We start from the raw sequence: 288,358 nt of genomic DNA on the forward strand, positions 1-288,358 counted from the left end.
GCAGCAGAGCTAGCAGAAACCTGAAGAAACTGTCAGGGACAAGTGGGTGACTCATGTGCAGTGGTGACCAAGGACCCAGCAGACTCCCACACCCAGTGCCCCATAAAACAGGCACACCCCAGAATTTCCCATCACAATTCTAGGGAAGGCTGAAGGCTCCCTCTGAGGTGAGATTAAATTTCTGTCACCCAGGCTAAATGGGCACTTAAAATATAAAGAAAGTGATTGTTCTTGCACACTGAGCTTGGGGGCTGAAATTTCTACTCTCTACATAAAAAATGTTTCATTTCAACTTAGGAGGAGGGCCACATGCTCTTTGTAAGCTTGTTCTAGTCTATCTTCACAATCTCATGAGGCAAGCATCCCTCATCATCAATTTGTTTCTGAAAATATAACACATAGTGGATTTTCAAAATGAGAAAGACTATATTCCATTATTTTTAAATATAAAAAAATAATGAATTCCAGGCTTATTCAAAAATTGCAATCAATTTGTTCCAAATACCACTGAACAGCTTAGACATCTATGTAACAATCTCCTGGGGATTTCTTCATCATATAAAGCAATAAGAATATCAATCACCTAATTATTAAATATATCCGTGGACATTTTCTGTTTCAGACACAATAGAATATAGTATTACATACCAACCACATTTTCCTACACAGAAATGAACTGTAATGAAAATAAACAACAGTCAAATTTGTGAAAGACACATGACAAAAGTAAGTAACACAGTGCAGTCCTCTGGGGAGAATGGCTAAGATTCAAACTGTGCTCTCTATAGATTTTGCCTCAGGTGTGCACCATAAACTTTGTTGTGCCTATGTGAATTCCTCAAAACTTGGGGGCGGTCATGTACTTTGTGGTCAAGGTGAGGAAGTTTTGGTGAGGAAGTGGAGTTGTTAGTAATTATATCAAAACTGGAACTATTGGGGGTAAAGTGGGATATGTGATCATTTTACTTTGAGCAGTTCTGTATCTTGGAGAATGAATTTTGGGCAAAAGTCTTTGCAAGTATTATGGCAACTGTTTGGATGGTGAGAGTTCAGGTTTTTGTTTTGTTTTTGGACACAATATCTTTGGTTTATTTATTTATTTTTATGTGGTGCTGAGGATCAAACCCAGGACCTCACAAGTGCTAGGCAAGCACTCTACCACTGAGCTACAGCCCCAGCTTGAGTTCAGTGTTTACTTATTCCTATTTTTCAAACAAAAGAAAACAAGATCAAAGAGAATAAGCACTTGCCCAGAGTCACACAGCAGTTTCCTCAGTAGAGTGGGAATTCAAAATCAAGTCTTCATGCTGGAGATCCAACATGGTGGGAAGCGCGGAGAGATCAAGTCTCTGACCTCTTCAGCTGCGCGGGCATAGGGAGTCATAAACCATCTAAATGCTGTTTGCTCAGGATCACCAGGCAATGCTGAGCTGACGTGGATCTGGGGCGAACAGTCTGGGCCTCTCAGAACACCCACTGAACCCAGATCGGCTGAATTCAAGCTCCCATTCGCCTACTTCTCGCAGACAAACCACTATGACTCAGCATTAACGATCCCGCTGAAACAACTGGTCGGCCCTTCTGAACCTACGGAGGTTAATGCCAACCGAGCCTTCATAGGCAGTGGCCACAGGCTTGAAACGGGGCTTGGGAGAGCCAGTCAGGACCCACCTGTTGCATTGGTCACCCAGCAAAGGGAACGAACTGTCGCCATTTGCATGGGATACCACCATGGCAGAGAACTGACGTCACCAGAATGCGGTGGAGGAGATAACTTCATTGAAACCGGCGGTGACAGGTGTGTAATCCCCTAGCCTTCCCTCTCCACACAGCAGGGAAACCTTAAGGCCCCTCCCAGTTCTCCTGTGAGCGTGATAGCCAGACCAAAGGAATCAGGAGTGGCACGGGACCCATGGCGCGGAACTCCCGGCTACCGCTCCCACCAGTGCTGACAACTGAGGTCTCTTGCAGCAGCTACCGGGGGCGTGGCTACCGGAGGGCAAGCAAAATTTGCTGAGGGTTCTCAGCCCCAAGCTCTACAAACTTAGGGTCTGAGGGAATGGCAAACAGGGAGAGTGTGCCCAGTTATTCATGAAAACAGGGCTCCCGGGAGCAGCAGACCTGGCATGTAGCCAGTATTGTGGTGAGCGTCACCGGTGAGCGGGTGCTGGCTTGAGGAAAAGTGGGGAAGTGACTAGACACAAGAGAAGGCCCTAGGCACTCAGGATTGGAGACCCGCCTGGTCTGGGAGGGGGAGTTGCTGCACAGTGATTGGTTCCCGCGTATTGAGAGAAGCTTGGCCTGGTGGGCACAGCTCCACCTACTGGAAGAGAAGTTAATCAAACTCTAAGACTGCATTTATTAATTTTTCTTACTTGGGTTTTTTTATTTTCATTTTTTTTGTTCTTTTTAAATTTTTTTTAATTGGTTGTTCAAAATATTACAAAGCTCTTGACATATCATATTTCATACATTAGATTGAAGTGGGTTATGAACCCCCATTTTACCCCAAATGCAGATTGCAGAATCACGTCGGTTACACATCCACAATTTTACATAATGCCCTATTAGCAATTGTTGTATTCTGCTACCTTTCCTATCTCCTACTATCCCCTACTATCCCCCCTCTTTTTAAAATTTTTTAAAATTATTTTTTAATTATTTTTTTAATTTTAATTTTTTAAATTATTTTTAATTTTTTTTCTTTTTTTATTTTCTATTTTTTCTTTTGTCTTTTCATTTCTTTTCAAGTTCCTTATTCCCCCTTCCTTGAATTCTACCTGCTTACTCTCATTCTCTTTAGTGACTTCTTCCCTTCCCTTCTAATACCTTTCCTCCCAAACATCAAATAAATTTATAGGAGTAAACAGTAACTCAGCAGTCAAACAGAACAAGAAGTAACATGAGCAGCATGAAAAAGCAAGGAAGAAAAGGAGTACAAACAATGCAGGACAGCCTAAATATTCAGGAGGACCTAGAGGCATCAGAAAAATGGTCATATAAAGAACTCAAGGAATACCTTAGACAGATGGAATGGAACCTTCAAGAGGATATGAGACAGTAAATTCAAACAGTGAAAGAACACATTGAAAATGAATTACATAAAGAGATAAAAGAAGAAATTAAGCATCTTTATCAGGAGATAGAGATTATAAAAAAATCAAACAATAATTCTAGAAATGAAGGAAACTATAAACCAAATTAAAAACTCAAATGAGAGTATCACTAACAGAGTGGAGCCAGTAGAAGCCAGAACATCAGATAATGAAGACAAAATATATCATCTCGAAAAGAGTCTAGCCAACTGAGAAAGGCTGGTAAAAAATCATGAGAAAAACATCCAAGAGATATGGGATAACATAAAAAATCCAAACCTAAGAGTCATCTGGATAGAGGAAGGTATAGAGGCTCAAACCAAGGGAATGAGCAACCTGCTGAATGAAATAATTATAGAAAACTTTCCAGAAATAAAAAAGGAAACAAATATACAAATTATAGATGCATACAGGACACTGAGCATACAAAATCACAGTAGACCAATGCCAAGACACATTGTTATGAGGATATCCAATATACAGAACAAAGAGGAAATATTAAAAGCTACAAGAGAAAGGAGGCAGATTACATTCAGGGGTAAACCAATAAGGTTAACAATGGATTTTTCATCACAGACGCTGAAAGCAAGAAGGTCATGGAACAATGTATTTCAAACACCAAAAGACAATGGATGCCAACCAAGAATTCTGTATCCAGCAAAATTAAGCTTCAGGAATGACAATGAAATAAAAATCTTTCATGATAAACAAAAGTTAAAAGAATTTGCAGCCAGAAAACCAGCATTGCAAAGCGTTTTGAGCAAAACACTACACGAGGAAGAAATGAAAAACAATAACCAAAACCATCAGTGGGAAGTGCCTTGGTAAAGACAGAGGGCAAGGAGAAAGATAATCATGGAGAAACAAACTAAATTTTTTTAAAAAAGGATAAATAATCAAACATGGCTGGAAGTACAAACCATATATCAATAGTAACTCTAAACGTTAATGGCTTAAACTCTCCAATAAAGCGACATAGGTTGGTATCATGGATTAAAAAAACAAATCCAACAATATGCTGCCTCCAGGAGACACATCTGATTGGAAAAAACATACACAGGCTGAAGGTGAAAGGTTGGGAAAAAATATACCACGCACACGGTCCTCGTAAGCAAGCAGGGGTGGCCATCCTCATATCGAATGAAATCGACTTCAAGACTATGTTAATCAAAAGGGATAAAGAAGGTCATTATATACTGTTAAAAGGAACCATTCACCAACAAGACATAACAATTATCAATATTTATGCACCAAATAATGGTGCTGCGACATTCATAAAACAAATTCTCCTCAAGTTCAAGAATCAAATAGACCACAACACAATAATTATGGGTGACTTCAACACACCTCTCTCACCATTGGACAGATCCTCCAAACAAAAGTTGAATAAAGAAACTATAGAACTCAATATCACAATCAATAACCTAGACTTAATTGACATATATAGAATATATCAACCATCATCAAGTGGATATACTTTTTTCTCAGCAGCACATGGATCCTTCTCAAAAATAGACCATATATTATGCCATAGGGAAACCCTCAGTAAATATAAAGGGGTGGAGATAATACCATGCATTTTATCTGATCATAATGGAATGAAACTGGAAATCAATGATAGAAGAAGGAAGGAAAAATCCTACATCACATGGAAAATGAACAATATGTTACTGAATGATTAATGGGTTACAGAAGACATAAAGGAGGAAATCAAAAATTCTTAGAGATAAATGAAAATACAGACACAACATATCAGAATCTATGGGACACAATGAAAGCAGTTTTAAGAGGGAACTTCATTGCCTGGAGGTCATTCCTCAAGAAAAGAAAATACCAACAAATAAATGAGCTCAAACTTCATCTCAAAGCCCTAGAAAAGGAAGAGTAAAACAACAGCTAATGTAGCAGAAGGCAAGAAATAATTAAAATCAGAGCGGAAATCAAAGAAATTGAAACAAAAGAAACTATTGAAAAAATTGACAAAACTAAAAGTTGGTTCTTCGAAAAAATAAATAAGATCGACAGACCTTTAGCCATGCTAATGAAGCCTTAGCCATGCTAATGAAGAGAAGAAGAGAGAGAACTCAAATTACTAACATACGGGATGTAAAAGGCAACAACACAACAGATACTTCAGAAATACAGAAGACAATTAGAAATTATTTTGAAAACCTATATTCCAATAAAATAGAAGATAGTGAAGACATCGATAAATTTCTTAAGTCATATGATTTGCCCAGACTGAGTCAGGAGGATACACACAATTTGAAAAGACCAATATCAATGGATGAAATAGAAGAAGCAATCAAAAGACTACCAACCAAGAACAGCCCAGGACCGGATGGGTATACAGCGGAGTTTTACAAAACCTTTAAAGAAGAATTAATACCAATACTTTTCAAGTTATTTAAGGAAATAGAAAAAGAGGGAGCTCTGCCAAATTCATTCTGTGAGGCCAACATCACCCTGATTCCGAAACCAGACAAAGACTATTCAAAGAAAGAAAACTACAGACCAATATCTCTGATGAACCTAGATGCAAAAATCCTCAATAAAATTCTGGCGAATCAGATACAAAGGCACATCAAAAAAATTGTGCACCATGATCAAGTAGGATTCATCCCTGGGATGCAAGGATGGTTCAATATACGGAAATCAATAAATGTTATTCACCACATCAATAGACTTAAAGATAAAAACCATATGATCATCTCGATAGATGCAGAAAAAGCATTTGACACAGTACAGCATCCCTTTATGTTCAAAACATTAGAAAAACTAGGGATAACAGGAACTTACCTCAACATTGTAAAAGCTATCTATGCTAAGCCTCAGGCTAGCATCATCCTAAACGGAGAAAAACTGAAGACATTCCCTCTAAAATCTGGAACAAGACAGGGATGCCCTCTATCACCACTTCTATTCAATTTAGTTCTCAAAGTACTAGCCAGAGCAATTAGACAGATGAAAGAAATTAAAGGCATAAAAATAGGAAAAGAAGAACTTAAATTATCACTATTTGCGGATGATATGATTCTATACCTAGAAGACCCAAAAGGGTCTACAAAGAAACTACTAGAGCTAATAAATGAATTCAGCAAAGTGGCAGGATATAAAATCAACATGCATAAATCAAAGGCATTCCTGTATATCATCGACAAAACTTCTGAAACGGAAATGAAGAAAAACACCCCATTCACAATATCCTCAAAAAAATACTTGGGAACCAACCTAACAAAAGAGGTGAAAGATTTATACAATGAAAAGTACAGAACCCTAAAGAGAGAAATAGAAGAAGATATTAGAAGATGGAAAAATATACCCTGTTCATGGATAGGCAGAACTAACATCATCAAAATGGCGATATTACCAAAAGTTCTCTATAGGTTTAATGCAATGCCAATCAAAATCCCAATGGCATTTCTTATAGAAATAGAGAAAGCAATCATGAAGTTCATATGAAAAAATAAAAGACCCAGAATAGCAAAAACAATGCTAAGCAGGAAGTGTGAATCAGGCGGTATAGCGATACCAGACTTCAAACTATACTACAGAGCAATAGTAACAAAAACAGCATGGTACTGGTACCAAAACAGGCGGGTGGACCAATGGTACAGAACAGGGGACACAGAAACCAATCCACAAAACTACAACTATCTTATATTTGATAAAGGGGCTAAAAGCGTGCAATGGAGGAAGGATAGCATCTTCAACAAATGGTGCTGGGAAAACTGGAAATCCATATGCAACAAAATGAAACTGAATCCCTTTCTCTCGCCATGCACAAAAGTTAACTCAAAATGGATCAAGGAGCTTGATATCAAATCAGAGACTCTGCATCTGATAGAAGAAAAAGTTGGCTACGATCTACATACTGTTGGGTCGGGCTCCAAATTCCTTAATAGGACACCCATAGCACAAGAGTTAATAACTAGAATCAACAAATGGGACTTACTCAAACTAAAAAGTTTTTTTCTCAGCAAAAGAAACAATAAGAGAGGTAAATAGGGAGCCTACATCCTGGGAACCAATCTTTACTCCTCACACTTCAGATAGAGCCCTAATATCCAGAGTATACAAAGAACTCAAAAAATTAGACAATAAGATAACAAATAACCCAATCAACAAATGGGCCAAGGACCTGAACAGACACTTCTCAGAGGAGGACATACAATCAATCAACAAGTACATGAAAAAATGCTCACCATCTCTAGCAGTCAGAGAAATGCAAATCAAAACCACCCTAAGATACCATCTCACTCCAGTAAGATTGGCAGCCATTATGAAGTCAAACAACAAGTGCTGGCGAGGATGCGGGGAAAAGGGTACACTTGTACATTGCTGGTGGGACTGCAAATTGGTTCGGCCAATTTGGAAAGCAGTATGGAGATTCCTGGGAAAGCTGGGAATGGAACCACCATTTGACCCAGCTATTGACCTTCTCAGACTATTCCCTGAAGACCTTAAAAGAGCATGCTACAGGGATACTGCCACATCAATGTTCATAGCAGCACAATTCACAATAGTTAGACTGTGGAACCAACCCAGATGCCCCTCAGTAGATGAATGGATAAAAAAAATGTGGCATTTATACATAATGGAGTTCTACGCAGCACTAAAAAACAACAAAATCATGGAATTTGCAGGGAAATGGATGGCACTAGAGCAGATTATGCTAAGTGAAGCTAGCCAATCCCTGAAAAACAAATGCCAAATGTCTTCTTTGATATAATGAGAGCAACTAAGAACAGAGCAGGGAGGAAGAGCAGGAGGAAAAGATTAACATTAAACAGAGACATGAGGTGGGAGGGAAAGGGAGAGAAAAGGGAAATTGCATGGAAATGGAAGGAGACCCTCATTGTTATACAAAATTACATATAAGAGGTTGTGAGGGGAATGGGAAAAAAAACTAGGAGAGAAATGAATTACAGTAGATGGGGTAGAGAGAGAAGATGGGAGGGGAGGGGAGGGGGGATAGTAGAGGTTTGGAAAGGTAGCAGAATACAACAGTTACTAATGTGGCATTATGTAAAAATGTGGATGTGTAACAGATGTGATTCTGCAATCTGTATTTGGGGTAAAAATGGGAGTTCATAACCCACTTGAATCTAATGTATGAAATATGATATGTCAAGAGCTTTGTAATGTTTTGAACAACCAATAAAAAGAAAAGAAAAGAAAAAAAGCAAAACAATAAACTTTACTTATTCACTAATGTTGCTAATAAATAATGAGATGTGAAATGATTTTTTAAAAAGTCTGCATGCTACACGTGTGTGTGTGTGTGTGTGTGTGTGTGTGTGTGTGTTAAAGACTTTGATCTCGTTTATGAGATTCAGAATTCTCGTCCTAGCCTCACAACAGGCAGTCGGGGTGGGGGGGGCGCATAGGACAATTCCTTTTTCTAGGCTCTGAGTTTACCACCACCAGTGCCGATTCTCAGGGGCTAATTCTTCTTGAGTTCTGGGTCTATTCTGGGACAGCAGAATAGCAACTCCAGGTCGTATCCCTGAGTAAAACAGAAGTAAAGTTGCAAATGCTGGGCCTTCTAGAACTGTGGCAAATGACAGCAATTCAGTCTTCCAGGCTGCGCACTTCTGCCCCAGTGCATGCCACCTTGGCACCCAGAACTGGGCCCTGGCACATAGTCATTCCAATGATGAAGAGCCATTCATTCTTTTAACTAATATATACCGAAATTTGTTTATAACCATGATTCTTTTCATGCCCCTGTATTCGTGTCTTCCGTGTAACAAATCACCACAAACTAGGTGACTTAAAACAACAGAAATTTATTCTCTTATAATTTAGTGGGCTAGAAATCTGAAGTCAAGGGGTCAGCAGGACCAGCACCATGCTCCTTTTTAAGACGCTAGGGAGGAATTCTTAGTTCTTCCTTGTCTCTTGCAGCTTCTGGTGGTTTTGTGTGTGTGTGTGTGTGTGTGTGTGTGTGTGTGAGAGAGAGAGAGAGAGAGAGAGAGAGAGAGAGAGAGAGAGAGAGAGAGAGAGAGGAGAGAGAGGAGAGAGACTCTCCACAGGGTCTTCTTATCAGGACACCAGTCATTGGATTAAGGACCTGAGCCTGCTAATTCAACATGACCTTGTCTTAAATCCATCTGTCAAGAGCCTATTTCCAAATAACATCACATTCCAGAGTTCCAGGTGGATATGAATTTTAGGGAGACACTTTTTGATCCTGTGCAGCTCCCCTCTACTCCACACAAAATCACCTCTTCTGTGTGTTTGTCAATGCATGATCAAGATTCAGACATGCCAGAATACCCACATGAGGAGAGCCTTGGGTGCCCATCTGGCAGTACAAGGTGGGATGTGGGCAGGGCCAGAGACTTTACTTGAAGCCATGTTTGCCTAGATCCTTTCATGAGATTGGAGACAAGTCCATTTCCTTTATGATGAATATGCATTAAGTGGTAGGAGGTTCTGATGGAAATTTGGGACTGATAACATTTTTGAAACACTCTTGTGGTCACCACTATAGAGAGGGTTTTTCAAAAACCCTCCCTACTTAAAAAAATGAAGAAATTATTTTCCATAGCCACCTCATTTTTAAAAAATCATCCTTCGAACAAATAGGATAATTTTTGGAACTGGAACAATTTTATTTTTCAAGATAAGGAATTTGAAAGAGTAATCTTTTTTTATGTTTTGCTCTGACCTTGTTTATGTCAGATCCTGAATAATGGAGTCTTGTATAACTCCTTTTTCTTCACTTTTTAAATTTTTTTTTAGTTATAGATGGACACAATATCTTTATTTTATATATTTATTGACATGTGTTGCTGAGGATCAAACCCAGTGCCTCACGCATGCAAAGCAAGTGCTCTATCACTGAGCCACAATCTCAGCCCCACTTTTTTATTTTCTATTTTTAAAGATATTACAGTCTTATCATTTTAAAAAGCCACATCTTTGTTCATCACACACACACATACACACACACAATGTGAGATGACAGAAATATTAATTAGCTTGATATTGTGGTGATTATTTTAACATATATATGTATATAGCTAATCATCATGTTTGTACATCTTAAATGTATACAATTTTTATTCATCAATTATACCTCAATAAAACCATGGGAAAACCTTGAGGCAAATACTTTGCTCATCACTTAGTTCTTGACTTGCTGAAGAAATCAACCTGGTTCTTTTGTGCTATGTACTGCCAACAACCCCTGGGTTGTGTGTGCCTTGAGAGCAAGTACTACTCTGATTCATCTTGGTCTCTCCTGTATATCTTACAGTGTGTCTGGCACAGAGATGGAACTCAATCGCATGTTTGTTGAATGAGAGAACACTATACATGAGAAAGAGACAAGCCTCACTTTCTTTGCTAATTGGATGTACTAATTTCCTTTAGAATGTTTCCTTGTTTTCTCTAAGCTGCCATGCAGAACTACACATTTGTTCCTGCTACTGCTTGGTGGTCTCTGTGAGCACCTCTGATAATATGTTAGCATGAGGTTCCTTCCTCTATCTAATACCTGTTGCTTCTATGAGGACTACACAACAAAGAGTGTGAACTTCAAGTTAAACGTGATTTAAAGCTTCTAGGTGCTAGGTACATATTCAGATGTAGAAACACCTCGTAAATGTGCAAAGGAGAGGTCAGATGAGATTACTGCCTGGATTCCACATAGAATAGGCACACTGCCCTGCTGTCTTATAAATACCAGTGTTTATAGTAAAAAAAAATAGTCTATTGAAGCTCATGCTCCATAAAAGTACAATGTTCTCCACAAAGAGAAATTGTGGGGAATTCATGACCCATGTCTAGGACAAAATATGGATCATTAAAACCAGCATGCCTCAACCTAAGTTTTCAACAATCACAACTTTGGAGTCACAAATACTGGTCTGTCATAATTTTGAGCAGGTGCACCTTGAGTACCTAGTTCCTTGGGAAAATTGTTCATAGAAAACTCCCTCTAACTTTACTAGATTTCTAGGCTAAAGAAGCAGTGATTCTCCTTTCTCAAGTCTCTCTCATTTTTGCCCAACGTTAATTTAATTTTGAAGACAGTGGTATACCCTGAACATTGTATAAAACATAATATTTCAACTCAGATCAAGAGTGAAACAGAACTGGATAATGAATTTCATTTTATTTTCATCTGAGGCTGAAATAAAAGCGAGAAAATGTTGAATAAGTCATTAAAGACTTTCTGTCAAGCTTGTACTGTAGTGGCACCCCCTCTTCCACCAAAAAATCTTAATTAAGCTTTTCCAGAGACCCTCACCATAATTGCTCTTATTTCCAGAATATCAGCAAAAATTTTTGGAAAAAAAAAACTCAGTGTGGGATATGACTTCCTTATTTTTAAGTTGCTCTGTCTTGCAAAACCTAAGTTTGGCTGCAGACTTGATGATGTTACTTCTGCTTTTGTGGTAAAACTTGTAAAATCTCTTGATTAATATAAAAATGGAAAATCACTTGTCATATAAACCTGCAAACCCTTCCTCCCACTGGGTATAAAGTTCAAAGAATTTTCAGACTCATAGTCCAGAGAAATTTTTTGAGCAATAGCCCCTCTGGACCCTGTAGCCAATAAACCTGCTTTCTGAAAATTCCTCAGGTGTCCAGCCTCTTCTGTCCTACATCAGTACATGCCTCTGTACACCCTAAAGACCCTAGGTGGGGAATAATTATGTACTGTAGTATATTTGTTGGTACTTTGGGTGAAAAGTAGGATGTCTCAGTTAACAGCCAAGCCCCACCGAGGCTGCGATGTCTTTTAAGAAACAACACAACTCTAGAGAATGACCATCATGGCCATGTTTCCCAGACAGCTGGCATCTTTTGATTCCTTTTCTCTGATGTGCCACCAGGAGGTGACTCAGCTTCTTGATCTCTCCTAAGAACCTGCTCTTATAGACCCAAAGGCTCTATCTCAAAATCATACTATCCAAGGGAAAAGATGTGATTTGTCAGCTCATCCTGATCCAGCACAGAGTTTACCTCCAAGCAAAGATCTTGGACAAGGTCACCTAGGTAAGTACAGGTAGCTTTACTGGGTCAGGCTCACATTCCTGGTCAAATTAGTAGTGGCCAGTGTACTGGTTTCACATGATACATGCCTCTAGTGATGACTGAGGGCAGCCATGGAGATGACAGGCACAGGGAAGTTTCCTTGCTCCTGTCATTCCTTGTTCCCTCTGAGAAGTGAGAAGACTTCTCTATTCTTTGTCACATGTTTTTTCTTTCCTCATTAGACCTCTGTCTCCCCTGACCTACCACATTCCTCACCCCACCCCAACACCATAACATCCAGCTATGAAAGTTGCTCTTCCATTTATGCTCACTTTAAAAAAAATATCTCTATTTATTTTTATGTGATGCTGAGGATCGAACCCAGTGAGGTAAGTGCTCTACTACTGAGCTACAGCCCCAGCCCCATATGTGCTCACTTTTGAACTCAGAAATCTAGAAACTGGGTATGTTTAATAAATGAGGTTTCCTCTATTTTGCCAAGGGCTGATGTTATGTTACTTACTAAATTCTGTATTCAATGTAGGATTTATGAAAGCCCTGTAGTTCAAAATTAATTTGATGGATTTCTCAGAATATTTGGGGCTTTGCTAGGACCAGCCAAGTTCCTGGTTCTTTCCTGTGTGAATTAGATCAAAATGTTTTAAACTTAGATTTCATGGCCCCATGATTACCCTCAATGGGGCTTATTTAGAATGTCTCAGCAATGCTCCTATGTGAGATATGAGTGCGTTCTGCCAATCCACAGATGTGTGCTGGCATTTTCTATTAAAGAGAACACTCTGGCTTGTGCTTACGAGATCTTAATGGGAATTATTAGACCATAGGGAAGGCTTGTAAGAGATAATGGTAATGTGGTAATTTTATCAGGTATTCCATTGAAAGGAGGAATCTCTTAATTTTCCTTCTCTCATTGGAAGAACTGTTTATGAAAGAGTAGTCAGAGGGCTGTGTGAGAGCCATGTAGGGGCTCAGGGGCAAAGACCTCCCACTTCAGCATGGATTTAGGAGTACAAGTAGGTACTAATCAGGGACATGATTCAGTTGGTAGCTCTTTATGATTGGCATCATAAAAAAGAGTAAGCTCTGAATACTAGGCAGGGCACCAGAAAGGACTCCAGAAACAGGAATGAGGTGGACTCAAATCATCTGTGTTACCAACCCCTATCTCCTACCTCTGCCACGGCTTCTGAGGATCATAAGCCACCAGCTGGCTCATTGGCCATTGTCTCTGATAAGCCTTCATGTGGTAAGGGTTTACAGCTAATTCATTCATTCATTTATACATTTATTTATGTATACCCTCATTCATTCATTCATTCACTAATATACTTGCTCCTTCATTTAACAATGATTTGACAAATATCTGCGTAGAGCCTTTATGCGCCTAATGGAATTTTGGATTCTGAATAATATATGAAAATAAAGGCGAGTCTTCTCCCTGTTCTCCAAAACTTCATGATTTTTATTTGAGAGACAGGTGTAGCACATATTTTAGAATTTAGTACAGTATATGGCAGGTTAGAATGTTAGTGCTACAAATGTGATCCAGGTAGTATGAGCTATAGAGTTACTGTAAAGATGTGGGCAATAGGGACTACCTGGAGGAAGCAGGACTTGGGTGGGGTGGAATATTGAAAGGTAGGGGCCAGTGAGAGATATGAGATAGGAGAAGAAACCTTAAAATGGAAACTCAGAATAACCAATTGTTTTTGTGTGCCAATTTTGTGTCCTGCAAACTTTCTGAACTTAGTTAACTCTATTATTTTTTTATTAGTTCTAATAGATGTTTTGTTGGTTTCTTAGGATTTTCCATACAAGATTATTTCATTTGTAAATAGAGACTGGAGTCAAGTTGCAAGGCAGAGGATGAGGGTATATGGACAATGAGAACTTAAAAATGGTACATGAATTTTCCTCACAATTCTAGTCTCTATATATGCATAGAATTGTGCTGTATAACCATTTAGAGGTGAAAATATAATCGACCTTGTTTTTTCGCCACAGGTAAATAAGGACACTGGTGGCATAACTTTGGAAATGCCAGCTATCCTTGGAGCCAGTTGTTCCCACACTATGAAGATAGAAGAACACAAGACAAGGTACTGGAGCAATTAACCATCTGTGTAAACATGCCACATGTTCCTTACAGTACCATATTTGTTAACTGGATTATCTCCAAGATACCCAAATTAGGGACATATATACAGCATTTAATATTCTAAATACCTTTCCCATTCTATCAATAACATGTTCATAACAACATTGGGGATTTATAGTTGAACCTTGAAGCACAGAAATATTAACAACTTTTCTAAAGTCACTCATATATTAATTTAAATGTTGGAGTCAGATTTAAACCCAGATACCCAGAATTTTAGACTTGTACCCATTGACTATTGTGTGTCTATACTGCCTGTGTGCATAGCATATGCCTCCCAAAAGAAATCATGAGTTTAACACCTGTTAGCAAGAATAATTAAAATAGGGAGCCACCAAGTGGTGTGCCAAATTAATATATCTTTCTGCAAACCACATCATGAATTACATAAATGATTTGGAGTTTTGTGTAATGGTTAAGATTACATTTGGCTACAAAAAAAAAGAAAAGTTTTTTTTTTCTTTTTGTCTTGCTCAAGAAGACTTAGGAGGGCAGATCAAGGCTAGTTGTGTAGCTCAGTGATATTCTGCAAAGGACTAGAACTTATACATTGTCGTTTTTCCATCTTTAGCCTGTACCCTTCTTTCATGGCTTTTCAAGATGATGTCTGCACCTCCAATCATGTTTGTGTTCCAGATGGGAAAAGAGGGGAGGAGCAAATAACAAAAGCCAGAGGTCTAAAGGGCATGCAGCTGAAGCTGTCTTTCTCTGAGCTTTCTTAGAAATTTCACCTGAAGACTTCTTATATCTCATTGACCATTTCTAAGTCAATCCCAGAAACTAAATATGGAAGAATGGGCTCCAAATGGGAGCTGGGTCAGTTAACTCTTGACATGTGCCACAGGATAATCTGCCCTAGGAGCCAAAATTACTAGTTAAGGTTCTGCTCTAGGAAACACTTATGGTGGATTCAGAGGGTAAGGCCAAGAATTTCAGCCCATTATCCAAGAAGTCAATTGAGATTCTCTGTGACCAGGTTGAGTTTTATAAATGGCAATAAACCCTACAAAAAAAAAAAAGGCCTGTAGTTATCAGTATGCACAACCTTCCTAGGGAAGAGAACATTTGCTATTTATGTGGTCAACAGTCAATTCCCCTATTCTTGTAATAGCACCCTGTTTTTCCTTTAGAAAATGATTCCTGTCCTAATCTAAATCTATGTGGCCTGGTTAGAACTAAGGCCCATGTCTTCCCAGTCAATATCCTCTATTATCCTCTATTACCTTCATTATAATGATTAGTCCAGGAATATAGGTGAGTGACTCTTGGACTCTTGTTAGTCTGTTAACTCTCTCTCTCTCTCTCTCTCTCTCTCTCTCTCTCTCTCAATATATATATATATATATATATATATATATATATATATATATATATTTGATCTTTTTATCAATTTTGGAACTTTTGGGAAGCATATATATATTTGATCTTTTTTATCAATTTTGGAACTTTTGGGAAGCATATATATATATATTTGATCTTTTTTGTCAATTCTGGAACTTTTGGGAAACATCTTTATCTTTTCTTTCCCTGGGGTTGCAATCTAGAAGAATAAGGTAGGGATAATCACATAGAAGGTCCTACTTGAGAAATTCAGAACAGAGGAAGCAGAACCAAGAAGTGAAGGGAAATACTGAGACTTTATTACATTGTTTGAACCCCTGAATCCAACTACACCTGAAATCATAACCTGGTTTTTCATATATGTGTTATCAAATACTTTTTTTTTAAGTTGAGAGTAGTTTAAGTTAACTGAAGTCACCTACAGTTGAAAGAATCCTCAGTAATACAGGGAGACTACATCAGCCTTGTTCCTTCTTAATACCCTTCTCAGAAAACCACAGTGACTCTCCATATTTACACACACACACACACACACACACACACACACACACACACAGAGTCACACACAGAAAAACACCAATGTGGTTCTCTCTTTTTTGTCAGAAGATAGTAGAGGAGTCCAAATCATCTACTTTCACAACTCTGTACCTGGAAATGAAAACCCAAATAGTGCAACATTATGTCACTAATAACATGGTATCTACACAAATGAAATACAACATTGCTATATGCACATGTACTTCCAATTAATCTTTTACTAAGAAAAATCATTTTGAAAATGCTCCCACTCATTTTACAAAAGCATTCCTTTGGACTAATTCAAGAAGATCTATAAGAGAATGTGACCAATAGAAAAATCTTGAAAGCAACAGAATAGTAGTGACAAGTTTACTGAAATACTTGATATTCCTTGCTGGCTCCGACACAAACATTTGTTTTAAGAAAATAATTGTGAGAAATGCTTCTGTTTGAAACTTTTGATTTGGAAATCTATACTTAAACTATTAGATTACTGCCAAGTGAAATATTTGTCCACGCAAACATATGCTTCAACTGAAAATTTTTGCCAATGTAGACAGACAAGCAGGAAATGCTTAAAATATGGTCAAACATAGCAATATTTTAAAGAGTCAAATTGATAATCACTTAATTTAAAAAATGCTAAGTTTTCCAATTAATATTCCAGTGTCATTTGTCAATTACTGCATTGTAAAAATAAAGACTAAGAATGTATTATATGATTATGCATTATCTTTTTCTTAGTTCTTTTTAATAATCTGGCTGTCTTATGCAAAAAAAGATGATTTTTTTTTCTTTGAGTCTCAGAATGTTAAGTCATTGTTCTGTCATTTTTTTTTTCTTTTGAAAGGAGAGTAAGGATTTTGGGGAATTATATTTGCTTATTCTAGAATATTTTCTTATATTTTTTTACTTCAGAAGAATCTGGATTGATGATCATTTGAAATTCTCAAATGTACTAATTTTTTTTCATAGTTCTTTACAGTTTAAAAAGAGCAGGTCAGAGAATCATAGCTCGTACCACACAGAGTCACAAAGAGGTATTGCCACGCTTACCAAATCACAGTCCAGCGGGATTTCTGCTGTGCTGATGGTTTCATCCAAACCCTTCAGCTATTTTTCGATTGTCTTAATCATGAATTGATTCTCAAGCTTAGACCTGAGCATATTTTATAAAGTCCAGGAAAGCATCTTTTCCAAATTTATAGAATATGATTTCAGAGTCCCCCAAGAGATGGAGTCCTAGCTCTTAGAGGGAATAGCCAGGCATCTAACTGTTACTCTCACGAATAAAGGAATAATAAAGGAAGAAAAATTTACCTGGAGTCCCAGATTATTTGTGTAGATTCCTGTCCTTGGTTCTTTGCTCAGTCGGTTCCCCTGTGCTAGAATACCTTTGTCTTCCTCTCTACCCTCCCAAATACTGAAAATGCTTGTGGCCCATCTCATTTATGAAGCTTTGCTTGACCATCTCCTAAAGTGATGACTTCCTTTTGTGAAGCTTCGTGGTGTTTATGGGCTCTGTAGCCTGGCAGTTGGAGAGAAATGGCTGGGTCTCTGAAGTGCTTCCACAGTGTGAAATCATCGGAGGCAGGGGCCGCACAATTTACACTCGTTTGGCATCCCACACAGCAACCTGCACAGTGTCTTTATTTAGGTCTAGAGACGAGTTTTCCAGTTCCAACTAGGAAACTGAGAATAAGTTCTTTTCTTTACTGAGAGGCTCTTACACAGAGAACATACACTCACCAGAAATGGACCTCAAAAATAACCCTTATTGTCATCCTAGATCAGAGAAGAGTGAGGACATCATTCCAACCAGGAGAGTGTATGATGAGCAGGAAGACAGGCTCTCAGGGTTCCTGCAGATATATCTAAGAGCTCCTGTGAGAGTAAGGGTCTTGTTTTCTCAGGCTTCTCTGGGAGGGAAAGCCTCAAGGGTCTTTTATTGATGAGGGTCATTGGAAGCCACCTTGGCTCCTAGAGACTATTGTCAGGCACTAGGAACCACCAGTCTTCAGAATGTGAATCAACCATAGCACATGTTCCTAATTTAAAACAGATGCACTGTAACATGCTTGCCTCCTTCTGATTATAACTTAAGGCCTATAGGCTTCAGCTAATTTAGGCAACACTGGTGACCAAAAGAAGACTATCTTAGAACCAGGTATCATTTGCTAGAAGAGCTTCAAAGGAGATTGTCCCCAAGATTCCTATCAATAATCTCTTCTCATACCATAGGTGCTTATTAAATATTATGTATTGCTGTTTATCTGTAAATAACTTTGATTGGGTTTGTCCATTCTAGAAAATGGAAGATTAAATTCCTGGGGAAAGGGTGGGTAGAAAGATGATAGTGAAGGGAATACATGAATAATTGAAGGGGATAGTTCTACTTGTGTAATTATTTTTCTTTTTCATGTCTTGTCAAGACTTAAAAACAGAGAATTAGAAAAAAAAGAGCAGCTGTTTTTCACCCAATGGCTATTTATTAAACCTTTATGGGACTGAACTGATGCAGATATGGTTGATACTCTGGAGACCTTTGCGAATTATAATAGCGATTTCCCTGCAAATGGAAAGGATATATTTAGAGAGGCTTTCCTGGGAGAATGAGCTGTCCCCAGGGATTGGTAATGGACTGCGGAGCCTTTCACCTCAAGGTCAGTAGGTCAAATCCAAATCAGGCCTGGGGTGGCTGAGAAGCATTGTATAAGTGACAGCTGTTGGGTGACCAAGGTTCTGCCATATTTCAAGTGAAGTGAACAGGTGCTGTCTGCCGCAGTCCTGGTAAAGGATGAAAGATAGTGCTCAGAAATAGGCTGAGCTTGGTCTCTCCACTCCAGAGGCCATCTTTGACCAGGCTAAGTGAGGAGCTTGCCCTTCCAGTACAGTGTGACAGGAGAACTGAGGGGACACAAACTGCCAGTGCCCCCGAAGAGGAGGGTGTGTCAGTTGAACGGAACTGGGAGGCTCCTGCTGCATCATCTGGGGGAAGAGCTACTTCCATGTGCTGAGCTGGAAAGTAAGTGTCTTCCACACCAAGTATCTCATTCCTCAAGGCCTTTCTTTCCCGGCAGTGGCTGGCACTGTTTCTGTCACTGTGTAAGAAGTGAAGATGCAAAGAGATCAATGGGAAGCCTGCAGTGATTAAAATAAATGGTGTGGATTTTCCCATTTTTAGTTTTTTCAATATATTTTACACATCTCACATCTTAGATACACAGCATCCTGGAAGTGGGGTTTAAATTGTAGAGAGGGAAGTCAAAATTTGGTAGCCACTTTATATAAAGCTAAGGATAGAAAGCCATCATTACTCCTATCCCTTTGTTTGACCTTTGAAGAAACTGAATCCCAAACAGTTTGAGGTGGGTCATGGTGTCAGAATCTAAGTCACTAGCAATAGAGGTGACTCCAACTGATATGAATGGTGAATGGATATATTGAAAGGATATCAGATTACTCACAGCATCGGAAGGGAAGCAGATGTGGCCAATAGCTGGAGAGGCAGAATTTTTACAGAGCCAGGGCCTTGACAGTCCTTCAGTAGAGGCCACTTTTACTGCTTTAGCCCTGTGCTATAGGTTAGGAAGGGATGCCTCTCTCTGGGCACAAAACTGGCTTCCTCTTGCTTTAAGTATCTATTCAAATTTCTTCAAGGAGAACTCTTCTCTGACTAATATATGCACAACAGTATCTCCCTCCGACCTTGTACACTGTCTTTTCCTCCTTTCCTTTTTAAATTGCCTTCCATTGAATTTATTACTATTTAACAATTATTCATTTATTGTTTACTTTCAGTCTCCAACCCTCTAGAGTGTGAACCTGAGGAGCTGAATGTTTTGTATTGTCCCCTTTGTCCCACTTCTTAGGGATAAAGTGCTCATAGGTTGCCTATGCCTTTAGCAGAGGAAGTTCCTTCCAGGTCAGGGCAAGTCTCCCTTTGGAAACTTCATAGGGGTAGGGGTGAGGTGTTCTCTTTCTAGAGCTCTCTCTCCTTTGCTTGCATTCCTAGGTTTTCAGTTAGATGACTTTTCCCAGCTCCTAAATCTTGGTGGAAAGGAGCTTTCTGCACAAACGAATGAACATCTGTAGAAGCAGGAGAAAGAAGCACTGGAGGTCAGCATCCCTGTGTTTTTTGCCACATTTTCAGCTAAGTTTTGGATGGAAGGCTAAAGGGACCTGTCCACTACCATGGCTAAGCAAAGATTTCCTCCTAGCTGAACCAGAATCTTCATTTTCCCTTTTCTTCTTACCCACCTCCTTTCACCTGCAGCCCAGTCCTACCCCCCCCAATCCCTGCCATCCATTTCCCAGGAAAATAAATCTCTAGGAGGAGGCAGGGAGAGTGGATCTCAGGAAACCCTTCTGAATAAATGTCTATATTAATGAATTATTAACTCAGCCACCCGTGACCTTAAACCTAGAAACAGGAGCACCCAGGGCAGAGAAGAGGGCTGCTGAATCCTTTATTGGAGTCCTGTCAAAGGCAACAACCATTTGTTCCCCTCCCCCATCAGGAAAAATAATTTATATAAAAGGCAAACTTTTTAATTGTATGTCAAACGAAATCAGATAAAGGGTCTCCCAGACAGGTCTTCTTGTTTTTCTGCCCCTTCCTGCCACTCTTTCCCTGCTCTGTCTTTTGGCTCCATTCTTCCCCTCCCAGCTAAGTGTACAATAGGCTTTCTAAGGATAATTTTCGGGGGGAAAATGCTCGAGAAAATGATGAATTTGGGTAGTTAATTTATCGATCCCGACTCCTCTTCCCACTTGTTTTATTTTAGAGGTCATTAATCAGTGAAGAAAAACACCATCGTGTCCCCCGTTTGCATTTAATATACTCACGCTCCTTATTTATTCCTCTGGAACAAATTCCCAGCAAATATTCACCCATCGATTTGGGAGCATGGATTTTTATCAAGGTTTGATCGCTTCCTAAGTGGTCGAAGTGATTTGTTTCCGCCGTCTTGTAAGTAATGAAGAGGAGGGGAGCGAATTTGAGGGGTGCATGTTTCGCGTTCAGCGGACTCAGTTTCTACCCAACCGCCGCCAGATGTGCAGAGGTGACCAGGCGGGCCCAAGGGTCAGCTGCGGGAGGAGGAAACGACCTCGGCAAAGAGCGTAACGCTGGGGAGCTCTCAGTGGTTTCGCTCAAGGCACTGCTCACAGGGGTGATCCCAGTGCGGGGACTGCGCTGATCTCTGCCTCAGCCAGCCCCATGCCAGAGATGTCCAGACTCCCGAAACACTCCCCCGCGACCCCAGACCTTTTTGTTTGTTCCCAAGCCCTCCGAACCCGAATTCTGCCTGCTTCCTTCATTAAAGGTCCCTATGACACTGGAACCTCGGCTTAGGTCGTCTTGCTGGTCTGGTGTGCCTGGGGCCGCTGGCGCTGGGGAGAGCCCGGACAAGCATAGTGATAGGAATTTGACAGGTCAGATACTCCATGTATAGGCATAGTGACAGGGAACCTTCGCTAACTTCTCTGCCTGTCCCCAGGCCCCAAGCAAGTCAAACACTTCCTATGATACACTCCCTCTGTCATCATTTCGGATGGAGTGGCTAGAGATTTGAGGAGGGTGACCGACCGGAATGCACTTGGCATCCTCACTGACCCGGATTTGAATCTGCCTCCATCACTCATTAGTGGCGTGACTTCAGGCAACCTAACTGGCGTTTCTGAACCTCCTTGGTCCCCATCTGTAATAGGAGGTAATGACAATGCCTGCCTCCCATGGCTGCTAGGCGGACTAAATGCACGTTAAACGCCTATGGCGCTGGCACCTTCAAAGTTCTCAGTAACCGGTCAGCTAATCTTACTATGATGAGAAAATACACCACACCTCACCACACCACCACCAACAACAACTTCCTAGAATGTGGTCATAAGGCCTCCGAAGCAGTTGTAGTAACTAGCATCTCAAAATCCTAAGACTTTTTAGCCAGAGAGGAGGAGGGGAAGGATTCTTTGGGACTTGAAGTCCTGCAGTCAAGAGCTTGGAAATAGCCAGTTTGGGGAATAAACAAGAAGGTGGATAGGGGCCGCTGCCTCTGCGTTGGGACTTCCATCTTCAGAGCTTCCTGCCTTTCCCATGGAACAGAGAAACGTCCTGGTTTTTCAACAATGAACTGGGAGGATGTGAGAACAAGAGTTTTCTCCTTCCGTGGCCCAGAAGCCACTCTTCAAGCCGATTAATTTAAAGTGGGCCTGGAACTTCATCATCTTCTCCCGAAGGAGTTGTCCAAAGTCTATGAAGACTGCCTGATTAGCCTGGGGGTCCACAGCATGGTGGCTTTTCCCTTGTGGTGTTTGCCTTAGACTTGGGTGCTATCAATCTATCCAGGGATGACAGATGACCATGTCATAAGAATGCCAGTCAAAACATTTTCGGTCCAACTCTGTTCCAATCAGCATCGAGGTATCCTGCGTGAGACCCGGACAAAGTCTGAACAGCTCATTTCCTAGGTTCGAACAAAATGAGTGGTGGGAAGAGAAAAAGAAACAAGCAGAAATTAGGAAAGAATGGCTATTAATTGTTCAGAGTGACGAGTGCTAAATAAATTTGGTTGTTTGAGTTAAGATAAATGCCATATTTTCTCTTTGAGGTGTGGACTGAACTCTGGCTAAGGGAAAGGGCCTAGCTGGGTCAATTTCATACAGCCCATGGGTGCCCTCTACGCTGGGGGAGTCTAATTCTTGAATGCTAGACCGCCCTTCGAAGGGTGATTGGAGTTCAAAGCTCTGGGAGAGGGCACGTGGGAGTGGAGCTGTGCTCCTACCCTGCAACTCCAAGCCAGGTTTTGGGGAGAGAAACCTGTCCTTGACCTGGGCAGCTCCCCCAGGAAGCCGAAGGCAAACAGCTTCGCCCTTGTCCAGGAACAGTTGTACCACCAGACGTAGCTCTGGATACTTGGCTCTAGCTACCAGCAAGAAGAGGGGGACAGCCCTCCAGGAAGACAACCCGAGAGCGAGTTGGCTGAGCGCTAGGGTGTGCAGACTCCATTGCAGACGCCTCCCAGCCCTACGGTTAGGCTGGAGTCCCGCCAGGATAATCTGCTCTTTAGAGACCCTCGATCCTATGCCTTCCACATCGCCAAGTTGGCTCCTCAGCTGCAGTCTGAGGGTTTCCCTCCAGCGCAACCTACCCCCAACTTTTCTCCCTGGAGGATTTATGTTAGAGGCTGCTTGGCGGGCAAGTCGACTCTGGCACCTAGCAGCACTCCAGGAAAAACCCAGCCGGGATAAAGTGCAAACTTGATCCGGGTCTGGGTCTACTCGCCCGGAGGCGCGCGCTTGTTCCGGAGCGGACACCGAGCGTCTGCAGAGATGCATTCTGGTTTCTGCATTCCCATTGCTTTCAGGATCAAGGCACTGCTCCGGCACCTAGAAAACACATATGGACAGAAAGAGACAACAGGCGAGCTGGAGACGTCACACCAAAAAAAGTGGGGGGTGGGAGGGCAGAGGAGGTATTTGTGCGAGAGAGGCGCACGGGCTGTAAGTGGGTCCAGCCGAGTTAGAACTTCCTTCTTCCCTCTCCCCTCCCCTTCGTTCTGGCCTGCCTCCCGCCTCCTCCCCCACCCCACTTTCCTTCTCTCTCTCTCTCTCTCTCTCTCTCTCTCTCTCTCTCACACACACACACACACACACACACACACACACAAACACACGCACACACTTGTATTTTGTGCTGTCGTAAAACCCACGTGTCCAGGCAGGAGGTTTCCAGAGTGGAGCCCAGGAGCCGGACGCTACAGCGGCCAAGCTCAGCAGCCCACGGCGGCTACGTCCGGCTCGGGTACGCTTGCCCTCCGGCGCCCTCAGCGGGCCTACAAGTTCTTCGTTCAAATCCCTGGAGGGTTCCTGGCGGCGGGATCTCTAAGGCTCTCCACCCACACTGCCTGCGGGCATGTAGCTCACCCGGGACGCACACCCTCCGGCTCGCTAGCCGAGACCCCGCAAGCGCGCACACACCCACCGCGGCTCCGAGTGGCTCTGAGTTTCCAGGTAAAGTGAGGCTCCCCTGGGGCTAGGAGTCTGGGGCCCCAAGGGTAGGGAGGTTGGAGGTCTCAGGTTGGGGGCGGGGGGCGAGACTGTCCCGCCTCCCGGCGCCCGAGGCCAAAGCGGCTCGGGCTCTGCGCCACTTCGGCTCGGGTCGGCTCCAGGGCGCTGGCTGAGGGCGGGGGCTGCGTCTTGAAGCCGAGTTCCGCGGGGAAAGCGCCTTCTCACCGGGTCCCAGCCTTGCACGGTGCAAGCTGAGATCGCAGGCTGGAGGCAGTGTAGGGTGCGTGCAGCTACACTCGTGGCATGGCTTGGGAGTAAACTTTGAGCCCCGAGTTAGGAAAGAGGGAGCCGCCAAACCGACTGCTGCTGGCGGAGCCAGGGTCTCTGGCGCTTGTTCCAGGGTCGCGGCGGCCCTCCTCCCCGACCCTCTTGCCCAGGACCCGGGTCTGGCTCACGTGCGCCCTCCTCTCTGCCCTCTGCCCCCAGCTCCAGGCGTCGGACATGCTGAAGCCGGGAGACCCCGGCGGCTCGGCCTTCCTCAAAGTGGACCCAGCCTACCTGCAGCACTGGCAGCAACTCTTCCCTCACGGAGGCGGCGGCGGCCCGCTCAAAGGCAGCGGGGCCGCTGGTCCTCTGGGCGCGCCTCAACCCCTGCAGCCACCGCCGCCGCCGCCGCCGCCACCCCCGCAGGAGCGCTCCGAGCCTCTGCCGGACAGCCTGCGTCCGCGGCCGGCTTCGCTTTCCTCGGCTTCGTCCACCCCGGCTTCCTCCTCCACCTCAGCCTCTTCTGCCTCCTCCTGCGCTGCTGCCGCGGCAGCCGCCGCCGCCGCCGCCGCGCTGGCGGGTCTCTCGGCTCTGCCGGTGGCGCAGCTGCCGGTGTTCGCGCCTCTAGCCGCCGCCACCGTGGCCACGGAGCCGCTGCCCCCAAAAGACTTGTGCCTCGGCGCTATCTCGGGCTCAGGGCTCTCCAAGTGCGGCGGCGGCAGCGGGGATAGCCGGGGCGTCCAGCGCTTCCGCTGCAGCGCGGAGGAGCTGGACTATTACCTGTATGGCCAGCAGCGCATGGAGATCATCCCACTCAACCAGCACACCAGCGACCCCAACAACCGTACGTAGTCGCAGCCTTCGCGCTTTCTCTTGTGGCGCCAGTTGGAGAGGCGGGTCCGAATAGGGTGAAACCGGGTATGGGGTGCTGGTCCTAGAAACGGTCGGGCGCCTCCCAGATCACTGTAGCAAAAGTTTTCTGGCGTTGTAGAAGGAAGAAAATCAAATGGGATGATCGGGTGGCACCTTGGTGTTATTTCTTTCCCCTTAATTCATCCCTTGCTTCACAGCCCCAAGTTATTAGGACCAGAGTTGCCCCCAACCAGGCCATACAGACCCCCGCCCTCCTGTCGGACTGTGCTCTAGGTCGGGCTGGTACTGGCATCGCACTACGGGGAGTGCCCGGGATTGGTCCAGCCTAGCCTTAACCTGGACGAGGGAGGGACTCTCAGCTTTTCTGAGGAACGTGGAAGTCGGCGTTTTTATCTTTACACCTCATCTCTGGAGTTAACAGCATAAGCTCATTTTCGGGCCTCGGGTTGTCGGGAATCCTTCAGGAGCTGTTGGCTGGCGTGGCCTCACTGGAGTGGAGGTTCTGGATGACAATGGGTCTCTCCTTACAGACAGGCATTATTCATAGGTCTACTGTTTATTTAGAAAAGGAGGAAAAGAATAATGCCCGATAATTTCCGACTTCAGGAAAGGGTCGTTCCCTGAGAATCCCGCATTCTCTGAGCACCCTTGATCCTGAAATGTTGGTTCATTTACTTATTTATTAAAGTTAAGAGTGACAGTAATTTAACAAAAGAAGGTTACTGTCTTTACAGAAAATTGTAAATGCCTATCTAAACGCCAACACTCTTCTTGCTCGGTTTCTATATTCACACTTTCAAATGCTTATGGCAAGTACAGTTCCATTTTGAGGTTTTGAAGCAAAACTCTTAATGAAAATCATGAATATGTAATTGCTTTATATCCATTTCTTATTAGTAATTTCAGAAGTTATGGTATATGTATGCCTAAAGCTTTGGGATTAGTGTTATACTTCCAGAGACCTTTGGAGATAACATTAAAACAGACTAAGAAAATCACACTGAAAGCAAGACAGGTTTTGAAGGATCAGCATGCATTTCAGCTATTTTCTTCATCTGGCTTCTGTATGAGGAAAGTTGATCCTAAGTATTTACATTTATTCTATTTTGAAGGATTTTCTTCTTGAAGAATATCTATAACTTCACAAACTTCTTAATTTGTTATAAAGGCAAAATAACTTGAGTTACAGCAATTTAAAGGAATCACAAAGTAGTTGGTTGGATGGTAAAACATTGGATGTTAGCATAGTGATTGAGGTGTATTAACCTTTTCATAATGGTTGGAGGTAATTGCTGTGATAATCAGAGATAATAATTACTACCGCCCCCCCCCACCATTAACAACAATAAAAGCAGTTGTATTTACTTTTTTCCTTTCTACAATATGAGGGTAAAGTACTGGTTTAAAATAGGAGTTTTAATCCTAATTTTGTATGCAGTTAAGAAAACTCATGTTTCAAAATTTCAGTTAACATTTTATAAAATTATATTCTTGTAATGGATTTTAAAAAAATAATTTATTTCTTAATGAATTTCTTACTTGTGTTGTTTTCAAAGCAGTTCTTTTAAAATGTGGGGGAAATAATAAATGCTTCAGAAAAGGCATTTCTTACTGCTCTGTGGATTATAGCCATTGTAGGTTGGGCATGTCTCATGAAGCTTGCAGAGTTTTCTGAATTTAACAGTGCTGGAAAAGACAACAGCAACACACCCCAAAGCCCTGACTGTGTGTCAGTCTCCCTAAATTGTTTACAATGCAGTCTTGAGATTTATTATATTTTCACTAGAGGAAATATAGACTAGTCAGAGAAAGAATTAGGATAGATTACTAATTAATATATGGATATTGAACCAGTTTATTGCCTAGGTATCTTTTTTTCTGATTGGAGGAAATGAGTTATGATTTTATTTAAATTATTCCTGTTGTGTTCATCTTTTGGCATCTCCTTTTGAGTCAGTTGGACTGTTTCAATATTCAGAGTTCAGGGCAAGGTGTGGGGGAAGAAGTTAGAATGTCCTCTTACAGTTATACCCAAAGTTGGTCACTAATTAAAGGGACATTGAGAAAGAAAATAAAAAGCTAAGGTAGCTCTGGGTAATGCTGGAAGACCAGGCCTCTGGTTCTAGGAACTTCTCAAGAGAAACAAGCTTAGGCACTCATGAAAATATGGGATGTGTTTTACAAAGATGAAAAGTGATTGAACTTAACCTAAGTAGGGCTTAAAACAAATTACAAATGCAAAAACTGAGACACTTTCCCCTCTTGATTTAGGTCACTTGAAAGACTGAAAATAAAAGCTTCTCATTCCCCTGTTGTGTATGGGTGGGGTGTGGTGAGAGGCAGGGTGGAGGCAGAAGAGAAGCACCTATTAATTTATCATGTGTAGATTTTCTAGTGTTCCTTTTAGTTTCTTGCCATTTCCCTCTAACAGAAATCTGTGAAGTGACCACTCAACCTTGCTTCATTTTGTCACTTTGTATGTTAAAGAGTATCCAGTACATTTTCTCTTTTTCTTACTAGGCAAAGAAAGGGGCTTCCTTATTTCTCCCTTCCCTTTAGAAGAGTAACTTTTGCCTGGCATCAGCAATATATAATATTCTCTGTAAAAAAAAAAAAAAAAAAAAAAAAAAAAAAAGAACCCAGTAACACTTGTTTCACCCAGAAACTTTAGTGTCCATCTATGGCAAATACCATAGTGAAGGAGCTTGTAGATCTTTCACACAAAAAGATTTTAAAACGGCTCAAACTGCAGGTTAGCCCAAGCGAGCTCCTCCGGTATATTTCTGTTATCTAACTCCGTGCATCAGTTTACTGTGATTGAACACGCTTTCCACTGAAGCTCTGAATGCTCAGCAGCTACTGCTGCTTCTCCTAAAAGTCAAGTGCTGCGTCCAGTACGCAGGGGAAGGGGTGGGGGCGAGGCTCTGGGGCTTTTCTTCCACGTCTTGTATTACTGCCCCCATTAGCTTCTGAGTTGCTTGAAGCTGTTTCCGTCAGGCTTCCAGCACAGCGGTCGCTTCTTGGGCTCTGGGAATTGGTATGTTGTGTGTGACCTTGTCGCTACTCTTGGAAGGGAGCGAGACGCCGTCACTGGGCTTGCCTGGCGTTTGTACCGAGGACCTTAGGTCGTCTTTCCGCACAGCCCAATTAGTTTTTTAATACGCTTTGGTAAGAATTTCCTTCCTAGTATCAAACAGGGAGGCAGGAAATAAGACACCGTTTGGACGTCTAGACGTAGAGTTGAGCCACCCTTAATCTTTCCTAGTTGGGGGTCTCTATCCACTCCGATTTGCTGGAACCCTCCTGCGCAAGGAATAGAATGAATCAACAGAGCCGGCGTGTGCACCAGTGTAGGAACAGGATTGGAGGCCCCACTGTTGTCAGCGTCACACTTGCCAAAAGTTTGGGGAGAAGGGCTGGGGAGAGAAGGAAATCTGGGGCTAGGACTGGCTTGTCTGGTTGCTAGAGCCCCTGCTATAGGATCTGGGAAAGAAATAAGGAAGGGAGAGTGTTTTCTGACCTTGCACTAGTCCGGGTTAGAAAACGCAGAGTCTTCTTTGGGGAGCTTCGAACCCAGTGGTCAGTGGTCCACCAGTAGGCTCTGCGTGCCACCTAGGCACATCCTCTGTGCTCCTCCTGCCGCGTCTCCACAATCAGTGACCAGCTAGCGATTTAGATTTCAGACTTGGTCCCCGGTGGGAGGGAGGCTCAGAGTCGGTGTGTGGGCTTTTATGTTGTTCTATTTTTCTTTTTCTCTTTTCTCTCTTTTTGTGTGCTGGCCCAGCCCCATCCCGTAACACACATGATTTAGCTATTTTACATCATTCGTTATCTAGCGCCCTGAAACTGAACATAGAGTCATATATTAGATTGAGGTTAGAAGAGGTGGCGACTGTTTATTTAAGGTGATAAAATGGTCCATCAGCAGTAATCTCCATCGATATGTGCCACCAGGAGATGAAGGATGAGGGGACAAGCCACAATTAATTGCCCTATAGTTTTGTAGGAGAGAGTGAGCCAGCCCAGACCCGCTTCGATCTCCTCTCCCGACTCCTATTCATCATCTCCGCATTGTATATGGCGGCCTCACAGGGGCAGGGGCCGGCGAGGTTTATCTCCGCGCAATATTCTCTCACCCTCACACACAGGCGCTCCCATTTAATTTATTAATACAGTCATCGGAAGACAAATAAAATCCACATTTTTCCCTTCCCCCTTTCTTCCCTCCCCTTTTTTGTTTCTCTCACTTGGTCTCAGGGCCAAGGCGGCAGCCAGGCGGGGCAGAGAAAGCCCAGCGCATCTGCAATTCGCGGGGGCGGGGAGCTTTAAACTCCAGTAGAGAGGGAGTCCCCGAAGGATGCTAGGAGAGCCGCCCAGCTGGGACACAACCACAATCGACTCCTCTTTCTGTGGCCTCTCCTTTCCTAACCTTCCTGGGCCTCAGGATCTGCTTCTAGAACTGCTCCGGAGACCCTTGCTCGCTGGAAAAGTGAGCCAAGTGTGTGTCAGGGTGCAGCGGGGCCTTCGGAATGTGGGTGGCAGCGGCCACGCCTGGTGACCCACCTCGTGCAGAAGCGGGACAAGGCCTTCACAACGCAGATTTCTTTCGGTGCGAGGCCTGGGCTCCCCATCGCGCCCATCATTTGCACTGCCCCTATTCCATCCTGCCTGTAGTGTGGGAAGGCAGGAAGAACAGTGTGGTCTGACGCCTGGGGAGCTTGAACCCTGGTCCTAAGGTTCCCAGCTGCCGAGATCAGTCTGCCTTTGGCTGCTAGTTCGGTTAGTCATCCCCACCACTACCTAGGGTGCTGGAGTCTCTGCCAGCAGGCGGCACTCCCGGGGTCGCGTCGCCGGGCACAGATCGATGGGCGTTGGCCTCTAGGGTTCAGCTTGATGGGCTGAGGGCTGCAACCTCAGCGGTCAGGGAGGATTTACAGCCCAAGCCTGTACCGCCGCCCAGGCGGGAAAGCAAGCTTTTCATCTCTACTCTTCGGTTCAGCTAACAGAGTGCAGTAAAGTCGGGCAGAAGCATTGGAGAGGCTTTGAGGAAAGGCTTGGCGTGGCGGGCACTCGCTGGCTCTGACTATGCCCAATACGTACCTTTGGGCCTTTCCATACACCAAAAGCCCTGGAGCGTTTTATATTTCACTTTTCCTAGAATGAGAAATGAAATTCCAGAAAAGAAAACCATGGCTTGCTTTGCCCCCTTTACCTTAATATAGATTCATTTAAAATGATAATGATAAAAAGTAAATACACTTGTAAAAAAATTCACACAATAAGAATATGAAAGGAAGAGTGAAAGTCTGCTCTCCACTTCACTTGGACAGGCCTTCTGAAGTCAGTAGGTGAACAAGTCTGCAACCTAATGATGGCCTCTTGCCTGAATCAGGGACCCATAGACAGTTCAAGATAGAAAAGGGACTATGATAATTTATACTCCCTAATGCTCAAATCAGGTTTGAAAGACTCTCTCTTGGAGAATATGAAAATCTCATACATATTGAAATTTTTATGAATAATAATTATGAACTTGTATAAAAACTCCATCTCTGATTTTGAAAGTGGGAATATTTATGTATCCTCTCCTTATGAATGCAACTGGACTTGTCTTATGTATTGCTTGGACTGAAATGCTGTGTGTAATGTGAATGTGTATGTGTGCATATATATAATGGTGACATATATAATATATTGTGTTGTATGTATATTTATAAGTAGTTTGGGGATTTAACCTTCTCTGTCAAATCTTTTCATGTAGGTGTTTATGGCTGGCTGGCTAGAAAACACCTTACTAAAATATTTGTCAACTTGTGACATATTTGTCAACCCTGAGAAGTAAGTTACCAAGTTTAACTTTGTCAAACTACTCTGGGATTCTAAGAAATAAGAAGTAAAATGTTTTTAGATAGAGAGATCTTTTGTATTAAAAACATTAGCATATAACATAAAGTTGGCAATCCAACTTTTCGGGCAGAATATTTTGATAAAACTCAAAGTAGTTTACAAATTAAACTCATGTTGAGTGGGTTAGTTAAAGTGGATTGGACCTCTCTACAGTGGACTTAATGTACAAGTGGTCTTTTAGGTATTGGGGGAGCCTAGGTTTTTTCAGTACTCTGCAAAATACTACTATTAAGTTTTTTTTTCATGAGACTTGAAGAGAGGGCTTTAGAGGACTTCTTGGAGAAAGAACTTAACTTTAGTTTTATTGACATTCATTACAAATATTATTAGAAGTGTGCTTCTTGTCTGTGGTGGATAGTGGCTGAAATTTATTGCTCCTTATTTTATTACTGATTTAATTGATGCGATTTTGTTTGTGGAGATATTGGAAGTTGATAGAATCTCTGGTAAAGGCCATTAGGGGTATGAATAGTGAATGTTTTTGCTTCTCACCCTTTGCTTCATTGAATCAACTAGGAAGAAAAAATCCGTTAAGCAACTCTCTGAGGGTGATTTATATTTATTTTCATGGGCACATTGCCTTTGCTTATTGTCACTTGTTTTTAAACTATTTTTGCTAGGTGCTGAAAGGCCATCTCCAAAGTTAGACACTAACATTCATAATTATGGACATTAGCTATTTACTTTCCTATCCATTATCTTATTTCAGTTTCCCCGTATCTAAGAGTGTGGGAAATAGAGATATCTCTGTAACTTAATTATGCCAAAGCAGTTTTGTGGCCTCTCCCCAATAGTTAGTAAAGTGAACTATTTCAGTTCTATTGGTTGATTCACAGTTGGTCAACTTGCAATTCTAGTGATGCATTATTTGACTCATCTGCAAAATAAGAATCATGGTACTTAGATACTACAGTGGCAGTATGGCTCAAGATATATGCATGGAACATAGTAGGCACTCAGTAAAGGTATTGTCTTTCTTTTTTTCCATTCCCACATTGTTAAGTTTTTATTTTGACTATCAAAAGCTTGAGAGGGTGTGTGAAATATGTGTGTTTTGGAGGAGCTGACTTATGGATAAGTGTTTGCCTACTTCTGTCTAGTCCCTTGGTTCAAAAGTGTAGCTTTAACAGTTTTAACATTAGCTTGTCACTTACAAAGGGAAACCTTTGTGTTAAGGGAGGCTCAGACACTTCACCACCTGCCCAAAACAGGTGGTTGCTTCTCACCTGAGAGGCCTGGTGATCCCTCCAAGAAGTCCAATTCAGAATGTTCCCTCATTCCTTGGGCTATCTGGGGAAGGAGTAGAGGGGGACCACCAGCTGGTTGGCATCCCATCCACTGAGAAAGGATGCTCACATAGTCAATCCTGGCCTGCTGTGAAGTAAATGGTTAGTGGTGGGTTTGCTCATCATAATGGATTGTGATTTCCTGTTCCTGAAAAGTTCCTCACCAATACACATTATTACAAGTTCTTTGAGTGTTTCTGCACAGTGACACACCCAGGGTGATCCATCCATCAGGCCTACCTGTAACAAAGGGCTAGCGCAGGTGCCTCAGGCCCTGAGAGCTGCTGTCCCAGCACCGGCACATCTGATGGTGACTGCATCTCACCATCTCCACCAGTCCAGACTGCGTTGCTTGAGGCTCCCCAGGGAGGGTGGGCCTGGAGACCGGGTCGCGCCGGCGGGCGCCGAGGCTGCCTCCTCTGGGCAGGCCTGCCGCGCCGGGGCGCAGACACCGCGGCTCCGTCAGGCCCATTAATAACCCGGAGGGCACTGCGGTCCGACAGCACGGTCGCTTTTCCTGCTTCCCCCCCTGGCTGCCTGGCCCCTTTGAGGGACACTGGGTGCTCATGACTAGCCCACTGTAGGGTGGAGGTCCTCTTGCGCTCAGGTTGCTCTGGAGAAAGTCGGAGCGGGACAGCTTCAGCAATAGTTTCACTCAGTTTACTGCAAAAGATAATCTCATTTCGCCTTAGGATCAGCCGAAGAGGTCAGGAGTTGGGCCTTCTCCATTGAACCATTACCCTGATCTTAGTTTCGGCTTCTGAGAAGAGCTTTTGCGCAAGCACAGACACACCTAACCCCCCAGAACCGTCTCCCAGTCTCCACTCGCCCCTTCCTGGCTGGAATCCCAGAAGTGGGCGATGGCAGGGAAGGCAGAGGCTAGTGTCCAATTTCCCCCGCAGCCTCCAGCGGCTGGGACCTGAGCTTCAACCTTGCCCCAGGCGGGCTCTGCCTGCGCAGGTTTTTGAGAAGTCGCAGTGTCTGTTGCCCACCTGCCTTGGTGATTTTAAAACGTCTCTTCTCAAATTGTAAAAAGAGGAAAACCAAATCTCAGACGACCAATGTAGAATCTCTGAAATGTCAGATTGGACAAAAGACGGACTTTGGGTGGCGGGTATGATGGTAAACACTTCCTGAAACGCCTGATAGAAGTCTTTGGACCTGGCTTCTCTGGTGATAGAGAGAAGGGAAGAGGCAGAGAAAGAGGGAGAAAGAGAGGTGGAAACCTGGAGGAGAGGCCTTGGGCATTCAGTTCTGTGCAGAGCGCAAAGATGTTATCTACATCCAGCTCCAAACGTGTTTTGTAGCCCAGGGTCCCAGCCAGGCAGATTTGGGTGCTAAGGCGCGGGCCCTTCTCTTCTACTCCTAGTGGCCTCTGCGCCCCCGTGGCGTCACCCGCCCCCCACCCCGCCCCACAGGTGGCCGATACTGGCGGGCTTAGATGCTACCATCAAATGATAAGCTGCCTCAGATACCAGGTTAACCCTCTTCCTTCCTTTCCTCTCGCGTGTCTCCTGCAGGTTGCGATATGTGCGCGGACAACCGCAACGGCGAGTGCCCCATGCACGGCCCGCTGCACTCGCTGCGCCGGCTCGTGGGCACCAGCAGCGCTGCGGCCGCCGCACCTCCACCGGAGCTGCCTGAGTGGCTTCGGGACCTGCCAAGGGAGGTGTGCTTGTGCACCAGTACTGTGCCGGGCCTGGCGTATGGCATCTGCGCGGCACAAAGGATACAACAGGGTACCTGGATTGGGCCATTCCAGGGCGTGCTCCTGCCCCCGGAGAAGGTGCAGGCGGGCGCGGTGAGGAACACGCAGCATCTCTGGGAGGTAAGTGGAGTGGCGTCCCACTTCTGAGCACCTCACCACCGATCCTTAACCTGGGCCAGCACAGAGCCTGGTCCTTAGCAGGTGGCAACCTCAGAAGAGCTTCCCTTAAGCTCCAAGAGGATGTTGGAGAACAGATTTCCCTGATCTGTAGAAAATGCCTGAAGCACCTTGGGTGAGGAGGTTAGCCCAGTAGCATCTGGCAAAATGTCAAATTAGCCCTCAGGGCCTACTGGTTTCTAAAGACAGAGCCACCTTAACCTGCTTCTGTTCCAGCTGGGATGTATTTGACCACTGGTCTGTCTGCATATTGAGAAAAAGAAAACAGGCTAAGGAGATGGAGCAGAGACACTGGGCTTTGGGTTGACTTTTATGTCCCATTTAAGCTCTTCCATTGTTTCTGGGCCTAGGGCAGGAAGAAACAAAAGCACAGAGAGGAGATGAGATGAGGTGGGGTGGGGGGAGTCAGGTTTATTTTCTCTTTGTATTTGCTGAATGAGAGAGATCCAAACATGTTTCACAACGTCCAAAGTGCCCAAGCACTTTTTTTTCCATCTTTCATATTGTAAATTTAAAGATTACAATTTTTTCTTCTTTCTGAGAAAGTGAAGTTATGCAATTTTCAACAAAATGGAAAATCAAAATATGGGGAAACTCTGAGCTTTTTTTTTGTAACCCAATATCTGATGCTATTATTTAAAAATAACTTATCTGAAAAATGTTAAACTAAGATTTCTTCCAGGGTTTCCTGGTTGATTATTGAGGTCCACTCTTGTAGAGGTAGACAATTATCATTAGGAAATCCCCAAGTGATTTTAGCCACTTTCACTCATGTAAAGTTATTTATGAAATAAAAGATGCTATGAATCATAACCTTAACTAATATGTAAATCCAACTATAGCCAGGTGAAATAATGAAGTAGAAACAGAAAAGAAAGCTTCTTAATTACCAAGTGGCAAATTGACATGGGCCTCAGAGTTCCAATAACGCGATATTTCTGCAACACTTAGCTCAGTGGCTTGTCAACATGATCACTTTTACTGTGAGATGCCTCACAGTCACTAAATAAAACTCATGGGACTCAATAATCCACTCAAACGTTTGTTGAGCCCCCATTCAGGCGGGTAATGTATCAGGTCCTAGAGATACAGTATCCTGGAGATAGTGTTATGAAAAACAAACTTGGTGTCCAGAAACCCCACATGACTATTGGGATTGGGGTGTTGAGGCCTGTATTTACAGAGCTCCCTTTGATGGAGGAGGAGCTGAATGTGTGAGCCCAATGTGAGGACATGCTACCTTCCTCACAGTATTCCCCCAGAGTCTTGCACCCAGCTCCTCCAGGTTCCACTTTACTCCTAAACTGTGTTTGGTAAACAGTTATACCCTTTCCATCTTTCAGAAAAGGATTCCTGAGCAAGGGGTAAAAAAAAATGGGCATATGGGGCTTTTCTTAAAAATAAAAAGAGCAGATGGGGCTTTTCTTAAAAGTAAAAAAAGAAACATTTAATTTCTAAAGCAGGGCAGGAGAAAATGGTTTGGTGTGTAGGTCCATGTAGGTAGTTTAGAAGTTAGAGCTTGGACATAGGAAAACTGACAACTGGAACATAATCAAAGCATCTGGTTTTGAATCATTTCCTAGTTTTTGTTGTTTGTTTGTTTGTTTGTTTCTGACTACTTAGTTGTAACTTCTAGTGTGGTTTAAAGTTTAAAACCATTTTCAAGCACTTTTCAGATTCCAGTGGTGTTATTAGAAACAGTAATATCATGTAATTAGGGGTCTGCCAGTTCTTTTCTGGGGAGATCATAAAGTAGTTGTTCTGTGCTACAGATTTGTTCTATCTGAAAATGTTAAACTGATAACTAGTATATTGCCCTCTGATGCCCATTTTTTAGAGTACAGAAGACAAAATCATAAATGTGAATAAAAAATACCATAGTAAAAAAATTTTTTTGAGAAGGCTTTAAATGATTAGAATATTGGCAGAGGGCTACTACACATATAGAATAGGATAGTTTATATTAACACAGTGGGACCTTTCTTTGATACCTTTACTTGTACAAATGAAATTAAACTTCTATTATAGTAAAGAGACTGGGGCATGTAGTCTGCTTTCTTCTTTTTCTTGAGGCTTCTATAGATATAAAATGAGTCTTACCTATTGTTTGGGGTGAGTCAGGAGGTATGTAGAGTTAGTTCTGTGATATAAGAAGGACTTACTTGGTGTAAGCCTAAATGATATAAAACTCCATACTCCTAAATTCAAGACATATTAATATATTTGTTTTAGTCATTTGTACAATAGTTATAATAATACACATTTGGGGGATTGAAGGAATACTAAGATTTCAGCTATGTACAGTGTCTCCTGGGACTTCATAAAAAAACACAACTAACCAGGGCTAGGTCATGTAGTGCCAACGTCTATTTGTAAAATACAACTCTTTTAAAAATAAATTTCAGATTTTTATTAGCATAATTACTTTTTAACGTATGAAGTACAAATTTATTTTTAATTTTAAGCATCATAATTTATGAAATGTGACTATTTAGGTACATTTATGACAGAAGATTCTCGTTTTTTAAATTTTATTTTTTCCTTTTAAACCTAAATTCTGATGTGAAAAAATTAATTTCCCAGGGCTTCACACATGCTAGGCAAACACTCTACTGCTGAGCTATATCCCCAACCTTTTCTTATTCCTTACTTTGAGAGATAAGTTCTTGCTAAGTTGCTGAGGCTGACCTTGACTTGTGACCCTCCTGTTTCAGCCTCCCAAGTAGCTAGGATTACAAGCTTGTGTTATCATGTCCAATTATTATGAAAAAATTTTAACCATTTTATTATTTATAGTAGAAAGAACCGTTAAACTGTAGAAAATATTTGACAATAATGTTTAATGACTCATATAATAATTATCCATTTAAAAATATATTCTTCCAAATATCTTCCAGATTATCAGATTGACATAAAGCAGATTTTTAAAACATTAAAATCAGTTGAATAGTGACTATTTCATTTTAAAAGTCAACTGTAATCATTTCCATGCCTCACATTTTTCCAAGTCTTTTGCTGATGAAGAAATGCCTTTGTATTTAGAGTTCAATACACAGGTTCTGATAGAGCTTACCAGGGTTACTTATCTTTATTTCAGTACAATAATGGATTGCTAATCTTTCCCTGTCATTGTTTCCAAGTAGATGATGGATTTTTGTTTCAGTTTACAGTTCATTGTTTTTAGTATGGTTGTACTTTATTATACACGTGAAGGCTTATTACAGAAACAATCAGACTCACCTTAGTTACTCCCTTTGTTTAATCATTAAAAGCTCTATTCCCTTTTTAGAAAAATGACTTTTTAATATTTAACATATCTCAGACATGAAGAGTTTGATTGGTTTGTAAGCATGCTATCTTTTTTAGTTAATATTTTCTTTGTGTATAATCTTACTTCTTCAAAATACAATTTTAAGAAAATTAAATATCATTGTATTACTTCAATATGTTTTGAATCTTTTAGTTGTTTATGGGAAATTTCTAGAGTTTTTCTTTTTCTTCTCCTCCTCTTTCCTTTCCTCCTTCCTTTCTTTTTAAAGCAATAAAAATCCAAGGTAATTTTTTGTAGTTTAAGAAGATTAACAAACTAAAAGCTGTATTAGTTATTTTTGGGCCAATTTACTTTAGAATCAAAATGTTAATGTGCTCTTAAAAATAATAAATTCAGACACTTTAGAACAAAAACATTAGAGAAAGCATTAAACAACTACCTTGGTTATATACATTTATTCCAACAAGACTTTAATGCATGATACATTTCTACTTATGTGGAAGTGTTGGGGAAAAATCTTTATGAATGTTTTTCTAAGAAAATAGAACCTTTCTCAACAATTAGGGCTTATTGATGAGAGTGAGATAATTTTATTCTAATGTGTTTTCTAATAAAGAAGTGAAGAGGCACATTTTAGTCCAACATTTATGAAAACATTATCTCAATTATTAATGTGCCCTTTTCCCCTTGAGATAAATTAATCTAGTTGCACATGGTTTTGCCTTTCTGCTTAACATCAGAATTTAATATGACTAGACCTTAGGAATGTACACAGTATATACTTAAAATTCTACTGGAATAAAATATGAAAGTTTAAAATAAAGTTGCAATTTAAGATAGGCTACAATTACTCAGACCTTTCAACTCAAAGTCTGATTTAACAGGGGACTTAAGCAATAATGACAAAAATAATTGTACTTGTTTTCAACCTAAAAAAAAAATTATTCTGCTAATTGAGATAATGTAGTGACTTGTTAGGATTACAGTCAATGTAGTAGAAAGGGATTGAATTTTACAGGACCTGTCTTCTCTTTGAGTAAATTTGAGTGTGTCATTTTCATTTGTACCATGTGGAAACCTTCACTATTTTTCTTCAGAAAATCAAGGAGGATAACATAATGTGGGCCTTTTTGTGGTTTGATTTTGTGCCATAATATTTTAGATTTAATAAGAGTTTTGCTTTTAAGCAAAAGGTCTATTTTTCATCATTACTATTTAGCTTAGGTCAATATATATTAAGGAAAACCAATATTAAAAATATATTATACATTGCTAAATGTTTATATTTCAAAACCATCATAGGTAATTGGCACTAGAAAGAAATGAATTGATTTCATGTTTTAACTGTGTTATATGTGTTTTTATAAATGACCCAATTCCATATATACAGTACTGTACCCACATGTATATATTTAGGTATTGAAAAAATAATTTCAAATTAATCATTTTAAATTAAATTAAATCATTTAAAAATTGTTCCAGTGATAGTATTGTAATGATATACTCCACGTTTTGCTTTATAGACTTTGCCTCATTTTGGCCCAACTCACTGAAACACCAAGGGATAGAATTATGTGGCTGTCACAGTTATATTGAAGTAAAAATTATGTTTCTTAGCAATTTGTCATTTAATATACTGTCAGCTTGGTTTTGAATATGTCAATTTTGTGAAGTTCAAATAATTTCTCCTTAAAAATAAACCATAATAATGTTTTAAATTATGCAAAGTAACAGCTGGTGTATCTCTCTGGCTTTGCCTCATTTGATTTGAAGATGTCTTTTATAGTGTTGCCCATTTGATAGAGTGTGAGCATTTTGTAGTTTTACATAAACTGTAAAACCATCTGCTGCCTCTTGGAATGGTTTCCAGCATTGTGTTAAAAATCAAAACTTAGTACTTAAAGTTGGCTTTGAAAAGGTCCATTTAAAGACCTGGTCCTTTTGGTTTATGGATCATTCTGTGTAGTGCCACCTTTGGTTTTCTAAGTTCCCAAATGAGTCTGCTTTAGAAGAAAAAACTGTAGCAGCCATTTGGAAATTGCCACATTAGTGAGGTTTCCTCCAAACCTGCGTGTGACACCATGGTGCTTTAGTTGCAATAGTTTATAACAACTGGTATGTGCTCTATACATAGGACTATTTTCTCATTGTTTACCATTTGCTTTTTTAAAATTGGTAGCATTTTGTCTCTGTGAAGAATTTCAGTGTGAAGAAATTCACAAGAATTTCTTGGTTCTTAACTTGAGTATTTTCTTCCATTGTGAAATTTTTAAATTTTTCCCATATTGCCTTAAAGTAGGAGGTAGAAAGTAAAATCAGAATCTTGGAGGTTACAGAATAGATGAAAGCTGCCCTAACCTGATCACTGTGTGGCATAAGCATTTCTTATGGAAATGCGGTTGTGAGGGCTGGTCCATAGAAAACTGCAGGGAGCCTTCTTATTTCACTGTGTAAATGAAGGGCATTTTCTAAAATCAAACAAACAAACAAACAAACAAAAAACCCTCACGAAACTATTTTCAACATTAATGTTAATTAACTAATTTTTGCAGCACTGGGAAATCAAACCCAGGGTCTTGGGAAAGGCAAGTGCCAGACCACTAAGCTATACCTCCAGCCCAAGGCAGTTTTAATTATTTGAGAAAATCTGTTGTGTTACCCCAGAATCACTTATAGTTGTAGTATGATTTTAAGGATTAAACATTGTTTTGATTGAATACGAAAAACGGAATATTATTTTTAAAATTTTTTAAATATTTATTTTTTAGTTTTCGGTGGACACAACATCTTTGTTTGTATGTGGTGCTGAGGATTGAACCCGGGCTGCATGCATGCCAGGCGAGCATGCTACCGCTTGAGCCACATCCCCAGTCCCAAAAAACGGAATATTATTAACTGAGGAGTGTTGCCCACAAATCAGAGTTCTCTCTTTTTAGGGGTTGGATGTGATACACTGGCAATGTGGGGAAAATGTTTTGCTGTTTTAAAGGTAGTTGTGTATAGAAGGACTATGAACCTGCATTCATTCATACTCTCTCTCTCTCTTTCTCCCTCCCTCTTTTATAATCATATATACGCCACAATTTCATGAGTTCAAATGTTCCTTGTGTATTTACACAAGAAATACAGACTCTGCTATAAGTACTTAGCATAAAAGCAAGAGAAGCCAGAGCAGAATATACTTTTCCTTGTAAGCATTTGCCACCTCGCTGAGATAAGTTACAGAATTCCATTATCCAAATTGTTACACATGTGTGACAGAGGTTGACCTTTAGTCATGTCAATTCTTTTTGTGTAGGCCCCAGGCTCCAGCCTAATGGCTCAAACCCTGATTTACTCACTGTAATAAGGGCAGGAGGTCGAGCAATTGTCAGGCTGCCTGTTCGTACTCTTCTTGGAGCCTGGTTGAAGGCTGTTAACACAAAGCTTTTCAAAGTGAATTTACAACCAGCACCACTGACAGAGGCCAATCAGTGCACCATAAATGTCAGGTTAGTGAGATTGAGCAGTAAGTAAAGTACTGACAGCACACTATTGGCTGGAATCAATTGGCTAAGGTTTAAGTGAGGAGAGCAATCTGCGTGCGGTGGGCTTAGGGCAAGAGCGAAGTGTGCAGCCCAGGTTTCCAGGTGGACTCTATAGATTCACCTAGTAGTGGGAGCACAAGGATTGGGACATCAAATGTTTGCTTCAGCACATCAGCATCATCCATGTTGATGTGATTCATGATCTGGGCATTCAGAGTGGCCGAGCGTGCTGACTCTGAGGCTTGGTGGTAAAAAAAAATGGCACAGCATTAGACAAAAAGGAGAGGGGAAAACTATTATGATATGAGGCTGTCAGAACTAGGGGAGGCAACCAGTGCATTACAGTTCATTGCAAGGTGACTTGTTCAAATTGCAGAGCTGCAACAGGAATTTCCTCAGAGATTCAGACCAAATATGCCCACTCTCTTGCTCCTTCTGAAACTCAGCAGTGTGAAACTCTCATAGAAGTCACTAATGAATGATTATGGGTTGAGGGCCTGAATATCCATGAGATGTGTTTTCTCCACCAGACGGAATGTTTTTATCATTTTGTGTAATGACAGCCACGACAACAATTCATTTAGCTCTGAAGGCATCAGCATTAAAATGGAGGAATCCATTAAAATGCTGTATGCAAGGATTTATAAATTAGGCAATTTCCTTGATTATTGCAATCATTTACAAAATTGATTGGTCCAGTGTGGTATAGACAGATTTCAGCAATGATCATTGACAACAAGCACATTCTCTGGTATCTATAGTTACTGGTCACTAAACCAGGTCAGTATTTTCCCCCACCCTACTATTCTTGGACTCAAGGTCAGGCTGACTTCCAAAGAAGCTTACAATTATGAAGTTTTACTTGTCTTCAGAAGAGACCAATATAAGCGTGTGAGAGTAACAGCAGGCTATGTTAAAGGTTATAGCATTGTTCTGGGATTTATTCCTAATTTTGGAGAGGGTATTGATAATACTGATACGCTTCAGATTAGTAGCACAGATTTTGATACGAGGCCAATTTAAAAGGAAATAATTTTTGCAAATTGCATCTGTAAAATATTTGTTTGACTGAAGATATAAGAGTCAATAATGTGTTTTATTTGTTGGTCCTTAGAGTTCTAATTATCCAATAGATATATCGTAGAGTCACTGGATTTTAGGTCAATTAATTCTGGAAGGCATAATAAAGACATTGTTACTAGTGTGAGATGCTCAAAATGCTGCAGATTTTCCTATACAAGAACACACACAACAAGTTCACTGGGTGCTTAATCACTAACCACAAACCACAAAGTTGCCTTTATTCCTGAAATATCAGCGATGGGCGTGCCAAATGTGTCTGCGGGCTCTGGCCAATGAAAGCGAGCCCGGCAGTTTATGCTTAGTGTGGATGGAATAACTGACCTGAGGACATTTGCTTTTAATCTTCATTTTCCCCTTTTGAAACTAATAAAAACTGGGGCTTGTAAAATAGTAACACTTTTGCAAATGGTTGACAGTGTCAGGAAGACCAAAAAATGTCCTGATCTTTGTCCTGATTGTGAATAATTGGATGTCAAGGTGGTTCTTTGTTTAAAAAAGGGAAATGTTACATTTCACAAAAACTAGAAGAGGTCAGTGGTACCTTGCGTACTCAGCTATCATTGTCTGATAAGCAGTTCATTTTTGTTTTTAGTTAATTGGAAAATTCACTGCTTTTAAAATTCAGTAAAAATGCAGTATTTCCACTTCAGTACCTTGGTACTCTCTTCTTGTTTTTATTCAAATAATTTTTCCCCACAGCATTTCTGGCTGTTCAGACTTAAAAGCTGTGTGGCTCTCTTGGGTGAACTGTGAATGAGACACTCAGTATTCTGAGTGTTTTCACAATCTTCCTGTATATCTGTTTAATAAACCAAAATCTACAGCATGAGGTTGTGAAATAATGATATGGATTAAGCCTATTTTATCAAAATGAACAGTGTTTTTCACTCTTTGTGATCATTTTAAATTAAAGCTGCCTCTGATAATGAAGTGTCTTCTATAGAAACATTCAGTGTAATCTAATTCAGTAGAAACTTCTTAAGTGCTTTTTAATTAGAATCAAATTAAATGTAATCAAGTCATGTTTTCAGTGTCTTGTAAAGCACCAAGAGCTGAATGCTGTTAGCACAACTGGGAATATTAATGTTTATCACAAAAGTAACAGTACTAAATTCTCAGATACCCATGTATACTACAAAATAAGATAGTTACCTCTTAAATACTGTAAATTTTAGTGTAGAATACAGTGCCTTTGAAACCTTTTGTGTTTGTCCCAAAATAATATTAAAATTAATTTGTGGTAATAAAATATATACAAATGTTTCCTAGGGAGAGAGTTCTGAAAAATATTATGCTACCAAGAAAGCACTTCATTATAATTTATTGCAATATAAATTTTGACACAGATAATACACAAATTGGGAAATCCTGGAAATGGACTTTTGTATTAAAAATAATTAATGCATGCCATAAGAAAAACTATGTAAAAGTATAAACCCATGTTGATGGTTTTCAGAATAGCTTTTTGAATTATGACTAGATAATATAATCCACATTTATTTCATTGAATCACTGTTTTGGTAAAAGATATCTGTATTATCTCCTTGATACTGCAAAATACATTTTTAAAGAAGCAACCAGGAGTACTGCTTTCACACAAATGTTTAAATTGGTTTACCTGTGAAAACATTTTAATTTTGTGTCTAGTCTCATCTTCTCCCCTCTACCTTTCCGGGTGGTAAATTTAATTAACAGTTTATAGACTCTACTGATATTATAGAAACACATCTGATATTTTCATGTGCTTAATAGCACATGTCTTTTATAAAGCCTGAAACTTTCTCAGGGACTATAAGACTATAATGGTCCTTCATGAATGAAGGGGAAAAATCTCTGTTTTCCTTTCTATATATGAAGATATTAACAATGACAACAACAAAATGATCAAGTCTTTGTGAATTTGTTTTTCACCAGGAAGACATTAATTTATCTAATTTTCTGTGAGACTGTAGGGAAACTACTTAATTTATTTTTATCCCTATTTCTCCATATATAAAACAGAGTAAAATTGAGTAGTTATGCAAATCAAAGAGAAAATATTTATGACTTTTATGTAACTTTTCAGAATTTTTCTCCCTTTTTTCAGTTATATTTTAATAGTAAGCTTTGTCTCCAGTGGACTCTGTACATAGAAATTAAGAACTTTGTATCATTTGTTGGTCAAAGAAAAGATTGTATACAGTAGGCCATATTATACATCTTAGATTTAATTATGTGCTGTAAAATCAGGTTTAAATTGTACTTTAATGCAAATTTATTTAGCACTGCTCTCAAATGAAGAAGGATTATGTACTATAGAGAAACAATACAACATGAGTGTTTTTAAAAATCACTGCATGGCTTTGCTTTTCATTATATATATAAAATTAACACAAAATTATATATATTTATAGCATATCATGTGATGTTTTGATGCATGTATACATTGTGTTATGTTCAAATCAAGGCAAGCATATATTTCTATTCAAACACTTTTCATTTCTTTAAAGTGAAAACATTTAATATTCTTTCTGCTAGATCTTTTAAAATAGACAGTGCATTACCATTGCCTGTTGTTACCCAGCTGTGCAATAAAACACCAGAACTTATTTCTCCTTTTCACCTGTAACTTAGGACCTGTCAACTGAATTCCTCATCCCTCCTTCCAAGGGAAAGTGATGTCATTTTTAAAACTATATTTTTAATGGGAGGCAATAAGAATAATTAAAAATGTTAAAACCATAAAGAAAATTTTCTGAATACACAGGATTTCAGTCAGTAAAGTGCTAATTCAAAATCCCCACAAAAAAGAATTGACTTGCAATGTGAAAATCACAAGGAAACCCTGAAAGGTGGAGCCCCCTAGACAGTGGACCTCAAATCAGGAGTAATGCGTTAGGTTGGTTTGACATTGGATATTGAATTCTGAATAGAAAAACATCTCAATGTTCAGCATGTTGTAACTTATCAATAAATACTAAATGACAACAGATCAACTTAGTGGCACACTTGCCACTGGCTGTAAAAATGTGTGTGCAGCTGTGTACCAGTGAATACAGATGTAACAGTTCATCAAACAAATTCTAAACATATGTTAGTGTTTCTTGTGAAAAGCTAGAATTCCAAGTGAAATCTGCAGCCAGAAATAATAGATGAAAAATTAACACATCAAACTAGAAATTTAGACTACATTTAAAACTAAATATGTACTTAGTATGTATTTCATATTAATCACTTCTTTTATAATACCTGCAGTTTTACTTTGATGGCAAGCAAGGAAGGAATCAAAATATGTCAACCAATCCAACTTAGACCCTGACCTATAAGTCAGGATGTCTGCAGTAGTAACTTGTGTTCCATGGTTTGGTTATCAGCTTTGAATTTAGGAAAGCTGGCCAAACTTTGACAAATCTATTAATTGAGCCATCAGGAAAAATAATCTATACTATGTGTAGGATTTCAAGTGAAAAAACGCTAGAGACTGGTTGTACAACTAAACTATAGACTTGAAAATAGTTACAATGGAAAATTTTATGTTAGATGTGATTAAGATTTTTTTTTAAAAAAAATCTGTATTCTTAGTGACTCTTCTACCTCAGTAGTTCTCAAATCCTACATTTTGCAAGAATCTATAGGACCAGGGAATCTAAATACCATATAATTTGGGGACCTGCACCAAATGCTTCTGACTCTGTTGTACAGGAGTGGGGCCCAGGAATCTACTTTTTAAAGTGGTTCTAGAACTGCCTTCAAAATCAAAAGGCCAAAATTGACCTTTTGTATTCCTTGTGGTTGTGAACTCTCCTTCCTGCTTCATTCCTGTCTTTGCCACTCTTTTTTGGGGGGTGGAGGGTGGATACTGGGGATTGAATCCAGCCCTTTTTATTTTTTATTTTGAGATAGGGCCTATCTAAGTTGCTTGGGCTCTCGGTTAGTTGCTGAGGCTGACCTTGAACTTGTGATCTTCCTGCCTCAGCCTCCGGAGTTGCTGGGATTATAGGCATGTACCACCATGCCTGGCTGTGACTTTGCCACTCTGGATCTCACCTGGCATTTCTTCTCTTTCATTTCTTTACCTTGTCTAGTTCTGTTTCTGTTAATTTCTACTTATAACCTTGCTTTCATTTTTGCTACACCTTGGCTATTTCCTTTGCATGTTTCCAGTCTTCTTCCTTACCCCTTTATTTCCAACCCCAAATGTAAGTAGGTAGATGATAGGTAGATACAGAAAGGTTGGTGTGAATATTAAAGAACTAACACAACAGAATGATCTCTCTTGACTTCCATCTTTTCTGTATTTTGGAACTCCACTTGGTTAGAAAGCAGCCAAAATGACAAAAAGCTTTACACTGTGTGAACTGCAGTGTAATCAAGGTGTGCTTCAGGAGGAGGTGGCCCATTAGAAAGCATTTAGTTTTCACAGGGCCTGAGTTCCAGCTCTTACTGGGTCTGAGTTATATGACAATTGCAGGACACCTCAAGTTCCTCAGCTTTTACTAGTGCTGCATCAAGCCACACTGTCCTTTCTGCCTTACCTGCCAGCCCCTTCTGTGCAGTCCTGTATCATATAGGGAGTCCATATGCTCCTTGCATGACATTTTGTGATTTGCAGCATGTAAATTTTCTATATGCCAACTTTCTCTACTAATTTGCTGATCTTTTTCTGTCTTCCTCATTGGCTTCCCACTGCTCCCTGTGGTTGGAGGAAGTCTGAGCCTGCAGCCTGTTCTGATCTTCTCACACCCAGAGAGCTTAGCTGCTCTTGTTTCAGTGGCTCTTTCTAGGAATGGCTCTCAGACTCTGTTTCCAGCACCCACCCCTCCTACGTGCTCCATCCTCAGATGTCTGTGAGGCGTCACTGTCTGAGTGTCCCATCATACGGAGTTCACTTACCTCCCTTACCTTGCATCTCTCCATATACTTATCTCCTAATATTTAACTTACAGTCTTTTTGACCTATGAGTCCAATAGTTCACAGTTAATATAATGGCTTTTTAAGTACTTATATACCTATCAGCTAAAAGCATGCAGAAGGCACTTAATGAATACTTTTTATCCCATAGCAATAATGAGGGTGAGCATACTTCAGCTGAAACTGTGGCAGGTGCTCTGCTAAGAGCTTTTCAGGGGCTATCTTAATTTATCCTCAGAATAACCCAATAAGGTAAAGAAAACTATACTCATTTTCCAGATGAAGAAACTTTTTGGAAGAAGGCAGAGAAATGATGTAACTTGTTCAAGGTTGCATCTAGTAAAGGTAGATGGAGGTGTCGTGGCCTGAGGAGTCCTTGCTCTTAACCAGTCTTCTCTTGTGTGCCCCCTTCCACTGTTTGACCTGAACTCCCATTAAATAATGGGGCCCCAGTCTCTGCCACAGGCTTCTCCATACCACTGACACTGGCTTCAGGACCTGGATGTGAGCTTTCCCTTCTTGATGGACACTGCATTAGTTTCTGAGACACAGCTCATCCAAAACTTTGCAGAGACTCCATAGCTCTGGTCCTGGATATGGTTAGTGCATCCACATGCTGCGTTCCAGGACCATGGGCTCCATAGTTATGATCCTAGAAAGTGCTAAACTTCCCAATATTCACATAAACACATTTATGCAGAACATACCATGCCATGCATGAGACGTTGTACAGGTCACCAAGATAGCAGAGGCCAGTTTGCCTTCAAGGACTATAAAGTAGTAGGACCATGACTCCAGTTGGAAGCAGTGTGCAAATGAGTGCATTTGGGGGTGAGAGAAAATTAGGGAAGCAGGAAAATTTTGAGCTGGAGAACACAGATGGGTAGTAGAGAGAGTCAGGAATTGAGAGGGAAAAGCTTCTGGGAGGGCTGCTGTACATTCGTGGGGATCCACAAGCCCAGCTCTACTTCCCCTGTTAGCTCTCTCACTTCAACTCATTGAACTGCTTCCTGTTTTACCAATTTCTTACTGATGTCCACTGCTGTGTTGTGCCTGTGCCGTTTCTTTACAAGGAGATTCTCCCTTCTTATTCTGGTCCTGTTGGATCATTCTCATTTTTAGAGTTGCATCTCCCAGGAATCCCAGGTCTCCATCACTGTGTCTTCTCTTTCCTTCAGTCATCCCCTTGACAACATTGAGTTGTGCTTTATCACCTGCTGTTGCTCATAGCCTCTCATCGGTAAGCTCATGTTTGGGACATACTTAACACTAAAAATTTGTTGTTTATAATTCAGCTGTGGCTAAGTGATCTGCATTTATATTTGCTAAGTCTGATTGTCCATATTTAAGGTGAAAATTGAGTAAAGATCTAACAGAAAAAGGAGTAACTCTTGTTATTATCTGGGGAAGTCAGTGTGCTGAAAGTCTGGTAAGTTCAGAGGAGCATGGTGGGAGATAAGGTTGGGGAAGCCAGGGTCAGATAAATTAGATTGTGCAAAGACTTTGCATTTTACACTGAGTAAAGTAAATTTTTAGTGAACAGTATCACACACTGACATATTTCAAAAGGACCACTAGATGCTGTATGGAGAGCAGTAGGGGAAGGATGGAATGTTATTAGGAGGATCTCAGAAGACAGTGTGGGTGGAGAAGTAAATTAGGACTTGCAAGTGTATAGCTGTTATTTAAATTCATAGGATTGCTTGAGGTTTGCTGGGGAGGGAGGGTAGGAAGAACTTTGACTAGAGGCTGGCTGAGCTGTCTCTAGTTCCATAGACCTCTGTGAGTCAGATCTGCAGGTCAAATGTGGGCTAATGACCCTGTAGTTGGGTGTCCTTGTGGATGCTTCATCTCATTCCCTTTCTCTGCCACTGATGGGAAGAGCCCTTACTTTTGCCTCTGTGGTTAACAGCACAGTTAGGCATTACTTTAGTGATTTCACAGTGATGCCTCCACTCCTAAAGGTGCTGGAGCTTGTGGACCTGCAGGACATTATATATTCCCATTGAGGCTTTATTGAACCCCTTCCCAAGGAGAGGGAGGTTTAATCTGACTTACCTAAAGTTTCTACCAAAAGTCTCATGTAGTCGCTCTGTTCATTGTGAGATGTGCCAGCCACACATGGATGCACACCCTCTCACATACCATTCTCTTGAATTTTTCCCAGCATATCTTGTCATCATTTCATTTTAATTATTTCTTTAAAAAGTCTGAGTTACTTGTAAAAGGGAATGTGGAATATGCAGAAAAATACTTTAAAAAGGAAAGGAAAAAGAACCACCATTATTTTCCTATAATTTTTTTTTTAAAGAGAGAGACAGAGAAAGAGAGAGACAGAGAGAGAATTTTTTAATATTTGTTTTTCAGTTTTTGGTGGACACAACATCTTTATTTTTTATTTTATGTCGTTCTGAGGATCGAACCCAGTGTCCTGCGCATGCCAGGCGAGCGCATTACGGCTTGAACCACATCCCAAGCCCTGTAATTTTTTTTGAAGTTAGCATCTTTAAGATATAGATAAAAACATGCTTTTTGCTTCTTACACAGTAAGATTTTCCTCATATTGAACATTCTTTATGAGCATAATTTTTATTGTCTATAGGTTCTTTTTTAAAAAGTACTTTTTAGTTGTTGATGGACCTTTTTTATTTTTAGTTTATTTTTTTTAAATACATGACAGAGGAATGCATTACAGTTCTTATTACACATATAGAGTACAGTTTTTCATATCTTTGTATCTAGAGTAGGTTCATGCCAATTCATGCCTTTATACATGTACTTTTTTGCATTACAATTCTTATTACATACATATACCAAAATTTTTTGTACCTGTTTATATATAAAGTATGTTGACACCCAATTCGAGTCTTCATACATGAACTTTGGATAATGATGTCCATCACATTCCACTGCCCTTGCTAATCTCTGCCCCCTCCCTTTTTCTCTCACCCCTCTTCCTTATGTGGTGCTGAGAATTGAACCCAGTGCCTCACACATGCCAGGCAAGTGCTCTTCCACTGAGCTACAACCCCAGCCTCTAAAGGCTCTTAATATGGCTCTATATTCTTAATAATTGGATTCAATTGTTGAACATTTCTGCTGGTCTTTCACCCTCTCCTGTGTTTCTCTTTACCTTCTGTCTTTACCTTCTTCTTTCTGACCTCTCTTCTCACTTTGAAAATATTACTAATCGTTTGATATCCTGAGTGTGTTGGAACATGCTTGCCAAAATACCTACAGGAGAAAGCATAGAGAGAAACTTCCTTTCTGTTAACAATATCAGGAACAAACACCAACATTTGTCCATCACTTATTTTTTTTAAATTGCTTTTATTTTATTTATTTATTGTGTGGTGCTAAGGATCAAACCCAGCACGTTGTATCCAGCACCTTGCATGTGCTAGGCAAGCACTCTACCACTGAGCAACAACCCCAGCCCCTGTCCACCACTTTTTAATTAACAAGAGATTTCACAACCAGCTCGGCTCACTATTCCAATGCTGTGCCCTCTCATGTGCAGGGAGTGCTTTGTCCTACCTGGTGCCTCTGAGATGGGGAAGCTGTGGATGGCAGAGCCTGCCTGCTCAGCTCCTCCAAAGACATGGCAGAGCTGGCTCTTTTGACCTGCATGTTCCAGGGGAGCTTTCCATCTGTCCAAACGTTATCCTGGAACGCAATGCCTCCACACAGTGATGAAATCCCTAACAAATGTAGTGACAACACTGAACATAAGGCCTTAATTTTTTTCAAATTGCTTGCATTTACAGTTAATTCAATTTGAATTATAAGTCACCTCCATGTGAATGACTCATGCACTTGTTATTATGAGCTTTGTTTTCTGAAATGTGCAAAACAGAAAGGAGTTGGTTTGCAAACTGTGCATAGCCAAGGTAATATTGAACTGATTTCAAGGTAAGAAAGTTACTTCATATCATTGTACATCTTGTTTTCCAGATCTGGAGTTATCAAAGAAAACTGAAGTACATAAAACACATTTGAATCACTGTCCCCAGTGGTTATTGGAGGAGATAAATATGCAAATCAAACTCAATTATGTATCACAAGAAAAAAAATATTTTTTCCTGTTACAGAACATTTGTTTTAGGCCAGCTGAAAGCCTTTTCCAAGTGCAAATCTTTTGGGACCTAGAAGGGCAGAGAGACTAGGCTTTGTAGGTCTCGATGGAAGTGATGGAAACAGTTTCAACAGCAAATAACTTAAATACTGTATAAAAAAAACTGGAGAGAAACAGTAAGGAAATGTCCAGACAACAACCATATAAATAGATAATTGCTGAAATATTTGGATAATTTTGAGAATAAATGTGGGCTAGATTTTTGGACAGTGAAATCAGCTTTCCATAATAATTCTGTCTCCTAGCCAGTAATTTCCTTGTTCTCCCTAATTTACTTCACTTCTCTGTTGCTGGCAAATTCCTGTGTTCCGTACCACGAATAAACTGGTGCTCCAGCTACCAAGTTCTGTTGTGAGACTCTTGACTTGCCTTCTGTTTTTATGCACACAACTGGTTCTTGCCACCATGCCAGGGAGCTCTGGAGTCCTGACAGAACTTTGGGCTTTCTGATGACTTTTTCCAGAGGGTCTCCTGGGCTGCCCAGCAACCTAACAGTTCATTTAAATTTGGACCCAAGTTCAGAGTAAATCTAGAGTTGTGCAATTTTAACAGTTTTAGGACTCTTAGAAGGAGGTTGGGTTTGGGGAAAAGGCAACAAACAACCCATACCTAGGCTATCTCTGCTAGGGAGTAAAGGCTGAAGTCACAACCATGGTTGGCCTGCCCTGGAAGGCAGTGGGTCATTCGAGGTACCTTTGGTATTGGGCATTTTTTTTTTCCTGGCCAAAGGAGAGGAACAGCAGTGACTTCTACTTCTGAAAACTGTGTTTAGTGGCCTGGCATAATGGAAATTTTTAAGCTTTTGACTTTGGAGGGCAGCAAGTTTGTGTTTGAAAAAATTTAAATGGATGTTTTAGGAACACATTAGAAAGCGCTGGATGATAAACAGAAAGTAAGATGGGTTTTGTGTGTGTATGTGCATGCTAACGTGTGTCTCTCCTCATCATCTTTCCTGTTTAGAGTCACTGATTAATTCTCTCAGATTCATCCTGCTGGTGTAAGGCCTCTAATGGTGGTAGCCCTATTTAATCTTGTTGAAGTTATCAGAGCAAGGAGTTTCATTCAAAGCAACTATGGAGTGTGTCATATAGGGATGGATGTGAAGTCCTAGAAAGCATTTGCTTTGCATGCATGGGGACTATCATATTGAAAGCTGGACCAGAAATTGTGGAGGTATGTAGAGTGTTCATGGAGACAGTCCCAATTTTAGAGGAGTTTACAGTGTAAATGGGATGAGCTATTTGATCAGTTATTCAACATATGTTTGACAAATTTCTATACGCACAAGGCATTGAACGGGGCTTAGGGATAGTGTTGTATTAGAAAGATAGCCTGTGCCCAAGGGGAGCTCACAATCTATGAGGAAGACATCAGATACTCAAAAAAAGAAATTTAAATGAGTATCATAAAGCATCTAATTATGAAAATCCAGGGGGATAACTGAGGAGGTCATAGAGGACCAGTTGGGGTGATGAGTCATCTCAAGCCTCCTCTGAAAGTTAGTTTGCTATCAGGCATTTCAGGATCAGTGAACATGGAATAGTAACCAAGAGGAGAGATGGAATTCAAGATGAGGCAACTAGTGGGTGCAAGAGCCCAGAGGAAACATGGTTTTGTTGGAAAGCTTGTCTTGGAGGGTGGGTCTCTCTGAATGGGGTGATATTAAGAAATAAGGCTGACAAATCAGGAAGCCACATCAGTGAACTTCACGCAAGCTGATTAGAGATTTGATATTTGAGGTAAAAATAAGGAAGGGAACAGGAGGAAGGTGGGTTACAAATGAAAGGACATGGGTTTGACTCAACAGACCAGGTTTCACCTGGTAAAACTGTAGAATACGGAAGTTCCACCAACATCCAAGTTCTCAGCTTCATCTGGACTGATAAAGCTAGGGACATCCTTGGAACTGCTATAGATTTTAGCACCAAAGCTTAGTTCCTCTCACACATAAGCTGTTTTTCAGGGTGCACAGTACCTTTAGGGCACTTGAATATTGTAATGTCATGGATTTGGGGTGTCACTAAAAGTAACAGTCTGATTAGCTGGACAGGAATAGAGGGAAAGAAGCAGGAGTATAAGGGTCCTCAGAAAGCAGACAGGAGACTCTCTAAAGACAGCAATTTTTTTGTTGGAAGCTTTTTTTTTTCTTTTCTGATGTGATTGTGGGAGGGTCATTCAGTTACAGGGTCTTCTGTTGGAACAGAGAGGAGGATCTTAGGTTTTGTGACAAATTAATGCATCTGACCAATTTCAGGATCTAAGTGCCTCTGCCCTTACGCAGTTCTTCAGCAAACAGTTCTGAGCTGTGCACAAAGATGAAGGCAACAAACAAAAAACAAAGATGCCAACTGTGGAGGAGCTCAGAGTTGGAAGTTGGAAGGGGATTTTTATATGACGCTTCCAGAAAAAGCTGGATAATGTACAGGAGTAACTAGCAGGTAGCTGGTAGCGTTAGCTTATTATTTGCCAAGAAACAAATGAGAGAAATGAACCTAACAACTACAGACCAGTTAGAGTACCAAGGAAGCAAAATTTTTAATGAGTAGGGTTTAAAGAATGGAAAAAAAACAAGATGAGAGATTTTTAAAAAATTAATAATGAGGGAATGAGAATAAAATAGGTGATAAAAGTTAGGACTTGCAGAAAGAACCTGGGTAAAAGGATGGCAGTCTCTGAGAAGGTACAGAAAGAAGTTGAAGGAAGTGAGGGAGGCACTGAGAGCAGCTGGTGCACAGGTGCCTGTCAAGGTGGGGTTTGGTCCTGCCACCTTCTGGCTGCTGAGCCCTGCAGCTTTCTCAGCTCCAACATCTGCAGTCTACTGCAGTGACCAGAGGCTTCTGCCCATGATGCCTGGCCCTGCCCCCTCTTGGAATTAGTGGAATGCATCTGTTTGTGGGCTGGAGATTAGAGCCCAGGGCCCAGGACTACTAGGATAGCTGACTTTTTGGGTGGCCTCACAAGACATGCTTCAGACCCTAAGCTGATCCTTCTAAACTTCCTTCTCTGATAATGTATAATTTTCTGGTTTTAGAACTACATTGTCAGCGGTGTCAGAGAGACCCTTCTCAGATGATTCATCCATTTAAAACTAGCAGTAATATCTCTTGTTTGGAAATTAAGCAACAGAAAGGAATTCAAGCAGGCAAACTAAGTGAAGACATTTTAAATTAAAATACATCCATGGTTATATTACCAAGTTAAGGCAAGTCAGTTTTGCTCCTGAACTTTGAACATGGTTTAAAAAAATGTATTTTAATTTATATATCAATTGTTTTTTCACTTGGAAATTTTGAGTTCAAAGAATGTTCTTAAAGGTTTTCACCTCACCACATCTCCCACAATGCCCGATATCCATTAGGTATTTTGTACAGTGATTGGTCCATTTTGAATATTTTTCATTTTATTAAGTGTGTTTGTTTATTTATCCTCAATTCACCTTGTTCCAAAGAGATTGAAAGTGGATCTTAGAAAGTTGAAGTTTAGAGATGGATAAATATTTTGAGAAAATGAAAATGGAAAATTTTAAACAGAAACAAATGTGCATAATTTAAAAATATTCTAGATACTGTTTTGATGCTGGAATGTTTTATGTCCAAATAGTGCTGTTTTGACATGGTTACCTGACATCGTCCTCCCCTAGGAATTCCATTGTTTATTTGTAGAATAGAAATAGGGTGACGGTGATGTGATGTTTTGTCCCATCCCTTGGAGTCAGTGTCATGAGTGGACAGACCCGAATCAGACCTGAGTCTCAGTCGCCGGAGTATAACTAACAGTGCAATGCTGAGTTTCTTTATTAAATTAAGGGGTTTTCCCTTTGTTAAACAAGTGAATAATATTCATTACTGAAAAACAGAAAAAAAATTTAAATTCTCATAACCTACACAACCTGGAGACAAACTCTAAAATTTTAAATGTATTTTTTTCCTAGAAAATTTTAAATGTGTATGTGTGTGTATTATGCTGAAAAGATTTTTGCCCTAGTATAATTAATAGTCTCTGTAATTATTATATTTAATATATTGTCCATGCAATAAATGAGTCAGAATTTGCTTAACTGTTTCTTTATTGTTAGACATTTAGCATCTATGTTGTTAATAGTTTTTCATGATTTTAATGAACCCTTTTTTGCACCTGTTACTTAATTTTTGGGAACCATAGTTTTGCCATCTATATATTATAAATCATTTATCTCAGTATTATTGGTAGTAATAAATAATATGATAAATAGTAGGTATTTATTAAATATGAACCCACATTTGTTTGTAGGTCCATGCTTACAAATATTGTCACTGATATTTTAAAAATGATAATTATAAAAATGTAAAATTCCTTGATTTATACAAGATTCTGCAAAGTTGCTTTAGAATCCATTTGGTAAGCTGAGAACTGAGTATCTTTTTTGGGGAGGGTGCTGAGGATCAAACCTAAGGCCTCACACAAGCAAAGCATTACACTCTGCCACTGAGCTATCTTAGCCCCTGAAAAATGAATATCTTCAAACTACTAGAGAAGTATTTTCCAAGGTCCCCAAGGCCCTAGGAAGTTTTTTTTTAATTCTTCCCTAAGTTTTTATAGAAATTTCAAATACACTCAAAAGTAGAGAGAAATAGTACAATAAATCCTCATTCCACCAGCATTCATTTAAAATAATTTTGTTTCCTCTTTCTATCCAGCTTTTTCTTTTTTCTTTTTTGTTTTAATTTGTATTTTTTTGTTGGAATATTTTAATGTAAATACTAGTCCCCATAACATTTAGTTATGTTGCCTATTTCTAAAATATATGAATTTAAAAATATCACATATTTACAATACCATCATACTCTCTGGCAATTTGAATAATAATTTCTTAATCTTATTTAATTTCTATGTCCCCTCATTTGCCCCCAAACATCTTTTGATAATTGGTTTATTTGAATAACAGTGAAGACAAAAAGTCTTCACCTTGCATCTTGCTGAAATACCTCTTGTGTCTCAATCTGTAACCGTTGGGGAATTTTTTGTTTGTTTTTTTAAATAAGAATTCTTGAGTCTCATCTCTCTACTGAATCAGAGTTACTGAGTATGCATTTTATAAAAGCTCTGCTGTGGTTTCTGATAGACAAATAGTTTTGAGAACTGTATAAAAAGACAACTTTGGAATGAATTCTTTAATAAAGAATAAACTTTTTGAAATATAATTACCTGCAAGTTCCCTGGTTTATTTATATTACAAATTTTAACATTTTAGTTATTAGATTTTGCCAAAGTGAGATTGTTTTTTAGGTGGATGATGATCAAAATGATTTGTAGTTTCTTTCTCTTGTTGCTTCTTTTTCCTGGTGGCTGTTCTTGGTAAATTGTGATTTTCTTGCTATCTGTGCATGCTCTCATTTCTCAATTGTTAGCATTGTATCTGTAGTTATCTATCTTTTCTTTGCAAAAAAAAAAAATTCTGGTTACAGAAGATAATCGTTATAGAAAACTGAAAATATAGAAAGAGATAAGAATAACACTTGCCTATAATGTCTCTATTTAGAGATAATGTGTTTTGCTGTAGTCTAGTCTTTTCTGTGACAATAAACTTTATTAAAAACCAAGTTTAAAAACTTAAAAAAAATGTCTACAGTTCTTTACTACAAGTTTAATGGCTTGTATTCCAGTATTCTAGAATATAGATATGGTCTAACTTTGGATATTTGACTCACTTAAATTTTCCCCTGCTATGGGAATCCTTATCAGAGTTCTTATAGGATTAAAAATTTTGCATATCTATTAACTATTCTTTTGGTATAGATTTTTATATTTTTGAGTTAAAATACTTCCATATTTTAAAAGATTTTTATTTGCCTTCAGAAGAGCTGTGTCAGTGTATGCCCGATTTGTGTGAGAGACTGTTTTCCTGATTCTGGTTCTACCCTGTGCCTTTTTCTATTATATACCATTTTTGTGTCCTTCCTTCTTTCCTATTAATGGTTTTCAATAGAATACCCCAATTATGCTTCCAAGGCACATCACAACTGATGATTCAGTATTTATTTGGCCCTTTTGACTCTTTTGTTTTTGGTACCTGGATTAAACCCAGGGGTGATTACCAATGAGCCACATACCCAGCCCTTTTTTTTTTTTTATTTAGAGACAGGGTCTTGTTATATTGCTGAGATTGGCTTTGAACTTGGGATCCTCCTGCCTCAGCCTGAGCCTCTGGGATTACAGGTCTGCACCTGGCCCCTTTTAACTCTTGAGTATCAGGAAAATACCCTTTAGAGGCCTGGGGAGCCACCTGTGGTCAGTTCCAAGCCCACAACGTCATTTAGAGGGATTAAGGAAGTTTAGAACCATGTAGCTGGTAATGTCATTTTTTTTGTTTTATTAATTTGTTGATCACTTTTAGATACTGCTTTGTCACAGAGATAATGAAAATATCCTCGTTCTATAGGTGTCTGCATTTCATTGGAAGATTTTAAAATGAATCCAAAAATAAATAAATTTTGTCAAATACCTTTAGGACTTTGGGGGTCCAAGTTTGCAGAAAAAGGTATTTTACAATCAATTGTATTGTTTTCATTTGTGTTGCCCTTCTTTTTCCTCCCACATGTATACTGACACTTTAAAAAAAAGCATAGCATCTCTTTCTCCTCCCATGCAAACTCTGACAGCAAGCACTCTGGTAAGGAAGAGTTGGAACCCAAGTCCCATTTGATACAAAATGTTAGTTGTGCCAATTTCCCTATTTGGCTTTTCGCCTGCCTCAATCTAGTCTCTTATGTCACATAGGAGTCCAAGGGCTCTCATTACAGGGTGACTGAAAAAGGAATAATGTAGAGAAGGAAAGAAGAGAACTGAGGTTTGGGTGGGGAAAAGGAGAGCTGGGATATTTGAATCTTTTGAAAGACTGGAGAAATGCATGGTTTGGAATGAATCATGGCCTTTAAACAGAGCTCACCAGAGTGACATGAGTGAGGAAGGGCAGAGAATACAGGATCCCTGCCAAATTTCGATCCAGTCCAGGACACGCCAGCGTTAGAGATTGACCTGCCAGATTGGGTGACTGCTCCTTCTCTGTCAGAGGCAGGTAGGATTACGCATCTCTATTTGGTGCTGAAGGTGGCCTACAACAGAGCGGCCACACCAGAATTCCTTGTGTTGGTGACTGTTTATGCAGCACAACAGGAAGAGCCAATCTGATGGTTTTCTAAATAATTATTTCAGAGTAGATGGCCAGCAGGATAATTCAGACTCCAATGGAAATGATTTTTATCTTAAATTGTACACTTTAGCCACTCACATTGGTAGAATGAATGTTGCCAAATTTCAGTTTACTTTTGTGCTGTTTAGATACACTTCATATGGTGCTTTGTTTTAAAAGGCCTCAAAGTATTTTTATGGAACAGACACAGGAAGTTTGGTTCTCAAGGACTAGGGAAAAAATGTTATTGCTCCATTGGTAAGTGCATTTGTCCAGATCCACTTTTTAAGACAATAGGCCCGCTTAGAACTGGCATTAAATGGAATGATTCTGGTCTCTTACAGGTACAGTGTCTTAATTCAGAAACTTTGTTGTTTTTGGCAATCACACACCTTGATTTAGATGGGACAGAGATCAGGGATTAAAATGGTTCTCCCCAGAAGGAAAGTAGACAAGTTTGACAGCAGTGAAAACCAAGACATTGCTGAATCCAGAAAATTTATGGTTAAGACTAGAGAAGTCTGGAAAGTTGGACAACTCTGTCACTTATTAATTTATTGGCCTGTGTAACATGTTTTGCTTCAGAGGAGTAATCTGTGACCTCTGAAAGGATATGTCTTCAAGTTTTGTGTTTTTTCTCTATACATAAAATAAATATATTCTATGTACTTTTCTTTAAAAAGTAAAATAAAGGAATACAAAAAGTTCTATAATGTGGTGTCCAGATCTGTGAAAAAAAATTATTCATTCTTGATTTACATCTTGTATGCCCCAAAGTTTCAATACAAGAACTTTAGCATTACTGTGTAGAGTGAATGTGGGCAACTGATAAAAACTTTAAAAAATGAAAAAATCTTGTGTTGTATTTTCCTGAAATTTCTCCCAGTACCATGCTGAATCTATATAATATCTCTCTCTGTGTGTAACATACACACACACACACACACACACACACACACACACACACAGCAAAGACCACAGAGCACAAGGTCCAGGGACTCTTTAGCTGTGGGTACCTTTTTTACTGCTCACCAGCTGGGCTCCTAGTACATTTTAAGTCTTGGTGACTCACAGTCTATTTGTTTTGTTGCCTCATTTAAATTGTAGTATCATAAATCACTCCATTTTTTAATCATTTGAGTTAGCAAACACCCCAAAGCATTAAAGTTAAACAATGTTAATGGGGATTTACTTTGGATGCCATTGTTTTAATATGACAAATGGCCGTGCATCAAGCTGCGTAGCACAGTTTATTTATGCAGACATAATTAGGCCTTTGAAATGAAATATACAGTGAATCATTTGCCAGAAATTCAATGTCTACTTGACATGGCCCCTCCTCCAAACTTGCTACTCCTATGTGCTTTTCAGGATCAAGGCAAATTGCAAGCTAGATGAATATTCTGGGTTTGGGAAAATCGTCACTTGGCTTGGAGAAGTTACCTGATATTCTGGGTGGAATACTTCCTCCTTCATTTGTTTTGCCTTTTCTAGTAGAAGAAACTTGGAAGTTGGGAAAAAAATATGTTTTTGACTTTAGACATCTGAAGAACAGTCAGTTAACCAAAGACATCCCATTGTACAGAGGGACTTTCATGTTTGAAAAGCATAGGGCCCCAGTGTGCTTTACACACACACACACACACACACACACACACACACACTTCTATAGAAACTATAGAATGTCCCTCTTAGAGATCTTGAACAACAGCTCATCTTCAGGACCTAGTGCAAACTATACAGTCTTTGTTTTTGTCCATATGCATTTAGTCTGTTGTGCTCATGTGTATGGGGAGGACAGGAAAAGTAGTAGTTTACTTAAGGACTAAGTTGGCAGAACAGACAGATTCTGGTACGAGGACCAACCTCCAAGGGACTGTCACAATTTGTGTCTAACTCTCGTTGGTGCATAAGTAGGCTCAGCCTTTCTCATTAGTATGAGAAGGTGTTGGATGGCATCAAGGAAGGCAGAGAGAGGGACCTGGGGCTGCCCTCAGGATCCCATGAGCTGTGTGACACTTGTGGCAACTGCTGTATCTCTTTCACTTGGGATGAAATATCAAAGTTAGTTAGGTGACTGCTTAAAAGTCTGAAAGCAGGGAACTGTTGACCCTAATTGGTCATAATTTTTCTGGTGAAATTAGTATAACATCTCTGTAGTAACAGAAGGGCCCTGGCAGTGGCTAGTGAGCTGACATTACTTGGTCTCAGCTAATTAGTTATGGAAATGGTCTCATGCCAGCCACCATCATCACATATGTGCCCTCAGAATCAGCCCTGTAATTTTAAGATACTACTGGTCTCTTAAATTCCATTTTGACCAATTTTTTTCTTTCTTTTTTTGGTACCAGGGATTGAACCCAGGGTTCCTTAACCACTGAGCTACCGCCCCAGTTGTTTTTTAATTTTTTTTTTAAATTATTTTTTAGAGACAGGATCACATCAAGTTGCTTAGGGCCTCGATAAGTTGCTGAGACTGGCTTTAAACTCTTGATCAGGACTCCTGCCTCCACCTCTCAACTGCTGGGATTACAGGTGTGCACTGTGTCCAGCTTGACCAATTTTTTTTTTTTTCTGCTGAAGCAAGATGTATCTTGCTGGCAACAGATGACACATATTCGTACATTTGCTTAATATATAGGAAATAAGATTAATTTCAAGGAGAATATTCTCAGACAATGACAAGAATTTTCAAAGATTTATACCTGCCATTACCATTGTTTTCAAGAAAAAAACTTCCAGCTATTCACCTGATCCGTATTATCCTAGGTATTCCCATAACCACAATCACCTTAGTAATTAGTAAGCTTTTGGGGTTTTATGTTGATACAAATGGCTCCTTCTTTGGAGGTAAGGAATGGTTGATAAATGCTTGTTGATATTCTTTTGGTGCAAATGACTTAGCAGTAAGTTCAGCTGAAAATACTGACTTCAAAGTTTCAACAAAGACCTCTTCTCACTCCCAACACCTACTTTCTTTTACACGGATTTGCTGGAAGTGTTGGGGTAAATCTAACAGTTGAGGAGGAAGAAAACAAATCGAAAGTCTGGCAAGAAGTTCTTATTTCTGTTCCTTCGAGGTAAGAGATCAGGTTTCAACATCATTAAGAGAAGTTCATAGAAAAAACTTTATTGGGATTGAAAAATTTAAGGCACAATTAGTTTGAGACTTAATCCATTTCAAGGCTTAACTTTTAAAATCTATGCCTGGAACAATCTATGGAAGAAAATGAAGCAAATAATTTTGATCTTGGAACAAAGCTTTGAGAAAAATGCTATTTTAAGGGCTTTCTTGTAGGGGAGGGGAAGAAGGAAGGGACTGTTGATATGTCACTATGAAGCCATTTAGGATCCTATTGAATCCAGAACTTGCTATATAGATTGTCATTAGCAAATAACACCCTCTGGTTCCAGGTGCAGTTAAGAATTTCTGGGTGTTCATAAAAACAAATAACAACAACAACAACAAACACTTGAAGGTTTACCCAAACCCCACAGAACTAAGGTGCAAGGGAACACCTTACATTGCCAACAAGCCCAGAGTTTGAGGACTCTACATTAAGGTTGTTATATGATCTTCCCAAGCATCCTTCTGCCTCCTGGTCCCACACAAAGAATGGACCTTTTGGAGCTGTGTGGAATAACATGAACAGACCTTAGCGATCACATAGGCGGCTTCAAATTCACATTCTATGTCACGTATCTTTGGGCAAGCCACTATTAACTTTCTCAGTTTCATTTTCTTATTTGTAAAATGGGGCATGCCAACCTCACTTAACTTGGATAAGAATTAAATAAAACTAAGTTTCTCGTAGCACACTGCTTATCATATAGTAAGATTTCTGTAAATGTTTATCTTCCTGTTTATTGCATTTTAAAAAAATATGGAGTATGAAGTTCTGTTCCACTTAGGATTTAAGCCAGGGAGAATCAGAAAATCCAGTATTTCAAACCTAGGCAGTTCCTATTTATGAAATAAGCAGATGAAGGATAAGCATCCTTTTCCCTCCCTCCTCTCTTATTTTTTCTCTACAGCCGTTAGTTCTGACACACATTTGGAGGAATCAGGAAATCCTCAGGCACAGGGAATAACTGATTTCTTAATACTCACAGCAGCACACATTTGTTTTTTGATTAGACTCAGGAATAAAGGATTTCTCTTTGTGGTAGCTTTTCTTAAATTCTGTCATTTTTTTTTTAGAGATTATTGTTATTTTGAAGGGAGGGTTTACCGAAATTGAACCCAGAGGTGCTTAAGCACTGGGACACATTCCCTTCCCCCCCTTCCCCCCCTTCCCCCTCCTTCCCCCCCCTTCCCCCTCCTTCCCCCTCCTTCCCCCCCCTTCCCCCCCCTTCCCCCCCTTCCCCCCTTCCCCCCCTTCCCCCCCCTTCCCCCCCTTCCCCCCTTCCCCCCCTTCCCCCTCCTTCCCCCCCTTCCCCCTCCTTCCCCCACCTTCCCCCCCCCTCGGCCCACCTTCCCCCCCCCTCGGCCCACCTTCCCCCCCCCTCGGCCCACCTTCCCCCCCACCTCCGCCCACTGGGACACATTCCCTTCCCCTCCTCCCCCCCCTCCTTCCCCCCCTCCCCCCCCTCCTTCCCCCCCTCCTTCCCCCCCTCCTTCCCCCCCTCCTTCCCCCCCTCCTTCGCCCACCTCCCCCCTCCTTCCCCCCTCCTCCGCCCACCTCCCCCCTCCTTCCCCCCTCCTCCGCCCACCTCCCCCCTCCTTCCCCCCTCCTCCGCCCACCTCCCCCCTCCTTCCCCCCTCCTCCGCCCACCTCCCCCCTCCTTCCCCCCTCCTCCGCCCACCTCCCCCCCTCCTTCCCCCCTCCTCCGCCCACCTCCCCCCCTCCTTCGCCCACCTCCCCCCCTCCTTCCCCCCTCCTCCGCCCACCTCCCCCCCTCCTTCCCCCCTCCTCCGCCCACCTCCCCCCCTCCTTCCCCCCTCCTCCGCCCACCTCCCCCCCTCCTTCCCCCCTCCTCCGCCCACCTCCCCCCCTCCTTCCCCCCTCCTCCGCCCACCTCCCCCCCTCCTTCCCCCCTCCTCCGCCCACCTCCCCCCCTCCTTCCCCCCTCCTCCGCCCACCTCCCCACCTCCTTCCCCCCTCCCCCGCCCACCTTCCCCCCCACCTCCCCCCCACCTCCCCCCCACCTTCCCCCCCACCTCCCCCCCACCTCCCCCCCACCTTCCCGCCCACCTCCCCCCCACCTCCCCCCACCTTCCCCCCACCTCCGCCCACCTTCCCCCCACCTCCACCCACCTTCCCCCCACCTCCACCCACCTTCCCCCCCACCTTTTTTCCCTCCCCTGGGGCTAGGGATTGAACCCAGAGCCTTGTGCATGCGAGGCAAGCACTCTACCAACTGAGCTACATCCCCAGCCCACCCTTTTTATTTTTTATTTTCAGACAGGATGTCACCAAATTGCTTAGGGCCTTGCTTGTGATCCTCCTGCCTCAGCCTCCTGAGCTGCTGGGATTGCAGGCATGTGCTACTGTTCCTAGTTATTTAGGAATATTTTTTTAAATGATGAAGTCCATGTGTTCCATGGAAGTGTTTATGATATTAAGAGATTACAAATTGCATTAAGCCAAATGATGCCAATAAACATTTACTAATTATCTCAAGTGATGGTCTGAGAATTTGGTACAGCTGCAATTCTGCATGTATTTTTTGTTGTTAACAACACAGTATTGTCTGCTACAACATGATTTTCATTATGTTAAAAATATTTCTGTTAATATTATCAGAATTTATCATGTGCTAGGCATTGTTCTGTGTACTTTTACACATATTATGTATCTACCTTAGCCTTAAATCATCATTTTGCAATGATTTGATTATTGCCATTTAAACTACCAAAAAGCCTGAGGCCCTGAGAGCCTGCCTGTATCTATCATGACACCATTTTTTTTTTTTTTTTTTTTTACATTTTTAACTTTGAGACAGGGTCTTATTAAATTACTGAGGCTGGCTTTGAAATTGTGATCCTCCTGTCTCCGCCTCCCAAGATGCTGGGATTACAGGAGTGTGCCACCATGTCTGGTTACGTCCATATTCTTGTTGTTGTTCTCAGCTTTACCACTGAACTACATCCTTAGGCCTTTTTATTTTTTATTTGAAAACAGGATCTCCCTAAGTTCCTGAGGCTGGCCTTGAACTTGTGATCCTCCTGCCTCAACCTTCAGAGTCACTTGGATTACAGATGTGTGCCACTATGCCCCACTTCTTTTCATAAATTTTAATATCTGTCTTTCTCTGTAGACTGAATAAGAACAAGTTGAGATCAAAGACTGTGGCTAACTCAAATGTATATCCTCAAGCATGGATAAATATTGGCTGAGTGAACAATGAGGATAACAGTTACTTTTTGGTATTGTGTTTAGTATGTGTCTGGTACTATGGCAGATGTTTGTTTCTAAGATGACCTCAAGTTGCATCTGAGCTTTATTCCCTAATAGAAGTGTATCCTTGGGTTAGTTGCTTAGCCTTTCTGTGTCTCTAAGACTTAATGGACATAGTAATAGTGTCTTTTCCATAAGGCAATTTGAGGATGACATGAGCTATCATGTATAAAGCACTTAGAATAGTACCTGGCGGGGCTGGGGATGTGGCTCAAGCGGTAGCGCGCTCGCCTGGCATGCGTGTGGCCCGGGTTCGATCCTCAGCACCACATACAAACAAAGATGTTGTGCCCGCCGAGAACTAAAAAATAAAGATTAAAAAATTCTTTCTCTGTCTCTCACTCTCTCTTAAAAAAAAAAAAAAAGAATAGTACCTGGCAATGAGTGAGTAGCCTATGATGTTAATTATCACTATTATTTCCAACCTGGGCATGTCTCATTCTGAATGTTATCCCCTTTTTATAGCAACTGTCTTCTTGATATCATACTTAAAAATATTTCTGCAGAGAGTTTGGAACTTCTTTTATTAGTGGAGCTGAATTTTTATATTGTGGTCTTTTCCGACTTAAGAGCAGCCCATCCATTAGCACATGCAGTGTAACATGTGGAGAAATATCTCAGGCCTTCCAAAATGAGAATTTTTGCTGGCTCAAACTTCACATGGTGATAGAATAAACACATTTCTTTGTTTAGATAACAAGTTATGTAGGTTGTTTCTGTGTGTGTGTTTCCTCTTCCTAACTTATCAAAGAGAAGTTTCCCAATCTTGGATTTTTGATAAGTACTTTCTAATGGGTCTCATTGTTTAGCTTTTCACAAGAGCAGGTATATTATCCCTGTATCTCTGGTGAAGCACTCTCCAAGTGTGTTGACATTTCAGGAAACTTTGACTGTTTCTAAATGCATCCATGTTTTCTGCTTAGAGGTTGGTTCACACTCAAGGTAGTTTGTAAGTATTATCTCTAACATAAAAGAATTGCAGTTGTACACACATGTGTATGTACAGTTTAACATATTCCAGGACCTACCTTTGTATAACAGTATATTTTAGAAGTCTTAATTATTAAAAATTGTTTTCTCTTCCAGATATATTAGCTTTTTAATTTTTTCCCTATTTTCCAGCATGTGGCTATTAGATCATTTTTTCTAATTTATTTATTAGTTCCACAGAAAGAGTGTTTTCATTTTTATTTTGTGTCTTATGTTCTGCAGTAATTCTTTCTTACTCATTCTACTTACTACCTGTTCAACTCAGCATTAGGTTTGTTCTTTCATCAATCAAAGGAAGACATCCCTTTACATGTCTTCAACGATACAAAGTATTATATATTTACAGTTGTTGAAGCTTGATAAATTTTTATGTGCTATCTTTAACAAGCATTATCTTAAAGACTGTTTTTAGATAAACAATACATCGTGTCTGTTGAATTCTCCTAGCCCCCAGAATGTACAGTATTCCTATAATTATCTTCCTAGTAAGCTTTGTAAGAAGAGAGGACACATTATTATTGATAACACATTTTATGTTTTGGAAAGAAGATACAGTAAGCAAAACCCTATGTAAGAGGGCTGTGAATATGAAGGTGAAAAGGAAATACTTGTTTGCAGAAATAATGCAAGTCATTGTTGATATAATTGCCTTTTCACTTAAAGTATTCTGATTATCATAGGTTACACATTTTGCTAAGCCAAGGAGACAACAGTAGGAATCTCATATAAATTCCTCCTGGGGATATAATCCTGTGGTAGAGGGCTTGCCTAGTATGAGTGAGGCCCTGAGTTCCTCCTCCAGCAAAAAAAAAAAAAAAAAACTTTCTATGCAAAATGTGTGTTATCTCTACAACGAAGAGAAAGAGCATTCTTGTCCCTTTGAAACAGAATCAGAGCCAAAGCTTCCATCATAGAAAGTAAAAAACAAAAGTTCTGGTAGTTTATTGTACTTTCCTGGAAAAAACAAAAAGACAAAAGAACAAAACATAACAAAAATATCCTCTTTAAAAAAAAATAAAAGTCAGAATTAGCATTGCAAATACAATCCAGAACTTCCGAGCTGTCACTTAGGGTGAACCCTTTGATAAATTGGATTTTGATATTTACAAAATCTATTAAAATACAACCAATAGTGTGTTTGTTTATATGTTGACAAGATGATGTACACCCTGAAGGTCAAGGGTGATGTGAACTGTTATGGTGTTCTTGTCAAAGTAACTAAAGCAGAGGGGGTAGGGGGGCATTTCAGGAGTTTTGGTGGAATATTGGGTTCACCACAGTGTGACTACAAATGCAAAGATCATCTAGAAAAAGATCAATTGATTTGAGACAAAAAATCTGTGATGTTTATCAATCAAAAAAGGAAAAATAAAGAAAGTAAGAAAGAAAAGGAAAAGTCTCCTCTATCCCTCTGTAGCATGTTAGAAAATTGGCAGCTCAAATGGAAAAACAAATAGTGAAATTAAACAGAAAAGCACTGATTTAACTTCTTGGGTGGTTTATCAAATGCCACATGAACTTTTCATTCTGTCTTGTCATTTATTAATTACCCTCTTTTAATCAAACCAGTTAAGGATCAGTTTACAAACTTTGGGTTATTTCTATGTAAATAGTTCCAACAAACTCAAAGTCACTTTGTCCTTATACTAAATATCTTTTTCTAATTGTTAGCCAAGTTGTACTTTTTCCCCCTGTAAAAACTCAAAATGTATCTGAAAATGAATGTAGGATTTACTTAATATTCTTCTGGCATGATTTTACTTCTGCATTTGGATTCCTTGTTCTCCTCTTCTTAACAATTGTAATAGACTCAGTTATTGGACAGTTTAGCTCAAAAACATAACACTAAAAAGAATGTAGATGCACTCAAAGTTGGTTAAGATTTTCAGTAGAGATGTTTATGTTATTGCTTCAAATTAGCATCTAGAAGAAATGGAGTAAAAGTAGCACAAGTTCAATTCAGTGTAAAAAATGAAACTTCCTCTAATGTGAAGGAATATTATAGTCTGTTAACCAGTTATGAATTGATATAAGAACATAGGTTTAGATGTTAGATCCCCTCCATATATTTAGAAGGCATCTAAGTTTTTGTGTTTTAAATTACAGTAGTGGGGCTGGGACTGTAGCTCAGTGGTAGAGCCCTTGCCTAGCATGTGTGAGGCACTGGGTTCAATTCTCAGCACCACATATAAATAAATAAATCAATAAATGTCCACTGACAACTAAAAAAAAAAATTTTAAAAGAATTACATGAACACACACAAAAGCTAATTTATGAGCATATGTAAATGTAATTTTGTTGGTTCATTTTTTACTGTGTGGGGGTAGTGGGGGTCGGGTAGGGGGATTGAACCCAGGGTCTTGTCCATACTAGGCAAGTACTCCAAAACTAAGCCACATCCTTTTTGAAAGGATTTTAAAAGGAACTGAATTTTTCATGTGTTTGTCAGAAAATGGATTAATTAAATGAAATTAAGCCAGGATAACTATAAACAGAAAATTATTAAGCTCATATCTCTACCTACCATTTTCAGCTAGGATTTCTGCTAAACAGTATGTGGTTTAGCTCATAGGAATTAATATTTTGAGTCCATTTCAATAAACTGGCTCATCTCAAGTTACTGCTCCACAGGCAGAGATGTGCAGTAGAATGTTACGTAAGACATCAGTGTTTTAAGAAGCTAATTACATTGCAATGTCGGGACACTTAACCTGCAGTGGTTGACGAATTCAGCCTCCACAGGCAATAAGACAACCAGATCTTATCCAAATAACCCATAAAAAGAAGAGAAGTGTTCTTTAAAGAAAACTCACTAATACCTTAAGTAGTTAAAAACTTTTGCTGAAAACAAATAATCTGTATGATTGTCTTGACTTAAAAGATCATGATTACCCTAGAAGTAGCAATTCTTAGATGGCTTACACAGGCTAGAAGCATAGTGAGATAAAATATGTGAAAAGTATTTTGAAAACAATAGTCTTACATGAGTACCAAATATTGTCACATGAGCATGAATGAAGCTACCTTTGCTTCATTTACAACCGATATCCATTCTCTAAGGTGCAGGTTTAGAAATCAGCAGCTCAGACAGAATGGGTCATGGGAAGTCTTCAAGGCAATGTGGAACTTATGAAATTTGCCACACTGAAAAAGCTAAACTTGTTCCCTCCAAACAAAAGTACAACAAACCAAAACAGAAAGGCATCTCTGGCTGCATGAGTGAATGGAGCAGTTTCCCCAAGGTGGCTCCACTCTATGCACTTGTCCAAGGACTGCAGCTCAGCTTCCTATTAAGACCTGTGGTTTAGCAAAACTTTAAAGTGTGTCCATTAATGGTTGCCGCAGATGGGAAGTTGGTGAGGCATCATTACACCAACCCCACCCCCTGCAACTCCCTTGCCCCGAGCCCCAGGAACTACATCTAAGCCCTAAACTATTACTAAAGCTGATTAATCAACCCTGACTGCTTGGAAATAAAACAAATGGTTTAAGAATTAAAATTTCTGTATCCCATTATCAAACTCATTAAGTCATCTAAAACTGCTGAATTTTGGATGAATTTCTAAATTCCTAAGAATCTATTCATACAAATACCCCCCTACACACATATTTATCCATGATACACAAATATTAAAATAACCAGACCAATCCACTTGGACAGCTGAGTTCAACATAATTATTTTAACATTTCATTCATTTGTTTTGTTAACTGTCACATTGCCTTGGGATATTTAAAAAAATTATTACTTTTTCACTCTCACTAAAGTAAAGGAAATTAAAGTATTAAAATAACATTTTCAGATGGTCTAAAATCTTTTTTATAGTAAAAATGAAACTTTCTTGTTAGGTCAATTCTTACTATTCTGCTGCATGTGTGAGGGTTTTTCAGAGAGACCTTTTTGAAGGGAAAGTGAACATATTTCTTGTTAGGGTTTGGGGAAAGATTACATTTCTAGCCCCATTTCACTCTGAAGACAGACCTTTATCCTCTGTTGGAAGTCATTCTATTTATGACTTTTAAGACTATGATCATAAGACTACAGCTTGAATGTGTTCTTTGGCATGTTACATGGTGACCCATACACCACTTTATTTTATTTCTGCCTGGCCATTTTAATGCATTTATTGGGTTCATGCTGGCCAAGAATTGCAATGAGATATATGCTGTTATTCGCACAATAGACTAATTTACAGAGCAGCAGATACCCAACAGGCCAGTTAAAGTGTTTGTAATTGTTATTATTTCCTTTTCTTTGGTAGAAAGAATGAAAATATAAAAAGAAAAAAATAAACTAATTAGAAATTGTTTAGGTAGCCAGTCAGTCAAAGAGACTATGCATATATTTAGCATGTTTGACTTCATTTTGAAACCTTTTGGCTACAATTTTCCATTTTTGTTTTGTTTTGTTTGGTACTGGGGATTGAACTCAGAGATGCTTTATCACTGAGTCACATCCCAGTCCTTTTTGTTTGTTTGTTTTTTGTTTTGAGACAGGATCTCACTTAATTGCTCAGGACATCAATAAGTTACTGAGGCTGGCCTCAAATTCTGCAATTCTGCCTCAGCTTTCTGAGTTGCTGGGATTACAGACATGAGACACTATACCCAGCCACAATTTTTCTTAAAAAAATTTTTAATCCTCTTTCTTTGAGGCAAAAACCTGGAAATATAATACTGTTCATATCATTTTACTTTTTTCTGCCCTTAGTGCTAGAAAAGCTTTAATGTTGTTGATTTTATTTATGCTGAATTTAGGCAAATGAATACATTGTAGTATATTTCTACTCAGTTTCCTTATAATTTCTTTTTTAAAATTTTTTGCTTTTTAGTTGTAGTTGGACACAGTATCTTTATTTTATTTTTATGTGGTGCTGAGGATCGAACCCAGGGCCTTGCACATGCTAGGCAAGCACTCTACCATTGAGCCAAAACTCCAGCCCCTCCTGATCATTTTCAAACTGTCATTCACATTCCACAGGATTTTTTTTCCATATTTCCCCCTCTCCCCCATCACTGCTCCCTCATGTCATGAGTGCATGGCAGTTTCAGCAGCTGAGAGGCACCCCAAATTTGCAATGTGGTTTGGTGGCAAAAGCCCACCCTCTGCAGGCAAGTTCCTTTCATTCCCAGCTCCATCTTTTCCTAACCCTGTGGTCTTGGCAGCATAATCCTCCTCATGTCTGTTTCCTATCTGTGAAAGAGGATAATGGATGGCTCTGAGGATGAAGTGAGATACTATATGGTGCATCCTTGGAATGGTCCCTGGCATGAGAGTAAGGACCAGATCTGTGCTTGCTGTCATTTCCCAATATGCCTATTTCTATATCACTCCTACATTCACAAGTGTGACAGGTTAGGGAATAATAAATAGAAGCACTAAATTGGAAGTCAGAATCCTGAGATCTGGGCCTGATTTTGCTTTGGTTTGCTGTGAAAGGTGACTGTAAAAATCATTCTTGGAGCCTTAAGATCATTGAATTATAGAATTTAGAGACTTTTGAGTTTCCCTGGCACTTTATTTATTGATGAGCAAACCAGGAGATCCATAGAGCTTAATATTACCCACCCTGTAGCACACATAGCTAGGGCAGAGCCGACCTTGGAAGTCAGCACAGTGTCCTTGTTCTTAGGCCAGTATTTCTCAAAAAGTGGCACATTGTTGGATTCAAAATAATTTTAGGTGGCATACAGAAAAATCCTTCAACAGATGAATGGATACAGAAACTGTGGCATACATACACAATGGAATATTACTCAGCATTACAAGAGAATAAAATTATGGCATTTGCAGTGGATGGAGTTGGAGAATATCTTGCTAAGCCAATCCCAAAAAACGAAAGGCTGAATGTTCTCTCTGATAAGTGGCTGCTGATCCATAATGGGGGTTTATAGGAAAATGGAGGAACTCTGATGGGGCAAAGGGGAGGGAGGGGTGAGGAGGGGGCATGGGACCAGGAAAGATGGTGGAATGAGACAGACATCATTACCTTAGGTACATGTATGACTGCACATATGGTGCGACGCTTCATTGTGTACAACCAGAAAAATGAAAAGTTGTGCTGCAATTGTGTACAGTGAGTCAAAATGCATTCTGCTATCATATATACTTAATTAAAATTAATTAATTAAAAAAAGAATATATATGATATACCAAACTCATAACTTTATAAATATTATTGCTTAAGGTGAGGCTGAATACCATGAACAAATTGATTTAAAGTCATTTTAAGAATAATATTAAGTATGTAATGGTCCAGCAAAAACCATGAATGCAGATATTGAGATGAGGAAAATCCTGCCTACTCTGGTTTCACCCCACTCCCTTTCAGATACCAACCAGGCCAGAATAATAAAACAACCCACTGGGTTTCTTTCTTTTTTTTTTCTCTTTAGAGATAAAATTCTTATTAGAGCTTTATAGTTATATATAGTAGTTGGGTTCATCCTGACAAATTCATACAGTCCATTGGGTTTCTATGATGTACAATTTCTTTTAATTTGTGATTTTGTGCCCTAAGATAAAAAACTTCTTAGGCCTGAGGAGTTTTTCCTGTTCAAATAATTCTTTTTTTGAAAAATAAGTATGTGAATGAATATTGGTAAATGATATGACACACTGTTCTAGAATCCTAAAAAGAAAGCAGTAGCCACTGGCAATTGTACCAACTGAAGGAAGTGTGAAACATATTTAGGAGGAAAAGGCAGATGTAAAAACCAAAATGTCAGGAATGGGTCTCATAGCAGTTTATTTTATCACACTCAATGGACATTTACCCATCTACTTTCAGCAAAGATTGTTAAGTGCTTACATTACTTCTTCTCTTTATCTCTGGGTACACACAGGTTATTCCTATTTCACACAGTAGCAATATTTTCTTTAATTTTTTAAAAAATTTTATTTTTTTATTGGTTGTTCACAACATTACAAAGCTCTTGACATATCATATTTCATACATTAGATTGAAGTGGGTTATGAACCCCCGATTTTACCCCAAATGCAGATTGCAGAATCACGTCGGTTACACATCCACAATTTTACATAATGCCCTATTAGTAATTGTTGTATTCTGCTACCCTTCCTATCCCCTACTATCCCCCCTCCCCTCCCCTCCCATCTTCTCTCTCTACCCCATCTACTGTAATTCATTTCTCTCCTTGTTTATTTTCCCATTCCCCTCACAACCTCTTATATGTAATTTTGTATAACAATGAGGGTCTCCCTTCATTTCCATGCAATTTCCCTTTTCTTTCCCTTTCCCTCCCATCTCATGTCTCTGTTTAATGTTAATCTTTTCTTCCTGCTCTTCCTCCCTGCTCTGTTCATAGTTGCTCTCATTATATCAAAGAAGACATTTGGTATTTGTTTTTTAGGGATTGGCTAGCTTCACTAAGCATAATCTGCTCTAGTGCCATCCATTTCCCTGAAAATTCTATGATTTTGTCATTTTTTATTGCTGCATAGTACTCCATTCTGTATAGATGCCACATTTTTTTTATCCATTCATCTATTGAAGGGCATCTGGGTTGGTTCCACAGTTTAGCTATTGTGAATTGTGCTGCTATGAACATCGATGTGGCAGTATCCCTGTAGCATGCTCTTTTAAGGTCTTCAGGGAATAGTCCGAGAAGGGCAATAGCAGGGTCAAATGGTGGTTCCATTCCCAGCTTTCCCAGGAATCTCCAAACTGCTTTCCAAATTGGCTGCACCAATTTGCAGTCCCACCAGCAATGTACAAGAGTACCCTTTTCTCCACATCCTCGCCAGCACTTGTTGTTGTTTGACTTCACAGTGGCTGCCAATCTTACTGGAGTGAGATGGTATCTTAGGGTGGTTTTGATTTGCATTTCTCTGACTGCTAGAGATGGAGAGCATTTTTTCATGTACTTGTTGATTGATTGTATATCCTCCTCTGAGAAGTGTCTGTTCAGGTCCTTGGCCCATTTGTTGATTGGGTTATTTGTTATCTTATTGTCTAATTTTTTGAGTTCTTTGTATACTCTGGATATTAGGGCTCTATCTGAAGTGTGAGGAGTAAAAATTTGTTCCCAGGATGTAGGCTCCCTATTTACCTCTCTTATTGTTTCTCTTGCTGAGAAAAAAACTTTTTAGTTTAAGTAAGTCCCATTTGTTGATTCTTGTTATTAACTCTTGAGTAGCAATATTTTTTGAAATGTTATAATTTGAACTTATTTTATTTGAGTCCTACTTTTTCCATATTTTAAGGAACACTAGTAAAGATTTTTGTCAAGCAAAAATTACTCCTTTTTCTCTGTTGTAAGCCTGGATTTTTATATATTACATTTTCTTAAAGCAAAACACATAATTAGAGAATGTTCAATATTTGGACACATTAGGTAACAAGTGTTTGGTTTTGTTGTGTTGTTTGTTGTCTGTTTCTGAAGGCACAGAAGGAAGATATTGGAAATGTCACCTACTCTGGTGGAGAGAAATGATGATGGTCCTTCATACCCTTGTTAAACATCATTCTTTCCAAACTCCCTTTAAAATACAGTGGGTCATTGTTTTTAAGAAATGAAAATTCTAATAGTAAATTCACAATTCTTAGACGAATAAGAAAGAAGAAAAGTGTATTATCCCTCAAACTAGATCTAACCTGGATGAAGTGAACTTGAAAGTATAATAGGGAATCTCTTGGATTCTGTGTAAAGAGTATGTCCTATTTAGTGGTAGTCTTCTTCTCATGCTCTTCCTCCCTATCCCATTTTGAGTCACCCCCCCCCCCGCCCTTATATCAGAGAAGACATTTGGCATTTGTTTTTTTAGGGATTAGCTAAATAGGGAAGAGAGGTGGGAAGGAAAAAGAGGGAGAAGGGGAGTTGCACAGAAGATGGAAGGAGAACCTCATGCAGAATACATATATGATATTGTAATGAGAAAAAGAAAAAAAAGTGTGTCACATTAGATTGGATAGAGAGAAAGGATGGGAGAGGAGGGGAGGAGTAGGGGGGATAGGAAGGGCAGCAGAATAGAATAGACAATATGATTGATGTATGTACATTCCATGTATGTATTATATGTCAAAATACATTCTGCTGTCATGTATGACTAAAAAATAAATAAATAAAAATTTAAAAAAAAATTGGAAAACACCTAGAACTCCCTGGAGCATAATAAGCAAGATATAACTATTAAGTGATTGTTATTGTTCATTATTATTATTATTATTATTATTATTATTTATTGGTTGTTCACAACATTACAAAGCTCTTGACATATCATATTTCATACATTAGATTGAAGTGCGTTATTATTATTATTATTAAAAAATTTTTTTAGTTGTAGATGAAAAAAAAAAGAGTATGTCCTTTTTTAGGAAAGCCATGAACTGATTTTCACGGGAACATTCAGAAGGGGCACAGCTCATAATTTTAGCTGGTATTTAGTCAAATTTAGGTCTTTCATCTTTTTTGTTTTGCCTTCATAGTTGCGTGTATGTGTGTGTACAGGCACATGTGATTGTGTGAAGTTTGGCATGATAAGCCAGAGAGGATGTGGATGATGTGGTCCATAGAGTCTTCAGCCATTCTTGAACATATCTTTGGAGAGTGATTTCTTTCCTGATGTATGCTGAGCCAGTCCTTAAGGATACAGGCTTCACCACTGTGTACAGGCTGTGCTGGACCCTGGTGACTTACTTTCTACAGGATCACTGCATTTATGGTTTTGATTTCATTGACCAATCCAGTCATTATCTAAAATATGGGGATTGAGAACTTTGGGTTTATTGCTAAGCTGAGTTGAAACAAGTCAGAGATTCTGGAACAAAGAAGAGGTTGAACTGAATAAGAGAAAGGAGCAAGAGGAATGGGCTGGGCGATGTGGGGGACAACCTGGAAGTGGTAGAATGGTGGCAAAAAAAAGAGATGGCAGTGATAACCTCTATTTGATATAGACTAGACCCCCCCCGACCCATGCTTTCAGCTACTCACAGGCAACTGCGAATAGTACTGAATCCAGTGTACAAAATAGAACAAGATATTTTGAGAGAGACAGAGAGAGAGGGAGAGGGTGTGAGCAAGCATATTCACACATTCACATAGCTTTTATTAGAGTATATTGTTATGACTCTTTTATTATTAGTGTTTTTAATATCTTACTGTGCCCAATTTATAAATTAAACTTGATGTATGTATAAACATATAAAAATACATGATATATATGTTTTATTAGAGCTTTATAGTTTTACATAGTAGTTGGGTTCCAGAGTATGGGATGCAGAGCTCTCCTCAGTTTCAGGCAATGACTGGGGTATTGGAACATATCTCCAATGGATTAGGGGGGACTACTGGGAATCTTTTTATCATTTATTTATGAAAAATTGCTGATACAATTGTAGCCCTTATTTCCCATGGCAGTGAACCATGAATTTGATATTTTAAAAAAGAAACTGTGTAACTGGTAGTCATAATTTATACTAATCTATTAAAAAACATTCTAAACACTGTTGTAAGCCCATAGACTTCCTAAATGATATCATAATTACTGTGGCTTAGGAAAAAAGTGGGCTAAGTTTTAAGATAGAATAACATCTTGAATCTGAAATTGTCTGTACTTGGCCAAATCAGCTTGCCTGTGTTTTCTTCCATAAAACATTTGGTCTCAATTGTAGTCTTCTTCCTTCACACACACACACACACACACACACACACACACACAGGTCAGAAAAAGTTCAAAATGACATGATGGAATATATATTTGTTTGGAAAAATGATCTGGTTATTACCATAGCAGCTATATTAAATTTTTAGGGTTATGTGATATAGTTTTATATTAATACCATCTTTGAAATTTATTTACATGATGTAACAGCTGTGATGGTTACATTACATCCTTGAAAGGAAAAATGTACAACTAGTCAAGATTTATGCAGCTTCTCAGCAGGACAAAATTTTTCAATTTAAATGGAAGATTTGTTGAGTTTTAATTATACCATTTAGAATTTGACATGTACCTAGTTTATTGCAGAAGAAATGCAAAGGTGTCTAAAGAATAAAAAAATCTTACCTAATTAAAAAATGGCACGTATCTGGTAAGGCTGTTACTTTTGCTTTTTGATGGAATTGTTGCAAAGTAAAGGTCTGAGCAATGGGTATTATGAATTAAATACAATCTTTGCATTTGTCCTTACCTCTGCTACATGAAATTGTTATACATATTTACTTTTCCTGAGACTTGAATTTGTAAATGGTTTACTGATCAAGAGAAGGTGTTAATTTTTAAATAAGTTGTACTTATAGTTACTCTTATTTCTAAATTTGTTTATGAGCTTTTTTTAATCAGACATCCACTTTTAAACTGAACCTCAGATTCTAAGTGAAAAAAAAGTTTATATTTAAAAATAAAATATATTTTAAATGAATTCTGATAGTTATTACAAAAACTAGAGAAAAATATGAATTCTATGAAGCTTATTAACTCTATTTCCTTGGGTATAAAATTCGAGTAATTATATCCCAAGTTTAAACTTGTTGTGTAAAATAAATATATCAAGTTTTGATAATTATGAGGATGTATGATATTATTTTCCCCATTAAATTATTGTTATTGTTATTATAAGTATTTATTTTTTAGTTGTAACAGTACACAATACCATTATTTTATTTATTTTGTATGGTGCTGAGGATCGAACCCAGGACCTTGCACGTGCTAGATGAGCACTCTACTGCTGAGCCACAACCCCAACCTTAAATTATTATTTTAACTTAAAAAGTAATATGTGTGGTCCAATAAGATAAATTTGAGATTATTTGGAAATCTAATTAAGGGTGTGTATGCACCTCAATGAATGTTTTAGACATCATTTAATATATTGGCATTTTAAAATTCATTTATATTTATAAATTTTTAAATTCATTTATATTTTTAAATTCATTTAATATGTTGGCATTTTTATTTTTAATTCATTATACAATTATTAGAATTTGTTATGGTCTGTGAAAGTACTTACAATTAGGGCATCATTGAACTACAGAAAAAATATTTTTTATTTTCTAGGAATTCCCTTTTGTGGTGGTGTGTCATACACAGTTCTTGGCCCTTTATATGCCATATTTCTTTTAATCCTTGCACACCATGTATAGTTATTATTTGTTTTCTGCATATAAGAAAATGAGCTTGGAGAAATTAAGTAACTTATCTAATTCACACGATGAAGATTGATTCCTGCTCTGCCCAATCCTATGCAACACACGAAACTCAGGGACCCAAAATCTTGTGTTAGTTTCTTCTGTCCTTATTTTTATCTAGTTTTTCAGCAACATTAAAATAGAAGGAAATTGCTGGGTGCGGTGGTGCACATCTGCAATCCCAGTGGCTTGGGAGGTTGAGGCAGGAGGATTGCGAGTTCAAAGCCAGCCTCAGCAAAAGCAAGGTGCTAAATAACTCAGTGAGACCCTGTCTCTAAATAAAAAACAAAATGGGGCTGAGGATATGGCTCATTGGTTGAGTGCCCTTGAGTTAAATCCCGGTACAAAAAAAAAAAAAAAAAGGAAATTTATTTGGGAAGGGCAAAATAATAACCCATCGCAGAAATCCTTTGAAGTTGATATTAAGATCTTCCTCATTTTACAGATAAGTTATTGGAATTACACAGCTTATAGTTATTGAATCCAAGATTTAGACCCAGGCTGTCTGATCTACTCTACTACCATACCTCCTTTTCTCAGTTTATAGATTACATGTTTGTATAATTGAATTCACTTTCAATAATATGGAATTTTTAACATAATTTTTCAAGGGTTTATTCTTGAGATAGTTGTACTGTGCAGTTTGGAAGGTATAAATTATGTCTACGTATGTATAACTCTAATAAAAGATTATATCACATATGATATATTATTGGGCATTGAACATTTTTTATATATTAAAATGACTGCATATGACTTTTATCCTTCTGGGTTCCATCAGTTGAGTACTTATATTTAAGATACCTTTTTAAAAAAGTATTTTTTGTTTTATTTTTTTATGTGGTGCTAAGAATCAAACCCAGTGCCTTGTACATGCTAGGCAAGTGCTCTACCACTGAGCCACAACTCCAGCCCTTAAGATACCTTTTCATGGTCATCAGCTTCTTTGGAGTCTTTAAAGATGGGCTGAAGGATCCCCAACATCACCCAATTCAATGTTCATGCTTCACTAATTTACTATGAAATATAAGGACACAAGCCATCGGAAGACATACAGTTCTAACTTATTAAAAAATTATAGCTTACAAAGCAATCCATTCTCTTGGGTGGACTAATGTGATCATATGTTTATTTTTAGTTGGAAAAAATGGTGGTATCAGAAGGTTTGATCAAACTGAAAGTTTGCTGTATTAATAACCATTGATTCATTAAATCTAGCAATAGACAGTGTTAAGTATTCATAAAGCTGAAACATTGAGCTCTCCCAGTGTAATCTGACCTGCTTACATGATTTCTAACCTAAAAATATCTGTCTTATGAAAAGCAACCAAAAGATTTCACTCTAGTTTGTATCTCTAGTAGTCCTGAAACTGTGGTCAGAGACATCAAAACACAATATGTCAAAATACAATTGCAGTTAAATACACAATGAAAGTCTAGTGAAAGGGACATGGAAATCCAGCCTATCTAGCTCTGGAAAGGAGAAGGAGGAGGAAAAGGAGGAGAAAAGAGATCAGATATTTCAGAGACCAAAGAAATATGTCAACTTGTGAAGAAAATCTCCCCAAAATATATAAAACACCCCAAGAATTCCAACTCACCCACAGAAAGCATGGATATGACAGTAGTTTATAATATGTATGTGTGTGCACACACCCCCTTTGAGAATCTAATAAGAACCATGAAACTTTCTCCCCAGAAGATTCTCAGATGCACACGCATTCACCATTTTCTTGCAGTGTCGAGGTGTTTGCTGACTTGCCTCATGTGGACCACAGTATAAGAGATTCCATTTCATTCCTTCCTTTTAGCCTACTGGAGCTTCCTGTGGAAAGAAGGGAATCCTAAATTGTGTTAGGAAGCAGGTTCTATAGCAGTATGGTAATTAGGTGGTTGCTTTTCTTTGGGGCTTGACATTAGTCATAACCTCTGCTGACCAAAGGATTGGCAAACCTGTCCTTAGACCTTCAGGTTTACTGAATGTCTTGGTCCAATTCCCAGGGAATCACACCTCATGGACTTGAATACCTATCCAGAAATACAGGGTTGTCTCTCTGTAAGAAGGCACAGGGCCTCAGTTTTGGTGGCACACTTGCCAGGCCTCTGGCCCAACAGTGTGAAAGGAGCTTTATTAACAAACCTAAAGTAGGCTGTTTAGAGGCCTGGGTCACTTCCATTTTTTAAGGCCCTTGATATATTGAAAAATGAAAAAAAAATGCCAAAACAGGGTTACAAAAACAGTGGTATACTTTAAATGTTTACCTGTAACAACTTAATGCCTTTAATACCAGAAACAGATAATTGTGCTATTCATAAGTTAATTACAGGATTTATAAAAATGTTAATTTGTGGTTCACTACAGGCAGTGTGGTCCGGGCAGAGTACCCAGGTGGAGAATTGCATGGCTCTTCCTTCGGGTCCCGTCTGTCTGTCTCTGTGATTGTATGTATAACCTCATTTGGAAATGACACCAAAGGTCTTCATTTGTGGCTCTGTAAAAGAGCAGGGTTGCATGGCCCTACTGCCACTCCCTGGAAAGGAGCTGTAGAAAGCTCTTCTGAAGAACGGGGGTTGCCTTGTTCCTATAATCCCATAGCTTCTCCATGGGCACCCACTCTTCTCTCCACAGGGAGCCTGTTCTGTAGTCCTGGGGCTGCAGCAACACACCCAGCAGCCTTCCTCTGGATCTCTATAAGAACCCTGATGATGGATGACATCAGCCCTTACTATGGTCTTTGAATTCCTTTAAGAGGTCATTGCCCCCTTTCAAGCTTCACTTAAAGATAAAGCTCCAAATGAGAATATTCCTCTCAGGAGTAGCACCTTGACCTATGTTCACAGCTAGGTATAAATCACACCCACCAGGATCCTTAAGAGAGGAAGCACTGGGCCCAGAAGAAAGGCAGGGAAGTATGATGGAGGGATGAAAAGAGTCCCTGGAAGAGAAGAGTGGAATGGTAACAGTAAGCCTCATCATGGATGGTTTGGGGATTGGATTGGAAAGAACTGACATTTGGAGACATCCAGGTACACACTGGGACTCTGAGCATCCTTTGGTCCTTCTGTGAACTGGTTTCCATCCAGATGGTCTCAGCAGAGACTCTTGGGCATTTTTAAAGGACATGTTAATTTTTTTCTGGTGATAAAATTTATCTTTTTAAAACAACATTGTATCTCTTGAAATTCTCCTAGTTGAATATGCAACTCTGCCTTAGCTGTGTTGGCCCATCCAAAGAGAAGAAGAGCAGCCCTTACTGCTTGGGTAAATCACAAGGCATCCTATCCTTTCATCATACCCACCTGATGTCCACCCATCCATCCAGCTACCTATCCAAATAACAATCTATCCATCTATATATCTATCCATCTAACCAACAAACAAAGCAAAAGACATTTCTTGAACACCTGCACTACAGAGTGCTAAGAGCTCTGTAAATAATTGGTGATACCCTGAAAAAGTAGATGGATTTTATCTTTGTCCTCATTGAGGTGATTGTTTGGCAGATTTTAATCAAATGATTGTTTAGTGCTGCCTTCACAGTTCAAAATTGGTTTAAACAACTAGTTGAAACTTTGACTTTCTAAGTCCTGATGTCCTTTTCTCAAAATTATAAAAGATGACTCTTTCCACATCTACAAACCCTATTCTAAAAAACAAATGTCCAAAAATTAGATGGAAAGTCTTCATATTTTGGTTCCAGAATAAAGGTCTATGGTCTGTTTTATGCATCTCTCTTCCAGTGCATTGTAAATGATTTGAGGGCAGAGAATGATCTTGGGTTTTTAATGCCCTAGAGCAAGTATAACAGCTGGTGCATAGTAGCTGCTTACCAAATGTTTGTTGAAATAATGTTATCTGGCTGGTCAGAGGTCTAATGTGGGACTCGCCATTACTGCCATCACCTTCTATCCTTGGTTCATCACTTCCTGGATTTGGTGGGAAAGAGACTGGTGGCAAACAAATGTATTTGTTTAGTCCTCTTTGCAACTGTACAACTGTTCCTTCAAGAAAAATGGTCCAGAGATGACAAAATCCGTCTCATTCCATTCTCATGTCTCTTCCTGTCCTACCCCAAGTCAAACTCGGAATTTCATCAAGTTTTTCCCCTGAGCAAGTTACCTCAGGGTGACAGCAACTTTCGAGGAGTCTCCCTGGGGCCCAGATTCAGGCCAGTTGTGGCTCTCACACTCTCAGTTTCCTGAGTGACCTACACCTGAGTGTTGGCTTGCTTTCTGCCATTGTCCCAGGTCCAGAACTAGAAGGTGAAAATTGGGAATTGAGAGCACATTCAACACAGTCCCAACCTATTGCAAAAAATGCCTCCCAAATTATTTAGGATCTGAAAGATGAAAGGCCACTTTCCCCTTAATAAAATGTGTCTAACAATCATTATTTATTGGTGTAGTTAGGAAAAGAATGTAATAGACCTAGAAAAAACACATTTCAGCAAAGAAATAAAGCCATAGATTATTCTGAAATGAAATAAAACCATAGGAAACCATTACTTCATTGGGACAAACCTTCTGCTTCTTCAGAAAATTTTTATTAAAAAAAGGGGTGAGCTCTAAGGCATGGTATGTGTGTGTCTACACAAATATAGACATAGTTTATGATATTTAAGGGGCATTCTCTTTACAAACACCCCTCTTAGTACTTGTAAGTGTTTAATACTGTTGCTTCTAATGTAGCAATTTGCACTTAGGCTTTGGTCGAAGCTACTCCTTGAAATCATGTTCTTCAGTATCTATGATTGCCAAGATGTAAAATCAGTAAGTTTTCACCAAGGCCTATACAGTGATCTTACTGGAATACATAAACCAAAGGTTTCCAATGAAGGATTAAATGAGTAGTCCCTGGGATGTGTTGCATGAGTCATATGGAGATTTCAAGTGTGCTTCCTCAGTGTGCATGAATGTTGAGGTGTGATTTTATAGTTAAATGCAGAACTTTTTGGGTGCTATTACAGGTGATGCGTGAATCCCATCAGTTCACATTTGTATTGTGGATTATGTTAACAAAATAACGGTCCCCTTTCTGGTTTGGTAGAAAATTAAGGCTTTATTTTTCCAAGTGGAGGAGGATATGAATTCAGATTTCTCTGTGGTTTATTCTCCAAAATAGCTACCTTTTCACACATAGCATTTTTTTGTTGTTATTTATTTTTTCAAAAATCTACCTTTTACTGGTGGGAGAAACGATGGCAAGTAGCTGTTCATGTTTTCTAGTCTGCCTGAGATCAGTCGCAAGACAGGATTCCCTGATGCCAAGTGCTGAGATCTTGTTCACTGATCCTTTTCCATCTCAGCAAAAGTGAAAATGAGAGACAGGATGAAGCAAGGCCAGGATGGGAGGGAAGCTGGAAGTGGGTGTTTTACACAGTCATCTCAGGATATGAGAAAAACGTGGTCATAATGAAAGCTGCCCTATGTTTACAATACACACAATTAATGGCAGCAATTTTTATAAGCCCCTAAATGGCACTTAATAAGTATAAGAAGATACAGGTTTTCTTGATTACTTAGATCTAAATGTTTACTCAAGCTTTCATGAGAGTTTTTCTTCATTTATGCAGAGCTTTCTCTATGGAATAGCTGTCCATTTTTAAATGTGAATTCAGTGTATACAGATCAAGTTTTTTCAAGATCCAAATTCATTTCATTTGTAAATATATTTAACAGAGGTCGGGATTTGTTGGTTGCTTTGATTAAAACTGCATTTTTCTAAAAACTGGATTTAAGGGCTGGGGACGTAGCTCAGTGGTAGAGTGCTTGACTAGAGAGCCTGGGTTATATCCCCAGCACTGCAAAAACATACCCAAAAAACCCAACTGGATTAAACAGTTTTTAAATGGATAGATTTGTCAAAGAATTTTACATTTGTGGACTATTTTAATGCTGATACTGAAAAAAAAGAAGGAAAGAAATTGTTATATGCAAATATTTCCAAGGTTTTTCTTAGCAATGGAGGATTACCAGCATTTTCCCTTTTAGAGTTGCTGTTGTGTGGACACTGGAGACAGTTGTGCACTGTGGATATTATTGTTGCGACGGAGGAGGGAAAAAGATAGGTTTGCAGCAGAGCTTGTGGATGGCACCAAGCCAGTGCCCTGAAAAATGGCAAACATGTCACAGCTAACAGCTGGATGCAGAAATATTTCTCTTTAATTTGGACGGATAAAATTTTTTTCACAGCAGGACACTCTCAAAAGAGTACAACATCAAAGAGGGCGGGTCTCACCAGTCAGACATCAGCTGGCTCCAGGATGGAGCAAAATGAATGAACTGTCAGGACTTTTCCAGCATAAATGCTTCTGCCAAGTGAAAAGTTAAAGGTTCAGTGGCTTGTTCAGATCACAGACAAAATCCTGATAATGGAAGCCTGATTCCCCAAAGTCCTCCTCTGATCAACAGACAGAAGATGTCTGAAGAGGACTGTAGATTGACGGATGGCAGGCTTGGTACCGACGGCCGCCAGCGTCCTCTGAGATAAGTGGGATTCACCAAATGCTCCACGGTTCTCAGGAGCTCCTGAGTCCCTGTGTCGTAATCCTCAGAGTGACCGCCTCTCCTCTGCTAACCTGACACTTAGCAGCCACTGACCCCCAGTGTGACCAAAATACCCATTTCCATCTCTTCACATGGCTGGCTCTCTGATGAAGCCCTCGCCAACACCACCACGGGTGTTTTACAGTTTATTGACACTTTTCAACTGTTTTTCTGATTACCATATTTCAGTCTTGACTTATATGTTAGTATTATCTGCAAACTCAACATAAACCTGTAATGATTTTCTAATATTTCTGGAACTTGATGAATGTGAATTGACAAAGTACAGTATATAGCTTTATATCAGCATTACTGAAAATACAGCAACGGTGTATATAATCATTACTCATTTATTTTATGGGGCATTTATTACTTGACCTTTGAGACCTATTTTAGAATCTTGGGATTTCAGACATTCCAAAAATATTCCAAAACCAAGTCAGAGGAAAGGGTTTTCTTATTGGAAACAATGAAATAAGTTAATTCTTATTAACATATTAATCAGGAGAGAGAGTTGATCAAAATGGAAAAAAAACCCTACAATATTATGTATTTGAGAAAAGTTTAAAAACTGAACACAAATAATGTGGATGCACTAGCCAGTATTTGCTTTAATGAAGAAGCTTTTATACTAAATTATGCATCTTCATCCAATGACTTGTGCTTTGCCCATTTTTTTTTTTTTTTTGATGTTTCTGGCCACTATGGCACATTGCCAGGGCAAGGAGAGTGACTTTACATGGAACTGGAAATTTATGTCTCTATTCATTGCACGGTTACTTGTTGTGTAAATTTTACTAACAGATTAAGTAATTCTCACTAAATTGACATTTGCTCTGAAAATAGGAATTTGTTTGATAAATGACACTATTAATCATTATGAACATTTTTATGACCCTCATTTGGAAAATTTTTGATGCTTTTAAAGAAAAAGCTCTACTGTTTCTCTCTGAGACGACAAATGGGATGTGATCAGAAAGCAACGACACGGTGGCCATTACCAACTGTACGGCTGTGGGCAAGTCATTTCGCCTTTCTCAGCCCAAGCTTTCCTTTCTGTAAAATGGGACCATACTCATAGCCTCCCCCTTAGGTCACAGATAAGGATCACATTGGCCTGTGAAAGTATTTTTGAAACTCAAATGCCACAGGAATGTACGACCTGGTGATTAACTGCTGTTCTTCCTTCCCGCCAAGGTGGAGGCAGATGCTGTTTCTCATTTTGAAAGTACGGGTTGAGTTTCCCTTATCCGAAATGCTTGGGTTAATAAGTGTTTCAGATTTCAGCGTTTTTCAGATTTGGGATTATTTGCATAGGTTTTACTAGGTGAACATTCCTGTTCTAAACATATGAAATCCAGAACGTTCTGAAATCTCAAGTGTTTTCAGTGGTTTCATAAAAAGTTTCAGAGTGTGGATTTTGGATTGGAGGATTAGGAATGCTCAACCCGTATTACTTTGTGATGTCTCAAGACTAAATTTAGCTCATTTGAAAGTTTAAAAACAAGGAGGCTAGGAGGCCACAGTGGTGTGGTCTTGCTGTTTTCCTCTTCACACAGAAGCTCTGCCAAATCCCTGTGCATATAAGGATCCAGGCTGAAACCCGTACACAGGTTCTGCTTCTCGTTCAGGTCCATATGCATATGTTGCACAGACAGCTCCACTCTCCTGAATATGTTGAGGGTCCACATAGAGATATATGCTTGGGCTTTCTTTTATCAAAATGCCAGCAACTTAAGTGGTCAAGAATTCCCATAGAGGGGATGCTCAATGACAAGTGTATTGGTCCCTTGAAGCAACAACTAATTAAAGCACTCAATGATAAATACCTGTTAGCTTCCAGTATGTTCCAAGAATATTCTTCAAAATGTAGTGGGTGCCTGTGTCTTTGGATGACAAGGAACACCATGTTAAACTTTAAATGGATTAAATTTAGGAATGGAAAATGTGGAATTGAAGATCTCCATCTTTACTGTTTTCTAGACAGTATTTACCTTAATACAGCATTTTTGTTTTATTTTTAAAATAGACTTATCTAGGAGATAAAAATATGAACAACTGGGTTTTTTTTTTTTTAATTTCCCTCTTTTTCTTTCAACAAGAGTTGATTTTCTGCTGTAAAGTCCTGTGTAAGGTGTGTATGGTTAAAATCTAAAAATGATTAAAATGTGTTTCTACCCTCAATGAGCTTATGGTCCAATAAACTCAGCAATAATGTATTTGCATATGCCACACAAGTATTGTGGCCAGTGTCTACGAACAGGTTAGTAAATTTTGCCTAGGTTGACATTTTTCATCTAATAATAGTGCTGGCCGAAGGGTAACTAATGTTCTTTTGGTAATTCTTGGGTGCCCAACAGGGCTTTAACTCTCCAACATTACTTGCTTATTTGATTTCACATCAGTTTTTTTGAGGTAGGGAGCATATTTAGCACCCATTTATAAAGAGAATGTTTCAGCTTTCTGGAAAATTTAGAGAACTTTCTGAAGTCACATCACCACCTCATGATGGAGCCACAGCTGTCACTCACAGGCACTGGAACTGACACTCATATGCACACTCCTTGCGTCTGTACTCTGCCCCCCGTTGTCACCCCTAACTAGGATGGCTTCTATTTCGTGTTTTATGGTCATTAGAGAACTTAGTTCTCTAATGACCATACTGCTGAAAGTGAAATCATCTATTTTCCAATAAAATATTTTAATTATTAACTTTTTAGAGTCAAAAGTTTGACATACAGAGGAATCTCATAGTAAAACAGTTTTATTCACCTTGGTAAACACTGTACTCTTCTTTTGAGTTTCTCAAATTGTGAGTACCCTGAACTATTGAACCCCTAATTTTCTGAATTTTACAGAAAGCTGTGGCGAACAGGAGGAGGAGATCTTAGAAACTATCTTTTAAATCTGTTCTTCCCTGGATCCTCTATGTCCTGTGAAAATATTTTAAACAAAAAACAGTTCTGAACTCACAGGTGTAAGCTGGAAAACTCTCAGTGACCATTTCTGGGCACTTTCTGGTAGATTCATTACATGTTTAATCATCATCTTTCTATTTCATAAACTTGAAAGAGGCTGACTTAAAGGAGAATGTAATTTTTTCCTGACCCTCATCGTTATACTTAGAATCAGGTTTTATTGCATTTAGTGGTCATTTCTTTTCTAATTTTGAATAAAATACAAGATCTTTATGAAGCTGTGGATTATTGTGAGGGTTGGATTCAGTTCACTTCAGCATGGATTACCTTTCTGCCACTTGCTGGGTCCTGCGTTAGATGCTTCGGCATAAAATATACTCCTTCACCTCCTCTGGGTGGCAAAAAGTGAAGGAGACTTGAACTCCTTCAGTACAAAACCAATGCCGGTGTCCCTAGCCTTGGCAATGAAACATGCCAGGGTTGGAAACAAGGAGCAGGAGACTGAAATGTCTCCTACTCCCTGAAAAAATTAGCTAACCCTTTTATATATAACCCTTTGGATCTGCCTTCTCTCCTTGCTATGACAAAATTCAGGGAACCAGGTGCTGGGAGGAGCAAATTGAGTTACAATTCAGTTTGTTTTTGTTTGAGGCCATTGCATCTTGTTAGGGCATTGAGAGAATTAAAGGATGTGAGGGAGGCCTCGGTGCACTCCAGGGAGATGGGCAGGGAGATGTGGACACACGGGAGGAAGCCTGGGTCTGTTGCCGACGAGTAATTTCACTTTGCCTAAGTCATGAACTGAGAGACCTCATATCCTTATGTATGAACGACGGATCAGGTTGGAACAGCCACTGGGTTCCCTTCCAGATCTGATTTTCCCGGGCTCTAAATTTAGCCACGGTACTCAGTGTTCTAGCAGAAGAATTGGTGACCAAAATCTTCAAGGAGGCCTCATCTACTGGAGGAAACCCTCTGATTTCCACACAGGCTCCCCTGGCTCACCACAGGACCTAGAGATGTCCCAGGAACTATCTCAGAGAGCAATGGTGGTGTTAATTGAGCTAGTGTGGTGCTTCTGCTACCTACTCATTCTTTAACCAAGGAAACTTTCTGGTTTTTATAGTGGAATTACATTCAAATCTTCGAGTGAAAAGGGATCCTTTGCTTTAAAGATTGTTGGAAGTCTGTGCTGGTAAAAATGGGGAGGTGGGAGAAACACTGCTCTCTCCTTCCCTGGAAAACTACAGAACTGAAGGCTTGGTCCCAGGGTCAGGTGAAGGCTCCTTGGCAATGCAGGAGTGACGAACAGTTCTTCCAGGCTGTTGCTTCAGTTTTCTGTGACAGTGCTCCCAGCTATAACAGACTGATTTTCGGTGGTACTTGTCATTCCTTTACAGCTGTGGTTATCAGTGTAAGAGCTTAATAAGGTCAAGCAGGTAAGTAAATACACATAGAAAGTGGCATATAAGAACAGGGAGCAGCAGGAACTATGGAGAACTGGAAAATCATATACCCAATCTAACCATGGAGCCTCCGCTTTCTCAGCTCAGTGCATGATGATGAGATTGGGGAATTCACCTTTTAATTTTTTAAGAGAAATCGGAAATCTAATTAGGAAAATTTTTAAAATATTTAAAACACTGTACAAGAAAAAGAAAGTGTCTATGACTTGAATTTAGCCTGAGAGCCACTCGTATGTAAATCTTGCTTTAGAGAAACTGTTCAGGTCACCAAGGTACACAAATTCTTATCATATGGAAGGTAGTTTCTTGCTATTAATGTTAAAATGAGCTCAAATCAGTTTCTGGCTTACATCTTATTATTATTATTATTATTAATGTGAGGGGTCAGCATTCATAAAAAAAAAAAAAAAGCTGTGGGCAAGCCACTCACAAGCTATTGTTGAAATACACAATGCCGGTGCATATCTCACTCTTGCTCTTTCATTTAAAGTAGAGTTTTGCTCCGGGAAAATATGATCATGGGAGAGTGTTTTCTGATATACAGGACTGTAATACAACGCCTTTCTAATGGTGGTTTCCAGTCAGTGCCACACATGATTTGTAATGAGTGAGCATTTGTGTGATCATTATTTAAACCACGTGTGTGGTGTCTTGATAGCTATTATTGGATTGAAAACTGTTAAAATCCCCTCAGAGGTAAGAATTACCTCTCCCCCTTACTTATCTTTCTACTCCCATTGATACAAGATAAAAGAGTACAGACCAGAAGCAGTAGTTTAAAATAGCAGCAACAGCAATCACAAAAGAAATCAGAGGCTGATAATGTAGTGATACATATTACAAATATTTTCCCAGGAGGATAACAAGTTTTTAACCTTGGGTAACATAGTGTCTCCATTTTAACAGTGCATATAAAACTGAAGTACAAAGAAATAAAGGGATAGATTTTCTTTTTGCTTATTATTTCTTTGACAAAAAAAAATCAGAATTCCCCCAAAAGATTTAAAATAAGCAGGAAAATATAAAAAATCATGTACAAAGTATTTCAACAGCCTTTTCAGTACCTATGTAAAATGTTTAAAAGGTAAGAAATTTTATTCATTCAAGTAGTGAGAACAAAGGTAAGAACATTACATTTAGACTAAGGAAAAGATTCATTCTGAAAAAGAAAACAGTTGAATGCAAGTTGTGGGGCATAGCTCAATGGTAGAGTACATGCTCAGCTTGTGCCAGGTACTATGTTCTATTCCCAGCACCATATTTATTAAAATATATGCTACTATAAAATATACTATAGTGTTACTTTATATATTTTGGAATTTTAATAAATTATATGATAATGTTCCTCACCTTGATTTTTCTCAATCAATATTATCTGTATCAACTGGATTTTTGTTTGTTTGTTTTTGTGGTGTTGGGGATCGAACCCAGGGGTTTGTGTATGCTGGATAAGTATTTTACCACCAAGCTAAATCCCCAACTCTCAATTGGGTCTTAATACAAGCAGGTCTAGTGCATTAATTTCGAATGTTTCATACAAATGCTTTTGAATGAATAAGACAACTTATTTATTCTTCTGATGATGAATATTTCTATTATTTCTAACTGTTTGCAATTACAATAATGCTGCTGTGAATGTCCTTGAACTTGCCTCCTTAAGCACATGCATCAGAGTTTCACTGGGGTAATTTTCTAGAAGTAAAATTCCTAAATTATAGGATATAAGCATTATCAAATTTAGATATTGTCAAAATGTTTTCCAATGTTTGTACCAATTTGTACTCTTTCCAGCAATGCTGGTCCAGACTTTCTAAAAAATATGTCAAATACATACATTCTATGGTTCTGAGGATTTTCCATTGCAGACTTTACCCCTACCCAGTGTCCTGTATGTTTTTTCTTCTCTTACCTCTGAAGGATCTTTTTTTTTCTTTTTTTTTAACATTCTTAGGAAAGTGGAGTACATATTTAAATGTTGTTGTTCATGTCCTTTCAGAATAAATGACACAATTTTCAGCAAAAGTTTGCTGAATTCAACTGTTTTCTTTTTCAGAATGAATCTTTTCCTTCATCTAAATGTAATGCTCTTACCTCCATTCTCACTACTTGAATGAAAAAAATTTCTGATTTTTTAAACATTTAACATAGATCCTGAAAAGACTGTTGAAATACTTTGTACGTGATTTTTGATATTTTCCTGCTCATTTTAAATCTTTTGAAAGATAATAAAAACAAAACAACTCTTGGTCTTGGCATTAGTTGATCTCCTTAAATTCCTTCTGTTTTTTGGCACTATCCAAAAGCTGCATCCAGAACGAATGACTTTCTTCAACTCTAGGTATGCAGTTACAAGATTTAAGTAGGTGCCTGGGAATTTTGTTAGTTTCATGAGAAACATTATAATATCAATATTAGCTGAAGCCAGGGAAACAAAACCTCCTGTCAGATTCTGCATCACATGACATTTACCAACAAATAGGCATTTACTTTTTCTTCAAGACAAGAAACAGTTTATATCAGGCAGGCAAAAACTGTGGGTTTCCTTACGGTCAAGATATACTTAGTTAAGGAGATTATTGCTGAAACAGAAGAAATACATTTACACTTATTTCAAAATGGGTGAGTGCATTGTTTTCAAGTAAGCTAATAAGTTAGGCCCCTCGACCTCTGAATGCTAGTAATACTTGCTATTGAGGACATCCACTAGAAGTACTGAAGAGGATGATGTGGTACTTTGAAAATGCTTCATATTACTGTCCACCGGTAGTCCCTTATAGAAGGTTTGTTTTTGGAAGAGAGTGAGTTAGGGATGGGGGTGGAGGAAGGTGGTCCTCAACATTTTCTATTCCATTAATGGTCAATAATTGGCATTAAGGGAACATTGTTCAATGTTGCATTAGCTGTCAACAGCAGGCTGAGTTGAGATTTTGAATGTTAAGTGACTTCCTAAAACACACACACATACACACACACACACACACACACACACACACACATCCCAAAACAACTACAGTGTAATCTAATCTAAGTGTGATGCCTGTCTTTAGGTTGCTCACATAGCAGATGTATCAACCACATAAATGTTTCTGTTCTCTGTCATTATCCACCAAGTTGGAATTTAAAGAAGTCATTAGCTTTACATGTAATATAATCCAGGAAGCTCTTCATTCTTCTCAGGCTAAACTGATTATCAGCTGTGTTCCCTCCAGTGTGTTTACAAAGCCATAACTTCTCAAATGATTGTCTTTATTAGATTAAGTTTGTTTTTTATTTGTGGGGGTTAGTGGAAAGGTTGGGGGCGAAGAAGAATGAGTTTAAGAAAAGCAGAAAAAAAATCCAAGTCTTTTAAAATGACAGGTGATAGTAAAAAACAAACAACAACAACAACAAAAAACTCCCCCCAAAACTGTCATCACTAAGCTGTGTGGCCCTCCAGAATAGAAGTACTATGCTATATTAATATGAATGACCACACTAAGTTTAGGGACTAAATGTAACCAGAAAGGCTCTTTGTGAGACTGACTCTCAGTGTGTATCTGGAAAAGCAAAGTGTGGAAGACAAAATAGCAAGGGTAAGAGACTTGATTTCCCAGGATGCTCTGGGGACACCTCAGTGGCTACTAGATGGTCCCATTGTTGATTTTATTTGAAAACACTCAGTTGTACCATGGTCTTCCAGAGCACTGTATCTCTAAGAAACTTTAACTGTACCTTGCTTTCCAGATGCCCTTAAGTCTGGGAATTCGTTCTAGAATTGCTATTGATAGGTAACTGTGTCATCTCTCACTACTCCAGACACCATGTCCCCTTAGATGCCCTGCATCTGAAGTGTTTTTTAGAAGGGGAGCTGTGGCTACTCCTCTGAGCTCTGAATCTGAGTGCTTGGTTAGCTAGTTGTTTTGCAAAAGACTTTTTGTCCTTGCTTATTGCGTGATTTGAAATGGATTTCATTTTCTTGTATGTTATCTTGAGAGAAAATCTGCTTGAGTTGACCTACGGCAATGATTATGAGAGATGAAGAAATTTAAAATCCATAGGAAACAGCTATTTTTTTTCATTGCCTTTTTTGAGAGACTCCCTTTTTTGATGACTCCTGTCCTAATAGTGTCAGGTCTTGACAGCTGAAGTCCCATGTCTACTGTGAGGTGAGGGTCCCTTTATTTCATCAGAACCAGAATCCGTTTGAGCAGTTCTTCACAGCTCCATAACTCTCCAACTGCCTTCTGCGGGGTGTCACCCAGCTTGTTGGACAGACAACGATTGCCTCCCAAATGCCTTTAAACAGTTACATGTTTAAGACTGGGGCCTTTTATGTGGATGTCCAACCATGTCAGTGTGGCCTCTTCTTTCAGCTTGCTTTGTTTATCCGGCAGCTCATTACTTAAGACTAGCCTGTCAAAATAGGTTAAATATTTCTTTGGGAAATATGGCCACATCCTTGAGATACCCCAAATCTGTTTAATACAGGGAAGATTGGCTTGATAAGAGAAACATGATCGACTTGCATCACCAAAAAATATTTTCCTGTTATTCCGGTTGTTTTCACAAGCATCAATAAGCACTAGCAAACCTGAGGGCAATAAATTTCTGCAGCTGACACATAAAGACATCAAGGGAAGCAGGGAAAATGATTGCTGATGATTCGTTCTAACTACTTGACCTTCTGACCTCTTCTCTAGATATATGATCAAGATGGGACACTACAGCACTTTATTGATGGTGGGGAACCTAGTAAGTCGAGCTGGATGAGGTATATCCGATGTGCAAGGCACTGCGGAGAACAGAATCTAACAGTAGTTCAGTACAGGTAAAGTATATCTTGATTTACCACTTACAGACCTGAAGCCCTATGGCTTGCATATGTAAATTCAGGCTTGCTGCTAGTGGTTGAAAAAATCCTATAGAACTCTGCACAGATTGATAGAGGTTTTTTTTTGTTTTTTTTTGTTTTTTGTTTTTGGTTAGTTTTCTGAAGCCTCCTTATAAAGGGATTAGTGAGTGAATGGCCTCTTACACTCTATGAACATGCCAGAGTTACTTCCACATTATTACTCGAACTTCCACAAAAGCCTGATTGAGTCCTGCAAAGCCACTGACTTGGGATGGCTCCCCCAGCAGATGGGTATCCACATATCAGTAGGAGTTCAGAAACTCAGTCCCATACCCCTGGCTTTCAGCTCCTCAGGGTAGCTCCCAGGAAGGACAGCTTCATTTGCATAAAGGCATGGGAATCTAGGAACTCTCAACCTTCCCAGGATGGTCCTTCTGAAACCTGCTGTGCTCTGCAACAATGACTGAGCCAGGGTAACCTCTCCTGCTCCTTCAAAGAGTGCCAGAACATTTGGGTTTGGTCCTTTGGTGACACTGGATATGTTTCCAAAGATGAATTAGTTTCAAAGTGTAGAAGAGCCCCTATCTCCCAGCTCAATGAGGGGCGAAGGCAAAGGGGAGCCATCTCCCTTTCCCCACAGGAAGTCACATAAGGAGGCCTCTGGGGAGCTGAGAAGCAAGGTGGATTCTCAGGATGTTAAGCCACCTCAGTGCACCTGCTGAGCAAGCATTTCCACTTACTGCCTGAGAAGGCTGGAGTGGAGACAAGAGGTCAAAAACAAATTAAAAAGAAAAAAAAAAAAAAAACACCACTAAGCCTTTTTTTTTTCTCAAAATCCCTCGAAAACATGTGCCACATAAATATATGAGCTCAGTTATAAACAGCCGTGTTCTCTTTAGAATCAGAAGCAACTGTTTAGCTTTATTAGGCACCACAGACACATCAAAGCCAAGGGCCCTGTGCTTGACAACTTGGAGTCCTGCCTATGGCTATTTATTTTTCTGCCTTTTTTTTTTTAATGAAGTGGGGTTTTTTTTGTGTTGTTGTTGTTGTTGTTTTTGATTTGTTTTGTTTTGTTTTTTAACCTTTCTTCGCCTTATAGCTTAAAAGGCTGCACAAATCTGGCTTTGCTCTCTAAAGGTCTCCAGTTCAAAAGGAGAAAATTGGGGCACCATCTGACTCATTGCCTTGGTTTCCTATGCAGTTTTATTTTATTAAATAATGGTTTAAACGAAATAGTGCAAGACGGTATTTGGTTACACTGCTGTCTACAGTCCTAACCCACCTTTATTGTCATGAAGTTTTCCCAAAACTCCGAGCTAGAAAATTAGTCAAGATTGTTCTTGTCTAGCCGTCAAAAGATAGTTTGGCTGGTTCTTGTAATGGGTACCCAGGGAGCTCTTGAGACAAAATCTGAATTTGGGGGAAAAAAAACATGCTTAAGAGGAAGGGGGGGCACGAGTAAGTCATTACCTATCTGTCAATATTAAGTGGATTTTACAACTCCCCTTTCATGACGGCGCTTTAACTACGGGCTCTCTCGGCTGATCTGTTTTCGATTACTTCAGATCTTTATAAAATGAACTACAAAAACACAATTTTAAAAACTGGCATCCATCACCAGTGGCCACGTCCAAAAGTAAGAAAATAGAAAAGTTGGACCCTGAAGAGCCAGTCTAATTTTTATTGTACGTGAATGTCCTCTTCACAAAAAGTCAGCTGGTTTAAATTCATTCTGTTATGATTTGTAATATCTAAATGGAATTTTCTTCAAAGCGCCCTTGATTGATTGACCCTTAGCTGAACGTTTTGTTTTTATTTTGAGGCTGACAATAATGTTTGTTGGCATGTGTTCTGCTTCAACTGCGTTGGGACGCCATGAAGCTATCTTTATGAGTCATCCAACCACAATACTAAATACATGTCAGCAAAGGAAATATTATCTGAAAAGGGAAAAATCCCTTTGATGTGCTTCAACATGCAGAGATTTCTGCGAGTTTTGGAAGCTCTGCCCGCTTGTAAGGAACGGTGTACGCTTACACATTCCCCCCCCCCCCCCTTTCGGCCTACTCCATGCCTCAGAAGACCACCCATTGCTCAAAAACAGTCCTGCTCTTTCAGCGGCAAAGTGTGTCATTTGGTTTTAGCACATTCATTTGCCGGGCGCTGTGTTTATATTAAGAGAAGCCAAACCGAGAGATGAAATGTTACAAGGGTGAAGTACAAAGTAGACTCAATTTTTCTCAAGTTAGGAGATGCCAGTGATTTATAGCTCGCTCCAATTTTGATTTTTTTTTTATGTAGCAGTGGAAAGAATTAATAAAATGCACAGCTCTAGAGATGCAGAGGGAGGGAGGGTTGGTGAGGACCGGACAACCGGCTGGAGTTTTTGTCAGATATTCATAGAATGTTGGGAAAAAACATTCTGCTTAGCTAGCAGTGCCCTCGTGAGACAGAATGGCAGCAAGTAAGGAAAATAACAAGATAAATGAAATTTTTGCAGCTGCAAGTAAAATATTGAGAATCTGCACTTTTTTATTGATCTTTATGATCCTATTGCCAAGAGCCACTTTGTGGTGACAAAATATGTTGACAAGTGCATATCTCACTGCCATGAAAAATGTGGAGAAGGATTCTCCTTATGTCTGCAGTGTTGTACAAGGAACAAATTGCCCTGCTATAGCCAATTCCTCACAGAAAGGCGAAATTTAAGGCCCACCAACCCCAAACACTTTTATCTGGAACTTGAGGCTCATATTTGTAACCATTCCTCATTGAGAAAACCAGTCACGATCTCCTCATTTTTTTTTTTAATCTGTAGATTTTTCTTTACGGTATCAAAGCTGAGATAAAAAATGTTTATTTCTTGGTACCTTCACTGTATCATTTCAGAGTGTAATCTTTCAGCCAGCGTAAAGTGCTCCTCTTGTATTTATTGAATTTCTATCCATTTCACATAAGAGAGTTTTTTTTTCCCTCTTCTCCTGTATCCAACTTCATAAAAAAAAAAAGGCAGTGGAGAGGATTTTTATTTCTCTTAGTCCTTATATCACAAAGCTGTTCATTTTTATTACAAATTTGGGAACTCCCAATGCCCGGTTGCCAGAATACACTTACTGCTTTTCCTTCAAATAAGAGATCAATAGTATTAATTTATATATGAGGTTGAGGCACCACTGTCTTTGCAGTTTGCCAAGAGAGAATTTTCTCATTAGCGTGAGATGGAATTTGTTTTAAATGAACTTTGCCTTTCTGCCATCTCCTGGGCCAAATATCTATCTCTTCAAGACCCTCTATGGAGGCACACGGTGGAAATAAACTCTATGCTGTTTATCATACTGAGTTACAGGCTCTGATTGATTGCTGGGGACGATATGGTGGGTGTAGATTTATTACAAACAAACTGTTTAGGTGGAGCTGGGCAGAAAGTTCTCGGGGCAATAAAAATGTGGCGGGGGCACATGAGTCCTACGTATTACTAAGCTGGGTTTTCTTTTGTTTTGAATAGGTCGAATATATTCTACCGAGCCTGTATAGATATCCCTAGGGGCACCGAGCTTCTGGTGTGGTACAATGACAGCTATACGTCTTTCTTTGGGATCCCCTTACAATGCATTGCCCAGGATGAAAACTGTAAGAATTTATTTTAGCTCTGAATTCACGTCTTAAAAATACCTAGTTCAAAGCTAACTTTTTAAGAGTGTTTTTTTTTTTAAAAAAAACAAAAACTTCTGAAACATGGTTCACTGTGATACCTGATGCAAACCTGCAAAACTTGTGTTCATGCTATGGTTTTCTTTATCCTGTATGATGTTTGCTTTTTGGTAGGGCATCTTAACCCATGCCAGCCAGTTTTTCTTTGCCTGTGCACAATTTCAAAGCCTTTGCCAGAGTTTTAAATAATTGCTGACAGCAAAGTGAAGCCAGCTGGTATTCACTAAGTGCCTACTATTATGTGTCTGGTTCTGTGCTTGCCACCTGGGGTTATAAGAGCAGCGTAAGATACAGCTTCTGCTCTGAAAGGATGCAAAGTCTTGTTGGACCCATGATCTCTGCACAAATGAAATAATGAGAAAACAATGCTGTTTAATGAGGAGTAGTACCCCTGAAGTCATTGGCTGGGTGTGCTTCCTTCTAAGTAGTCATTAGAATGATAGTAAAAATCATAGATAGGTGATGGTGGAATTTGTGTCTTTTTAAATTCTTTGTCCAAAACCATGTTAAGAATGTAATTTTCTTTTATCTTTGTTACCATGCCAACCATTATCTTTAAGGGAATAATCTAACATTTAAACATAGGTGAACTTGAAGCAGCTTTCACTAAGACTTTGTATTTTTGTTTTACAAGTCTGTGGAAAACATTTCAATACTGATGTGATTCAGTGAGAAACACTGGTTTCAGTGATGTTGTGTTTTCTTGTCACTAAATTGACTGATCTTTGAACTGATAATTTGAGATTATGCTTCAAAAAAGAACAGAGACAACAGATCTATCTGTTAATGAATAGGAAACTTCATTTTGAAAAAAAGTGTTATTCTCCTTTTTCCTTCTCCCTGACTCTCTCAGTCACACATGCACACACACTAACTCTAATAAAACATACTCATATTACTATTGGTCAAAATGCTGATTATCAGATATTTCTTTCTCATGTTGTCTTTAATTTCTTTGTAAAAAAAAAAGTAAAGTCCTCAAAAAGCCTATTACTATCAACTTTATTTTTCTATTTTACCCTAACCCCAAACCAATCCCAAATCAAAAAAAAATAAATCTTTGGACATATAGCACATTCCTCTCACCAAATTTCCATTGGAAAGTTTCTTTTCTGCAGTGATACTCCTATTTGAGGGAGTGCCTGTTTTCATAGGAGAAAATCTCGGTATTGGACACGAGTGTGCGGTTGGTGCTAGAGGCAGATAGGGACATGGAGGCCACTGTGCTCTGCTGTCTTTCCCAGAACAGCTCCATGCCTGTCTCCCCTGAAACTAGATCCAGGGCCATGCATGTAACAGCTCCAGTATCAGCCCCTGATCGGCTGACAGGGACTTGTCTGTATGTGGAAGCTTAACATAATCTCACCTCCTAAAGTGTGGAGTTTAATCCAAAAGGTTTTTAGAAATCCTGTGAAGCCCCTTATTCCCCCTTTAACACACCTGCTATAGACTCTGAAGACATTGGGCTGTATGTGTACTGCAGAATATTTGGGAGTAACCATGTCAAAGCCTCGAGTCCTAAAGTGTATAATCCAGTCTCAACATTCTTTCATCCATTCTTTATTCAGGTATTTATTGAACACTTACCATGAGCCAGTGTTTTATATCTATTATAAATGAAGGAGGGGGACAAACAGACAAGAAGTCCTGCCTTAATGGAACTCATATTCTACCAGAGGGAGGGAATCCAGAAATATGTAAATAAATAGTTGGTCATATGGTGATGTGTAGTAGAGCTAATACAACAGAAAAGGGTAAGTGGAGCCAGGAGTTGGGGGTTGCAGGTACTGGGAATGACTGGGGAAGGCCCCAAAGGGAGGTTGCCTTTGGGCAAAGACTTAAGACTTAAAGGCTGCAAGATGAGAGGTGCATCACAGATGTTGGCATGGGCATGGCAGAGTGAGCGAGCAGGAGTAGGTAACTCATGTACAGGGGCATAGGTCTGGTCAGGCCCTTGGGGCCACTGTCAGTACCCTGACTTTCACTCTGTGAGAGCCAGCCTGGAGCTGGTATGGAATTTCCAGCAGGAAAGTGAGATGATCTGACTGAAGTTTTAACAGGATTATTCTCTCTCCTGAGTGGGAGTAGACAGGAGCCGTGAGAGAGAGAGAGAGCAAGGAATCCAGTTAGAATCTCTTGCAGGAACCCAGGGGAGAGATGACGGTGGTTTGGACCAGCATGGAAGTGGTGGAGGTGGTGAGAAGAAGCTGGATTCTGAACATATTTTGAAAGTAAAGCCAATAGCCTTTTCTGACATGTTAGATGCTATGAAAAAGAGGAGTTGAGATGATCCTGAGGTTTTGGTCTGAGGAACTGGAAAGGCAGCATGACCGTTTACTGAATTCTGAGACAGAAAGGGAAACCATGGAATGACTGCTTAGGGATTGCCTTTCTCGTCTTTGACGTGCGTCTCTGAAGCAGGAGCCCCACATTCACTTTACCAGGCTGTTACAGGGTGGGGGAGATAGAGGGGTCAGTTGGAGAATTTGGGGGGTTTGTCTGCAGTTCACTGCCACCCGACAACAGGTGTGGCTGAGAGTTTGTGGTCTCCAATTTGGGGCTGTTGAAAATGTGCCATTGAAAATGTATTTACTGGAAACATCATATTGTTTGTTCTTCAGTTTGTGTGTCTCCTGTGGTCCCATAGTGTGAAGCATTCTTGGGGTTGATGATTAGAATATTGAATAAAGTCTACCAGCGCCTATGTTGTATCATTGAGCCCTTGAAATCCTTGAAAGAAAAATCACAAAGCCATAGCAGTTTGAAGTACTGAGGATTCAGTAGGAAAACTGAGCAGCTCTCCTAAGTTCAGTTCAGAGTCCTAAGTAAGGGTTAAGGGAAGTTTAAAGGGGATTAAGTCATGGATAAAAGGCTCAACAGTGACAATACCTCTTTCCCCGAGGGTATTATAGGAATTTTATTTCAGTTCCTGTCTCAAAGTCATATATCTGTCATGTGATTGGCCACCCAAGAAACCTGCAGAAGGCTTCATCAGATAGTGTGGGAGAGATATACGGCTTTAACTCTAAGATAGATTCCCATTCCATATGATTCACTGAGAGACCTGGGAATGCTTTATTATAATCAGGGTTCCTTATTCTGTGCCGAGAAAAATACTCTGTATGATTTAAAAGCACAAATGTGTGAAAGGGCATGGACAGAGAATTTAACAGATAGCCTTCCATAGCCTTGAGTACTTTAAATCCTCTCAACTGGATTAGCAATTCTAGGACCATTTTTATCCCACAAGCTAGCCCCCAAATAAATTAGTTACCTTAAAAGAAGCTTCTTGAGATCAAAGACCAATTGGTTAAAATGCCCCCAGAGAGCCTCCTTATGTTGCCATGCATACAATAAACAATTAAGACATGCTCACTGGATAAATATGAAGAATTTCTATTGCCATTATTAGAAGAGATTAAAGCTTCGGCCAGATCTTTCCTTGTTCATGAAATTGACCCCTCGACCAAGACATTCAAGGACTACATGATTTTACTTAGCAAATAATACTTATTAAGCACTTTCTTCTATAAAAATATCATTTTCTTCCCATGGTTCTTTCAACATTGAAAGCACACATTTCCCGTTGAGCGTGTGCAGGGGGCTCAGGCTGGGGTAAGTGCCCCCCCTTGGTCAGCGGCCTGCAGCAGTGGGGCGCGCTGGGCATACTTGCTGTCCGACAAGCCAGTGAAAGCCGCCTGCACTCGGAGAGAAGTCAGGGTTTCACACAGGCATTTGGAAGCAATTCCTATGTTATTTTCTTTTTCAAGAATCACAGTTATACATGTAATAGAGCTCCAAAGAGAGAGCCCCTCCATCCACTGTGGGCCTTTCAAAAGAGCCTGAAGGAACGCGGGTGCCGACAGATCGCATCCGCAAGAAGGAACAAAGTTCCCCCAAAGCTTCCAGTGGGGGATTAGCTCCTGCAGAGTGTAAAGACCATGGTGCATTCATATTCATTTCAGAGGAAATTAAAAAAAATCCTGGGAATAAATGTTAAACAAGTCTTCCTGCTGCTTTTTCTGTCTCGGCATATGAAGCTGAGGTTGCAGAATGTGAAACTCAATGGCAACGGGGGAGTTGCGCTGGGTTAGACCCTGCCTCAGGGAGGCCTGCCTGTTTCTTTTGATTTGAAAGAAGAGAAAATAAAAAGGGGCACCTCTGCACAGTGCCTCTCATCCCCACCATCCCACCAACAACAGGAAACCAGGCCCAGAGTAAAGAAGGCCCCACTCAAGCAGTACTCATCCTGACCTTTAGTTCAATCCAACAGGACTGTCCAATAGGAATGTTCCTAGGCAAGGGCCCAAGGGAAGCATCGTGATGGTGTGCAAAAACTAAGGCCTGTCCTGAGTTGAGAAGGATAGAAGGTGCATTAAGTAGACAACTTTAATATAAGACACCATACAGTTTCTGCATTAGGTGGCCACAGCACTGAGCCTGAGCTGGGGGGGTTAGGCTGAGGATGAATGGGAAGAGCCAGAGTTCCAAGCCTGTGTACAGAGGGAGGCTGGGATTGGGTTCCTTATATAAGTCCAGGAATGGGAAGGTTCTTCTTCTGTCCCTCAATAGGGACTAGAAAAATGCTGCCCTTAAGCCTAAGGGTCAGGCAACTGTCATCCATGGGTGAAAACAAACTCTGAAAACTAGCTGTAGTTAGCTGTAGAATGGCACGGGGCTTGACTTTACACTATCTGCCAGATATGGAACCCCCGGACCAAGAAACCAATATAAAAGTTGGTCTAGAGCTAGAGAAACCTTGAAGTTTCTAGAAAAAACAATGGAGAAATGGAATGCCTCTGTATCTGCGTGGGACTCCAACAGAAGGCAGCAATCTACCTTCTGGGAAAGCCACTGTCATGAGAGATCTGACTGTGGGGTGCTGTAGGATGCAATGGCACTGCTTCTCTCCCAGCCTCATTGCAGGAGTGAGGTACACTCACTCCCCCAGTTCATGGTGTGTAGGAAGGTGACCTTTCTCATATGAACTTGTCTTCAGGAATTAACGTCAGCATAAGAAAACCACCATCTTTGTACACCCTGCCCAAGCCAGTCAACATTGGTCAGTGTGAGATATAAAAGACTGGTTCTATTTCCTCAAAGCAGGACAGCTTTGAAGGACAGTCCCAGCTCCAGAGTTGTTAAAATCCTCCCTGGCCCAATCCCACTCACCTCATTCCCCAACAGGTGTTGATGCTGAGAGCACTCTCCCCAGGGAACCTCCTGCACTCAGCTCCAGATTTCCATTCCAGAGTCTATTTTGCAGGGAAGCCGACTTAACACAGGTACTCCCAGATTTGCATTTTCAATCCAGACCTCTATACTGAGCTACAGCGTCCTATCCAGCCATCTCCTTAACATCTCCACTTCCATGTTTCATGTCTCAAACTAAACATAGTACAACAGAAACCATGGTATTCACTTCTACTGACTGCCTCTCCCCCAGTTCAACTGTCCCATTCATCCAGTTGCTTTTTCTAGAAACCTGGACACCTCACTATTGCTTGGTCTTCTATCACCAAATCCCAATGATTGTGTATTCTTCATGCTTTTCTTCTCTATCTCTACTGCCGCCACCCTGATCTGCATCACTGTCTGCTCTGGCCTGGACCTCTTTAGTATCACAGCAGCCAGAGTGAAGTTTCATTGATTAGCTTATTTTGTTTCAGTTTATCCATTTGTTTTTCTACCAGGGTTGTTCAATCCTGTAGATCAAAGTCCAGAATGTACCATGGACATGCAAGTCTTCTTGCAAGAGACAATCGGTGGCCTTGACAGGTTCTTAGCTCTTTTTTTTTTTTCAGAGATAATTTTTGTCCATTCAGACATCTAAGCATATTTTCCCTTTCTTTTCTCTGGTTCTCACCCCCTCACACACACACTTTTATATACAAACAGTAACATGCTGTATACATTGTTCTGAAGCTTACTTTTTCATTTATCAGCATAGAAAGCATAAATCTGATGTTTTCACATCCTTAGCTCAAAACTAGTTTCCAGCTTGCTATGACTCTTATGCTGAATACTCAGTTCTTTAATATGGTATCCTTTGGGCCTCCATGGAGTCTCCAAAAACGTAGTGTTATATAAATTAGAATCCAAAGATCTTTAGCATGCCCGCTGTATTCAGTTGGCTATAGATGTTATTCCTCCTGTTTTGTGAGCTGCCTCCGACCACCCCATGTCTTGTTTCCATTCTCTGTTCAACTTCCACAGACACGGGAGATCGGGCTGGCTTCATCTCCAGCCCCAGCTGCAGCCCCATCTCCTCTTCCCTCTCTGGCCACATTGTTCTTCTTTCAGTTCCTTCAGGGCCCTGGGCTCCCTCCCCCTCAGCATGGCTCTGTGGCAAATCTGCTAGTGTTCTTTCTCTTGTATTGCTTCCCCTCCTCCCATCTCCCTGACACCTGGGCACCTGTCAGGACTCAGATTCCCTCATACCCTAAGTTTAGCCTTCTCTCATATATGATTTCCTGGCACTCCTTTCTTTCTTAGAGCACTTTTCACACTTGTGGTAACTGTATTTTGTCAACTCTAAAATTCACGTGTTTCATGTTTTCATCTTTCTGAAACTGGCAGGTATCTTGCCAATGAATGGTGACTTACAGTTCTAATGGTGTAATTAATGGAATTTTAGATTTGATGAAATTGAGTTTGTCTGTTTAATATCTGTCTCTCCCACTAGTGTTTCAGTGCCAGGAGGGCAGGGACTGAGAACCCTCCTGCCCCCATCCTCCACACCTACGACCATGTGAGGCATGTAATAGATGCTCAATGCTCTCCCAATGTCTTTGCTGTCCATATTTGATGAGTTCATGCTTTTCCTTGGCTGTATCCTTCAAGGATTTGTATTCTCTTTCTTCATCTTTGTCTTTATAGGGTGAAGAGATTTACTAGCTCAGTATCACTTCATGCACAGGCCTCTTCATCTTTTCATGTTTGTTACCATCTCTGGCCTTTGTCCATATCGTCTTTCTTGAGTTTGGGAGTTTTCTGGTTGATTCCTGTTCCCTTTTTGATAATTTTCTGAATCTGGTTAATACTTTGGATTTGTCACTACCAGAGAGGTGATATTTAGGAAGGATGATCTGTATCTTCTGAAAAGTTTTGCTTTCTTTTATTTTTTTAAGCAAAACAAAAATCATTTTAGACTTACAGCATCTTGTGGAAGTGTGCAGAAACTCTATAGGACAGCTTAGGGATCAAATATGGCTGTTTTTCTAAAAATTATTCATTCTTATTATTACTTCTAAAAAAATTATATATTTGGTAGGACTGAATTTATTCATAAGTAAAGTGCCATGCTCAAAGAGGAACACAGGGTGCAAGTATTGCTGCCTATCGCTGGAAGGCATTTTATACTTGTTATGGGGTGTTCTAGAAAAGAAAATGATAAAATGGAGAATAATTTTACTCCAACCATCCTCATTTCTTATTGTCTAAATGCTATTTACTGTATATCATTAACTCAGATCCCATAAACCCCAATTATTACACAAACTTTTAAATACATAAATCTTTCTTTATTACCATTTGACACTGTTCATTAAATTTATAAAAATCATTGGCCCACAACCTCTTTTGTTTCTGTATAAATATTATGTGATCTTAGCAATTTAAAAAAATTAACAGATTAGGTTACTTTCTAGAAGCATAAGTGGGTAGCCAGAATCTATCATCTATACTTTTTACTCTTTGAATTACTTTCCCCAAAGGCAATATATTCCTCTTTCCAACAGTGAAGCTTCTAGCCAGTTTTGCCTGCTCTCTGGCATGTTGATGACATCTTTATTCTGCTGTCTTCCCCTGTGCATTCCTTCCTGCTAGTCAGAAATTTCCTGGCCTGCAAAAACTTAGTGTCGCCTGAAGATTTGTGGGTTTCCCTGTGCTTTGCCCCTTCCAGATCACTTATGAAAGGGCTAAACAATATGGGTTCCACCCTGATCTCTGACAATGCTGCTGTTTTTATTTATTTATTTTTATTAAAAACAGGCCCAAACATGGCAAAACATTCCTCCTTATCTTTCAGCGCCTATTTTAAAAGTAACAATCTGTGTGCAATAAAGATTCTTAAAAGTCCAAGAAATGTCCACAATTCCATATTGATAATAAATTTTTTGCCTCAGAGGGCCAAATGATAAATATTTATATTTAAAATATAGGCATATACACAAAAATACATATATAGGAATATTTAGCTGTACATATAACTTTTATGTTCATATTACATATGACTTGATATGTTTGATACACACACACACACACACACACACACACACACACACACACACTTTACTACCTGTAAAACATTCTTTGTATTCTTGAACACAGCTAATAAGCAGATGATACAGATGTGTTGTCAGAAACAAAATTCCCTGGAAGTCAGGAAGCTAAAAACTTCCAGCCTTCATGTATCCCTGAGTGTGTGATTCTGAGCAAATTAACAGACATTCTTGAGATTCAGTTTTTGTCATTTGTAATGAGAAAGGACAGGATTAGAACAGTGATTCTCTGATTTCATTTGAGAATCATCTGGGGAACTTTTAAAAATGTAGATGCTTAGGCTCTATTGAGAGACTGATTTAAGTTTTTAAAATACTCCCGTGTGAGTCTAATGAGCAGTATCCAGGGTCAAGAACTGCAGGTTCTACCTACTCCAGATGTTTCCAAGTGTGCAAGTCTCTTCTTTATTTTCCTTCCTAAGACAAGATGGGCTGAGCTGAGAACCTTGTAGACAAGGGCTGTTCCTTCTTTTGGATTCATTGAGCACACATGATTCTGCAGAATGCTCTGAGATAAAGAATCCTGAGGCAGCACACCCACCCCTCTCTGTCCCCACATTCTGCATCTGCCTGCCCCATCAAGCACAGAGCCTCCCAGTGGTCACAGTCCTCCACTGTTCTCTTTTTATGGTTGAAGATGTTGAGTCTTCATGATTTAGGAAGCTCAGCCATTGTCTGGGTTGGGCAGAATGAGAACTCTCTGTTGATGTTTTCTTCCATGAGAACCTGAGCCAGTGGCCAATGGACGAAGTTTTACATGGTTTTATGACTTGACATCACCAACCTTTTTGCCAATCATCCTTAAAAAAATTTTTGGTCTCTAATTCTATTCTTTTGACCACCCTATAACCTTTAATCTCTTAACCCTGAAGTGACAAAAAGTACATTATTTGAGATGGTAGTTACTTTTAAAAAATAATAATCTGTTGTGTAGGTTCTAATCACCTTGGGACCTATGGATTGATCAGTGAATACTTGATAAATATTACAATTTTTAGAAAAGAATAATACATTTAAAGTATATTAGATCCCCTCATCAAAAATATTTCTTATTTCTAGTTCTTCCTCCATTTCCACTGCCACTACCCTACCCATTCCCTTCATTCTAGCCTCTTCTTCTATTATAAGGAGAATGGCTACTATAGCTGTCAGGCTCTGTTATGTGTGCTCTCATTATCACACTTAATCCTCATAAGGAGAGGCTGAAAGATGAGGAACCAGAGCTCCTGGAGCTCCATAGCTATTGAGTGTCAACCATAGGTCAAGCTCTTTAAATGCCATTTATGCACTGTCTCGTTTGGTCTTTAAAGTGGCCATTTTACATTCTACCAAGGACTAAATTGTGGATTTTGATGTTCCATACTTACAGTCACTGGCTGGTAAATAGCAGAGTTAAAATCTAGGCCATCTTAACCACTAAGCTATGCTGCTATTATTTTTAGGATTATTACTACCACAGTTCTCATTTTAAAGAAGGGCAAATTGGGGCACAGGGTCCTTGAATAACTTGCCTGAGATCACCAGGCTAATAGAAGGCAGAGTCATCATTTGACCGTGGGTTTTCTGATTCCAAAGCCCAAGCACCTCTGTTGCCTCCCATTCTCTGTATTCGCCTGTCAATCATTGCCTCTCTCAGGCCCTCCTTGAACAGAGTTGTTTTTTTTTTTTTTTCTCGTTATTCATCTGCCCAGAAGCAACCTATGTCTATTTCTTCTGCCTAAAGTTTATATTTCTTTAATTATTTATTTGGACTTCCAAGGCCTTTTGGGTTCTGTTCACCCCTCCCTGTTTCTTGCCCCCCCCCCCAACACTTATTCCCACAGTGTCCAGAAATCTGTGTCTGTTAGGTCAGCCTGTCTCTATCGCTAGTCCATCAGCATGCTAGACCTCTCCTGTCTTCAAGTATCTTTCATCTTCTTTGCTTTATCTCTTCAACCAGCTTTTCCTGAATACCTGTTCTGGGCTGACATACTTCACCTACTCCAGCCAAATCCACCCTCTCAGTACAGCTCAAGGCACTCCCTCCAGGCAGCCCTGTGCTCAGTTCCTCTTCTTTGCTGTGCCTCCCAGTTAACTGCCAGGAAACAGGGTGCAGGTGGAGCCTCCTAATGGAGTCTTAGCTGTCTCAAGTCATAAGTGAACTCTGAAAGCAAAGACTGTGTTAAGAACTATTCTGAACTTATGGTAGTTGCTCAACAAACAGGCAATAGATGAGCTATTAATTTGTGATTATAATGTTTCCCCCCTCAATTGTCTGTTACTATGTTGATTTTTTTTGGGGGGGGAAACCCACAAAATTCTAAATTAAATTTTAAAATGCCAATTTTAACATTTAAATTCTAAAATGTCCATTTATACAACTTTTTCAAGTATGTGTTATTGTGTTTATTTTAAGGGCTAGTAAAACTGATCTTCTAAAACTATTGCTGTTCTCCCAGTAAACGTCCCTTCAACTGTAATGGAAGCCATGTGCCGACAAGACACCCTGCAGCCCTTCAACAAGAGCAGCAAACTCTCCCCCGCCACCCAGCAGCGCTCCGTGGTATTCCCACAGACTCCGTGCAGCAGGAACTTCTCCCTCCTGGATAAGTCTGGGCCCATTGAATCAGGATTTAACCAAATCAACGTGAAAAACCAGCGGGTCCTCGCCAGCCCGACTTCCACGAGCCAGCTCCACTCGGAGTTCAGTGACTGGCATCTCTGGAAATGCGGGCAGTGCTTTAAGACTTTCACGCAGCGGATCCTCCTACAGATGCACGTGTGCACGCAGAACCCAGACAGGTAACCCTGACTCCCACTGCTCATGCTGTGTTTGCTTAGTGAGACCCGCTGCTTGCCTTGCTGCCAGATACCAGTCACCGCCTCCCGCCACACCTTGGGGGGAAACCCTGTGCTAAAAGGTGCCTGCATTCAGGAAGGCTGGAGAGTAATGTTAAGCCACTGCTTGCCTCTCTGGTTTATATGGGTTGAACAGACAGGTTGGTGGCTGCAGAGAGAAATCTGCACTTACTATCCAAACAGTTCTGTCCAAGTTTAAAAGGGAGCAAAATACAAGGAACATTTATGAATATCATAGGTGGAAAAATGAGGTCAGGATAATTAGAATCCTCTCTGTCTTCCAAAGATAATATAGCTGACTGCTCTGCGGCTGTCACAGTCGTTTCAGAGTTCACCTCCAGTGTGCTGTGGGTATGAACTTAATTAAGTACTAAGAGGTAATGAATTGGAATTTTTTGCTTAGTACTATTTTTCTTCGGAGCATGCAAACCCATAAATCCTGCAAAGATGTCAAAAGGAAATACCTGCTCTGCTAGTGATGTGGAGGAAAACAGATGCCACTTATTCAATAAACTAATATCCACACAGAAGAAAAATGTTGACTAGATACCTCAGAGTCAAAGTTGGTTTGAAAGTTTGTCAATAAAGAATTTTATGGCCATGAACTGAGGATGAAATTTAGCTGAACAAGTGAATTAAAATTTCAGGTACTCTGACGAGTGGCACAGTAGATATAATGGAACTATTATTTATGAATCAAAACTGGTTTATTCGACAGTCTTGATAGCTGGGAGTGCAAAAGACAAAAATCAAATTAATTCAATAAGAAAGGATTGCTCGTGTTTTATCTCTCCTTCATGTCATATGAAAACTTGATTAAAACCAAAATATCTAAGTATGGTATTGAAAATGCTCTTTGAATATAAAAGAAGAAAATAATTTTTGGAACTAGGAGTCTTGGAGCAGGATTTCTGAATTATTTTCTTAACTTTGACACTGATTAACTTTAATTAAGCAATCCACTTAACTCTCTTTGCCTAATAACATATGCTTAGTTCTTCACTCCCAGCTCTGCAGGATGCAACAGTGTTCCTGGAAAAATACAAGCATGGGCAAAGATGAAGGTGTGGTGGAGGGGACAGATATATTCTAAAATAATAGTTTCAGGATACATATGCACATTTACAGGTGTATACATTTTTTGTGCCATCCTAGAAACCACTTTCTTGACATTAGCCTTGCTGTAACTAATTAATGCTGAAACATGTAATTAGGGCTATGAAGACAACAGTCTTAGTAAAGGTTTCAACAGACTTGTATATCTTAGTGCTTTTGGCTCTAGAGGTGATACAAAAGTTTGAAAATCATTTCCTCATTCAGAAAGAATTATGTTTTTAAGTTTACCTTTCTTGCAAATAGCTTCAAGATACATCTATTCTAAGTTTTGCAAAGCACTTTCGTGATTTTAATTAAAATACAAAAGATGCATTAAAATCTTCTCATAAACTAGCTTTTCAAATTGAGTTCAAATGTATGGATCTGTTATTTGCAAAGGTTTGGTGTAGTCTCAGTAACTGAGTATACTAGGTAAAATGAAACAATAATTGAAAGTTTCTGGACATTGGAACTGGTATGATTTTGTGGCAAATATAAAAGCAATAAAACTGTTTTAAGGTTAGCAGAAATATACTGAAATGGACTGTTTTGTCTGACCCAGTTATATTTAGAAAATCATGCATGTATTATGATTTAAATCTTCGTGAAGCTTGTCAGGTAAAATAATGGGTCATAATTTATAACATATACATAAAAGCTATCAGAAAATACCTAAAAATTTAACTTATATATACAAGATGAAACAAGATATACCTGCATGAGAGATTGTTGGGTAAGTGCTGATTCTTAGCTAATTTAGAGTTATTGGGGAAAACTTAGATGGTGTGAGACTCCCATCCTGTGATAGATTGTAATGGGTTTACTCGACTCAGATACCCAGGTTTGCAGTGACCAGCCTTCCAGATTTGGGGGAGTAATGGATGTTGTCATTGAGGATAATGACATGGAATTAAGTTACTCAAGCAATGGGTTCCCACTTCTCCCTTCCCTTGTTGGTGAAGACTTGAGAGGTGGTTGACATCATTCATGAATAAGTTAAAATTAAGAATATAATAACTCTAAACATCAGTACTATGTTTCTTGAAAACAATGGGAAGATAAACAGAATCTGAGTTCATCACATCTGAGTTGATCATAGGAAATAAGAAGAAGTAGAGGGAGATATCCCAGAACTTTGATCTAATAATTTCATTTTAACTGCAGATTTCCTTTTAGATTATAGGACTGGAATAGCCATTTTCTATTCCAGACCCAGGATGCTGTCTTGGTACCAGAAAATTTGGAAGTGAGAAATACTCTCCATAATTCTTAACCACATCAGTAAATTGCTAAATAGGAGAAATGCACAGAACCACAATGGAACATCAGATTTGTTCATCATAGTTGCTAAATTTGGAAACTTATCTGTTATATGCATGGAAGCTTCCAGTTGCTGAATACATATATATTCTTTGTTGGTTGACTCTGAAATTTAACTAAGCTTTAGTCTTTGGAAGTTTGTGCCCATTCATCCATTTGCAGTTGTCCTTCAGTGTCTGGGGGATTGGTTTCAGGAGTCCCTCACCCCATGGCAGACACCCAAATCTGTGTATGCTCAAGTTCTTCATGTAAAATGCTACAGAATTTGCATACAATCTATGCACAACCTGATCTACACTTTAAATAATCTCTAGATTGTTATAACGCTTCATACAATGTAAATGTCATGTAAATAATTGTTATTTTGTATTGTTTAGAAATAATGACAAGAAAAAAGTATACATGTTTAGTACAGGCACATTTTTTTTCCCCTGAATGTTTTCCGCTTGCAGTTGGTTGAATCCATGTATGCTGGATCCACATCTATGGATGGAGTGCCAGCTGCCCAGTGAAAAAGTTAAACAATCAGAAATCATTCCCCTTATGTTTGAAAAACTGAATGCTTTTTACTTTGATTGGAAAATCTTGTTAGAACCAGAGGAAAGAAAGGGAGACACAGAAGAAAAATCAGAAGGTAAACAGGTTAGAGTTTCAAAATGGTCCAAGTTTGAAACGGGCCCCTGAATCTGAAGTACAAAAGATTTTTTTTTCACTCAAGAGATTGAATATTTGGCCACAAAACCTCAGACAGTTGAACCTTCATCAAAGATATTTGGTGTGTCTATATTCATAAGCTTTTTCATGTCAGGTACCATCTGTACCTTGATTGAAAGGAAAGAGATCTGTGGGTACCCAGCAATGTCAGCATTGCCATTTTCTACCACTGAGTTATTCACATTGAATGCAGAAAGAACCTGTGGGTGACTTGGTAACGTAGGAATCACCCTTAAAGATAAAAACATCTGTGGGGGTCTCAGAGCCATGGAATTGCTATTTCTTGATTTTTCCCCCGTTAGTAACAACAATAAAAAAGAAAAAAACAAAAAATATCTCTTCTTTTTCTCAGGCTACTTTTATTTTCCTCTGGACGAATTCAAAGGGTAGGAGCTGTTGGAATCTAGATCAACCAAGATTTTATTTTAAAGACTTCATAAACATTTGAGTTTTTGCGTAAGTTGATTGTGTAGCCAGGGCAGCTTGATTCACTTTTGCTTGAATCAGGAGTTAGAAACCCCTCTTCTCTTCTGTTTTTCTGCTGCAGAAACTCTCAACAGTCCCATTGGGGCGTTGGGGAGTTGGGGGTCTTCAGAAAGGGGTAAGCAAAACCTTCATTCACAGTGGATTATTTTCTGATGAATATGTTCTCGTGTATTTGTCACAGAAAAGTGTCTTTATACTGCTTCTTTATTTTGCATCTTTTCTCATTTTCTCTCTCCCTTTTGATTGTTTATGCCACGTGGGGAAAGTCTGCCTTCAGCCCCCTGGGTACTCCATCAGCTGCTCACATTTGTGTTTAAATATCACTGTTTGTAATTGGATGTGATGGTGCCAGAGGGGACATGGCTTTAAAAGGTGCTGTTTGGTGGGAGGAGCCTGGAGACAATCCATCACCATAATAGTTTCTTGGAATGTATCAATGCTCTTGTCTTCCTCTGTTTCTTTCTGCCCCTCCCCCACCCAAGTGTGAAGGTTATCTTTTTCCTGGTTTTTAGTGTTCAGCAAACCCTTTGGTTCTGCACTCTGTCACTTTTCTGAATCTTCTCCTTATAGAAAGCTAAGTTCTCTTCCTATTTCCCCCAGCCAGCAGTGACTTAAGCAGGGTCCCTTTGAAGTCTTGGGAGATTTGCACTTCAGCTGGCTGACTTGGAGCAAGGAGAGAATGTAGCTCCAACTGAATAACTTTTGTCCTGGAGGCTTTCATTCCATAAAAGAAAAATCAAAGAAGGATTAATAATTTTAAACCAAACCACACTTAATTTTGTTAAATGTTTCATCCTTTTCCTATGTGTACACTAAACCAATTACAGACTCAAAGCAAATGAATTGCACATTTTACTGGCGTAATCTTTGGCAGAGAAGCTGCCAGTGACAGAGAATGCCAGGGGATGTGCAAAATCATCTCGCTGCTTTCTTTCTGCTTAAAAATTTACTAGCATTGATATATGCTTACTAAATCCAACTACACTTTGCTATTCAGTCTTCTTCTTTCTTTCTTTCTTTTTTTTTTTTTTTCATTGAGTATGGAACACTTTCTAGTTTTTTCTTGAAGCTTGATATTTATGTGTCGGAACCAGCCACTGGGGGCTATTTAAGTTAATACAAAATAAATAAAATAATACTTCATTTATTCAGGTGTACTTGCCACATTTCAAGTGCTTGAGTACTTCATGTGGCTAATGGCTTCTGTTCTGGAATAACTTAGACCTAGAACTCTTTATCATTGGACAATATGGCTAGAGGTCTCAAGTTGCAGCAAAGCCACAAGATACTTGTGGTTGTAAAATTTTATCCCTTTGTGTTTGCTTTGAGAACAGTGAAATGCTGTATATGCATGATGAATTGGCAGAATGAGGTGCTTTAGAAAGGAGGTTCCTAAATAAAATGATGTGAGATGCTGAAAAGAGTAAAGCTAGGGCTGGGGCTGTAGCTCAGTGGCAGAGCTCTTGCTTAGCATGTGTGAGGCACTGGGTTCAATCCTTAGCACCACATAAAAATGAAACAAAATAAACCCATCCTATCCATCTACAACTACAATTTTTTAAAAAAAAATGCATATAATTTTAACATAGCATCCATGGATGTCAGTCCTGTGTGCATCTTCTGGGAGGATACATCAAAGGGAGACAGAACTTTGGAGTTAAGATTGATTATATCCAAATCAGCCTTATCTTTTTACCAGCCTTCAAAAATCATTGGAAATGATGGTCACCAGAATAAAAAGCTAAGTAATAGCAACTAATTCTGTGTCAAAGACTCTCCTTTTTTAAGTTGGAAAGTGTGAAAATGGGGTGTACTAACTTAAATATGTACATATAGTCTTAACTCCTGTGGCCAGTGTCCCAAAAAATCTGAGATTCCCATGTGGTGATGTTTTCTAAGCTTTTAAAAGCTTAGTTCTGTCTTGAATGTATTCCTATGCCCTTAGATTAAACCCTAGACACATAATAAATTTAAAATCACTTTTTGATCATTTTATTTTTCATTAGAGCATTATAGTTATGCATAATAGTTGGGTTCATTTTGAGTATATCATACATGTATGGAATATGATTTCAATCCTGGATCCCCTCAGCCCCTCCTCTCTCCTCCTCTTCTCCTTCCTCTAATCTATTGATCTTCCTTTCACTCACTCATTTTCAGTTGAAATTTTCAACATATACATAAAGGTGAAATTTCCTGTGTTGTATTTATATATGCATATAATATGATTTCATTAACTTTATTCCATTTTTCTTTCTCTTCCTTTCTCCCTCTCTCCCTCCCTCTTGCTCTCCTTCTTCTACTCCATTTATGTTCCCTGTATCTTTATGATATCCCCTCCCACTGCATTCTTTTCCTTATTTTGCTCTAGTTTCCAAATATGAGAGAAAACATTCAACTCTTGAATTTCTGAGTCTGGCTTATTTCACTTAGCATGGTGTTCTCTGTTTCCATCCATTTATCAGCAAATACCATAATTTCATTCTTCTTTATGGCTGAATAAAACTCCATTGTGAATACATTCCACATTTTCTTGTAGATCGTTTTATTTTATTCATTTAAAAAGAAATGCTGGAAATACAGGAAAAGAAAGTTGAAGTGAATATTGTCTACCAAATGTGCAACTTCTGTATTTTCTGAAGGCTAACTTTCTATAAATTTCTAGACTGAAAGAGACATTCTGTTATAGTAGCAAGGGAGATACTTAAGTTCTAAATTCTACATGAAATCAGGCTCTGCAGAGGTGAATGTGACCAAATGATCTAAAGTCTTATTCAAGGTTCCTAAAAATGAAGGATTATAGCTTTGCTTGTTGAAATTAATTACAATAAGTTTGGTCCTACATGTTGGTACTAGGCTTTCTTGTTGCTTGAAATTCTCAACTTTTTGCCAGTACATTAAACTTTACCATATTCTAGTGAGCATGTGCACACACACACACAAAGACATGGAAAGCTCCACATCCATCCAGCGAGCTGACTGGTACCTGCTATGCAAGATGGAGATTGTGTTGGTGAAGTTGTGTCTGGTGATGCCTGTGTAAGGCAGTGTTGGACCAATGCACAGGCCAGGCTTGTTGGTCAGTTACCCAGAAGCAAGAGCAAAGCATGATGGGATGTGAGAGCATCCAGCTCAGTCCACTCCCCTTTCCAGATGGATGAGAAAACAGGTCAGAGAAGCTGAGTGACTTGTTCAAGTCCCACATTGGTTGGGGTTAGAGATTGAAATACACTCACCTCTGCTATCACTCTTTTTCTAGGCTCTTCTTTTCAGTCAAGCTACATTTCTTCAAGATTTTAAAAAATGGTGCTATAAAGGCCACTGGTTCCCTAGCAAATGCCTTTCAGGCTGGTGCTGGGTAAAGGTGATGTTTTAGAACCCTTTCCCTTTTCATTGGTATTATCTTGATATAAGAATTCAACTAGGCCTCTCTGTGGTCATTTCTTCTCTTCTGTGTGTAAATCTTTGCCACTGTGACTATTAACATAAAAAGGATGGATTGACTTCTGACTGTGGGAAATAAATCATCCCAACTTTTGACAGCAGAGTTAGAAAAAAAAAGAAAAGATTAATTGGTTTTATTTAGTGGCTTATTGTTTATAGTGATAGCTATTAAAAATAGATAACCAGAGGCTAATAAATGTTAATGGTTCCTTCACTATTAGAAAAAATCAATTGTCAGTAGACATAGCATATATTAATATATTATTTTCTTTATAATCTTCAGTAGCATTTAAAAGAATTTATCCCTGAGAGAATTATTTTTTGAGGAATTCTTTTAAGGTTAGCATCTACTACCAAGAGCAGATTTGACAGGACATTTTTATCTGCATATAATTTTAATGGCTTTCAAAGCATCATTTTATAATTGTAATAAAATGCATGTGTAATTTGTCAAGATTGATAAACTCCTTACCAAGGACTCTTATATATTTCTTTGAAACTTGTTTGAGAGCTGTTAGATAGATTTCTAAATGTAAGTAATTAAAATTGTATAGTATTGAGTTATTGACCAATCCTGGACTATTAATCAAGCTAAAAAATTCTACAATCAGTGTTCAGTGTGCTGAAGCCGGGTAAAATAATAGTATTTGTGTTCAGTGAGGCAAGTAGCCACAATTAAGCACTTCACTTGACAAATGAGAGGGTACACTTTATTTTGCACTTAATTGAACTGTTGTACATGCTCGGTCACCATTGTCTCCTAGTCCTTCATTTTGGTTTCTGATCATTGGGGTTTATGCATTTGCTAAAGGTAGAGCAATTAAGTCTGCTTTTGCTATTGGCTTTCTAAATGTAGCCAGAAATGTCTGCGCCACAAACCAGGGCTTAGTGAGCTGTTACTATCCCTCATGACAAATTAATTTTCTGAACAAAAATTTTGATAAACAAATTAGAGACCTGTCAAGGAATGATATGAAATAGCTTCCAACAGGGAAAACTCCTCAGGTTTTATATCACTCACCAGATTCTGCTTAAGTAAGCAGAAGAACTTCTGTGGAGAAGACAGAATTTTAATCTATTTTATGAAAACCAAAAATTGATTTACTTCTCATGAGCTGGAAAGAATGTGCTCTGATAATCTTGCTAATTATCAGGTATTTGTCACAACTTCCTTCCATTTGCTTTTGCATCACAGTCATCTTTCTGCAAGCATAGTGACATCCTGTCATTTCTCTGCTGCTATAAATCATTCCTTGTGACCAGATTAAACTAGGGAGCCAAGGTTCAAGAAAAAGACTCAATGGATAAATATTTGGAAGGGGGCTAGGAGGTCGAAGTCAGGATTTCTTTTACAAAGAGACGCATCTGGATGCTGCACATCTGTGTTCACCTGTTCGATACCAGCACTTGTACTATACCTAGATTCCAAGATAGGTTAGTATTTATTAAAATGCGTGTGCAACTTGCCCACTTGCCCACATGTTTACTTGGCACTTAGAATAAGATCCAAACCCTAGAATGATCTTGGCATCAACTGCTTATGTCCTGCGAGGATAGTTTATTTTCAGTTTTCTGAATTGATGGAGATAATAACAGCCACGTTCCCTCTCCCAGAGGGTTATTGTAAAGATGAAACTAGATAATTGATTTGATTTAAAAGCATTTGGAAAAGTTAAGAATGCCAGGGAAGCATGAGAGACATTACAGATTTTTCTCTTGTAACGTTTGGTTTAATGAAGCCTGTGTTTTTAAGGCTTACAAAGATACACTAATATTTGCCTGCAGGGAGATAAAGACAAGAAAGTAGAGGATTTTGAAATGGTATGATTAATACTGGAAGGAAATATTCATTTGGGAATTCATGTGTCTCAACAGCTCTGTGAATTTTGTTCCTGTGGCAACAAGTGAAGTAGTGAGGACCCAGAGGCCAAAACTCTGTGTTCTGTCTTAAAAAAAGTATGAAATACCACCAAAAAGCTTTGGGTCCTTGTTTCATAATGCTGATTCCTGCTGACCAACATGGAAAATAATGACCAGGCAGTGTCTTTATTTGTTTCAGACCCTATCAATGTGGCCACTGCTCCCAGTCCTTTTCCCAGCCTTCTGAACTGAGGAACCACGTGGTCACTCACTCCAGTGACCGGCCTTTCAAGTGTGGCTACTGTGGCCGTGCCTTTGCCGGAGCCACCACCCTCAACAACCATATCCGAACCCACACTGGAGAAAAACCCTTCAAGTAAGTAATGGCTTGGTCCTCCTCCTTTCAGCCTTTCCTGAGAGCTGGCAGATGCGTTGGCACAGCACTGCCCAGCTCAGCAAGAAGAAGGCTATTTGGAAGGTCAATGTCCAGACTGCATAAAATCTCCTTGGACAGTGGCTGGCCTTTGGAAAACAAAGTCGAGAAGCCTCCATATTGGTTCTGGCTCAATTTTTGTTACCTTATATTTAAGGTGATCTTTCTGTGTATGTCTTCTCATCAGTAAAATAAGGAGGTTTGAATAAGTAATTTGAATATTTCCAGTTTCTGAGGATCTGTGTGTCTAAACTTTATCCAGGAGCCACATAGCCCTCATGGCCATCAGTAAGCCCTATAACCGTAAGGGTGGCCCTATATTTAGGATATCTGAGTAATTCTCTCTTGGAGAACATGAACACTTCAGGATTCTGATGAACCGTTTCCTCCTCTTTGTCATGTGTTAAGGAATTTGATTCTATTATAGTAGCCAAAAACTGTGACTTAAAGCTCAAAAATATCATGTCGGTGAAAAACTAAACAATAAAAGCAGACCAAGCATAGGGCATGTTGACTTTTTTGAAGATTCAAAGAGTTTTTGAGGGAACATCAAAAGAGGTAAAACAAAATTCTAAGGGCTTTGGCAAAGTCAGGGCAATTAAATAAGATGATGTGTTCAAAATATAACCCAGTCATCAAAACAGTGGGCATCTGAATCATGCTATAGGACCTATTCCTTCATTCATCCATTCATTCATTTATTCATTCACTCATTCAAATATGTATATTTATTCATTCAACAAATATTTATTGAGTACCTACTTTTGTACTGGGTGTCCAGCTAGGGACAAGAGATACAAAGGTAAATGAGTCTCAGCTCCCTCCCACCCTAACTTTGAAGACCTCGTGCTCTAAGAGGAAGCCCAATTAATCAACAAACACAGGGTGAAATGTGCAGCGATAAAACATGTATGTATAATGTTTGAAAGTAGCAAAGAAATGGAATAGCTAATGCTATAGGGAGACGATGCTTCAGATGTATTTTTAAGGATGAGTAGGAGCTTATCAGACATAAAGGGAAGAGAGGTATTTCTGTTAGCTCAAATAGCATGTAGAAAGGCTTGGGAGAATGAACCTGCACACATAGCTGGTTGGTGGTCTCAAAGCAATTTTAACTGTCTCTTCAATGAACTGTTTTCCTTCAACCCTCTTACATCTCTCTCTATTCATTTGCCATTCTGGCTTCCCCTTTTGAGAAAGAAAATTAAAAGTGCATAGATGTGCAGCCTTATTTGCCTTCTGTAGGACAAGCTCAAGTAAGAGTGGAAACAATCCAGTCCATAGGAGACAGCCCCTTTGCGCATTCTCAACCACATCTCCTAGAGTCCTGTAACCCATGATTTTCCTGCTGAATCTGCTGTTTGGACATGTTGTTGTGCTCACACTGATAGGCAGAGCTTAGAGTAGCAAGTACTGCAGGTCTGGGTCCTCCCTGCCTCAGTGGTCTTCCAGTGAAAGAAGGATCTCAGAAGAGCCTGTCACCTTTGGTCACCTCCCCAAGAATTAAGTCACCTCAATTTGTCATTCTTAACTATTTTTTAATTGATTTAATTGATATTAATAATAAAATAATAATAATCTTGATAATTTTTGTCTGTGTACATAGGCCTAGCTTGCTCATGGACTAAGGGCAGGATGGGGCCTAGACTTGGGCTTGAAGTATGGCAACCCTTCTCTAATCACCCTGAGGCACCAAAGGCTCACCCCAGGTGCCGGAGTTCCTTCTCACTGATGTTTGTGTCCTGCCTGGTGGACTCTGCCATCACCCTGATGCACAGGGGCTTCACAGATTCTGGATTCAGTACCCTCCTGGAGGTGGAAAGTGACAAGGACACATTTCTTGTGCCTTTGAGCAAGAGAGCTTTTCAAAAACAGAGGTGCAGGAGATCCAAGAATCTTTCTGGTACCTCATATTAGACAGGCAGTCAGAGAGACACAGAGCCAGGAATCAGATTGATTTTTATCTTGTTGCTGTGTAAATAGATTTTAGTAATTAATTGAAGAGGTTCCAGGGTCAAAATGGGAAATAGATTTCTATTAATGTTAAGGTGTTACTTATGTGTAACCTTGTTGACTCCACTCAATTTTTTTTCTTTAACATCCTGTTTTTGTCATGTTTCCAATAGAGTTGCCATCTTAACTTAATTTTCATTCATTGAATTAATATTTGAAAGGATTTAGCAATTACATCTTTTCCTCTTTCCAACAGTATTGTTTGTGCTAATTTCATCTGGAAAAAAGAAAAAAAAAACAAGGAAACAATCAGGGTTGTTGGATACCATTCAATATACATATTATAGTTCCTTCTGTTCCCACTCTTATCAAGATAGCCACAGGCTATAATTTTTTTTGGGGGGGGATTTTACTTTATCAAATATATATTTCCATATAAGAGCTGAGTGTATGCTTATTTGGAAAGTGCAAGGTTTAAACATCTTCTAGGAAATGGAAAGCTAAATCCTTTAGTGTATACAACCAGGTCTTTCAGAATTGAACTATCCCAAGGGAGTTTTGGGAATCTTCCAACTACAGCCCATGGATATCCAACCCGTGGACATTTGTAAATATTATGAAGATATCCTTTTATAAGCTTATAAAACAAACATTCAAAAAAACTTTTGTTGCATACTAGTCAATAAAAAGGGTTTCGTCAGGATGGTTAATTTTACTACTTCAGCTAATGGGTATTGGCTTAAACAATGTTGAAGAAAAGAAGAATCTTGTAAAGATACACAACCCTAAATCCTATGCCCGGAGCAGCTTCCAACTAGATGACCCAAATGGCTCAGTCCCCAAATTGTACCACCCACCCTGGACTCAGGGGCCTTTGCCAAGTCTGAGCCTTCCACATCAGAAGAAAGCCATTTCCAAGTTCTAAAATCTGAGCAGTGAGTTTTGGAAACAATTCAAGATCACTGGCATCCAAAGAAGGCTGGAGAAGATTTGGCATTAAGAGGTCAGAATTCATTCCAGGCTTCTTACAACCTGCATAGTTGAAATCCCATTGAAAGAATCTATCTCCTGAGTTCGAGGTAGATCACAGGACTACTGACATCTAACCTAGGCTGTAGACTTAGAATTCTGACATATAAGAGCACATAGGAAAATGAAAAAAAATCAAAGATCATATTGAAGGTTTTGGCTTTCAGTTTGTTCTGTGAGACTGGAACTTGTGGAGAACGAGGAGCAAAAAGAAGACATCATTTCATTTAACAGCAATAGCCAAGCACTTTATTGCAGGAAAGAAGAAAGGGAGGGAGGTAAGTTGGCAGTCTGAAAATCTTCTTTATAGTGAGGATCCTTTCTTCCTAAACACAGAGTCTCAAGATTTCAGGTGGGCTGGTCAGCTCCACTCTGCTTTGCCTGGGAGGACCCAATTGAGCTGCCTGATGCCTGCCTGGCTTCTGAGCCTGGAAAGCTGCACAAGCAGCCTAGGACTGTCCACAGAAGGGTTCTTCATCCTTGTTAGAAGCAAGTGGAAATAATCTCCACTATATTTTGCCTCAAATAAAGCAGTTTGGCTGAGTACAAAGAAAAATCAAAGGAAATTCCAAAGGATGCCTAACAGTTGAACAAGATCTAGACGAAATCCAAGCAAATCAGTAAATATGCATTGAGCACACCACACATATGTGCAGTTTGGTCCAATTCAAGAAGTATTTTGTGATGTATTGCAGATGCACAGAAATCTTGCATGTTTTCTGTGTAACAGAACTTTATATCATCTGTTAAGCTCCCAGTACATATAATCCAATCAACCAGCACAATTGAGTGAAGGAGAATCTCAAATTGAAAAGGAAATCAGGTCTAAGACTCCCATGCCAGCAGGAAGTTGGGTACTTTCTTTTTGCTGAAATACTTGCAAGACTTTCCACTTGTGTGTTCCTTCAAGGCTGCAAAATCAGCACCCATGCCAAGTGAAGGCACAATAAGGAAGACCCTGTGTGCAAGAGCATTTCTCTCCTCCGGGCTTATCCTCTGTGTCTGTCTGTCTTTTTTCCTTATCCTGCTACATTCCATGAAGTCCAGGTTTACAAATGCCGGAACCCCATCCCTTGCATGAGATTGTAATTCAGGGGTAATAAATGCCAACTCACCTATAATCTGGCTCTGACTTCCCAGAAGCAAGGTATTTTTATATCTAGCTGTCTTTAATTCCTCAAATATAAAAATTATATTATAGTTCTCAATCCACATAGGTATTATTTCTAGTAGCCCACTTTCCTTAAGAAGAGGAAACCACTGAGAAAAGGATCCAAATTCAGGTAGTTTCAACACATCTGCATGTATTTTCTCTCATACTTGGTAGGAAGATTGTACTAGAGATGATCTTTTAGGAATCATCTTTGCAAGCACACTACAGATCAAAAAAGATTTCCTATTCCAACAAATTGCTCCATGCATGTAAGTCTCTGTGAGACATTCAGACAAACATTTGAGAAAAGCATAACTCTGTCCTTAATGTCTCCACTGTTGTAAGCATTTAAATGTCACATACACTTTTGCCTTATTTGAAGCACTAAGCTTCCCATTTGTGAAGTCTTCATATTTTCATACACAACATTAGGGGGGCAGAAGCATAGCCCAGGTAAAGTGTCATTCCTCACAATTGTTCAAACTCTTTTGCTCTCTTTGAAATTGATCCTAGAGCTTCAAAATAAAAAAAAAAAGGAATATAATAATTTGAAAGTTTGTCAGGTAGTTGAAAGGTAGTATATTTTGACACACTAATCTAGTAACTAATCAGTTTTCTAATAAACAATCAGTGGTTGCTAACATGTCATCAGCACTCCAGGAGCTCTGGAGAGGGGATGAGCTGCCCGCAGACGTTAATGAATACACCCAAAATCATTAGGTGATCAATACTTCTGAGTTATTTTCATTGAGCTGATAGGTCTGATACATTAAAGCTGACATTATACATTTGTCAAGATCACGGTGCAGTTTTTAACAGTGGAACAGGCTGCTAAAAATATTCCCCGAAAGACAATCAAAGAAACACAACTTCTTCACCCTGACACACTCAGCTGGCACACGAGTCTAGAAAATCCAAGTAAATGCTGAAGCCCCAGCCTCCCAACATTTACAGACATGCCAGAACTCCACACCGGATGGGCATGGCCTATTTCTATAGGAGATTATTTTTGTGGCAGGGCACTTTCTATGATTTACTAGTAAAGAGGAAAGGGGGAATGCAGCCCACATGATGAGACATGTGGCTTCCTGATCTGTGATAGGGCAGAGGGACTTCCTCGTGAAGGCTTTTGCCACAGCTCCAATAGCATAGAGACCTAAGAACTGGAGATTGTGATATATAACTATCTGCAGCTCCTCTTGAATATTTTTTCCTTCAGAGGTTTGAGGAGAGGACATTAGTGGGATGACTGAGGTGGCTGCTAGGCCCTGGCAGGGGCTGTGCCAGTGCTCTGGGCAGCCCAGATGTTTAAGGTGGTGATGGGGAAGTTGCTGTGCCCAGCTTGCTGCCACATTTCAGTTGCAAAGGGTGTGTGTACACATCGTCACAATCAGCCAGGAACAGTAGCCATAGAAACACTGGAGCCTCCATCAGGTTGCGTGTGTGTGTGTGTGTGTGTGTGTGTGTGTGTATTATTTTCTATAGATCAAGTAGCCATTGAACTAGTAAGTGAGGCTTGTATGGGAGATGGAAATGCACCCAGGGTCTCCAAATTACAATCTCTTTCTTTTTTTATAAGTTAAGGAGAGGAGATATTGTTGAAGTATGAAGCCAGTTTACTCTTCTTGGACATACGGGCCTCTAATTGTGGCCCACATGTACACTATTTTTTACTGTATTTTCAGAGGGGTTGAATCATTTAAATCACTCAAATAACCCTTGATTCCCATTTTTTCTAAGTCTTCCCACCACCACCATAAACCCTCATTTTGTATAGTGTCCTAATTCTAAATTTGGGTTAGGCTATAACACTAAAACTAGCTTTTGGAAAAAAAAAAAAAAGCAGCCTCCTCACCCGGTACCTGTTAGTCAACGGCAAACTAATGTATTGCTTCCACTAGTTTCCAAATTCTGAGATGATCGTTCTTTGGCTGTTGTGCTGAGGGGAGTAGAATTCTGGGTTTTAAATTAGCAGCAGGTGAAATTCTATTTGTCATCAATTTCTCTTTGGGGTTACAGAGCAGAAAACTGCAGACAAGCTGCTGCTTTGATGGCTCACTCCTAAAAATCTCTTTTTGTTCTTTATCTATTTGAACTGACAGTGATCAGAGCTGCAGCAGGACAGGGCTCTCTGGAGAAATCACCTTCCCCCTGCCTATTGACAGATCCCTCTGTTCTGCATCAGACGGGCTTTGTCCCATCCCAGGCATCCAGGCCTTGGAAGGAGCCACCAATTAAACCTCTTGAGCCGGTAAAATCTGAAGCCACTTTGGAGTGTCTGTTCCGATTAGGCAGGATGAGAGGAAGCCCATCACCCTGCAGGCCCCGCTCCCTGGTCTCAATTTTCTCTCTTGCCTCCACCAGGTGCGAGAGGTGTGAGAGGAGCTTCACGCAGGCCACCCAGCTGAGCCGACACCAGCGGATGCCCAATGAGTGCAAGCCAATAACGGAGAGCCCAGAATCAATCGAAGTGGATTAACTGATTGACTGGTTGGAATTAAACTGCAAGGAAAGTCATGATTAAATGTCACGGACACTTAAGCAAAACCAAAGATTTCCTCTGAGCAACTTTCAATCAGTCCCAGAAAACCAAAAGCAGTAATAAAATAAGTAAGATGTTAAGAGATATTGATCCTGGCGTGGAAGTCAGACCAGGAAAGAGATTATTTATTTATGACTAGGGATGAGACTGATTTCAGTGGACAACTAACCTGGGATGGCTAACATTTCCAGTCCCACCATGTATTTGCTTTGTTTCTAAAAAGCTTTTTTTAAATTGTTATTTAATACCAAAGGGAGGAATCGAAGGGGTTCTTCTGCCCACGGTTGTGACTAAGAATGCACAGGGACTTGGTTCTCGTTGCACCTTTATTCCAATAGCATGTTCAAGACCCATTGTGCAGCCATTCTTCCTGCTGTTTTGGTTTGGCCTGGCCCGATGCTGGCTGCCCCAGCAGGGACCCTGGAAGCAGAAGCGAGACCCTCGCTAAGGCAGCACCATCTGCAGCGCCAGTGCAGCCGTCTCCGTATTCTCATTCTCGTGCACTTTCATGCGGCTCCTTCCATCCAACAGCCTGGTCCTGATGCAGGAAAGCCTGGGACAGGAAGAAAATGGTTTCAGTTTCAAAATTCAGAGGAGAAAGTGGGGGACTGAATTTGTCCTGTCAGGATTTCAAAAAACATTTAAAATGTTTGGAGCTTCATAATACTACATTGTTCCGAAGCAGCTAGTTGAGAAAATTTTGTTTTCAATAACATTTTAGCTTAAAAAAGAAAATGGAAATAAAGTTCTTCGGTCTGAGGCTGAGTATAAGGTATTAGGCTTCAAGTAATTTTTCTTTTGTTCTTTCTTTGCAATGGATGAATATGTGAACAAACATGGTGCTGCGCTCACGGTCAATAGCTCCAATTTAGGCACCTTCATCTTCCTTTCTTATACAGGTGAAGCCCAAGAGGCCCCCTTTCCACAGTCCAGAGTATGGCAGGAGCATTTCTGCAAAAATGGGTGAAAATAGGTCAGACAAGGAAACATTGAGAGGAGGAGCCACCGAGGGGGTTGTGATTAGACCAGAAAGCAGCTAATTTTATCAACAGGAATTACCTTTCCTCTCTCCAGATAGATTCATCAAAAGGGAAAGGAGTATCACACAATTTCACTGCTCTTTGAGTGCCTGGAAAGTGAGTTGAACTTCAGCTAGCCTTTTGGTGTTTCACCAATGGTGCTCAATAAAATTGGATCACATTCCATGAAACAGTGCCATGTCAGGAAGACATGATGTCTCCTGCAGCGCTTGGTCCATTAGCTCCCAGCAGCAACTCAGAGGCTGCATCTACCTCCGTGGCCAGTTGAGAGAGAGCTGAATAGTTTATTTAGAGTACTTAATAACACCTTCTGTTTGTAAATTTCTTGGTCACCCATTAGCAAGGCACAGCCTTTTAAGGAACTCCTTGTCTTTGAACTCTCTCTTGTCTTCCCTCAAAAAAAAAAAAAAAAAAAAAAAGAAACTCATTACTGAATGGCAGGAATACTGTGTGGTTCAGTTTAATCTGTCACTGTGTATTTGGTTCTCTGACAATCTTTTTTTTTTTCTCTTTTAATTTTTCTTCTCTGTCCCATAGAACCCAACAGCCACATTTAAAACGGGATAAAATAGGGCCTCGTTGACCATGTTTGTAGTTAGAATCATCTCTAGGATTGTGGGCCACGCTAAAAGAAACTTGGCTAATTCTGATCTCTCTTGCCATTCACCTAGAATTTCCTCCCAGTCCTTGTTGTCTCCCGGTTCTGGAAATAGTAAGCAATCTGTGCTACTATGCAACTATTGATGACTGAAAGTCTTCTCTTCAGTAGATAGAGACTTTACATTCCCTGCCTAAAGTCATGATGACATTTGCCCGCAATGTCTATCACTGGGAAGGGTGAATAAATTGTAGCCACATTTACCTGAAACCTGCAACAACAACAACAACAAAATGATGGGTCAGCTATGTAGATGAGCTAACTGTTCCATTGTATCAAGGCTGTACCATTTGGCTGAACTTTTTTGAAAATGATAAGAAGGGACTCTGTTTCTAATATTTTTTAGTGAGAAAAATCAGCTCATCCATTGCTCCATTTCCTAATCGAACACAAAGCATTTCACTCAGGTGTCATGGGCTGCACCTGCAGGAATGAGACATCGCCTTCCTTCATATCTGGCATGGGAAGAGTTTCCATAGCTATGAGCTCTGCCACTCTAATGGCGTTGCTAGCTGGTCTCAAACTCCCACCAAATGTGGCAGCAACCTCTACCAAAAGATTCTTCTAGTCTTCTCCATTCAAGTCTATTTTTTCTCCTCTATTATTAAGAAAAAAAATTCATATGTATTCAACCAAATTTGGTCAGAAAACATTCTCATAACAAACAAAATTGGATACTGTAATTTTCCACACATTTGGGGACATTCACGGTTTTCACATTTCTGAGCCATTGCTAGCTTCCAGCAGACTGCCCCCCACCCCCGGCTGTCTGTCCATAACACAGACCTGTACCTGCAAAGTGGCTGGGAGCCCTAGAGCAGGTTCTGACATCATTTGGATCCCAAAAGTTTTAATCAATATGGATCCTGGGAAGCAGATTTCTTCTTGAAACTTCCCAACAACAGAAAGGCTTTAACTGTTTCTATTTAAAACATACACATAATCCCTTGGGACATAGTAAATGGGTGGTAGAAACTACAGTTGTGAAGATTTGCCCATTTTCCTCATTAGCAACTTCCTACCTTATAATGGCATAAAGAGAGTAAAAGCTCTGTGTCATGGAGTGAACAGGATATCTAAGACGAGGAAGGTGAACTGTCAGAACTGAATCAGGTTTTAGCTTTTTGTTTTTTAACTGGGGATTGAACTCAGGAGCACTTTACCATCGAGCTACATTCCCAGCCCTTTTTATTTTGAGACAGAGTCTCACTAAGTCGCTTAGGATCTCATTAAGTCACTGAGGCTGGCCTTGAAATTGTGATCCTCCTGCCTCAGCACCCCTCCAGTCATTGGGGTTACGGGTATGTGCTGGGTTTATAGGTTGGCTCTTGAAGCAATCTTTCTTTACCCTTTTTGATCAATGGGGCAGATTTTTTTTTTCTCCTTTAGAATAAAACTTTCCATTCTAGTATAAACTCATTGGTTCAGCTAAGAGTCTAAGCCTAAGGGTAATGCCAGGTAAAAGACATAGTGTGGGGGAAGGAGAGGTGAAGCTACAGACCATCACATTTCTAGAAAAATCTCAGTAACCTAAAGAATATTTAAATACTTTTCCCAAGATGTGTTTTTTTTTTTCCAGATAAGCTTTTCTTTTGGATTTTGTTTTTATTTTTAAAATTACTTTTTTCAGGGCAGATATTTTTTATAAAGTTATTGTGTTGGTAATTAAAGCTGTAGGATTTACTCTTGTGAAATTTATGTAATTTGGTTCAATTAGTAAATTTGTATTGGGTACTCATTCACATGTACCTTGTTGAGAAACTACATCTAAAAGAAAAGATTATGATACACTGTGTCTCACAGGGATTACAATTTCTTGGGTTGTACCTTGGAAAAACTTCATTCTTAACCACATATACAAATGGTTATAGACATTTACCAACTCATTAGTTTTTTCATCAATTGATTGGCTCATTATTTCATTCATTTATTCCACATATATTTACTGAGCTCTTGATTTGTATCAACACCCCATTGTAGTTGTTCACTGTAAGTAAAATTATTTAAGTAATTATTGGTGAGGAAATAATATTCTCCTAAGTGACCAGCTAATAGCCTGAGTAATTCCCTTGGACTATTGTCTCAGTGTAATTACAGAGATTTCTGCAACTGAGAGAATCTGACAGATTAAAAACTCAGCCAGGGACCTGAAAATAGTATGTTTGAAAACCAATTCAGAGGCACAGCTTGGTTGTCTTTGGGAAGCTCACCAGGCTATTGGTTCTTAACAATATCAAGAAATCCGACTAGGGCTGAAGTCCTAGGTTTTTACAGTGATTCCAGTGATAAGACCATAAATGGGAATAGGGCTAGAGTTGCTCAGGGAAGAAAATCCACAGATCCTGAATGAGTCTGAGGTATCTCCTTTGTGACAAGCCCAGCCAATGTAACTCCTGGCCCCAGTGTGTGGCTCTGGTGTTCCCAGAGGTGGGGACTCCTGGTATCTGCTTCAGAATGTTGTTCCTCACCTGTACTCAGGTGCTTCTGAGAGCACTATCTTCATCAGTGGCTTACAGATAGTGGTTGCTTGGTTAAATTTAGTATTTTAATCTCACCATCAAACTCCTTAGACATCTAAATTGGAGGATCTTCCTCTTCAGTAGTCCCATCCTCTGAGGCTCTGGGTCTTTGGGGTACACCATTGCCAAACTGATCGCTGGTAACTGGTTATTAGAGTTGTTGGAGTAAGAAACTAATATTCAATTGGTTTTCAGAGTAGAAGTAACATTATTACTATATTTGTTTTGCACCAATTTAAGAAAATAAAATGCAAGTATCAATTGAGTTGTATAAAATGGAAAACATGATACATCTCACAAAGCAGAGCATGTCCAGAGCAATGTGGAGCCAGTGGTCACTCTGAGCATCCACCCCAGCATTCAAGAGCAAATTCATTGCTCTCCTCTGAAGGCTACACATGCCTTAAGAAACTAGTCCAAAAGAAACAAATGAAGTCCTGCATGTGAATTTAATTTTATTTCCACCGTGCTAATTTCTGACATTAAATCTGGAACAACTCTAAGGGATATGCATCTTTAAGTGATAACAGTAGATTCTAGAAATATCATTCCTTTGTCAGGATCCTTTTGAGGTAGATAACTTTGGAAACACTTTGTGAAGTGAATAGGTGTTTGGGTACATATCGCCCAGTGTTTGAAATTTTCTCATTGCTAGTATTTATCTGAACTGCCAAAAGATAACAACAGAGCCCTGGGAAAAGCACATATGTCAGCCTTCCTCCAAATTAAATTCTACAAACCCAAAGTTCAGCTGCCAGGTAGAACTGACAGAGAGAGTCAAATGGAAAAGAATATTGTTGTATTTCTGGAAGCATTGCCACAGATGCTTAGCCTATAATCCAGGGTTGGGTAAACATTTAAAAATTCCGTTTCCTCTTTTAAGTAATAATGGCGGATGCTTCATCAAATCAATATGTAAAATGTCAAAAACCAAAAATATATCAGAAAACAGGGTGAAGGCACAAAACTATGCATTGTCTTCCCTGAATACTGAAGATACTACCTTTGTAGTTAGAAAAAAAATCTGTTGAGTGACTTTTAATGGAAAAATAAGGAAAACTCTGAGTTTATTCGCTCAGATGTTGATGGAGGTGGTGATAATGATCGTAACTTACCTTAAGCAATTACTGTCAGGCACTGTTCTAACTGCTTCACATGGATTATCTAACTTAATCCTCAATTATTCTGTAACAAAGGTAACATCATCGTCTCGTTCTCATACATACTTAACCATATGATCTCAAGCAGCATCTTTTCTCCCCCTCCAAAACCATGTAACTTCTAACAGGGAAAAATGCTTCCTTCTGCAAACCTGCTTTGTGAGAACAAGAACTTTTTGAAATTAACAAAGTATAATTTACTTACAAAATATGTTTGTGAAAATGATGCCAGAATTATCAAACTATGCATCATTGTCGTGGCTGATTCTGTAATCTCTGGTTCTATGTTGCTGGGCAGCAGAATTTCAAACATCTCATAGCTGGCAGGCACTTTTTGTTTTTCTAAATACGCAACTAAAATTCCACATTAAAAAAAAAATAACCCTCTCAAGTGTGTGAAACACATCAGGACAAATGGCAACAGGAGGGAAGGGCAGTTATGTTGGAGAGTGGCCAAAAGAGAAGAAGGCTTAAACACTATCGACAAGTGAAAACACATCCTGAACAGCGCTACGTGAAATCTAGTGTTCTTTCTTTGTTCTGACTGAATGCTAAGTGAGTTACTTTTCAGGCATCAATGGAGTAATTATGCAGTTGTGTCCATTAAGAATATGGGCTTATGTGGTTAGCTTGTTGGTTTAAAGCAGTGAGGGAGAAAGACTGCAGTCATTATAGGTTCTGTTCTTCAAAGGCATAAATATTGTTACATGCATGGGGTACTCAAGGACCTGGTTCAGGTTCCTGGGCATAATCTAGATGTTTGTGAAGTTTGTTCCAAAAGTAAGTTTACAATCTTTCTTCACCAACTGGCTCTGTTACCAGGCAATTCTTACTGTGGTATGGAAACCACAGTGTATGCTACCTTCCTCCAGATTCTAACAGGCACATTTGTTAAAAAACAACAATGAATGCGTTTTCTGAGTCAGTTGAACATGGCAGCCTCCTAAATTGGTATTTCCTGTTTCCTGTCTTACAAAACATCCCTGCTGCTGCCTTTCTTCCCAAAAGCTTGGCACGTTACTCCTGACCAAGAGTAATCTTATAAACTTAACAAATTGAAGATACATTTCCACAGCAGAACTCTTTTGTGTTAAAAAAAAAATCCTGCCACAGCAGGTGATTCCCACATGTTTGGGAGAGCAGCCATTCTAGACCAAATGTCCACCAATGCCGTTGTGTTGATCCACACTGGAGCGCTGTTTAATGCTAACAAAATCAGCCAGCCCTGTAGTCTCACTTTCTCTGAACAATCAAGCACACATCCTCAGATTTATCTAAATTCAGAGTGAGAGAAATAGCAAAAACAGAAGCAAATTCTTCTTGGAAGTGTCAAGTACTTAATGAAAGTGGCTTCCCCTTGTTCAAAATGCAAAAGCCAATGTGGTGGCTAAGGGGTGAAGGAAGACTTTGACTCAAATTAGCAAAATTATTTTTAAAACCTAATGTCCCCTAATTAATTTATTAGATTTTACTAAGGGGAAAGCATCCAGCTTTTATATGTGCTGATAGAAGTATATTTAGATGCTATCAGGGCATTGTGTAAGGTTCTTAAATATGATCATTTTAAATTTCCTCATTGGAAAAGAGACATATCTTTCTCCAACTTCCCACCAAAATAAAATGGCTGGTGAATGATCAGGTTCAGTTTTCTTTCAGAAGTTTAGAAAGTTTTAAAAAGCCAGTTAAGAGAAAGGGGAGAAAGTCACTATGGGTGTCGAGGAGCATGTGGACAGCTTGCTACAGGGCTACTGATGAAACAAAAGGGACTATCCGAAGTTAGAGCAATAAAAAATCTGCTCACCTTTCTAAACTTCATTAAACTCACATCTTAAAAAGGAAAAAAAAACCTGCAAAAGACCAATGAGATCATGCATGCTGCCTGTATTCATGTGATAGAATCTACCAGGACTGCGTTGTAGTTAAATGAAAAACAGGCACACATTTAGAGATCATTGACCAAGAAATGTAAATATATTTGATTAATAAAACATTTCTATGATGACTTGTTCTGCCCTTGAATTCTGTCTTTCTAGTCCCATGGTTTAGGTTTTTCTTTTGTGTGTGTGTTGTTGTTGTTTCAGAGCTGGAGATTAAACCAGGGAGATCAAACCTGGGCAAGCACTCTACCATGGAGCTACATGCCCAGCCCCAGGTTGGTCATTTTTTTTAAAGGTAAACTGTTTGGTTCTAATGTGCAACTTGCATAGCAGGCAGTCAACAAACTCTGGCCAGGGATGCTTTAGCCGGAAAATAGAACCAACTAGCAGAAAGGTTATTAAAATCCAGCCCTGTGGTTTATTGGACTATATTTGAGATTACTCTTTTCCTCTCTCAAGTGCTTTGCATGCTCATTTGCTTGACCAAGTCAAGTCTACTCCCAGCAAACTCAGGCACAGAGGGCCAGCCACGATCTATGTCAGGGTAGACTTAACATTTGATTCTAGTCCCATAAGCCTTGGGGAAGAGCAGAAATCTCTTGCTCTGAGAGTGGCCTGGGTTTGTGACCCTTCAGAATATATTGGACCAGGGCTCTCCGTCAGAAAGGCCAAGTCAGCAATGTGATTTATCTCTAGTTCTCTTGGAAAATAAAGTTCTACTTGACCTGGGGAAATGTAAGCTTCAAGGATCAGCAAGGAAGACACAGGCTAGAGTAGATTGAAAGAGGGGAGATTGTAAGAGGTAAAGCAGAGTGGACCACTTGGAACCTTGAAGACATTGTGAGAACTTGGCATCTCCTTCGTGTGAGATGGGAAAAGCTGGTTTTGAGCAGGGAGAGGCAGAACATGTTCTGACGAAAGGTGATCATTCTGGCTGCTTAGATGAGTGTGGACTGTAGGGGAACATGGGCTGGAGACAGGAGATGGTTAGGCGGGTATCTCAGTCAGGAGGGAGATGATGCTATCCTCTGCCAGGGTGGTATTGTAAAGGTGGCAGGAAGTGGTAAGATTCTGGCCATATTTTCAAGATTTACAGGATTTGTTGATGGATTGTATTTTTTTAATGGATTATATTTTTTTTAAAGAGAGAGAGAGAGAGAGAGAGAGAGAGAGAATTTTTTAATATTTATTTTTTAGTTTTCGGCAGACACAACATCTTTGTTTGTATGTGGTGCTGAGGATCGAACCCGGGCCGCATGCATGCCAGGCGAGCGCGCTACCGCTTGAGCCACATCCCCAGCCCTTGAGCCACATCCCCAGCCCAATGGATTATATTTTGGATGTGAGATTAAGAGAGGAATAAATAACTCTAAGGTTTCTTGGTCCAAGCCACTGGAAAGATGCAGTTTTGGGTTTGTGTATTTATACTTTATTTCTAAGTTTTTTGTCTTTTTCAGTAAGTATCAGGACTATTCCAGTATTATAAATGTGAAAATTATCATGTCCAACAGGCACATAGCTGATAAGACTGCTATCCCTTCCCAGAGTGGCCATGTTTAGTGGCCAGCACCCCAATTGAAAGCAAAGAGTTAAATTTTATCCTGATTCTTCTGTGGCACTGCATGGATAATCCTTTTCCCAGGAATGACATGCAAATGTTTCTTGAGATGACTATCACAGAAGTGAAGAGCTATGTTGTATATAGTAGCTCTCTGCAGCCAAGGGCAGCCGAGTCTCATTCTGGATATTCTTCAAGGAAAGAGAATAGACATGAACTCTTTTCCTTGTACAGCTTGTTTCTTAGTCAGGCTGAAGGCTCAGTTCGGTCCCCTCTTAAGAGAGGCAGGGTGGAACCAACCAACGGGGTGGTTGGTAGTTTTCAGTCTTCTGATTTGGGCAGTTCTGATTTGGGCAGTTTTAATGAGACTTCTATCCATAGACAACTAGTATTTGTCATTTATCCATTCATTCATACATCCACGTATGAAATTTACTTAACAAATCTTTTTTTTTAAAGTCTAAAAATGTTTACATACAAAAATGAATAGGACATGGTAGGTTCTAAAATATGAAGCATAGAGAAAGATATGCAATCAATTAAAATATATAAGTTGGAAGAAGCTATATTAGAACCAGCAGGGGCAGATTTGAGAAAGTAGCCAGTTCACCTGGAGGAGGGAAGAGTTCAGTCAAGTCCAAGTATTTGCTCTCTGATACGTAACTTGAAATGAACTGATGAATGTTTGGATTAAGCAAGCAGCTACCACAAGAAGTCACCATTGTGGGCTCAGTGGGAAAATCTGCCTTCTGTGTTCATGGCTACCAGGGTGCTCTTCCTTAGGGCATTTGACTTACATTTGAATCAAAAGTTGTGGGGTTTTTAAATTCTGTTATTTTTTTAAAAAATTGATCATCACTGTCACCCCATGTGGATAATAGTTTTGCACATGAAAACTTAAGAATGTCCCAAAGGTCAACAGTAGACTGATGGTTCATGGCACTGAGCCAACCTGTGGATATCCTTACATTTTTGAGGTAATGGAATTCTTTGGGAATGTGATGACAAATGGACTGCTCCACAGAAACATTCACAAACACACCAAGCTCCACACTGAATTTCAGGGGGAGGAGCCTGGGCTCCCAAGTTAACACCACTGACTCTGAGATCCTGAGTTTGAAATGGAGCCTTTCAATAGTCGATTATAGCTTCAAAAGATTGTGAAGAGGTGAAAATAACAAGGTCCCAATAGATCATAAAATCAGACATACTTCTTGATTCTCTTACCTGAGGGTTCTAAGTAATAAGGAAAGCCAAACAGAGTTCGTGGGTTCACTCTGATAGCAAGAGAGACAAGGGATGGGGGGAGAAGGAGCTTCTCTCTCCTTCTCTGACTTGGTAGGAGGCCTAGAGAAACCCAGAAAGAAAGCCAGGCCAGTTGGTTAAGTCAGGTCATTTTGTTGTCATCTAAAGGGTGACTCACAGGCAGAGATTTTCCCCATTGCTGTCATACCAGATTATCCCCTTTTCTCTTCCTCCAAAGTTAAAACAAACAAAAAACTAAGACATTATACATGACATGCACCCAATTATAACTAATTTGGGGGGATCCCAGACACAACCAAAATCAATTATTTGCTGTCTACCAAGTAAAACAGAACATTTAGTCCTCCATTTACCATATAATAAAGTGGGGAGTGGACTTGCAGGGCCTTTCTGTCAGTTTTCCTTTCTCTCAGGTAGGCAGTAAATACACACACACACACACACACACACACACACACACAGAGAGAGAGAGAGAGAGAGAGAGAGAGAGAGAGAGAGAGAGAGAGAGAGAAATTATAGGCATGTGCCACTGCATCCAGACTATTTTACTTTTAAAATTTAATTAATGAATCCATTCATTTTGGTGGTATAGGGGATTGAACCCATGGGTGCTTTACCACTGAGATACATCCCCATGTCTTTTTATTTTGAGAGAGGGTCTTACTAAATTGCCCAGGCTGGCCTTGAACTTGACATTTGACATTTTAACCTAAGAGTTGAAGGTAAATGTTTTTGTGATTCACTCCAATTGCATATGGATGTGGAAGGTATTTCTTCCTGTTCTGTTGTGGTATTGTTTATAGTTTTAAAATGTATTCAGTAGTCAGGCACCGTGGCACGTGCCTGTAATCTCAGCGGCTCAGGAGGCTGAGGCAGGAAGATTGCAAGTTCAAAGCCAGCCTCAGCAACTTAGGCCCTAAAGCAACTTAGCAAGAACCTGTCTCTAAATTAAAAATAAAATAAAAAGAGCTGTGTTGTGGCTTATTGGTTAAGCACCCTCGGGTTCAATCGCTGGTACCTTCCCGCAAATACACTCAATAATATATTATTGGTATCCAACAAATAATAAAATAATAATGATAATAATAATAAATAATATATCCAACAAATGATAAAAATGGTCACCTACCAGAAAAGCTTGATAGTTAGATATTTACATTCCAGTTTGGTCTTATTAAGAAATTATGGCTTTAACTTAAAAATTAAGATACACTTAGTGCTGATTATAGAACAGAGAGTTATAAACTTTTGGCAACCTTAGAGCTCATTATAAGCAGTTCATATACATACAACTCATCAATTTTAGGTATATTTTAAAATGTATACCTAGGATTATTCATCTTGGACAATAAGTAAATAAATAAATAGCATTATATATCCAGGATAATAAATTTTGAATCATTAAAAATGTCTGTGACTTTGCATGTCTTTGTAGCCATTTCCTTTGCCATGTGGCTTGGTGGTTCAGGTCACTACAGAGGTGGAATCTATTTTTTTATACCTTGATTAAGGGTTGGCTTTTGACTTGTTTGGCTAATCAAATGTGTTGGAAGTGATGATGTGCTGGCTCAGAGTCCAGGTCTCAAGAGGTTCCGTGTGTTTCTGTTCCTTTCTTGAACCTCTCTCATTGCCAAGAGAACCTGCCTGGGATGGTCTACTGGAAAATGAGACACTGGAGCTGGGCCAGCTTGCCTTAGTAGCCCCAGCTGATCATCAGCCAAGCCCTGGGCAGTGGTGAGCCCAGGCAAATTCAACAGGGCCACCAAGCTAATCCTCCAATGATTCCAGCTGCATGGGCAATACGAGGATTGTAACATGCCACAAGAATTTTGTGATTCTGTGTTGCAAGGAATAACTGTGGCCATAGATAATCAGTACCACAGGCAACAGAGCTCAGTGTGGAGAATTAGAGTGCTTGCACTTACCATTACTTTTTCATACAGTCCAAGAAAAAGGCATTCATGGCTGAGAGTTGATTATATTTTACAGTTCTTTTTTTCCTTCAACAATTAATTAAGTTTGGAGGCTTTTTCTTTTCTTTTTTCTTTTTGCTAGCCCTGTTCTATGTGAATGAAGCTGTATATGGATCGACACTTAAGGACAATTATTTTACTCTTTTATTCTTGCTGCACACACATAGCTAAGCACCCCATCAATACTCATGTAAACTCAATTTTCCGATTTATAGCATATCCCACAAAGTAACTATTAACCTCACAAAACAACTATCTCCTATAATATTAGCTCAGTGTCAATACAAAAATCCTTACGCACTTCTCCCATCTATGCATTATAAATATCCTACATTCGTACATTCTATAGCAATTTTTTTTCTCACTGCAGCATACAATATCTATTAGCACACATTTTATTTACTTATTTGACAAACATTTATATGGCAGGATCCCAGTGCCAGGTATGGTCCTAAATGATTTACAGCATGGATTTGCTGCACTCTCTTTGCAGCTCTGAGCTAGATACTGTTCTCCTTATTTTACACATTAGGAAACTGAGGCACAGACAGTTTAGCACCCAAGGTCACCTTGTTAGCAAAAGCAGGATTGGGATGTGGATTTTGGTACTCTGGCTCTGGATTCCATGCTGTTAATCACTACACAGGATAGTAATGACTCTTTCACACTTTATGTCATTGTTATTAAGTGACACCCACAGTGCCATTTGGAAAGGGAGCTTCTCCGATGGCTTCTAATACTTTCTTGCCAAATATGATATCAATAAGTAAGTATATAGCTGGCTTTAAAAGCTTATTGGCAACACTGTGACTGGTTCTGCTGTAAAGAGTGACAGTTTAATTAATACCTCTGTCCTTTTGGTATTGCCTATTCCTTAGCCACATGATTTGTAAACATTTTATTGAAAAGTATCATTTGCACTTGTTCTAGAGAAACTCTGTTGGCTTATAAGAAAAGTTGTTGTACTGTGTTTAAAACTAAGGGAAAATCTTGAATCATTTTGTGACTCTATATGACCAAGTTTCATAACAGATAATGTATTAGAGATAGGGATGATGGATAAATAGTCTTATAAAATCTAATATTTAGATATTATATACTCTGATTCACTTGTCCCAATCTATATATACACATATTTTATATTTGTATGTGAGTTCTGGTGACCACCTACATTTATGACATTATCCTAAAGTGTATATTTTTATTATTATTATCTTAGTGTTTTTTTTTGCATTTCATGGTATCACATTAGAGTTGGTGTGTATGTGTTAAATTGAGAATAAAATCACACAAAATTGAGAGGCAGCAAAGGGTCAGAGTTTATGGATTCAAGCCAGATTACCTGAAGTCAAATGACAAATTCAATACTTACAATTTATATGCTCATGAGCTAGAGACGTAATTTCTTAATGACTCAGTTTTCTCATCTGCAAAATGGGATTAACAATAACAATACCTACTCCATGGACTCATCTTAAAAATTAATTATATTCACTTGAAACAATATCCAGTATGTCATAAGTGATTTGTAAATGTTTTTCATCTAACAAATGAAAATATTATGTATAACAGATTGTACACACCTGTAATCTCAGTAGCTCCTGAAGCTGGGGCAGGAGGATTACAAGTTCAAAGCCAGTCTTAGCAATTTAGAGAGGCCCTAAGCAGCTTAGCGAGACACTGTGTCAAAATAAAAAATAAAATTGCTAGAGATGTGGCTCAGTGGTTACATGACGCTGGGTTGAATGGCTGGTACCAAAAAAAAAAAAAAAAAAATACACACACGTACGTGTGTGTGTGTGTTTTTTTTGTGTGTGTGTATAAAACAAAGATGAAAAATATAAAATTTACTATTGTAAATAGTAATGTGCAAATATAATGAACTGTTGTTGACTGATAGTTAGCCATGACAATGACTTAGCCGCTGACCACCTAGAATTTTAATGATGTATGTGTAACTTAAAACATAATGTTATTGAGGACAAAATGGGATTTTTGTAAAAACCATAACTAACTTTGCCTTGCACATTTGTAATATGTATGTCAACAAAGTTGTCTCCTGACCTTTCCCTCTGAAACCACAAACTACCAGCAGACCACATGCAGGTCACTCTTGCTATGTAGCTAATTACCCCCAATACGTAGTGACTTAAAGCAACCTTTTTTATTTTGCTCACAAGTTTGAGGATAAGAAACTCAAGAAGAGCTCAGAGGGGCAGCTCATTTGGCCTCTATTAAGCACTTTTAGCCAGAATGTGGATGGGCATGGATCATCTGAGGTCCAAAGGCTGGATATCCCAGGTGACCCTCTTGTGCTTGTGTCAGGACCTGATTGTTTCAGCAGTCTTGCAGATTGTGATTGTAACAATATTAATATAATTGTATATATACTCTAGATTATGATTTATAACCTATTTCAATGCATCTGTGTCAATTTTAAATATTTGCAGGATTGAAAGCTTGAGACTTCATGGGTTAAAATGCCTCTTGACTGGGCCTTCCTTTGTTATCAGCAGGGAGGGACCTGATCCATTGAGTCTCAAATATGAGGGATATGAGGGCACCACCCACTTAAAAACAGGCTGATATAACTATTCTAAGAGAAATTGTTCTTAAATGAATCCATATGGAAATAAGCCCAAATCCACAGCTGGAGAAGATCTGTTTTCAGGTTTGGAAATAGTTTGCTTCTAAAAATTGACATTGTCCATGGGACAAGTATATTTGGTATCTCCCATTGCTACTGACTAAAGTCACTTTTGATGAATATTTTTTGGGTCAAATAACAAAAGAAGGCCACTAGGCCCTCAAATGACTCTAAAAGGCTCAATTTGGTATAAAGGTTTCTTGAGTCTCATAGAATAATGTTAGAAGAACCATAAATAGATTTGTTTCATCTTCTTTTAAAATGCCATGTCCCAGTGTTAAGAGCATCCTCCTGCATCCTGGCCTTCCTCCCACTTGCAGCTCCTTTTCCCACCTTCCACAGCACACGGAGTGTGCTGTGTTCATATGCACCCTGAGTCCAAGCTTGGTGGGACATGTCACTCTTCCATGTGAGTCTTGAACATGAGCCAGGCAACCCTGAGGCCAGGCCCAGATCCCATCCTTCCTCCTGTCCTGCTTCTTATGGGAGGACCCTTAAGGAGTGAGAGTTATCCTAGCTCACTTTTTAGGCACCCAGAGTTCTGCAACTTTGATTCTGCAGCATTTCTTTGCAGCCTGAATCCTCTGGGCCAGGTTTTGAAGGTGCTCCAACTCCACAGGATCAGCTTTAGATATGACTTTGAGTCTTACTAGCTGTGCAGTCTTCTGGCCAATCTCAAAACTTCTTTGATTAAAAACAAAAGAATCAAGAAGAGGCTAATTTTCTTGCACATCAACAAGCTCTTCAAAGCAACATTTCGAAAAGTGCTAATGACTCAGACCAGATGGAGTCCATTTCCCTGAAAAAGATGAGTGTCTAAAGAAGCAAGGAAGTAAAGCTTCTGCAGGCCAGTGTCTTTGGGTTCTCTTAATATCCAGCCTCACTCCAAACACTGCCTGCATCCTACCTTCTGTCTGCTTTATCTGCCACCACCCCTCAGCCTTTCAAAGAAATGACAGCCTACATGGAAAATAACCTTAGAATTCAAACCTGGGGTGGGATTCTCAGACTTCATTACCAAAATGCTTTTTGTTTAGAGTGGTACTTTTCATTCATTTTATTTTTATAATTAATTACTTTATTTGTTTTTTTTTTTATTGGTTGTTCACAACATTACAAAGCTCTTGACATATTATATTTCATACATTAGATTGACATGGGTTATGAACTCCCAATTTTACCCCAAATGCAGATTGCAGAATCACGTCAGTTACACATCCACAATTTTACATAATGCCATATTAGTGACTGTTGTATTCTGCTACCTTTCCTATCCCCTACTATCCCCCCTCCCCTCCCCTCCCATCTTCTCTCTCTACCCCATCTACTGTAATTCATTTCTCTCTTTGTTTATTTTCCCATTCCCCTCACAACCTCTTACTTTATTTGTTTTAATTAGTTCATTCATTTTTATTTTTCATCTATTAATTATAGGAAGATATGCATAATAAATTTACCATTTTAACCACTTAAAATATATAGTTCCAAGGTATCAACTACATTCATGTTGTACAACCATCAACAAGATCCATCTTCTCCAACTGAAACTCCATGCCACTCAACAGGGGCCCCCATTTCTCCTCCTGCCAGTCCCTGCAACCACCATTCTTTGTGTCTTCATTGATTTTACTTATCTAGGAACCTTGTTAACTGTAATCATGTATTTTTACTTTTATTTCCTTATGTCACTTGGCACAATGTCTTTAAGTTTTACTTATTTTGAGGGAGGTTACCAGGGTTTGAACTCTATACTCTATATATACTCCCTGTGTCTGTACCCTTAAAGTAGTTCTTGACTCATCACATTCTGCTGATGACCATTGAGTTGTCTCCACATCCTTCAGACCAAAGGCTAAGATGTTCTACAATACTTGATTCACCTCATGGGGTCAGTTATTCACCCATGAGCTGCTTTGCAGGGCACATCAGTTCTTCCTTTATAAATCTTTATACTGTGTTTTGCCAGTTAACAGAACTCTGAAAGTGCTAGCAGGCTGAGGAGGGATGGAATGGAATGAACAAGCCATTGTAAGGGAGAAACACGGAGTGTCTTTCAGTATAACATCTTGAGATTTGAAGAAGCTTTCTTGATCAAATGAAGTCACTTGAAAGCCAAAGGATCTATGGGAATTAGTGTAGTGAAGAGTTGGAGGAAGATGTTTAAGGCATGGGAACAGTACATTATTGAGCTTTCCAAAATATGCTTTGACACTATAAGAGCCACACAGAGTGAACACAGTGTGTTTCCTATGTGTTTTCCTCCTCAGCCTTCAAGTTCCCAAGGACAGGATTGTGTGACATTCACCTTTGTATCTTTGGGGACTAGCACTGAAGTGCCTGCTCATTTTAAGAGTTCAATCAATGCTTATTTTTGTCAGAATAATGAACTCTAAACATGCATCTATGGTTTCTGGCACTTCTAAACCACACATCACTGTCAATTGAAACACTTTCTTTTGTGGAGTCTTAGATTTTGTTCTTGTACTTTGTAAGATAGGCCTTGTTAGTGATGAGAAATCCAAGACTCATAGAAAGTAATTTGTCTAAGTTCACATAACTACGAAGTGGAGAAGTTGGTATTTGAACCCAGGATGATGGCATAAGAAGTGGCATTCTTGTAGCTATTTCATGCTGCTTCATTTTGTGTGTGCCATGGTAACTCAGAATTGTGAACAGGACTTACCTTTCAGGGAGGGTCTAGATACGTGAGGGACTTGGCACATCTTATGACGATTGTTCCCCTTTTTTTGAGCACTTAGTATACAGCAGCCTATTCTAAGCACATTGGATATCCCTTATCATTAAATTGTCACAACAGCCCTGTGAGGTAGGTACTAGAATTATTATCATTTTACAGATGAGAAAAACTGAGGTATGAAGAGCGAGAATCTGACTGAGGCAGTCTGACTAGTGAGATGAGACATCAGCTGTGCTGGGCTGCTGTCCCTGGAGTCCTCTCAGGGACACTTGGAAGCAGTTATTATCTCTACTCTAAGGAAGAGTGAACTGGGTCAGATGGGTGATATTTACTGTCTTTGCTCTTGGTTTCGAATCATTTGTGTTATTTGGAATGATCTCTTCTGTCTCCTGTCAGTTTCTCCCCTGCCTCCAAATAATCAGAAAAGTCACTTACAATGAGGCAGAATTTCTAAGAAATTCTTTCTCCCAAGCAGAAGCTGAGCCATTTGCACCATTTCTCAGAGTGCTTCTCAGAGGTCTTAGTTGTTTGATGTCCTTCCTGCCCTGGGAGGGATTGATTAAGAGCCCTGCAAAGAGAGAAGCTTCAGGGCGTCAAATCTCTGAAAGGGTGCCTTGACCCCAGGCGCCCCTGTGGTTGGGTCAGAAATGGTGACTGTGATTTATAGAGCAATAAACAGCCTTCCCATGCTTTCCTTTACTTGAGGGAGTGAGCAAACCACTTTCTGAGTATGAAAACTACTTTTTGTCAAATACTTTTGCTTATTATTGAGAAAGGTATTAGTATTGAGGGTGAGAGTTTGGATTAGTTGGAGTGAGAACCTGAAGAAACTATACAACAAAGAGAGACTTGAACCCAATCCTCTTGAGCACAAACACCACTCAAGCTAGCTTAATACACAAGCTGATTAGAAGGTTGTATCCAGTCAAAGTCTTTCTATTCTTGTGTGTGTTTTTTTTTTCCCCTACAAAACACTTTTGCAGACGGTGAGTGCTGGCTTGTGTATTCCCTCAAGGAGAAAACTGACACATATGGGAAATCATTCTCTTCCCCTTCCGCCTCCCTCCCCACCCCTGCCCAGTGCTATCTCCAACTCCCCCATCCCAAACACACAAACTTCTTTGAGCTGCATGATGCAATGTAATTTTATTTTATTTTATTTTTCTGGACAGAGAAGCAGCATTTGTTTCTTTCTCAACCAATTTTTGTTCCAAGACCTCACAAGGAGTGAGGAGAATAACTTCCTGAGTAAAGAAAGCATTTGAATGTCTGCATCGAAAGATACACAAATCCCAGAACTTAATGGGAGCAGGGCGGAGCCTAGAAGGAGTGAAAACAGAGGACAGTCATTTCTGCTGCAGGGGAATTGGGAACCAGACTGTCTGTTTTTCCTTCTTTTATTCTTTTCCCCCTTCCTTCCTTACTCCTTTCCTTCCCTTTTCTTCTTTTTTTTCTTCATCATTTATTATGTCTATAAAAAAATCCTATAGACTTTAAATTCAACTTCCTTCAACTTGAAAAAAAAAACCCAAAGCATTTTTTTTTCCTTTTTTCTTTTAAAGATCTAGGTCACTTATTATGAAACTTGGGGTATGGAGGATTCTTAGGAGATGTTATTCCAATAAATTCTAGCCTGACTTATTCGGCTGTTAATTTATCAATTCTATTAAGGCATATTTTCTTCCAGTTTCAACTCCAGCGAGTTTTTCCCTTTATAAAATGCTCAGATTACACACAAGTGAGCACTAAAGTGGAGACGGCGGGAGGAGGGTAGATAAGGGTTAGGCGTCATATCCAGAGAATTCCTGCAGTCACGAACCTTAGGGGCAGACTATTAGCAGGCTTCCCAGGAAGGTTATACATCATGTCCAGGACTTTACATTAAAATGATTTTTTACTTGAGTCATTTGTTAGTCCATTACCAGTTCACATATCAGATTGCATTTTATCTTGTATTAAATCAAGGTAATCTGGCATGTAACAATAGGCTCCCTCATTTCACATCCAAGTCTCGGCAAGAGTGGGGATTCCTGAGCATTCCACCACACAGGCACACAGGCCTCCATATGGTCTGCAAGATCCCAGTCTTGCCGAAAGCATCATCACCATTGACCGAGTCCCAGATTCTCCCACAAAGACATGTGATTGACAAATGAAGTTCAAATCCTGTACTGAATGCTGATTTTTCTCTTTAGGGTTCAACTCATTCTCCTCCAACTACACTCCTAAAAGGATCTGAAGCAAACTCCTGTTGCTAATCCTGCAATCCTTACAGAGAGAAAAAGTGGAAGAGAGACCTCAAACAAATTACAAAGGAGGAAACCTGCATGAGAAAGCCACCTTTTTATACTTGAGGCCAACTGGATCTTCCTTATATGATGACCTAATTTCATTTCCAAGCTGTGTGTCCTTTTATGGGGGAGTAAAAGAGGGCTGGTTAATGCCTGAGACTTCACTGGTAGGAAAACTGAGCCTCTGTATAATTCATTCTATTTATTGCACGAAGGTACTGTTAGGTTTTTGTGCCACCCATGACTCGAATGGCTGCAGTGTTGGAGTGAGATCCTGCCCTCCACAGGCCAGGGCCACATATGTCACATTAATTATGTTCCTAATGCTCTTCCCTGGTACCCCTGTGTTTCCAAGTGCTTAGTGCTCCTATGAGTAAATGATTTCTTTCCACTACTGCTTAAAGTGCCAGAAGGCAAGAGAAATTTAAACAGACCTAAGATCAACATTGTGAGTTTACTTGGCCTCCCCATCCAGCAACACTGCCATAAATTTCTTCAACTTCTTAGTTGGGAATTTTAAAGGCCTATAGTGTTGGCAAGGTTTATATAACAATGTTTCTTCTATATGGATTATAAACTTGCAAAATCCCAAGCAGTCCTGGGTATCATATTTGGTCAGTAGGTCAACATGAGAAGACAACAGAAAAACTCAACACCATGTCCAGCCAAACACTTTTTGGTTTTGTCGCAGTGGGTACAAACAGCTTGGTCAGCTCCATCTCTGACAGGGTCAGGAGCCTGGATCTTAAGGAGTGTTGTGGGCCTCCCTAACCCCTTTGGAGCTTTGCCATATTAGAAGTCTGTGGCCCTTTCAGAGCCAGGGACCCTAACTAAGCCAGAGGGGCCTTGAGGAATCTCCTTTGGGTTATAATAAGCTCCAGTTTCATGAGGTTCTCAGAGTGCAGGAATGCTTGGAAAGCAGGAATCAGTGCTGGTCTGTGCTGAATTTGGCCCTGGGAGGCCTGGGGTTCATCAAGCAGGCAAGTGCATTTGATTCTGTCAAAGGAACTTTTGTGATAAGACGCTGCCTCTCCTTCCCTGCTCGACCACATTTTCCTCTTCCCAACAACCTGCTCTGGAAGTTATATATCTTTTCCCAGGCCCGTTGTAGTTGGCATGGAAACTCTTATATAAAAGACTGTGGGTGGATCTCGTTTTGGTCAGCTTTTTGCTACTGTGACCAAAAGACCTGGCAAAACAATTTTAGAGGAGGAAGAGTTTATTTGGCGTTCACTATTTTTCAGAGGTCTCAATTCATAGAAGGCCGACTCCATTGCTCTGGGCCTTAGGAGAGGGTGGGCATCCTGGCAGAAAGGTGTGGAGGAAGAAAGCAACTCAAGACATGGCCACCAGAAAGGGGGCAGAGAGAACTCTAATTACCAGAGGATAAAATTAGAAACCCCAAAGTCATTCCTCCAGTGACCAACCTCCTCCAGTCACACCCTGCTTACAGTTATCAACCAATTAATCTAGTCAAGTGGATTAATGCTCTGATTAGGTTAAGACTCTTATAACCCAGTTGTTTCACCTCTGAACTTTCTTGCATTGTCTCACATATGACCTTCTGGGGGACACCTCATGTCTAAACCATAACAAATCTTTGAAGTGACTTAGCTTCAAGGGCAGCCCAAATGTCCCTCACTAAAGCCAAAGAGCATTTCATTAATAAGACCTGGTGTCTTCAAATGAAGTTCTCCTCTCGAGGCAAGTGTCAAGATTGTTTGTGTCTTCTCAGGTCACTCGGCAGAACAATGAGACTTGGCATTGGATATGACTCGTTATGGGCAAAGCGCTATGCGTGAAGACCTGATGGCTAACAACTGGCCAGCAACCGATTGACTTCAGTATCTAAGTCTCAGAGTGATGTACCCAGGCACAGAAACCCTTCTTCTTTCCCTATGAAGCTACAGGGGATCTACTCAGACTTTGGAGAGGCATTTGGGTTTTATTCTTAATGAGAAAAATTGTGAAGATTGCTCTTCTGGCTCTAATTCACTGTCTAGGATGGGTAAAAAAGAATTTCAGTCAGCAAGTCTGGCTAGCAAGAAGGAGAAAGAAGCATCCGAAGTTCTTGGGTTGATGAGAGGAAGGTCCTAACTTTTCACTTTATCAAGGCTTGTCTTGTTTCTAGAAGGAAATGAAAATATAAAGACATAAGAATGATACAGAATACCAATCGAAAAATATTGGTTTATAGTACTTAGTCAAATAAGACATGTCAGGGGAGAAATGACAGTCAATGAAATAATACACAGTCATGCAGGTGTTTCTGATTTGTTCTTTCTTCATTCAAGCCCAGACAGTATTCAGTTAAATCAAAAGGTTTCCATTGAAAATTGATTCAAGAACATTACTCTTTAAATCTATGAATCATTAACCTCATCACCCGAAGGCAATATTTAAGGTCCAAATGCAGAAGAAAAGAACAAATGATTGGGATGGCAGTTTACTTAGATCAAAAATTTTAAAATATTTTTGGTAACAGTGGAACTTTTAAAAACCTAAAATCTTAAACAAAATTCCAATACGAAGAACAGTTAAAAGTGGAAATGTTGCCAAGCTCAGTGGCGCATGCCTGCAATCCTAGTGACTCGGGAGGCTGGACTGAGGCAGGAGAATCACAAGTTCAGAGCTAGCCTCAGCAACTTAGTGAAACACTAAGCAACTTTATGAGATCCTGTCTCTAAATAAATAAATAAATAAATAGATAGATAGGGCTGGGGATGTAGCTCAATAGTAAAGTGTTCCTGGGTTCAATCCCCAGTACAAAGAAAAAAAGTGGAAATGTGTTGGTTGGAGAGATACCCACTGGCCTTCACATTGCCCACTGAAGCACCTATGCTCTGTAGAACAGAGTATGTAAATTTGTATTTTAGGTAATTATTTTAAAACTAGTCATTGGACCAAACATCCTCCACAAACTTATCACCAAGGAGCCACAGCTGATGGAACATTGGCATTTCTGGAGAAGCAGCATCTGGGCTTGGTTTTGCCATGAATAGTGATGTTAGGAGAGAATTAATTCTGCCAAAGGATGCAGTCATTTTCCACTTTCTTCCCTTGTAATATGGAAGCTACTGAATGTACCAAGATCATAGGTTATGATTAATGTGAAATGATCCATTCACTCAGGGTCCCTCCTGTGCAGGGATACTGCTACAATCACTCTCTAGTTCCTGAATTTGCTAGTGTTTAGAGGGAACTACTCTGAAAGGTAACAGAAAAACAAATTTTATCACAATTTCTTCTGTTGAAATGTCAATCATAATTTGATGTCATCTTATGGAATTACTCTCAATAGAAATTCATTTGGGTCTCCAGAGACTGATTGAGAGCAAATGAGAATATTTAAGATTATTTTCTGACTTCTTGCACACCCCTCTCTGAGGACTTCATGTCTATATTTATAATTTGGGATATGACTAAAATAGATTTATTTTCAAATCAGATGCCTCTGGCCCACATCAGGCGTTGGTCATGTGTGTGATGCATTATTCGCCTTGCCTTCTGTTCTACATGTGAAGCCAAGGGCCTCTTAAAGCCAAGTTCCTATGGATTTTAAATACAGCGTTAGTCTTGGAGTTGGGTAAGCTGTAAGTGAAATAAACAGCTTAGCAAAGGAGGTACCAATATGATCTAAAGGGCTATATTTCTAGTTGAATATTCACTTCCAAATCAATTTGAAATTAAATTTATTTAGGCCATCAATTGCCAAAGGTAGGTAATTTTGAATAAGAAGATGCTTCCTGAAAAATTTGCATGATCTTTCATATTTAAAATTCTGTTTACCTTAATGAGAAGTGACTAGGAAGATCCCTTATAAAGTCCCATTTGATATGGAAATTTGATTGCAATGTCATTATTTAAGGCAAGAAATGTGTTTAGTCAAATCATTCTTGGAAAACCCTTATGATACAGATAAATCCTTGTAACACATGGTAATATGTATGTATAAAAGTTAATTATGTAGTAAATACAAAGTATAATAAAGATTACATAAGCAAGAAACAATTTATAGTGTCTCTAATTGCATGAAAAGATGGAGAGACGCCATCTGACTACATGTGGCTGTAAGTTAAATGGATGTATGTGTGGCCTCTTGCAGGTGTGTGTGAGCCACACAGACACTGGGACTAGTGTTGAATAATTCTTCTGTATTCATATACCTTTATTCCCAGAGTTTGTTTATCTGTCAAACCATCCTGTTTTTTATGGTCCCATTTCTTTACAGTATTTCAGAGCTTCTTGGCCTCTGATTCACCTTCCCTGAGATGAAGAATAAGAGGGTCAACATTTTTTCTTGAGATTAGTTGTCAAGTACTTAATACATTCATCTGAAATGAAGAACAGGTGTTATAGAGAATTAGAAGTCAACCTTGTGAAATAAAGATGAACACAATGTTTGGGCCAATTGGATAAGTTGGTAACAATTTCTGATGATTTCTTTCTCAACATTTTGGTGACTCTGGGATGGGGAGGAGTCACGCTTTCAACCATTACTGGGTTTAGATGTAGTTAAAATCAAGGTGCTGAAAAATAAACTACCAACCATTCTTCTAATAGTTCAGTTAAGGCAAATTATTGAAATCTCAAGTGAGCTTTTGTATCTTGGAACTTGAGGAAAGATGATTTGAATGATCCAAATACGTGATGCTGCTTATTCTTGTTGCTTAGAATTAAAAAATGTTTCTGTTGCTCAGAAAGAAATAGCTAAAATACCTTATAATTGGACAGTATTTTGTAGCCTAAGCACATTTTCATGCTTTTTCTTATTTGATTTTCACCATGATTTTATGTGAGCCATTGTGAGATGGCTATGTTATCCCCATTTTACAGATAAATGTGCCTAAGCACATTGTGAGATGGCTATGTTATCCCCATTTTACAGATAAATGTGCCTAAGCACATTTTCATGCTTTTTCTTATTTGATTTTCACCATGATTTTATGTGAGCCATTGTGAGATGGCTATGTTATCCCCATTTTACAGATAAAAAAAAACCAGAGTCTCAGAAAGACCAAATGACTCACATAAGTTTACTCACTTACGCTAGTAAGTGGTAAGGCTGGGACTGGAAGCCTAGCTTTTGATGACTTTCCATTTATCAAGTAAGCCTTGAACTGATGAACTCACTAAGTCCAAGATTATTTTTCTCTTTGTTTTCTGCACTGTACACTGTTTATATTTGTTCAGGCAATAAGAAGAGTATTTGTTTCATGCTGAACTGTGGAGAAGGTTCATTTCTAAAGCTACAAACTTGTAAGACTCATGGCTTCATACTTAGATTTCATTTCTCTCTACATCTAGCAGCCAAAACACATCCAGTCAATTCTTACATTTGATCAATAATTTTAAAGCTAGACTTTCTTGCTTTCTTTCTGTTGTGTGGGATTGTGGGTTCAGGCTGGCTATCTTTAGTAAAACAAAGTATTTGGGATTGATTGAAAGGTGAATTATTAGGGAAATAAGAAGCACTTGGGCCTCTTTGTATATATATCTGTTGATTCTTATGAGATGTGCCATGTGTTTTGGAAACCATATCTCCTTCTGCAATAGCTACTTGTCCTGCCTTATGACCTCCTGAATGCTATCTTTTTTTCTCTCTCTCTCTCTTATTTCCACTGACTGCTGCACCCTGATTACCTTGCTTTTCAGAGGTGTGGTGACCAAAGGAATTTTGGGGGACTGGTCACCTCTCAGAACCCATGATGGAAAACAGCCTCAATTATCTACATCTGATTACCCATCTCCCAACCTGGACAAAGTATCTACCCCCTTCTTAGAACTCCTCAAGAAATCTCTCGGTGATTTCTCTCCCTATCTGCCTTAAAGATCACTATCTTGGGTGAAGTGAGGGATGGAACCCCAGGGAAAATGGGTTCAGACCGATCCCTATCACTTCTTCTGGAATATTCCAGGGTAAACAGCTTTTGAATTTAAAAACTCATAATGTGTCCCTTTGTTCTCCTATCCCCTCTGAAATTGGCCTCCAGTTGAGGCCATATTTCTAATGGTCCTGAGAGGAGACCCTCCTAGGGTCATGAGGCTGAAAAAAATGCAAAAGAAAAAAATCCTCACATGACTAATATATCAAATTATTATCCCACCATGCTAAGAAGTTTGCAGAGATTTGATACATGGCTATTAAATAGAAAACATAAATGATCACATAACTGTAGTTCCTTTCTCTTAAAGCCAAAGACAAATGGTCCATCAAAAGGTCTATAAAGTTACAGCTCAAACAGTCTTGCAAATCATATGTGCCCAAGGAACCATTAAAACATGCATCATTTTAAAGGGCAATGTAGAAATGGAACCCTCAGAAGTGAATCACATTTGGTGAAATCTCAGTATTGCAAGTTGAAAATTGGGTTAACTCCACATATTCAAACTTCAATATTCAAAAATTGTTAGCTTGTCAAACATTCCCGTGCATTTTTAATGTTCTCTTTTGCAACACATAGAGTTGAAATGTATCCATAGATCACAAAATTTAAAAATGCAAAATTTCATCTTTGAGGCATACTGATGGATGCAAAATTGATTCAGATAAATGCAGTTTGTGGCTATCTTCCAACAGGTGCTTCCAAGCCAAAGATATCCATACAATAGATTTGCATTTTCAAAATCACTTCCATTTTTACTTGGAGCTTTTCTCAAAATAGGTACGATCACTTCCAAACAGCTGCCTGACTATAATTTAAAATAGTCTTTCCATTAAGTTATAACAGTTTGACCAAGAGGGAACAGGATCTCATTGCTTTGGTGTCTTGATTTGGAAATCACTGTTTCAGTGCTGCCAAGGATCGTGCCATGAAGGGGAGGAAAAAAACACACACACACAGAACTTTTCCTGGAGTTTGGAGTCACATCATTTGGAAGAGGGAGATAGGTCTGGGGCCAAACTCTCTCCCATGACTACATATTTGGAACAGGAAGCTTCTCTGTGGCTGGAGAATTGATTGATTGCTTGATATTTATTCAGTGCCCATAGCGAGATAAGTTCTCAATACACATGAATACATCAATAGTTTTCTTTCCCAACCAGAAACGTAATGCCTCAAGATGCCGCCGTTAGTACATTCCCAAACAATTTTACCTCAAGTCAGTCCTATATCCTTTCAGGATGAGTATAAACAAATTAAATAAATGTGGTTTTATCACAAGTTCTTTGTCCCACAGACAAGTATTTCCCAGTATTGAGTGCAGCCTCTGACTCGAATGAGAATTACCCTGTATCATTACTAAAATCTGTAAGAGCCAAACCCTCCTTGACCTCCACAGCAACCATTGGTAGATTCCAGAGCAAAGGTCATCCGGAATTGGGAGGAATCCTGTAATTTCTATCATGGGCAGGAATAAAGGCCCCAATCTTGGCAAACCTAATGGATGGTCTATGCTTCCAAATGACTGCCCAGGAGGATTGCTCTCCTCTGGGCTAGATGATTTCATTAATTGGTGTCTAACTCATAAGTCTGAGTTATTTATTGTAAAACCAAATAGGGACCATATGACTTTGAAGATCTGATCAGACCAGGCTGTGTGGGCCAGATACTGAGCAGATCAAGCCTCCCAGCATTAATCTGTCACAGTCCATTTTTCACTTGCTAAATCAGCTTTATGCAAATCTTCCCATAGCAGGGCTCACCTATTCAAGAACTCTTCTACCTCACCTCCAACATCTGTGTATGTTTTTGAGATATGGGCACATAAACGTAAGTCTTCAGATGTGCTCTTAGAATTAGAGTGAAAAGAAATATGAGCAGTTGTCTTGTTTAAACCCCAGTTTAACATATGGTGAAATGACTTGCCCAAGACCACAGAGCCAAAATGACACCCACAGGAGAAAATTATTATTATATGTTATGGATAAGCAGGTCTAGAAAGAGTCCACTGCTTTATCCAGCCCTTGGTAAATATCTCTGGTTCACAAACCTTGCAACATTTCCTCTGTAATTCGCCTTATTAATAGGTTTTAAAAGTAAATGTTATATAAATAAACATACCAGCAAGCAAAAAGTAGCATGTATTTTGGAATATCTTGACAATCCTACTCAGTAATAACTACTTTTAATGTTTTGATGTATATACTTCATTCTTTCAAACTTAGGCGTAGAAGACATATGACTTTTTGTAACACTTTGTCTTGAACCTGGGAAAAAGTCATAGTCATGAGACTTCTTCACTTCATTCAAAAAAGAGATTTAAGGTTTTGTGCTGGTTATACAGGCAGACACTGTGTTGTTTAAGACACCGTCATCTCTCTCGTATATGTGAACATGAAGCTCTTATTTGGGTCCTGATTCTTTCACAAGAAACCCAGCTCTCTGGTTTCAGAGATAGTAGCTTTCAATCACAAATCTTGTACTGTAGATATCTAGCGTTCTGCTGCAATGAGGCAATGCCTTCTGACACCATAGGGCACAATCTTCTGCAAGATAGCCCTCACTTTGGGCACAAGCTGTGAGCTGGGGTCCTCAGGCCTTCCACACTTATGAACAACTGTCTTCAAATCTGAAGGTTCCCAATGGCCCCTCAGGTTTGATAATGTACCAAATGACTCACAGTGGGAAAAGGCTATTTTTATGATTACATTTTTGTAAGGCTTGTAATTTTATATAGCAAAAGGATAAAAATCAGAAACAGCCACAAGAAGACACGCACAAGGAAATGTCTGGGAGGGTTCCAAATGCAAAGCTTAAGTGCTCTTAGGGATGTGTCACCATCCTAGCACATCAGTGTGTGACAATATGGAGAATAATGCCAGACAAGCATCCCCAAGCTTTAATGTCCAGAGTTTTTATTGAGCTTTCATGAAGTAGGCATGTGTCTCAATCTCTAGTTCTCATCCCCATAGCACAGGCTGCCGTCAAAGCCCCAACCCTCTAATCACACAATTGGTGTTTCTGGCTTGACCATCCCCATCCTGAGTCATCTCATTGTTATAAATTCAGGTGCAGTTTAAGGGTCCGCCATAAATAACAGAAGCTCCTATCCCTTGGGAAATCCCAAGGGTGTAAAGGTAAGCTCCCAGAGCTAGGGACAAAGATCAGACAGATTCCCTTATTAGAACCTGCAAAAGTCTCATTCCTTCTTGGTAGCATGGTACACTCACCTCCAAAGTATACTTTTAACATTGAGTGAAGAAATGGGGTTAACTGACAGAACGTGGGGGGGTGGGGGCACAGATAGACATTATGATTTTGGATTATACCGGAAGTCAGAGTCTTGAACTTTAAGTGGCTATTGCCTTATTCACCATCTCTGGGGAAGGAAAGGGAAGGGTTGCTAGTCAGGGCTGTCGCTGAAGACCTCTGTGCTTGCATTTGGGTAGCCAACTTCTCAAGTTTCCAGATGGCCTGGAATGTCTAATGCCTCAGTATTGATCTATCTGAGATCTGCATTTGTGTCTCTAGTAGTGATCATTTAATTTCATGAATTGGCCACCAGGCAAGACCTTCATCTGTGTATATGGTTGGGAGAAAACTCTCACAGTTTCACTCCTAGGCTGCTACTATTTTTATTTTATTTTTTTCTCTTTCCACTTCATCTGAGTATTCTCCCTCCAAAATACTAATAGGATAGAAGTGTATATTTTAAGGAAGGGTTCAGAGCAGAGAGGGGAGAGGCAGGAACATTGGGAGCGCAGAAACACTAATCCTATCTCTGAAATCAAAGACCTTCCATTCTTTTTGTCTAGCACTCCCTCTAGTGACACCAGAATTCTCTCAGGTTACAACTGGAATGCAGGAAAATGACAAGCATGTTTAAAGAGGCAGAAAGTTTTGCGCGGTTAGAGAAAGGAGGGAATGTTTGCACTTGGAAGTCGCATATGACCTGGGACTTGAAGGATGATTACAGGGTGGAGATGCAAACGTGGAAAGAGAAAAGATCACACTAACGAAGACCTGGAAAAAAAGAAAATCAGGTGAACAAAGAGTTGACCAATATGATTAAGATTTTGAGCTCTACGGAAGAATCATGAAGGATACATCTGAAAAGTAATGTATCCTAAATTTCTGAAAAGATCCTAAATTTCAGGTCAGGCTAGGAATATCAGGGAGCCAGTGATCTGTGCTCTATTTAGTGTGAAACACTCTTTTGTCCTTTCGCTTCTGAAGATCATGGGCCTGATCCTGTTCCTTCCCCATCTACTGAGCAGGAACATATGCAAATTGTCCTCTGGCAGATGAATGTTTATCCAATGAGAGCTCAAAGCTCTTTAGGAAAGAAAATTCTGTTTGATCATGTGCTGCCTCTGAATCCATGTTTTGGGTCAGTATCTGGAACTTCTTCATTGGTATATGAGAAAAAAACCTTGTATAAACTAGGGCACTGATAACATTGCCATGCCCAAAACTGACTTGAAAATGAAAAACAAGGTTTCACGGACTTAACTCTAAATGCCTCTCATGTCTCTGCAGAGAAAAAGTGGCCAACTTAATTCTGTTTTGATTTTCCCTGATGTGTGACCTGATTTGTGGGCTGGATTTCCAGAGCCACAGTTGTGCCAAACCCCATTAGTGTTTAAGGCATACTCATGCCCAAATATGGATCTCTTGTGTTTTCTATTGACCATGTGCCTGGGTCCAACTGTCCAATCCAGGGTGGAATCCTCGCCAGGGTTCTAACAGACACAACATAGACTAGCATTATGTGATGCATAAACAATTTTGCCTGAAATGACAGCATGTGAATAGCTCAGCTGGTAGATTTGTGAGCAGGAAATATGATGTAGCCTGTGAATGGCTGCTCCTAAAATTACAATCTAGTTGTTTCCTGCCAGCCTCTGAAGCAAGGACAAGAAAGTCCTTAAGTCTTTGGAGCTTCCAAATTCCACTGTCTTCTAGATTTAGAGCTATGGAGAATAGTTCCATAGAAACAAGAACAGAGACATAAAATAATATTAATTTTTTTAAAAAAAGGATATTAAAAAGGGAAGATGGAAGAAAGAAAAGAAGGGAGGGACTGGGTTTGTGGCTCAGTGGTAGAGCGCTCGCCTAGCATGTGTGAGGCCCTGGGTTCGATGCTCAGCACCGCATATACATAAATAAATTAAATAAAAGATTCATTGACAACTAAAGAATATTTTTTAAAAGAAAAGTAAATAAGTAAAATAAAGGCATTGTGTCCATCTACAACTAAATTTTTTTTTTAAGTGTGGGAGGGAAGAACAAAGAGAAAGGGAGGGCAGTAACATTCACAGGAGGAATGTAGACTCAGAAGAAAATAGTGGGAAGAGAAAGGGGGAGAGGGGGAGACTAGAATGGGAGGAAGAAAGGAAGGAGGAATCAGTGAGAATGAAGAAAATTCCTAGGGACAGGAGCCACCACTGGGAAGAGTCAAACAGGGCTCACCTGGTTTACCTAACATTCTTTGTCTATTTATCTAACTCTGGGGAGCCCACATTTTTCATGGCATTGAGAAAGCCTGGACGGTTCGCCTTCCTACCCAATGCCTAGTATGGTTTTGTTTAAATCATTTCAAGCCCATGGACTATTTCCCAATGTTGATTTTTAGGAACAACATCCAACATTGTGCTGAAGTTCCTGGATTCAGATGCAAGGCTTCTAGAACTGTAATCTGCCTATCTACTTCATGCTATTGCAGGCTTGAGGATAGTTCAGTTCTACAACACCCAAGAAAATTGGTCAGAGACATCAGCATGTATGTCTGGTTGGTGTGTATATTGTTTTCTTCATGATTTCTCCGTTCTCTTTGTGCTCTTCCTCCGAAGCCATGAGTCCCTAAAAGAAGAAAATGAAGTTTCACAGACAGTTCAAAGTGCATCTCATGTCTCTGAAGAGAAAAAGTGGCAGAGACTTGTATGAGTGAAATTTTTGTCTCATCTAGAGTACTTTTTAAAATCTGTCCTCTAAGGTACACATTGCTGAATATATGTATTTAAAGAAATATCATTGGGTCCTTCTCTTGTGCCAGACACTGTTCATAGAAGTAAAGAAGACCTCTGCCATCCCAGGCTCAGTTGAGTGGGCACGGGCTCAAAATTGATTCTTTCTTCAAGTTGATTATTTTGTTATACTTCCATTATTTCTTTACATAAACTCATTTATTACATAGAGACCCTCACAAAATAATTTTATTTAATTTGTAAAATCTTTGAAATTTATTCTAAGTTTTGTAGTATAGCAGTGAGGGTTAAATGAGGTGGGTGTATAAGGCACTGGATGGACTTCAGGTACTCAGCAATTATTAATTTTTTTCCATGCTAAGTGGGAAAGATAGTCATATTACACCAACACAAATTCAGATCATCCAGCATGAGGGCTGATGATGGGCTCCACATACTAGCTACGTGATCTTAACCTCTCTAAAATTTGGTTTCCTCATCTGTAGTGTTGGGATGAGAGAAAGGTTAAATGAAGTGATCATGTGAGGTCCTTACTACAGTGATTGGTCATAGGAAGAATTAAAAGATGTTGTTCCTCACCTTGGAATGTTTTGATCCCAGTGTGGGATAGCCCAAATTTGGACATCATCTGGACAGTTCAAGAAAAAGCATGACAGACTAGAATACTGAGCCAAAATTATTAAGAAGAATTTAAAATGAACTGAACAGAAATATCTGCCCTTAGATTAAAAAACATTACTCAATATGAATATACCACAGTGAATCTCCATATCATGTACAACCATAAGACTGGGATCCTAATTAGAATAAGATGTGCCCCATGTTTGTATAAATATGTCAAAATATGCTCTACTGTCATGTATAACTAAAACTAACAAATTAAAAAAAATTACTCAAGTTCTGATTGGGAGTAGAGGTTTTGGTGGTGGTCAGGCCTGGGAGTGTTGGTTGATTAAAGCCTGTGATTGGTCGATTAGAGGCCTGGCTAATAACGTAACTGGAGAGCTGCCGGGTTGCATTCATAGATGATGATTCCAGAAAGGAGAAATATTTTAGATCATCCTAAAATTGCAACATAAATTATTATGTTCAATTCTGAAAAAAAATGGACAAACTAAGAACATCCTAAGAAGGAATTTCCAGGGGCTACAAAATCTGGAAACCTGCTCATCTGGGAGACGGTTTGGTACATTGCTTAAAAGGACAGTTATGGAAAGAGATAGCCCTGGTTTCTAGCATTAGACCTCCCTCTTACTAAATGACACATCCTGAACAAGCTATTTAACTTGTCTAATTTTTTCATCTATCAAATGAATATTAGAGGAGATAATGCATTAATTTATTAAAGTAAAACTGACTGCTGAAACATAAAACCCTGACTTCTCAGTCACTTGATGCAGTTAAAATATATTCTTGACTGTATCACAGGTCCATTGAGGATATTCTTGGTTTTTTTTTTTTAATAATTATTTATTTATTTATTTTTAAAATTGCTTTTATTTTTTAAATACATGACAGCAGAATGTATCACAATTCTTATTACACATATAGAACACAATTTTTCATATCTCTGTTTGTATATAAAATATGCTCACACCAATTCATGTCTTCATACATGTAAAGCTGCTTTTTCCTTTTTTTTTTTGATAGAATGCTAGAATTCAATCTATATTAAGAAAAATCTGGATTACAGAGGTAACTTTCATCCTCTTAAATCAATAACTTATCATTATTTTTTTTCTTGTTGGTCATTCAAAACATTACATAGTTCTTTTTTTTAAGAGAGAGAGAGAGAGAGAGAGAGAGAGAATTTTTAATATTTATTTTTTAGTTCTCGGCGGACACAACATCTTTGTTGGTATGTGGTGCTGAGGATCGAACCCGGGCCGCACGCATGCCAGGCGAGCGCGCTACCGCTTGAGCCACATCCCCAGCCCACATAGTTCTTGATATATCATATTTCACAGTTTGATTCAAGTGGGTTATGAACTCCCATTTTTACCCCATATACAGATTGCTGAATCACATCATTTACACTTCCATTAATCTACACATTGCCATTCTAGTGTCTGTTGTATTCTGCTGCCTTTCCTATCCTCTACTATCCCCCCTCCCCTCCCCTCCCCTCCCCTCTTCTCTCTCTACCCCCTCTACTGTAAATCATTTCTTCCACTTGTATTATTCTTCCCTTACCCCTCACTTCCTCTTGTATGTAATTTTGTATAACCCTGAGGATCATCTTCCATTTCCATACAATTTCCCTTCTCTCTTCCTTTCCCTCCCACCTCTCATCCCTGTTTAATGTTAATCTTCTTCTCATGCTCTTCGTCCCTACTCTGTCCTTAGTTACTCCCCTTATATCAAAGCAGACATTTGGCATTAGCATTCAACAAAGTACAGCATCCCTTTATGTTCAAAACTCTAGAAAAATTAGGGATAACAGGATCATACATCAACATAGTAAAAACAATCTATGCTAAGCCACAGGCTAGCATCATTCTGAATGGAGAAAAATTGAAGGCATTCCCTCTAAAATCTGGAACAAGACAGGGATGCCCTCTCTCACCACTTCTGTTCAACATAGTCCTCGAAACACTGGCCAGAGCAATTAGACAGATGAAATAAATTAAAGGCATAAAAATAGGAAAAGAAGAACTTAAATTATCACTATTTGCAGATGACATGATTCTATACCTAACAGACCCAAAAGGGTCTACAAAGAAACTATTAGAGCTAATAAATGAATTCAGCAAAGTGGCAGGATATAAAATCAAGACGCATAAATCAAAGGTATTCCTGTATATCAGCGACAAATCCTCTGAAATGGAAATGAGGACAACTACTCCATTCACAATATCCTCAAAAAAATAAAATACTTGGGAATCAACCTAACAAAAGAGGTGAAAGACTTATACAATGAAAACTACAGAACCCTAAAGAGAGATATAGAAGAAGATCTTAGAAGATGGAAAAATATACCCTGTTCATGGATAGGCAGAACTAACATCATCAAAATGGCAATATTACCAAAAGTTCTCTATAAGTTCAATGCAATGCCAATCAAAATCCCAACGGCATTTCTTGTAGAAATAGATAAAGCAATCATGAAATTCATATGGAAAAATAAAAGACCCAGAATAGCAAAAACAATGCTAAGCAGGAAGTGTGAATCAGGCGGTATAGCGATACCAGACTTCAAACTATACTACAGAGCAATAGTAACAAAAACAGCATGGTACTGGTACCAAAACAGGCGGGTAGACCAATGGTATAGAATAGAGGACACAGAAACCAATCCACAAAACTACAACTATATTATATTTGATAAAGGGGCTAAAAGCATGCAATGGAGGAAGGATAGCATCTTCAACAAATGGTGCTGGGAAAACTGGAAATCCATTTGCATCAAAATGAAACTGAATCCCTTTCTCTCGCCATGCACAAAAGTTAACTCAAAATGGATCAAGGAGCTTGATATCAAATCAGAGACACGGCATCTGATAGAAGAAAAAGTAGGCTATGATCTACATACTGTGGGGTCAGGCTCCAAATTCCTCAATAGGACACCCATAGCGCAAGAGTTAATAACTAGAATCAACAAATGGGACTTACTCAAAGTAAAAAGTTTTTTCTCAGCAAAAGAAACAATAAGAGAGGTAAATAGGGAGCCTACATCCTGGGAACAAATTTTTACTCCTCACACTTCAGATAGAGCCCTAATATCCAGAATATACAAAGAACTCAAAAAATTAGACAATAAGATAACAAATAACCCAATCAACAAATGGGCCAAGGACCTGAACAGACACTTCTCAGAGGAGGACATACAATCAATCAACAAGTACATGAAAAAATGCTCACCATCGCTAGCAGTCAGAGAAATGCAAATCAAAACCACCCTAAGGTACCATCTCACTCCAGTAAGATTGGCAGCCATTACGAAGTCAAACAACAACAATGCTGGCGAGGATGTGGGGAAAAGGGTACACTTGTTCATTGTTGGTGGGACTGCAAATTGGTGCAGCCAATTTGGAAAGCAGTATGGAGATTTCTTGGAAAGCTGGGAATGGAACCACCATTTGACCCAGCTATTCCCCTTCTCGGTCTATTCCTTAAAGACCTAATAAGAGCATGCTACAGGGACACTGCTACATTGATGTTCATAGCAGCACAATTCACGATAGCAAGATTGTGGAACCAACCTAGATGCCCTTCAATAGACGAATGGATAAAAAAAATGTGGCATTTATACACAATGGAGTATTACTTTGCATTAAAAAATGACAAAATCATAGAATTTGGAGGGAAATGGATGGCATTAGAGCAGATTATGCTAAGTGAAGCTAGCCAATCCCTAAAAAACGAGGATGTTCTTGTTAGACGGCCTTCCATAAACTCACTCAGGCACCCAGGATCCTTCTAAAGTATGATTCTATCTGCAGAAAAGAAGAGAGATCACCTTCTAAACCTCTCAGGCAAGAAAGTGTCATAAATCATTTCCATTCCTATTCCATTGGTAAAAATTCAGACCTGTGATCACAGCTAAATGCAAGGAGTTCTGGGAAGTATACTCTGTGCATCCAGGAGGACAGGACACGAGTTTTAGTGGACTCAAAGTAATCTCTGCCATATTCTAGCCTTCTGGTTACCATTTACCCATTTCCTTCTTCCTCCACAGTCACTCTTTTCTCAAAGGTGACAAGCCCAAATCCCGGCCAGTGACTGCATCTGGTGCCATGCCCAGAATTTCTGGGTGATATATAATCCTTTCTGTCCAGTCAAGAAGAGATCCCTTATGATCCTGCTCTCTATGAGAGACTCAATCTATTACCCTCTGTTGCCACTGGCTCCATCTCCTGAGAAACGTTCCTTGCCCATTCTTCCATGAACATGCCTCCCTTGCAAGCTGTTAAACTTCCAGTGGTGTAATTCAGGAGCCCTGAGAGTAGTTTTAAGGTTTAAACAGTCAAAAGAGGTTTGTTGGACCATGGAATGTTCTCCGAAACTTAGGAGAATTCTGATTTATTTCCTTCAGCCAGTTCCTTGTGCTAGTTAACCACATACAAAGTTCTTTCTTAGACATTATAATCAAAACTTCATATTCCTTTGTTTTCTTGTCTTCATGCCTCTCTATCTCAATTAAATGACAGCTCTGCTGATGTCACAATATGTAGAGAGGTATACCCACGTGTTCATGTTGTGGTTTTTGCTCCAGGACTGTCATTTGTCCAACTAAGAATTTTCCCTGGGTCATTACCACCACAGCGTTCCTTGTACTCTTTGAGGTACAAAAGATCTCTTATGGGATTCAGAAGCAATTGACTCTTTCATCTTTAGAAGATCCTTGATCACTACAAGTTCTCTGCTCTCTACCATCCTTGCTTGAAAATTGACCAATTCTCTTCTGATCCCATCTCTTTCTGTAATAAGGTAAATCCAGCCAGTAGCCATACTGACCTTTTCTACCACTTCCAGAGCTTCTAAACTGGCTGCTAAACTATCACCACACATTTTAGGGTTCCTTTATATATGTATTTGACTTCTACCATCAATTTCTGTATTAGTTAAATAAGGTAACCGAAAAGTATGGTAACAGGTAAACTTCAAATTCTCAATGGCTCAACACAAGAAAGTATTTCCTATTCACATCAGGATCTAAGGCAGGTGTCATAGTGAGGTGGCTTTCTATACACAGAGGCCCAGGCTCCTATTACATGTTTTGCGTTCACCCACCTTCTGATCCTCTGAACCTCTCTGTTTAATCAAAAGATGGCAAAGACATTCTATTGCGGGGGTGGGGGGAGAACTTCCTACTTCCTCTCAGGTTCTATTGGCCAGAACTCAGCCTCATAGTGTAGTCAAACTGTGTGCTCAGGAGGAAAAGGAAATGGGTTTTGATGAACTCATAACAGCTCCTGCCACATATGTGTGAAATGCCTTGCTCACGACACTCAATAAATGAGTTGCTGTTCCTGTTACTGCATGTCCATTGAAGATAACAGATGAAGGAAATGAAGGAAATGATGTATAGGTTTAGCCTGGAGTAAATAAGACTTAGAGAAAACATGATGGATGGCCTCCAAATGTAATGCACAAGAAGAATTGGACTTATTCTGTGTCGCTCCAGTGGACAAAACTGAGCAGTAAGTGAAAGAGGCCGTTTTCCATTTAAGGTAAGGAGGGCTTTCTCATAATTAGGAATGAATTCCAAATACAGGCTCACTTTAAAGTTGGAGAGTGCTGGGTTACTGGGAGTGCAAACGCAGAGGTTGCTGCCACATAGCTGAGAGAAGATTCCTGCTTTAGGGAACATTTTCAGTCATGGGACTCCTCAGACCCCTTTCCACATTGTCATTTCATTTTCTGTGTGTGACAGTGGACATAAAGGACTTGGATTGGTGAAATCTCCAGCAGTGTGTTGGCCTCTGAGATTGTCTCCCCTTAGCTAATAACTATAGTCTTTGTCTTTGGGAGCCTTTACTAACTTTGTTCACATGCTCTCTCAGTAAAATCTTCAAGTGAGCTTCTTCTAGTTCCACTGTGTGGTTGTTCTTCAGGAAATATATTCATATATTATACAACCACCTACCCAGCTTTTCATCCTGAAACCTGGGAATTATCCTCGACTCCTCTATCTTACTGCCAATCCAGTCATTCCAATCACCAAGTACTTGCTCTTCCATTTTCTAAATATTTTCCAAATCTGTCCACTTCTTTTCATTCTCACTTCTAATCATTCTAGAGGCAGAGGCCTCTATTATCTTTCACCTGCATCCCCTCAGGCCTCTCTCCAATCCATTTTTCACATGGGAGCCAGAATAAGCCTTTCAATATGCATCAGTGGTATGAATCATAGTCCAAATGTCACCCTGGTGCAAGAAATATCACAGCTCTTTATTTTTCATGGATCACCTCTCTCCATTTTAAAGCCTTCGTCTTCCAGGCTGATAGAAATTTTATCCTCAGTTATTGTCAAGGTTTCCTGCCTCCTTGGAATTGTATCAAGCTTCCAGAGTTTGAGTGGTTGGGTTTTGGGGGCTGGCAGGGTGGGGTGGGTGCAGCTCTGTGCCTCCAAACATCTCTGGGATGGCTGTTGCCCCATCTACATCTCTATTTTTGAAGTGCTTCTGAGACTTGTCTTGCCCTCTCCCTAGGCTGCTGCTGAGAGGTGGTCCCCATGTACCCATTATTCTAGGACACATAGAGCACTCTCCACTCTCCCCCAACTCCAAAGGAATCTATTTTTCTAACTTGGAGGCCAGCCCCGGTCCTCGGCCCTCCTTCGCCCACAATGCCTTTCTGCTTCTTTGCAAATTTCCACATTCCCCTGATGGCTTAAGCTTTTGAAATTAAAGCCAGAATTTTTTACAGCATGGGTCTTCTTTCTTCTTTGTCACATACCTTTCTTAAAGTAATAGAAAGTACCATCAGATATCTGCTTAGAAAGCAAAAAGATAAAGAATAAAATTCAGGGAGGAAAAAAAAAAGGTCTGAGGTATTTCAAAATACTCTCAGGTTCCAGGAGAATCTGCTTATGGCTTGTATAACTCCCTCAATTACTTGTTCCTGTTGCCCTGGGAATTAAGTTCAAATGTCTCCTGTGGGCACCTCCATAAGATGCCTTCCTTGCCCACCTCTGCAGCTTTGCTTACCACCCACCTGCAATCTTATTTCCACTCTGCTCCAGATGCATTAGGCAGTATTGGGGTCTTCAAATACATTAGTCCTGGGTCTTGAATGTTCTTCCTCCATCCCTCTCCTCACTTGGCTACTTGCTATGAAAGCTCCAGGCCTGATTAAAAGTGACCCCAATAAGGTCTGATCTGTCCCATAATCTCACACAGCACACACACCTCTCCTTCTCTGTCCTTTGTACTCAAAACTACATGTATATTGTTTATTGGTGGCAAGTTGCATAGGGTAGTGATGGTGTCTGTCTTATTTGCTGTTCTATTCTAGCAGTTAGCCTAGGACCTGGCTGCTCCTAAGCATGTGCTAAGGGCTTCAGATAAGACCCAAGTGTGCTATTTAACTACTGGGTTATTTGGTACACCGAAGGGCTGAAGTGGGAAGGGGGGATTTTTTTCTATTCTGGTTTATCAGTACCTTCCTTTTCCTCCTATGGAGCTATGAATAATGATTTGCATTTAAACCAAGCTCATTTATGAAGCATTCTACAGACACCTTCAGATTCATCCTTACTAGAAATTTGCTTTTCATTCAGAATATTCTCATATTTATTCTTGGACTTCTTCCTACAAATGTCTCCACATCCTGGTTTCCGTGGGAGCAGAAGGGAGGAGGAGGAGGGGTGAGAGTACATTTTTGAGAAAACTGATTCACAGAAGCAAAGGACCCTAGAATAGCAGGGTTCTGGGAGCAAGAATATTGAAGCTACACTATTTTTAAGGAATGGATATTTGTTTTCAACACATTTAGAGCTTGTTCCAAAGACCTCACGATATGCAAAAGAGAAAAAAAAATGAAAGGAAAGAAACAGGAAATGAAAAAGTCAGCAGAAAAAAGGTCAGACAAGTTGCAAAGGCCTCCAACATCAATATTTTTTTTCAAGGGGGAAAAAGCCAACTTTTTTAAAATGAAAAGAAAACCCTGTTTTATTAACTGATGATAGCTTTATGACAGTTGTGTGATCTGGTCTATAATTTCTAAGTCATTCTTGAACTTGTCCCTCTGGAATCTCTCTTACAGTTACTCAGGAACTAAAGCTCTACATCATGATTTCTATACTGAAAATTTGACATCCAGGGCTCCTGGCACAGTTACATTCACATGGCCAAGCAAGATGTGAAATGTGTACGCACAGACATTCCCATACTCTGTTGTCACACTCTTCCAGGGAACTATATAACATAATGGTGCAAAAACAAAATCATATTGCTCTGATCCTGCTACATAAATAATGCTTTAATACTGCCAGAAGAAGTTGCTGTCTCTTTTTTCCCTTTAGGTCTTTAATGAGTTCCTTTCTCTACACGAAGCACAGGATCAAGCACTAGATATTGTCAAAGTAGAACATGGAAATTCCAAATTTGACAAAGAACAGTGCAATGATATCAAGATATGATTTTCCTAAAAATAGTGACATTTTGAAGAGGGAATCCTCTAAAATTATTAAATTGTACACCACAGCCTTAAAATCTTTTTTTTCTCATAATAGAAGACTAAGCACTCCCTAGGGCAGCAATAAAGATTTCACTTAAATAAAAATAATTATAGACTTTAAATTCTCTTGTGAATGGCATAAAAACACACCACTCTCACTTCTGAAAAAGGTATTTAATTCTAGATAGGAAAGAGGGGGTGGGAGGGAAAAGGAGAGGGCAGGGGATTAGCAAGGATAGTGGAATGTGGTGGACATCATTATCCAAAGTACATGTATGAAGACTCAAATTGGGTGTCAACATACTTTATATACTAACAGAGATGTGAAAAATTGTGGTATTTGTGTGTAATAAGAATTGTAATGCAAAGAAAAAAAGTACATGTATAAAGGCATGAATTGGCATAAACATACTTTATACAAAGATATAAAAAATTGTGCTCTATATGTATAATAAAAATTTCATGCATTCTGCTGTTGTGTATTTAAAAAAAATAAAAATCAATATAAAAAAGAAAATTTTAAGAAACTTTTGCAGATTCTTGCAACTACTTAAGTGCCAGAGATGCTTAACCAATATACAATAGAGTCTTTTTGCATCTACTCCAGTGCCAGGCACATGATAAGTTCATATCTTATATTTGTTGAATGAATTATGAGTTAAGACATGAATTTTATGCGCATTTCTTCTACTTGCTTGAACAATTTCTTCTAAACATTTGAACTGTCTTTTCCTAATTCACTGCTTTCCTCAGATCCCAATACAGAGTATGTGTTCAGTAAATATTTAATAAATGAATACTAAATAAACCCTCGATCCTAAAGAAAATTACTTCAGAAAGTGGAAAAACTTTGTTACAAATAGTCCATTATAATTTCGTTTAAAAGAGTAAAGCAATCTCATGTATTTAAACAAGTTATTTTCTTGATACAATATTATGCAACCACTTAAAATAAGGTCCACAAAGAATTAATAAATGCATGGAAAGTTGTTGTGTTGTAATATTAAATAATATGTAAATTTTAAATACAGTGTGACCGCACACATTTACAAACCAATAACATGAATACAGAAGAGAGCAGATACAAATTCGCCAACATTGAAGCAGTGTTGGTCTTTGGGTGCTTGGGTTATGGATGGTTTCCTCTCCACTTTCCTATAGTAAGACTGTAATATTCACAGTGAAGGGGAAAAAAATCTTTGTTACTCAACAAAGTATCATTTAGCCAACTTTTTCTTCCACCCATCCATTATAGGTACTTGACTGTTAGACTAATGATTTGGACTACTCAAGTGCTATAAATTTTTATTTAGTTATAAAGTTAGAGTAAAAAAATTAATAATATAAAAATAACAAATGACCTACTTCTGCTTCCCTGGATAAAATAATACATTCCCCTTAATTTTTCAATAGAATAAAAATCATATTGGTAGTTTAAATCTGGGGTGACCAATCTGAATTGCACATTCACTGGTGAAAAACTTCCTGTCTGGTTTACTTTATTTAATGTCCACTTGATAGACTGAAGAAACAAATTCAGCCAGCTTAAACACAATAAAGACCTAAAACCACAACAAAATCAACAGAATCTCAAATGCTACTTGTTAGCCAGATAATTTCCAAGTAATTTCTCTACACTCAATGTCACAAAAATCTCTAGAATTGTTCCCATTTTGTTGTCAGGAAGATAGAACCACGGTGTACAACTCATCAGGCTTCCAGAAGAATTCCATTGATGATGATATTACATTTTTTTTCTAAATGACATATGTGAGTGTAATCCAAACCTACATCGTTACTACATTATAGAAGTAGAGCATGTTTGACTTTAATAAGCAGCCACATTAAACAAAAATGGTGAGTTAGATTGATTAAGAAGTAGAGGCTCACGGGAAGGTTACGAGTGTCCAGCAAAATCCAGGAGAATTTTGAGCAACTCATCCATGCAAAGAATGAGGCCTTTCCAAACTCGGCTGCACACATGTTGGAGGTCTCATTTTATGTAGCTGAAATGTTTTCTTTCAAACTTGGCTCGTTTTGTACGTGAAGTTGTGAAATCCTTTGGACTGAGGCGTCATTCGCATTTTCCTTTAGGGGGAAAAGAAATGAAGGAAAAATCATTTCGTTTTGATAGAAAAGTGTACATACGATAGTGTGATGTCATTTGAGATATCCATGGCAGAAGGAACTGAAGAGAGCCTATGATGAAATGCAATAGGAATTTGGTGCAGTGCAGAGGATTCGTCCTCCAAGATTATGACCCTTGGTGAAGGCCATGCTTTTTGTCGATACCATGGCAAGTTGGAGTGGAAGAACAGGCAGGAGCCTCTTGAATCTACAACCTCAATCAATGAGAAGAAAAAAAGTGGTGGCCTGTGGTAAGGGGAGATTCAAGAGAAAGGACCATGCAGGATCAGCTGGGTACCTCGAGTCCTAAATTGCATCCTCCCAAGAAACTATCGAAATAGGAACCAACCATCTCTGCTCTTTGGCTTGTCTCTCCTCCAGGCTAAACTCAGGGGGATGGACTATGACCTGTTGACGTCCTTTAGACCTCTAACTTCTCCGAGCCTACATGGACTTGTTTTTCCACTGATGTCCCTGCCAAACACCTGGCATACAGAATGTCCTTAGAGGTCTCCTTGTTGATTCCCAGAATGGGAGAAAAGGGTCATTTGGGTTTAACAGTATATGAGAATGCCTTGTTCTTGTCTGACTGACTGTGACCCAGAACAGTAGGGACAGCTGGATTCTTTTCTTTGCTCATCTGGCATGGCTGAAGTCTGGGTCATGGCTACTCTTTTACCTTGTCATTCTTGTGTTCCGGGGGTGGAGCGTTCTCAGAGATGAAACAGAGAGAATGAGCAGTAGTGCCAGGGAGTAGGAAAACAAGCCCTGAGCTGAATGCATGCCATACTACTGCCAACCTGGAGCTCCAAGGAGTTTTGAAATAGATGAAATAGACCCCATATGGGCAGGTATTACTCAAAAGCCTGGCAGATATTCATCATTCCCCCTCCCCCAAGTCTTCCAGAGCCCATCCAAAAATTTGAAATGCATGCATCTGGTCTTTACTCATTAAAATCTCACTTAACTTTCAGAACTGATTCAACTGCCCTCTTTTCGGTGACATCTTCTCTGAACCCTACACATCAGAAAGAGCATTTTCCTTGTGTATCCTGTTTTGTGTTCAGATGTGTACTACAGAGAGCACAATATACCTGCTGTCCTTCACCACAATCAAGGGAAACTGGCATGCCTCAACCTCACTAGACACCAATAAGCTTCTGGCCAGAAGAGACAATGTGACATTTACCTTTGTAAGCTATGTGGGGCTCAATGGATCGTGTAGAAGGGAGTGACTGCATTTGTGGAAGTCCTAGTGTAAGGTCTGTTTTAGCACAGAGATTTTCCAATAATAGACCTTTTAAGTGATCTGAGCCTGAGCCTAGAGCTTGGAAAGCCAGACAGAGTGAGCTGCTGGCTGAGAGAAAAGCCTGGCTCTCTGGTGTGAATAAACTCTTTTAGTGTAGTGCCTCATCTGGGCAACTTCAGGCTCTGAAAAATGTCCTGTTTGATATTGTAAGCTCCCAAAGGACACCGGCTGAGACTGCTCTACTTACTTACATAGCCCAGCGCCACATGCATTGGACTATTTAATAAATATTGTTTAATGATGATCACTCTCCCAGCAAGCATGTGCAGGGTGTGCAGCACGCTCCTGGGAGCCATGTGCTGGCCGTGGCTCACCAGACACAGCATACAGACTGCCTGTGGTAAATCCTTGCTGAACTTTCCTTTTGAGTTGTGCCACCCTGAACCAGCTTTTGTGAGAATTCATAAGGAAATAGAATGCATGCTGTTCTCTTTCAGGCAGGCTTATAGTCTAGTGTATATCTTAGACCCCATGTTTGCAGAAAATGGGGATAGAGTTGAACACATACATTTAGGCAAGAAGAATGCTAATTAAGATTGCAAAAATCCACGTGACCAGCCACATGTTTGCTGCCTTATTATGATGTGGGAAAGAATTTAAAGAAGTGACAATGAAAAGTCACTAGTGTGAGTCTTAGTTAAGCTTATTTGTAGGAAGAAAAGAATCTGGAAAGAAGTGTCTTTTTTCCATGAATTCAATTCTTTCATCAAAAAGCATTTTTGATGAAAGAATTTCTATGCTAAAATGATATTCATAAAACTCTTCTAAGTTTAATTTTAAACAAATGTTGTGAGAATAAAAAGAATGTTTACTTTTTGCACTCAGAAAGGCCATGTCCTTATACCCACTGGACACAGACAATCTGGAAGCAGTGGAAACAGGATTGCTCTGTGTCAATTCCCAGCAAAGGAACTTAGTGAGGAACTTTTCTAATGGTCCTTCATGTATCATGTGTGAATTTAGGAGTCAGAATCTCTGAAAATATTTGTTAAGTTGGCTGATCAAAAGAGCTGTTCAAATATATTCAGTCTTGTTTTCTGGTCAAAATGTGTTCTGTCGTTTTTCCAAAACTACTCTCAACTTCTGTGGGCCGTCACTCAGCCTCCCAGCTGATCTCTGAACCTCTTCACAATGCTGCATACTCTGCTGGGCTCGTTTTTCCTCACAATAACCTTAAGATGGGGGAGTGGGCACTCTTTGTTATCTACCAGCACCTGAACTCCCTTTCTCTTCTCAATCTGAAGAGAGGCAGAGACTCCCTGTTTCCCTTCATACCAGCTAAAGACTTACTTTCCCAGCCTCCCTTGCAGGTACAATGTGGACAGGTAGATGACTTAGGCCTGGATCAGAGAGCATAAGATAAACACTCGGATGGCCTGAAGCCTGCTCTGGTCAAAGGAAACATACCAAGTTCTAAAAGCAGAAGTGGATCTGGTGTCATCAGGAGGATCTTTTCTCTATATGATGAGTTTGAGGTATGACTTTGGAACTGGTTTCTGGCTGCATAGCTTGGAAAAGCTGTGACAGCTCAGTACCTTTTACACAACTTGTTTCTGTCTACATTAGCCAGAGCTAAGGGCTGCTGCTAGAACGAAGACTCTTGACTGAGACACAGGTAGTATAACTAACCCCACCTGCAGATGTAACTGCAGAAGCTGCAGATGTTAAGCATCTTGCCTAAGGCCCAACAGCTAATAAGAACTAACCAGGGATTTAAATGTAAGGTTGCCTAACTCCAAAGCCCTTGTTCTTCGTGTCCACCTCAGGGCATCCTGGGTTATTATGTATCACCACAGAATCAACCCCAGAGGCCTAGCATTACTGAAGGAGCATGCAGAGCACTAGGACAGATGCCTTTGATGCATTCTGGACCTTACATTTTGGAGCAAATGAATCAACATTTTGTAGGCCCTTGGTGTACTTGATCTATTTAAATTCCTACAAGGACCTTGATAGGTAGGTATTGTTATCATTATTTTACAGCTTGGTCTAAATAACTGATGTTGTTTTTTGCCCAAGCTCATACCCAGGTCCAGGAGATTCTAAACCTAAATATCTTCTTCTACTGTTGCCTTTTCACAAATCTGAGGTGCATGCTTGCCTATAAATCATGCCTTTTTATCTATCTGTTAATTTCACACAAAAATGTGGGAAATGATGATGGAAATAATGATGGAATCACTGAAAGTTTGGGTCTAGATATAGTTTCTTTCAGCCTGATTTATTATTCTTAGGCAGATGAATAGTATTGTCCCATTTTACAAATGGAAAGATTTTCAACTCTGTATCAAAAATTCATTTTCAGTGTATGGTATGAGACAAGATTTAATTATGGATGTTCTTCCCATATGAATAACCCTTCACCCAGCACTGTTTAATAAATAGCCCATTCTTTTCCCCTAACTTGAAATGTCACCCTATCATACACCATATTTCATGTAACTCACATCCCTGTCTGTGGACATTTAAAGCTATATATTTTGTACTCCAAATTTCAACATCTATATTTTTATTGTTGTTCAGTTCTAAATATTTCATAATTTCCATTTAATTTCTTCTTTGATTGTGAATTATTTAGAAGTTTTAATATTTTCCAAAGATTTAGATTTATGATTCACTTAATTATACAGTCAAAATTTACAAACATCAGAATGTGTTATTGTTTGAACTACCTTTGGATTTTGAATTCTAATTGTATTATACTGAGATATGAGATAGTGTTATGAATAACAGAGTGATGCCCTGTCCAGTTCATTACATGTGGCCACCAAGTTCTCAAAATGAAGTTAAACAAAATTAGGATGTACTATGTTTCTAAGACCTATGTGAAAAAGAAATAATATTTGAATTTATTGATAAAATAAAATGTATTATTAAAAGCAATTTCACAGCTTCTTTCTATATTTTAAAATGTGGGTATTAGAAACTCTAAAATTACATGCATGGCTCATATATTACAATTGGACAGTACTCATGTAGAGTATTTGGTATTTTTGTTACTTTTTTGGCTCACTGGTTAATTTCTGCAAATGCTTGTGTGAGTTACCTTGAAAGAAGTGCCCTGGAGGATAGTATTCTTTTTTTTTTTTTTTTTTTTTTTTTACATTTTTTTTATTGGTTGTTCACAACATTACAAAGCTCTTGACATATTATATTTCATACATTAGATTGACATGGGTTATGAACTCCCAATTTTACCCCAAATGCAGATTGCAGAATCACGTCAGTTACACATCCACAATTTTACATAATGCCATATTAGTGACTGTTGTATTCTGCTACCTTTCCTATCCCCTACTATCCCCCCTCCCCTCCCCTCCCATCTTCTCTCTCTACCCCATCTACTGTAATTCATTTCTCTCTTTGTTTATTTTCCCATTCCCCTCACAACCTCTTATATGTAATTTTGTTTAGCAATGAGTGTCTCCCTTCATTTCCATGCAATTTCCCTTTTCTCTCCCTTTCCCTCCCATCTCAAGTCTCTGTTTAATGTTACTCTTTTCTTCCTACTCTTCCTCCCTGCTCTGTTCATACTTGCTCTCATTATATCAAAGAAGACATTTGGTATCTGTTTTTTAGGGTTTGGCTAGCTTCACTAAGCATAATCTGCTCTAATGCCATCCATTTCCCTGAAAATTCTATGATTTTGTCATTTTTTATTGCTGCATAGTACTCCATTGTGTATAGATGCCACATTTTTTTTATCCATTCGTCTATTGAAGGGCATCTGGGTTGGTTCCACAGTCTAGCTATTGTGAATTGTGCTGCTATGAACATCGATGTGGCAGTGTCCCTGTAGCATGCTCTTTTAAGGTCTTCAGGGAATAGTCTGAGAAGGGCAATAGCAGGGTCAAATGGTGGTTCCATTCCCAGCTTTCCCATGAATCTCCAAACTGCTTTCCAAATTGGCCGCACCAATTTGCAGTCCCACCAGCAATGTACAAGTGTACCCTTTTCTCCACATCCTCGCCAGCACTTGTTGTTGTTTGAATTCATAGTGGCTGCCAATCTTACTGGAGTGAGATGGTATCTTAGGGTGGTTTTGATTTGCATTTCTCTGACTGCTAGAGATGGAGAGCATTTTTTCATGTACTTGTTGATTGATTGTATATCCTCCTCTGAGAAGTGTCTGTTCAGGTCCTTGGCCCATTTGTTGATTGGGTTATTTGTTATCTTATTGTCTAGTTTTTTGAGTTCTTTGTACACTCTGGATATTAGGGCTCTATCTGAAGTGTGAGGAGTAAAAATTCGTTCCCAGGATGTAGGCTCCCTATTTACCTCTCTTATTGTTTCTTTTGCTGAAAAAAAACTTTTAAGTTTAATTAAGTCCCATTTGTTGATTCTAGTTGTTAACTCTTGTGCTATGGGTGTCCTATTAAGGAATTTGGAGCCCGACCCCACAATCTGTAGATCGGAGCCAACTTTATCTTCTATCAGACGCAGAGTTTCTGATTTGATATCAAGCTCCTTGACCCATTTTGAGTTAACTTTTGTGCATGGCGAGAGAAAGGGATTCAGTTTCATTTTGTTGCATATGGATTTCCAGTTTTCCCAACACCATTTGTTGAAGATGCTATCCTTCCTCCATTGCATGCTTATAGCCCCTTTATCAAATATAAGATAGTTGTAACTTTGTGGGTTAGTCTCTGTGTCCTCTATTTTATACCATTGGTCCACCCGCCTGTTTTGGTACCAGTACCATGCTGTTTTTGTCACTATTGCTCTGTAATATAGTTTGAAATCTGGTATCGCTATACCGCCTGATTCACTCTTTCTGCTTAGAATTGCTTTTGCTATTCTGGGTCTTTTATTTTTCCATATGAATTTCATGATTGCTTTATCTATTTCTACAAGAAATGCCGTTGGGATTTTGATTGGCATTGCATTAAATCTATAAAGAACTTTTGGTAATATCGCCATTTTGATGATATTTGTTCTGCCTATCCATGAACAGGGTATATTTTTCCATCTTCTAAGATCTTCTTCTACTTCTCTCTTTAGGGTTCTGTAGTTTTCATTGTATAAATCTTTCACCTCTTTTGTTAGGTTGATTCCTAAGTATCTTATTTTTTTTGAGGATATTGTGAATGGAGTGTTTTTCCTCATTTCCATTTCAGAAGTTTTGTTGCTGATATACAGAAATGCCTTTGATTTATGCGTGTTGATTTTATATCCTGCCACTTTGCTGAATTCATTTATTAGTTCTAGTAGTTTCTTTGTAGACCCTTTTGGGTCTTCTAGGTATAGAATCATGTCATCTGCAAATAGTGATAATTTAAGTTCTTCTTTTCCAATTTTTATGCCTTTAATTTCTTTCGTCTGCCTAATTGCTCTGGCCAGTGTTTCGAGAACTATATTGAATAGAAGTGGAGATAGAGGGCATCCCTGTCTTGTTCCGGATTTTAGAGGGAATGCCTTCAACTTTTGTCCATTCAGAATGATGCTAGCCTGAGGCTTAGCATAGATAGCTTTTACAATGTCAAGGTAAGTTCCTGTTATCCCTAGTTTTTCTAATGTTTTGAACATAAAGGCATGCTGTACTTTGTCGAATGCTTTCTCTGCATCTATCGAGATGATCATATGGTTCTTATCTTTAAGTCTATTGATGTGGTGAATAACATTTATTGATTTCCGTATGTTGAACCATCCTTGCATCCCAGGGATGAATCCTACTTGATCATGGTGCACAATTTTTTTGATGTGTTTTTGTATTCGATTCGCCAGAATTTTATTGAGGATTTTTGCATCTAGGTTCATTAGAGATATTGGTCTGTAGTTTTCTTTCTTTGAGGTGTCTTTGTCTGGTTTCGGGATCAGGGTGATGTTGGCCTCATAGAATGAATTTGGAAGAGCTCCCTCTTTTTCTATTTCCTGAAATAACTTGAAAAGTATTGGTATTAATTCTTCTTTAAAGGTTTTGTAAAACTCCGCTGTATACCCATCCGGTCCTGGGCTTTTCTTGGTTGGTAGTCTTTTGATGGCTTCTTCAATTTCATCTATTGATATTGGTCTGTTCAGATTGTCTATATCCTCCTGACTCAGTCTGGGCAAATCATATGACTTAAGAAATTTATCGATGTCTTCACTATCCTCTATTTTATTGGAATATAGATTTTCAAAATAATTTCTAATTGTCTTCTGTATTTCTGTAGCATCTGTTGTAATATTGCCTTTTTCATCCCGTATGTTAGTAATTTGAGTTCTCTCTCTTCTTCTCTTCGTTAGCATGGCTAAAGGTCTGTCGATCTTATTTATTTTTTCGAAGAACCAACTTTTAGTTTTGTTAATTTTTTCAATAGTTTCTTTTGTTTCAATTTCATTAATTTCCGCTCTGATTTTAATTATTTCTTGCCTTCTGCTACATTTGCTGTTGTTTTGCTCTTCCTTTTCTAGGGCTTTGAGTTGGAGTGTGAGCTCATTTATTTGTTGGTTTCTTCTTTTTTTGAGGAATGACCACCAGGCGATGAACTTTCCTCTTAAAACTGCTTTCATTGTGTCCCATAGATTCCGATATGTTGTGTCTGTATTTTCGTTTATCTCTAAGAATTTTTTGATTTCCTCCTTTATGTCTTCTGTAACCCATTGATCATTCAGTAACATATTGTTCATTTTCCATGTGATGTAGGATTTTTCCTTCCTTCTTTTATCCTTGATTTCCAGTTTCATTCCATTATGATCAGATAAAATGCATGGTATTATCCCCACCCCTTTATATTTACTGAGGTTTGCCCTATGGCATAATATATGGTCTATTTTTGAGAAGGATCCATGTGCTGCTGAGAAGAAAGTATATCCATTTGATGATGGTTGATATATTCTATATAAGTCAGTTAAGTCTAGGTTATTGATTGTGGTATTGAGTTCTATAGTTTCTTTATTTAACTTTTGTTTGGAGGATCTGTCCAATGGTGAGAGAGGTGTGTTGAAGTCTCCCATAATTATTGTGTTGTGGTCTATTTGATTCTTGTATTTGAGGAGAATTTGTTTTGTGAATGTCGCAGCACCATTGTTTGGTGCATAAATATTGATAATTGTTATGTCTTGTTGGTGAATGGTTCCTTTTAACAGTATATAATGACCTTCTTTATCCCTTTTGATTAACTTAGTCTTGAAGTCGATTTTATTCGATATGAGGATGGCCACCCCTGCTTGCTTACGAGGACCATGTGCGTGGTATATTTTTTCCCATCCTTTCACCTTCAGCCTGTGTATGTCTTTTCCAATCAGATGTGTCTCCTGGAGGCAGCATATTGTTGGATTTATTTTTTTAATCCATGATACCAGCCTATGTCGCTTTATTGGAGAGTTTAAGCCATTAACATTCAGAGTTACTATTGATATGTGGTTTGAACTTCCATCCATGTTTAATTGTTTATCCTTTTTTTTAAAAAAAAAAAAAATTTAGTTTGTCTCTCCATGATTGTCTTTCCCCTTGCCCTCTGTCTTTACTGCGGCACTTCCCACTGATGGTTTTGGTTATTGTTTTTCATTTCTTCCTCGTGTAGTGTTTTGCTCAAAATGCTTTGCAATGCTGGTTTTCTGGCTGCAAATTCTTTTAACTTTTGTTTATCATGAAAGATTTTTATTTCGTTGTCATACCTGAAGCTTAATTTTGCTGGATACAGAATTCTTGGTTGGCATCCATTGTCTTTCAGTGTTTGAAATACATTGTTCCATGACCTTCTTGCTTTCAGTGTCTGTGATGAAAAATCCGTGGTTAACCGTATTGGTTTACCCCTAAATGTAATCTGTCTCCTTTCTCTTGTAGCTTTTAATATTTTCTCTTTGTTCTGTATATTGGATATCTTCATAACAATGTGTCTTGGCGTTGGTCTACTGTGATTTTGTGTGCTCGGTGTCCTGTATGCATCTTCAATTTGTATATCTGTTTCCTTTTTTATTTCTGGAAAGTTTTCTGTAATTATTTCCTTCAGTAAGTTTCTCATTCCCTTGGTTTGAATCTCTGTACCTTCTTCTATCCCGATGACTCGCAAGTTCGGTTTCTTAATGTTATCCCATAATTCTTGGATGTTTTTCTCGTGATTTTTTACCAGCCTTTCTGAGTTGGCTAGACTCTTTTCAAGATGGTGTATTTTGTCTTCATTATCTGATGTTCTGGTTTCTACTTGCTCCACTCTGTTAGTGATACTCTCAATTGAGTTTTTAATTTGGTTTATCGTTTCCTTCATTTCTAGAATTATTGTTTGATTATTTTTTATAGACTCTATCTCCTGATAAAGATGCTTAACTTCTTCTTTTATCTGTTTGTGAAATGCATTCTCAATGTGTTCTTTCGCTGCTTGAATTTGCTGTCTTGTATCCTCTTTAAGGTTCCATTCCATCTGTCTTAGGTGTTCCTTGAGTTCTTTATATGACCATTTTTCTGATGACTCTAGGTCCTCCTGAATATTTAGGCTGTCCTGCGTTGTTTGTACTTCTTTTCTTCCTTGTTTTTTGAAGCTGCTCATGTTGTTTCTTGTTCTGTTTGACTGCTGAGTTACTGTTTACTCCTATAAATTAGTTTGATGCTTGGGAGGAAAGGTATTTGAAGGGAAGGGAAGAAGTCTCTAAAGAGAATGAGAGTAGGCAGGTAGAATTCAAGAAAAAAGGGGGGATAAGAAAAATGAGAAGACTAAAGAAGAAAAAGAATAGGAACTAAAAAAGAAAAAGATTTAAAAAAAATAATAATAATAATTTAAAAAATTTAAGTTAAAATTAGTAGAAAAAAAATTTAAAAAATATTTTGTAAAAAAAAAATTAATAAAACAACAAGAAAGAAAAAAATGAAAATGAAAGAAAAACCTAAATCAAAAAAAAAAAAAAAAGGAGAAAAGAAAAAGAAAAAAAAACCTAATAACTGCAGTCTTAGAGTTTGATTAACTTCTCTTCCAGTAGATGGCGCTGTGCCCACCAGGTCAAGTTTCTCCTGTCAATACGCGGGAACCAATCACTGTGCAGCAGCTCCTCCTCCCAGACTGGGCGAGTCTCCAATCCTGAGTGTCTAGGGCCTCCTCTTGTGTCTAGTCACTTCCCACTTTTTCTCTAGCCAGGCCCCTCTCACCACAATACTGGCTACACGCCAAGTCTGCTGCTTCCAGGAGCCCTGTTTTCATGAACGACTGGGCACACTCTTCCAGTTTGCCATTCCCTCAGACCCTAAGCTTGTAGAGTTTGGGGCTGAGAATCCTCAGCGGCTTTTACTTGCCCTCTGGTATCCACTTCCCGTAGGTGGTGCAAGAGGCCTCAGCAATCAGCCCAGGTGGGAGCGGTATTTCCGCTTGCAAGACCCGCACCACCTCTGATTCCCTCGGGCTGGCTGAAGCACTCACAAGAGAGCTGGGAGGTGCCCTTAGGGGAGAGCTGGGAGGGGCTCTTAGAGTTTTCCCGATGTGTGGAGAGGCAAGGCTATGGGATCACACACCTGTTTCAACAAAGTTATCTCCGCAGCAGTCTGATGACACGGTTTCCCTTTGCCGGGAGACTAATTCTACGGGTGGGTCCTTCTCTCCCAAGCCCCGTTTCAAACCTGTGGCCACTACTTATGAAGGCTCGGTAGGCATTTACCTTCGTAGGATGAGAAGGGCTGACCCGTTGTTTCAGCGGGATGAATTAATGCCGAGTCATAGCTGTTTGTCTGCGGGAAGCAGGTGACCGGGAGTTTGAATTCAGCGGGCCAGAGCTCAGTGCGTGTTCTCGGATCACTTGGATTTTAAATTGTCGCTCATCTTATCAGCTGTTTCATATAATTCAGCAGCTCAATCGCGCGGTGAAGCGTCTGCTCTGTGGTGCTCTGTGGGAGGCGGCGGCAGCGGCGGCGGCAGCGGCAGCGGCCTTCGGGACCCCCGGGGAGGGGGTGCGGGTTGGGGGAGGGGAGGCGGCGCCTCAGGCCACGCGGTCCGGGTACCGGACACGCAGGAGAGCCGGCGGGGTGGGGGAAAGAAGTTGAGATCTAAATTTAGAGACTGAGCTTGGGAGGAGAGACGGCTGGGGAGAAAGAAGCAAGGTGGAAAGGCGGAGAGGAGAAGGGGAGGGAGAAGGAGAAGGGGTTGATGGAGCTGGGCGGCTCGGGCTGCAGCCTTACTGCTCGCGCTGAAGTCCTGCTGTACTCCCTTCACCTTGGCTGGATTAGTGGCTGATTCACTCCACCTAGGCCCCTATCATGACACGGTGCTGGGTTTTTGTCGACAGATCTCCTTTAATGATCTTTACCTCATCTTTTCAGACGCCGCGGCGCGGGGCTCAGAGCGGCTTACTCACTTCCCGCCGCCATCTTCTCTCCTTCAGGGTGTACTTGATGTGAATGAAGTCTACCTGGAGCGCGCCCTGGGCCCGCGGCGGCTCGGCGGGGCCCGGCCCGGCGAGCTCGGCGCCAGGAATGGCGGCGGCGGCGGAGGCCAGGAGCTCGGGGAGGCGGCGGTCGGCGGCCCGGCGGCGCGGGATGCTGCGGCGCGCGAGGGCGCGGAGGCCGGCGCGGGGACGGAGGGCGCGGGGCCGGCGCGCACGCCCCTCCCTGGAGGATAGTATTCTATACATGGTCTTTAGACCAAGTCTGTTAAGTAACTTGTTCATCTATTTTGTCCTTACTATATTTTTGCCTCTTTTGTCTAAGGGTATCAATAAATATACTCCTACTAGAAGTATGTATTTATTAATTTCTTCTTGCAATTCTATCCATTTTATTATACACACACACACACACACACACACACACACAGAGGCTATATTGTTATATGCACATGCCATGATTTGAGTGTGAAAGTTGCCATGCTTTGGGGGTGATTTTCTTCCTTCTACATCTATGTGTATTTCTCTTTTAGTCAGCTTTTCACTTGCTGTGACTAAAAGACCTGACAAGAACAACTTTAGAGGAGGAAAAGTTCTTTTGAGGGCTCATAGTTTTGGAGATCTCAGTCCATAGAAGGCCAGCTCCATTACTCAGGGCTTGAAGTGAGGCAAAACATCAGATAGAAGAGTGTGGCAGAAGGATGCAGCTCACATGATGATCAAGAAGCAGAGAGACTCCACTCACCAGATACAAAATATATACCCCAAAGCCATGACCCCAATGCCCCACCTACTCCAGCCATGCTGTACCTACCTTCAGTTACCACTCAGTTAATATTAATTCACTGATTGGGCTAAAACTCTCATAACCTAATCATAACTCTCATAACCTAATTGGCTTAAGACTCTCATAACCTAGCATTAACTGAGTTACTACTATTGATTAATTATTAACATAATTGTTAATAATAACAGACTATTATGCACCACTCAGTTATTAATATTACCACTCAGTTAATATTAATTCACTGATTGGGTTAAGACTCTCATAACCTAATCATTTCACACCTAAGTTTTTTGGGACACCTCACATCCAAGCCATAACAATTTGTGTTCTCTTAGAGGTTATTCAACAAATTTGCATGGGATCTCTTAGGTTAATCAACATTATGTTTTCCCCCCTCACCTTACAAGAACCTTGGGTTGCTATGACTCCTGTGACTACCAGGCCTCCACCTCCCCCAACTCATCTTCCATATTCTTGTTTGACAGTATTTTTATGCTTCTTTTTAAAATAACATTTAGAATTAAACTTGTTGTTGTTGTTACATAACTCGTGCATATATACAAATATATTTATTTTATTTCCTTTTATTTTTTCATCTTCCTTCTCAATCCTTTCTTGTACAACTCAGTTTTCTTCTTTTTGAAGAAAAGACCTTTGTGGTTTTCCCAGCAAATGTCTATCAAACTCTCAGTCATTGTCAAACTTTCAAGTCTTTGTCTGAAATATTATTTACTTTCGCTCTGTGAATGGTTTAGTTTAGCTGGATACAGAGTTTTAGGGTGACCATTATTCAAAAGTGAAGGTGAAACAACTACTCTGGAAGATAAAATAACAGCCCTCCAAAGATGACCATAGCCACATCCTAATGCCAAGAACCTGTGAATGTTACCTTAAACGTCCAAAGGGACTTTGCAAGTATGACTAATTTAAGGATATTGAGATGGGGAACTCATTCTGGATGATCCAGGTGGGTTCAAAGTAATCACAGGATTCTTATAAGAAGAAGGCAGTAGAGTCATCAGTAGGGGAAGAGATATGCTGATGGAAGCAGCAGCATGTGCTTGTGAGCGAGAGAAAAGAAAGGAGGAAGGAAAGGAGAGAGGGGTCGGGGGGGAGATGTTACACTGCTGGCTTTGAAGATGGAGGAAGTGGCCTTGAGCCAAAGAATATAGGTGGCCTCTCGATGCTGGGAAAGACAAGGAACATATCTATCCCTAGAGCCTATAATAGGAATCAGCTTCACTGCCACCTCCACGTGACCCCAGTGAAACTGGATTTATGACCCCTGGAACATTGAGGTAATATTTGTGTTGTATTAAGCCACTATTTGGTGGTAATTTGTCCTAGCTGCACTAGGAAACTAATTCAACTATTAAGAAATGTATTTAAGTTAAAGGAAAATACCAACTGATTTCAATAAACAAGATCACAGAGGCTTAATCAATGACTTGGTAAGTTATTTCAATTGAAAGATGTTATTCCATTAACTTCTGACCCTCTCTCCCTTGTTTCCTTTCTTCCTTCCTTCCATCTTATCTATTTATATATTTACCCCCAAGCACCCATTCTGGGGTTTAGGAAATATTGGAGGAATGTGTTGAATACATGAATGAGTGAATGATCTACTTTTCATTCTGGTTATATTTAAGACTTTCTTTCTTTATATCATTAGTGTTTTGCTATTCCTATTGTCTCTCTAGATGTGCACTATTCTATTTATCCTCCTAGATTCATTTACTTCCTACCATAAAAATTTCTGTGTTTCTTCAACTTCAGAAAATTCTCCAGCATTTTATCCATGTCAGCTATGAAAGAATGAGACACTTTTCTTACAATTTGAAATGTTTAACAAAAGTCCTTTTATTTGGGAAAAAATGTGGTTTTTCCCAAATTATGAAGACAATGAGAAGTAGTAAGATCACTGAAGTTGTAACCTCAGCCTCCTGTGACACAATGTGTAATTTAGAGAACAGAATTGTCTACAACCAACAATTGAATACATGTGGTTCCCCAAAACAAACATTCATAGTATTAAGGTTCTAAGTCAGAATCCTTGAATATATGAAAAGAAACTTCTGGATATTATAGGAAAGTTCTTCACTCTTCTCAATAATTCAGTTAGAGGAAACTGAATTTTATAACTGCATACCTCTAAATGAAGACTAAAGGCTAACTAGTACACTGAATTCATGAAAGCTCTGTTGGAGCTTCATGAACTGCTATTTAAACACAAGGCCTCCAGTTTTCAATGATAGTTGTAGCACATGCTCTATTAAAGTTATACAAGGCTCATGGATAATTTCGTTCCATACCTCGATTCTTTCTATTCTTCATTTTCAGAAATTGTATGTATGCTGGATCTTTGCTTGTATGTGTGTGTGTGTGTATGTGTGTGTGCTTCTTAAACTCTTTCACATTTTTCATTTTTTAAAAAGATTTTCCTATTGTTTGGATATGTGTTAAATGTGTTCTGCAAAGATTCATGTGATGCAAGCTTGGTCTCAGTGTGATGATGGTGTTGAGGTACTGTAGCCTTTAAGAGGTGTGATCTAGAAGGAAGTGACTGAGTCATTAGTGGGTACTGCTTTTGGAAAAAATTAGTGGGAACCTAGCTAGTTCCCTTCAGAGTAGGGTGTCATAAAAGGGTAAGAATGGCTCCTTTCTGCTCTTTGGTTTCCCATCTTATCATATTGTCTCTTCCTCTCAAATGTGCTTCCACCATGATTCTACCTCCCACAGTGTGAACCAGTCAGGGGATCCCTGTTCAGAGTGTAAATGGATGAGTCTGCCTCATCTTGGACTTTCAGCCTCCAAAACTGTGAGCTAGATAAACCTCTTTCCTTAATAAGTACTCAGCTCCAGGTATTTTGTTATACCAATGAAAAATATACTAATATAATCTGTCTCTGCCATTCTTTAGGTAATTTCCCCAAACATCTCCTAATTCCTTAATGCTTTCTTTAATGGTAGCTAGTTTACTTTTAATTCAGCTATTCAGTTTTTAATTTAGTGCTTACATTTTCATTCCTAGAAGTTTTATTTAGTTCTGTTCAAAATCTTAGTTAATTTTAGTTAATTTCATTGCATACTATAATGTCATTATAGTTTTAATTCCTTTCTGTAATCCTTTAATCATTTTAAAGCAGACTTATTTTTCAGTTCTTTTAACATTATTTAATGTTGTCCTGTTAGTTATGTCTGCTGCTCTTCCCTATTTTTTTTCCTCATAGCTTTTTAATTTTTAAGATATACTCATCATTAGTGGGAATTATTATAAGAATTCAGAGCACCCTAAAGTCTAGGAGTATTCTTCTGTATAGTTTGCCCCTATTGGGTACCCCTAGAAGTTCATAGACCCAAGACCAGCATTATGGTTTGGATGTGAGGTGCCCCCTAAATGCTCACATGTGAGACAATGCAAGAAGATTCAGAAAAGAAATGATTGTGTTGTAAGAGTCTTAACCCAACCAGTGAATTAATCCTCTGATAGGGATTAGCTGAGTGGCAACTGAAGCCTGGTAGGGTGCAGCTGGAGGAGGTGGGACATTGAGGGCATGGCTTTAGGATACATATTTTGTATCTGGCAGTGGAGTTGCTCTCTGCTTCCTGATCATCATGTGAGCTGCTTCCTTTTGCCACACTCTTTCGCCATATTGTTCCTGCCTCACCTCCAGCCCTGAGGAATGAAGCCACCTGACTATGGATGGAGACCAATGAAACTGTGAGCCCCAAATAAACTTTTCTTCCCCCAAAATTGTTCTGGTCAGATCTTTTAGTCTCAGCAGCAAAGTAGCTGACTAAAAGAACCAGTTTTTATCTTGAATTTTCAGATTGGGATTCCCACAACATATAGTACTATATATTCAGACTAAGAATTTGCAAGCAACAAGGCTTTAAGTTTCTGTTTTTTACTGGAGGACATCTGAACTTTCTTACTGATTCATTTTGCTCCTGGAAAGAGTTTTGTCTTGTTTTTTAAATATGTAGGGCTAGTCCTTCTAGAGGTCCAGCTTCATGGAAAGTTTTTACTGACTACTCTTTAACTCATGTGGGTCCATGTATGGTTTTAAAAGTTCATTATAACAGTTAGGGTCTACAGCCATATCAGCTCAAACACAATAGGTCGTACCTGTCTGGCACGGAAGGGTATTTATTCCCTTATAAAGTAGGAGGTGAAAGTAGTTGACATCTATCCAGTGTTCCTTCTAAGTCTAGGCTTTTTTCTCTGATGATTGGAATTATTGATGGATCCTACACTAAATTTATAAACAACAGTGAACAATGTATTCCCAAAGTGAACTTTTGATTTGATTCTATGGACACATAGAAAATAATTAATTTATCTTGTGATTGGGCTGAAGAATCTTCTTGATGTCTGCAGCCCCTGACCCAACATCCTAGATCCTGTGGCTGTGTACACAAAGATCTGACTTAAAGCTATGTCCTTTATCTAAGACTTGGATAGAACCTCTTCACTCAATATCCCAAAGCTAGATTGTTTCCTTCCTCCATTTTCATGGATGTATAAGAGTAGAACTTGAAGATTCTTTCAAATCCCCTTGCAAATTTTTTCTAACCCACACTCCAGAGTTCTAAGTAACCGAATAAAGCTGAGTCCTTTTGTTGTTGTCATTGTTATTTGTCTCTTGAAAGATTTTGACTTTCTGGATTCACCATTTTTAAGATTAATTTTTTCCATTTTTCTTTCTCTTTTCCCCTTTCCCTTCATTCCTCCTTTTGCTCATTCCTTCTTTCCTGCTCCTTTGAAGTCCTTAACCTGATGTGTAGTCTCCATAAACTACTGGTGGCAAACTGGGAAAGAAGAAATCACTGGAAATTCTTCCCAACAGCCAGGTACAGAATTAGAATTGATAATGAGATCTTTCTTATGCAGCAATATCGTTTTACCATTTCTACACTATCTGTTCTCAGAAAATTAAAAGAAAACAAGATCACTCCATTGCGCAGTCTCTATGACTCTGGCTATTTGTTACAAAGAGCAACCATTTAATAAAATAGTAATGCCAGATACTAAGTCCATTAACTTTCACTTTTTCTAGCTACGTATACGTTACTAATTATAATAGAGAGGTCATTCCTAAGGAATTACTAACCTTCAAGTGATATGAGATAATTATTCCCAAGAGAATCAAACAAATTCATAAGACAAATACACTCAAAATTTCAGACATCAATCTCTTTTTTTAAACCATAGCCTGGGAACAAGGGAACTATGAAATATAATTTTACCCCAAGGTCCAACAAATGACTGTATGAAAATAATTTCCTGTCTGCCAAAAAAAGAAAAAAGAAAACCAAAACTTTATTTTGGTAGATAGCCTAATACTTGGGCAGGGTGTTGTTTTGTTTAAATAATAAAAATTCCCTGAAGGAGAAAAGTAATTCTTTTCTAAATGAAGAGTTTTAAAAATAAATTCAGTATGTATTTTAGGAAGCATTTTTCTCTGTTGGCCAACAATTCAGACTTATATGATAAGTTAGACCATTGTACAACCAAAGTGGCCCAGGCTTCTCGTTCCGAGCAGCATTTGCCTGGTTGAGTCTCTGTCAACTTTCCACTCACACACACATGAAGCTATTTGAAGATGTGGACATAGACATCATTATCAAAAAATGGAACTCAGACTCAACCCACAGGCCAATTTGAGAATTTCCTTTAGATTCAAGACAAATTATTCTAGATTTTAAAATGAATAGTCCACCTCCATGAAGATGTTTACTGAAAGAAACAAAAAAATTCTCCCTGGGTACTACAATCTTTGAAAGAACCCTTTTCAACAGAATTTCCCAAACTGATGTGTCTAGGATTTTGATTCGTAAGAGATGCTCCTTTCTAGAAAAGCTCACATCACCAAAGGATTGGGCACTTCTGCAAAACATATCTTCTTTTGGAGACTCAGAAAAAAAAAATTAAGATTTAATGTTTAAAAATACTGAAGTGATATTAAAGTGTATGAGAGTTTTTGAAGAATAAAAATATGTTTAGTGTTGTTTAACTTAGAAGTTCTGAAATGCTCTTAGCCACACAGCACCCTGTTTTTCTGGGTAATAAAACCTGCTTCTACAGCACAGGAATTTAAAGGAGCAGACTTGGGTGCTACCTGGGTGCATAGCTGCATAAGTACTGCTTTCAGAGGCCAAAATGTTATTTATCTGTTCTGTCCTTCATGCATGCATCAAGCCTGAGAACAAATTCTTTAAAAATAACTAGGTAGCAGAGCTGGGAGAGAGTGTGGTAGAAAAAAATTCTCAATGACAGGGTAGATTAAAGTAAGAATAAAGCAGCATGTAATGAAAACAAAGGACAGTAAGTTACGGAAGGATTGCAAAGAACATATTCCCATGTTAAGCAAATGTAATTTAAATGAAAGATTTAAATATTTTAATGAAACAAGTTGTTCTAAAGCTCCTGTGGAAAAATAGGCAAGAAATAATAGCCAGAAAAATTCTGAAAAGAAGTATAATAAAAGGGAATTAGCCTAACCAAGTGTGGCTTCTTTGTATAAATACAACATGTAAAACAAAGTTGTTTTGGTGCATAAAAAGACAAATTGCCCCCAATGAAAGAAGATAGAAAGTCCAGACGCAGACCAAAGTACCTAAGAGAATTCAGTGTATAACAAAGGTACTGTTTCAAATTAGTGAAGAGAAATAACACCATGCTTTATTTAGGTGCTCACCATGTGCCAGGGCATGTCTAAGCCCTTCACATATACTGAATTGTTTCAAACTCACATCTACCTTCTGTGAAAAGTAATATTGTTAGCCTCTATTTATAGATGAGGAGCCTGATGCTAGTAAGCCAGCAGAGTCTGGATTCCAACCGAGGCTACAGAAACTATATTTAAATTTTTCTACTCATCAAACTGTTAAATAAAAATGTTTGCCAGATTATCACATAATTACTATTAACTTCAAAAAGGAGACATAGCCTTGAAGAATATAGGAAGACTTCAAATTGTATGTATATCTTTATACAATTGCATATTTATATCTCTATATCTATATTCATGTGAAAATAACTAGAAGAAAAAGTTACCAACAATGGTAGTTTGGGAATTATAGAAGAGTTTAATTTTTTAACTTGCAATTTGATATATGTTTTCTATTTTTTAATATTACTTTTATTTTTCTTTCTTTTTTTTTCTTTATTTTTTTGATATAGTTTTCTACAATGACATTTCTTTCATGGTTAGGAAAAAATTAAGAAATAATATTTGGAGAGAAAATAAGCTTATATTATTATGTAGTGTAGATGTAAAATAATCTGAAATTAAAATAAACACAGCTTAGGCTCCAAAATTCACACTAATTTTTAGATAAAATGTGAAACTTCAAAAACTGTTATGCTTGTAGAGGACCCCAAGCTATGCCCAGACTCTTTATAGATGCCTAGCTCCTAGCGGCCTCCCTCCTGGCACTCTGGAGCAAGGGTTTGAGGAGAACTGGGATAAGTCTTGAAATGGTAGAGTCATATTAAGGTCACTCAAAATGACATATTCTATAACTCTTTCTGCCCAGTGATATTAAATCATCAAGATATTTAATGAAATGCTGGCCATAGACTCCATTTCCTGAAGCCTATTCTAGAAAACCCAGATTTTTTCCCTACTAGATAAATTATAATTGAAGCTTTTTGGTGAGTTCTATAATTCTTGGTTTTCTTTGGGCCCATCTCTAATAGCAGCACAACAGGAAATTACTTAAGAGGCCTTTGATCACAGTCTTCATTGTATAGCAAATCATACTAAGACCCTGGAGATGGATGGAAATTCGCTTTTATAGACACAGGAAGAGAAGATGACCACCATATCAACAGTGAGGCTGTTTTGGACACAGAGATGTTGAACTCTTACCTTCCATGTTTCCTCTGTCTGTTGCAAACTGAGCCAACAATCCAACCTTTAGCTCTGTTCATCATAAGACTTAGGACGCTGTGTCGTTAACACTGGTTTCTCGTCTGCTTCTGCTCCCAGATTACAAACACATTGAGAGCACATACTACATGTTCTTTTCCACATCCCACCTTTTGGCCCAGAAGAAGTACTTAGTATTTATTCAAAGAATAAATTGAGGAATTAATATCTTCTAATTCCACAGAAAAATACTCTTTCAGGAGTATATCTAGAGACAAACTCAATATTATTGTCATAAAAAGGATGCCAAATTTCTCTGAAACCTTATACACAGGTCCTTGGCTTACAAAATTTTGACTTCATGATAGTGCAAAGATAAAATATTCTCAGTAGAAAGCTTACTTCAAGTTTTCAAGCTTGCTCTTTTCCCAGGTTATTGATATGTGATATGATACTCTATGATGCTGGGCAGTGACAGCCAACCACAGCTCCCAGTTAGCCACACAATCACAAGAGGGCACAACTCACATACTGTAGTGTGCTGTTAAGCAAGGATGTCCAGGAAATTAGATGAATTAAGGGTATTTTTGACTTTTGATATTTTAAATTTATGATAGTTTGATTGTGATATAACCCCATGGTAAGTCAAGGAACATCTATCATTACAATACTATTTTCATTTTCATATATATTACATGGATTGAGCCTAGGAGGTAGAGAGGTAATATCATCAACATTTTCTCAGGTGAGAGCCTTGATGTTTGGAGAGGTAGAGGGACCTGCCCATTGACATTCAGCAAGGAAGTGAAAATAATGTTAAGAACCAACACTTAATGAAGCACTTTCACCTAACTGCTCTAAGCATGTTTTCTAGATTAACTCCTTTAACCCACTCACAATTCAATGGGGTTTTGTCCCCATCAAAAAGATGAGGAAAGGGAGGGGAAGAATGACCAAGAACTACCAAAATCCAGAGAACCTGGTACGATGGGTGGGCTTCAGAGCAAGCAAGCTGCCTGCAGGCTTCCCTTAGATTACCTATGTGATGTACTAATCAGGAGCAGATCTTTCAATCAGACCCAAATCCCAGTGCTATTTCCACTAAAGTGTGTCATTATCTTCTCCTGTCCATATCTCCTGGGTTTGGGGATGAATAAGTTAGGTAAATGCATGTAAAATACTAAGCAGAATCCTTTCACATAGTAAACACTCAAAAGCATCAAGTGAGTGGAGAATGGGATAGACAGCAGAATACATCAGTCACTAGAAAGGCAATTTGTAAATCAATGGAAATGTAACTGATGTGACACAGCAATCTGTATACGGGGTAAAAATGGGAGTTCATAACCCACTTGAATCAATCTGTGAAATATGGTATATTAAGAACTATGTAATGTTTTGAACAACCAACAATAAAATTTAAAAAAAAAAGCATCAAGTGTTGCTGGAATGCTAGTCATAGGATTAAAGGAACTCTGGGCACTCTGTCAATGGAGCAGAAAGTTGAGAATTTCTTTGGTGCACTTACCTTTAAAATAATAGTAATAATGAGCCCCTTTCTTTTCACCATAAATTGCTGAATGAATAAAACAAGACATTTTGGAAGTAATTTGAAAAATTGAGTCTCATATGCAAATATAACATATTCTTCAATGATGTTTTGTGTGCAGCTCAAATTTTCATACTCGGATATTAGCCCATTTCTTCTTGCTCCCTTTTTACTAAAACTCAGTGATGCTCTGCTGGCTATTAGGGATCCCATTCATCTTCTATCAGATCACCGGTGAACCAGAGGGATTTATGAAGCTGGGCCAAATTCAAATTGATTGTTCTCTCTAGCTAATCTATGCTGTGGCTATTTTCATTGCCCAGAAAAGAAATTTCAGGAGGTTCAAGTGACACAGAGGGACTAGATAAAGGAATTCATCTACTTTATTCCATATTAAGTGTAACATTCAAGTAACATTTCATACCCATGTTGCTTTTGGTCCTCTGACAGAAAATGGTAAACTTCCCTAGGGCCTGATTCCACACTGGGGTGAAGACAGGAGAAGGAAGCTGCCTGATGCGTGCAGATTTAGTTCTCTTCACAGCACCAGCAACTGATGGAAGAAGGAGGACCCCTCCACCATTTTTTATAACCACTTTGGGGCATTAGAAAACAGAAATTGTAACTTTATGATGAAATCAATTTCATGCTTCACGAGAACTCGGTCCTATTAGAACTTGGGGTCAAGTCCTTCCCCAGAAGATATTATTAGACCTTCAACTGAAGGACATGCCTCTCCATACATAGGGAGACAAACATTTTCTCGTGCAAGCCAAGATAACTCTAAATCGGCCTGTGGTTTTATAGTTATTAGTTTTCCATAGATGTAAACGTGCAGTTATCTTATGTGGAAAAGTGATGTGTTTATGCCGTATCTCACTTAGGAACAACATAATATCCTCTAATCCAATATGGAAAATTGCACTACATGCTGGGTATCAGGGGAACTTCATGTCCCCTGGGGAGATTTTCCCGAAAATCCCCGACATCAGCTTTCCTTTTTAAATAACATTTATCTGTGGGAATTGTAGGTTCAGTCCCATGTCAGTAAATGGTCCCCTAATAGCCCTCTATGGCAAAGTTATGACTTATCCCCAAAGAAAAATGCTGCCTCGTGAGCATGTTTTATCGAGGCTAAGAGTCAAGTCATAAAACATCAGTCCTCACATCTGAGTGCCTGTTCCCTAAAACACTATTTATTTGTACATAAATATTTGTCTTTTCTTTGCAGGGGTGTATTTGCTTGCATATTCAAGTAGACCCATATGTATAAATTTAAAATGTCCAAAGTGTTATAATGGGAATGTAGCTTAGGAGCTGATTATTTTGGCTGCTAGTTTTTCAAATATAGTAAGCAACTCCTTGCTTTATCTAAAGAATATGTACAAATACAGTTCTCATAGTGAAGGCTGATGATCTTGTAAAGCTCTAAGTATTAAATTAAAAGATGACAGACCACAGAGCTCTTTACTGTTTTTGGAATTTTGTGCTGTAAAACTAACTTTTATGCCTATGTATTAGGTTTATTCCTTATGAAAGTAAATATTTTGTGTTCGTTTGATATCATGAAAGCTTTAGGGTAAATTAAAACTATCACATGCTTAGAAGCACTTTAAAATAATGCTAAGCTGATGAAGGAAACAGGCAAAGTCATGTGTCTGTACGCTACTTCTTCAGTCTCTGAATCTTTTAAGTTTTTTGTTTTGTTTTCCTAGTGCATTCTGTGAAATTATCTTTTCTTTAAAATTATTAAAGTTCCTGACTCTCACTGATGGAGTTTATGTACTTCCCAAGTAGAAATGTATGTTCTAAATGCTTTGGGAGAATACTCCAAGTTCCTTCTCAGAAGGAACACACAGAGTGGTTGTTTTCACTTCTCATTTATTTTTCTCCACAGTGTCTGTAGACAGAGGCTGATTTTCTCAGAAATGCCTGGTATTGCTAAGACACCAAGGTAGATTAGGAAAATGATATGCGTAAAAAGTAGACAGAAATAATCTCTACTGTGCTTTCCTAAGAAATGATATAAGCAGTCTTGTCAAGAGGGTGTTTGGGTATATTCATTCATTACTCTCCTTTCTGTCAGGTGTTGATAACAGTCTCATTACACTTACGTTTGAGCTTAAACTTGGTATGTAGTATTTGAAAAGAAGGTGCTGAAAGCAAGTTTAAAACTTCTTTATGTCTGTGTTAAAAATAATTTCATGGAACAGAAGAAGAAAAGAAACGCTGTCACCTTCGTGTCAGTTCAGCTTACTGTGAGCTCTGACACAAAATGGAAACCAGAAAGGAAGTCCCGTTTAGCCTTTCAGAGTGAAATAAATTTGTTTTTGGTTCATTCTGCACCTTACCCAAGGATGTTGACAGAAACTGCATGTGAGATTCTAATAGCTAAATGTGAGCTGCTGTTAGCTCTGGGAGAGCCATGTGAAATCCACTTATACAAAACATTAGTAAGTTAAAAGTAAATTTCAGAAGATTCGGATTTGACATTGTGGGTCTAAAAAAAAAAAATCAAGTGAGTTCTCTGTGATAATAAGCTGTATTGCTTTTACTTTTCATTTCCAACAGGTCTGGAAAATAAAAAGTGATATATTATGTTCATTGAAACCTCTCACAATTAAAACCCAGTAATTTGAAGTCATCTGGAAATAAAAATTATATCTTGGGATGTGACTGTACTTAAAAAATAATAATGGGCTGGGAAAGGAAACACGAAGGCAGACAAAGATTGGTGGTATCCAGGGAGTGAGCTGAGAGGCGAAATGGATTGCAGAAGGTGGTGGTGCCTGCTCAGACCTTGACTGTGGCACATTGAAAAGAGTGAATTTTATTGCAGGTAAATAAGCAAAACATTAACTATAAAAAAATCATTATAACCAAAAGCAGTTTTAAGTTTAAAGTGAAAAAGTTCATCACTACCTCTTTGATCATCTCTTGACGTGGATTCTGATTCCAGGCAAGTGGAGGCAGGAAAACAAGTTAGAGGGAAACAGCTTGGTACTGCATGCTTGTTTACCTTGGATTCTCAGCAAAGAATAATTTTACAATTATTATTACTTTGAAAAACAGTTGAAATATAACAAAGCAGGAAACTGGGGATATGGCTCAGTGGTAGAGCTCTTGCCTAGCAGACACAAGGCCCTGAGTTCAATCCCCAGCACCCCAAAAATAAAGTAGGGAAAACAAAGAATATAACAAACACTAGAATAGTTAGTACTGAAAGTTAAATTAACAAATGTTAACATTTCATCATTTTTGTATCAATTTTTATATGTAAATAGATTTTTTTAAGAGAAAGAGAGAGGGGAGAGAGAGAGAATTTTCATATTTTTATTATTTTTTTTTTTTTAGTTATTGGCGGACACAACATCTCTGTTTGTATGTGGTGCTGAGGATTGAACCTCGGGCCGCACGCATGCCAGGCAAGCGCGCTACCACTTGAGCCACATCCCCAGCCCTGTAAATAGATCTTTTTAAAGGCAAAGTACCCTTTTGTTCTCCCCTCCTGGCACATTCTCTGACTTGAAAAAAAGTGATACTGAAAAAGAATAGAATAGAAAATTTTTGGTTGGGGGGGGGTGGGTAGGAATTGTGGAATTGTGAATGCTGTCTTCAGTGAATGAAACAATTTAATCATATTTATCATATAATCATTTGGTGCACAGAGGGTGCCCTGGGTAAGATTGGATTGAGGCCCACATGTTAAGATATAAAAGGCACATAAGCACATGGCTTCTAGCTGGTTACACAGTGCCAACCCAGTCCTAGGGATCTGCACATTTGCTTCAACGACTAGGATAGATGGGGTTGGTAAATCCTGAGCACCTATTACCAACATCCAATTTTCCCAATTTTCTCATTCGCCTCCCCCTGAAGTCTCTAATGATAGTCCAGTTTAGAAGGGAATAGCAACACACAAGAGGTTATTAATATGGTTAATAAAGTTCTGAATCCTAAAAAAACATCAAACCAAAAAGACCACAGAGGAAAAAGTTGGCGCTAATGCAGAATCTGCCCTGTTAAAATAATTGTAAATTGGCTTTCAAGTTGCAAAAACTGCCCAAGCTGTACGAATTTCCCCACTCCCTTTCTACTTCATGCCTGTCTCTGACAAGAAAATTGCTAGTCTTAATCCGAAATAAAGCAATTACTAAACAGAGATGTGTCATATTTATAGTCTGCTCTTGGTTACAGGAATAACTTGCTTGCAGTTTTAAGAAAGTCACTCAAAATTGCTTTCCTTAAATGTTTTATGGAATTATCAGAGCCCCAGAGCAGCCTTATGGCTTAACTTGTTTTATGTGACTCTTTGTATGAGCACTGGGTGACGGGACTATGTAAGGCTGATGTCATCTGCCATCAACTACATGAACTACTAGATTCTCCTAGGACCATCAAAAACAAGAATTGTTTCTTCAAGTCCAAATTCTGTAAAATGGTATTCAAGTCCCTTTGCAACTGTATTCCAACCTTGTTCTCCTGTTTTTCACTACTCTCAAAAGGAGCCTTTAGATCCAGCAAAATTTGCATGCCTGAAATGTATTCTCCACATTTCACTTTTTGGTCTTCTTTCTCCACAAGCTTCTCTTAGTGACTTCAGCCAGTCTACAGGCTTTAAATGCCATCCAGATGTTTGTAACACCCAAGATTTTATCTGTACCCCTTTTCTGAATTTCAAGGCATATTCCTGGTCATCTCCTGGCCATCTCCACTTGGATGTCTAATACCTCAATGCTCAAAGTGTGATCCTCACACCAGCATCACTTGGGAGCTTGTTAGAAATGCAGAATCTTGGGCTGTTGGACCAATTGAATCAGAAGCTGCTTTATAACAAGATCCCAAGATTCATATACACATTAAAGTTTAATAAGCACTGGTCTATACCACAATTGGAGACTTAACACATTCTACCTTTACGATGTTATTTATTTTAGGCAACTGTTCTGACCGATTATAAATTCTGTATGGTCAGACACATGGCTCATTTCACTTTATACTTATAACAGCTAGCAGAGGAGATGCTAACAGATATATACAATGCGTTCGATTGCACTAAAATGCAAATAAGCAAATTTTACACAAAGCCTGTTGCATTCGAGGCTGGGAAGAAAGATGATTGCCTCATGTTGCCAGCCATTTACCCACAAAGGCATCATGGTACATCATTGTGACTTTATCAGCTAGCAAGTGGCACTTGGTAACCTGTTTTAGGAGGAGCCATATTGTGTTTTAGGATACTAATTAATGCTTTTGCAAGAAATTTCAACTAAATGCTGCTACAACAATCTCATGATTTACTTTGCTTATTCAAAATTTGAATTTGTCCAAGGAGCCAATTAGAGTCACTGCCCATTTGTCCTACTCTAAACTGGACATCTTTACAATAATTGGGGCATGTCTGAGGCTTTTCCTTAAAATATGTGTTTATCAAATCAGCCTGGGCTTATACCAGATCACACTGGGCCGGTGTTTTTCAGCAGAACAGGTGAACATTTGTGTTTCATTCTGAGCTATGGCATTTCCTATTCAATTTTCCAGTTTTGTTCCTGTATCTGATACTCATTTAAGAGGATTTCACAGGACCCACAGGATTTGTGAAAATCAATGGGCAGTAAATTTACCTCTCAGACAACCTCAGAATGGCCCTCATTTACATCAGGAATTGAAACAGGGAAATGAAAGTTGTAGCAATGGACCACTATGGTCCAACAAGCTCAGAAGGTAGGGCTTCAGACCTTCATGCCATGGAGCATGACTTACTGATATGCCACTATGGAAAGGAAGCAGACTCTGAAACATTCACTTAATTTTAAAAAAATGCATGTTAGATGCCAATGCTTATTGTCCAAATGAATAAGTCTCTGGCTGAAACATCATTTCTTTTTTTTCCCAATTTATATTCTATGGCTAATATTTTACTTTCCAGTGGTTTCCCAAATGTGCCTGATGATCACTAAGGGAGCTTGTAACCCCCTGCATTCCTGAGACCCTCCCCAGACCTCATTAGGATTTCTGAAGGACTCCTGGAGAATGAGAATTTAAAAATCTCTCCAGGTGATTCTAATTGAATCACCTTCCATTAACTGTTAGCACTTTTTATGAGGCAAATTAGAAAAGTGCTCTCTGTTCTTTCTCGTTTCATTCAAGAATTTTTTTGAGTAATTTCTAGGTCCCAGGTCTTTGCTAAGCAGGAAGACAAAGACTAATTAGACCAGTCCTGTGTTCAAGATCATAAGGGAGACAAGACACAATAAGACACACAGAATACTGTGGTGAGAGCTGTGTAAGAATGAGATGCAAATCAAAAACTCTATATTCTCATCTATTTGAAAGAAGTAATCCGCAAATTAAAAAATGTAGCCAAAACAAATTTCTCATTGAATTAGTATGAATATCAATCTGCAGTAAAATGAGGTTTTTTTTTTGTTTTCAAGATAGAGCCAGATTAAACTTGCACAGTATCTAGCACAAAATTGGCACTGAGTATTTATTGAACAAATTAATGAATAGGAATGCCCACTGTTATAATAAAGCAGACCAAAGGGATTCTTCCAATCCCTTTGTAAGTACTGAGCCTCAGAGTGTTTGTTCCAAGTGTTCCTGTGTGGGTTTCTGACTCCTACCTCTTCCCTGTGTTCATCAACAATACCTAGCTCACTGTGTAAAAAATGAAACATTTTCTTCCCTGTGAGCCACTTTCTTCTATCGCCATCCACATGGCGATGAGAAGTTGTCCTTATTCAGGACTTCTGTTTGTTTGTTTCTTGCTATCTGTTTTCTTCCAAAGGCAAACTATTTAATATGAATGTTATTTTTTTTCCAAGTAGGGCATAATATCTGATCCTAGGCTTTCTATCATGGGAATTTGCCTTACTAAATAGAGCTTAATGCCACAAATAATTTTTTTAGGCCCAGATTTAATTTTACTGGAAAGGGTTTAAATCTGCTCTTGGAGGGACTTTCAGTTTTGAAAGATAATAAAATCAATTTAACACTATTTTCTCTACTTTCTACATTCCCATATAAAGAGTACTAGTTGAACCAAAGAATGAATGAAGACTAATATTTGTGTCCTGTGATATTTTTCCTCAATAACTGATTCTAAATGTCATCCAGATAGAATGCAATTAGGGAACACAATGATCCCATCTTCAGCTTTCTAGAAGTTGAGGAATACTAGAACTCTTTTCTTATTTGTGGCCTCTTCCTTCATTTAAAGGAATCTGTTTTATTACTCATGAGCTTCATGAACCAGTATTTATTTACTCAGCAGAAATAACCACATAAAAATTGTGACCCAGCTGTCTAGGAACTCATGATAAAATTGTTGTCATCAGAGTCTCAAAGCTTTGGTGATTGGCATCTGTGTGGTAGCCATTCTGCTTTTAAGTTAACCGGCCATGTTGTGTCTGAGGTCCCAGGCTGCCCCTGAAATAGAGAAACCTTTTAACAGGAAGACCAGTCACCTACTAAAAAAGTATTTTTACAGATTGTGTGGAAAATTAAAATAATAAAAAAACTTCAAAGGATGAAATGGAATTAGTGATGATGAAGATGATGTTAGCAGCTAGCATTAAATGTGGTCCAGCACTATATTCATTGTATTGTGACATCTCACAGATACGATATTGCACAAAAGAATCAAGGCACAACAGATTATGGTTCCATTTGTACAGTGTTCTAGAATGGGCACAACTAACCGCTGCTAATGAAAGTCAGACCAGTGCTTGTCTGGGCAGGGGGTGATGTAGGAGGGAACTTCCTTGGGGAAGAGTTCTAGGTTTTGACTAGGTTTTGTGAGTGGCTACACAGGTTGAAAGACCTAAGCTTCTGGTAGCTGTCATCTGGTGAACTCTTTGACCTAAGGAAGTCAGGCCCGCAGATTATGACTCCTATAGGAGTAGTTCTCAGCCTTTATTTTTACATGAGTCCCTCCTGGACTGGTTGCTTAAAATGTAAATTTCTGGGTTCTTCTCAGCATGACTACAAAGGATTCTTAGGAAATGAGACCCTGAAATTGGTACTTTAAGCCATCACCCCACATACTTCTGAAGCAAAAATCAGAGGTCGGCAGCACCCTAGAACATCACTCAGGTTTCCTGCTTAAAGGCTGGGTTGATTGAGGACTGGATACATCTATAGAGAGTTCTGCAAAAATCCATCCCTGATCTCTGAAAAATTATTCATAGCACATGAGAATGGTAAGTGGCCACGTTTCGTGTTTGAAGGAAAGGGTTCAATCTAAATACAAAAAGGAAAGTGACGAGCAGAGAGGGATGATGACAAAGGTGATAATGATAGCAGCTAGCATTAAATGTGGCCTCCTCCTCAGCAGTGCCTCTGCCGCTGCATTTCAGGACTAGGCCTCCTTTCATGCCCTGGTGATGCTTTTTGTTTACCTAGGACAACTGGTTTTTAATTGATTTTTTAATAAAGGTATTTCTTGTTCTCTTTCACTCTGATTAAAAACCAGAGCATGATCTCATCAGGCCTGGACAAGTATTGATGGGCTGGGGTATCATGGGGCTAATAAAGAGTGTTATCCAGTATTTTTTAGTGACACATAAAAACTCCCTCATGAAAGATACAGGAGGCAGAGTATAATATAAATGTCATTCTAGAAACAGTGGTACTAGGGTGCACATTGCTAGACATTAGTGATTTCATTAATGCACTAAGACAGGTCTCTCCCAGGGATAAGTGGAGGGGAGTGGGCACTGGAGGGTCAGGAAGAATGCAAAGGGGAGTCTGTCACCAAAGTGCCCCATGGGTCTCTAGGTTTTCCTAGATGTGTAGCAGAAAGCCAACAAAATGCTCCAGGTGAGTAAAGGAAGAAGTACTTAATTCAACTCTTCATTTACTCATCTTCGCAGTTTCTTTTTCTCAGAACACTATTAAAATATTATTTCAGATGGAATGAGGTATTGAAAGCCAGAAGTGCTTTGAGGTTTATGTTCTTTTACTCATTGAATCTTTAAATTCAATGTGATCCACTCTCCTTCTTGGATTACTGAGGGAAAAGAGGATTGAGAGTCTGTGAGAGAAATGGTTTGGAGCACTCCCAGTGGAGGCTTTCATATCCCATTTCAATTAGTAAATATTGGGTACAGAGGAAAGAAAACTGCCCCATTTGAGCAGCAGGCCCCAGACTTGCCTTGGGATGATTGTCTGGTTTTGGAGATTCCAAGAAACCCCACTAAGTTAGAGAGCAAGAGAATTTTTGAACCTTATTTTCCAGATTAAAAGTATAGGTATTCTCGGATCTTATGTGTCCGGTGTTGTCCTGGGACTCTGGGAGGCCGAAAATGCTTAGGACTCTTTATTCCCTTCCAGAAAGAGCCTGACTAAGGACATGAATGTATGAGAAAGGAAATATGAACTCCATCATTCACGCGATCTTCAGATTTCAAAGAAGCAAAGATGTAATGGTCTATCCGAAGGTCTATTTTGGAAGACATTTTAAAGTTCAATATGTTAGAAATCAAGTGAGAAAAAAATAAAGACAACAGGACATAATTTCTCTTGTATGTTTGTTTCTACTTTCTCATTATCCCTTTCTTTGTTTCTTTCAGGGGATTTTGTGTTAAGCAGGTAGGGACAAATGCCAATGGAATTTGAAATATTGCCCTAAACATAACTCCATTAGTACATACAGGCTGTTAAGACCAGAGGAAACCTGTGTGTGTGTGTATGTGTGTGTGTGTGTGTGTGTGTGTGTGTGTGTGTGGTTTCTACTACAAAATTGGAACCTACTGTGAGCATATTAAGAAGCACAGATCTTACTGTGTATAATCAGTTGTCATGCCACAGAATCTACCAGCAATACTGTCTCCTTCATTCATTCATTCATTCATTATTCATTCATTTAACAATCAATCATTATCATGTCTGCCCTCATGTTCTCATTTCCCACTGACACTTCACTCCTTCTTTTTTGTTTTATTTTGCAACTAGAAGCTCAGAAAGAATTGTTAAGGACAATTTCCAAGTGAAAAGGCACAAAATTAGCATGACTTGTGATCCCAGGTGATGAACAATCTATAAGCATATAGAACCATTTTCAAAATTGTTTTTTTGCTCCTTTTTCTCTGTTAATACAAAAAATGTTGTTTTGTTTTCACAAAGTAATACATGTTTGTCAAACAAATTTAGAGACATAAACAGGCAAATAAGAAATTAAATAGGAAGTACAGACCACACAGGGCATCGCCTCCTCCCAGAGACAATCACTAATGTTCTTTTGTGAGCCTTCTTACCTAAATATGTACTACAGCCTTTGTAATAAATTTGTCTAAAGTGAGATTCAGGTGTATGAACTGTTTTGGGTCCTGCTCATTTATTTATTAAGTCTTGAGTACCAATAATTTCCTTTGACACCATTTGGATACAGATGTCAGTTTGGGAATTATCTTTCTTCTCTTTTGTGTGAGTGACCAGATTTGTCTCTCTGTGTCTTTTCTGGGCATGTTTTTCTGTATCAGAAAACAATAATAGCAATAGCTGGCCCTTACTGAGCACTTATTATGTGCTAGTCGTTTTAATAGAATGTCCCTTACAATTGTCAGAACAACCCTCCTAGGCCCATTTTACACAAGAGAAAACTGAGGTACCAAGTCCGTATTATCACAAGCACCACCCTCACTGCCTGCATGTGTTCAAACCCATGGAGTTGGACAGAAGCCACAGACTTCCACCCAGTCTTAAAGCTGGTGGACACCTTGGACATCATCTCCTGGTGTGAGGAACTGCACCAGGAGATGATGTCCAAGCTGTGGAACTTGAGTCCAATCTCCCAAGTCAACTTCTGCTCTTCTTTCACTCCACCACACTGCCTCCCTGCAATCCCCCGTTATTTTTTCTTCTTAAAACTCAGCGACTTGAGTGTTTTGGGACATGAAAGATTAATAACCTCAGTCTGGACTAGGCTGACTGTGGGCAGGTCTTGTGAGAACCTTTCCCACACTTTGGTGCCAACAGGTCTCAGGCCTGAACTGCACGCCCCTGTTATTCTTTCTAGCTGTGGGTCTCCCTGGAGCCAACCAGACCCACCGTGACAAAGTGAACCAAAGTTTTGAGAGAAAGACCCATGGGACACTGCTACCCAACACATCAAGGAGCCAGCTCTGGATGTCTTTACCTTCACTCTAAACCCAGCGTCAAACCAGAGACACGTTGGAACTGTACCAAGCTGACACTTTAATCTCTGTAACTAAATCCATCAGTGAAATAATAATGCTGCCTACATTATTTTTCCTTTCCTAGTCAGTTATTAGCAGCCAGAAAAAGTTTGTCTCAAGAAATCCACTTCCCTCAGGACCTTATTCAAGTGCCACAGAGTTCAGTGGGAAAAATGTGAGAGTCTATCTCCTGACCCAGAGGTGGGTCCTGATGGTGAGCAGCTCAGTGACTCTGGACACATGATTTCTCCTGTCTGCCCTCACCCTTTATTGGTAAACCAAGTGGCTTGTCTTAGGTAGATTCCAAAGCTCTTTCAGCTAAAACTGGAAGTTTCAGGGGTTGTTGTCAACCTTGATCAAAGAAACTCTAAGCTTGCCAAATTTTCATTAATTTAGGCATTTATCATCTATTCAAAATCTTTCTTAATATATGCAAGCTATAGACAGACATGCCATTAATTTCTTTCTTTCTTTCTTTCTTTCTTTCTTTTTCCCTTTGGTACTGGGGATTGAACCCAGGGGTGCTTAACCACTGAGCCACATCCCCAGTAAACCATACCCTCACCCCTTTCTTTTTTTCTTTTTGTTTTTTAATTTAGAGACAGGCTCTTGCTAAATTGCTTAGGGCCTCATTAAGTTGCTGAGACAGGCTTTGAACTTGCTGTCCTCCACCTCAGCCTCCTGAGTCCCTGGGATTACAGATGTATGACACTGCACACAGCCTCATCAATTCATTTCTGTTGTGGTACCACCAAAGAAAAATGGAGGGATATGAGAGAGCATGACCTGACCTCAGCTGGAAGGCCAGACATGACCACTGGGATGAGGTGGCATTTCAGCTGAGACCTGAAAAACATGTTGGCACCATCCAGATGACAGAAGAAGAAATGAGCTTTCCAGGCAAAGAGAACACCATGTTTGGAAGGTTGAAACCTAGGCTAGGAAGGTTGTTGAACCATTTAAAGATATGAGAGAGCCCCCTATGGACTGGAGTGTAACCAATGAGGGGACTGTGGTTTCCCCTTGTCCTTCAAATAAAACCCAGTTTTTTCCCTGATCATGGCTACTGGACCCCATATAACTCTCCAACTTCATTTTTCTCCTTCCTCATAGCTCTTCTATCTCTATCTCTATGTCAGCCTGAAGCATTTCCAAGTGCCAAAGTACTCTTTTTAAAATTCATTCACTTTTCTGATTTCGCAGTGCCTGACGCCTCTTCACACTTGGGGAGTCAGATTAGCGGTTACCACTTCCCTGAGGCCTTTCCTGTCTCATCTCAAGGAGGTCAGCTCTTCCCACTCAGTCTCTATCTCAGAACCTGCCTGTTTCTATCACAGCACTTGTCATGGTTGTAGTTATTTTGTTTACTTGTTTAGGACTCTAGGACAGGAACTGTATTTGTCTTGGTCTCCTCTTGGAATGTTTGGGGTATGGAGGAGGCTGGAGTAGAGGCAGATTATGAAAAAACATGTTGGACTGACTAAGGAGCTAGAGCCTTGGTCGGAACCAAGGCTTACTGTGGAGCAGGCTCAAGGAGAAAGTGATCTTATGTACATGCTGCACATAGGGGACAGCTATGTAGAGGCCAGGTGGGAAAGAAACAGGAGATGATGTGGAGTGACCAAGCAATAGTATTGAAAGAAAATAGCATAATGGACTTGGATGGTGGAGTAAAGATGAGCAAGACACTTGGACTCGGGTACTTAAAAGATAAAACTTTATAATATTTGGTGATGGGTTGGATGTGGGAGCAAGGGAGAAGAATATATCAAGGGAACCCCCAGTTTCCTTATAAATGGAAAGCAGTAGAGGAGAAGTGGACTTAGGGAAAGATGATCAAGGTCAGGTTTGAGATGTTTTGTGTTCTAGGTGTCTGTGAGAGCTCCCAGTGGAAGACCTGTTAAGAGAGCTATCGAGCATATGGATCTAGAGTTCAGGAGGGAATACTCAGCTGGAAGGAAAATAGATTTGGGAGTCACAGTGGCTGGAAGTGGTGGTGTCCTGGGAGGAAAGGGTAGGCCTGTCTCTCAGCCTTGATGGATATGATGGGAGAGAATAAAGAACTTCCTTCTGAGAGCTTTGATGAGGAAGGTTGGCAGGCAAGTGGGGTTTGATTATAGCAGGAGAGTGGAAGAATTAATGAGAGAAGACTCAAAAGAGAGTTGGAGGTCAAAGTGGGATAGTTCTTGGTGGCACATGTAAGGATTTGAAAGTTTATGAGGAAGAGTGAGTGGAGTGGGGAGGTGGACTATGGGGAATAAATGAGGGCCATGGTTTGTGAGGCTAACCTAAAAAATCACTAAGGACAGCATGGACTTGAGGCAAGGTGAAATTAGATGATTTCAGAATTGTTAAGATGAAAAGCTGGTTCTCTGGAAGTTTCACTGAGAACTCTCGGTAAGCCTTGCAGCCAGGACGCAGGCCTCTGGAACATTTCCTCTTGGTTTATAATAGTTACAGATGTAGGGCTTGGGTTCTGGGTCAGCTATGGGCTTCATATCACTCTTGTCTACTCTTCACTGACCTACTGTTGGCCAATACATAAATTTTTCATTTTTACATAAAGTCAATCAAGAAAATTTGTATGACAGACCTTCATGGTCTCACCTCACCACATCTCAATCCTTAATTCTGTTTCAATTATTTTATAATGGTAAAAGACATGCAATCAGGTTGCAGGTAATGGAGAAAAAGAAATTTCCCTATAATTCCATTGTCAATTCACACACTATTATAATATGGGAGCATTCTGGTCTTTTTATTTGTCATATGAATTTTTACTATTTTGACAATTCGATATTACCTCCTGTTTATCACTTAGAATTCTGAACATCTCCTATGACCCTATAAAAATTATCATAATGGTCACTTTGAAGTTTTATATTACATAAGGAATACATGCTTGTCCAAATTTATCAGGGTGTAAAATGAGAGGAAGCATAGTTATCTTCACCTGACTCACTCTCTCCACATCTCATTCCTCAGACAACAAATGCTTGCAGCCCAGCTTGTATCCTCAATGCAGCTTCTAAGCATTTGCAGACGCAAATAAATGTATTTACACAGAGACCTTTTTGCTACACAAAAGGAATCTTCTGAGCCTTTCCCCTTTTCTACATTGCTCATGCCAGCAAACATAAAATGGTCTCATTTAGTTAAAAACTGCATAGTATTTCATTAGATAGAAATATTATATAGACAGATGTAATTTATTCAACTGGACCTTGTAGTCACTTATTTTTTTTTGTGGGGGTTGGGGGTACTGGCGATTGAACTCAGGGGTACTCAACCACTGAGCCAAATCCCCAGCCCTATTTTGTATTTTATTTAGAGACAAGGTCTCACTGAGTTGCTTAGTGCTTCACTTTTGCTGAGGTTGGCTTTGGACTCACCATTCTCCTGCCTCATCCCCCTAACAGCAGAGATTACAGGCATGTACCACTGCACCCTGCCAATCATCACTCTTGACATAAAAAACTCTGCAAAGATAATCCATGTACACATAGTATTACCCATAATTAATAAATAAATAAATAAATAAATAAATAAATAAATAAATATATTTACATTATGTTATGTGTGTGTATAAATACATATAAATTTTACCCTATTTGGGGTAAGAATAAATTGTTGAAATGGGTCATGACTCTTGATACATATTGTCCAACTAATTTTCCCAAAACAAGGCCCATTGGCAAATTGTGAGAATAGCAAGAAAACATCTTTCTGTACTCACAAATGACTAACACCTGGAGGTCTGACATTATTTTCAATGTAAAGTTTATACAAATGGTCCTTAGATTTACTTTGAAAGAGACAAGGGGCAAAAAGCAGTAGGGGAAAAAAATGGATGATATGGTTAAAGAAATATATTGTGGTTTATTTAAGAAAAACAGGAGCCAAACAAGTAAAACCAATCTGCTTTGATCAGTGGGTTCCATTCCCTTACAAATTCAGACTCAATGGAAAGGCTTACCTCCTTTTCTAGGAATGTAAACACTTCCCAAGGTTGGAGTGATCTTTTCACATCATAAAATATATAATCCTCCTAAAATGGGTCCTTAGAATTTGTGGTGGTTGTGCTTATCAAATAACTGAAACAAAAGTGGCTTTGTGATTCTCCTGGGGGAGGGAGGGGAACCCATGACACTCACCTGGCATGGTTTTGTGCTTTAACATACAAGTTGCCCATAATAAACTGTCTCCCACACATGCCAGCATTTCTTTTAATCATAAAATTGTTTTATTATGGAAATATTTATAGTACCTGCTGTGGGCTGAACTGTGTTCCCCAAAAATTCATATATTGAAGTCCTCACCCCCAGTACCTCATTATGTGAGCATTTGGAGTTTAAGGAGGTAATTAAGGTTAAATGAGGTCACTGAGGTGAGCTCTAATCCAATAAGACTAGTCTCTTTCTAAGATTAGGGTAGAGATATGTGCAAAGGAAGGACTAGGAAGACGGAGAAGATGGTCTCCTACAAGCCAAGAAAGGGGTCCTCACAGTGAAATCAACCACGCCGACACCTTGGTCTTGGACTCCAGTCTTCAGAACTCTGAGGAAGTACCTTTCTGTTGTTTATGCCACGCAGCATGTGGTACTTTGTTAAGGCAGATCTGGAAACAAATGTAGTATCCCCAAAATGAAAAGAATAGTATAAGGAAATCCATGTGCCCATCACCCAGCTTTAATGATTTACTAATCATGTTTTATCACTTCAATTTTTTTCCTAGAGTATTCTAACTCCCAGATAGCATATCATTTCACTGATAAACATTTTACTGTGCATCTCTATTTAAGGACTCTTTTTGGAAAAACATTTACAAGACCATTATCTTATCCAGGAAACCTAAAAATAATTTACCCATCCCTCAACCCAATTTTCTCAAAGAATATTTGTTTACAGAGAGTTTGAATCAAAATTCAAGCTCTGTTTGCATTGGGTTACTATTTCTTACAAGTCTTTTATTTTAGCAAAACCCTAGTCTTCCCCATATGTGTATATGTTTGTTACTTATGGCAGGGGGTAGTTTGTCCTGGAGAAGACTTTACCTGATTTTGATGAATGTTTCTTTGTGGCATGGTTTAATTTATTCCCCTCTCCTCTATAGTTTTTGTTTTTAGCAATAAGACTTGGAGGCTTGTTTAGATTCAGGTTCAACATTTTAGGCAAGAATATTTTATTGGGGTTTGAATTTTAAAATGGCAAAAGAACCAAAAATTCATTTTCTTTTTGAAATGCACTAAAATGAGTGTGGTGGCACATGCCTGTTCATTCCAGTGGCTTGGGAGGCTGAGGCAGGAGGATCACAAAGTCAAAGCCAGCCTCAGAAATTTAACGAGGGCCTAAGCAACTTAGCAGGACTCCCCTTTCTCAAACTAAAAAATAAAAAGGGCTGGGGATATGACTCTGTTGTTAAGGGCCTTGGGCTCAATAAAAAAAGATGCACTAAACACATAAAAATTGTCTTAGGTACCTAGTAGAAACAGTCTGATTTTGCATAACACTTGGACAGAGAAAAGGAAAAAAAAATGAGAGAAGCAAAGAATATGCAAAGGTCACCATTTTCACTAAAAATCTATCCCAGAATGGAATTTCCTGACTTCCGGAACAACCATTATATACTTCTGAGGTTAAAAAAAAAAAAAAAAAGTTGAATGGTTTTGTTTTAAAGCTATGTAGGTATGGCAGCTGCTCAGCTTCCCAACAAAAGTGTGCCAAGCCCACCACACTTGACCCTTGGAGGGCTTCCTCTGGCTGTTTTAGAAACAGCTGCCTCTGCTGGATTAGTCCTTTTAAGCCTTCCCTGTGACTCTGGGCCTTCTGAAGTACTGTTTATATCAGCAGAAGACTGGGAATGTCCTACATGTCCACCAAAAGGGGATTTAGTTAGTAACTTATGGATTACTGAACAGTAAATACTACTTGCAAGATGAAAAAAAGTGTTCAGAACTATTTGTGCTAATGTGACACCAATTCCCAAATCTAACATAAAATGAAGAAAAGTAAGATTTAAAGATTGCATGTCCAGTAGCTACCACTGATGTCATACAATGCTTATTATATGCCTGAAATATTATTGTAAGAATACATGCAAAATTAGGAGAGAAAATTGGAGGACTGGGTGGCTGGTAGGGAAGATAGATTGCTTTTCATTGTAGACCCTATTTTAGATTATGTGTAGCAATTACTCTTTTAAAAATTAAGTTCATCAGTGCCTTGGAAATTGGGATGTACTACGTGTTTGTCAGTGATATTACAGAGCTGAGCCAGGAGTTTTGGGTTCTTGCCTGTGTTTATCAAGCCCAGGAGATGACAGACAGCAGCAGGGTTTTCATTTGAAACACTTTTCAGCTTGCATCTGACCAGTTTGAAGAGGGAAACCAAACAGACTTTAGGAACACAGTTTTCATGAATCAAACGTGTTCTATGTTTCAAAGGATTTTAACTCACAAATAGACCTTTCTCCAGACTGACATTCTCTACTTTGAGAAACTAAAACAAGTAGCTTATAACAAAAAAAAGGCATAAATTATGATTATTTATGATAAAACATGTAATGTCAAGCCTGAAAGAAACTTCCAAAATAGAGTGTGTTAGTGTTTCCATAAAACACGCTGTTATACATTGCAGGGACCAGGGAAGGAAGTCTATTAATAGAACTGAAAAAACAATAATAGGGGCCCAAGAGGGCCTGGTCATTTTTAAAGATATGAGAGTGAGCTCTCAGCTTTATAGTCTTAGAGCTATTAAAACACCTGACAGCAGGACTTCTTGTTTGTGTGAGATTTTTTTTTTCATTATACTGTGTGTAGAAAGACATTCTCAAACAAAGTGTAAAAACCATTCAAGAAAACCCAAAGCCCCAGCTATGAACCTTGATAAAGTGGTTCAGAAAACTGTGTTTACAGGTATTAAAATATTCCTGTGTGATTTTATTAACCCTGAGGCTCCCACGTTGTGGGGAAGCCTAGCGACAGGAGTACCATCTATAGAAAGCAACAGCGCTTAAGCACAAGTCATGTAAAACATAAAGAGAACACAACAGGGAGAATGTAAAATCGTCACCACAGATTTAAATCCCAGTCCCAAACTTCATCCCTCAGGTGACAAGGACATGCATTCATTAAAGGAGATGCTTCCTATTTCTAGGCTCTTAGAATCTCTCTGGCTTTAGGTGCCATGCCCCAAATTATTCTGGAGGAACTGAGTTCTTCCTTGTCTAACCACTAAAGCCACCCCAATCCAGCCTAAGTATGTGAACTTCTGAGTGGTGGGACTTAGGAATCTTCTTGTGGTTCTTTGCCCTATTAGGCTAATTAAATTCCTCATTTGTTCCTTTGGGTTAAAGGATTGATACTGGGTATGCCAAAATATTATAAATGTACTATCCTGGTCAAAGGCTCTGACTGCAGCCACATGGGCTTGAGTGTGAATCTCAGTACTAGCACCTGGTAGCTATAAAACCTGTCCTGGAGACTAGAGTCAAGGTTGAAAACTGTGAAGCAGGTCACTGACTCCAGAGGCTCCTCCCTCCAAACCAGGATGGCTCCTCTGGGCCTCTGTGTCCGGCTGAAAAGACAGGATGTGAACTAGAAGTCATATGAATGATTAGAACTTAAGAGAAATGGGACCTGGGTGCTAAGAAGACCCAAGTGGGAAAGCAGGTGGCTTTGCAGTTAGGATAGGACCTCTAAAGAGGAAATATTTTGAGCAGAGTTTTTTTTCCTCCTTGTTTTCATATATAATGTTAACTCAAAAGGAAGTTTAGCATAGAATAATAATATTGATCAAGAATTAAATACGTAAGATATATTCCATGCTTATACAAATATATCAAAATAGATTCTACCATCATGTATAAATAAAAAGAATGAATAAAGCATTAAATATAGGTTCTGTTAGTAAGAGAATTGTCTGAGCAGAGTCTTAAAACTGAGATGCCATGTGGGTGCTAAGGGAAGGCCACTGTGAACAAAGAAAATTAAAAAAAAAAATGGCAGGTGGGACCACTCCTAGGCCCTGGCACCTGGCACACAGTTTGACAATGGCTCATCGATCATCTTGCATGAGTTTGCCACTATTGAGGGACTTGGTAACTCCACAAGGCTACCATATATGCAGTGCTTTGCTTGTAACCAGAGTTTGTCACTCTGTGATTGTGGTAAGGCAGGAAGTTCTCAGCCTTCTGCCTCTGCTCTGGGACACCTTTTGCTCCTTTTTCTCTGACCATCTTCTGCTTCGTTCTTCCAAAGAGTATTAGACTATTAATCTGGACAAATTACAGAGTGTTGACCAGGCCATAGTTACTAGGGATCAGGTCTATTCCGTATGAAGGGATTATACACATATTCCCTGAGTTTAGATATCTCTGCCCCATTCCCACTCCTGGTATTCCTAAGTATTGCTCGCACTTCCTTAACCAAAGCGTAACATTGGAAGATTCCTCCTAGTTCAGTTCCTTCTAAACCCAGTTTCCACTAAAGGGGTTGTAAGGCACAGGAGGAATTCAATAAATGATGCCTTGATTGAATAATATCCTGGCTGAGAGAAACTCCATTGTCTTGCTTACTATCGCTTGTATTTGGCATAGTGCTGCATGCTGATACTAGTTTTAAAACATTTATGATTCAAGCAATGAGTTTCCTAGAAAACCATTACTAGCATCAAACTTGGCTTACTGATAAATTGCATCTCATAGTTTTCACAACTATGGGACGATTTGACATGATTGGCCTACATCAATCAATCAGTTCTTCCCAGCAGTAAATCAGCTTATGTTTGAAAACTACATCCAAGTTTGTTCTGAGGCACCTTGAACTGGGAACACCCGTTTTTATACGGGCTGACTGGGATTCAAAAAGGACCGAGGTGCTTCTTGGTTCAGGGTCTAGGGAAGATTACTGTCACTGAGAGGTGGACCCCAAGGTGAGCAAGCAACCTGAAGCAGAACAATCATTTTGCTGGTGCAGATTTCCACAGATGTGGATGGTTCTGGACCAGCAGTGGGAGCAGAAATCTTCCAGTTCCCCTGGTGGTCCTACCTTGTAGCACAGGCTGAAGCACTGCAGTATGACTTTAGGAATCATTCCTGAAAGTTCATCCCAGATTCTGTCTCTTCACATTCCCAACAATTCCAAGAAAGCACATAAGTGTCTGTATTTTGTACTACAACAGTGAAGAGAACAGACATGACAAAAGGCACAGAATAACTGAAAAGTGGACCTGGGGAGGAAAAGGCAAATTCTGGGCTCCTAGACTCACTTCCAGTAACACTGACCTTTGCCTCTCTCGTGTCCTCCAGAAATCCAAATGACTCCCCCACTCCCTTCCATCAGCTATCTGCCTAGGTATGGAGACTCTGACTTTCTATGTATAATAAGTACTCTCAGCAGACTGTCTCTCTCTCCATCTCCTGCTCAAGTTTTCCTCATATCTTATCACTCCTGACATGTTATGTATTTATGCGTTCATTGTCTGTAAACTCCCTTAAGAATGCAGTCTGCATGAGAGCAAGGACTTTTATTCATTGCTATTTTCTCAACACCTAAAATAATAACTGGCTCATACTAGCTTCCCCTGTGCTCAGTGTTTGAGATGCACTCATTCATCAACTTCTTATGCCAATCAAATGAAACAGAGGCTACTTTCGATTATCTACATTTTACAAATGAAAAAGCTGAGGCTGAAAGAAGTTAAAGAATTTACCCAATGTCATGCAAGTTATTAAATGGTAAAAACCTATTAAATACAACCCAGGGCAATTTATCCACAGGTCCTGCATTCTTTCACACCCTCTCCTGCACATTGAGACTTTACCTTCCCAGTCCTCTTTCTCTGATCTCTAGCAAAGATAAAGCCAGCACTATCCTTATTTGGGGAAAATATTTAAAATTATTTTTGACTGGTAAATGTAATGTGAAATAACCACAAAACAAATTAAAAGGATAGTACATCATAGTGCTCAAAGAAACAAAAGAAGCACAAGGTATGTATGACCAGAGGAAATCTACTCCAAAGATTTCATTCTCGTTTTACTATTAAAATACCTTTTTTTTCTCCACTTAAATGATTTCTGAGAAATACTTTGAAATAATCAACAAGTTAACAGGTTGAGAAACTCAAGCCATTTTCAAGAAATATTAGTTTTTTTTATTGGTTGTTCACACCATTACAAATCTCTTGACATATCATATTTCATACATTAGATTGAAGTGGGTTATGAACCCCCAATTTTACCCCAAATGCAGATTGCAGAATCATGTCGGTTACACATCCACAATTTTACATAATGCCCTATTAGTAATTGTATTCTGCTACCTTTCCTATCCCCTACTATCCCCCGAAATATTAGATTTTTGATCAAGCAGCACTTGTGAACATATTAGCCAGGGATGTCAGGATGGTGCAGAGGAAGGCCTCTCTTCCCCATTAAAATGACCTCTTGAGCAAGCTTGCTGGTAGCTGGGATGGCACCATTAGATGTGGCTTGGTTTGTTAAAATACAATTCCTGAGAGAGACAGCACTTTTCAGTCTTCTCAGTCTTTTATGTAACTGTATCCAATTATTCACGAAAACAATTTTTTTTTTCATGGGGAAAAAAGCAGAGAGAACAGGAGGTCCTGCATTCCTGAGTGAGGGCAGGGATCATAAAGGGGAGCAAGGAGCATGAATCGGCAGGTGTCCTGCTACTTAGCACATCTAAAGTGGAAGCTTGAATGAGTCTGCCAACAAAAATTAAAATAATTATTGAATTTTTTTCTTTGAAGGCTCTAAGAGGGCAATGACTGGACCTGTTTGTTCAGTTTGTACCCTGCGCACCTCATAAATGAGCAGTGCCTGGCATGTAGGAAGAGCTCAGTCAGTCCCCATTGGGTGAAAGGATCAGAGTTCTTGACCCCTATCTCAGGCTCTTACCTCCCCCTCTCCTGCCTTCCCATCCTGCAAGCAAAGCTCTGCCTTCTCTTTCCCACCATTGGAAGTGAATTTCTCCCTTGAGTTCTCCCAGCAAATAGTCCCACAGGGAATTTTATGAAGACTTCATCACATATAGACAATAAGAGCTTCTTCAAAAAATTTGAAAAGCTAGTTATATCACCTTTCACAGTAAAACATCCATGTATTTATATTCTTTCTCACTATTTGGATTAGAAGTCTCACAGGCAGAGGCTTGGCAATTTTTCCTTTTCAGTGTTTTTTAATATCAATGTAAATGTTGGTTGGATTTTTATAAGGAAGCTTCATGTTTAAATTCAAGCAAATTAAAGGGAAGTGAAAAAACCATGACACCAAGTACATTATCTTACTGCTTTAGTGTGTCTTAAAACAGGGATTTGTAAGTGCTGGGTTAAATTGGTGTAGCTGGCATTAACAACACACTGATCTCAGTGGAATAGCATAATTGATTTTTAAAAACCCGGTAATCCTCATTTATCTGGGCAAGCAATGCATAATTATACACACATACACTAAGATTTCCTTGGGAAAATTGAGAGAAAAAGTGCATAGCTTAAGTACCATTATCACAGCATTAAAACAGCCTTGCCTTTTCTGATTTAGAAGAGCTGCATTTGATGGTAGTGAAACTAATGAAACACATCACTTTCCCTTTGGATTATGTTGAAATTTGTATTAATATTCATGCAAACTGCATGATTTTGATATATTTTTTTGAGGTTGCAGTATATATTCTTCACATCTATTTTCTTTCGAAGGATCGGTTCTCCCAACAACCCAAAGCATATTAAGAAAGCATAGAGTCCTCCCTGGTCCTGGGGTATACTCAATAAAAGAGAGAACACATCCCCTAAAAGACATTGCAAGTTTATAAAATAAGGACTTAACTCTGGCTTCTTACATTTTGGTTTTGAGGCAGTTCTGGAAAGAATTTTATGTATCTTTCACATCAGGAACAATTGGAGAATAATTTTGCTTGTCCTTTCCAGGAAACCTAGTCATCAGGGTTACAGAACAAGGTTATGTTCTTGCCCATCCTTACCCATGACCACCTTCTAGGGAAACCACTTCCAAGCCTTTCACATGTGATGTTTAGAACGTGGAAAATCTTTCCCTCCCAAAAGTCAGCACTGATTATTATAGGTAATATTTGAGGACTCCATACATGTTTAATTTTTATAACAAATCCCTGAAGCTAGGGCTTTTATTTTATCTCTAGTTTGATGAGGAGGAGACTGAGGGAAAGAACTTTCTTGCCCCAACTGAGAGATGGCAAAGCCAAAATTCAAATCCAAGCATCCTGCAGCTAGAGCTTTCCCCAGCTCTAAATCCTTGCAGGACACCTCCTCTTACTTAATAAGGATCTAACAAGCAACCAAATCTTCACACCACCTCCACTCATGCTGTTAACTTTCTTGTTCCTTTTTTGGGGGAGCTAGCTTGAAGAGGATACTGGCTTGCATTCTTCATTTCAACTCAAACAACTAGAAATCACATCTTTTGACTCTCTTTAAAACCATGTTAATGTTGTGTGCTCTGATACCTAAACTGTGAGTTTAGGTACTAAACTATGAGTACCTAAATTATTATCAGAAGTTTATATCACTCTTGCATTTCCCTCACAGATTCTTGGGTCCTACTTAAGAGCTTATCATTTTCCCACAAGCCAGCTGGAGGAGGAGGGACTATGCCTTGTCACTCTTGAACGCTGTTCACCTCTGAACCGCATTATGACAAGTCAGTTTCTGAAGCTGGCCTGTAGTTCTAGATAAATGATCATGTGAGGTTTTAAATAAACATACACCATTTACATTATGCTGTTTCTTAAAATTGATTTATCGCCGTCTTCTTTCAGTCCTGCTCTCTGGACATAAAAGACACTGAGCTTTTGCCGTTTACACAAACCAAATCCTCTGTTTGCTCTGATTAAGCATTCATGGGTCTTTAATATTGTACAGGCTTTAGATTTGGGATTATTCCCTTTGGGAGTGGTGGAATTAAATACATTAGCCTTCAGAGATAAGGGAGGGCACCAGAGTTTAATTGCCATTAAAATAGATATGGTGTGTAACAAAAATAGAAGGCAGGAAAACAGTCTGCATTCTCATTTGCTGCTACAGCAGTGACTTGCAGCCCTCTTGGAAAGTCTCCAAAGCTGATGGCCTGGAAGATGTAGGAAATAGGTGAACATCGTGCAAGGGGACAAGAAATTTCTGAGTCCCTAAAACGCTCTATGCCTAGGAACACATTATTGTGAAGAGTGAGAACCTTGGATTTACCCATCACACAGAACCTTCCCACACAGAACCTTCAGCTGTTCTCTGAACCAGCACAATTGTCAATCAATGAAGTCCCATGGTATCACCCCAACCTCCTTTACATCTCAGAAGGCATTTCAGAAATGGGAAAGAGAGACCACCTTCCTTGTTGACCCCAATTAGTGACTGAACAAAGAAGAAAATTTCATAGTTAATTCCAATTCGTGCTTTTTTTAAATTTTTCACTATTTCATAATTGACTGATTAGTCAGTTTTCTTTTTCTATTCATGAATATTGTAAATGGATCTTTGGATCTTGTCACAATTCCCCAGAAGCCATTGGCCATGGGATTGGGCAACTTGTCCAGTTAAGTCAGATGTGATAGAAATGCTCTTTTAAAAAAGCTGTGTGTGAGCTGCATGTATTTAACTGTCAATTAAAAAACTTTTCTGGCTTTTAGGTTTAAAGCTAGATTGGGAGGATGAACAAAATGAATTCTTGCCCTTTTGACTAAAGAAAATCAAGAGAAACATCTCAGAAAATAGGAGTTTATTGGAAGGGAGTACATACTGAATTAAAAGTATATTAGCTGGATTCATTTATTTGAAATTCTAGAAACAGCAAAACTAATCAATAGTGACAGAAAGCAGATCAGGGATTGTCTGGGGCCAGGAGTGTAAGAGAAGAGGAAGGCCACAGAAAAGGAGCACAGGGAACTTTTGGGGTGTTGGAAATATTGTAAATCTTAACTGCAGTAGTCGCACAAATTCAACTCGTCAATGTGTACACTTAAAATAAGTGCATTTTATTGTATGTCAATTATACCTCAATAAAATCGATTTTTAAAAATATGCTGGCATGAATTACTGAGGAGCCATGGGAAAACTTTCTAAATCATCTTTTATTTTAATATAAAAGAAAAATAGTTGAGCTAATACTCCAGGAGTCATTAACAGTAGAATGGATTTTTTTTCCCAAACAAAAATAATATATATCCATCAGCCTTAAGTGCTGCAGCTGACAGGCTGAGCTGTTATTGCCAAGTGCTATCTGAGAAGTTTGGAGCTGGCTCTGCGGGAGGAGCTGCAAGCCTTCCAGCCCTCCCCCAGGCTGCGCACAGTTTTTGTTGTTGTACGCGGCGTGTTCATTCACAGTAACGCATCACGAGGCAACCGAATTAATCGCAAAATGTGCTTTAATCTCCTACATAAGCTTGGAAATACTATCCATCTCTTGCTCAGCTCGCTCCCCGCTGCCTGAACTTTTTTTTTTTTTCCCCTCTCTCTCTCTTTCAAGTGCTGAAGTAGCAGTTCTGGAATATTACATGTCTCCATTTCCCAGTGCTGGTTAGTCAAGAGAGCAGCAAAGTGTGCGGGGTCAGATCAGTCCCAGCACCTAAAGGAGGAGTAGTCCTCGAGATGGAGGGGCCCGGTGCGCGGGATGGGCTGGTAGTTGGAGCTGGCACAGTGCCCTTGCAGCCTGATCCGGAGCTGGGCGCTGCACAGGACCCTGGGACCCTTCCTCCACGGGTAGGACGCACCTCCCTGGATAGACGTAGAGAGTTTGGGTTTTATGATTCAACAGTTGATAGTGAGCATTCCCCCCCCCCCGCCCCGCCCAAAGGAAAAGCAGCCAGAGCCAAGCATTTCTTTCTCTGTGGTCTTGCAGGCTCTTGGAGTGTTTACACTAAACTCCAGGCCCTGGAAGAGAATTTACAGCCTTATCACTGGAGTTAAAGGCGATGTGAGCTGGGGGGATCCTTGTCTTACTTGCTCTTTTTCCAAGGCAGACTCTTTGACTTCGTGTAGGCGGGTGGTTATTTTATTCTTTCTCTCCTTCTCTGCCTGAAGTTCCTCTTTGAAGATTTCTTGTCATGTTTACTGGGATAATGAGGATTTATTTTTTTGCTTTTATTCCAATATTAATGCCAGGAAATGATTTCTGTAGGAAAATATTCTCTTTAAAAACCACAAATTAGATGTAATCAATGTAAAGATTACTAACAGGTATTTCCTTTAAAAAACCTTTTGACTATTAAATTCATGCAAAAGAATATTTAAAATATACATAAATTACAAAGAATAATGATACAATGAATAGGTAGCATAAAAGAATATAACTAGGTCCTTTTAAGACCCTTGAACTCCCCAATCCAGTATTTCTCTCTACTTCCTATATCCGTCCCAGCCTGAATTTTCCACTAGCAGTCCCTTACCATCTTAATAGATAATTTTTACCATGTACTTCCACCTGTAAAATTGTGTGTGTGTGTGTGTGTGTGTGTGTGTGTGTGTGTGTGTGTATACACACACACATGTATATTAAAATTCAAACCTTATATAGTGGAATCATATACATGTTCTTTTTTATCTTTTACTGACACAACATATCGGAATCTATGGGACACAATGAAAGCAGTTTTAAGAGGAAAATTCATCGCCTGGTGGTCATTCCTCAAAAAAAGAAAAAAACAACAAATAAATGAGCTCACACTTCATCTCAAAGCCCTAAAAAAGGAAGAGCAAAACAACAGCAAATGTAGCAGAAGGCAAAAAATAATTAAAATCAGAGCAGAAATCAATGAAATTGAAACAAAAGAAACTATTGAAAAAATTAACAAAACTAAAAGTTGGTTCTTCGAAAAAATAAATAAGATCGACAGACCTTTAGCCATGCTAACGAAGAGAAGAAGAGAGAGAACTCAAATTACTAACATACGGGATGAAAAAGGCAATATCACAACAGATGCTACAGAAATACAGAAGACAATTAGAAATTATTTTGAAAACCTATATTCCAATAAAATAGAGGATAGTGAAGACATCGATAAATTTCTTAAGTCATATGATTTGCCCAGACTGAGTCAGGAGGATACACACAATCTGAACAGACCAATATCAATGGATGAAATTGAAGAAGCCATCAAAAGACTACCAACCAAGAAAAGCCCAGGACCAGATGGGTATACAGCAGAGTTTTACAAAACCTTTAAAGAAGAATTAATACCAATACTTTTCAAGTTATTTCAGGAAATAGAAAAAGAGGGAGCTCTTCCAAATTCATTCTATGAGGCCAACATCACCCTGATTCCAAAACCAGACAAAGACACCTCAGAGAAAGAAAACTACAGACCAATATCTCTAATAAACCTAGATGCAAAAATCCTCAATAAAATTCTGGCGAATCGAATACAAAAACACATCAAAAAAATTGTGCACCATGATCAAGTAGGATTCATCCCTGGGATGCAAGGATGGTTCAACATACGGAAATCAATAAATGTTATTCACCACATCAATAGACTTAAAGATAAGAACCATATGATCATCTCAATAGATGCAGAGAAAGCATTCGACAAAGTACAGCATCCCTTTATGTTCAAAACATTAGAAAAACTAGGGATAACAGGAACTTACCTTGACATTGTAAAAGCTATCTATGCTAAGCCTCAGGCTAGCATCATTCTGAATGGACAAAAGTTGAAGGCATTCCCTCTAAAATCCGGAACAAGACAGGGATGCCCTCTATCACCACTTCTATTCAATATAGTTCTCGAAACACTGGCCAGAGCACTTAGACGAAAGAAATTAAAGGCATAAAAATAGGAAAAGAAGAACTTAAATTATCACTATTTGCAGATGACATGATTCTATACCTAGAAGACCCAAAAGGGTCTACAAAAAAACTACTAGAACTAATAAATGAATTCAGCAAAGTGGCAGGATATAAAATCAACACGCATAAATCAAATGCATTTCTGTATATCAGCGACAAAACTTCTGAAACGGAAATGAGGACAACTACTCCATTCACAATATCCTCAAAAAAAATAAAATACTTGGGAATCAACCTAACAAAAGAGGTGAAAGATTTATACAATGAAAACTACAGAACCCTAAATAGAGATATAGAAGAAGATCTTAGAAGATGGAAAAATATACCCTGTTCATGGATAGGCAGAACTAACATCATCAAAATGGCAATATTACTAAAAGTTCTCTATAGGTTTAATGCAATGCCAATCAAAATCCCAACGGCATTTCTTGTAGAAATAGATAAAACAATCATGAAATTCATATGGAAAAATAAAAGACCCAGAATAGCAAAAGCAATTCTAAACAGGAAGTGTGAATCAGGCGGTATAGCGATACCAGATTTCAAACTATATTACAGAGCAATAGTGACAAAAACAGCATGGTACTGGTACCAAAACAGGCGGGTGGACCAATGGTATAGAATAGAGGACACAGAGACTAATCCACAAAGTTACATCTATCTTATATTTGATAAAGGGGCTAAAAGCATGCAATGGAGGAAGGATAGCATCTTCAACAAATGGTGTTGGGAAAACTGGAAATCCATATGCAACAAAATGAAACTGAATCCCTTTCTCTCGCCATGCACAAAAGTTAACTCAAAATGGATCAAGGAGCTTGATATCAAATCAGAGACTCTGCGCCTGATAGAAGAAAAAGTTGGCTCCGATCTACATATTGTGGGGTCGGGCTCCAAATTCCTTAATAGGACACCCATAGCACAAGAGTTAATAACAAGAATCAACAAATGGGACTTAATTAAATTACTTAATTGCTCTTAATAAAGCAAGAGAAATAATAAGAGAGGTAAATAGGGAGCCTACATCCTGGGAACAAATTTTTACTCCTCACACTTCAGATAGAGCCCTAATATCCAGAGTATACAAAGAACTCAAAAAATTAGACAATAAGATAACAAATAACCCAATCAACAAATGGGCCAAGGACCTGAACAGACACTTCTCAGAGGAGGCTATACAATCAACCAACAAGTACATGAAAAAATGCTCACCATCTCTAGCAGTCAGAGAAATGCAAATCAAAACCACCCTAAGATACCATCTCACTCCAGTAAGATTGGCAGCCACTATGAAGTCAAACAACAACAAGTGCTGGCGAGGATGTGGAGAAAAGGGTACACTTGTACATTGCTGGTGGGACTGCAAATTGGTGCGGCCAATTTGGAAAGCAGTTTGGAGATTCCTGGGAAAGCTGGGAATGGAACCACCATTTGACCCTGCTATTGCCCTTCTCAGACTATTCCCTGAAGACCTTAAAAGAGCATGCTACAGGGATACTGCCACATCGATGTTCATAGCAGCACAATTCACAATAGCTAGACTGTGGAACCAACCCAGATGCCCTTCAATAGATGAATGGATAAAAAAAAATGTGTCATCTATACACAATGGAGTACTATGCAGCAATAAAAAATGACAAAATAATAGAATTTGCAGGGAAATGGATGGCACTAGAGCAGATTATGCTTAGTGAAGCTAGCCAATCCCTAAAAAACAAATACCAAATGTCTTCTTTGATATAATGAGAGCAACTATGAACAGAGCAGGGAGGAAGAGCAGGAAGAAAAGATTAACATTAAACAGAGACATGAGAAGGGAGGGAAAGGGAGAGAAAAGGGAAATTGCATGGAAATGAAGGGAGACCCTCATTGCTATACAAAATTACATATAAGAGGTTGTGAGGGGGATGGGAAAATAAACAAGGAGAGAAATGAATTACAGTAGATGGGGTAGAGAGAGAAGATGGGAGGGGAGGGGAGGGGGGATAGTAGGGGATAGGAAAGGGAGCAGAATACAACAATTACTAATAGGGCATTATGTAAAATTGTGGCTGTGTCTCCTGGAGGCAGCATATTGTTGGATTTGTTTTTTTAATCCATGATACCAGCCTGTGTCGCTTTATTGGAGAGTTTAAGCCATTAACATTCAGAGTTACTATTGATATATGGTTTGTACTTCCATCCATGTTTGATTATTTATCCTTTTTTAAAAAAATTTAGTTTGTTTCTCCAATATTATCTTTCCCCTCGCCCTCTGTCTTTACGGAGGCACTTCCCACTGATGGTTTTGGTTATTGTTTTTCATTTCTTCCTCGTGTAGTGTTTTGCTCAAAATGCTTTGCAATGTTGGTTTTCTGGCTGAAAATTCTTTTAACTTTTGTTTATCATGAAAGATTTTTATTTCGTTGTCATACCTGAAGCTTAATTTTGCTGGATACAGAATTCTTGGTTGGCATCCATTGTCTTTCAGTGTTTGAAATACATTGTTCCATGACCTTCTTGCTTTCAGTGTCTGTGATGAAAAATCCGTTGTTAACCTTATTGGTTTACCCCTGAATGTAATCTGTCTCCTTTCTCTTGTAGCTTTTAATATTTTCTCTTTGTTCTGTATATTGGATATCTTCATAACAATGTGTCTTGGCGTTGGTCTACTGTGATTTTGTGTGCTCGGTGTCCTGTATGCATCTTCAATTTGTATATCTGTTTCCTTTTTTATTTCTGGAAAGTTTTCCGTAATTATTTCATTCAGCAGGTTATTCATTCCCTTGGTTTGATTCTCTGTACCTTCTTCTATCCCAATGACTCGTAAGTTTGGTTTTTTTATGTTATCCCATAACTCTGGGATGTTTTTCTCGTGATTTTTTACCAGCCTTTCTGAGTTGGCTAGACTCTTTTCAAGATGATATATTTTGTCTTCATTATCTGACGTTCTGGCTTCTACTTGCTCCACTCTGTTAGTGATACTCTCAATTGAGTTTTTAATTTGGTTTATCGTTTCCTTCATTTCTAGAATTATTGTTTGATTATTTTTTATAATCTGTATTTCCTGATAAAGATGCTTAACTTCTTCTTTTATCTGTTTATGTAATTCATTCTCAATGTGTTCTTTCGCTGCTTGAATTTGCTGTCTTGCATCCTCTTTAAGGTTCCATTCCATCTGTCTTGAGTTCTTTATATGACCATTTTTCTGATGACTCTAGGTCCTCCTGAATATTTAGGCTGTCCTGCATTGTTTGTACTCCTTTTCTTCCTTGCTTTTTGAAGCTGCTCATGTTACTTCTTGTTCTGTTTGACTGCTGAGTTACTGTTTACTCCTAGAAATTTATTAGATGCTTGGGAGGAAAGGTATTAGAAGGGAAGGGAAGAAGTCACTGTAGCCGCAGGTTTCAATGAAGTTATCTCCTCTGCCGCAGTCTGATGACGTCAGTTCTCTGCCATGGTGGTATCCTTGCAAATGGCGACAGTTCGTTTCCCTTTGCCGGGCGACCAATGCAACGGATGGGTCCTTACTGTCTCTCCCAAGCCCCGTTTCAAACCTGTGGCCACTACCTATGAAGGCTCGGTAGGCATTTACCTCTGTAGGATGAGAAGGGCTGACCAGTTGTTTCAGCCAGATGGATTAGTGCTGAGTCACAGCTGTTTGTCTGCTGGAAGCAGGCGAATGGGAGCTTGAATTCAGCCCATCCGGGCTCCGTGTGCGTTCTGAGAGGCCCAGACTGTTGGCCCCAGATCCACGTCAGCTCAGCATTGCCTAGTGATCCTGCATGCACAGGGTGCTAGATTCGATCCTCAGCACCACATAAAAATAAAATAAAGATGTTGTGTCCACCGAAAACTGATACTTCAGATTGCTTACAGCCCAAACAGAGAGACCTCCAGCCTCAGCATAGATGTGCAGAGCAGTGGCCCAGAAATGATGTGAGCCAACTGTCATGAAGTCACAGCATGGGCGGACCAGCCACGTTTTGCTTGATCTGATTTTATTTTTAAAAAATACATGACAGCAGTGGAATGCATTACAATTCTTATTACACATATAGAGTACAATTTTTCATATCTCTGTATATAAAATATGTTTATGCCAATTTATGCCTTTATACATGTACTTTTTGCATTACACTTCTTTTTTTATTGGTTGTTCAAAACATTACAAAGCTCATGACATATCATCTTTCATACATTTGATTCAAGTGAGTTATGAACTCCCATTTTTACCCCAAATACAAATTGCAGAATCACATCAGTTACACATTCACATTTTTACATAATGCCATATTAGTGACTGTTGTATTCTGCTGCCTTTCCTATCCCCTACTATCCCCCCTCCCCTCCCCTCCCATCTTCCCTCTTGTGACTCAAGCGGTAGTAAGCTCGCCTGGCATGCGTGGGGCACTGGGTTCGGTCCTCAGCACCACATAGAAATAAAATAAAGATGTTGTGTCCACCAAAAACTAAAAAATAAATATTAAAAATGCATTACAATTCTTAATACACATATATACCACCATTTTTCATATCTCTGTATATATAGTATGTTGACACCCAATTCAAGTCTTCATACATGTACTTTGTATAATGATGTCATTATACATGTTCTTTCTAAGTATTTTTTTTCTCCAAGTGACTTTAGGTTCCTAAGAGTCATCTATTCTGCTGCATGTAGCTATAATTTATGCATGTTCATTGTTGTATTTGTTCATTCTTTGCTGGTTGACATATGGGTTGTTTCCCATGTTGATTTAAACAGTGCTATTGTTAACATTTTAATTCATTTCTCCTAGTTAACACTCTAGAATTTCTCTAGATCTGACTGGGATTGGAATTACTAAGTCATAGGCATGTACATCTGCACTATTGATACCAAATTGTTTTCTATACTGGATACACAAATTAACACTGTCACTATCCATAGAAAGATAAATAGGTAGTATAAATTGTCCAGTGCTTCAACAATACTTCAGGGCTGTTTTTTGTTTGTTGGTTGGTTTGGTTTGGTTTTTTTGTTGTCTTTATTTTTTGGCAATTTAGTGGCAACAAAGCAGATTCTTCTCATGATTTTAACTTGCATCTCTACAGTTACAGTACTAATGAGATTGCACATCTTTTCATGTTTATTGGCTGAGTTTTTCTCCTCTGTAAAATGTCTGCAGGTTTTTTGTTTTTTGGGTTTTGGTGGGTGTGGTTGAAGGTGGGGGCATTGGGGGAGTTGTTTTGCTCATTTTCATGTGTTTTGCAAATGTCTTCCCTTGATTCATAACTTTTCCTTTTACTATCTTCATGGCTAATTTTAATGAATGAAAGTTCTTAGCTTTAATGTAATTTAATTTATAAAAGTTTGTCTATATGGTTTGTGGTTATTTTAAATCCTCCCCCAATTCTAGCTTAGAAAGTCTCCTATATTTTTCCCCACATCCTCGCCAGCACTTGTTATTGTTTGACTTCATAATGGCTGCCAAAAAGATACACTTGTACATTGCTGGTGGGACTGCAAATTGGTGCAGCCAATTTAGAGGGCAGTATGGAGATTCATTGGAAAGCTGGGAATGGAACCACCATTTGACCCAGCTATTCCCCTTCTCGGACTATACCCAAAAGACCTAAAAAGAGCATACTACGGGGACACAGCTACATCAATGTTCATAGCAGCACAATTCACAATAGCTAGATTGTGGAACCAATCTAGATGCCCTTCAACAGATGAATGGATTAAAAAATGTGGCATATATACACAATGGAATATTACTCAGCACTAAAAAATGACAAAATCATGGCATTTGCAGGGAAATGGATGACATTAGAGCAGATTATGCTAAGCGAAGTTAGCCAATCCTCCAATCCTTAAAAAATAAATGCCGAATGTCTTCTCTGATATAAGGGAGGTGACTCAAAACAGAGTATGGAGGAAGAGCATGAGAAGAAGATTACCACAAAACAAGAAAAAGAGGTGGGAGGGAATGGGAGGGAGAAGGAGAATTGCACGGAAGATGGAAGGAGACCCTCATGGTTACACAAAATACATATACGATGGTGTGAGGGGAAGGGAAGAAAAAAAAAGAGAGAGAGAGAGATAAGTGTCACAGTAGAATGGGTAGAGAGAGGTGATGGGAGGAGAGGGGAGGGGGGATAGGGAGGGCAGCAGAATACAACTGACACTAGGATTGCTGTATGTATACACATGGATGTATAACCAATGTGATCCTGTAATTTGTACACGTGGAAAAATGAGAATTCATACCCTATTTGAATCAAATGTATGATATGTCAAGATCATTGTATTGTCTTGAGCAACTAATAAAAAAAAAAGAAAGTCTCCTATATTGTCTTAAAATTTTTATAATTCTCCTTGCCCATTTAAGTTTTTAATCCACTGGAAATTATTTTCATATGTGGCAGAAGGTACAGACCAAATGTTGGATACCACATTGATATCTAGTTGTACCAGCATTATTTATTCAAAGTCCCTGATGTAATACTACTGTCATAAACTAAATATCCGTATGCCAATGTACTGATTTGTGTCCTCCCCAAAATTCATGTGTTAAAGTCCTAAATCCCAATATGGTGGTAATTTGAGACAGGACATTTGGAAATTAACTAGGGTTACGGGGTAGGTCATGACGGTGGGATTTTATAAAAATAGGAAGATAAATGGCTCTTTCTTTGTGATATGAGGACACTGTGAGAAGGCAGCCATTTGCAAACCAGGTAGGAACCCTTACCAGAAACCAAATTAGGTGGCACCTTGATTTTGGAGTTCCCAGTCTAAAATCAGTCTGTGAGAAATAAATGTTTAAGCCACCCAGTCTATACTATTTTGTTATGGCATTTCAAGCAGACTAATACACCATTCACATTTTTTGTTTTGGGCTCTTTATTCCTTTGATCAATTTGTCTATCTCTAAACTAATAAGATTGAATTAATTATGCATTATAAATTGCTATATATGTTAAATTAAATTCCTCCTGGCCCTTTGATTTTCCATATGCATATTAGAATCAACTTGCCAATTTTACAGGAGAAAAAAAAAGAAAAATATAATCATATCTAAATATCAATTTGGGGATTTCTAACCTTAATGATATTGAAGTTTCTAATCCATGAACATAGTATGTAATATGTCTTAAGACTTTTCCAGTGTATTTAAATAAATATTTTTCATTTTATTCTAAAAGTCTTAAACATCTTTTATTATATTTATTTCTAGAATCTTTATATTTTTGATGACATATTAATTTTAGTATTTTTTAAAAAGTTACACTTGTTAACTGACATGTAGAAATTCTATTGATTTTTACATAGAATTTTTTTTTTGTATCCAGCAGCTTGTAATTCTTTATTTAAAGTCCCTGAAATGTAATGCTCCTGTCATAAACTAAATATCCATATACCAATGTACTGATTTGTGTCCTGATGATTATTTTCTTCTATGCAATGATCTTATCTGGGAATCAAAACAGTTTTGTTATTATTCAATCTTTATAACATTTTTATTTAATTATTTAATTTTATCTTAATTACATTGGAAAATACCATTAATACAAGATTGAGTAGAATTAATAATAACAATGAACTTTTCTTATTTCTTTTACTTTGAAAAGAACTTTTTCAATACTTTACTACATTAGTGTGATATTTACTATAAAAATCCTTATCAGGTTCATCAAGTTCTATTGCTTCTGTGATAAGTTATTTTTTATTGTAGATGTTTTTGTTATATATAACTAAATATATATGCACTTATTTACATAAAATATATATTTTGTTATATATATTTTATATAAATATATTGTTGTTATATTTAAATATTATATATTTATATTATAATATATTTACATGTTTATATAAATATATTTATTTATTTATTTATTGGTGGTGATGGTACTGGGGATCACGAACCAGGACACCTAGCTACAGGGCTGTTTTTGTTGTTAAATGAATGTGTATTCAATTTCGTCACTTTTTCATCATTGAGATAATTCTCTACGAGATAATTTTCTGTATTACTGTGATACATTTCTGTAATTGATTTTCTAATGTTAAGTTAAACTTGCAGTCCAGGAAAAACTTGATTGTGATATATATATTTGTTTGTTTTCTGTTATTGGGTTTAGTCTACTAATATTTCTCTTAGGGTTTGTGTATCTAATGCTCCAAGTCATTCCTTTGAAGCAAAATTTTAAGCAGTCTCTGCCCAGCCCCAATGATACTGAACCTTAGGAGTGTCATTAAAATTATATTCTACTTTTTAACCTTGGTATGTTTTCAAACAAAAACCTCTGCCATAAGCATCCTGGAATACCATATATGTTTGGCATTTCAATCCCCAAGTATATTTTGCATTCTTTGTATTTTAAACTTTGAGTTCATTATTTGAGCAACTTTTCAAGCAGCATCAGAAGCATCCAATTTCTTACATATTGTTATCCTCACCTCCAGGCCAGCCTGAGCAACTTAGAGAAACCCTATCTCAAAAAAAAAATATATATATATATATATATATATATATAGAGAGAGAGAGAGAGAGAGAGAGAGAGAGAGAGAGAGAGAGAGCGCGCGCGCTGGGGATGTAGCTCAGTGGTAAAGGACCCCTGAGTGTGATCCCCAGCAACTGCAAGAAAACAAAAACAAACAAACTTCCTATCAAAGAAGGGATAGAACTACTGAGCCTGATAAAGGATAAACATCACACATAATGGTAAACTGTGGAGAGCTTCTCTTTCAAGGCAATTTTATCCTCATATGAATCACAGTCAACTTATTTTTGTGCTTTCAAGTAAGTGTTCTGGTTGGATTGCTCAACCTTTCCTCACATTTGAGCCATCCCCCTTTTTAGGACAGGCCCTGCAGTCTCCAGTCCTCACCTGTCCCTCTGTGGGCCTTCATGCTTAAGGCAATCACAACCACTGAAAAAATTCCAAAATATTTGTCGAGCTTTGCATTCAGCTTATCACAAGGGATGAAACAACACTGGGTTAAAGATGCACCCCCAGAAGACAAAGTGAGTGGCAGATCCCTCACTGAACTCCTGAGCCGGTGGCTCAGGAGGATCCCATCTCAACTTTCTCCAGTTGTCTCTCTGTCTACACCTCCAACTGACATCTAAGAGGAATCAAGCTGTTCATTTTGTTAGTGGTTCTTTTGGCCTGGGATCCCTTTTATGGTAATGGGGTGGAGACCGTCCATTTTATTAGAAGTGTCACTAGACATAGTTGTTTGGAAATGAAAATGATTGAACAGGGCCATTATGTGGAAAAATTTTTGAAAAGTGAGGGCATAGTAAAAACAAGCACTATTTTAAAACCTACTCCTACTGACCTTGGGAACTAGAAAATCATCACTTTCCAAGCCGTGCTCCACAGCCTGCCACTCACTGATGAGCAAAAATCACTCCCCACTAGGAGCCCCTAAAGGGCTCAGCTAGTGATGGGACCTACACTCCCAGCCTAAAACCCAGGGTCACACTTTTTAGTTTCCTATATAGGGTGAAAAAGGGGCAAATGAAAACTCCTATGCCTGAAAGATCTCTTTGGGGATCCTGAAAAGCCCTTGCAATTAATTCATAGAGGAGGGGAGAAAAAGCTATATGTTGAGATTGTAATTTAAAATATTCTCATAGATGAAAACATTAAGATTAGAGACACATGTGGATATCCTAAATAATCTATAGTATACTGTTTAATCAACCATAATTAATTATTATAATATTTTGAGTTTGCTTTAAAGTACTCCAGCCGAGGGGGAGGAAATGTAGAGAGAGGGAATACATGAAACAAGAATGGTCGTCCACAGGTCACAATTGAGGCTGAAGGGATAAGTAAGTGGCAGCTTATTATGCAATTCTTTCTACTTTTGAAGAAGTTTGAAATTTTTCTATGCTTAATTTTAATTCAGTGATTAGAAAGGAGAAGAAGCTTACGTTGTTAACACAGGTGAGCTTTGGTTCCTATCTCTGGTGGGTGTGTTGCTCAGATCCCCTTCAGGAATGAAAGCCCCAGCTGCAGGGGAGCTCTCCACAGAGAGCCCTTGGCCACCAGCCTGGATGTGGATTGACTTTGGTGGAGAGGAGCCACTTCACCCAAGGTTGCACGCTTTTCCTGGGGCAGCCTCCTGCTGTGACTAATGTGGGGGTAGGAAAGGCTCCAGTTTCTTCAATTCCAGTACCACACCCTCAGCAACCCCATAGGCTTGGCAGAGGCCTCCATTGAGACCACATGGCAGCTCACCTTCTCCCTCTAGTTCAACTTGCATCTGTCCCATCTCCTCCACAGGTGCTAATACCAAGGCACTTCCTATTAAACCTCTCCAAACATATGGGTGGTTCAGTAAGCTTCTTCGGAGAACCCAAACCTTGACACTGCTATTAACCTAGAATCCAAGAATGGTAAGATTGCAAGGAACCTAAGCACTTTCTCAATGCAAATCCCTCATTTTGCAGGTAAGGAAATTAAACATGGAAAAGCATCTATGACTTCTTCAGCAATAATCGCTTAACTAGTTGATGTTAGAAGTGAAATGGTGGAACTTATAATTTCTCACTCCCATCACCCTTTTTAAATATTTCATGGATCCACAAAGGCCCATTTTGAAAATAAGTTACTTAGTTTGGTCTTGCATTATATGGGCCTAAAGGCACCGTTGTATCATATATATTTGACAGCTTATAACAGAATAATCAGCACCTCCCATAAAGCATTAATCTCTAAGATATACAAAGAACTCAAAAAACTTAACCCCCAAAAAGCAAATAACTCAATCAATAAATGGGCTAAGGAACTGAACAGATACTTCACAAGAGAAGAAATACAATTGATCAACAAATAAGGCAATCACAACCACTGAAAAATTCCAAAATATTTGTCTATATATATATATATATATATATATATGAAAAAGTGTTCAACATCTCTAGCAACTAGAGAAATGCAAATCAAAACTACTCTAAGATTTTATCTCACTCCAGTCAGAATGACAATCATCAAAAAATACAGGCAACAATAAATGTTGGCAAGGATGTGGTGATAAAGGCACACTCATACATTGCTGGTGGGACTGCAAATTCGTGCAACCACTAGGGAAAGCAGTGTGGAGATTCCTCAGAAAATTGGGAATGGAACTACCATTTGACCCAGCTATCCCACTCCTTGGTTTACACCCAAAGGACTTAAAATCAACATACTATGGTGATGCAGCCACATCAATGTTTATAGCAGCTCAATTCACAATTGCTAGACTATGGATCCAAACCAGGTGTTCCTCAATAAATGAATGGATAAAGAAAATGTAGTATATATACTCAGTGCAATATTATTCATCTTTAAATTACAGTGAAATTATGGCATTTGCCAGTAAATGGCTAGAGTTGGAGAATATCATGCTAAGAGAAATAAGCCACTCCCACAAAACCAAAGGCCGAATGTTTTCTCTAATATGTGAATGCTAAATTCACAATAAGGCGGGGGGAGGCACTAGGGAAGAATAGCATTACCTTAGATTAGGCAGAGGGAAGTGATGCGAGGGGAGGGAAAGGGAGGAGATGTAGGGATAGGAAAGAAAGTAGAATGAAACAGACATTATTACTGTATGTACATGTAATGTGACTACATGACCAAATGATTCTGCAACGTGTACACTCAGAAAAATGAGAAATTATACCCCATCTATGTATGATATATCAAAGTGCACAAATGCATTTTACTGTCATGTATAACTAATTAAAACAAATAAAAAAATGTAAAAGATAGTTTAGCACAAACACTTCTATTTTTTCACACACCAGGAAGAAGAGTACAGCAGTTGGAGATGTCATTAGGAGCCTAGATTCTTCACATCTTTCTGCTATAATATGTTTATTATGTGGGCTTTTATCTAAGAATCTTAAGAAGGCTGCTGTGACCCCAGACATCTCATCTTTCTAAAACAATGTCAAGGCAGAAAAAAAGTGTTTTGTTTTGTTTGTAATTAGGGGGAAAATCTTTCCCAGAAACTTCCTTCTGTACCCCCTGGGATCTTATGCCCAGGCTTTCTCTGTATATAAGGTGAAAAATCACCCAACTATTTGGCATGGGGCCTCTAGGGAGATAAACCCTGGTAACAAAGAAGATGGAGAGTCATAAGGTCACAGGACACCATTGTGGCTGCCATATCTGATAAAAGTGTCATCCTCTAAAACCACCTGCTCAACCAAGAAAATGTTTTATTGCATATAATATCACAAATAAGCACCTTTAAGATAAGTTCTTACCTAGGAGATTTACTTTTCGAGATGCAGTTGCTTATAATAAACTACAAACTTGAAAATATGTGTTCTTTTCATAATTCACTGAAACAGACACAATTGCTTTGAAACAAAAAGGAACGCATTTTATTTTTCCTTTATACCTTTATTGAGGTATAGCTTACAAACTAAAATTGTATATATTTAAGGGGTCTGATGTGATTTTTTTATAAATACACACATTGTGAAATGATTCCACAATGAAGCTAATTAACATATCTTTCACCTCTCCTAATTGTTGCTCACATGTGTAGTGAGAATATTTAAGATCTCTCAGCAAATTTCAAGAATACAGTGTAGTATTATTAAGTATATATTAAATCCAGAACTTACTTATCCTGCAAAACTGAACGTCTTTATTCTTTAACCAGCATCTCCAGTTTTCTCTAGTCTCTCAAAACCACCAATCTACTCTCTGGGACTACGAGATCAAATTTTTTAGATTCCACATGCAAGTGGGATTAAGCAGTGTTTATGTCTGGTTGGCTTGCTCATTTCACTTAGCAACAGGTCCTCTGGGTTCATCCATGCTGTCACAAATGACAACATTTTCTTATTTTTTAAAACCAAACCATACTCCATTTTATAAATCTCATTTTCTTTTTCCATTCTTCTGTAGTTGGACTCCTAGGTTGATTCCACATCATAGAATCATGCTGCAGTGAACATGGAAATGCAGATGTCTTTTAGAGATATTTATTTCTTCTTGAAAAGAATGTGTTTTATATAATCTAATTAATTAACAAACTTTTTGCTGTCTCAGTGTAAGTTTTTCTTTACATTTACAATCATTCCTTGATTTTTTTTAAAGAGAGAGAGAGAGGGAGAAAGAGAGAGAATTTTTTAATATTTATTTTTCAGTTTTTGGTGGACATAACATCTTTATTTTATTTGTATGTGGTGCTGAGGATGGAACCCAGCACGCTGCGCATGCCAGGCGAGTGTGTTATGGCCTGAGCCACATACCCAGCCCTCATTCCTTTTTTTTTTTTTAAGAGAGAGAGAGAGAGAGAATTTTAATATTTATTTTTTAGTTTTCGGTGGACACAACATCTTTGTTTGTATGTGGTGCTGAGGATTGAACCCAGGCCGCACGCATGCCAGGAGAGCGCGCTACTGCTTGAGCCACATCCCCAGCCCATCATTCCTTGATTTTTAACACCAAAAAAATTAATATTGTGAAAATTATTCAAGGTGTCTATAAAAAAAAGCTTTAGAACTCTCCATTAAGAGAAAAAAATGCAATTATAGGGCAGAGGGTAAGAAAAGTAAATCCCGAGTTATCTTAGTAGTAACAAAATTATGGATTTGATGAGGGAGGAGAAGCAAGCTAGTAATTTTTATTTTTTCCATCTTTTCTTGACCTATGGCTAAGTGTTCTCCACCATCTGCCACCAACAGGTAGAACTGACTGCTCCTCTTTGGGTATTATACAGGAGACTTATATTGGTGCTTTGTTAAAACTTTCCAGGCAGATCTTGAATAGAGAGAGAGAGAGTCATTTGTTGTGTTATTCAAAATGCTTAGCAGAGTTCTTTGCATGTTGATAAATGATTATTATTTTTGACACAACAACAAACTAGGCAATATAACTGATGAAAATTTATGGTATACATAAAACTGATCAGTGTTTTAGCTACAACTTAGGGGAATACAACATGAATAATAAAATTATTAAAATCCCAGCATTTTAATATGAGTCCCAGTTTAGACTTTAAATCCATGCACTTAATCATTTATTATTACATTCAAAAAAAGCTTTATTAAACATTTATTCTAAACCAGGCTTTGTCCTTGCATTTGAAAGACAAGCCATGATTCTTATAAAGCTCCCTCCCATGCTGGTGGCAAGTGAAGAAGACAAATGCCCCTCTCAGTGGCAGGCAACTTTCACTGAGAGTTGACTGTGTGTCCATCACAGCTTAAGTGGCTTACATGCACTGGTCCAACCACTTCTCAGAGCAGCCCTGTGGAGTAGGCAGTGCAATCCTCTCTATGTTACAGGTTCAAGGGCTGAAGCTCAGAGGCGTTTCTTACAGGGCACACATCTGGTAAGCCTCAGCCAGGAGCAGGATCCAGGTGATGTGCCTCTTCAGTCATGTGGAATTTTAATAATAAAATAATTTTATAGATCAATGGAAATCTCCAACTCTTCCAAGAGCTAAGGAGCAAAGGTGCATGGCCCTGTTAAGCCTATCTGAAGGGGAAACTCCCCAGTTAATAAATACGTGGAGTCTTCCTGGAGCTCTGACTGTTGGCATCTGAAAGCAGATGTGATTTAACTCAGAAGGAGTTGGAGGAAGAGTGCATTTTGACAGAAAGGAGCAAGGGCAGATTCAAGGGACACCCTACACAAAACAACAAAAACAGGAATAAAGGGGGAAGTTTTGTATTTCTGATTCCAGTTAGGGAAACATTTTTTTTCATTTGCTCTTCTGATTAATGCTCATAACAGCCCAATGTAGGTTCAGGGACTTGAACCAAATTTAACCAAGGCCACAGAGGCAGAAAGGGACAGAGTTGGAACCTGATCCTAGGTCTCCTGATTTCAGTTCCTATGGAGTCCACCAAACCACAGAAACTCAGCAGTCTGGGAGCAGAAAGGATAGGGCACAAATAGCTTGAAGGTGCATATAAATCAGCAACACTGATTACTGGTAACACTGGTGCCTTAAGACATACATTTTATCTGAATGTAAAAAATTCAAAATGTATGATTCAAAATCAGAGCCAAGGCATACTTAACACATGAGAATTAACACAACTCTGGTGTCAGACAGGATCCCACAGCTTCAGAAGAGTGGAAGATCTAGAACATATTTACTGAAGAAATATGATTATAAAATAGATGATAACAAGGGAAAGTTGAAGAAACTTCATTTCTAAAAACAAAACAAAACAAAACAAAACAAAAAAAACCAACTCTCAAAGTTTGCTTTGCAAGACTATTCTGTGACTGGAATGACCAGCTTAGTTTAGTATTTATCATCTCTTAGAAGGTAGAAGCAGGATCATACCAGCCTGACAGGCAATTTTTCAAGTTCTAGAGAAAAACAGAGATGCCAGAAACCAATATCTGCAACTACAAAACCAAAGGTTGGGCTGAGGTTGTGGCTTAGCCCTAGAGCGCTTGCCTAGCATGTGTGAGGCACTGAGTTGGATCCTTGGCACCACATAAAAATAAATAAATAAAATAAAGATATTGTGTCAATCTACAACATATATATATATATATATATATATATATATATATATATATATTAAAAAACAAAACAAAAACTAAAGGTCATTTGTGTTTTGCTCGGGAATTTTAATGTGATTCTCTTTCCTATTCCAAATTTACCTGTTTGGGTTTCATCCTGGCCAGTCTTAAGTTGTTCTGAACCTTCTAAGCATGTATCATGATTGTGTTAAGGAAAAGCTAGTCAAGGATTAAAACAAAGCAAAAAGATAGTATCCAACAAAATAAAGCCACAGATAAAGCCTCGGGAGATAATCCATTGAAGGAAAATTGAAAGGAGTCACTTTTTACAATCAAAACAGTTTTATGACACTGAGTGTCTGGCTCTGTACTCATCAGAGGGCCACTAAATGCAGTCATCAATGAGTTGCATGCCTGAAGTCAATATATGCTGGCTAAGGAAGCAAACAAGAAGTAAGTATGAGCCCAAGAGCTTCCTATCATGTTGTAAACTCCTTGAGCACCAGGACTGTGTTGTGCAATCATCTTCAGGTATCCTTCAGCATCCACCACAGGGTGCTAGCACCTAAGAGGAGGCACAAATATTCACAACCCATAATGTGGCATCTTTCCTCTTCTCTCCTCCCACTTGCCTTTCTTTCCATTGTCATTACTCTGTCATTGAAAGAATGCATCTCTCTTCTTTTTCTTGTCTTCACCACCTGTCCTAATGTCTGACACTATACCCACAGGCACTCTTGAACCTTCCAGTGGCAATCGAGCTGAATTAGACAGAAAGAAACATTTCTTGGTTCTTTTAGAATATTAAAACTGACACAGGCTGAGGAGAAAGGTAGTAAAATCATTTCCCTGGAAAACCTTTGAAAATGCAGAATTATCTAGAATGATTGAGTGATGCATGCACTCATGTTCACCACAGAAATTTTGTGTATCTAAGAAATCTAAAGAAAATATTTACTCCTATAATCACACCCATCTAAAACCAGCTATTATTTTTTTTTCTTTCTAATTTTTATATGTATCTATCCACATTCATTCATCCACTCCTTCACTGAATTCTCATTAGGTACACTCTATGGGGAAACAGACAATGAACAATCATCATAATAAAAACAAAATGATGTGGTATGGTAGAGGATGCCAAGTGTATGCAAAAAACTGCAGGTTAAGTATGGTAGCCAGAGTAATATGCAGGCAGAGTGGAGGGTTTGTGACTTTAAATGGAGTGGTCAGGGAAGTCTTCTCCAAAAGGAGATACTTGAACAAGGATGTAATTTGGATCATTTTGAAGGGAGCACTGTGCAATTTACTTTCTTCATAACACTATTCTTTTAAACATGCATATTTTATAGGTGTACATTATTCTACCTTTGCATTAACATAACTTTATTTAACTTTATGATTGGACAATTATAGCAATTCTACTTATTTTCTCTGTGCTGTAAATTCTTAATATGAGATTTGTGACAGCTCTGTCCAAGTATTTCAACAATAGGATAAAATTAGGATTAAGCCCAGGAAAGGGGAACAGGTATCAAGGGAAGAATACTAACTTTTAAAAAATACGTTGTAATATTTTTCTACTCACTGTTTATGTTTAATCTGCTTATGCTGTGACCTTAAAGTAATATATTTAGTTTGCATTAAATTCTCTATATTCAGTGTTGAAATTTTGGAAAATAAAAAATGAAAAGAAAAATTTTAATGCCCAAAATCACATCTTTTAAACTAATCATTTTGGTAGTTTTGTCAAAATATCCACTTACATAAAAATTTGTATCATACTAAGCATGCTCTAACAATTTTAATTGAATAAGATGTGATTATTTTCTAAATATTATTAAGTACTTTATTTATGGTCTATATACCTTTATGTATATTCCTTTCAGAATATTTGTTTATGCCCAAATTTGTAAGAATATGTAATATTCTTTTTTGACCATTCCATAAGTTACTCCTATTTTACAAACTGAATTATCTAATTTATCACTATTATAAAATCCTTTCATATCCATCCTTACACACATAGCTTATTTCCCTATACAATAAAGACATAAATCTGTCACATATGCTACAAATAGTTTCCCTAATTTGTTTTCATTTTAGTTTTATTTCTGTTGTGTTTTTGACTTAAGGAATTAAATCTATCAATCCTTACATTAAGGGCTTATTTCTGTGCCTTTATGTTTTAAAAGAACTTCAGCACCCTGAGGTTGTTTGTTCTTTCTTTTTTTCTTTTGTTCTTTCTTTATATCTTCCTTTTTCCTTTATTAACTCTTTTCCCTGGCAGAATTTATTTTGGCCTGTCACATTTAGTAACATTTGGTGAACCAAATTTCTTTATTTCTTTTGGAATAGTTATGATTATGCAAGCCTTTCTTTTATTTATTTCATTATTCTATAAGTCAGGAATGATCTGACTACTCCTCAAAACCATATTCAGTGAAGGTGGTGCTCTAGGGGCATTCCCTAACAGGGCAGAAGAGACTCTGCCCAATCTATAAAGAAAATGAGACATTGAAAAGGTAAAGAATTGGGCAAGAACTAAGTACATATAATTACAGAATTTTAAAAACCAGATTCCTATTCCAACATGGCGGCGGGCGCGGAGAGATCAAGTCTCTGACCTCTTCAGCTGTGCGGGTGTAGGGAGTCGTAAACAATCTAAATTCTGTTTGCTCAGGATCACTAGGCAATGCTGAGCTGACGTGGATCTGGGGCCAACAGTCTGGGCATCTCAGAACACACACTGAGCCCGGATCAGCTGAATTCAAGCTCCCGTTCGCCTGCTTCCCGCAGACAAAGAGCTGTGACTGAGCACTAATCCATCCGGCTGAAACAACTGGTCGGCCCTTCTGTTTCTACGGAGGTAAATGCCAACCGAGCCTTCATAGGTAGTGGCCACAGGTTTGAAACAGAGCTTGGGAGAGACTGTAAGGACCCACCCGTTGCATTGGTCACCCAGCAAAGGGAAACGAACTGTCGCCATTTGCAAGAGATACCACCATGGCAGAGAACTGACGTCACCCGACTGCGGCAGAGGAGATAACTTCATTGAAACCTGCGGCTACAGGTGTGTAATTCCCTAGCCTTCCCTCTCCACACATCGGGGAAACCTTAAGGGCCCCTCCCAGCTCTCCCGTAAGGGCCCCTCCCAGCTCTCCCGTGAGTGCAATAGCCAGACCGAGGGAATCAGACGTGGCACGGGACCCGTGGCGAGGAACTCCTGGCTACCGCTCCCACCAGTGCTGACAACTAATGTCTCTTGCACCAGCTACCGGGGGCGTGGCTACCGGAGGGCAAGTAAAATTTGCTGAGGATTCTCAGCCCCAAGCTCTACAAACTTAGGGTCTGAGGGAATGGCAAACTGGGAGAGTGTGCCCAGTCGTTCATGAAAACAGGGCTCCCGGGAGCAGCAGACCTGGCGTATAGCCAGTATTGTGGTGAGCGGCACCCGTGAGAGGGGCCTGGCTAGAGGAAAAGTGGGGAAGTGACTAGACACAAGAGGAGGCCCTAGGCACTCAGGATTGGAGACTCGCCCAGTCTGGGAGGAGGAGCTGCTGCACAGTGATTGGTTCCCGCGTATTGACAGGAGAAGCTTGGCCTAGTGGGCACAGCACCACCTACGGAAAGAGAAGTTAATCAAACTCTAAGACTGCATTTATTAGGTTTTTTTTTTTTTTGATTTGTGTTTTTTCTTTCATTTTCATTTTTCTTTCTTGTTGTTTTTTAAATTTTTTTTTCAATTTTTAAAAATTTTTTTTCTTCTAATTTTAATTTTTATTTTTTTATTATTTTTTTTAATTTTTTTCATTTTTTATTTCCTATTTTTTTTCTTCTTTTGTCTTTTCATTTATTTTCAATTTTCTTATTCCCCCTTCCTTGAATTCTACCTGCTTACTCTCATTCTCTTTAGTGACTTCTTCCCTTCCCTTCTAATACCTTTCCTCCCAAGCATCAAATAAATTTATAGGAGTAAACAGTAACTCAGCAGTCAAACAGAACAAGAAGTAACATGAGCAGCTTCAAAAAAGCAAGGAAGAAAAGGAGTACAAACAAGGCAGGACAGCCTACATATTCAGGAGGACCTAGAGTCATCAGAAAAATGGTCATATAAAGAACTCAAGGAACACCTTAGACAGATGGAATGGAACCTTAAAGAGGATACGAGACAGCAAATTCAAGCAGTGAAAGAACACATTGAGAATGAATTACATAAACAGATAAAAGAAGAAGTTAAGCATCTTTATCAGGAGATAGAGATTATAAAAAATAATCAAACAATAATTCTAGAAATGAAGGAAACGATAAACCAAATTAAAAACTCAATTGAGAGTGTCACTAACAGAGTGGAGCAAGTAGAAGCCAGTACATCAGATAATGAAGACAAAATATATCATCTTGAAAACAGTCTAGCCAACTCAGAAAGCCTGGTAAAAAAATCATGAGAAAAACATCCAAGAATTATGGGATAACATAAAAAAAACAAACTTACGAGTCATCGGGATAGAAGAAGGTACAGAGATTCAAACCAAGGGAATGAGTAACCTGCTGAATGAAATAATTACAGAAAACTTTCCAGAAATAAAAAAGGAAACAGATATATAAATTGAAGATGCATTCAGGACACCGAGCACACAAAATCACAGTAGACCAACGCCAAGACACATTGTTATGAAGATATCCAATATACAGAACAAAGAGAAAATAATGAAAGCTACAAGAGAAAGGAGGCAGATTACATTCAGGGGTAAAGCAATAAGGTTAACAACGGATTTTTCATCACAGACACTGAAAGCAAGAAGGTCATGGAACAATGTATTTCAAACACCGAAAGACAATGGATGCCAACCAAGAATTCTGTATCCAGCAAAATTAAGCTTCAGGTATGACAACGAAATAAAAATCTTTCATGATAAACAAAAGTTAAAAGAATTTGCAGCCAGAAAACCAGCATTGCAAAGCATTTTGAGCAAAACACTACACGAGGAAGAAATGAAAAACAATAACCAAAACCATCTGTGGGAAGTGCCTTGGTAAAGACAGAGGGCAAGGAGAAAGATAATCATGGAGAAACAAACTAAAAATTTTTAAAAAAGGATAAATAATCAAACATGGATGGAAGTACAAACCATATATCAATAGTAACTCTAAACGTTAATGGCTTAAACTCTCCAATAAAGCGACATAGGCTGGTATCATGGATTAAAAAAACAAATCCAACAAAATGCTGCCTCCAGGAGACACATCTGATTGGAAAAGACATACACAGGCTGAAGGTGAAAGGTTGGGAAAAAATATACCACGCACATGGTCCTCGTAAGCAAACAGGGGTGGCCATCCTCATATCGAATAAAATCGACTTCAAGACTAAGTTAATCAAAAGGGATAAGGAAGGACATTATATACTGTTAAAAGGAACCATTCACCAACAAGACATAACAATTATCAATATTTATGCACCAAATAATGGTGCTTCGACATTCATAAAACAAATTCTCCTCAAGTTCAAGAATCAAATAGACCACAACATAAATATATATGCCCCAAACAATGGTGCAGCTATGTTCGTCAAGCAAACTCTTCTCAAGTTCAAGAGTCTAATAGACTACCATACAATAATCATGGGAGACTTCAACACACCTCTCTCACCACTGGACAGATCTTCCAAACAAAAGTTAAATAAGGAAACTATAGAACTCAATAACACAATTAACAACCTAGACTTAATTGACATATATAGAATATACCACCCAACATCAAGCAGTTACACTTTTTTCTCAGCAGCACATGGATCCTTCTCAAAAATAGATCATATATTATGTCACAGGGCAACTCTTAGACAATATAAAGGAGTAGAGATAATACCATGCATCTTATCTGATCATAATGGAATGAAACTGAAAATCAACGATAAAAGAAGGAAGGAAAAATCATGCATCACTTGGAGAATGAACAATAGGTTACTGAATGATCAATGGGTTTTAGAAGACATCAAGGAGGAAATTAAAAACTTCTTAGAGCTAAATGAAAACACAGACACAACCTATCGGAATCTATGGGACACATTGAAAGCAGTTCTAAGAGGATAATTCATTGCTTGGAGTTCATTCCTTAAAAAAAGAAAAAAACAACAAATAAATGATCTCATACTTCATCTCAAAATCCTAGAAAAAGAAGAGCAAAACAACAGCAAAAGAATAGAAGGCAATAAATAATTAAAATCAGAGCTGAAATTAATGAAATTGAAACAAAAGAAACAATTGAAAAAATTGACAAAACTAAAAGTTGGTTCTTTGAAAAAATTAATAAAATCGACAGACCCTTAGCCATGCTAACAAAGAGAAGAAGAGAGAGAACTCAAATGAGTAGCATACAGGATGAAAAAGGCAATATCACAACAGACACTTCAAAAATACAGAAGATAATCATAAATTATTTTGAATCCTTATACTCCAATAAAATAGAAGATAGTGAAGGCATAGATAAATTTTTTAAGTCATATGATCTGCCCAGATTGAGTCAGGAGGATATAGACAACCTAAACAGACCAATAACAATAGAGGAAATAGAAGAAACCATCAAAAGACTACCAACTAAGAAAAGCCCAGGACCGGATGGGTATACAGCAGAGTTTTACAAAACCTTTAAAGAGGAACTAACACCAATACTTTTCAAGCTATTTCAGGAAATAGAAAAAGAGGGAGAACTTCCAAATACATTCTACGAGGCCAACATCACCCTGATGCCTAAACCAGACAAAGACACTTCAAAGAAAGAAGACTACAGACCAATATCTCTAATGAACCTAGATGCAAAAATCCTCAATAAAATTCTGGCAAATCGGATTCAAAAACATATCAAAAAAATTATACACCATGATCAAGTAGGATTCATCCCTGGGATGCAAGGCTGGTTCAATATACGGAAATCAATAAATGTTATTCACCACATCAATAGACTTAAAAATAAGAACCATATGATCATCTCGATAGATGCAGAAAAAGCATTTGACAAAGTACAGCATCCCTTTATGTTCAAAACTCTAGAAAAATTAGGGATAACAGGATCATACCTCAACATTGTTAAAGCAATCTATGATAAGCCACAGGCCAGCATCATTCTGAATGGAGAAAAATTGAAGGCATTCCCTCTAAGATCTGGTACAAGACAGGGATGCCCTCTCTCAACACTTCTGTTCAACATAGTCTTCGAAACACTGGCCAGAGCAATTAGACAGACGAAAGAAATTAAAGGCATAAAAATAGGAAAAGAAGAACTTAAATTATCACTATTTGCAGATGACATGATTCTATACCTAGCAGACCCAAAAGGGTCTACAAAGAAACTACTAGAGTTAATAAATGAATTCAGCAAAGTGGCAGGATATAAAATCAACACGCATAAATCAAATGCATTCCTGTATATCAGCGATAAATCCTCTGAAATGGAAATGAGGACAACTACTCCATTCACAATATCCCCCCCAAAAATAAAATACTTGGGAATCAACCTAACAAAAGAGGTGAAAGACTTATACGATGAAAACTACAGAACCCTAAAGAGAGATATAGAAGAAGACCTTAGAAGATGGAAAAATATACCCTGTTCATGGATAGGCAGAACTAACATCATCAAAATGGCGATATTACCAAAAGTTCTCTATAAGTTCAATGCAATGCCAATCAAAATCCCAACAGCATTTCTTGTAGAAATAGTTAAAACAATCATGAAATTCATATGGAATAATAAAAGACCCAGAATAGCAAAAACAATGCTAAGCAGGAAGTGTGAATCAGGCAGTATTGTGATACCAGACTTCAAACTATACTACAGAGCAATAGTAACAAAAACAGCATGGTACTGGTACCAAAACAGGCGGGTGGACCAATGGTATAGAATAGAGGACACAGTAACCAATCCACAAAACTACAACTATCTTATATTTGATAAAGGGGCTAAAAGTATGCAATGGAAGAAGGATAGCATCTTCAACAAATGGTGCTGGGAAAACTGGAAATCCATATGCATCAAAATGAAACTGAATCCCTTTCTCTCGCCATGCACAAAAGTTAACTCAAAATGGATCAAGGAGCTTGATATTAAATCAGAGACACGGCATCTGATAGAAGAAAAAGTTAGCTATGATCTACATACTGTGGGGTCGGGCTCCAAATTCCTCAATAGGACACCCATAGCACAAGAGTTAATAACAAGAATCAACAAATGGGACTTACTTAAACTAAAAAGTTTTTTCTCAGCAAGAGAAACAATAAGAGAGGTAAATAGGGAGCCTACATCCTGGGAACAAATTTTTACTCCTCACACTTCAGATAGATCCCTAATATCCAGAGTATACAAAGAACTCAAAAAATTAGACAATAAGATAATAACCCAATCAACAAATGGGCCAAGGACCTGAACAGACACTTCTCAGAGGAGGACATACAATCAATCAATAAGTACATGAAAAAATGCTCACCATCTCTAGCAGTCAGAGAAATGCAAATCAAAACCACCCTAAGATACCATCTCACTCCAGTAGGATTGGCAGCCATTTTGAAGTCCAACAACAACAAGTGCTGGAGAGGATGCGGGGGAAAAGGGTACACTTGTTCATTGTTGGTGGGACTGCAAATTGGTGCAGCCAATTTGGAAAGCAGTATGGAGATTTCTTGGAAAGCTGGGAATGGAACCACCATTTGACCCAGCTATTCCCCTTCTCGGTCTATTCCCTAAAGACCTAATAAGAGCATGCTACAGGGACACTGCTACATCGATGTTCATAGCAGCACAATTCACGATAGCAAGATTGTGGAACCAACCTAGATGCCCTTCAATAGATGAATGGATAAAAAAATGTGGCATTTATACACAATGGAGTATTACTCTGCATTAAAAAATGACAAAATCATAGAATTTGGAGGGAAATGGATGGCATTAGAGCAGATTATGCTAAGTGAAGCTAGCCAATCCTTAAAAAACAAATGCCAAATGACTGCTTTGATATAAGGGGAGTAACCAAGGACAGGGTAGGGACGAAGAGCTTGAGAAGAAGATTAACATTAAACAGGGATGAGAGGTGGGAGGGAAAGGGAGTGAGAAGGGAAATCACATGGAAATGGAAGGTGATCCTCAGGGTTTTACAAAATTACATATAAGAGGAAATGAGGGGTAAGAGAAGAATAATACAAGTGGAAGAAATGATTTACAGTAGAGGGGGTAGAGAGAGAAAAGGGGAGGGGAGGGGAGGGGAGGGGAGGGGGGATAGTAGAGAATAGGATAGACAGCAGAATACATCAGACACTAGATTGGCAATATGTAAATCAATGGAAGTGTAACTGATGTGATACAGCAATCTGTATATGGGGTAAAAATGGGAGTTCATAACCCACTTGAATCAAACTGTGAAATATGATATATTAAGAACTATGTAATGTTTTGAATGACCAACAATAAAAAAAATAAATATTAAAAAAAAAACATCCACAAACATGAAGACTGCAGTTCAATTCATCTTATGTATTTATCCATCCCTGTGATCGCCACTCAGATCAAGATGTAGAACATTCTGCTCACTCCCAGGAAGTTCCCTGGTGTCCCTCTCCAGGCAGTTTCCACTGCCCAGCCTCCCAACATGTAAACACGGTTCTCATTTCTGTCATAGATTAGCTTTGCCTGGCCTTGTAGTTCATATAAACAAAATCATATAGTACATGTTCTTTTGTGTCTGGCTTCTTTCACTCACCACCGTGTCTTAAAAATCCATCCACGTTGTTGCATGTATAAGTAGTTCCTTCTTTTTATTGTTGTTGAGTGATATCCTCTTGTGTGAATATTCATAATTTATCCATATTCCTATGATGGGTTTATGGTGTTTCTAACTTTATAAAATTTCCCTGAACTACAAGTCCTCTTGTGGACATCTGCATTCAGTTTTCTTGAGGTCAAACTACTGTCATAGGATAGTATATGGTTAACTTTAACTGCTAAACGCTTTCTGAAAGTAGTCACATTTTATACTGTTAACCAGTAATATATGAGGATGTCAGTCATCGCAGTCATATCCACTCTTGATAGAATCACTGTTATGTCATTCATTCTTGTCGTTGGGTGGTAGTATCTCATTGTGGCCATTTTATATATTTTTAAATGAGAAAACCAAAATGCCTAATAGATTGTTGTTTATAGCTGCATAGAATACCTCTAGAAGGATGCACAAAAATTGGAATATGCTTACTTTCCTTTGATAAAAATTGATAAGCCCCTATTTGGCTGGGGCACAAGAATAAAAGGTAGAGTTTTCACCCCGCCATCTCTGTTTACTTTTTTTTTTGTGTGGTGCTGGAGATATGTTTACTTTTGAATATTTAGACAAGTAAATATATAGCTTATTGGAAAAAAATAAGGATTTATATATTTATTTTTACAAATCACTCAACTGTGCACTGTGTGGCGAATCTCAACCCTGCTTTCTTCTCAGACAGGGCTCGTGAGTTGGAGGATTCTGGGGGAGGAGAAGGTGTTTGTTGTCACCCATTTGCCATGCTAGAATAAATACAACAAACTGAATTATTTATGAACAAATTATTCTTCACAGTTCTGGAGACTGGGAAGATTGAGAACGATGCACTGGTAAATTGGGTGTCTGTTGAAGGATGACTTTCTGGTTTAGTGCTTCTTAATTTTTAATATTCCTTCCAAAAATCCAGACATCTTCCAACATACAAACTCAGATTCAGGGAGTCCTGGTGACACAAGACATGATACCAGTGTTCCAAGCCCCATTCCCTGGTGTTGAAGATTAAACACCCGAGAAATGCTGAGGCAAGCGTAGAAAGCAAGTTTCATTACGCAAAGGACACAGATAGACTTCCCCGAAAAGAAGGGGTCCCAGAGCTGGGTGTCTGAGGGAGTGGGGGTGTCCTATTCTTTTACCCTTTCTTCTCATGCCCCCTCCTCCCTTTATCTTGCCAAAAGATGGGAAAGGAGCCTTCCAGGGGTGCCATATCTCTCCAGAAGAAAAGGAAGGGAGCCACCCAGAAGGTACTTCATTGACAACTGGGAGGAACAATTCCCTGGCAGGTAACCTTGGCAACAGGTTGGCGGAAGGGGAAATGCTCTGGAGGTATTAGTATTTTATTTCCTTTTCAATCCACCCATCTTCCTAACCCAATCATTCATTACTATACTGACTGTCCTTTTGCCCCGCCCCCACCATCACTGGTAGGTTCAGAAATTCTGCATTAATTTTTTAAACTGTGGTGAAATACACATAATGAAATTAACCCTCTTAATAATTTTAAAGTAGATATATCAGTAACATTAAGTACATATGCAACATTGTACAACCATTGCCACCATCCCTCTTAAGAACTCTTTTCATCTTGCAAACTGTGTATCCACAAAATTCTAGCTCCCCATTGCCACCTCCTGCCTGGCCCCTGTCAAACAGCACCACTTCATTTCTATGAATTTGACTACTCTAGGTACCTTATACTCATGGAATCATGTGGTATCTGTGTTTTTGTGATAGGTTTATTTCACCTACCATAATGACCCAAGTGAAACCACTGTTATAACCTGTATCACAATTTCCTTTGAAATTCTGCATTTTGGGCAAGGTCCCAGGTGAGGCTAGTGTTGGAGCTCCATGGGCCACACTTGGACTAGAAAGACTGCATTGAGGAGGTACTAAAACCACTTGGTATTCAGCTGAGGCCAAATTATTCTTCTGGGACAAAAAAGAAAAAGTTGATTTGCCTTTGGCCATGGTTACTATTGTCTGTCAGCTTGGCTGGGTTATAGTAGCCACATATTTGGTAAAACCCCAGTGTAGAATGCTATTGTGAAGGTTTTATTTATTAATATTGAAATCAGTAGACTTTGAGGAAAGCAGATTACTCTTCCAGAACTGGGTGGGCCTCATCCAATTAGTTAAAGACCTTAAGAAGAAAAGACTGCCCTTCCCAAGGGGAGAGGGAATTCTGCTTCCAGTCAGCCTTCATTCAGGCTTATGCTGCAACATCACCTCTTCCCTATGTCTGTAGCTTGCCAGCCTGCTCTAAAGAGTTTGGACTTGCTAATCCCCACAATTATGTAAGTGTGTTCCTTAAATAAATCCCTCTTTCTCTCTCCATCTGCACAACCTATTGGTGGTTTCTCTGGAGAGTCCTGATACGCTTGCCTGCTATAGAATCACGCTATACATTCCATTATGTAATTGCAACATGCTATGATATTTGTGTGTTGTTTTGATTCTTGCTTTTGATGACTGGCCATCCTTAGTATATTCCAAAGATTTTTACCCATGGTGATAGACCTAGTTTTAGTTCAGTGGCTTTCAAAGATTCATGTAAGTTAAAATCACCTGGAGACCTTGTTAAAATGCAAATTACTGGGCCTCACAAAAGGGAGCTCTGATTCAGTAGATCTGAGGTGGGGGAATTGATTTTTTTCCCAAGTGTTGTTAATGCTGTTGGTTCAGAGGCCATACTGAAAACTACTGTGCTAATTGATTTGTTTTAGTCGCTATATAATATTCCACTGTGTAATGGAATACACACTATACATTATAAATTATATAAAACATCATTTATTTTTTGATGGGCATTTAAATGAATTCTTATTTCAAAATGGTATAACAAAGATTTTAGTTTTTTCAGCCCCTTTAGAAGCAAAGCCTCCACCCTGAAGCTGGGAATGGGACCCTTGAGAGGGTGACTAGCCACCAGTCATCTTGTTGGAATACAAAAGACATCTTTATCATTCTGGCAATTCCAAGGGTTTTAGGAACTGTATGGGAAGAAAGAGGACAGAGACCCAATATATACTTCACAGTATCACAGGTATTATTCTGGCTATCCATAGTTTGTTATGATTTGAATGATTTTTGTCCCCTCCAGTCATTCTACACTGGGTTTAACTAAATATCTGGCTGCCATAACCCAATCAAGCTGATAATAGTAATAGTAACCATGGCAAAAGGCAAGTCAACTTTTTCTTTTTGCCCCAGATGAATAAGTTTATACTGAAACTTAATGGTCCAATGCAGCAGTGTTAAGAGGTGAGGCCTTTTTTTTTGGGAGGGGGGACATTAAATCCTGAGAGTTCTGCCATTGTGAGTGGGATTAGCAACTGTATAAAAGGGCTCAGGGTCAAGGGAGCTTTCTCTTGCCTTTGTTCCCCTCTCTCATGTGAGGACAGAGACCCCACTCCAGAGGGTGCAGCATATCCAGGCTTCCTCTTGGAAGCACAGAGTAGCCTTCCTAGACACCAAGACTCTGAACTTTCTTGTCCCAAGAATTGTATAATTTCGGTTGTTTACAAATTATCCAGATAGCAACACAAATGGACTGAGATAGGAACCTTTGAAATGCCACATGAATTTTAGATGGTTTTTTCTATTTTTGGAACAAAATGTTGGGTTTTGATAGGCATGGCACTGAATCTGTAGGTTTCTTTTGTTAACATTTGTTAATATTGATAACTTAATAACATCTTAAGTCTTTCAATCTATGACCCAGACCATGAAATGTATTACTTGCTTTCCATTAATTGGTTTCTTCTTTAATTTCTTTCAGTATCACTTCATACTTTTCAGCACAAAGTACAGTGCCTTTTATTTTCTTAGTTAAGTTTATTCTTATTTTTTTATTTTTTTGTTACCGGTTATTGAATTCAAGGGTGCTTTACCACTGAGCTTCATCCCCTGCCTTTTTGTTAATTTTTTTTATTATTATTTTGAGACAATGTCTCAATAAGTCCCTGAGGCTGGCCTTGAACTTGCAATTCTCCTGCCTCAGCCTCCTGAGTTGCTGGGATTACATGCACCACTGTGCCTGGCTGGTTAAGCTTGTTCTCAAGTATTCTTTTTCTTTTTCTTTTTTTAAAAAATATTTTTAGTTGTAGATGGACACAATACCTGTATTTTGTTTATTTATTTATTTATTTTGAATGTGGTGCTGGGGATCGAACGTAGTACCTCAGGCATGGTAGGCAAGCACTCTACCACTGAGCCACAACCCAAGCCCTTATCTATTTTTTTTTAATGTTATTATGAACAGAACTGATTTTTTAAAATTTCAGATCATTCATTTTTAATATGCAGAAACAACAATTTTTTGCCTGTTGATGTTGTATTTTCAACTTATTTAAATGCATTTATTAATGTGTGTATATAAACATTAGGATTTTCTACATGGAAGATCATGTCATATACAAACAGATCATAAACTTTTATATTTTCTAATTTGGATGCTTTTCCTGCCTTTTTCTTGCCTAATTGCCCTGGCTAGGAATTACAGTCCTATGTTTTAGAAATGGTGAAAGCAGGCATCCTGGTTTTATTCCTGATCTGCAAGGAAAGCTTGTCTTTCAGCATTATTATGTTAGATATGGTATTTTCATATGTTGAGGTAGTGTCCCTCTGTTGGAGACCAGCTCCAACAGGGGGTCTCAGGAGACGAACGGATGGTGAGGAGTCGGCGAAAGAGGGGTGGAGAAACAACACAGACACCAAAGTGAAGGTATTGATCCCAATCTTTACTTGTGAAATTGATCATATATACTTTTCATTTTAGCAGGCTCACAGTACTTTGTGGTTACAAAACAGAATCATTATTCAAAGAAACAAAATATTACGTAGCTACAATTAGAATAGAAGAATGTATCTTGGCTTATGCATAAGCAAGCATTTGTACTTTCAGTTCGAGTTTTGCTTTGAGCTGTTTCTGCTTAGTTAACTTTTAATAATAGTTAGAAATGTCCCAAACTATTGGCCTATACCTTGACTATTCTTTCTTGACTTACTGACTGGAACCGGTGCCATGGTTACGGCAAGTAGTTGACTTGTTATTAATTTTAATCAAACAAGAGTAAGAGCACAAACCATTGTGCACAGGAACAAGAACAAGTTGCCCAGTACTAAGCACTAATCTGTCTTCTTAACATTAATTTTTCTTCTCTAGATTTTAATTTAATTTCTCAAAAACTTCCTTGACAGGAATACAGGGAGTTTTTCATTAGACATTAACAATTTATACTCCACAGCTGAATCATTGCATTTAGAGCAAACAGATCTATTCTTTAGAAGTAGTTGCATTAATTGGGAAAGTCGTTTTTTCCTTCATACTTAATGGTCATATGAGAAATCGCAACTATACTTGTTAAAGGAATACAAAAACAAATCAGCCCATTCCCAGAAACATACTGCGTTCCTCCAGAGGATGGACGCCTTGCGCCATCCACCTCAGTAGGGCCTTGCCATTGCCTGAGTCAGGGGAGGGGTGCAGCATCCCTCTATTCCTAGTTTGTTGAGTGTTTTTAATGATTAAAAGATGTTCAACCCAGACAATGTTTTTTTCTGTATCAATAATAACTTTGAAGGATTTGTTTCTTTCAGTTAATGTGTGTGACACTGATTAATTTTGCTTTTGTATGTTGAATCAACTTTGTACTCCAGGAATAAATACCACTTGATCATGTTGTATGATTCTTTCAATGTGTTGTTGAATTCTGATTTTTTTTGAGGATTTTTATTTATATCAGTATTCATCAAAGATATTTGTTTGTAGTTTTCTTGTAGTGACTTTTTTCTGGCTTTGGTATTAGGTTAATGCTGCCTCAAAAAAATAAGTTTGGAAAATTGTCCTCCTCTTCAATTATATTTATATGAGTTTGAGGAGGCTTCATATTAATTTTTAAAGTATTTGGTATAATTCAACAGTGAAGCCATCTGGTCCTGAGTTTTTCCTTCTGGGATTTTTTAAAAATTTAATTTCATTACTATTAGTAATATTTTCAGATTTTCTCTTTCTTCATGATTCAGTTCTGTGTGTGTTTCTAGGTTTTTGTTCATTTCCATCCACATTAACCACCTTTGTTCGTAATATTTCCTATGACTCTCTTTATATCTATACAAATAGTAGCAAAGTCTTTCATTTCTGATTTTAATTCTTTTTCTTAGTCTATCCAGATATAAAAATTTGATAATTTTTTTGGTCTTTTCAAAGAACCAGGTCTTAGTTTCACTTTTTTTTCTCCATCATTTTTCTATTTATCTTGTTCATGCTCTGATTTTTATTATTTCTTCTTTCTTCTAAATTTTGGTTAGTTTGTTCTTCATCTAGTTCCTTAATCTGTAGAATTGTCAAATTGAGATATTTATTCATTGAATAATGTAAGCAAGCATTGCTCTAAATTTTCCTCTTAGCACTTCTTACAAAAAAAGTTGGGGTATGTAGTTTTCATTTTCCTTTGTCTCAAAATATTTTCTAATTTCTCCTGTGATTTCTTCTTGACCTATTGCTTATTTAAGAAGACATTATTTGATTTCCACATACTTGTAGCTTTTCCAGTTTCCTGTCAGCTATCAATTTCTAGTTTCATTCTACTATTATTAGATGAAGATACTTTGTAGTATTTCAGCCTTTGAAATTTATTTAGATTTGTAGCCTCACGTGTACTCTATCCTAGGATATTCCATGTGAACTTGAGAAAAATGTGCATTTTACTGTTGTTGGGACAAGCTCTTTTTGTTTGTTTTATTGTGTGATTGGTATATAGTGTCATTACCAGGCCAGCAATTTCCTTATTGATCTTCCATTGGGTTTATCTATTCATTATTGAAGGTCGGGTAATGAAGTCTACTATTACTATTTATTTCTCCCTTTGATTCTGTCAGTATTTGCTTCACATATTTAGGGTCTCTGATGGGCATATTTGTTTATAATTTTCATTTTAATCCTTTAGCTAATTTATATCTTTTGAGGAGTTTAATCCACCACTTAAAATAATTATGGATAAGGAAGGGTTTATTATTGCCATTTTGTTATTTGTTTTCTGAATGTCTTATAATTTATATCACATTCTTTTTTGCCTTTCTACATGTTTTTATAGTGATACATTTTGATAAATTTCTCATTTTCTTTTAGGTATATTCTGTAGACATTTTCTCTGTGTTTACCATGGGAATCACAACTCCATTACATACAAAAAATTCTTGTCTTTTATAAAACTGCTCTCACCCTGCATTTTTGTCACCGATGTCACAGATTGTCTTTATATAGTGTTACCCATGAATACAGCTTTGTACTTTTTCTATTTTTGTCTTCTAAATCCTATAAGAGAATAAAAAGTGAAAATACAAGACCAAATTACAATAAAACCGGTATTTATATTTGTCCATTCATTTAGTTTTACCAGAGAATTTTTTATTTTCATATGGCTTTAAGTTACTGTCAATATTCTTTTATTTTAACTTGAATAATTCCCTTTAGCATTTCTTCTAGGGCAGTTCTATTGGTATTAAATTCTCTCAGCTTTTGTTTTTCTGGGAATGTCTTGATTCCTGCTTCATTTTTAAGGAGAGTTTGCCAGATATGAATTTTTGTTAATATTTCTTTTCTTTCAGTAACTTAAATATATTATCCTACTGCTTTCTAGCCCATAGAGAAATCTGAGAATATTATTTAGGAGCCTTTTACAATTCACTTTTATCTTGTTGCTTTCAAGATCTCTCTTTGTCTTTGAACAGTTTGATTTTTCAGAGTTTTTCCTTCCTGGAGTTTATTTAGCATCTTATATTTTTGTATTCATGTATCTCCTCAAATTTGGAAGTTTTCAGTCATTATTTTTCTTCTTCTTTTTTTTTGTCACTGAGGATTCAACCTAGTGGTGCTTTACCACTGATCCACATCCCCAGCCTTTTTTATATTTTTATTTTGTTACAGGGTCTTGCTAGGACCTTGGTAAGTTGCTGAGTCTCGCTTTGAACTTGTGATCCTCCTGTCTTAGCCTCCAGAGCCACTGGGATTACAGGCATGTACATTTCATCCAGCTTCAGCCATTATTTTTCAAATAAACTCTTCATCTGTTTGTACCTCTCCCCTTTCTAGAACTACCATAATATGTGTATTGGTCCGTTGGATGGTGTCACATAAGTTCCTTAGGTAATACTTAACTTTCTACATTATTTTCCTTGATAATTTCAATTAACTTCTCTTCATGTATGTAGATTCTTTTCTCTTACCGGTTTGACTCTTCTAATATGCCCTGCTAGTGAATTCAGATATTACACTTCTTAGTTCCAGAATTTTTGTTTAGGTGAATTTCTGTTTGGGTATATTTAATATTTTACCTTTGTTTATATTCTCATTGTGTTCTTTATTGTTTTCTTGATTTCCTTTAGTTCTTTGCCTACATTCTTTGTTAGCTCTTTAAGTATATTTAATGCACTTTAAAAATCTTTGTCTAGTAAATCTGAAGCCTGTGTTTCAGTTGAGTTGGTTCCTGGAAATTATTTTTCTTGTCCTTTTAATTAGCCTGCTTTCTTTTTTCATACCTTATGATACCTACCTTTTTAGGAAAACTTGGCTTTTCTCAATTTTGCCAACTGGCTTCACATAGACAAAAACCTTCACTAATTAACCTGGCTTAAAGCATTAAGGTCTTCCCATGCCTTTTCTGGGCATGTGTCTGCCCTAGGCCTGTAAGTGTTCTTTTTCCTCCAATTACCTTATACACATGGCTACTTCCATTTGTGTTAATATCACTAAGTCCCACCCCTGCTTTCCCTTAGGAACTTAGATGTTCTCTTGTATAAAAATACCCATAATTTTTGCCCCCAGGCACCTGAAGGTCTGAAATCTCTTGCAATTTTTACATGCCATAGTGGCTTCCACTGCTTTCAGCAGCCTCCAACCTGGTATCTAAACTGCCACTATAACTGTGCAAGATCTGAGTCACATGAGACTTATCAGTCTCTTGGGGGTTCTCAGACTAACCGGGATATTGAAAGCAGGTTTCACTCTTTTCTTTATGATCCAAGGGAGGCAACAGGAGTTGACTAGTTTCTGTAGTAGGGATGGGGTACAATGAAGGTGAACACAATGCCATAAAATATAATATTCTAGGAATGGATTTTTTTCTGATTGGGTGTTCACTTGCTTGGTGCAGATTCTTGGCTTGTTTCTAGAGCACCCACCAAATGATTTCAGGCAGTTTGTTGTTTGCTTGATGTTTTCATGAGGGGACTGAGAGCCTAGATCTTCCTAGCCCATCATCTTATTGTAGCACAAATTTGATGTTTTCATCATTTTTATTTTGAAGAGTTCTTTTAATTTGTTTGCCTGTCTTTCCTGTCTGTCTTTTCATTTGGTGCCTGTGATGAGAGAACATTTAAATTGTTTCTAGGTTGAAATGTATTTTTATTTTCTAGTTTTCTTATCAATTTCTAGTTTTATCAAAGATCCTGCTTTCTATATTTTTTATTGTTTAATATTTTACCTGGATGAATATATACTCATTTTTTTCTGAATATTTCAAGTGAACTTGAAGATTTATTTTCTGTTCTTTGGGTAAGGAATGCATATCTATAAGTTATCCCTGTTTTTTTAGTTTTTTTTTAGTATAGATGGACACAATAACTTTATTTTATTTATTTATATTTATGTGGTGCTGAGGATCAAACAGTGCCTCACACATGCATGGCAAGCACTCTACCACTGAGCCACAACCTCAACCCCAAGTTATTTCTGTTAATATCTACTTTTTTTTCACTCCCTTAATGTAAAGAAGGAAAGAGCTTGCAAGAACATACAGAAAGGGTCCTAGTGGGAATAACTTCAAGACCATTCCATCATTCCTCATTCCTGTCAAAGTGCTGTTGTTGTGCATTGTACACGGGATAGAACCCAGGACATGCATGTGCCAGGACTGTGCTCTGCTACTGATCTACACCCTCATACTCCCTGCCATACCTTTAATGTGACAAATATTTCCCATTTCATGCTCAGGCAGTTTCAAGCTGGATTTCTGTCACGTACAGCTAGACCATTGATTATGACAATATTCCTTCCCATTAATACTTTCCCTGTCTTTAGTGTTTGCCAATCTGTATTTTCTCCTCATCTTTATTTCTTCAATTCTTTTTTTTCTTCCAAATTAAATATAATTTTTCAAACTGCCTCAAATTCTTTGCAAAGAAAAGCAAAGTATAAATGTATACAAAATATCAAACAACTTCTAACAGGCTACTTTTTAGCCTCTGCTACAGCTGTTGTAGTGGTAGTTTGTGATGTATATAAAAGGTAACTTGGTTTCTGTAGTCTGTTTCAAAAATCAAAGGAGATATGATGCATTTAAAAAAGGTTTGCCTTCCAGGGTTAATATTTTCAAAGTGACCATACTACCAAAATGCTATATAGGTTTAATGTAATTCCTATTAAAATTCCAATCATTTATTTATAAAGTAGAAAAAGTAGTCATGAAATGCATTTGGAGAAACAAGAGACCCAGAATAGCCAAAACAAATCCTTAGCAAGAAAAGTGAAGCAGGAGGCATCACAATACTAGACCTTAAAATAAACTACAGAGCTATAGTAACAAAAATGGTGTGGTATTGCACCAAAACAGACATGAAGACCAACGGAACAGAATAGAAGACACAGAGACAAACCCATATAAATATAATTATCTCATACTAGACAAAGGCACCAAAAATATACACTGGAGAAATGACAGCCTCTTCAACAAATGGTGCTGGAAAACTGGAAATAATTTAACCCGTATCTCTTACTCTGTACAAAACTCAATTCAAGCTGGATCAAGGAACTAGGCATTAGATCAGAGACCCTGTGCCTAACAGAAGAAAAAGTAGGCCCAAATCTACATCATGTCTGCTCAGGAACAGACTTCCTTAACAAGATTCCTGAAGCACTAGAAGTAAAATCAAGAATCAACACTCACTCTGTCTCTGTCTCTGTCTCTGACTTTCTCTCCCTTCTCTTCCCTCCCTCCCTTCTCTTTTGCTTTGCTGTTTTTTTTTCTTTTTTTGTGTTCTTTCTCTCTGTCCCCATCCGCTCCCCACCTTTCTCTCTTTCTTCTTCCTATTGCTGAAAAGTTGATCCTTGTCCCAGATGCCAATCCAATAATGAGGACAAAATTTTGAGAAAAAGCAAAAAGAAGGTTTGTGCTTTCCTCACAAAGAAAAAAACACATGGGACTCCTGTCCCATAGGCTGTGATTCTGCCCATAAGCAGGAACGGGGGAATTTTATAGAAGGTGTCCCTCAATTGCTAATCCTGGCAATGAACTTGTGACCCCCTGTCTTAGGCTGGGGTTACAGGACATTCGGCTCTCCTTCCTCCTTCAAACAATGGTGACTCAACATGATAGATATGTGACAGGGTTGGAGAATTATAATGTTTTTCTCCTGGACAGCTGTCAAACCTACAGTAGGACACATCCATCCATCCCACGTGGAGAATTTCTATAGGATCCTCAAGGAAAAAAACAGAATAGAAGGAGTGAGTTCCAGAGACTCTTCCATGGGATCAAACCTCTCTTTCTTGCACTCTTTTCTTCTTGGAAATGAAAACTCAAATTTTAAAGAAATAATAGCAAACAAAAAAATCAAGAATTAATAAATGGAATGGTATCAAACTAAAAAGCTTCTTCTTAGCAAAGGAAACAATCAAGAATGTAAAGAAAGAGCCTACAGAATAGGAGTAAATCTTTACTGCCTGCACCTCCAATAGAGCATTAATATGCAGGATATATAAAGAAATTTTAAAAAAACAAAAAACAAATAACTCCTTCAATAAATGAGCAAAGGAACTGAACAGTCACTTCACAGAAGGAGAAATATGATCCATCAACAAGTATATGAAAAAATGCTCACCATCTCTAGCAATTATAAAAATGCCCTAGAGATGGGAAAAAAAGAAAAAAGAAAAATATTTGCCTTTAAAATAGTTAAAATAAGTAATTTCAAGTAGGGTAAATGCTAAGCCTCAATTATTTAGAATGTTCACTATGTGGAAGTGTGTATCCACTAATATGGCCAGACAGCTGTTTTCAATATAGAATAGTATGTTTACAAAGTTAATACAAAGAAAAGACAACCAAGAGTGGCTTGATAGCTGTGATTTCAGTGTTAGTATTTTTTTAATTGACACGATATTTGTACATATTTGGGGGCTTCAATATATGTGTACAATGTATAAAGATCAAATAAGAGCAATTAGCATTTTCAACTCCTCAAATGTTTATCATTTCTGTGTGTCAAAACTTCATTCTCTCCTTTTTAAGTTATTTTAAAATACAACTTATGTTGTTGTAGACTAATTACCCTACTGTCCTATAGAATTCTAGAACTAATTCCTAATTTTTATTTAACTGTGTTTTGTTATCTGTTATCTAACCTCTTTTATACCCCTTCCCTTCCACCCTTCTTTTTCTCTAGTGATCACTACTCTACTGTCTTCATCTGCAAGGTCAAATTTTTTGGCTTGAGTGAAGACATGAGGCAATTGTCTTTCTGTGACTTGTCTCATTTCACTTAATACAGTGTTCTCCAGTTCCATCCATGTTGCTACAAGTGACAGGATCTCATTCATTTAACAATTAAATAATATTTCATTGCATATATATGCTGCATTTTAATCCATTCCTCAGTTGATTCACTAAATAGTGAATAGTAAATAGTGCTGCAATAAACAAGCAATATAGGCATCACTTTGATATGATTTTATTTTTATAAATATATTTATATATTTTTTAAAGAGAGAGAAAAAAGAGAATTTTTTAATATTTATTTTATATAGTTTTCAGTGGACACAATATCTTTATTTTATTTTTATGTGGTGCTGAGGATCGAACCCAGCGCCCCATGCATGCCAGGCAAGCGCATTATCGCTTGAGCCACATCCCCAGCCCCTATATTATATTTATATATATAAATATATAAATATTTAATATATATCCAATAGTGGGATTGCTGAATCAAATGGTAATTATATTTTTAGTTTTATGAGGAACCTCAGTATTATTTTCCATAGTGGTTGTACTAATTTACATTCCTGCTAACATTGTATAAGAATTCCTCTTTCTCTGCATACTAGCACTTACCTTTTTTTTCTTTTTTTACAGTATCCATCCAAACTGGAGTAAGATTATCCTCATGGTTTTGATTTGCATATTTCTGATTATTAGTGATATTGAACATTTATTTATATATTTATAGTCTGTATAATTCTTTTGAGAAATGTTTATTCAGATCACTTGCCCATTTAAAAATCAGATTTTTTAAAATAAATGTTGAGTTCTGTATATATTCTGGATATTAATCCCCAGTTAGATGAATAGTTTGAAGATATTTTCTCCCATTATGCATGTTTTCTCTTCCCTGTTTTTTTTCTTTCTGTACAGAAACTTTTTAGTTTGTCTATTTTTGCTTTTGTTGCCTGTGCTTTAGGTATTCTATTTGGAAAATCATTGCCTGTACCAATGTTTTGAAGAGTTTGCCCTGTTTTCTTCTAGTAACTTCAAAGTCTCAGGTCTTACATATAGCACTTTGATTCATTTTGTGTTGAATTTTATATATGGAAAGAAGTAGGAATCTAGTTTTATTCTCCTGCACATAAATAGCCAGTTTCCCCAGCATTACTTATTGAAGAGGTTGCCCCTTCTCCATTGTATGTTATTGTTGCCTGTTTTCTTTTTTCTTAATTTTTTTTGGAGGAGGAAAATTTATTTGGTGCTCAGTTTCAGTGGTCTCAGTCCATAGATGGCTGGTTCCATGGCTTTAGATCCAAGGTGAAGGTGTGGAGGAGGAAGAGGAAAGCAGCTTTAGACAGGACAATCAAGAAGCAGAGCTTGGTGACTGTCTTACCTTTTGCATCACTATGACAAATACCCAATAAGAACAGCTTGGATAAAAGTTTATTTGGGGTTCACTATTTAGAGATATCAATCCACAGATGGCTGACTCTATTGGTATGGGCCAAGGGTGAGGCAGAATATCATGGGGGAAAGGTGTGGGGGGGAAAGATTCTTCAGCTCATGGCAGGGTCAGAAAACAAGTGGGCAGTAGGGAGAGGAAGGGGCCTTAGCAAAGATGCACCCTTCCAGGACACTCCCCACCTGCCTACAGTTAGCATCCAGTCATTTAAACCAGGATAGACTAATGAGGTTACAACTCTCATGATATAATTATTTTACCTCTTAATATTAACAGGAACTTGGGGGGACATCTTATACCCAAACCATAACAGTGCCTATGATAGTGAATTAATTTTTGGATTCTTTATCCTATTCCACTGGTCTTTGGGTGAATGTCAGTACCACACTGTTTTGGTCACCACAGCTCTGTGGTATGTTTCAAAGTCAAGTATTGTGATACCTCCAGCTTTGTTCCCTTTGCTCAGAATTGCTTTGGCTATTTCAGGTCTTTTGTGGTTCTATATGAATTTTGTGGTTGTTTTTTCCTATTTCTATAAAGAATGTCATTGGAATTTTGATGAAAATTTCTTTGGACCCCTGTTTTAAAAAGTAATAGCTTTATTAGGTTCAACTGTACAGTAAGTGGCATCAGTTTAAAGTATATAATTTTCAAAGTTTTGACACATGGATAAACCCATAAAACCATCATCTCAATCAAGATAATTAGTGTATCCTTTGCCCCAGCGTTTCCTCATGCCATTTTATAAATCCCCTATCCTCTCTCTTACCTTACCCATCACCCCAAACCTAATCAACCACTTATTTACTTTGTCACTATAGATTTAATTTTCACTTTCTACAAAGGGAATCTTTTTAGGGGAGTGTTTTAGTCAGCTTTTTTAACCACTGTGACCAAAAAACCTGACAAGAACAAATTTAGAGGAGAAGAAGTTTATTCTAGGGCTCACAGTTTTAGAGGTCTCTGTCTATGACAGCCAGCTCCATTCCTGGGGGTGAGAGGTGGGGCAGAACATCATGTCGGAAAAGTGTGACAGAGGGAAGCAGCTAGGAACATGGCACCCAGAAAGCAGAAAGAGCTCCGCTCATCAAGGATAAAATATAAACCCCAAAGCCACTCAGCCCATGACCTAACTCCTCCAGCCACACTCTATCGGCCCACAGGAACCATCCAGTTAATACCTATCAATGGATTAACACACTGATTATGTTAATGTTCTCATAACCCAATCATTTCACCTCTAACCTCTTTTGCATTGATTCACACATTAGCTTTTGTGGGATACCTCATATCTAAACCATAATGAGGGAGTTTCTTTCATTATGCATGATTATCTTCCAATTCATCTGTGGTGTTGCATGTATCAATAACACATTCCCTTTTTTTGATGAGTAACATACCATTGTATGACTATGCCAATGTTTTACCCATTCATATGTTGATAAGCATTTGGATGATTTTCAGTGTGGACTATAAAGCTTCTAGGAACATTCATGTACAGATCTTTTTATGAGTGTATGCTTTATCTCTTGATTATTCACCTAGGAATAGAATGATCTGTTTAGTCTATTTAATTTTAATACTTATATTAATTTGCATGCTACAGATTAGATTTGGAGTGCTTCCCCAAATCTCATTTGTTGAAAGCTTGGTCCTTTGTTGGTGGCGATATTGGGATGTGGTTGAAACTTTGGGTTGGGGTAGTTGGAGAAAGTAAGTCACTGGGTGTGTCCTGGAAGGATACATCTTGTCTTGGACCACCTCCTCCTGTATTTTGCTTCTGTCAGTCAAGAGGTAAGTAGCTTTGCTCCGCCACACCCTCCCTTCCAAGAAGTTCTGCCACACCACATCCCCAGAACAATGGAATCAAGTGACCATAGAATAAAATCTCTGAAACAGTGGGCCAAAATAACTCTTTTCTTCTTTTATTCTTCTCAGATATTTTTCACAGCAATGGAAAGCTGACACATTGCATTTTCCTAATGACGAATAATGTTGAGCAACCTTTCCTGTAATGACTGGATATCCATATATGTTTTGTAACAAAGCATTTTGTCAAATGTTTTGCCTTTTAAAAAAAAATTGAGTAGTTTTCTTACTTTCAAGAATTATTTTTAAAAACTGGATATAGGGCTGGGAATGTAGCTCAGTAGTAGAGTGCTTGCCTAGCTTTGCAGGAGGTCCTGAGTACAATCTCTAGTAACTAAAACACATACACAAATATCCCGGCATCAGATATATAATTTGTAAATATTTTCTCCAAAGTTGTGGCTTGCCTTTACTTTCTCTAATCATTGTTTTTTGAAGAGCAGAGTTTTTATTTTTTATGAAGTTCTATGTATTAGTTTGTAATTTTATGGATTGTACTTTTTCAGATTTATGAACTTTTATTTATTAGAAATTTTATTTATGAGGAAGAAGATAGAAGTGAAAAATTAAAGGAAGAGTGAAAGATGGAATAATACATTTTGGATGTTAGTGGAAGAAAATAAAGAGAATCAAGGGAAACAGGTAAGTGAGAAAAAATATATGAAGTAAAAATTTTAAAAAATTAAAAATAGAATGAAAAAATAAAAATAAAAGAATACAAAAAAACCCAAATACACTATTCAGACAACTCAGTCCTGAATAAGCTGATGCATGAAAAAATCATTGGTGGTAGAAGTGTGAGAGAAAAAAGAAAAAGAAAATAAACAATCTCGATGATGAATTGAACAACTGGTTCTTTTGGAGTTCAAAAGTTTCTCAGCTTCCCTTCTTAGCAGTTAGGTGGAGTTGTCTGTAGAATGATGCTTGCTCCACCCTCAGGCTGGGGTTGCTAGGGTGAGAGGGTTAATCCTGGAGGTGGAAAGCAGGGTTTAGGCTTAGGTGGACTCCAGTCTCTTTGTTAAATGCCAGTTGGTCTGGAGATTTTAAATCAGCACACCTCCAGGGTCCAGCAAATGGGCTCCTGCAGCTGCCAGCCCATGCACCACAGCTACAAAATGGTTCCTTCTGCTGTCTTCTACACTCCACTGGGAGAGATGGTGGCATATTTTCCATACAAGGATATTGTGTAGCACAGCTTACTGTTTAGTCTGGTAGTGACTCTGATCTCTAAACTCTGTACCCCAACATGCATGCCTCAGTCCTCCTGAGAATGAGGGTTCCTTTAATTCCTGTATTGCTTTACTGCATTCACAGAGGGACCATTCTTGGTTGTGCCTTCAGCCACTGCTGTGGCTATGGGGCTGGGGATATTTTTCCTTATTTTATTATATCCAATCCTCTGAATCCACAATCTATTTTGAGTTTCCAGTATTAAATTCCAGTAAATTACCCCCTAATTCTTGTTCATTCACCCACCTTGCCGAAAATCTGCCTGTCTGCTTTTCTTGGTCTCATGATACAGAGCCGCCAGGAAAGTGACCTCTCTATTCTGCCAGCTTCCTCCTCCCTCTATGGATTGTACTTTTGGTATCAGGTAAGAAATCTTTGTCTAGGCCAAAATCACAAAGGTTTTTTCTTACGTCTTTATAGAAGTTTTATAGTTCTAGATTTTACATTTAGACCTATGAAACATATTAAGTTAACTGTTGTATTATACTGTGTAGATCAAAGTTCAGTCTTTGACTTATGGATATCAAATTTTTCCAGAATGATTTGTCAAAGACAATTGTTTCTCTATCAAATTGCTTTTAAGTCTTTATAAGGAAAACCCAAAGAAACAACCCCCCCCCCAACTCCTGTCTATATGTTGTCTTGATTACTGCAGCTTCATAAATCTCAGTCAGGCATTGTTAGTCTTCCAACTTTTTCTTTCTGAAGATGTTTTATATCTCAATGTAAATTTTAGAACTGGCTTTTTAATTTCTACAAAAAGACATGCTGGGATTTTGACAGGGATTACATTGAATCTATAGGTCAATTTGGGGAGAAGTGACACCTGAACAATATTGACTTTTGACATACGAATATGGTATGCTTCTCTAGTTATTTAGGTTTTTAATTTTTCCTAGCAATGTTTCATAGGTTTAACTGCCTAGGTATTTTCACTTTGCATGTTTAAATGTTGCATATTTTTAATGCTATTGATTGTTGATAGTATATATAAATAGCTGATCTTTGTGTTATCTTTCATACTCGTCTTGTGTTCTGCAACTATGTTAAATTAACTTATTAGTTCTAGTAACTTTTTTTAGATTCCACTGGATTTTTTTTAAGACAGTCAAGTTTATCCTCCAAACAAAAAGTTTTATATTCCTACTTTTACAATCTATATGCCTTTCATTTCCCCCCCCCCCCTTTTCAATGGTTATTAACTTCCAATGAAATATTGAATATAGTGATACAGACACTCCTGTACCATTCAAGGTGCAATTAGTTGTAGGGTTTGTTTTTGTTTTCATAGATATACCTTACCAGGATAAAGATAATCCCTTTTATTTTTAGTTTGGTGGGAAATTTCTATACAAGATGAATGTTGGATTTTGTCAAATGCTTTTTCTCACCTGACCACTAATATCACTTGTCTTATTCTGTTTGGGCGGTTACAATAAAACACCAGAGGCACACTTTTTCTCTTTTGTGGTGCTGGGGATTGAAACTAGGACCTCATACATGCTGGACAAGCACTACCATTGAGCCAGTTACTGAGGAGGCTGAGGCAGAAGGATCACAAGTTTAAACCTGGCCTTGACAACTTACTGATCTCCTGTCTCCAGACAAAAATTAGAAAAGGTTGGGAATATAGTTTAGTGGTAGACTGCTCTGGGGCTCCATCTCTAGTACTGGAAGAACAAAACTGAACAAAGCAAAACCAAACCAAACCAGAGACTGAGTAGTATATAAACAAGAGATAACACATTTTTTAGAGTCCTAGAGATGAGCAAGACTTGGTTTCTGGTGAAGGCCCACTCTCTGCTCATAGATGGAAGCTTTTAGCTGAGTCCTTACATGGAAGAGAAGGAAACTATTTGTGTGACCTTTAATAAAGGAAGGGCACCTGTTCTGTTCCTGAGGCTCCACCTTCATGATCTAAGCCTCTCCAAAAGGCCCCAACTCCCAATACCATCACACTGGTGATTAGATTTTAATGTAAGTCGGCAGACCCATTCAGACTATAGGGTCACTGCCACCCAAAGTGGCTACTGCCACCCTTATGGAATACACTGGCTCCTGTGGATTTTTGTTTTGCTTTGTTTTCTATTTTGAGACAAGGTCTCACTAAATTGTTAAGGCTGATCACACTTGTGATCCTCCTGCCTCAGTCTTCCAGTGGCTGAAATTACAGTCATGCTCTACTACAACTGGCTGGCTCCTGTGAATTTTAAGGCCACTTTAGAGTCCAAGTGGGTTTGCCTATAGCCACCCCCTTCCCCACCAGTCTTTGCTAGCCAACCTTCTAGAAGCATAGGTTAAGAAACTGTTTTTTGTTTTTTGTTTTTTTTAATTCTCTCATATTTTACCTCTGCAGTTTCAGGGTGATTAGCAACTAAAGACACAAAAATTGTTTCTTTGGTACAAACAGGTTTGACAACACTTTTATTCTCAAATTTAGTATCTAAATTTACTGAGTTTGTGAAAGTCTCTTGACATAAAATAGATAACATGTATAATAATAGCTTTTAGTAATACTGAGATTGAAACTGTTTTGTCTATGCTGCATCATAGCTGAAACTATCATTGGAAAGGTAGAACAATAAGTGTGGATAACATAAGGAGAAGGAAAATGCAGATACGTTCTTTTATTCATTCTTGCCTGGTCATTAAATGAAAGTCAAATTCTGTTTTTAATTTGTTTCTGGTAAATACTTAGGAATACAAATGCAATTTTTTTACTGGCAAAAAGAAAAAAGGTCTGTGGGCTAAATTACTTCTGAAAACTATTTACATAATGATTTCCTGTTTGATACCTTAATTTTCTTTGTGCAAATTTTACAAATTTTATTTAGTTATTTAAACAAACTTCTGCCAGAAACCAAGACAAGATCGTTAATTGCATCTGCCAACAGGGAAGCAACATAAGAAATTGAAATTTCCCTTCTTAAGGCAACAGTCAGGTAAATACATTAAGCAGTCTGCTAAACCATCTTCTCCAATCTAAGGAGGATAACTAAAGATATTTGCTGAATTTTAATGTCTCAAATTCTTGTTTTGACATCCCATCTTCAGGGCATCATGTTTTATAAACAGTCTGAACTCAAGTAATACATTATCTCTTTGAGATTTAGAATTTCTCTCAAGAAAACATGTAAATTTTAGTAGCCAGATCATTTTCATCTTTGCAGATTACAGAAGTAGAAATGAAGCTAGTGCTTTAATAATGCTTTTAATTATGTCCAATCTATTTACTAATGTGAGAATTTGCTGAAGAATTGAATAATATATTGCTACCTAACAGGCATAGATTTTTACTCTATCTCACTATTGGATCAACATTCACTAAACTGTGCAATGATGTCAAAGTAGGATTTTGCAGTATATTTTGTTTGCCTTAGCCAACTTTTAATCTAAACTATTGGGGGAAAGTCAGCACTCATCCAATATGTCTGCATGCTTTTGACTAGTTAACATGTTAAGAAAGGGCTGTGTTGTCCAACTATTAGATAAGCTTTCTGGCAAAGAAAAAATATTTGTCTATGAATCTGTGGGTGAAATGTTTCCAAAAAGAAATTATAAATGGCTCCTATTTTAGGTCTCTTCTATTATGAATGACAGGTTTAACATTCTTAGAACCTTAAGAATATAATGACTACGTCTTTAAAAGCCTCTAGGGATTACTGTACATTAACGAATCAGAGTCAGTAAATTATCTATAAATTAATCTTTCTAAACAGATTTGCACCCTTTTCAATTTGAAAGCTAACTTCTGAGTCTCCACTTCAGCAACTCATATCTGAAGAGCCTACATCTGTAAAAACATTTCTAATGAAAACACTGACAACCCCCAGAGAAGCAAATAAAATGAGATTTAAGTATATAGCAGCTTTTCCACAGTTACATTCCTAACAATAGTGGATTCTAATTTGATGCCAAACAGAGGTTATATAACAAAATCAGAGAGCATGAGCAATCTAGTTCTTTTGATCTCAGTGAAAAATTGAGGTACTTAAGTAGTTCTGTCTCTATTTTCCCATTTTCATCAAGATGATGAGTTAAATCTTTGTCTTCCAAATCATGGAAGCAGAGGGTCTACTGGTTACCAAGAAATATCACTGCTCTCTAGAGCAGGTAACAGAAAAAGAACACTGTAGAGTCTGGGTTGCCAGGGCAATACTGTAACTGCCAAAATACAAATATCAAAGATGGATTTAAATTTTCATGTCACAATTAAAAATTACTCAACCCAGACTTCAGTCAACATTCTCGAATACACTAACAATGCCACAACCAACAGTGGCACTACCTACCACCAACAAAAGATACTAAGCCTCATTTAATTTCAGACTTGGTTAAAGGTGCTACAGACATGTAATGAAGCATCTTTGACACCATCTTCAGGTTGGCCTGACAGGCAACCCTTTGTACGGAAAACATTCAGCATGAAAATGCTGGGTAGGCGGAGTTGAGGCAAGGTTTGAATCAACTTTCTTTCCCATTGTGGTAAAACATACAATGTTAAAGTTATTTTTTTAACCATGTTAAATGTGTAATTCAGTGGCCTTAAGTAAAACAGTGTTTTGCAGCCAGTTCTATCCATAACCCAGAACATTTTCATCATCCCAGACAATCAGTACCCACTAAGCAGTAACTCCCCGACTCCCCACCCGCTGGTAACCTCTATTCCATTTTCTGTCTCTATGAATTTAAAGCAAAATATTTGAAAAAAGCAAGATGATCTAACAGAACCCCTTACATTCAAAAAGATGTGACCAGTCATAACACAAATTCATAAACCTATCAGTGAGGCCAGGAAGCCTATTTGTCCTAGCACCCTGTCATCAAAAATTTTTGTCTATTTTGACAGGCAGACCATAGATGATCTTTTATTTATTTATTTATGAATTTACCAGATACTGTCATACCTGTATGGGTTTTGTATACACTGATTCAACGGCCTCAGGATTAAAAATTGTCCAAAAGACATTGTGTCTATAATTGAATGTACATACACTTTTTTCTTGTCATTATTCCTTAAATGATGCAGTAAAACTATTTACATAGCATTTACACTGTATTAGGTATTGTAAGTTTCTTTTTAAGAGATGACTTAAAATATATGGGAGGATGTGTGTAAGTTATATGAAAATACTACATCATTTTATATAATGGACTTGACCGACCATTTGTGGACTAATTCCCCATGAACACTGAGGGACAACTGTACTGAGTGCCTACACGTGGCAGGCACTATCTTAGTTCTAGCATACAGCACAAAGCAAGACTTGGTCTCTGCCCTCACAGGACTTGCATTCTGGTCAACTGTTTCCTATTACCCACAAACTCTCTAAAATGTGGAAAAAGTATGCAATTTTGATAAGATACCAATGGCATGGCATTTGCTTTGTATCAGCAATACATTTCCAGCATCAGATGTGTCAGAAATGTTACAGCAGAAGCTTATCTACTTTTCACTATTATTTTTGACCAACACTTTTGCAGGTGATAGATAAAACAGTTGAGCCTATTTTTAATTGATGGTACATGTTATGACCTTATGTTGTCAAAGTGGGATTTGTGGATCTATTTAATTCAACATCTGAAAATCATATAAATTTAAAAATATGAAAAAGTTATATAAAATATTGTATAGTATAGAAACTAGTAAAATTATACTTTTCTTTTGGATTCCTTTTATATGAAATGTCTAAAATAGGCAAACCCATAGAGACAGAAAGTACCTTAGTGGTTACTAGAAATAGAAGTAGGAAAAATGGGGAGTTACTGCTAATGAGTACAGAGGATTTATTTTGGGGTGATGAAAATATTTTAGTGGTAATAGTGGTAATAGTGAACAACCTAGTGAACATACAAAAAATGAAAGTATACAAAAATACTTAAAATGGTGATTTTAAGTGGTATATAAATTATAACAACTTTTTAAAAAATCATATTAAGTAGCCAGTGAACTAGACATGATAGTAGTGAAACCATGTTTTTAAAGTCCACATATAAGCTACCAGATGGCCTGACCTATAGACTGTAAGAACCAGGTGAGTGCATTCTGAATTGGCTGCAGACAACTAATATGTACTAGAACGGTCTGTGAACTCAGATTCAGGCTGGGAAGTATCTGCATGGGGCAATATGTAGGGGAGAAAAATTGTCTCATTAGGCTAGACTGCCACCTCCTCAGTTTATGCAGAGCCCCTATATATATTTAAATCATACACAAACACCCACGTCTGCTTGCAGCAACATTGAACTCAAATCCAGACAGAAATTGGTAGATATCCTGTAAAGGAACTCTTAGTTTAATGTGGACATAGCACTGTTTACACTTTGCAGACATGATACACCTCCTCCCATGTAGTACATGCCAGCCTTAGATGTGGTAACTTACAGATTTTATACATGAAAAATAATCATAGAAATTTTAAAGGCGAATTTTATTTACCTTAAAATATATGATAAAAGGTCTCCTGTTACATGTAGTACTTAAGAAATTTGTTTACCACCTACCTATCCAGTGTGGGTCATACTTGTTAACACTTAGGCATTGACAGCAATGTGGTGTAAAATTGTAAAATGCCACTTACAACTAGAATGGCTATCGCTGGAAAACTGCAAAAGTTTTTTTTAAATTTCAGACACTCCTAATTTTAAGACATATTTATAATAAGTATCTGTAATGTAATTACTTAAGAATAAACAAAAATATAGTGAGTTGAAACAGGAACAGCCAAGCACTTTTCCCAGTGTATTTAGAAACAAAATCAAGACCACTTAAGAGTTTAAAGGTGCATACAATTATGATTTTATTTGTTAAATTACAATAGCCAAAAGATGGCTTTAAAGAAGGCAAAATAAACCACACATACACTTTAGAAAAGTCCTTTTTGTTTCTTTAAATCTAAGGCCCCCTCTAGTGTTTGAAAAGTTACAAGCATCACAATACAAACGAAGGGTAAACATTCAACAGTATTTACCAAGACCTTTCAAAACAAAAAATACTTTTGTTCCATTTATGTGGCCCAAAAATCAATGAGAGAAAATATCTAACCATAATTAATATTTCAAATTCCTGCTATGATTAATTGATTCATTATTCTCTCATTCAGTAACTTATTTATTGCTGGGTTGTTTTTAGAATATTAATACACTGTTAAAAAGGGGGAAAATCTAATATGCATAGGGACTTTAATTTCTCAAACAAGAAATGTACTTTGTTGAAATCACAGAAAAGTAATGTTATCAAATGGCTGATTCTGCTTTTACTGAATATTGGTAAATAATATATACTTCCTAGAGTATATACTTATTACCTGGCAATCAGAATTTTTAAACTACTTATTTTAAGACCCAACCTAATCTGTGAATTTGCTAGCAAATCTTTTCAGTACTGTGTAAAAGAAGGTGGACAGTGTTGCTTTGAGGACATATGTTGGCTCTGAAGAATATGATGTAAAGGAACTCTTAAAAATTTATACAGACATGACACTACATAAATCCACTGACATCTCATGTGCTTTTGAAAAACTGATTAAAACTAGAGGGAGTAAAAAATAGTTTAGTTTCACTGTTTTTATAGCTAAAATATTTGTGTCTGTTTCCATATTCTATTAGAGAAGACTTAACAGCTCATATTTCTATTCCTGGAAAATAAAATCTCTAACAAAAGAAAATAGTGCATTCTTGAGCAGGAGACTGACAGAGAAAAAAGCTATTACTTCATGTTCTTAGATGTTGAATACACTGAAAACTTGAAAATTCAATAGTTCAAACAAGTTTAATCGTTATTAACTGTATTTAAACAAATGAATAATGTCACCCAATATGTCATATGGCTTCTCGGCACTGATACCACTTGTTTTCAAATTTGTCATTTGCAGATATTACAAATTAAGAAAAAATGGTCATCTAAAATGAGTTAAATAAACCCACCTACATTTACAAATGCCTCAACTTTTAACATATTTACATTCAAATTGGAACAGGACACAGCATTGTTAAAGTGCAATGTATACTCTTTTGGCGCATTATGAAAAAAATATATATATAAAACTGGAAATTATTGCAGTTATTTCTCCAAGAACAAGCTTAGTGAAAAGCTGTTTTGAAAGTTAGCCATCAGATTATAAACTGAGAAACACTGAAAAATCATTTAAAATGACTATATAAAATGCAATTACAAATAAAACCAGTATGGGAGAGGTAGCATAAAGTTAAACCAAATAAATACTATACAGTAATATACAAAAATTATGCTTATAAAAATTGAAAATAGCATTTTAAAATACCAATTTTTCTCACTTTTGAGAATTTTACAATGAAATTAAAATTTAGAACTGGAGTCTTTATAAAGATTTTCCAAATGTTATTAATTACTGGCATTGTTTTTAGCCAGAACCTCTCTGATCTGTCGGTCAAGTTCGCTTATTATTCGATCTTCATGATTATACACACCCGTTCTCATCAAAGTATCCCTTTCTTCTATTAGACGAGTCAAATAATCATCCAAACCTTCTTCCAGCATAGAGCCATGTGGAACATCCATTTTTCCACTTGCAATCTCTTTGGAATCCTGGTACTGTTTTTGTTCTTGTTGTCTTAACCTGAGAAGTCAAGAACAAATGCTACTCTAGAAGGCAAAAAATTGTTTCGATTTCCTTAACAGCACTATTTAAAAACAAGCTTTAGTAATAATTTTAGAAAGAAAACAAAACTCAATGTATCAGCCAGGGGTGGAGGCGCATACCTATAATCCCATTGGTTTGGGAGGCTGAGGCAGGAGAATCTCAGGTTCAAAACCAGCCTCAGCAAAAAGCAAGACGTTAAGCAACTCAGTGAGACACTGTCTCTAAATAAAATACAAAACAGGGTATGAAATACAAAACAGGGTTGGGGATGTGGCTCAGTGACCAAGTGCCCCTGAGTTCAATCCTTGGTTTCAAAACAAAAAAAAGAAAAGAAAAAAAAAACCAATGTATCATTTGGCTAGTCAGAGTTAACATATTTATAAAAGGCAGTTTAAAAAAACAAGTTTTTTGAATTATAAAATACAAAATTCTAGAAATCTTACAGCTGTATAAAAAACAATCTGCAACAATCTCATCAAAAGATAATCAAAATAAGTAACATTTTTTTCTGTATTTTTACTTTTAAAAATGTACATATGTACTTTAAAAATGTTTTCTAAAAAATTAACAATACATATGCAATGATGTATACTATTTTCCCCTTATTTTTATAGTGAATGTTTTTCTACAACATTGTTTTCTTCTAAATGGCTTAATAATGTTCCATCATCTAGATGTACCTTTAATCATTCTTTATTATCTTTATATTGTAATTAAAGCTTTGTTGTTTGAATATTAATTTTTTCTCTAAATTCAATCAACAAAGTTATTTATACCAAACAGTTTTGGTGGATACAGCCTTGAATCAAGAAGAAAAGGCCATACTATCATTGAGCTTATATTTAATTACTCAGAAAGTTAAATTCTATAAATGTCAGATTCAAAGGACATATACACTTGAAAGTTCTATATGGATGTCTTCAAGTTATGTTTTTAATGACTTCATTTGGAGATGAGGACAGGAAGCAGATGCTGCTCTAGAATCTGGGTATTTCCAATAGAATACTGTTGATCACATTGCCTTGAAAATGGGGAGATAATAATAAACCAAATTTGGGTATGGGATATATTTTAATTTAGAATGTGTAGTTAAGATTCACTTTATAGTTCTCTAATAATTGGCTACAGAAGGTTGTAATTTCAACTATTCCTAAAATCCATCTTGATAAGATAAAGCAGTTGAATCCAAGTCTCTGCTGTGATACGATCTTCAGAATAAATAAGCCTAAAAGAAGCAAACCCACTTCTGAATTTGCACAAGGGGTTGGGGGGAGGGAGGAAAACCCAGTGAGGAGTGAATTCTGCTCTAAAAGAGCAAGAAGACTGGACTCCAGAGGACATGACAATGGGCAATAACTCTGAAACATGCAAATCCTACAGTTCCTCAGGTAAGAAAAGGAAACTGAAGTATACAGTCCAAGGACACCAAATATCTTCATCTGTTCTCACAGAAAAAGTCTAAATAGGGAGGGGCACTGTTAATAAATAGTTAATGAGATACTGGTACTATTTTTTTTTTCCACTGATTTTGAGCAATGCATATGGATAGGTAAGGGTAGACATCTGAACAGTTGTTTCCTCTATCTGAATTCTTATAGCCACCTTTGAGAAAGGAGTTCTTTAGGCAAATTAACAACACCCAATGCCACACTATGTACCACAAAATTTAACCACTTACCACTTCTGTTTATGCATAAAGGACAAATGCAATTTTTACAAAACTGATAGATTATCTCTATCAAATATTACTAAAATGAAAAAAAAACAAATCATCAGTCATGATCATAATGGAATTTTAGAACTTTGTAGCTCAAGAAACTATGAAAATTGGAAACTTGAATAACATTTCTGACAAATGTGCTATGTCTAGATTCCACTCACATACTTCCTGCCACAAAGAACCTTCTGCTTTGTAGACCTGCTCTGTTAGAAAGTTCCTTCTTGTATTGAACTTAGCATTTTCCTTTATACTTTTATTCTGCCCAAGAGGAAAATCCTACTTACCTCTTTCTAATATGGTAACCTTCCAGATAATTGCCTAATAGTTCTCATCTCCAAGTTTAGTACCCTTCACTCTTCTAACCAACTGGATGACATTACATAAAACTGCTTGCTACCCTGGCAACATTCCACTGGAAGATTTCTAGGTAGCTGATTTCCTTGAGAGTGTGTGTTACATTGGTAAACACCTTAAAGAGGATTTTTGCAGTGCTGAATACTGAACACTATTTCTCTTACTGACCTTTGGCAGCCAAGTCACACTGTTAGTAGTGGCCACTTAAATCCCCCTAGGCTTCCTCATATGAACTGTTTTACTGTCTTGCCTATCATTTAGGCGATTTTTCTTTTAATGTGTACAAGGGACTCAAGTCTCTAATATATTTAAATTGCTAATTTCCCTGTATCCTAATTTATGAAGACATTAGTAATATTTAATTTGTTATGATTTTCAAACTTGATAGGCAAAAATAATACCTTCATGTAAGCCATTAAAACAGTGTTTAGCACATAGCAGTTTTTTGGTTCCATATTATACATGACAGTGAAGCTTTGGAAACAAGGATTATGTTATAGTTCATTAATCTACAGCATCTTCCAAGTCTACAACATTGTAGACACCAAATAAATATTTGTTAACAAATCTATGCCAAAGACCATTGCACTATTTTCCCCATGAACATAGCTGTATCAAATCTATTTAGCTCTCGTATTGCCATTCATAGCACTAACACTTTAAAATTATTTTTGTGTGACTATTTCAAGATTATTGCTAACACTGACTAAAAGGAGTTTTAAAATATAAGACATTTCCAATTTAATTATTAACATCAGTGATATAATAGCTCTTATTTATTGAGCACTTACTGTGTGTCAGGAGCTGTTTTAAGTGCTTTATGTATGCTTGTCTCACTTTTTAAACCTTTAAGACAATACTTTGAGGAATCTATAATCCCCATTAAAGATGAAAGAAATTAAATACTTAAATAACCCTTTCAAGGTCATGAAGCTAGTAAATCTTAGAGCCAGAGTTCAAATCTTATTCAAGAGACAGTATTTTTAACTACTCTTCTATACTGTTATTCTCTGTAGTATCATTTCATCTTAATCACAACTTTAACAGAGTTTCATGTTAAAAAAAAAGAGTTACTAAGCAGCAGCACAAAAACTATTTACAGTAGCTACCCCTTATTCACTGTTTCAGCTATACATGGTCAACAATGATCGGAAAATATTAAACATAAGAGCCCAGAAATAAGTAATTCATAAGTTTTAAACTGCATACTATTCTGAGTAGCATGATAAAATCTCAGGCTATCCAGTTCATCTTGTCTAGGGACATGAATCATCCTTTAGTTCAGTTTTATTTACTACCTGCATGTTACTATCCTTCCTAGCTGTCAGACCCACCATCATGGTAACCCAGTATCTATGTTCAGTGAGTGCTACACATAAGCCTAGTTCTACCACAGTTCTCATGCAATCTACCTCACTTCATCTCATCATGTAGGCACCGTGTCACCTCACATCATCACAAGAAGGATGAGTATAGTACAACAAGACACTTTGAGAATGAGATCACATTCACATAAGTTTCATTATGGTATGCTATCACAATTGTTTTATTAGCTATTGTTAATCTCTTTGCTAATTTATAAACCTTACTGTAAATATGCATAGGAAAAACAGTATATGTAGGGTTTTGTACTATCTGCTGCTTTAGGCATTTCCAGTGGGCGTGTGCTGAGATGTACATCACTTGGACAAGGGTACACTACTATATAGTCTCCCCTCCTACCCCATGTAGCTGTATAGTCTTTCTAGAGGGTAATTTGTGTGGGGATGCTTTTTAGCTTAATCTATCTAGTACATTTATTTATTTATTTTAATATTTATTTTTTAGTTTTAGGTGGACACAATATCTTTTTTAATGTGGTGCTGAGGATCGAACCCAGTGCCTCATGCATGCCAAGCGAGTGCACTACCACTTGAGCCACATCCCGAGACCCATAGTGCATTTATGTTACAACACAGCACACTTTGTTGGCTTGGACTGCCAAAGCAAAATACCATTAGACTGAGTAGTTTCAAAAACAAATTTATTTTCTCACACTTCTAGACTAGAGTTTAGAAGTCCAAGATCAAATTGTCAGCATGGTTAGTTTCTAGGAGGCCACTTTCTTGCTTTGTCTTCATATAATACCAGGAGAGGGGGAGAAAAAGATCAAGCAAGCTCTCTAGTGTCTCTTCTTATCAGAGCATTAATTCCATTATGAGAGCCCCATCTCTAAATTCCATCAAATAGGAGGCTTAGGACTTCAACATATGAATTTTGGGGGACACACTTATACACACATGTATTTGATAAAAGTATCTATCCCATATCTTCACGTGTAAAAACTACAATCACTACAGAAGTGGGTTCAGGGGTTTATTCAGAAGATAAATGAATAAATATCAATTTCAAAGGGTGAACTCTAAGTGTCAAGCTTATAGGGCTCAATCTGAACCACTATTGTTCTCTTTTATTCAACGAATATTTATTTGATGTCTACAATGTTATAGACTTGAAAGATGTAAAACATCTGTGAATCATAACACCATCCTTGCCTTCCAAAAATTTGTCACCATATATATCATTGAAACCAAAGAAACGCAATGTACTATACACTGTTTTGGTGACTTAAAAATACCATTTTTGCCTGTCACTTTGAAGACCATACAAAATTTTATCTTACCAATGTCTTAATACACTTTATGTAGGATCTACTTTATTCTTGAGGAATCTAAAGTTATTTGTTTCCTGGACTGAATGACCCAATTAAAAAGTTATCCTATTAGAACTTTTGTTTTTGTAAGAGAAAAATAATCTTTTAATCATATACCTGTTCAATTCATTTCTTATATCCAACAATTCTTGTCGTTCAGTTTTTACCGTATCTTTTTCCTCAGCAGCCAGGTACCGCAGTCTCATCTGTTCCAATTCCTCTTGCTGTTTTTTAAGACGAGCCATTTGAGTTTCTTGTTCTCGCTTGAAAGAAACAAAGAAAGAATCCAGACACCTAATTTCAGGAATGTATATATTTCATGTGACTTTCACTTGTGATTATAAACCAATTTGAGAATAATGCATGATGCAGTCATTCATTGCCAACTCTGAGTCATATACAATCTAGAAATGCTCAAGTTCTTTCTAAATATCCTTGTATTTCTTTTTGTTATCGTAATAATTCATGGCTCAGTTGGTGAATGAGGTTAGCTGAATATCATAGATAAACAGGAGTTGAATTGCTACAGGGACCAGTGGTAAGATCAGTATCTAAGAAATGGTTAATTATACAAAGATGTACCTAAAAAAATTTAATAACTGTCCCTGATCATTAATTCCAGTCCCATCTCAGTTAACATGGCTTTCTACTCTTTTCTCTAGGCTCATACGGAAATCTATATACATAGATTTTTTTCTTTTTAAACAAAAATGAAATGAAACAATATAACTCATCTTGTATATTTTTTTAAAAAATTAATAATTCTTCCAGATGACTGGATAAAATATTTAATAAATATGTAACATTCCACAGAAGGGTGTCCATGACTTATTCCACCCATCTCTTAATAATAAACTTTCAGTACCTCAAAAAATGATGCAATAAAATACCCTATCATCTAACATAGTTAGATCATAAATCTACATATCTCTTTAGAGACAAGTGCTTTTCCCTCTTAAACCTCAGGAAGGAGGGCTGGGTCAATAGGTATGGCTCATATATTTTTTAGAAAATTTATTTATTGAATTATAACAAAGAACAGCCAGAGCACAAGTGTATGTTTTGCTAATTTTTCACAAAATGAGCCACTCACAAAATCACCATCCAAATGAGGCTAGAAGTCCCTCTGTGGTTTTCCTCCCTGTCACTCATCTCTCACACCTTCCCAAAGATAATTACTACCCTAATGCTAACATCACAAGTTTTGACTGCTTTGAGTTTTATATTGAATTATACAATATATATTACTTTGTGTTGGGCTATTTTCACTTAACATTGTTTTAAATTCATTTCTATTGTTCTGTACAATTGATATTCACAGTATTATGTAGCATTCCATTGACTAAATATATAATTTATTCACTGTACTGCTTAAGGACATTTGGGAAGTTTCCAGTTTTGAATTACAAATAATACTGATGTGAAGATCACAATATGTGTTTTTTGGTACACATGTTGCCTGCATTTCAGATTGGGTACATACCTAGATTCAAACTTGTGGGACAGAAGGCATGAAAATTTCAGCATTAGTGTATATTGCCAAATTGTCTCCAAAGTAGTCATGCCAATTAATATTTTCTATGAATGTTCAAGTGCTCCCTACTTTTGCCAACACTTGGTAATGTCTCTCTCTCTCCTTTTTTTTTTTTTTTTGTCATTTATGTAGTGGTAGCTCACTGAGATTTTATCTTACATTTTTTCAAAGACCATTGAGATTGAACTCATTTTAGTAATCTTAATGGCATTTGAATATCTTTGTTTATAAAGTTCCTATACGAATGTCTGGCACTTTCCCTACTTGGTTGTCTATTTTGTGTTCTTTTCTTTTCTGAGGTACTCGGGACAGAACTGAGAGCCTTGTACATTCTAGGCAAGTACTCTTAACACTAAGAATATACACTACTGGTGGAAATTGTTTTCCAAAATGGTTGAGCCAATTTTCAGTCATCGAATATTAAGTGAAATTTAAAAAGTGAACATATGCTATTTCCAGCAATTTTTTAAAAATATAAACACTTTAACTCATATAAGAAATATTCAGTGTTGTCTTAATATAAAAAAGCCTAGAAAAAACATGTGCATTAAAAGAAGGCTGTATTAAATGTAGTATAATTAAACAGAATGATTCCAGAAAGATTAAAAACATGCAAAATTATGCATCAGTTACAGTATACTTTTAATATGTCTTGTATTATAAAATTAAAGGCAGATTTATAGTAAATACTAAATTCAGGATAGTGGTCACCTCTGCAAAGGAAGAAGACACAGTTGAGAAAGGCAACAGAGAGCTTCCAAAACATTCATAATGCTCTCTTGCTTTAACTAGAAGGTTGGTGGGGGAGGGCATAAGAATCCTGTCTTTGGAATGTATTTCTCTTAAGAAGTTAATTATTTGAAAAGAAAGGGGGCTGGGGATGTGGCTCAAGCAGTAATGCGCTCGCCTGGCATGTGCGGGGCGCAGGGTTTGATCCTCAGCACCACATAAAAATAAAATAAAGATGTTGTATCCACTGAAAACTGAAAAATAAATATTAAAAAAATTCCCTCTCTAAAAAAAAAAAAGAAAGGAAAATATCTGGACAAATATATAAGAAATTATTATCTCTGTCTGAAGAGGAGATAAGAGTTTTGGTGACTTTTATTATGGTGCTGCAAAATTTATACTTTTAAAAATGAGCAAGAAGAATGACTGCAAGCAGCAAATGGAATAAAAGTCAATTATTTGTAACTTTTTTTTTCACAAAACTTGAAGCATTTTTATTCTAATACGCACACACAAAAATCTTTCAAGTGCCCTGAATTTTTAATCAGGTATACAGTATTAATAATCATAATACATGCAAAAATTAGAGGTTAGTGAAAGAAACCCTCTCCAGGTGCTCTGGGTTAAAGGCTCCTCAATCAAGTGAGTATAATCTTTATTTTGCCTTGGCTGCCTATAAATCCAGAAAAGAGATGTAAACATACATACACTAGACTAAACAGCGGCTAAAAAGTGGCCACTACTTGCTCTCCCACTCACACATACCATGTAAGTCTGTGGGAAAAAACTTACAACTAAACTAAGGAACTCAAGTAAAGTTTTCTGAAAATAACCCAGAGCTGACAAGTCAGTAGGAGGGCCTGGATGGTTTCAAGACACAGTTTTTAACCAAGACTTGGACCTCCAACTGTTTTCTTAAACAAAGATTTACATCCTATCCTTGGCTAAATTACTTATAAATTAATCAAATTAATTACTCTGAGTGGATAAGCAGGAGGCTGGACAAGATAGTGCTGATGTCAGTCGATGAAGTCTGTGTTGTTTTAACTAAATATATCAGCTTAGTTTTAAACAGATCTACTGTGCACAAATATGGTAAAAGACTCACATCCTACCCAAAATCTTAGTTCTGTTTTCTGTCCTGGAAACAAACATACCTAGTTTTAATATACCTGACATAATAAAAATATTACATTTTCTGCAACAACAAATTCATATTTTATAACAATGATTCGTTTATTTTAAAAAGTAGTGGCTTTTATTCTGCTTACAAAACCATATATTAATGTATCCAGAAATGTTTTTTAGGTTAATATATAACTAGTTAGAATGTATGGACTAATGCAGATAATCAACTCAGGTATTTGTAGATCAATTTAAGGACTTGTTTGATTTTAAAATATTTCTAACTCCATTTTTATAAAGAAAGAAAACTAAACTGCCCTCTAAATGTCTAACAAGTAGAACTTTTAACTTGGTCGCAAGATACCACACCCAGAATGTAAGGATATCATTTCCTTGTTTTCTAAATCAGGACTTATTTTATGTTATACTTATTTATATTTTACAGCTGCTGCTGTTTCAGTTACAAAAGAAAAGCTTCACAAAGCTTACAACTTGGAAACACAGACTTTTATGGTTATGAATCAGAAGGGAAATTTTTTCTAAATGATTAGAAGGTCATTATTTTTTAATTCACAAATTGACTATACTAGGTCACCTTTGAGTAATGGAAATCTCTGTTTAAACATTCTTTTGGCAATGGGCATCAAGAATTAGATCTTATTTCCAAGCTTTACCAGCTGGGTTTTGTCATTAACATTTATTAACAATCTAAGATATAGCTTTCACCGTCTAATCCGTATTACACAAATGTTTTGTATGGCCCTCCAGAGGGTTTTGATGTGACAAATTACTGGCAGAGATTATAGCCCCGTGGCTGTTCACCAGAGGCAATGTAAAATTAACATGGTACTAATCCAATTTAAACAAAAAGTTGCACAAACAGTTCTATGAACAAAAGCAGATAGACAATTCCAATTTTATATTCAAACACAATAAATGTATTTTAATATAAAATATCTAGGGAAAAATTTAAGTAATTTACACACATATCAAATGTGCCAATTTGATGAAGTTATTAATTTAATTTTCCAAAAGCAGAGGCAGTACACAATTCATTCTGGAAATCCTAAGGTGCATTACTTTTCTCATGAAATTAATGATTCCTAGTGACCTAAACATTTGTTTACAATGTTGTTTCTAAAGCAGAAATTTTGTGGGATAAGGAATAAAACTGATCTTCAATGAGAAAACAATTAAAAACATTGAACTCAAAGACTGAAACTGTTACTGTTATTTTCTTCCATGGAGTACTGGTATAAGTTTTGGAGAACCACTAATTTACATTGTTTTCTTTCCTTAATATATTTATAGTAACTGAGGAGAAAGAGGACATCTGAATTTTTGTGACATCCTCTCTCATTAGGAACAAATAGCTAAAAATTTCCGATGATTTTGAGCTAGAGGGTAGAAAATAAATAGAACAAATAAATAAAAATTGGACCAAAGGGAAAGATCTAGAAGATAACAAAATGTATAAGGATGCATATGTCAGAAAGGAGTTTTGGGCAGGGAGCCTTTCATACTAAATTTCCTTTTAAGAGAGACTACTACCTCAGTATCCCAGTGTAAAGTAAGCAAAGAGCCATGAATTTCAGTGATTCTACTAAAACATTATTTACTTATATTTTCAAAACTACCTCAGTGGTGAAACCAGTGTAATCTATAATATGTACATGTGAACAAGATTTAAAAATCCATTAAAGTAAAAAATTCTTGCATTGATATTTCTTAATAAGAAATGTCAAATTATGAATGAAATTGTTCAATACTATTAATGATTATTCATTTCTCCAAAGGAAATACCTTAACACCTAATACTGTTCAAACTATTTTAGTAATGCCTTATAATTAATTACCATTATATTAGTCCCTTATTCACTACTCAACTTCAATGGCAGAGACTATCTTCTGCATCTTCCCTATCCACTCTGTTTTAAAATTAGAAATTATTTCCTATGGTAAGTATTATTTCAAACATCTTCTCCTTAAGATGTTTGTCCTTTAGGTTTGAGTGGCAAATGAAGGGATAACTTACTTGTTTTTAATCACACATGCTAACACCATCCTAGTTAAATAACAATCCTTCCAGCAGAGCTTTAAGTTCCAAATGGGAGACAACAGCTATATCCATCACATCAAGCACTGTGCAAGGTCCATGTGAGACTCTCAATAAGCACTTGTTGAATGAATGATGGAAGGAAATGAACAAAGGAATTACCTATATTTGTTCTTTAGACTTAATATATTCTCATCCTTCTATATTCAAACATCAGGAAGTTCACCTAATGACACTCTTGCATATCTACACATTTAGACCCCAACATGGTTTTTTCTTCTTAAGTTTTCTGTAGAACATCTACCAAAACTACCATCCAAACTACTGTTATTACTCAAACTATATCCTACCCCATTTTATTATCATATTGTAAAGCAACACCCCCTGTTCTCCATACATAGTATTGTTAATGCCTATCATTTCTTTGAACAGCTACTTGATGACAAAGTCCTCTAATACTTGTTCTGTCCATCAATATCCAAAAGCTTCCATGACTTAGGTCCCCATGGACTAAAAGCAAGACCACTGCAAAACAGATTTATGGCTCTCTCTTCTTTAACAGTAATTACCATTTATTGAACCCATACTATGTTATCAAACACTGTATTAACTGTTTTTAAAGACTGCTAATTTAACTCTGTGAACAACCTATGAGAAAATTTCATTGAGGAGACTAAACAGAGACAATAAGTAATCTAAGTCACAGAGCTAGTAAGAGACAAAGCCATAGTTCACCCCAGTTCTGAACTCTAGGACCATGTTTTTAACTACTATACATGCTGCTTCTGATAGATTTTGTATCCTGTTACTTTCACAGCTGTTCTCATCCTACATTACCTTGGTCCTAATTCCAAAAGGACTCCTCCTGATTATACTAGATGTGACCTAAATATCTTAGCATCATGACATTATACTAGCTTCTCCCTTAAACTCACTTCAGTTTTCACTATCAGAGCTAACAGTGGATTCCATTTTCCTTGATAAGATATGCCAACTCATGACTACTTATGCTTCAATATTCTTGTCAGAAATCTGTCTTCCATGGCTCCTATAGACCAAGACATGATATTATGAAAGAGAAAGGGCCTAGATTCTAGTTAATGACTTCAATCCTAGCTCTATCACATAGCATCTGTGTGATCTTATATAATTCCAGGTCTCAGTTTCTTCATTTATAAAATCAGAATAATAGTACCTGCTACATATACCTTTGTTGTGATTACATTTAACACAGGACATGTAGCCCTTAATAAATAAATACTAAATGCTCTACCATCATTATATTTATTGTCTCTAGTTGCTATATTCTTCATTAGCTTTCCATATTTCTCCTTAAACCTAAGAATTTTAGGGTCTATCAGCACAGCTTCAAATATCACCTCTGCAAAGGATTCCATCTTTTTTCTTAAGCCCATTCATACTCAACAATGGATGCGTATTTCTTACTGCTTGCAGAATTTTTCTGTGAAGATTAAAATGTCCACATTTGCAAATCTTATCTCCTTTCCACACTACTATTAGCATCTTAACTTTTTAAGATGGAAACTCTTTCCAGACACTATAGCTTGCACCCTTGGCATTGTCTTTGGCAAGAATCTTCTTGTTGCATTCCTTCTTGTTATCACTTAAGTTCAAAGCCTTATTACCTGAAATAAATTCTAAAATGAGCCCTCCTGTTTTATAAGAACAGGCTCTGTTTCCCCGATTCAGACTTTTTTGCTAAGATTATTCTATTCATTATATTTATATCCTTCCCCCTACTTTTCTAAGTCACATTCAATTTCTCTATTTAAATCCTAGCTACTCATCTCTTCAGGTCCATCTTAAATATCTCCTTGTCTACGAAACCATTCCTAAGTCCTATTTAAATAAACATACTTTCACCTCCCTGAGTACTCTGTAAGATTTTTCTCAGGGATCTTACTACTGGGCCGTAATGTTATAATTGTTTCTTCCTTAATATTAAATTCCAAGCTCCCTGAGGGAAAGACCTATGTCTTAATTATATCTTTATATCTACTACTTATACCTTTATATATATGACTGTGCCTTTAATACAAAAGGTCTTCCGTACTACACACATAATGCCCATTTTGAGTCTTGTCAGCATTAAAATAATATATGTTGAGCACCCTAAATCTTTAAAAACCAAACTTCAACCTGAAAATTTTTCATAACTGAGATAATATAGCTTGATAGTACTCTGTGAAGTTGGCTATATATATATATTTTTTGTAGTATTTGATAGTTATAGAGACATATTAAGAAAAATACAAACCTGAAAAACATTATATACCAAATGTCATTCAGAATAAAGCTAACATTAAAGAACAACAAATTTAGAATAAATTAATTGTTACCGATCTTTAAAAGTTTTAGGTTAAGTAAACTTGATTCAAAGTAAAAATATTGCTCACATTTTCTTTAACCTTATTCATTTGAAGAAATTATGCCTAAAATTAAGAAATTAAGATTACTTTCTTATGAAGCTAACAGTACTTGTTGTCTATTAGCAGGAAGAAATTAGTATATAAGAATAATTTAGGAAACTACTACCAATTAAACCCTTAAAATTAGCAAAATTTCCCTATGATCCTGTTTCTTAACCAAAGTACTGTAGGACTAATATTTTAAATATCTTGTAAGATTTGCAAATATAGTAAATATAAGTTATCTTAAGTTGTCCCCTTCCCAAAAGCACTCCAGAGAAAACATTAGGTAGTACTAAGGAGGAGTAAATCAAACTAAAAAAGTATTCCCAATTTCTTCTGGAGATAAGCATAGTTGGCATTTAAAAATAAATAAGATTTAAAAGTTTCAGTTTATAGGCTTTTTCTTCCTTTGGAGATGACCCACATTCTCCCTTAAATGTGTATTCCTTGCTTCACCCTAAAAGCTTCTCTCTCTTGAAAGAGCCCACACTCTCCCTTGAAATGTGCCTCTGCTTTCCTAAATAAATCTCCTATGTCTCTGAGGGGGAGGGGGGAGCTTCAGTTTTTAGTTATTGAGCACTGTAAATAAAAAAGCCCCTAATCTCAAAAAATAGTACTAGATATTCAAATGCAGACATCTGAACATAAAAGATGTTGCCAAACATACAAACTTGTAAAGAAATGAGAGGGAAAAAGACATAAAAAGAATAAGCTATAAACTACATACCTGTTTAAGTCTGGCAAGTTCTTTCAAAGCTCGTCCCCATTGCTGCTTGTAATGCAGTTTAGACTTGGTTGCAGATTCCAACTTTCTTTCAAGTTCAACCTAACAGTGATTAAAATCATATCAAGTGAAACACTATACCACTGTGTACAATCACTGAAAGATAATATATACAAAGAGTCTGGCTTAAGAAAAGAGTTTATATAGTGTAACATACGACATCATCTAAAACTGTTACATAATTTACTATAAATATTATGGCACATGAACATTTTCTTGTTTAAAATATAGTCTTACTTTTATTGCCTTACAGCCTATACAAAAAAGAACTGAATTAGTTTTAACCTCCAGACAGTTACTATAAATGTATTTAAACATGTATATTACAATGAGTAAAAATTAGACTCATTTTTTTAATATAAAAAGCAATTCTAACTGTCCATATTCCAGTTTAGATAGCATTCTAAATCTTAGAAACCAAATATTCCTTTTGGATGCCTATTATTATGTGGAATTTGGTCTTATACTGAAGAGAACCAGTAGAGATATTTTTTATATTTTGGCAAAACCACCAACACTGGAAATAGTGAAATATTTTATCACAAAGCAATACTAAGAAAGAGTACAAAGTCAAAAAAATTTTAAGAATGTTAAACCCAAGAGTAAGAAAAATGTTCCTTAGTAACACATATATAACTTTTATTTTCTATTTTTCCTCAAATATATAAAGAAAAACACTACAGTGATTCAATTTAAAAATATGGTTATTTAGATTGCAGCAGGCAATCTGTTGTGCATGAACTGAAGCCAACTTGGCTTAGTTTTGGAATGTACTCAACTCAGTGTTTCAAACCAAGTACCAAACAAATTCATGTACCCAAAGAAAGTTTTACTATTAAGTGATAATATAATAATCTGCTTGGATTTCAGTAAAACACTGTCACCCTGAACTGGTCAAAATTTTTTTATATCAAGCCTATTAGTTTTTTCCATACATACAACTCCTAATGTTTCACAAAAAAACAAAAAACAAACAAAAATGCTATAAAAATTCCAACTTCATAAAATTCATATGAAAACAAAATGCAAGAAAAAGCAGACTGCCAAATTCCCTTCACAAAAAAGACCAGAACATTCTCTGCAGTAATATATGACTACATGAAGTCAAGGTCTTTTCTGCTTTACAAATCCTTAGTGCTTGGATTAGATATGTTGACATTTCACAACTAGACTCAAGATTCTTAAGTTGAATAATATTGCTGAGATTATTGGAGCTAATCTCTTCCACTTATGCCCCAAAGATTTATACACATGACTTGATAATTTAACAACAGGCCACATCTCAGAAGAATAGAAAAAAATCTTTTTATAGCTGTGGGATAAGAGTAATATTTGATAATAAAAGATCATGAATCTTAGACAAAGATCTAACATCCTGAATGGGTGCAAGGATGAATTCCAATGGACCACTTCCACCTGAAAAAATTTGTCTGGGTAGGCTACCAGTCTTACCATAAATATTTTAAAAATTCACATTTGCATAGTTATTTATACTAACTTAAAACACATGTATAGTTGTACATATAACTTTTTTATTCTTGAATAAAATACCTGTAGCTAGCAAATCTGAGGCACAAACCTAATTAATTTCACCAAATCAGTGATTCCTAGCTTTTGCTTTTCTTTAAAGATATAGATGCCTCCGTAATTCTAAATATATGGCCCCAATTCCAGAAAAATGCCCATAACCAAAATTTTATACAATTTTAGAGCATTCAAAAATCTTGAATTAAGGACCCTATTGTAAACAGATTTGAGACTTCTGGAAGGCTTTGTTTTCATTTTTTTATTTAAGGTTTCCTTGGTCCATAACTGAGATAATGTTCTCTTGAAAGGAAAATCTGGCTCAACACCTAGAGTCAATTCAGACATTACTGAAGACCAAATGCATATACCAGTATTTACTGGTTCCAACTTCCTTGTTGATATTTCCACAATTCCAGCTCTCTACCAGAGGTATGACATTGTTTTTGTCTCTCATTTTCTATTCTCAGGTCCAATCTGTCACAAAGAACTACAGATTTCTTTCTTGAAATATTTTCAAATTTTATTCCTGTATATTCCTACCGCCACTTAGCCTACACTTGTCTCAACTCATCTTGACTAAATGAGAAAGATTTCTTATTTCCCAGCTTCAAATATACCTACAAATACTGCAAGCCACTATAAGATCAACTGTCTATTAAAAAATCTACTATAGTCACTATTTGTTTACGGTATTAAACACACTTTTCTGCCTAGGACTCAAGGTACATCAAAATATAATTTCCATACTAACTGTTCACCTTCTAAGTATTCCTTCAAACCCTCTACTCCAACCAGGAGTTGTACCTTCCCCATCCTATCTCTTCCTGAGCCTACCAATTGCTTTCCTTCTCTTCTTGCCTAAATCTTAAATCTCAACTCAAATTTCCACCTCTACATGAGGTTGTCTTAAAACTACTAGATAAAGAACATCAAATAGTTTCTTTTATGAATTGCAGAGTTCTATAACATTCCTCTGTAATCTGATCATTCATGGTCATTTACTCTCCTTAGTCTTCTCTCTAATTACATAACAAATTAAAGTGAATTTCGAAAAGAATAATACCCTTTCATTCTCTTTTATCTTTCCCATTTGTCTGAAGAGTGGGCATAAAGTAGATAACAAATATTGTTGAATACACTACATAAATTTTAGACTAATTAAAAATCTCTACATTCTTTCAATATGTTTTCTCTTTTCAACCTCATAATATTCTATTGTTATATGCGTTTCATATTTTTAAAAATCCCAATTATTTTCAAACTATGTAAAGAACAATTTCTAGGTAAAAGAAAAATCAAACTATTATTTACTTCTTACATTATCAAAGTAATCAAGAATTGCATTTAGTAAAATTATATCTTTTTAAAATTTTTTTTTTAGTTGTAGATGGACACAATCTTTATTTTTATTTATTTATTTTTATGTGGTGTTGAGGATCCAACTCAGGGCCTCATGCATGTGAGGCAAGTGCTCTACCACTGAGCCACAACCCCAGCCCCGTAAAATTGTATCTTAATATTTATTAAGATACAATTAATTAATATTATTAAGATACAATTAATAAAATTGTATCTTAATATCTTAATGTTAATTTATTTTAGACTCTTTCACTGAAATTGGGAATATTTGTATTATATTAAAAAGAACAGGCAATCAAGAAAAGAAAAAAGCTATCAATCAGACACAACTAGAAAGTACACAATAACTCAGATAGTTTTTCACTTAGGTCTTCTTTTTTGTGTTTTAATCTCTTTGTTACTATTTAAGAAATGAGATTCTGCCCTCTTCTGGCTCCAAAAAGATTTACAAAAAAAAAAAAAATTCAGAAGCGTGGAAAAGTCTTTTTCTATAGGCATTATTAAGCATACTTGATGAATTAATTCATGAGGTCTAATGTAGAATTAGTTCAATTATGCATTTCTCTCTCAATAAGTTCATGGTACTGGTAACACTTTTAATATGTTTAATGATTTTTATCCTCCTAGTAACAGAGTGTAGTTAGAAAAAGAATTTTAATTTTAAGAATCATTTAAAATTTATTTCTAGGGGGGATATTATATGCAGTTCATATTCAGGGATGACTATCTGGTCTCTGAAATTACTCAAGATAAAGTAGGTATCAAAAAATGTTTTCCATTTTACACATCTTGTAAGAACTGATGAGACAGTATCTAATAAGTACTTCAAATATTTCTGATGAATACTACAGGAAATACATCTTCATAAAGAAATTCTTTAATACTTGATTTTTTTTCAAAAGAGGGTGGGAAATATTGAGCTGGACTCAAGTTCACTGGTAGAAAAATACAGACAGCCAAAAATAAAGGAAGTAGTTGTCCAAAATATGTAAGAAAAAAAATCTACCAGCTTTGCCATTAAATGAATGTGGGAATAAAAAGATCCAAAGACAGCTTGGCCGCTGATAGGCTGCAGAAACTTTAAGTTCAGAAACACTAGTAGAAAATAGCAGGGAAGGTGACCGACTTTAGTTTTGGACATTCTGGGTTATCTTATAGAGTTATTCTTCTATGCTGCTAGAACGGGGTTTTTTAGTTGAATAAATATTTTTAAACAATTCTAAATTTTAATTTTGAATACAATAGTTACCAACAAATACAAATTGCTTTGGAATCATCAATATTTTTTAATTATTAGCTATTTTTTTTCTTAAGATGTATAATGGGTCTTCAGTGCAAAAAGTTTGAGAACTGCAGTTCTAAGGCATTCATGAAAAGATTTTGAGTAGGCAATTCAGAGATAGGTCTTGTCCTCTTATACATATTTTCTACATGCTAGTTGAATCTTCTTTTTAAGTATAAAGATCAAGTTACTCTCCTACTTAAAACTCTTCAATGGTATCTCATTATTTAAATTTTATGTTTGTAAGTAAAAAATAAACAATATTCTAGGTTCTGTGTTATTTTGCAACTCTAAACTCATTTGATTCTTTTACCAACCTTATTAACACAATTTTAAAAGTATGGAAAAAAGTACAGAGAAGTAAAAGAATTTGCCCAAGGTGACACAATTACCAACGTGGCAGAACCAGATTGATGCAAATCTCTACTGAATTAAAAACAAAACTTACACTTCCCATGCCTTTACAACAAGTATTTAAAATCTCACTCTGTACACTGACTGTCCCCACCCCCAGTCCCCCACACTTTAGGCTGCACTTCTTCTTCACTCAATCCAGGATAAATCTCACCCCAATGTCTTTGCAGGTGCTCACTGGACACACTTCCCATACCTCTTTACTTTACTGGCTTCTCCTCTTCTCACAGATCAACATATATACCCTGTGAAAACTTAGGTTGTCTATTGAAGATTACACATTTTTAAATGCCTAGAGCCCAAGTGTGGGAAAACCCAAATACAAATTAATGGTAGAATCTGGCTTCTAACCACGGAAAACAAAATAGGATCAATCCCTTCATCCAAACAGAGCTAGAATGCAGGTTCCATGAATACTCCTATCTAGGACACAGAATCTAGAGAGTAGTGATATACAGAATATTCACAATGGCAACCACAAAACAGTTTTCAGCAAGCAGTATGACCTTGTAACATTGGTACACTTTATGCTTAAATATAGCCCTTGCTGCTCTGCCACTGACTTATTTTTAAAATGGACATGTTTCTTTCTCCTTTTCTCTCCCTGCTCCTTCCTAATCTCTCCCCCTCACTAATCTCAGGGGAAACAGAATTACCTTTTTCCTCATTCTACGCAAAGTTTTCTGTCCTTCAGCACACACACCACAGGAATGAAGTAATTTAGACTTTGGGGATGGTACCAGAATATCTCAGAAATGACTATCTCCCAAATTAACAAGTGAATTACAACTCTCAACAGAGAACACTTGGAATGTAACCTTTAAATCAACTCTTTATAAGCCCCCTGCTCCCCTAGTTGGGAGAATCAGTCTCTGGGACAGGAATCCTCTGTGCATCTCCTTTGCTACCAAAGCAATAAACCTTCTTTTTCCTTTTTCTCAAAACTAGTCCTCATTATTGGATTGTCTGTGGGGATAAGGACCAAGCTTTTGGTAACAACATTAGAATGAGAAGATTCAGGATTCCGTGACGAGAGAGCGATAGCAATTCCTAACAGGGGCATCCTAAGCAGACCATTTGAGACAGGAAAGATACTGACTGTGACTTGCTTCTTCTAGTTCCTGCCCATATTGTGAGACTTGTTCTTCATTCACTTGACAGTTTGTGAATTTCTTTATTTCTAAAGTTAGTGCTGCTTGCAATCAAATATTCTAATTAGCATAAGCTATAACCGACATAAACCAACAAATTAAATTACTAACAATGTCATATGCCTTGAATTCACTGATGTGTTATTTCATATTAGAACAATACAGTGAAACATTACATTGTATACACACATATTATTCGCTAATCTTATAAACTGATTACTTGGATTAGTGTCAAATATTGACATGGGTACCTTTTCCAAGGTGAGAAGATTTATTTCAGACTGTAGATGGATTTCTGGTTTGTTGCTTTGCTGATCCTTGAACTGTTGAAAGTCTTTCTCCAAAATCTTATACTTATTTTCAGCATCATTAAGCTGTATTTAAGAAAAAGTATTTGTAGCCACTTAAAGACAATCATAAGCAAAGTTTAATATTATAGAATTCAATAATAGTATAGAATTCAAGTGTCTTTTTCTCCTTATTCTAAAGCATATCCATAGTAGAAAATTGGGAAAATACATAAAGTATAAGGAGGACAATGAACATCTTCAATAATTAAAAAAACTGTTTATCAACAGATTAAAAACTTTTTATAAGTAAAAAATTAAGAATCAGAGGGCTTGGGCTGGGGATGTGGCTCAATTCTCAGCACCACATACAAACAAAGATGTTGTGTCCGCCGATAACTAAAAAATAAATATTAAAAAAAAATTCTCTCTCTCCCTCACTCTCTCTCTTAAAAAAAAAAAAAAAAAGAATCAGAGGGCTAAATAACTGAAGCAATGCCAAAGAACTAGTGAACTAATCAGTAGTGAAGGCAAAAATAGAATTCAGATCATTTCATTCCCCAGAATAAGACTATAACAAAAGCAGTCAATACTTGTAAATTAATAGAGAGGTGGCCCCCGGGGGGGTTGCCTTAGCACTACAATTTCCCTATGAACAGTTTCAAAAATATTTTTAAAAATTGAGGATGTAAAGATGTTCTTTTAAAATCTGAGTTTTTTTAAAGCATCTCCCCCCTTTTTTTAACCTTTATTT

At 38.3% G+C, this 288,358-nt stretch overlaps 2 protein-coding genes and 1 long non-coding RNA gene across 7 annotated transcripts in view; 1 reads left to right on the plus strand and 2 right to left on the minus strand.

Moving 5' to 3' along the window:
• Positions 1 to 22,459: 22,459 nt before the first annotated feature.
• Positions 22,460 to 24,794, minus strand: LOC308656408. Its single transcript, XR_014023720.1, has 3 exons — positions 24,694 to 24,794; positions 23,277 to 23,514; positions 22,460 to 22,592 (listed from the first exon to the last, which is right to left on the minus strand). It is a non-coding gene; the product is annotated as an uncharacterized lncRNA (long non-coding RNA).
• On the plus strand, positions 23,832 to 125,250 carry PRDM6 (PR/SET domain 6). The gene is made up of 8 exons (XM_081307414.1): positions 23,832 to 24,138; positions 24,622 to 25,243; positions 33,986 to 34,293; positions 93,575 to 93,702; positions 97,235 to 97,359; positions 108,161 to 108,503; positions 117,679 to 117,855; positions 124,412 to 125,250. The coding sequence occupies exons 2-8, from the start codon at positions 24,637 to 24,639 to the stop codon at positions 124,524 to 124,526; spliced, it is 1,803 nt and encodes a 600-aa protein (XP_081163540.1). The 5' UTR covers positions 23,832 to 24,138; positions 24,622 to 24,636; the 3' UTR covers positions 124,527 to 125,250.
• Positions 125,251 to 266,318: 141,068 nt separating this feature from the next.
• Positions 266,319 to 288,358, minus strand: part of CEP120 (centrosomal protein 120) — a 78,853-nt gene continuing 56,813 nt past the window's right edge. For all 5 annotated transcript variants that reach the window (XM_081289735.1, XM_081289737.1, XM_081289733.1 and 2 more), the window contains 4 exons: positions 287,569 to 287,691; positions 281,528 to 281,626; positions 273,042 to 273,187; positions 266,319 to 268,134 (listed from right to left, as the gene is read on the minus strand). In XM_081289735.1, the coding sequence (XP_081145861.1) occupies positions 267,900 to 268,134; positions 273,042 to 273,187; positions 281,528 to 281,626; positions 287,569 to 287,691 (603 nt within the window). In that variant the 3' untranslated portion in view covers positions 266,319 to 267,899. The remainder of the gene's footprint in view (positions 268,135 to 273,041; positions 273,188 to 281,527; positions 281,627 to 287,568; positions 287,692 to 288,358) is intronic.

This window comes from Spermophilus citellus (genome assembly GCF_964194105.1).
Source record: "Spermophilus citellus genome assembly, chromosome: 1".
In the NCBI taxonomy this organism is placed as follows: Eukaryota; Metazoa; Chordata; class Mammalia; order Rodentia; family Sciuridae; genus Spermophilus; species Spermophilus citellus.

What these genes read in the sequence shown, in the direction of transcription:
- PRDM6 (XM_081307414.1), top strand. Translation starts at nt 24,637, where the DNA reads ATGCTGAAGCCGGGAGACCCCGGCGGCTCGGCCTTCCTCAAAGTGGAC. An exon ending in CATTGCCCAGGATGAAAACT is followed by an intron (nt 97,360 to 108,160) that starts GTAAGAATTTAT and finishes CTGTTCTCCCAG; the next exon opens with TAAACGTCCCTTCAACTGTA. An exon ending in TGCACGCAGAACCCAGACAG is followed by an intron (nt 108,504 to 117,678) that starts GTAACCCTGACT and finishes TATTTGTTTCAG; the next exon opens with ACCCTATCAATGTGGCCACT.